Here is a 226,709-nt window from a genome sequence, read left to right on the forward strand (position 1 = left end):
CAGAATTGAGTATGCAGCTCTTGCAACTCCAGAGACCTTGACATTTCTCCCTCTTGTCTTGTTATAAAAGTACAAACCAGAGGAATCCCATGGAATAAAACACAGTAAGCACTGGTTAGGTGCTTAGGGCTGGTTAAAGATGGAAGCCATGTCCTTGATCTCAACACACTTATTCTCTATTTGACAATATCAATCAGAGAATATTTATTTAATATCTACTTCAATAGTTTTAGAAAACAGTTTTAAGTGACCTCAGTTGTTTTCTTGAACTGACAACTAGATGTATTATCTCATTTTGTTTTAGAAAATAAATCAATAATCAGGTACTTTTATCAATTTAAAAAAGATTTGACTATGAATATTGAACTGGATTTAAAATATCTTTTTGGAAAATACTAATTTAAAATATAGAGGCTGACCTTTTTTTAATAAGTGAAACTAACAAACATATATTGGAACTTTTCCTGAAGTACATTCTTTAAAACAGCATCCTCTTTCTTCCTGTCCCTACCCTTGTTCTGTGTTATCAGCCCTGAGAATGGGATGTAGAAAAAAATCCCTAAAGTAAAGCAAATATTCTTGCTTTTTTTCTCGCACTCCCCCCCCCACCTTAACTTACCCACTGAGTGCCTTTCTAAATATGAACTTAATTTCATAGATTGGAGACCTAAGTTTTGGTTTCAGGCCGTAGCTCAAGCCACCTTATTGACTGTATGTCTTTGGGCTGGTGACTTTCCATCCACCAGCCTGTTTTCTGACAACTGCTTAATAGAAACATAAACCACCTTCCCAAGGTTGTGGTTGAAAAAATAACTGAAAACCCATATTTGTAAAATTGCTTAAAATGAAACACAGTAAGTCCCTGATACTAAGGTGGATAAAATTACAAACTACAGACTCTTTTTTTTTCTTTCTTTTTATTTAAAGATTTATTGGGGAATATTGGGAAACTGTGTTTTCTTCCAGGGTTCCATCAGCTCCAAGTCGTTTGTCCTCCAGTCTCGCTGTGGAAGGTGCAGCTCAGCTCCAAGTTCAGTCGCCGTTTTCAATCTTTAGTTGCAGGGACCTCAGCCCACCATCCTGTGTGGGAATTGAACCGGCAACCTTGTTGTTGAGAGCTCGTGCTCTGACCAACTGAGCCATCCAGCCGCCCCTCTGGAAGATCAGTGGCAGCTCGTTGTCTTCAATCTAGTTGTGGAGGGCGCAGCTCACTGGCCCATGTGGGAATCGAACCAGCAACCCTGTTGTTCAGAGCTCACGCTCTAACCAACTGAGCCATCTGGCCGCCCCACAAGTACAGTTTCTTTGTGAAATTGTGTGAGAAATAATATTCACAGATATGGGGAGGGGAAGATTTAAACCCACATGATTTGTGAAATGAATTAAGAAAAATATCACAAAAGCGCTAGTTTTCCATGTGAAAGAAAGGGTTTGGTAATCTTACAAAGTGCCTGCTTCCTATTTCTTACTTGTAAAAAACAAAGTCTTGGATTTATCTGGTCTCACAGATCTTCTGGACTAGCCAACACACCCAAAGTTAGGAAGCCAGACAGGGCACATCCAACAGAAACCCCTTTGTGAGCATCACCCAGAGGAGAAAAGAGTTTCCCCCAGATGCCCTGGGCTTGGGACACACCTGTCCCTTCTGTTTCTGTCCGGGTCCCTCCTCTACAGTGCTTCCTTCACTCAAGGCATAGTCTGCGTGCACTGGAGAGGCACAATGGGTAGAACCTGAGCTAGGATATTGTGGACAAGTCTCAAAGCCTCTGTGCTACAGCTTCCTGAACTATTAAATGAAGGGGTAACAATACCAAACTGGTAGAAAAAGTGTGAAGATTAATAAGAATACATGATTGAAGACAGTTATAAATGACATAGCATTTCACAAATTAAGCCATTATTGTCATTATAGATAAATTTATTATTAGTTTGATTTAGTGTAGCATGAAGATCAGCCTTTGATGATGTTGCACTCTGATTCTATTGTGATTGTTTGCTGTGCTCTGCGCAGTCACAGAGGCACTGCCTTCATACTGAACATTAGGTATAAACTTTAGGTTTTAGGAATTAATTTTTAAACTGCTCTCTCAGAAGCCAGAGGAAGCTCACCTGGTGTTGCAGACTTCTCTGGATTTTACTGAGCACCTCTGTAGCAAGGCTCCCTTCTCTTGCTTTTTTCATTGGTCCTGAAGACATTTTCTGAAAATGGACATTGCTTTGCTCTCTAGCATTTTTCTTAATTGACCTCCTTGATCCTTCCTAAATTAAATCATCACTCCTTCAGAAGCCAGTTCTCTAAACAGACGTTTTTCCATTGGACTTCAGTTGTAAGAAATTTCCCTTTTTTTTCTTCCTGCATCTCCTGTGTCTCTCCCATTTGATTTCTCCTGTCCCTCACGTAATCAACCTTCTTTTCCTTCCATCTTGGGTGTCATCATCCATCTTCCCTGTGCCTATCTTTGATCATGGGCTCCAAGGAAACAGTACCTTCAATCAATTGAGAAATTAACATTTCTAACCCCCACTTAACATTTTATAACTTTTTTCTCTGCTAAACATACAAAGGTTAAAATCCAATGCACAATCTATTTCTAGGGGAATTAGATGGAAAGGGAGTTATTTCTCTAATAGTCTGTCCTCTTATTTCCAAAAAGAAACGGCATTGTTTGGGAAAATTATCAACTTCTCCCTCCTCCCCAACATCAGGTAAATTGCATTTCTTCAGGAAATATACGCTTACAAGTGTTTATAAATAGATAAACACACACACACCTAAATGTGATGAACATTACCAAAATCTTTTAGCCGAAGAAGCTAGTATCTTGCAATTGGAGAGGAGATGGAGAAGAAAGTAGAAAAGTATTTGCATGATGACAGTGTAAACAGAGAGAAAAGAAGATTATGATGAGGTAAAGGAGAAGAATACAAGAAGAAGGAAAAGAAGAAAAGAACTTTCTTCAAATAATTTTTTTTTAACAAGGAAATATTTGTTTCCATTTTGCTGGGTACAGGATTCTAGATTGGCAATTTTTTTTCTCTCTTTCTCAATACTTTAAATATTTTACTCCACTCTCACCTTGCTTGCATGGCTTGAGGAGAAGTTGTAATTCTTATTTTTTCTCTATAAGTAAAATTTTTTTCTGTCTTCTTTCAGGATTTTTTCTTTACTTTGATTTTCTATAATAAAAAATGATATGCCTAGGTATAGTTTTTTGGGGGTCATTTATCCTGCTTGGTGTTCCCTGAGCTTCCTGAACCTGTGATTTGGTGTCTAACATTAATTTGGGGGGAAGGTCTCAGTCATTATTGTTTCAAATATTCTTCTGATACTTTCTCTCTTTTCTTCTCCTGTGGGCATTCCATTATGCATATGTTACACCTTTGGTTGTTGTTCCACAGCCCTTGGATACTCTGCTCTGTTTTTTCCGGTCTTTGTTTTCTTTGCTTTTCAGTTTTCGAGGACTCTATTGAGAGATCCTCAAACTCAGAGATTCTTTCCTCAGCCTTGTCTAGTCTATTAATAAGCCTATCAGAGGTACTCTTTATTTCTGTTACAGTGTTTTTGATCTCTAGCATTTCTTTTTGGTTCTTTCTTAGGCTTTCCATCTCTCTGCTCACATTGCCCATCTATTCTTGCATGCTATCTACTTTATCCATTAAAGCCCTTAGGTTATTAATCATAGTTATTTTAAATTCTTGGTGTGATAATTTCAACATCTGCCATGTCGGGTTCTGATGCTTGTCCCATCTCTTCAAATTGTGTTTCTTTTTCTTTTTGGTTTGCCTTGTAATATTTTTTTTGATAGCTGGATGTGATATATTGGGTCAAAGGAACTGCTGTAAATAGGCCTTTAGGAATGTGGCGGTGGTGAAGTATGGGGAAAGGGAAAACATTCTGTAGACCTATGGTCAGGTCAGTCTATTACTGAGCCTGAGCCTCTGCACTGTGAACTTCACAGGTGTTTTTAATTTTTCCCTCTTCTCTTGGTTGGGGCAGGATGGCTAGAGTGGTCTGGAGTTGGCTATTTCGCTTTCTTAGGAAGGTTAGGTTCTGATACTACCATGTTTCCCCCAAAATAAGACCTAGCTGGACAATCAGCTCTAATGCATCTTTTGGAGCAAAAATTAATATAAGACCTAGTATTATGTTATGTTATATTAGATTGTATTATATTATATTATAGACCTGGTCTTATATTATAATAAAATAAGACTGGGTCTTATATTAATTTTTGCTCCAAAAGATGCATTAGAGCTGATTGTCCAGCTAGGTCTTATTTTCAGGGAAACATGATACCTCAGCAGGTGAGTTTTAGGTTAACTAGTTTCTCCTGAAGGCAGGCCTTGTTAAAAAGAATGGAGTGCTCTAGCTATCTCACAATGGTTCTTTACCTCTCCCCCTGTCAGAAGCACGAGGGGATCTTTCCTTATTTACTATGGGAATTTGGTTGAGCTCCTAGAGGTAAATCTCACAATATATTCGGGGCCACCCTAAGACTGGGTCCTTTTGGAGTTTTAAACTCAGACTTGTGCCTATTGAGCCTCCAAAAATTCATTGATTACAGTTCAGGTTTTCCTACCCCAACACTGATTTCCAGGGTGGTTTCTGTCTTACATCTCTGCTCCTGTAAGCTTGTCTTTGCCTGTTCTGTCTCTCCAATCTTGGAAGTAGTGGTTTGCTCTATGTCCTCCTCTCTCGTGTATCTAAGAAGAATTGTTGATTTTTCAGTCTGTTCAGCTTTTTACTTGTTGTTAGGACAGAGTGGCAACTCCCAAGCTCCTTCCATGCAGAACTGGAAATCAAAGTCTGGTTCCATTTTTCCATTGAGGTAAAATCAACTCAGTGCTTAGCCTATAAATTCTTGCTTGTGTCTCAGTTGTTTCTGCATTATCTTGATATGTTTTAGACTCAGTTTGTTTCTGCTGTTATCATAAGGTATTTTAGCTCAGTTTGAGTGCAAGGTGTAACTACATATGTATTAACTAATGTCGGTTCACTTATTATCAATAAGTTTTCTTCAGCATGCCTTAAGTTTTGCTTCTTTTCTGCTCTAACTCTTATTTTTACAGGATTTATTAAATCCCCTATCTATCCAAAATTAAAGTACACAAAATATTTAGTGTTTAGGAAGGGAGGAAAAAGATATGTGTGGTCACCATCACAGTACAAGAGGTGGATTTATGTTTGTGCTTGCTTCCCCTCTGTATCTGTTGTGGGGACAGAGCCCTAGGGAGCAGTTTCCAGGCTCTCGGCCTCACACAGAAAGGTGCTGGCTCAGGTAGTAAGTAGCCATGACTGTGATCAAATGGCCATCAGCTGTGGCTAGTTGGCCGTCAGCTGTAACCAGTGAGCCATTGGCCACTAATATAACTGCTGTGGCTATGCTAGCAGAAAATGGGGGCTAGCAAGAAGATGGTGGCTGAGCCTGCAAGCAGTGCAGTGAGGGTTGGGAACAGTGTAGCTCCTGCTTCCTGTGTCTCCAACCCAGCCGCCAGCGAGAATATAGTGGTGACTCCCCTACCTATGGTTCCTGGGTGTTCCTTTTTGGCCTCACCATATCCTGCGTTCTTATGTGGGAGCGGGAGCTGAGACCTCGCAGGCCGCCCTGCACGACACATGGTGCAGCGAGCAGGGTACGGTGCCGGCCAAAGCTCTCCGAAGGGCGGTGGAGCAGTTTGTGCATATGAACACTCAGTCTCAGGAAGACCAGGAGGAGCAGCTGCCAGAGAGCTGGACACCCGTGGAGGGGTGGAAAGACGTGGACGGTTCCCCAACCAGCAGAGGCCAGAGAAAGCGAAGGTCCTTGCGGCCCTGTGGGCTGGGAAGTGCTTGCTGAGGCAACCCTGATGCAGGACTTGTAGTCCCAGGAGGAAACACTTGCTGAGTCCTCCGTGGGAGCTGAGGGTGAGGTCATGGTCGTCCCTCATCCCCAGGACAGCCCTGGACTATGGGGAATTACCTTCCATCCCTAATTTAATGGACAATTTGACTGTTTGCTTGGGAACATACCACCATGTAGTGGAACTGGAGGATGTTTGCTTTTGTGTCTTGACCAGCCGCCATCGAGAATATGTAAGCACCTTGACTGTGAGTCGCTGTTGTTCCAGCACGGTACCCTGAGAGCCCCAGAGAGAGTGGCAGTGCCCTGAGAGGTCCTGGCTGAGTCCAGGAAGTCTGGCTGTGCCCAGAAAGTGGCAGTGCCCTGAGAACCCTGGCTGTGCCCGGGGAGACTGTGGTACCCTAAGAAGCCCAGTAAGTCTGGCTGTGCCCAGGGAGACTGGTGGTGCCCTGAGAAACCCTGGCTGTGCCCAGAGAGCCTGGCTGTGTCTAGGATATTGCATTCACCTCCAGGCTCCTTGCGCAGGGCCCCTCACGGAAGATGCTTTTTGTGTAGATTGTGAGGCGAGACTCTGTAGGGGTGGAGTGTGGGGACAGAGCCCTAGAGAGAAGTTTCCAGGCTCTCGGCCTCACATAGAAAGGTGCTGGCTCAGGTAGTAAATGGCCATCGACTGTGATCAAATGGCCATCAGCTGTGGCTAGTTGGCCGTCAGCTGTAACCGGTGAGCCATTGGCCACTAACATAACTGCTGTGGCTACGCTAGCAGCAAAAATGGGGGCTAGCAAGAAGATAGTGGCTGGCAAGCGCGGATTGCAGTTAGGACAGCGAGTTGCGGACAGTGTGGATCCTGCTTCCTGTGTCTCCAACCCAGCCACCAGCGAGACTATAGTGGTGTGACTCCCCTATTTGTGGCTCCGTTGGTGTTCCTTTTTGGCCTCACCATGTCCTGCGTTCTTATGTGGGGAGCGGGACCAGAGACCCCACGTGATACCCTGCATGACACCTGTCCAAACCAACTATGGACACAAGCCGAGAAAGAATTGACCGAAAGGTCTCTAGAAGAACCAGGCTTGGAAAATGGGCAAAACCTAAGTCTGTCCATGTACCCGGGAAAACCATACAGGACCCACCTCAATAACAGTCTGGCTGAGGGGTGGCCAGTTAGCTCAGTTGGTTGGAGCGTGGTGCTAATAACACCAAGGTTGCTGGTTCGATCCCCACATGGACCATTGTGAGCTGAGCCCTCCTTAAAAAAAACCAAAAAACAATCTGGCTAATAAACCACAGTGGGCACTGCCTCTAGGGGACACCTACCTCCATTTCTGTGCATCATCTCTAACCATCTCTACATCTCTGTGGCACTCTCTCCAGATTCAAAGACTTGGGTTAAAATGGATTATATACCCTGTGGGAAGAGGGAATGCTGGTTCAGACTTCCATAGTGGAAGGCAGGATCCTTCATCCCCCAGGACTCCTTCACTGAAAAAGAGTCACAAATAGGATGGAGTTTGGGAGTAGGCGACCCAAGCAATGACCCAAGTCCATGATGGCCCGCCCTGTCATTGCCCAGGATCCACAGGCAACCTCTTCCTCTAGGTTACATTTCCTAGGAGGAGCTCTTGGGAGCCATATTCCTCCCCGTCCATGTTGTCTTGCAACAATCCTACTTCCCTTGAAGAAAGAGGGCTCAATGACCTAGCCAACACTTCAACTCCCCCTTTTTTGTTTGTCTGATGACACAAGGAGACAACGTACCAGGCAGGTATATTGGCTTCCATTTCAATATGTCTCTTAGTGGAAGCATTCTTCCCATGGGTACTAAAACCTCTAAACCAGCAGAGAACAGATTCATGGGAGTCTGAAGCAAAAAAAAGTTGTGAATGGGTCACTGGGTATAACTTGGCCCACTTCCATCTCCTGGTTCTTAGCTCTGTGTATTTTGACTATGGGAAGGACCAAACCATGTATTGGTCTTTGGTTCAGAGCATATGCTACATACTACAACATAGCACCCCAATCTCTGTAAGTGTTATGTCTTTGGTAGCCTGTGCCACACCACTGTTGTGTAAGACTTCTAATGAGGTATATGAAGTAATGAGGTATATGAAAAGTCTATTGAATCTCATGACAGTACTACATTTGCTTATTTCTTCCATTGTAAAATAACGTTAGCAAGATACTTTGGGGATGTCTTAAGGCATTCATTACCTTCACAGTTTTTATGTTAGCAGACTCAAGGAAAGCAAATACCAATCCAGGATAAATGTCCATTCCAATGAGGACAAATAGAGCCATGATGACAGGGGTCTAATGTAGTAAAGCTGTCATCAGGTAGCTGGCTGGTCTTCCCATCGAATAGAACCATAACAGAGAGTTGTTGTGTCTGCAGATTGGGCTCATGCAGTGGTGCGCGTCAGGCAGGTCAGCTTTGGGAAAAGGAAGCTCGTGTTCTTGAGACTATATGTGATCTCCATTCCTGCCACCATGACCCTTTGCTCCAGAGCCCACTGTGCAAGCCCTGGGCTTATGGAGAGGGAAGCTCCCTGACATCCACAAAGAAGATCATGTTCCCTACCTGATTGAAAGCCTTTTGTGAAGTGGAGGGCTTATGAGAAGAATTTACATGGGGTACAGACAGACCGCTCAGCAACACTTACCTCCTTGGGTTATTGAGAGGAATCAATGAGCCAGTAAGTGTGAAATGCACAGGCACACATTTGTTCTCAGTGACTGGCAGTTAGTGTTACTAAAGAACAGAATATGTACATATTTATATACATAAATATATCCTGAAACCATATTGGAAAATATACTGTTTGTATAGTGCAGAAAACAACACTCAAAACAGGCTATAAACACAAAGAAACCTGTTTCTTTTCTAGGAAAACTTTTAGTAACTTCAATCAACTCCAATGCTAGTTACTTTAATAGAATAAAAAAAAAAGGTATTTTCATTTTGAAAACAAAATCACATCATCAGGTTAAGTGTTGTGGTTGCCCAGAACTTTCCGATTATATCATATTCATGGGTATATGTAAATTATAGTAAGTTTATTCGAGTGATGCAGAAAACCGCAAAAGGGAAAGTATGATTTTTTTTAAGGGAATTACTTTGTAAGTTAATAATTTCCTTTTGTATAACTCTTTTCGCCCTAATGACCTAAAACTGTTTGGTAACAACTGTGATCAGCACTTTACAAAATGGACAATAAATTTCATTACTAACCCAATTGGTATTTATTGCATAAGACATCGTGTGGGTCGTGGGTCAGGACAGAAAAGAAGATTGTTCCAGCTTTTGTAGAACTCCAGTCCTGTGTGGATGAAGCACGGTATGATGCTGACAGAGACGCATATACAGAGCAATACCACCAAGGACTGAGGCACCCTGCAGATACCATGGGTAAGCATCTGCAGTGTCCTCCCCCTTCATCTCTGAGCAGCTGCCTCGTTTCTGAGAGAGAGGGACTGCTCTAAGTGCAGGGGTGTGAGGGGAAGGGTAGGTGTGGCCAAAGGCTGAGCCCAGGCACACAGCACAGCTTGCAGCGTGGACACAAGCAGGCCGGCTTGAAGGAGAGGGTCGGCTGAGCTGCCAGCGCAGTAGCAGGAAACGAAAAGATTGAGGCAGGATGAAGGTCTTAAGGTCAAAACACACGGCAAGGACAGAGCTTGTCAAGAAAACTACTACAAGTCCACACTCCCAGGCTGCTAACATTACTGGGAGAGCCTACTGTTTGCTATCTCATAAATCATGGAATTTCCCAGATAAATAAACTCATTTAATTACTCTCTGCTGCTGTCAGTAAAGTGGTACATTTTTCCAGGGAGAGTTTCCTAGTCTTATCACAAATCCTAGGGTGGGAAACCTAAATGACACTCACTAACTACAAACAGAGGAAATGTCAGTTTGAAACCCCCACAATTTGCAGCATTTTCTCCATCTGCCCCTGGAAACCTCCCAGGCATTTCCCTTTCATCCTAACTCTGGCTTGCCACGTCACTGCAGGTTCCTGTCCACACTGTTGTGCATTTGTGTGCGTGGCGTGCGTGTGAGTGCTGCTGGCAACACCTTGAGTGCCCAGGGTTTGTGTCTTAACTCCCCCACGAACGTATCATGGCAGCAGCCACATAAGGGGTCCCAATAAACACCTGGTTACCATTTGAGAAAACTTTATGGGTAAAGATGCCCTTGAGTGCTATTCTTTGTTCTCTGCTTCTGGTTGCCTTCCATGGAGGCCCCTGCTCTCTTGTTACTGTTCCCAGTACTTGCTGTTCAGCCTAGAAAGACCCCATGCCTTGTCTCCCACACAAGCCAGCCATGCACCATGAGTTTCACGTCCAAAAGTCTGTTGTCACCTTTGAAGTGTGACATGGGGCCTAAGCTCCCTCCACTGATGCCTAAAATCTAACCACAAGAGGTTCATTCACCTGTACTCAGCATGTCATTTTCCTGATACCCTTTTTAAAGGTTTTTTCCTTGAGCAGCAAAGAGCACTGTGTCAGGAACCCAGATGGTTCCCCCGGAAAACCCTGAGACCCATGAGGCCTCTAGCGGCGCAGAGAAAAGCTTAGAGCCTATGGCTCTTGTAAGACTCCAGTAAATTCTTAGCCAAGAGCCTTCTTTCTCATGGCTTCTGTCTGTAAGAAGACAGAGAGAAGGCTATTTTCCAGCTACAAAAGATTTTTATGAGAAGCCAGTGAAATAAAATTTAAAATTATCCTCATTATTGAAATGAAAACAATCCTATGCTTTATACCTTAGCACCTGCAACTTAGTATGCATAAATTTATCAGGAAATTTACAACCAGGGATTTTAGAGAAAGGAATTGCAGTAGGGCAGAGAGGCAGAGAGAGTAGGAAGAGGCGGTGAGATCAAGTGGGGCCTGGAAAGTGAAGATGGGCCCTGACCCGGATGACTGTGAGCCTTGGTCCTAGAACCTAGTGCACACCTGAACTCCCACGAAGTTGTTGCCTCACAGATCCCGCAACGCCATTCTTTTGTGTACTGAGAGCCTCCTAAACACCTCCACCTAGGCCCAGAGTTAAATCCTGGAGTCTCAAAGACACAGCCCCTGCCCCGAAGAGCTTACTATTTAAAGGAAACAAGGAATGTGAACAGTAACAATATGTATTACACGTCTACTAGTGTAAGTTGGCACAAAGGGGAAGCTATCACCACGGGGAGCAAAAGCGTCCAGGAAGGCCTCATGGGTGAGGCATTGGGCAGAAAGAATGCTGAACGGTGAATAAGAGGCGGGTCAGACAAGGTGACTGCGAGAGCTCTCAAGGCAGAGCATCAAGGCCAGAACACACAGTCTATTGTGGAGATGCCCTCACGCTTGTGGACAGGAGGCCGGAGATCAGGCCAGAATGGTTGGCTGGAAACCTTTTGAAGACTCTTGCATGCCTTGCTAGGGGCTTAGGTTTAGCTCTTAGAAGATAGGCAATCATGCAAGATTTTAAGCAAGGGGGTATGGTGTCAGGTTTGCATTTTGGAAAGATCCCTTTGGTGTCTACAAGGAAGATATGCCATAAAAGGGAGTAGTATCTGTGCATGAATGACCGCATGGGTGACGTCCTAGGAAAGGCAGTCACAGAGGCAGAGCACTGAGGATTGGAGTGAGAGGGAAAGGGACTGATTGGAGTACAGCTTATTGATCACTCGCACCACCTCATGTTCTAGGCCCTGAAAACACACAGTAGTTTGGGGTGATGTAGATTCATGGAAAGGTTTTTCTTCAGGAGTGGGGATTGTGAACACTTAGGCATGCTGCTGTGCTGAAAGGGAGAATGAGTGGAGCAGCATTTGAATAATGCATAGGAGCCAGGTAGGCAGAAGAGAGAAACATGTATTAACAAATCCTTTGGGACAAAACTCTTTTGAAAACATTCATGCTGGGTCAGAGTGAGAAGGTTCTGAGCTCAGGACTGACTCATGGAATGGTTTCTGTGGAGCAGATACCCCAAGGTCTCAGGTGTGACCTTCCCCGGGAACGTTAACCTGGGCTCCTGGGCCTCACGAAGCCCAGCTCCCCAAAACTGGGGAAGTAATGCCTGGTTTCAACCCCATTTCACTTTTGCACCACTAAATCTGAGAGAGGTGAGAATGCCCTCTTCCATTGGGAGGCAAAGCGCATCTCTCTTGGAAGGAAAGATGAGAGCTGTGGCTCTCAGTGGGAAGCCACGTCCTAGAAGACCTGCGCTGCCCGGCTCTGACCGCCACGGTCATGTGCTCTCACCTCTCTTCCAGTGCCTGTCACTGGCAATTGTCACCCTATTAAGAAATAGAAAGTGTACGAGATAAAAAAACAAAAAAATAAAACAAAATAAAAAATAATTAATTTTCCCTTACGAGACAATAAGCTTCCTCAATGCCGAAATAGACTTGGTCATCTTGGCATCTCCTCCAGGGCCTGCATCCCAGTATGCACTCAAGAAAACCAAGGTTATAGATGAATCAATGTGTGCTGCTTACCTAGTCCCAGACTCCATTGCCTCTTCCTGGATTAGGAAAACAACCCGACAGTTGGAAGTGTATCTCTAGTCTGGCCCTCTCTCCCGGCTATTCACCACATGAAGGAGAGACCAGAGTAACCTTTCTAATATGCAAATCCTATTACATTTCTACCCCGCCCCAAACCCTTTGAATGTTCACAATTACTCCTGGAATGACTTCTAAACTCTTAACATGACCAGCAAGGTGCTGTATCTGGCTAGCTTATCCCTTAGACATCCTCCCACCCCACCCGCTACTACCATCTCAAGCTCAGGTCCCAATAATGCCTTTAGTTCGCCAAATGCATCCTGCTGTCTTTATTGCCTCTGGTGCTTCACGTGTGCTAGCAACATCCTTCAATTCTCTCTCCATTTCACCTAGATAATTCCTCCAGGTCTAAATTACTGTCTTGCTTTTGCCTTCACTAACCTTCCCATAGGAGGTTAGATGCCCCTCTACTCACTTTTCACATTGCTCTGTGCTTCCCTTCAAGGCACTTGTTACTGGATTATAATTACCTGTTGACTCATCTGTGTCTTCTATTCAACTGCAGATCCTATGAGGGCCGGACATGTCTGTCTCGTTCACCAGGATAACCTCAGAGCACAGCGCAATGCCTGACACTCTACCAAAGTATGGAGTAAATGAGTGGATTCTGGAAGAGCTGAAAGAAAGTAATAGCTGCCAGCAGAAAGGGAGATGAAGGAGAATAAAAGAGAAATAAAGGATATAATTGAGAGTCCATGGTAAATGAAATAGGGGCACAGATGAAGCACAGCAGATCTGGGGAAGCATTCTAAGAGTTTTGTTTAGACATGTTAATCTTTAGGTCCCTGTGACATAGTTGAGTAGAAATGACTAATAGGAAGTTGGAAATCAGTATCAGCAGAGAGGGCAAGCTGAAGCTAGAGCCTTAAGAGTCATGGCAGCGGAGAGGGAGTGAGGACCTGCAGGAGGGGTGGGCTCTGCTCACAGAGGGAGTGGCAGGGACAAACTTGAAGGGCAGAAAGAGAGAGGGAGGGTTCCAGGACTAAGGCAAGAATACTGGTTTTAGGTCGAGGCGGTCTTGGGCGTACTGACAGGGCAATAGGAGAGTGGTGGGTAGGAAATGAAACGCCAGGGCGAGGCCCCCAATGGTGGGAGGGGCTGGGTGTGGGCACAGGTGGCAAGATCAGCTCTGCAAAGGAGTAAGGACACCCCTTCTTCCTCTGAGAAAGGCAGGAAGAAAGAACGGATGAAGAAACAGATATGACAGATGTTAGGGGAGGACAGCCAAGGCAGTTCACGCCTGACAGCCTCTGTGCAGTTGAAGGTCATCTCAGTACCGAGTCTGGGAGTCTAGCGCTGGCCCTCCCAGTGACAGGCTGTGTGGCATTGGGCTGCTCACAGAGTTCATCTGCCCAGGCCCCAGAGTGCTTTGTAAACAACCCCCTCAACCTGATAATTCAACACCGCCTTTATAGAGACTTTTCATTTCCATAAAAATATTTATTTGCCACACAACACGAATTTTAGTCACGCTATCTAAACCCTGAAGGGCTTGCCTTCTTACTGAAGCAGAGCGAGTTGAGGGGACAGTGAAAAAGGAACAAAGGAGTGTGCCCAGCTCACAGCTGAAGTGCACTAGCCTTGCTATTCAGAGAAGCGTTTAACCCTCATACTAGCAAAAGGTTAAGTACTGACTACATGGCTTATTAATTCTTATTATCGCTCCAGTGAAGAACTCTACGTGTAACCATTTAATCATGGATTAATTTCTCACAACAAAATGTAGTACGCACCTGCTCTGTGCAAGGCACTAACATGTATTAAGGAGTCTACAGAGATGAATGAGAAACCAAGGCTGCACTACGAAGCCCCGTGAGGGTCTCAGAGCGCAGCGCTGTCCGCAGAAATAGAATGTGGACCACATATATATAACACAAGCTCTAAGTTTCCAGTAGCCATGGGAAAAAAAGGAATCAGGTGAAATTACTTTAATGTTTTCTCAAGGCAATATATAAAATATCATTTCAACATGTAATAAATGTTTTTAAATTATTAATAAATGTTTTATGATGATGATGATGATGATGATGATGATGATACGAGAAACCGTCAAATCCTGTGGTATTTTGCACCTACAGTACATCTCAGTTCGGACCAGCCAAGTTGCAAGCGGCTCCTGCCTACTCTATTGGTCAGTACAGTTTAGTGTCTCTAAGTTTCAAGGTGAATGTCAAGAGGACTTCCGGGTAACCCCTATATGCACTGTCCTCCGCTGGTGCCTGTCAGCTGGGTGAAGCAGGGGCAGCATGGCAGGCAAGTGTTGTTCAGAGTCACTCATGACCGAGAAGGAAGGTCTTTAGAACCCACTCCATACTCACCCTGACCCCGCACACAACCAGAGGCAGAGCCGTAACCTCGGGCTGTTCAACAAACAATCACCGAACCAAACTTCCTCCCTAGGGGATAGAAGCAAGATAGTTAGCGTCTTTCTGTTTGGGACCCAAAGTCACCACAAAGTGGTGAGGCTGTTTGTTCCATGCCTTAGAAGTTCAGTTTGCAATGACTTGCAGCTGTGACACTGGTTTCAGACCTCCTCATGTCTCATTGGCTGGCCACCCCTCATCGTCACTGTCACTGTTTACTCACAGAGGTGGACATCTGGGATTTTCTTCTTATTTGCCCAGCATCCTCTTTTTTGCAGAACTGCCCCCACACCACTACTTACATTTCATCTAATTTGACGGGTTGTCAATCTCAGGGGCCTTCCCCACTCCCACCACGCAGGTCGGCATTTGACCCATCCCCAGCCAATCGGATGCCCTCTCCTAGGAATTTAAATATTGAGCAGAAACAGAGGGGCTGAAGGCAAGTTGCAACCAGAGCCTAAGATCCACCTAAGTGCCTGAGACCTGTCCTTTCAAAGCTTGGTAGTTCAATTCTTCCTTTTGTTTCTGTGAGCTATCCTTTCTATATCTATTTCTCCTTTTTTCCCCCTCAGGTAGCTGAATTCCATTTCTGTTGCTTATAACCATGATCCTGATACAAAATTTTAACCTCAGCTTCATATATATATATATATATATATATATATATATATATATATGTATGTATATATATATATATACTATATATGAGTTCCGACAATTAAATTCATTACTCATCCTAGAAAATGTGCTACGTACCTCATTGCTGAATATCACTATGGTCACCTTCGAAGTACTCCCCTTGGGAAGTTATGCGCTGACGCTAGTGCCTAGTCCACCCTTCAAAGCAGTTTTGGAATACTTTTTCTGGAATGGCTATCAGAGCTGTCGTATTACCCTTGACGTCCTGAATGTCATCCAAATGTCTTCCTTTCAATATTGCTTTATCTTCGGGTAAAGAAAGAAGTCATTGGGGGCCAGATCAGGAGAGTAAGGAGGGTGTTCCAGTACAGTTATTTGTTTACTGGCTAAAAACTCCCTCACAGACATGTGAGCTGCTGCATTGTCGTGATGCAAGAGCCATGAATTGTTGGTGAAAAGTTCAGGTCGTCTAACTTTTTCATGCAGCCTTTTCAGAACTTCCAACAGTAAACTTGGTTAACTGTTTGTCCAGTTGGTACAACTTCATAATGAATAATCCCTCTGATATCAAAAAAGGTTAGCAACATAGTTGCAACAAGTTCTCGAACTTCGTCAGACATCCTACATGTATATATTTGACTTCTGTCGTATATATGCGTGTATGCATGTATGTATGTATGTATGTATCATTTCCCTTTTTTAAACGATGCTAAATATAAGCTTTTTAAGGTTAGCAGCTAGGTGGTTTTGTTTTGTTTCTTGAAACAAGGATCATTGGAAGTTTCCTATGCCTCACCATACTCCAAAATCAGTATGTGTCCAGGTGAAATCACACCACCTGCTACCTCTGGGCTCAGCAGCCAAATGGCCAGTGGGATCCCTGGCCAGCAGCCACCTTGACTCTCAGTCCTGGTGGAGAGAGAGTCTGCCCTCTAGGCCACGTCTTACAACAGCTTGCGTGGGTGTTGTTCAGCTCTTTTCCTCCTATTGAGGGACTGAACTTTTTATCTTTTATTTACTCCCCTTCAGCAAAAACAAATGGATGATGAGGTGAATAACATACTCTTAGAAGAAAGGTATTATTATACAAGAATATTCTTTGGGCTTCAAACCATTGTGTGATGCAATCACTGGGAAATCATGGATTTGTTTTGCTTCAGAAATAGTGCATTTCCTTAGCTGGGAAAAGGTAAATATTCTATTTTAAGTGTTATATTTACCTGAGAGTATGAGGGATTACACAAATTAAAATTCTGTTTGTTTAACCCGCTCCCCAAATATACATAGGGTACTTGGAAAGAGCAGAGGGAAGTTGGGGAATATTATGTCAGTAACCAGATACTGCACATTACTTTGTAGAAATATTTGTCTCTATATATTTTGATCTGTGATATTTTGGTCAACGACATAAAAACAACAACAAAAAGAGAGAATAGAACACTTCTGAAGTATGGCAATACGTGTCATCACAGTGGCTGACTGTGTAGGAGATGTGGCTACATGACTTCACAATGAACATCCACACAGAAACCAGAACGTGGTTTAATCATAAGAAAGATGAGTTGTGTTTTAAAGTTTGATGGCAAGTTGGGAATCAGGAAACCTGATTTTTTTCCAGTTCATGTGCTGCCACTTACCAGCTGAGTCCTTGGTGATGGTACGAAAGCTCCTTATGCCCAACCAGAAAGCAGAAGCAATACGCGGACTCAGGTTGGGTACATGTTGCCAACTAAGTAGTAAGAACACGGGCCTTGAGTCAGACCTGCAGGTCTGGCTCCGCTCTCTGAGCTTCTTTCCTTCCTGAACTCAGAGTCTTCAGCTGTCCTGGTATCATAGGGGTTATTAAATAAGGCAACATAATTAAGGCACCTAGCATGGTGTCACACTTGATAAATGCTAGTTCCTTTCCCTTTCTATTTTTTTGGTTAAACCAACTTGAAATTCACATAATGTGTTTCCCTGAAAATGAGACCTACCCCGAAAATAAGCCCCAGTCAAGATCTCAGCCAGACGGATGCATTTAGTACATTATGACGATGTTCCAGAAGAAGATGGCATGACTGTATTTGAATAAATGTAGATTGTTGTACACGGAAAAATAAGACATCCCCTGAAAATAAGCCTTAATGGAGCAAAAATTAATATAAGACCCGATCTTATTTTCAGGGAAACACGGTATTTTACTTTACCTAACTTGATTTAAAAGTATAAAAGAAATATATATATTATAATTATACACACACACACACACACACACACACACACACACACACGGAGGGTGCCAGAAAAATGTATACACATTTTAAGAAAAGAAAACTGTATGAAAATTACGCTGATGGTAACCACTTTGAGCACCTCTTGTAATTGCAGAAGTCAAATGTGATTTGGATTCATCTTTTGTTATTGGTATATATTGAGTATTACAATTTTAACACAGTTTTTTCCTTTCTTAAAATGTGTATAACCTCTGTATATATATGACAAGTGAAAGTAGAATATGAAATCAGGGAGAGGCTGGGCTAGAATTCCGACTGGGCACTCGAAAGGCTCTGGCCTCAGCAGCCCACTTACAGGGAAAGGATAATTGCTAATAAGTCCAGGAGAGTCAGGTGATCTGGCTCAACACTTAGGACACACATAACAATAGTTAAACATCAGAGACATTTTATTGCGAAAAGATAGCACTTGACCCTTGCCGCTGCAACCAGAGAGATTGTTAGATAATGGAATGGGGGGGGGTGTTCCTGTGTGATGCAGAAGATCCTCCTGAAAGCTGGGGTCTTATGACCCCTCGCACTCCACAGCTTCACACCAAACACATTTGGTTTACAGAATTCTATAGCATTTCTACAATATAAATTGTGCATAGGAACAGCTGGAAATAGAAAAACAATTGATAGAGGTAGAAAATCCATAAACAATGATGTCTCTGCAATTAATACCAATACTGAAAAGTAACCAGACCAGTATGTGTTGTGACCAGCGCCAAATGGCAAAGGGTCAGGGGGTGGCGACTTGTCCTGGGGTGAGCGAATTACACTGACCAGAAACCTAGCCCTCGTGTCTCTGGAAGGGTTAATAACATCCCCATAAGAGGATAACATGGCTTTTTTTTTTTTTAAGACTTTTTTTTTCATTGGGGAAGGGGAACAGGACTTTATTGGGGAACAGTGTGTACTTCCAGGCCTTTTTTTTTTTTTTCCAAGTCAAGTTGTTGTCCTTTCAATCTTAGTTGTGGAGGGCGCAGCTCAGCTCCAGGTCCAGTTGCCGTTGCTAGTTGCAGGGGGCACAGCCCACCACCCCTTGCGGGAGTCGAACCAGCAACCTTGTGGTTGAGAGGACTTGCTCCAACCAACTGAGCCATCCGGGAGGCAGCTCAGCTCAAGGTGCTGTGTTCAATCTCAGTTTCAGGGGGCGCAGCCCACCATCCCTTGCAGGACTCCAGGAGTTGAACCGGCAACCTTGTGGTTGAGAGCCCACTGGCCCATGTGGGAATCGAACCGGCAGCCTTCGGAGTTAGGAGCATGGAGCTCCAAACGCCTGAGCCACTGGGCCAAAAGCCCTAACATGGCCTTTTTTACTTTATATTATTTTCAATCTGGTGATACAGATGGTCAGTGCTACATGGTGAGATCCCTGTCAGTCCACTAAGGGTAGGAAAAGGAATGCCACAGAACAAACATGAGGCATCTTTCTGGAGCTTCAAATACACACTGAGATTTCTGGGTAACATTTTTATATTAAACAAACACCAGTATATTCTGAGATATAGTGCGAAATTCACTTGACTTTTTAAGCAAAGTATGATAACGGCAAAGAAATTGGCCCTTTGCAGAGGTGTTCTCTGCTTTATCATCTACCTCCAGTCAGGAAACTAGACATTCCAGTGCAAGAAACTGGTTACATGGGTGTGGAAGCACCACGGAGTCGAACAAGAAACAGCGAGTCGACCGAGAGATTAGCAGTAGCAGGAACCATCGCCACCACTAGAGTTAGAAGGACACAGAGGCGAGTGATGTAACCAGGTTCCGAAGCCAGGGCTGATTGCTAATATTTGGTGTGGTGGGGAGGAGAGCCTGGGGTAGGGGCGGGAAGAATGCTGGGACCGTGGAGTGAGACATGTCTAACCAGAGAGGGAATCACCTGGAGATGCTGCTTTTTGCGGAAGGTAGGGCCTTTGGAGGAGGAGAAACACTCTGGCTTCTTTCTTCTGTAGTGCCTCCCACTGGCTAGAGGGCAAGGCTGGCTGGGCAATGTAGTGCATACCATACAAGGCAGGGCAGAGACGGGGACAGATCTAAGAGCAAACTGGTCGGCACACGGCAAGTAGGCATGTTGTGGTGGGGAAATCCAGGGAACATTGGTTTGAGGGACTCACCTTTCATTTTCCTAGTTTTGAAACCTAGGGAAAGGATCGGGGGTATTTCATCATCTGTGGGTTAGGTTACTTCTTTCTCTTTTACATTGACATGGAGAAACTTTAATTGGTGAATCTCTATAGAATTTGTGTGTATGCTTAACTTCATCATCAACCTGTGACCTCTGGGTTCACAGGAAAGCTTGGTTTCTCTGGCTCCCATTTCCAGCTCTCACCCTCTGAAGTCGTAGCAGGACAGAGTGACCCTTAGTTACTGGAGAATAATCATGACAGTCCAACAGTCCTTACTACCCTCGTGTCACAAAAAAGGCATTTGCTAACTCCTGGAGTCTCCCAGGCTCCTCTGGCACGTTATGCATCTGTGGCTTTGTCCTGCTGATCCCTCAGCGGCTTTGGCCTGTCCAGGACCTACTTGTTCTTTGAGGCCCAGCAAACCCCAACACTCTCCCCAGGAGTGATTGTGAACCCTTCTCTTCCTCTGGGCTTCTTCAGCATGTTGATTTTCTCTCTGCTTGGTACTTACTTTCATCCTCTTTTTATTAGGATGAGTTGCTGCCAAGGCTTGTCTCTAGCTGGGACTGAAAAGCCCTGGAGGGCAAAGACTGTGTCTTCCTCATCTTTGTAGCCTCTGCAGTGCCCTAGCGCAGTTCCTTGTGCTAGTCTATTGAAATAAAATGGGAGAATTTTGTATGATTTTAAGGGACTGGATCTGGTATGAACTGAATGTTTGTGGCCCCACCCAAAATTCATCCTAACCCTCAATGCGATGGAATGAGGAGGTGGGCCTTTGAGAGATGATTAGGTCATGAGGTGGACCCCCTCATGAATAGGTATTAGTGTCCTTTTATAAAAGAGACCCCACAGAGAGCTGTCTCTCCTTTCGGCCATGTGAGGACACAGTGATGAAGCTGGCCATCTATGAGCCAGGAGCGGGACCCTCACCAGATGCTGAATCTGCTGGCACCTTGATCTTGGACTTTGCAGCCACCAGACTGTGAGAAAATATTTCTGTTGTTTATAAGCCACCTCGTCTATGGTATTTGGCATAGTAGCGCAAACACATCTAAGACAGGGTCATTCTCCCAAACTTTTGTGCCAGCTATAAACATCAAAGTGTCATATGTACTGCTACTGTGCTTGGTAGCTGCACGCTTCACAATAACTGTTGGTAACTGTGCAGTTAATTTTAACTTGAAGCAGATCATCTCTCTACCTTCAGTTCTCTTATTCCCTCCTTGCTTTCATTCTAGCAAGTTCAAATCACCCATCGCATGAGCAGAAGAATCTCACCCATTTTCCATCTCTGGAAGATTGATTCCCATGCTTTAGTGATGAGGGTCATGAAAAGGAAGGTTAAATTTGCTGAAGAGCTCAGGCCGTGGCAGCTAGAAGACAGAGTAATTTATCAACTGTGATAGGGGGAATAGTATCCTTTTCCTGACCGACTGGGCAACCTTCAGCAAGCTCATTTCACTTTTATTTTTCCATTTCTATAAAATAAAGGGATTGAACTAAATGCCTTAAAATCAGTTTCAGATCTAAAAATCTTATGATTCTACAATTAACCAAGCCTGTAAACTCCTTCTTTTCCAGCTTTATTGAGGTATAACTGACAAATAGAAATTTGTATATATTTATGGTATATAACATGATGATTTGATATACATATACATGTGAAATGATTACCACAATCCAGTCAATGAACACACCCATGACTTCACAGAGTTGTCTTTTGTGTGTGTGTGGTAAGAAATGTAAGACCTACCTTTTTAGCAAATTTAAGTACATGGTACAGTATTATTACCCATGCTGTACATTTGATCCCCTTGTAAAAACTAAACTTAATAATTCAATTATTTTTAGGTTTGTTAAGTTCAATTCAGAGGAAAGCTTTTACTGAACCACCCAAAAGGTAACAGCACACTTTGGTTACGGGGAGGCCTTCCCAGTCTGACTCCAACCCCCAGCTTTCATGTGCACAGCCACCTACTCTTCCAAAGCCACCCGCTGGTGACAGATGTGTCACCTTCAGAGAACAGAGCAGCCAGGAAAAATGAGGCGTAGAGTGTGCTTCCCTTTACTTGGATTTAAGTTTCCTCTACCCTGTCACATTGATCTCGTGCCTGTTCCTAGCATTTGATCATCTCTTTGGAACCAGGTTAATTGCTTTTTTCGCTTGTTCAGATACCAGTCTGGTATCATCTTCAAAGGCCGAATGTCTGAAAAAGAAACAAGATGACATCTAATAATTTACTGGCCTCTGCCTCTGATTGATAATTTTGAAACACTTTAACCAAGGGGCGTGTTATTAGGAAGCCCAAAGTTTTAATTCAAAAGGGCAGGGCGATTTGTGTATTAAGAGGGGATTAGTAGTTACTCTTAATTTTCTCTGTAAACACTCCAATGTATAAGGAAAGAAAAAAATTAATAAAATGATAAATGTTTATTTTCTCACAGTTTCTAAGGATCAGGACTGAGAAGTCTCTTACCCAGTGGGTACTTTCTTGTTTGTTTGTATTTTAAGTTGTTTTATTTTCAAATCAAAGAGTAATTACTAGGTGACAGGACCATTACTCCCTTTTAAGAGTTAGCATAAATAGCAAAGGAGCCACCAAACTCTCAGAGCCCAGGAAGCTAAGTCTTTTTGTGGAACTGGAAAATACAGCAGAAAACTTAGCTGGAGAATAAAGAAGTTGCTTTCTAACACTTTCTCTGTGTCCAGAAACTGGCACTGGAAATAATTTTGGGAGCCTGCGAAGCCTTACAAAAGTAAGGAGCCCTGCTGTTTTCTGATGAACAAATCCCTACCCTGATTTCTTGAGGATGGTTCCTGGCTTCTTTCTCTACAATCAGCCCAAAGGACATGGCTACGGCTGTGCACTAATATTAACTAACGTTGTCCAGGCTTTATTTCTGGAGTCAGATGCCTGGTTTGACTCCAGGGCCCACCAGTCACTAGCCACAGGACCGTGGGCAAGTTACTCCTTAAGCCTGTTTCCTCTCTCATGTGTCCCAACGTTTACGATAGACCGAGACCAAGGGGAGACTTTTCACAGCCCTTATACACATTCTTGTCCGCTCACAGGATGTATCAGTATCTATTGCTGTATAACAACATCACCTCAAACTAGCTGCATAAAAATATAAATGTTTGTAATCTCATAGTTTCTAAGGGTCAGAAATCTAGGCATGGCTTGGGTGGTGATTCTGGCTCAGGTTCACTCATTAGATTTTAGTCAGGATGTGAGCTAGGATTATAGTCTAATCTTAGAAGTGACATCCCATCATTTTTACTCCACTCGTGGATGAAGGATTGGAGGCTCAGAAAGGTGAGGTGATTACCAATTGCCTCCATCCTTGTCCTGACCAGACCTGGCCTGACCATTTTCTGGAGGCTGTTCCACAGGGTAGGGATAAAGTTTCAGGAGCTTGACATAGAGCTTCCTGTGCTCAGACTTGCTGGCTTAAGCCAACAATGCTATGATAACTCAATAACTATAACCAAGCAGCATAGTGGGAAGGGCAGGTGCTTTAGACTCAGACAGGAAGGGGTTCAAATCTAGGCTTACTACTTCTTACCTGTGTGACCTTAGTTACCTCACTTGTTAATAGGGGGTTAAGAGAATATACCTTATGATGCTGTTAACATTTACAAATATGATCCATAAACACTGGCAGTGAACATGTCAGTCCTAGTTCTATAGCCTCTTTCTTTGAAATCTCTTTCAGATGTTTCCTTCCTCTCATTTAGCCATGGACACTCCCCTTACCTGGTCCTCACCTGTTCATGCCTGAGTCCCTGACACAGGCTTCTAGCTGGACTCTTGGCCTTAAGTTGGTTCTGCACCTTTCTCTTCTTCTTTCAGTTTCGTGTATGTGCTGCCAGGCTCATCTTTCTTTGTCACTTTCCTCTTTCACCAAGCCACTTTTCTGTTCTTATACTGCCTCCCAGATGCCTGAGGCGTTAAGTGTAATTCCTCTGCATCCCCACCTTTCAAGGCTTCTCATAGGTCTCAGTCTCCTCCTTAGTGATCCCCAGAACCCACACAGTTCTCTACTCAAGGGGGTCTCTTCCCTGCTCTTGTACTCCTGGAGTCTTGCTCCTTAGTTCCCCAGACAGTCATGACCTCCCCACCCCCTTCCACTGATGAAAATCATGTCTCTAATTTAAAGCCCAGTCTGACCCCACTTGCCACAAGCCTTCTACCACTCTAGGTTAAGTCAATTAAACAACTGTTATATGCAAGGAGCTGTGGTAAGGGAGATCCTAAAGTTGGACAAAGTATATAGCTTTTGTCTTTCTAGGGGAAAAAAAAAAATCTAAGAAGTGACATTTCAGCTGGGAATAGAAGGAGGATCAGAATTTCTCCAGGGCGAGGTGAGCAAGGTAGAATGCAGTGGATTGGTTTAGTTAGTTTAGTTTTCAGCTGTTTTTTTTCAAAAAGTGCCCCTCCCCCACCACACACCTCCACACATAGGGAAGGGTTGCAACAGCCATGGTTGTGCTCTGAGACCCTATCCTCCCTGGCCATAGATAACACTTGACACAGCTGCCACTCAGTTTACTTACCTGTGAATTTGAAATCAGGGTTCATAGGTGCTGGTTAGTCTCTACCTCTGCAACTGAGGACTTTGAACTTGGAAATGTAGGACAGCAGTCCTCTACCATGTACCCAACATGCAGGAGAAGAGAGGGAATGAAACAAGTACTTAGAGAAGAGAAGATAGGGCTGCAGGGACGGCCAGTGTTTCCCAGGTCTAATTCCTTGAGGCTTGACCACATGTTATGTCTGTGGGCTTTGTGAGATTTTTCATATCCTTATAATAAGCTTTCTCCTTTTTTGCTTGATTGTGTGTTTCAGTTACTTATAACCAAAAACGTTAAATAAGACACAGAGGCCTAAACATTGGAATTTATTTTTTTAAAAAGGGGGTGGGGTGGGCCTGAGATGTCCCCTTTGACCAGAGCAGAGATGGGAAGTACTTGGCCATCAGGCCAGAACGGTCTGTGTTGTGGACACACTGAGGGGCCTTGAAGGCCGTAGGTAGAAGCTGGGATCACGTTACTTACAAAGTAAAAACCTGATGGAGTTTTGTGGAGCAGAATAATTCAGTTTCAGAGGTGGGTTCAGAAAGTTGAGTCTGGATGGAAGCAGTGTACCAGGGGTTTGAAACACAGCTGGTAAATGACGATATTTTTTAGCTATGTTTCTAGACCTTGGGCAAATCACCTAAGCTGTCAACCTCGGTTTCCACATTTGTAGAACGATAATATTAATGCTTAGCTCATAAGACTTTGGGGAAAATTATATGAAATCATGATAATAAATTTGCAAAAACTAAGGTAACTATTATTATTTTACACGGTGTCTCTAAATTTCTGTGATACTTATTACTAATACCATATATATTAGCCTTATTTATTTTAAAATAATTTCAAGTATGCTGATTTTGTGTCATAATCAGATCAAAAGCCTCCATGAAATGATGACATCTTAAACTGTTCTCATATCTCTCATCATTCCTATGTGGGCTTCTAGGCCCAGAGTATGAAGAACTGACTACTCTGATTGATTGGTTGTTGGCAGCAGAAAAAAACACTCTATTTTGGCAGTTAGTAGCTGATAAACATTTCCACATGTTGACTCTTCATGAACTGATGGTCTGGGTTTGGGGCTTAGCAGAAAAATGACCACATCACTGAAGCCACTTCCCAAATTACAGGATTTAATGAGCCAAGGAAATTTAATTATTCTCTAAAGTGTACTTTCTGGTTTAGATTATGACTCGGTGGCAGCAGTTGTTATCACCAAATCTTTTGGAAAAAGTTACACACAGATACAGATAGAACTGGGCTCAAAACACTGTGATATTACTCATTCATTCATATTTATTAAGAATCTTCTGTATGAAAGGCATTGAACCAAGCAAGTCTCATGCAAAGACATATACAGAATAGGCTCCCTGCCCACAAACAGTTTGCAACCTATCAGGAGAGCCAAGCCATGGAAATAAATAATGACAATACAAGAAACTATGTGGTAAATATAATAAAAATGACAGTAAATCTAAAAGACCTGAAGAGAACTGAGAAATCAGGAAAGCCCTCCTGGAAGAAGTGTTACATATGCTGGGCTTTGAAGGTTGAATAGGATTTAGGATTTCAGTAGCTGGAGTTGGGTAAAGAGCCATTCAAGCTGAGTGATGTGAGTAAAGACAGAGACTGAAGGAGTCAAGGTGGCAGGGAGAAGGACACGTGGTGGGGGCCGGAGCCAGGAGAGCCTTAAATGCTAGGTTACGAGTTTGCATTTTATGTATCAGATGAGAGGGCAGTCCTAACGGTTTCTGATTAGAAGAATCATGTGACACTTACTGTACAATTTGTGATTAATTGGTGGTGGTGTGCAAGTAGGAAAACTAGAAGCAATTGGATTAGCCCACACGTGAGAAAGGCTGAAATTAGTGGGCAGCCCTGAAAATGGAAAGGATATAGATAAGTAAGAATTATAAAGGATTCATTAACTTTTTGGACATGGATGTCTGCGGAGGCATCAAAGAATGTATTTTCATGAGGTGGTGAGTGTTGATCTGGGTGCTGTCAGGGCAAATGTCAGTAGGCGCAGGAAGTAAGGCTGGAGCACAGGAGGAAGATCAGAACTAGCACAGAGCTCACAATCCTTCCCACACAAATACTGAACGGAGCTGTGGGAAAGATTGCATACCTAAAAGAAAGAAACACACAGAGAAAAGAAGATAAATAGGCAAATTTGAGTCATCTTCATGGAACTGGAAAAGGAGCCAGAGAAGAAGACAGAGAGAATTAAAAGATAAAATAATTGTAACTAATGGCGACTAAGTGCTTATTATGTTTCAAGCACTATTCTAAGTGTTTTACAAGTATTAATTCATTTAATTTTCACAACAATTTCACCATTACTTGAAGAAACTAGAGAGAGCTTAAACAACTTGCCCAAGCTCACCCAGCAAGGCTCAGAGCCCAGAGTCAAACACTAGCACTTTGATTCCAGTGCCATGTTCTTAACCTATAATCTGTTTTGGTTGACAGTAGTGTACAGGGTTGGGTCACTGAAATCAAGGGATAAAGGAGCTTCAGGGGAAGGGTGGTCAAAAGTGCCAATGGTGACGACAGGTCATGGAGAATGAGAATTGTTACCATGAAGGGAGACCTGGGAGGGATATTCTAAAATGAGGCTCTGATTTCACAATACCGTGTATGGACAAGCACACACTCTGCACTGGACTGTCATACCTGCCCAGCTCCCTTTAACAAGGTCAATCAAGCATGACAAGAAGGTTTTCACTCATGTGATTGTTCTTGAAACAAGGTGGCTAAATGCGTTAGTCACCAGCCTCTTCTGTCATCATCCTAGATCCATTAGTCCATTCAACTTGCCATTCAGGTGGATGGAAAAGAACACAAGCCAAAGCCCGACTGTCCACTGAGCAAGCCTTTAATGAAAGGTCAGAGTAAACTAATGAAAGCTTCAGTTCTTCCCTTTAGCTGAGGCCGAGGAAAAGTGGGGAAAAGGATATTACAATCAAGGGGATTTAAATAGGACTTAAGTAGCACTGAGAGTTCTATTTCCTATTTATTAAGATAACAAACATCACCTTAAAAGGACATTTGAAAGCTACTGAGTTTTCAGGTAAATTTATTTTGGGGCTCTGGTTGAGATTTTTTATTCTACTCAGTTATCTTTGTGCAGAATTCAAGGATACCTTCTGTTTGCTGGGCCGACCCCATCTAGCCTTCTATTAGCTGGTTAAGGATTATTTCTGACCCGCGTAAAGCAGACATGAGACCTTGGATCTGTATTTCATTATGACGACTCTTCAGCCTTCTCCAACTCAAACCCCTATGTATGATCCCCAGTTCTTCAAGCCCATGTCTTTACCTTATTTGACCTTGTGTATTGTTTACTCCATCTTCCATAACATGGAATGCTGCAGCCACGCCTTTCTTCTTCACCTATTTATTTATTCATTCAACCGGTATTTACTATGGGGCAGGTACTGTTCTAGCTGGAGAGGACAAATGATAATCAAATAAATATGTAGTTTGTCAGATGGTTATAAATGATGTCAAAAAAAAACAGTCAAGTAGAAGGGAATGGAGAGTAGGAGATTGTGGAGCTATTTCAGAAAGAGTGCTCAGAGTATGAGGTAAGATGTGAGAAAAACTCAGGCACAGTGGAGGATGCCCACCTGGGGATACGTATGCTCTGATTCGGTTACAAACAGCCCAGACAGGGAGTGTGTCTTGCTCATTTCCTCTCCCTCAAAACATCTACTGCTGTGTCTTGCACCAAGTAGTTTCTCAGTACATACCAGGGAATGGCTAGTTGAAAAAAAAGAAAAAGCAACGTACTGACTGTTACGTCGGACTAGAGAAAACATTTGTTGGGGTGGCCGGTTAGCTCAGGTGGTTAGAGCACAGTGCTCTTAAGAACAAGGTCGCCAGTTCGATCCCCACATGGGCCACTGTGAGCTGCGCCCTCCACAACTAGATTGAAACAATTACTTGACTTGGAGCTGATGGGTCCTGGAAAAACACATTTAAATAAATAAAAGTTTAAAAAAAAGAAAATTTGTCTTATAGAACATTTCTTTAGAGGGAACTTTATTCTAACTAGATATACTCAGTATTTTTATAAGGGACATGAACAAGCATGAATTTGAAAAACGTTTTATTATATTTTAATATAGAACTCTTCTTTGTAGGAATAATTATTATAATGAAATTTTATCTGTTGAATTAACCAGTTATTATTTAGAATTTTGTACATTTTATTACATGTAAATTCCATTGCAATTTTCTGCCTTTCTTGTAAAAATAATTATTTCAAGTAGGCAATGCTTTTATAAGATTTAAAGACCAGAAAGTATAGGGGCGGCCAGTTGGCTCAGTTGGTTAGAGCGTGAGCTCTCAACAAGGTTTGTCAGTTCAATTCCCGCATGGGATGGTGGGCTGTGCCCCCTGCAACTAAAGATTGGAAACAGCGACTGGACTTGATGCTGAGCTGCACCCTCCACAACTAGATTGAAGGACTACTTGGAGCTGATGGCCCTGGAGAAACTCACTGTTCCCCAGTATTCCCCAATTGAAAAAAGACACAATGATTCAATTGCTTTAAAAACAACAACAGAAACAAAAATACCGCAGAAAGTATAAACAGGTACACAGTGCAAAATCTTCCTTTCACCTTTTGCCTTTCCACTCTCTAGTTCCCACCCTCGCCCCTAACACACACACACACACACACACACACACAGACACACACACGCATACACACACCTGCTATTACTGTTAGTATCTTGTGTATCCTTCCAGAATTTCTTTATGCATACACCAATAAGTACAAATAAGGATTCTTATCCTCTCTTTTTAAACAAATCATCCATTCTGCTCTTTGCTGTTTAAAATTTCATCATGCATCTTGGAGGTCTATCCATAACAGTATATAGAGGGTTTTCATTCTATCTGACAGTTGTATAGCATCGGTTGTAGAAGGACCATGTTTTATTCAGTGTCCCACTGATGGACAACTAGGATTCCTATCTTTTGTTATTAAAACAAAGCTTCAATAAATAATCTGGAAAATTTATCATTTTACACGTGTGTGAGTATAGCCATAGAAGAAATTCCTACAAGAAAAATGACTGGATCAAAGGGTATATTAATTTGTAATTCTTACAGATATTGCTAACTAGAAGTTGTACCATTTAACTATCCCACCAGCAATGAGAAGAACATTCATTTCATTTTTCTTTCATTCATGACATTAATATTTATTGAATATCTACAGCCTCTTAGACACCATGGGAAATACTAGGGATGTAAATAAAATAAAACATGGATTCTGCCCCAAAGGAGCTCCCAATCTGGGGCAGTGGTTCTCAACTGGGGCAGTTTTACTTCCCACGGGACATTTGGCAATGTCTGGAGACACAACAGAGTGTCTGGTCCAAAGCGTCAATAGTGCCAAAGTTGAGAAGCCCTGGTCTAGTGGGACAGATATTCAAGTTTGCTGTGGAAAAGTTGTGTTCTGAAACTTAGAGTGGCTTCTGAAGAGCTTTTTCAGAGGGACCAATCACAGAGGGGAGGATGGGTGAGAAAGGAAAGGGCACAACAAGTGCTGTGGTGCGGCAACGTGAAACAACTTGAAACACACGAGGAAGGATAAGTGGTTTTGAGTGGCTGGACTAGTGAAAGCTGTGTGAATGAGGCCTGTGGAGCGAGGCCAGAGCAAGTCGTGGATCGGCCTGACAAGAGCCTTAGCTGCTAAGCTAAGAAGTGGGACCTTTAAACAACGTGGGAAGTCACTATGGGGTTTCAAGCAGGGGGGTGAGGTGTTCTGATGTGTATTTTAGAAACTCACATTGGCTACAGGATGAGGATAAATTGGGTGGAGGCTAGACTGGTGAGAGGCAGAAGAGTTAGGAGGCTGTGGTAGTAATCCAGGTTGGAAGTAACAAGAGCCACCACCACAGTGGGAATGGAGGAAAGGGGATGGGTTCAGGAGATCTAAAGGAAGATGGAATCAGAAGGACATGGAGCTAAGAAGGAGATATATAGGATGATTCCAAGGTTTCTAGGAAAGGGGATGGCGGGGCAGAGAAGTCATTACGTAAAATAGAGAACGTAGGAAGAGAGCAGAGTTGGGAGGAGGGGGGAGAACTTTAATAGATGTTGTGGGGACAGAGCCCCAAAAAGCAGTTTCCAGGCTCTCGGCCTCACATAGAAAGGTGCTGGCTCAGGTAGTAAATGGCCGTCGACTGTGATCAAATGGCCATCAGCTGTGGCTAGTTGGCCGTCAGCTGTAACCAGTGAGCCATTGGGCACTAATATAACTGCCGTGGCTACGCTAGCAGCAAATGGGGGCTGGCAAGATGGTGGTGGCTGAGCCTGCAAGTGGCGCAGTGAGGGTTGAGAATTGTGTGGCTCCTGCTTCCTGTGTCTCCAACCCAGCCGCCAGCGAGAGTATAGTGGTGTGACTCCCCTACCTATGGCTCCGTGGGTGTTCCTGTTTGGCCTCACCATGTCCTGCGTTCTTATGTGGGGAGTGGGACCAGAGACCCTGCAGGTCGTCCCTCATGACACTTGGCGTAGTTGGCAGGATGACCCCACCAGATGCCCCGCACGACAAATGGCGCAGCGAGCAGGGTACGGTGCCGGCCAAAGCTCTCCGAAGGGCGGTGGAGCAGTTTGTGCATATGAACACGCAGTTGCAGGAAGACCAGGAGGAGCAGCTGCCTGAGAGCTGGACCCGCGTGGAGGGGTGGAAAGACGTGGACGGTTCCCCAACCAGCAGAGGCCGGAGAAAGCGAAGGTCCTTGCGGCCCTGTGGGCTGGGAAGTGCTTGCTGAGGCAGCCCTGATGCAGGACTTGTAGTCCCAGGAGGAAAGGCTTGCTGAGTTCTCCGTGGGAGATGAGGGTGAGGTCAAGGCCATCCCTCACCCTCAGGACAGCCCTGGCGAATGACTATGGACTATGGGGAATTGCCTTCCATCCCTAATTTAATGGACAGCTTGACTATTTGTTTGGGAACATACCACTATGTAGTGGAACTGGCAGATGTTTGCTTTTGTGTCTTGACCGGCCACCATTGAGAATCTGTAAGCACCTTGACTGTGAGCCGCTGTTGGTCCAGCACAGTACCCTGAGAGGCCCAGAGAGAGTGGCAGTGCCGTGAGAGCCCTGGCTGAGCCCAGGAAGTCTGGCTGTGCCCAGAGAGAGTGGCAGTGCCCTGAGAGCCCTGGCTGTGTCCAGGAAGTCTGGCTGTGCCCAGAGAGAGTGGCAGTGCCCTGAGAGCCCTGGCTGTGTCCAGGAAGTCTGGCTGTGCCCAGAGAGAGTGGCAGTGCCCTGAGAGCCCTGGCTGTGTCCAGGAAGTCTGGCTGTGTCCAGAGAGAGTGGCAGTGCCCTGAGAGGCCCTCGTGTGCCCGGGGAGACTAGTGGTACCCTAAGAAGTCCAGGAAATCTGGCTGTGCCCAGATGTACTAGTGGTGCCCTGAGAAACCCTGGCTGTGTCCGGGGAGACTAGTGGTACCCTAAGAAGTCCAGGAAGTCTGGCTGTGCCCAGAAGTACTGGTGGTGCCCTGAGAAACCCTGGCTGTGACCAGAGAGCTTGGCTGTGTCCAGGAAATAGCATTCACCTCCAGGCTCCTCGCACAGGGCCCCTTGCGGAAGACGCTTGTCGCATAGATTGTGAGGCGAGACCCTGTAGGGGTGGAGTGTGGGTACAGAGCCCCAAAAAGCAGTTTCCAGGCTCTCGGCCTCACATAGAAAGGTGCTGGCTCAGGTAGTAAATGGCCATCAACTGTGATCAAATGGCCAGCAGCTGTGGCTAGTTGGCCGTCAGCTGTAACCAGTGAGCCATTGGTCACGAATATAACTGCTGTGGTTATGCTAGCAGAAAAAAAGGGGGGAGCTAGCAAGAAGATGGTGGCTGAGCCTGCAAGCGGCACAGTGAGGGTTGAGAATTGTGTTGCTCCTGGTTCCTATGTCTCCAACCCAGCCGCCAGTGAGAGTATAGTGGTATGACTCCCCTACCTATGGCTCCCTGGGTGTTCCTTTTTGGCCTAGCCATATCCTGCGTTCTTGTGTGGGGAGCAGGAGCAGAGACCCCAAAGACCCCGCCGGATGCCCTGCATGACAGATGTACTGAGTCTGAGTCAATGAGCAGGTGAATAATGAGACCTGTAGTTCATCAGGAAGACCAGGGCCAGCATACACATTTAAGTAAGAGGTGTCAGAAGTAACTGTCCTTGGAAGCCCTGGGTATGGATGAGGTCATCCAGGGGTGACGCAGAAAGAGAAGCAGGTAGAGAACAGAGCCCCTGAAAGCAGTTGTTAACTGGCCTCCATGGAACTTGTATGAGGAACTGACTGCTCATCTCTTTTATGGATTGCTGTTCTCATTTCTTCTGGCTATGTTGACACTGCTGCTCTCTATTTTATTCCATGCAAGCATCCTAAATTTTGATAATTCTTTAAAAGGCTATGCAAATGTAAGCTTGTATTAATACTGTTATTTTCATTATCCCAAAAGCTCACCTGGTACCTGAAATCCTTCTGTAACACACTCTCTGCCACCTCCTGCAGCACTTTTGCTGACATGTTGTTCTTTAAAAACTCAGCTCAAGTCTCCTTGGTCTCCTCTCACCATCACAAGGAACCCTGTGCAAATATCTGTCATGGAACTTAAATACTTCACTGTAGTTGTCCGTTTCTTTGTCTGCTTCTCCAGCTACACTAAAACCTGGGGCAGGAATTGTGGTTCATTTTTCTTAGAATTTCCAGCATCTAATACAGAGCTTGGTATTTAGGCATTTGAAAACTGGCTGTGGGATGAATGTCTTTCACTAAGTTCTGAGAGGTTTATTGACAGGGCTACCATACACTCCAGGGCAGTCCTGATTTACACCTGCTGTTCTGGCATAGTTATTAATAATGACCTCTTCAATCCCCAAAGTGCTCCAGTTTGAAAGATGAAGTACTATATGCTTACCCTATTCACAGAACATCCAACTGTCATAGCTGTCATAGCTGATCCTAACTTTTGGCAGTTATCTCTGTTTATAAGACATGCCTACCAGAGAAACCAGCAGACATAGCAGGACTTGTTACTAGTCCTAATCAATATTAAATACTGGGATCCACTTTTCTGAAATCACAGGACAGAAATAAGACACAAGAGTGATGGGAAACAGGGAATTTAGACAGGTTCTCACATTAACATGACTTTCAAAATAAACAAGCTATGGAATCAGTACGAAAAGTCATCAGCACAAATAGAATGATGCAGTGCTAAGAACAAAGAACCACAGGATTTTATAGACATAAGAGGCCTCACAAATCAGATAGCTGCAATAATTCATTGTGTAAATAAGGAAACTGAGGCCCAGAGACTGATTATACTGAATTGACCAGTTACACAATTGGTGTAAAAATTGGGCCTAGACATTAGGATGATCAGATATATGGATGGGAGAAAATAGAGAACTCCAAAATAGACCTACACTTAAACAGTCATTTGATTTTGAACAAGGTCCCAAAGCAATCCAGTTGGGAAAGTATTTTCAACAAACAATGCTGGAACAACTAGATATCCACACAGGGAAAAATGAACCTTGACCCCTCTCTAACACCATTCACAAAGATTAATATAAAATGGATTAGAAACCAAAATGTAAAAACTAAAATTATAAAGCTTTTTCCTATTATAAAATAGGAAAATATTTTTGTGACTTTAAGGGAGATAAATATTTCTTAGAGAGGCCACAGAAAACAATAACTATAGAAAACTTGACAAATTAGATTTCATCAAAATTTAAAACTTCTACTTATCAAAAGATACTGTTAAGAAAAGAATAATCCATGGATAAAGAAGTTGTGGTATATATACACAATGGAGTACTATTCTGCTATAAGAAAATAGGACCATTTGCAACAACATGAATGGATCTTGAGATTATAATGCTAAGCGAAATAAGTCAGACAGAAAATGTAGAGAAGCATATGATTTCACTGATATGTGGTATATAAAACTGAAAACAACAAAAGGTCAAGACAAACAAATGAAGAAACAAAAACTCATAGACAGACAATAGTTTAGAGGTTACCAAAGGGTAAGCGGGGAGGGGGATGGTAGATGAGGGTAAAGGGGATCAAATATATGGTGATGGAAAGACAACTGACTCTGGGTGGTGAACACACAATGTGATATATATGTATATATGTATGTATATATATATACATATAGATCATGTATTTCAGAATTGTACACCTGAAATCTATGTAACTTTACTAACAATTGGCACCCCAATAAACTTGAATTAAATAAAAAGAAAGAAAAGAATAATCCAAACAATAAGTGTTGGTGAGGATGTACAGAAAAGGCAACCCTTATACACTGTTGGTGGGATTGCAAATTGGTGCAGCCACTATGAAAAACAGCATGGAGTTTCCTCAAAAAATTAAAAATAGAACTACCTTATGATGCAATAATTTCACTCCTGGGTACTTATCCAAAGAAATCCAAACCACTAATTTGAAAAAATATGTGCACCCCTATATTTACTGCAGTGCTATGCACAATATCCAAAACATGGAAATAACCAAAAGGCCTATCAGTAGACAATTGGATAAAGAAATTTATACAATGGAGTATGACTGTGCCATAAAAAGAATGAAATCTGACCATTTGCGACAACATGGATAGACCTAGAGGATATAAGTCAAATATGCTAAGTGAAATAAGTCAGGCTGAGAAAGACAAATACCATATGATCTCACTTATATGTGGAATCTAAAGAACAGAATAAATGAACAAATGAAACAGAAATCAACTCATAGATCTAGAGAACAAACTGACGGTTGCTAGATGGGAGGGGTATTGGGGATGGGTGAGAAAGGTGAAAAAATTAGGAAGCACAAATTGGTAATCACAAAATAGTCACAGGGATGTAAGTAAATATAGTACGGGGAATACAGTCAATAATGTTGTAAAAACATTATGTATAGTGTCAGATGGGTACTATACTTATTGGGGGAATCACCTCATGAATTATATAAATGCCTAAGCATTGTGCTATATGCCTGAAACTACTATAAAATAATATTGAATGTCAGCTGTCATGGGATGTAAAGTGCAGCACAGGGAATATAGTGAATGATATTATAATAGCTACGTACAATGTCAGATGGGTAGTAGACTTGGGGTTATCACTTTGTGAGGGTTGTAAATGTCTAATCATACTGTTTTGTACACCTGAAAGTAATAATAAAAAAATAAATAAATAAAATAAAATTACACAGAAAAGGAATAATCAAGCCACAGACAGAAAAAAAATCTGTAAAACATATCTAATTGGTATCTATTAGTTACAAAGGGAAAAATAGTAACTTTGCAATGGAGAAATCTGGCTGATTCTTCCTTAACTAAATGATCACAGTTAATATCAGCAGTGGGACAAATGAACATCACTGACCTCTTGCTAGGATGCACTGAGAAGGACCTAAACTCCCTTCTGTGGTAACTGCCCACAAAATGCATCACCTTAATCTAATCATGAGGAAACACCAAACCAACACAAAATGAGGGAAATTCTATAAATTACCTGTGCTATGCTTTTCAAAAGTTCCAAGGTTATAAAAGAAAAAGAAATACTGAGAAATTGTTCCAGTTTATAGGACACTAAAGAGACATAATAACTGAATGAAATACGTGATCACAGACGAAATCTTGGACTAAATAAACATTAATGGGATGATTGGTGAACTTTGAGTAAGGTCAAAGTTTAGATAATAGTATCATACCATTTCCTAAATTTGTACTGCTGTTATATGGAATGTACTTTTAAAAAAAGGAAATACACATTGAAGAATTTAGAGGTAAAAAGACATCATGTCTGCAATTTACATCCATCTATTATACATATATATATGAATATATGTGTACTATGTGTATACTTAGAGAGAATAACTGATAAAGCAAGTAGGGTAAACTGTTACCCTGTGAGGAATATGGGTGAAGGGTATATGGGAATGCTCAGTGCCATTTTTGCAATATTTTGGAAGTCTGAAATTATTTCAAAATAAAAAGTTTAAAAATATAATAAATATATATGTATATATTTACATATTTACATTATATATGATAAAGGATTTGTATCTAGAATATATAAAGAATGTCTATAACTGAATAAAAACAAACAACCCCATTAAAAACTGGACAAAATATTTGAAGGGATACTTCACAAGGTAAGATAGGTAAAAGACAAACACAGGAAAAGATGCTCAAAAATCATTAGTTATTAGGGAAATGCAAATTAAAACCACATAAAAGATTGACAACACTAAATGTTGACAAGTATATGGAGCAACTGGAAGTTCCAAATATTATTAGTGGAAGTATAAAATGGTACAATTACATAGAAAAAGGTTTTAGCAGTTTCTTATAAAACTAAACATGTACCTCTTATATAATCCCAAGAAAAATGAAAACACACACCCACAATAAAACTTGTACCAGAATGTTCATAGCAGTTTTATTCATAATGGCCAAAAACTGGAAATAACTTAAATATCCATCAACAGGAGAATGAATATGTATGTAAACTGTGGTATATTAAAACAATGGAATACTATTCAGTAATAAAAAAAGAACAAATACGTAGCAATATAGATACATCTCAAAAACATTATGGTGAATGAAAGAAGCCTTACACAAAAAATACATACAGTTTGATTACCTTTAGATAAAGTTCTAAAACAGGCAAAACATCTATGGTGAAAAAAATCAGAATAGCAGTGCTTCTGGGGAGGGTGGGTGTTCGGACTGACTAGAAATGGTATGAGGAGGGAACCTTCTGGGATGAAGGTAATAGTGTATATCTTGATAGAAGTTTGGGTTACAGAGGTATATGCATTTGTCAAAGCTCATTGGCTAGAACACTTCAGGTTTATTTATTTTACTGTGTGTAAATTTTACCTAAATAAAAACCATAAAAGAAAAAAACCATAAACAACTATTGAACTCTAATTATTAATATACATATTGACGTGTTTAAAGGTAAGGTATACTGATGTCTGTAACTTACTTTGAAATGCATCCAAAAATAAGATCAAATAATATATGGCTAGATGGAATAGATAAGTGATAAAACAAATAGAACAAAATGTTAATTGTGGAATATATGAACGTAGCAGCTATATACGTGTTCACTGTACAGATCTTTCAACTTTTCTGTATGTTTGATATTTTTCCTAATTAAATATTGAGGGAAAACTTGGACCAAAAATCCTGGCCTCCTAATTCCCATTTTGTGGTTCTTTCTACTACACCACCCTGCCTCTTTGCTGTAACCACCTACTTATCAAGCTTTCAGTGTCTAATCATCAGGCATTAGCAATCCATTTTGAAAAGTCAGGCCAGACTGACAATAAAACATAAAGGAGACGTGATAAGATATGCCAGGAAATTCCTCCATAAAGCCTAGGGTATTACTCAGCAAGCAATTCCAATCTGAAAAACAGTCCCGCATCTCAATTAATGTCCAAGAATGCACTGAAAATTTAAGTAGAAAGCATCCTAAGGAAGGACAGTGTTGACTTTTGAGGAGCTGGCAGGTACAGTATGCATGGCATCACCAAAGCTGACATATAATTTCAAACTATGTTAAAGACCTACAGTGCCAAGATAGGATTTTATTAGGTTTTATGTGTGTGACTTCTGCCTTCCTTGGACCTCATAGCTAATTTCTTTAACAGTTTCATCACTTCATTCTTGAGTCATACTTAACAAACAAGACAAGATCACCAACAAGAAAGAGGCAAGAACACACCTGGTTTATCTGTACAGGAGCAAAATGTTTTGCAATGCCATTTACTGAGCAAGAGCGAGAGGGTGACTAAGAGGAATACACATGGACAATTGCTATGTGGTCAACAGGATGACAGGCAGTGTCCACAGAAGCTCAGCTGTAAGTAATATTCTGTAATAGGAGCAGCAGAAACCTATTTGGCACCCATAACACAGTAACAGAGGGCATCTTTGGCCAATACAGTAGGGCTTCTCCAGAGGTGAAAAGGTTGGGCTACAAATAGCTGTCAATATTGATTCAACCTTCGCTATGGCTAAATACAAAAACCGAAGGGCAGCCAGTCTTGACTTGCTCCTGTCAAGCTTCACTGGCCACACTCAGACATCTGGATGGTACTTTGTATATCCTCAATATTCAAAGTCCACGGTGTGGACTTTGAATATTGAGGGTATACAAAAAGAACCAGGTAATATACAGGGACATCTAGTCTATATGTAACCTTTATTTCATTTTTTTTAAAATTCAGATTTAAAAAAGACTTAATTAGTGGTGATTTTAAAACATTTTATTATAAAAATCATATGTGCTTAAATAAAAATTTTTGAAAAATAAATTCGTTTAATTGTTTAAGTTTACCAACAATATTTCCCTATTGTAAAAGTGATTTATGCTTATTGTGAATAATTTGGAAAATAGTAAAGTATAAAGTAAAAAATTTTCAGTGGTGATCATTCTCATCAAACCACTCATTGCAGCATATCTGTACATTTTAGCATCTGTTTTTCTCAAATGTTTAAAATGTGATTGACATATTTCAAGAATATGTCTATTGTCAGTCTTTCTTTAAAGAGTTGGGGTATAGATGAAATAAATTACTAACTAAATAGCATTTAAAGTACCATTATAGTTAGTACTGATTTTAACATAATAATAACTTCCAAGTTCCACTTTCTTAACCAAATCAATTGAGTAGAACTGGACTCTGCTTCATTGCTCTGTGCTAAGGTAATGAATTTGCCAGTGCAGCCATGATGACCACTGTTCTGATGAACCCGCATGTTGTCAGGGAGCACTGAGATCTTCCCCCTCTTCTCTTTCAGAGGCAGACACAGAGGTGAGGTCACAGAAGCATCCCCAGTGCACTGAGAACTTCTAATTGGCACACCTGAGGGCTGGGCCTAGATCTTGGACTCTGGTTGCCTCCATTGGCACAAGAACCTGAGCCAGTGAGAGCAAGGCTCCGCCCCATTTCCCTCTGGCCCAACTGTGGAAAAACACCAAGTTGTCTTCCTTTCTCTCCTTAACACTGTTGTGGACTAGTGGGAATTTGCCAGAGGAACTTTCCTAAAAATTAAGGGAAGCCAAAGGAAAATAAACAAGGGAAACAAAAATAACACTCAAGAGACAGCATGCAGATTCTGAACTCACAATAGATAGCTCACTTGCATGCCATTTCCTGTTTTCCAAGGGCCTCCCAGGGAACCTGCCTTTACAACTTGGAGGCTGATCCCCTTGCAGAGGCAGGATTGGGTTGGCACCCGGTCTCCTAGGTGTTTCTCAGAAAACCGTGAGAAGCCAAAAGGGCTGACGGCTCCCCCCTTTTATCTCCTTAGGCATCTAAGTATCCATTACCTCCCATATCTAGAGTTAAGGAGTTTTCTTGTGCATAGTGGGTACTTGAGGAGAATGTCCATGCTCCAAGCACTGTGTGAGAAGGCGGTGTCATGTAATGAAAAGAGCTAGGACCTTGAAGTCATCCTCTTGGCCTGAGTCTGAATCAGGCTTTATTGCTTTCTGGTTGTGTACTTTTTTCTAACTACTTAATTGAGATATAATTTTCATACCTATTTAAAGTGTACAATTAACTGGTTTTTACTATATTCACAGAGTTGTGGAACTATCACCATAAGCAACTTTTTCATCACCTGTAAGAGCAATCCCATATCTGTTAGAAGTCACTTCCTTTTTTCCCAAACTTCCCCCCTCACCCCTCACCCTAGGAAACCACTCATCTGTCCCTAGATTCACCTACTCTGTTGGCTGTGTACTCTTGAAACATGGTTAAGTGTTTAACTTCTTTGAGCCTCAGTTTCTTCCTATGTAAAATGGACCAACACCCTTCACATATGTAGCACATAAGAGGCATCAAAGAAATTAGTTCACTCCTTCCCCTTCAGCATGGGCCTTACGATACAGAAGGGTTTTGTTTTGTTTTGTTTTGGTCTGGTTTTGTATTGTTTGTTTTAATGACTCCTATGCTGAAACAGAGTCTATTATTACCCTAAAACTTTATTAAAATTGGGTTAAAGGCATTGAGCTGATGACCATACGTTTTCCTCCTGTGGCCTAATGTATGAACAAGCTCCCACCGTCAAGTATACCGGTAATGATAACTATCATTTATTGAGAGCTCACTATGTGCTAAGCATTGTTCCAGGTGTTTTACATGTGGTGACCCACATCATCCTCACAAAACCCTATGAGACAGGTTCTGCTGCTATTCCTATCTACAGATGAGGAACTTGAAGCACAGAGGGGTTAAGTGACTTGCCCCGATTACATAGCAAAAAGGTAAGTGGTAGAGCCAAGTTTCAACCAGAGCAGGCTGCACCAGAGCCTGCACATGTTTCTATTCCATAACAACAGAGTCTAGATCACCTGGAAAACATTTGTTTCTAGATGTGAAAATCAAAACTAATTTTAAACTGTAATAAAGAAGAATAAGCATTTATTTGAGCAAAAGGAGTTGTAGCCTGGAGACACAAATTCAGGTAGCAACTTAAATTTTGTTCCACTGAGACAAAGCGAAGCAATCTGTTATAGTGAAATTTCCGGCCCAAGTTCTCAATCACAGTCATTTTATGTAAATGAGGTATATCGAAATTGTGCAGTTTTGATTGGATGATGCAGGTGTCAGTTGGTTGGTAGAAAGAGGAAACCAGGGTTTCCCAGCAGTGGTTGACCAGGTGGCAAAAAAAAGCAGGGCGTAGTGCAGGAAGCCAAGGCTTCAGTCTGAGGTTCTTCCGAGGGCACAGAGTACAAGAGAAGCCCTGTCAGCACATGGCCGCTAGGCTTTTGTTATTCATAAAATGTGGTGCCTCAGTTAATCATGGGGAGTCCATCTCAGCAGATAAATCCCTTCTCAGGGTTCACATCAAATGAATCTTCCTTCTCAGGGATGATAGAGACATTAGACGACATACAGTGTAGGAGTGTCAGTGACTTGGGGAACTCAGATGGAGATTTGTGAATTCTGATCAGGGAGGTATGAAGGTGATTTGTTATTATATCATATCACTAACCATAAAACCACTCTGGGATGGAAAGATCCTACATTTCCAAATAGCATGCAACTGTGGTGAGCCGGTGGTAAACACCGACCTTAGTGAAATGCCTGTATTATTACTTACTAGACTCATTTCATGAAGCTTCTCATACCCTCTATTTGCCTTAGTACTGAGAACCCTTTATAGTTTATTTAAATTATGTATGTCTTCTCCTGATTTTCCAAGCTCTTTGAGGACAGTGTCCATATCTGATATACCTCTGTTTCTGAAAATTAATACAGATCCTAGCATATAGGAGATACTTACACATTTTTTGAGGAGAATTAAATTGAATTAAACTGAACTGAATAAAATTGCTCTGGGTCTGACAGTCCTAACCATTTATTGACTGCAGGATATCCCCAAAATCTTTACAATAAGTTCCGTTTCTAATTCTAGTTCCATTCTAATTGGGTCTTAAAGTTCATTTCCATGCATTCTCACCCGCTTGGTGTCTGAACACCAGAGAGTTGGGCTTCAGCCTGTGGTTTTGAGTCCCACAGGAACAACAAAAAAAACCAGTTGAAATGTAAATTTAAGCTTCCTCTTTTGTATCTGGCTTCAGTAAGAAATTTGGGGTAAAGTGGGAGGGAAAAGGGAGAGTCTCCAGCAAACTATGAGGAAAGAGAGGGAGCACCCTTTCCTCCCTGTGACCAGATACTGCTGTCTTTTCCCTTTGACAAAGTCCAGTTGTGAGGTCTGCTTCTCCTGGCAGCTGACCTCCCAGCAATGCTTTCACGTCTGTGACATGCCTACTCTGAGTTGGTCCATGGAGAATGGACCTGATGACTGTCCGGCTTTCTTATCCTCCCAAATGACGCTCCCCCCACTTTTAAGTAGACTCTCCTTTAATTTCTAGCATCTTCTTGATTTTGTTTTATGATTCAGGCTGGGCAAGTTCTAGTTCAATTGACTTTCTTTTATACCAAACATCAAGCCTATCTTCCTTTGAAACACTTGCTATTCTCAGTTTACAAATTCTCAGTTATATTCATAATATAATTCAGAGGGTGCCAAAAAATGTATACATATTTTAAGAAAGGAAAAAAACTGTGTTAAAATTGTAATACTCAGGGCGGCCAGTTAGTTCAGTTGGTTAGAACATGGTGCTCTTAACAACAAGGTTGCCAGTTCGATCCTCACATGGGCCACTGTGAGCTGCGCCCACCACAACTAGACTGAAACAACTTCTTGACTTGGAGCTGATGGGTCCTGGAAAAACACACTTAAATAAATAAAAGCTTTCTTTAAAAAAAGATTGCAATACTCAATGTATACTGATAACAAAAGACGAATACAAGTCACGTTTGACTTCTGCAATTACAAGAGGTGCTCAAAGTGGTTACCATCAGTGTAATTTTAATTCAGTTTTTTCCTTTATTAAAGTGTATACACATTTTTTGGCACCTTCTGTATATATGAATATATATTCTCTATATTAGAAATTTGCTAATGTAAAGTAATCCACTGTTATAATTGTCTACAGTTGTTTAATTTTGTTTTGCTCCTTCAGAAAAGAGGGTTGACTTCTTATGGCCTATTTTTCCATTTTGATAGCTTATTTCACTCTTTCAGATGTAATTGAGATACAAAAACATTAATATGCAAAGTACATGCACAAAAAAATTTGCTGTGTTCTAATAAATACCATTGCTATATTCAATCAAAAATAGAAAAGCTACTTCCCAAATTTAGGCCAAAAGTCTCTACAATTCTGGGTTTCTGATGGATAACTGGAAGTGACCAGAATAGTGGATTGGAAGGCTAGTAGCACATCCCTTCACTCTAAAGAAAAACAAACAATTCTCCTACTACGTCCAGGTATTAAGAAGCCTGAGAAAAGAGAAACTCATTTTGAAGGTGAAACATTGTCCTTTCAAGGAGCTTCTCTTTTAAAATGCAAATGAAGGATAATACAAGAAGTTCCTGCTATCATAGTATGAATTGCTTTGATGTGAAGTTTGCTATGAAGTATGAAGTTTGCCTCAGGTCAGCTCTGGACGTAAACAGAAGGAATCCAATTTGGAAAAAAAATAATATCTAATAGATCCTCTTATAAATCTCTGTTCTTTCATTAGTGAATTCATTTTAAAGAGGGACCTTTCATTAAGGTATCAGTGTAGTATCTAAAAAATTTGGTATAATTTTCAAAACGTTCCTTTCAGTTATATTGTGGCAATACACACACACACATTTTTATTTGGGTATGTATGTATCCCCCAAATATAGTGAATGAAATGTTTCTAGAATATTTGCAGGGCAGCAAAGAACCACACACAAAAATTCTGAACATGTATCATCTAAATTAATAAAGCAATCGTTAAAGTCCTTTGCCCTAAACTGACTCTAATCCTATTATTCTACATGCTTCTGCGAATCTTAGGACCACATGCAGAAAACACCTTTCTGACATCCATGAAGAGAAAAACCTTTAAATGGAATATTAGTCCAACCCTCTCATTTTACCTCTGAGGAAACAGATCCAGAAAGTGAACTGACTTAAGGTTGCTTGCTCGGTAAATAACACTTGGGGAACTAGAGCTCAGCGTTCCTAATTCCCAATTCTTGGATTTTCCAACAATAGCTTGTTGCCTTGTGAACAGAAAACTGATTTTCTGTTTTTATTAAATACATCTGCCCATTTGTCTAAAATTGTTTACCATCTCAGGCAAGGCCTTCATTGGGAATCACTGCGCTGTTATCCTCCCTTTTGCAGAGATTGCTAATTGTCTTCCAGCATTCACTCTCTCCTTCTTCCCTTATAATATAGAACTTCTGAGTTTTAGTTGGACACAGGAATATTAAAAATAAAGAGGTTATTTCCAAGCCTTCCTTGCAGCTGGGTGTGGTCATTGTGGCTAGTTTCTGGCCAGTAGGATGTAAGCCAAAGTGGTATATGCAACTTCCTAAAAGTGTCTTTAAAAGGAGGGAGCATAACCATTTTCACTCCTTCTCCTCACTACTGATTGGAACACAGAGGTGATGGCTGGGGGTATCATGAGATGGAAAATGTGTGTTGAGGATGGTAGAATGTTCTAGAAGGACTGAAGGAAGATAGAGGGAGCCTGAGTCTCTGATGATTGTAGAGCCTCCGTGCCTATCTTCCTGTGGACTGTCTTCCTTTTTGAGAAATGTATTTTATATTGCTTAAGAATTTTTTGTTGTTATTGTTACCTGCAGTCAACTTGCTCCTGAACCTAACTCTCAAAGGTGCACCATAAGCCAACCTGGTCTCTACTCACAAGTGCCATTGCCAGCTTAGACCTAAGTGCTAGATCGTGGCTACCCAGTCTCTCTCGGGTGAGGTCCTTGAGCCCTGCCTCTTACTTTTCTGTCCTCCATACCTCTATTACAGAACAGGGCATTGTTGAGCTGGTTATTCTCTGACTCCTCCTTCTGACCTTCATCCTGTGAAGTGACCCAAGAGGCTGACCTCCAAAGGCCTTAGCACCTGGGCTCCCTTGCCAGCTGGTTGGGTCTGGCTGCTTAGAGGCACCAGAAGGGAGAAGCAGAAAGGTAGACATGTTTCTTACTCTGCTCTCTCCCTGCTCTGGCATCTTAGCAATGGCTATGTTTTTCTGTGACTATCACTCTGACGGGGAGTTACCTCCTCCCTGGCTCTGTCTCTCTCTGGGGCTCCATTAACACTGTGGCCACCCCTTGCCCCTCAGGCTAGGGGTGGTGATGGCTGCCTGCCACTGCTAGTTTCCGAGCGCCTCAGCATCCCGTGTTGGTTCCCTCAACCCTGTCTACCCTTCTGTAAAAAGTCCTCATTTCATATTCTTCTGAATTCCATCTGAATGGGCCTCTGTATCCTCCTGGAACCAGGAGTAATAAAATTACAGTATAATTGTTTCCTTATTTCTGTTTCTCTTCGCTTAGACTAGAAGTTTCCTGAAGGTAGGGAACTTTATCTTTCTTTTCACAGCTTATAGCATAACATGATTTTTCACAAATGAGTATTAGAAAAATGAATACATGTTGATTAACAAATATAAGAAACCAACAAAATATCTTCCTTCAGTATGCTGTAATAGTTTAGACTTTTAATTTTACATATAAAATAAATTGGAATAAATCATATGTCTTCCTTTCACTTCTATCCACTAGCTACCCAAATCCCCTTCCTAGGCAAACAATGTTTGGAATGGCATTTTAATAAAATCTGAATATATAAAATCAATGTTCATATTGCTCCATATCTTCAAATTTAGATACCACTGATTTAATATACTTTTTAATTTCTTAGGGGACTAGAGGAAATTGCATGAGTTTCTTTCTTTCTTTTTTTTAAGATTTTATTGGGGAAGGGGAACAGGACTCAATTGGGGAACAGTGTGTACTTCCCGGTCTTTTTCCAAGTCAAGTTGTTGTCCTTTCAGTCTTAGTTGTGGAGGGCGCAGCTCAGCTCCAGGTCCAGTTGTCATTGTTGGTTGCAGGGGGCACAGCCCACCATCCCCTGCGGGAGTCGAACAGGCAACCTTGTGGTTGAGAGCCCACTGGCCCATGTGGGAATTGAACCCGCAGCCTTTTGCATTAGGAGCATGGAGCTCCAACCGCCTGAGCCACCGGGCCAGCCCATGAGTTTCTTGATTAAGATAAAATTTGGAAGTTTCAAGCTCAAAAGACTTCAAAACACATTAAAAATTCTTATCCAAAAAAAAAAAAAAAATGTGAGTCTAAGTTATTCTTAACAAAAGCCCCCAGGAGCTGGTGTGTAGAGCTAGAGCAGCCCTAAGTCTCCAGAGGAGGTAGACAGAACAGACTGCTGAAACATGCCATCTTCTCTCCTGGAGGCGTTGGAGCCTGGTTAGAACCTGGTTCACTTTCTCTGGCTTAAATCTTCAGAGGTGTCTTTGACTCATCCCTTTCCTTCAGACTGGATCGCCAAGCCAGCTACCTGATTCTATCTTTGAAACTTCTCTTCAACAATTGCTCTGTCTTTCCACTACTGTGAAGCTAATCTTGGCCCCTATTACCTCGGTCCTGCCTTTTGCAAGTATCTTAAAATAGCTTCACCAGTGAGTGCAGCTCTCTTAAGTCCTTCCTGGCCCTAGGCAACCTACCCAAGCTGTTCCCACCACAGATAGCCTGGTCTAGTCCACCTCACAGGCATGCCTGCTCAACCTGTCTCTGCCTGTCCCCTTGTTTATGCTGTTCCCCATATCTGAAATGCCTTTCTGCCTCTGCTCTGGCTATCCAAATCTCATCTATGCTCATGAATCTCATGTTCAGCTCAGATTTCACCTTCACCATGAACTTTCCTCCAACAACTTTAAGCCACAGTAATTGCTTCCTTTCCAGGCACCCCACAGCACTTAGAACTGGAAGGCACCTTAGTGATCAAAGAAATCAAAGCATTAATTTTACCAAATGAGAAAACAGATTCAGGGAGATAATGAGTGACCTATCCAGAGCTATCCAGTTGTAAATGGTAGGGCAGGGAAAACAACCAAGACACGAACTCGGAGTCTAGTCGTGCTAGTTCTATTACACTATGTCAGCTCTCTTCCACTTGTTTCTACATTTAACAGGAATTTCCTTGTAATATTTATATTTGTTTCATGGAACAAAGTTGTATCTCCCTTATGAAGACTAAAAGTCTCTCTTGAAATTGAAACCATATCTTTTATTTTTTCAAGATTTTGTTTTTTTAATTTTATTGGGGAATACTGGGGAACAGTGCATTTCTCCAGGGTCCATCAGCTCCAAGTCATTGTCCTTCAATCTAGTTGTGGAGGGCGCAGCTCAGCTCCAAGTCCAGTTGCCGTTTTCAATCTTTAGTTGCAGGGGGCGCAGCCCACCATCCCATGCGGGAATTGAACCGGTAACCTTGTTGAGAGCTCGCGCTCTAACTAACTGAGCCATCCGGCCGCCCCATAGTAGCCATATCTTTTTATTCTTTTGTATTCTCACAACAAATAATAGGCACTCAAAAGATCCTTGTATTAAATTTTAAAAAGTTAAAGTTTTGACAACTCCACAGTGCCTTGCCCGTGAGAGCACATCGTAGATATTTCAAAAATCCTAGTTCATTGATTAGCCAAGTGAGAGACAAACACATACATTGGCATTCCTTTACTCATTCAAATAAGAAGACGTTATGCATCAGTACCATCCAAATGCTAGAGGTACACAGAGTGTGACATGCACTTGGGGGTGGGCAGTGTTTCCGGGAAGATGGATATGTACACAGTATTGCCACACAGTAAAATAAGGACCTACTAGGGGTGTGCACCGCAGGATGAAGATTGGGAGGGCAGCACAAAGATGTCACTTTTAAGATGAGTCTTTAAGGAGGAATACAGTATCACCAAGTATAGAAAAAGAAGAGAAGTTCCAGGAATAGGGGTCAGCAGTCACACAGAGGCAGGCAAGTGTGCGTTCTGAGGGGATGAGTGGGTGTCAGAGTTATGTTTGTGGGAGAAGGGGAGAGTCTAGACAGGTAGGTTGCCATCAGCTGACAGAGAGCCTTAAAGCAGCACTAAAGCAGCACTAAAGAGTTTGGACTTGATCCTGCAGGCAATGGGGCATCAGATTTGGGGAACAACATAAACAAAGGGACAGGCAGAGACAGGTTAAGCAGGGAAGTGACAGGACCAGATACTTGGAAACACAGTGGGAACTGTGGCCTGGAGAGAAGGGCATGGAGGCAAAGAAGCCAGTCGGGACACACTTCCAGGTTTCTGTGGAGGAGAGGTAAGCAGCAGGCAGGGAGGTGCCAGTGGGACGGAGAAGAGGCAGTTGTAGTGGAGAGAAATTTTTTCCTCCCAATTATAAAAGTTATACATGTGAAACAAGCCTAGGACAAATACAAAAATATAAAGAGTAATCTGTGGGTAATGGTATCACAAGCAATTTTTTTACGTGGTGCTCTTTTTTGTAGTATTTCTTAAGGTTTACAAATTGAGCATATATATTGTTGTATATTTATTATATATATTACTATGATTAGAAAAAGTAAATACTACTTTTAAAAAGACACATGGCTCAGCATAGAAGACTTTAGAAATATAAAAACGGAAAAAAATTTTAAATCACCCATAAAAACGCACATGTTATAATATTAAGGGAAAAAGGATACAAAATTATACATATGATCTTATTTTTATTTAAAAAATTTACATAGAAACAGCTGAAATATATCAACATGTTAAAAGGAGTTATTTCTGATAGTGGGATTATGGGCAACTTTGTTTTATATTAATATTTTGTTTAGTTTATTGATAAATTCTCCATAATTAGTATGTATTTCTTCTTTTTCTGTTAAAATGTAAGTTTATTATCTTTTTCCTTATAAAGGTAACACACACTCATAATAGAATATTTGGGAAATGCATAAAAGTAGAAAGAAGGTTGGACTGAGCATCAGTTGTTATACAACCCAAAGAGAGACTCACAATATTTTTGTTATATTCCTTAATAATTATAGTTACTTTTAAAAAAAATTTACCATGTATCAGAAATACTTCACTCATTGAATCCTCACCACAAAACTTGAGGTGTAGAGAGATTAAGAAATTAGTTCAAGAGAGGAAACATTGTGAATGGTGAAGCTGGGACCATGTATTACTTTTTTAAAAAACAGCTTTATTAAGATATACCTGTCATATCATCATATATTACTTTTAAAATGGAAACAAAAATTACATTTGTTTATTTAAAAATCACAGAACATTCCAGTATTCAGAAAAAACAACAACACTGTTAACATTTTGAGATACTGCCCGCCTGGGAAAATTATCTTCCAAAATTGAGATCACCTCTCTGAGGCCTCAGAGAAAGGGATAGGATTAAATCCAAGCCTTGGAGACAGTAAGGATGGACTTGGAAGCACAGTGGGGGCTAGCATAGGAGTGAGTAAGGAAGACTAGAGGAAGATAAGGACAAAATTCAAGGTCAGGGGAAGAGGTTAGGGAGGTGATCACTGATGTCTCTCTTCTCAGCAGATGAGGGCATCTGCTGAGAGGGAGACAGAAGGCCAGACAGAGGTTGGATAGGGTCTTGAGGTGAGTGGGGGCAGGTTAGAACAGCTGTAATACATACGGAAAAGAATGTTGACTAGGGACACAGAAAAGGATTCTAAGCATTATCAGGATCCAGATGAGAGAGACTGAAAAACCATAATTGATTTTGGCAGTCAATTAGCACACTAAACATGATTTTTTTTTCTCCAGCAACAACAATACAGCATAATCTCATTAGCCTCTTCCTTTAGGTCCTCTTTTAAAATACTTTCCTGAAACTTCTTTACATTTTCTACATGATGCTAACATGTGGCACCTTTGTTTTGCTAGCAGTAAAGGCCTGTTTAATGCACGTTGCGAGAGCCATCTTCTAGCATGTAAATATAGAATTGTACAATTAGGTTAGAGAAATCAATTACAGAAAAATAGTTGGAGGAGCCCTTGGCCTGACAATTTATTTAAAAAATGTGGAGGTTTCAGTTGTTCATTAACTCAATATAAACCAATGGTGTGATGAGCTGCCAAAAAGCTAATGCTAACTTGTCATAATGTAAACATGCTGATCAGACCAAGGGAAGCAAGACTATTGCACTGAGCACTGGTGAAATCACTTCTGTGTTTTGCTTTTTTTGTTTTTTTAATGTACAATTCCAAGAAGAACCTTGGAAAGATCTTCAACAGGACTTTAGGAAGTCTTAAATCCGTGCCATGTGAGCAGGGAGTAAGGAAAGGGCCACAGCTCTGTCCTTAGCCCTGTGCCTTTACCCCTTCATGTGCCCCCATTGGGGGAGTCACACCAAAATCTTGTACTGGTCGTTCCCTTAGCTGTGTCCCTCAGCTGGTCTCTACAAAGACCTCTCTGGGAGTCTTCTCATCCAACTACCTGCTGGAGGCCCACCCGACATTACCCACAGTGCTTCAATGTCACCACAATAGTACCTCTGTTTTCCAACGTCTACGTTGATGAACATTTCGGTTTATGAACGCTGCAAACCCGGAAGTAAATGCTTTGGTTTTCCAACACGCCTTGGAAGTCGAACATGTCACACGGCTTCCGCCGAGTGCAAGATCCTGAGGCCTAGCTGTCAATTGTTGAGTCCTGAGCACCCGCGCAACACGGAGGTGATATTTGGGCTTATTTGGTGACTGTGTGCGATCAATCTGTGCTCATCTCATCTGAGGAGCACTCTTGTAACCAATTTGTTTTTGTGACTGTGTGGAACCCAGTGCATAAATCTGTGTTCAGCTAGTCTCAGGAGCATTCTTGCAACTAATTTGTTTTTGTGACTGTGTACAACCAATCTGTGTCCTCTCAGGAGTCCTCTGCCAATCACCCCTTGCTGTGAGAAATGGATAAAAGCTGCAAAGCCAAGAGAATCATTAACAGAACAATAGAGGTGAAGAAGGAAATTGTTTCCAAACATGAAAGTGGTGTCCGTGTATGTGATCTGGCAACGCCGTCAGTATTGCCAAATCTACAATTCATACCACCTTAAAAAATAAAGAAGCCATTAAAGGAGCCAATGTTGCAAGAGGTGTTAAAACTCTTATAAGACAAAGAACACAGACAATTAAAGAAGTGGAAAAATTGCTTTTCATATGGACAAATGAAAAACAGCTGATCGGTGACAGCATTTCTGAGAGCATAATTTGTGAAAAAGCTTTACATTTGCATGCTGACCTCATCAAAAACACCCCTGGAACAAGTGCTGAGAGTGATATTTTCAAGGCAAGTAGAGGGTGGTTTGAAAAGTTGAAGAGAAGTGGCATACACGATGTGGTGAGACATGGTGAAGCTAACAAAGAAGACGCCGACCAGTTTGTTTTGGAATTTAAAGATTATGTAGAGGCAGAGGGTTTCCTTCCCCAACAAGTTTTCAACTGTGATGAGACAGGCCTCTTGGAAGAAAATGCCAAAGAGGACCTACATAACAAAGGAGGAGAAACCATTGCCAGGACACAGCCCATGAAAGACAGGCTAACCCTTTTATTTTGTGGGAATGCAAGTGGGGATTTTAAGTTGAAGCCTTTGCTAGTCCACCATTCTGAGAACCCCAGGGTATTTAAGAAAAACAATATCATAAAAAGCAAATTGCATGTGATGTGGAAGGCAAACAGCAAAGCTTGTGTAACCAGGCAGTTTTTTATTGAGTACGTTCATGAAGTGTTCGGGACAAGTGTAAAAAAAATACCTCCAAGACAAACATCTTCCAATGAAGTGCCTGCTTGTTATGGCTAACGCTCCAGCGCACCCCCCAGGCTTGGAAGACGAGTTGATGGAAGAGTTCAGTTTTATCAATGTAAAGTTTTTGCCCCCCCAATGCGACTCCTCTCATCCAGCCCATGAACCAGCAGGTCGTATTTAATTTTAAGAAGCTTTACACCAAAGCACTGTTCCAAAGGTGCTTTGAGGTGACCTCGGACACAGAGGTAACCCTCAGAGAGTTCTGGAAGAATCATTTCAATATCTTACATTGCTTATCTCTCATAGACAAAGCATGGAGGGATGTGTCTCACAGAACAATGAAGTCAGCATGGAAGAAATTGTGGCCAGACGCTGTCCCTGAACGTGTATTGGAGGATATTGAAAAGGATGCTCCTGTTTTTGAGGATGTTGTGTCTCTGGGAAAGTCCATGGGCTGGGAAGTGAGCAGTGATGATGGAGGAGTTAGTGGAGGACCACCAGACCGAACTCACCACAGAAGAACTTCAACACCTTCTGACGGAGCAGCAACAGGTGGCAACTGAGGAACTGTCTTCAGAAGTGGAGGGAAGAGAAAGTTCTTCTACTGCACTGATCAAAGAAATGTATGCAAGATGGGTGGAAGTGCACATTTTTGTTGAAAAATATCACCCTGATAAAGCTGCTGTAAGTCATGTCACTAACACTTTCAATGAGAATGCTATATCTCACTTTAGACAAATTTTAACACATCGGAAAAAGCAAATGTCAATTAAAAAATTTTTAGTGAGGAAAAGATCCAGTGAGTCTAAATCAGATGTCAGTGGTGTGAAAAAATCAAGGGAAAGCATGGCAGGAGAGGAGTCACCTACAGTGATTATGGAAGAGGGCTATGGAACACCTGAACAACAGTCACCTATCGCGATTCTGGAAGAGGGCCACAGAACACCTGAACAACACTCACCTATCGCGATTCTGGAAGAGGGCCACAGAACACCTGAACAACACTCACCTATCGCGATTCTGGAAGAGGGCCACAGAACACCTGAACAACACTCACCTATCGCGATTCTGGAAGAGGGCCACAGAACACCTGAACAACACTCACCTATCGCGATTCTGGAAGAGGGCCACAGAACACCTGAACAACACTCACCTATCGCGATTATGGAAGAGGGCTACAGAACACCTGAACAACACTCACCTATTGTGATTCTGGAAGAGGGCCACAGAACACCTGAATAACAGTCACCTATTGCGATTACGGAAGAGGGCTACAGAATGAAGACCTGAACAGTCACCTATTGAGATTCTGGAAGAGGGCCACAGAACACCCGAACAGTCACCTATTGTGATTTTTTTTTTTAATTTAAAAATATATATATTTTTTAATTTATTGGGGTGACCATTGTTAGTAAAATTACGTAGATTTCAGGTGTACAATTCTGTATCACATCATCTATAAATTACATTGTGTGTTCGCCACCCAGAGTCAGTTCTCCTTCCATCACCATATATTTGATCCCCCTCACCCTGATCTCCCACCCCCCAATCCCCTTATCCTCTGGTAACCACTAAATTACGTTTCCCAGATTAATTTTCAAAACCCCGTGGCCATCTTGTGGTTACTGATTGTTTTCTAATCCCCTCACTTTCCCCCTTACCCCCACCCCCCCGCCCATCTAGCAACCCTCAGTTTTTCCTCTTTGTCTCCAAAACTGTTTCTGATTAGTTCATTCATTTATTCTTTTCTTTAGATTCCGCATATAAGTGAGATCATATGGTACTTATCTTTCTCTGTCTGACTTATTTCACTTAACATAATGTTCTCTAGGTCCATCCATGTTGTTGCAAATGGTAGATTTCTTTCTTCTTTATGGCTGCGTAGTACTCCATTGTATAAATGTACCACAGTTTCTTAATCCAGTCATCTACTGATGGGCATTTCGGTTGTTTCCATGTCTTAGCTATTGTGTATAGTGCTGCAATAAACATAGGAGTGCATAAAGATTTTTGAATTGGAGTTTTGGAATTCTCCGGATAGATACCTAGGAGTGGAATTACTGGATCATAGGGTAGTTCCATTTTCAGATTTTTGAGATACCTCCATACTGTTTTCCATAGTGGCTGCACCAATCTGCAATCCCACCAACAGTGCACAAGCGTTCCCTTTTCTCCACATCCCCGCCAGCACTTGTTGTTTGTTGATTTATTGATGATAGCCATTTTGACTGGGGTGAGGTGGTATCTCATTGTGGTGTTTATTTGCATTTCTCTGATGGTTAGTGAGGTTGAGCATTTCTTCATATGTCTGTTTGCCATCTGTATGTCCTTTTTAGAAAAATGTCTCTTCAAGTCCTCTGCCCATTTTTTAATTGGGTCGTTTGTTTTTTGGAGTTGAGTTGAGTGAGTTTTTTTATAGATTTGTGATATTAATCCCTTATCAGATATATCATTGGCAAATATCTTTTCCCGTTCAGTAGGATCCCTGTTTGTTTTATTGATGGTTTCCTTTGCTGTGAAAAAAACTTTTTAGTTTGATATAATCCCACATGTTTATTTTTTCTCTTACTTCCCTTGCGCGAGGGGACATATCAGTAAAAATCTTACTCCGGGTAATGTCTGTGAAGTTTCTTCCTATATTTTCTTCTAGGTATTTTATGGTTTCAGATCTTACATTTAAGTCTTTAAGCAATTTTGAATTTATTTTTGTATATGGTGTAAGGAGGTGGTCCAGCTTCATTTTTTTGCATGTGTCTGTCCAGGTTTCCCAGCACCATTTATTGAATAGACTGTCTTTACCCCATCGTACATTCTTGCTTCCATTGTTGTAGATTAAATGGCCATATAGGCATGGATTTATTTCTGGACTCTCTATTTTGTTCCATTGATCTATGTGTCTGTTTTTATGCCAGTACCATGCTGTTTTGATTACTGTAGCCTTGTAGTATAATTTGAAGTCAGGTATTGTTATACCTCCCACTTTGTTCTTATTTCTCAAGATTGCTGAGGCTATATGGGGTCTTTGATGGTCCCATATAAATTTTAGGATTATATGTTCTATTTCTGTGAAAAACGTCGTTGGTAGTTTGATAGGAATTGCGTTGAATGTGTATATTGCCTTAGGCAGTATGGACATTTTAACTATATTAATTCTTCCTATCCATGAACATGATATGTGTTTCCATCTATTTATATCTTCTTTCATTTCTTTCTTCAGTGTCTTATAATTTTCTGAGTACAGATCTTTTACTTCTTTGGTTAAATTTATTCCCAGGTATTTTATAGTCTTTGGAGCAATTGTAAATGGGATTGTTTTTTTAATTTCTCCTTCTGATGTTTTATTATTGGTATATACAAATGCAACTGGTTTCTGAATATTAATTTTGTATCCTGCTACTTTACTAAATTCATCTATCAGCTCTAATAGCTTCTTGGTGGAGTCTTTAGGGTTCTCTATATATAGTATCATATCATCTGCATATAATGATAATTTTACTTCCTCCTTACCAATTTGGGTGCCTTTTCTTTCTTTTTCTTGTCTGATTGCTGTGGCTCGAACTTCCAGCACTATGTTGAATAGAAGTGGAGAAAGTGGACAACCTTGCCTTGTTCCTGATCTTAGGGGGAATGGTTTTAGCTTTTCCCCATTGAGTATGATGTTAGCTGTGGGTTTGTCATATATGGCCTTTATTATGTTGAGATATGATCCCTCTATTCCCACTTTCTTAAGGGTTTTTATCATAAATGGCTGTTGGATTTTATCAAATGCTTTTTCTGCATCTATTGATATGATCATGTGATTTTTATTTTTCATTTTGTTAATGTGGTGTATCACATTAATTGATTTGCGGATGTTGAACCACCCTTGCATACCAGGGATGAATCCCACTTGATCATGGTGTATGATCTTTTTAATGTATTGCTGAATTCTGTTCGCTAATATTTTGTTGAGGATTTTTGCATCTATGTTCATTAGAGATATCAGCCTGTAGTTTTCTTTTTTTGTGGTGTCTTTGTCTGATTTTGGGATCAGGGTGATAGTGGCTTCGTAAAAAGTGTTTGGGAGTCTTCCCTCCTTCTGGATTTTTTGGAAGAGCTTGAGGAGAATAGGTGATAATTCTTTTTTGAACGTTTTGTAAAATTCACCTGTAAAGCCATCTGGTCCAGGGCTTTTGTTTGTTGGTAAATTGTTGATTACTGATTCAATTTCCCTGGTGGTAATCAGTCTATTCAGGTTTTCTGTTTCTTCTTGAGTTAGCCTTGGAAGGTTGTACGCCTCTAGAAAATTGTCCATTTCTTCCAGATTGTCAAATTTGTTGGCATATAGTTGCTCATAGTAATTTCTTAAAACTTTTTGTATTTCTGCGGTGTCCGTTGTCACTTCTCCTCTTTCATTTCTGATTTTATTAATTTGGGTCCTCTCTCTCTTTTTTTAATGAGTCTGGCTAAAGGTTTGTCAATTTTGTTTATCTTCTTTAAGAACCAACTCTTGGATTCATTGATCTTTTGTATTGTTTTTCTGGTTTCTATTTCATTTATTTCTGCTCTGATCTTTATTATCTCCTTCCTTGTGCTCCCTTTGGGCTTATTTTGCTGTTCTTTTTCCAGATCCCTTAAGTGTGAAGATAAACTGTTGATTAGTGATGTTTCTTGTTTCTTTAGATAGGCCTGCAATGCTATGAATTTCCCTCTTAGGACTGCTTTCGCGGCATCCCATAGATTTTGGGTCGTCGTGTTTTCATTTTCATTTGTCTCGAGATATCTTTTGATTTCTTCCTTGATCTCCTGCTTGATCCATTCATTATTTAGTAATAAGTTATTCAGCCTCCATGAATTGGTGTGTCTTCCAGTTTTTTTCCTGTAGTTCATTTCTAATTTCATAGCATTGTGATTAGAGAAGACAATTGGTATGATTTCAATTTTCTTAAATTTATCAAGACTTGTTTTGTGGCCTAACATATGGTCTGTCTTGGAAAATGTTACAGGTGCGCTTGAGAAAAATGTGTATTTTGCAGCATTGGGGTGAAATGTTCTGAAAATATCTATTAAATCCAAGTGGTCCAATGCATCATTTAAGGCTGTTGTTTCCATATTGATTTTCTGTCTGGAAGACCTGTCCTTTGTTGTCAGAGGTGTGTTGAAGTCCCCTACTATGATAGTGTTACTGTTGATCTCTGTCTTTATGTCAGTCAGTACCTGTTTTATATATTTAGGTGCTCCTATGTTGGGTGCATAGATGTTTACTAGGGTTATGTCCTCTTGTCGGATCGATCCCTTTATTATATAGTGCCCATCTTTATCTTTTAATATGTTCTTCATTTTAAAGTCTATTTTGTCAGATATAAGTATTGCAACTCCAGCTTTTTTCTCATTTCCATTTGCATGAAATGTCTTACTCCAACCCTTCACTTTCAGCCTGTGTGTGTCTTTTGTTCTGAGGTGAGTCTCTTGTATACAGCATATACAAGGGTCTCGCTTTCTTATCCAGTCAGCCACCCTATGTCTCTTGATTGGAGCATTTAATCCATTTACATTTAAAGTGATTATTGATAGGTACATAGTTATTGCCATTTTAAAATTTGTAGTTAGGTTGTTTTGATCTTTCTTCTATTTACAGAAGTCCTTTTCGTATTTCTTGCAATGCTGGCTTGGTGGTAATAAATTCCTTTAGCTTATTTTTTCTGGAAAGCTCTTTATCTCTCCATCAACTTTAAATGATAGTCTTGCTGGATAAAGCAATCTAGGTTGTAGGCCTTTGTTTTCCATCACTTTGAGTATCTCCTGCCACTCCCTCCTGGCCTTCAATGTTTCTGTAGAAAAGTCATTTGATAGTCTTATGGGAGTTCCCTTGTATGTAACTCTCTGTCTTTCTCTTGCTGCTTTTAGGATTCTCTCTTTGTCTTTAAGCTTTGCCATTTTAACTATAATGTGTCTTGGTGTGGACCTGTTTGGGTTTATCCTGGTTGGAACTCTCTGCACTTCCTGGGCTTGTATGTTGGTTTCCTTCATCAGGTTGGGGAAGTTTTCGGACATTATTACTTGAAATATGTTCTCAATCCCTTGCTTCCTCTCTTCACCTTCTGGTATTCCTATGATGTGCATGTTTCTTGCGCTTGATGTTATCCCAGAAGTGTCTTAAGCCATCCTCATTGTTTTTTATTCTTTTTTCTTTCTGTTGTTCCGTTTGGGTGATCTCTGCTACCTTGTCTTCTAAGTCGCTGATTCGATCCTCTGCTCATCTAACCTGCTGGTAATTCCTTCAAGTGAGTTCTTAATTTCGGTAATTGTGTTCTTTAGTTCTAACTGGTTGTTCGTTATGATTTCTACATCCTTCTTTATGTCTTCTCTAAGCTCCTTAAACATTCTTATCACCAGTGTTCTGAACTCTGTCTCTGAAAGGTTGGTTACCTCTGCTTCATTTGGTTCCAGTTGTGGAGGTTTCTTCTGTTCTTTTATTTGGGACGTGTATCTTTGTTTCCCCATTCTGGCTGACTCTCTAGTGTTTGCTTTGATGTATTAGGTAGATCCCCTAGAGTTCTTAGTTCTTGCTAAGTTATCTTATGTAATATGTGTCCTTTATATTTGACTTGCACCACTTCGTTCTTCTCCTCTGCATGTGCTCCAAAGGTGACTCTTGTGTTGTGTATATTGTCCTGTTCAAGAAGATCTTTAATTGCTTTTTGCTTGTGAGTAGGTGGGGTTAACTCCTAGGCTGATTCGTTGTGAGACTTGGCTCTGCCCACCGCAGGGCGTTCTGCTGCGTGAGGGTTGACCACTTAAATGTGGTGTGGCCTCTATGGGCTCTAGTGCCTGCAGAAAATTCCCTCTGAGTGTGTGACTTGTAGGTCAAACCCAGTAGTACTCTGGTTTGGTCTGGAGTTGGCCTCTAGATATGTTGAATCTTGTGCCTCTCAAGCTGGGTCCTGGTAGGGCAGTTTCAGGATAAAGCAAATCACCAAGCACAACAACAACAACAACAACAACAACAAAGAAAAAAATCAAATACATTCACAAGTAAAAACACCCGATATCCTCCACTCGACACAGGCAAAGATATCAAAGATATAAAGAGAAAGCAAAACAAAACAAAACAAAGCAAAACAAAAAGCAGTGCCAGTCTTGGCTTAAGCCCACCAAGTAATGTCCAGGTTGTCCTCTATTGTACCAAAGAGCCCCCTGCTTATTGCGCAGGCAGAGCCAGTCACCTGGTGCCCAGAGTGACTTTGGGACTGTAGATTTAAATGCGTGGGCCTGAGGGGTCTGGATGATAGTTTTTACAAAGTCAGTGCAGTTTCTGCCCTTGCCTGCACATATGCACACTGAGAGTAGCACCACCAGCCCCATGTCCAGTACTCCTGAGTCTTAGGGCACTTCTTCAGTGTGTGTGTTTATGGGGGGGTGCGGGCGGGAGATTTCTGAGCTGCTGAAAGCCCAGAGCTGAGTCTGCCGCTTACTGCTGATCCCTGGGAGTGTCTCTGCAGTTGCCCTTGCCCCGCCCTAGGCAGGCCAGAAAGGGTGGGGGCTGGGGATGGAGGGGTCTTCTCTCTCCCAGCCCAGCCGCGCGTCACCCTCTTCCCAAGGCCAGAAAAGGTGGTGGCTGGGAGTGGAGGAGTCTCTTCTCTCCTAGCCCAGCCAAAATCACACTCTTCCCAGCCTCTTCCCTGGATCAGAGCTGCCCGTCAGTCTTCCCAGAGCTTGAGTACTAGGGCTCCTCTGTAATCTGACACTACTCCTCAGTTCAGGGGCCAGTTAAAGTCCCTGGAAAGAGCGGAGGTAGGATTGGAAGGGGGGGAGGGGCCCAGGTATGGAGTCTGTGTTCTTTGTCCACCCTAGGGCCCACTGGCCGCCCTCCCGGCAGGAGAAATCAGCCGTGGGACGCAGGGAAAGAGCCCACCTCCTGGTCTCTGTGCTCTCCGTTCCGCCCTGGGATCCCGTGCGTGCCTGGAACTGCGGGTGCCACGGTGGTTTTCGCCGCCACCGCTGCCGGCCGAGACCCTGCTGCGGGCCTCCGTGTTTTCACTCCACTCCCTTCCTTCCTTCCCCCGCTCGCCCAATTAGCGCACCTTCAAGTAATCCTTCCACGAATCTCTTAGCTGTTCTGTGTGATGAGCAAAGAGTTCTTTGATGGGTTATAGGTCCCGTTTGTAATAAGATCCGGAGGAGAACTCAGAAAGTGCGCCCTGCTGCCACCATTCCTATGACGTCATCTATTGTGATTTTTGAAGGGGCTTCCCCCCTCCAAACCATGACTATCATCATTGCAGGTAAGAAAAAATTATTTTCATTTTTATCATCTACAGTACTGTTTTTACATTGTGTTTATTATTGCTCTTACAGTACAGTATATTGTGTTTATTGCTTTCATTGTGTATCATTTTATGGATCTATGGTATCATTAGATAGTAAAATTCATGTTAAATTCCTGTTTTAGGGGTTGATTTTAAAGGTCTGGAACGGATTAATCCATCTTGCATTACTTTCTATGGGAACCCATGCCTTGGTTTTCAAATGTTTCAGAACTCGGTCTTCCAGAATGGATTACATTTGAAAACAGAGGTGTCAGTGTATGTGTAAATATGCCTACACCAACTTTCTCTCAAAAATGATAATCCATCATCACTTCATTGCCATCACAACATCAGCCATTCCAGTCATCTAGGACACCTGTTTCTCAAGCACCATACACATCAGGAATTGTATCTGGAGATTTGTCTCTTTTACATTAATTCAGAAGCTTTCTAACTCCTGTTGTTTACTCTGGCATGGATGTGCCATTAGATTAGAATGTTTTTGCTAATGTTTTGGTGTCTAGGACAGAAGTAAAGTCAACTTCTGGGCCATATCTTACCAGGAATGTCTTGTTCTTTGGTATGATTAAACCTAACAGTTTAATCTTTTCTAAATCTATACAATAATGGCAGTTAACATAGGCTGCTCCCATGGTTTTCCTTGTTCACCGGCAGGGAGATTTCACTGCTATTATTTCTCAGTTTATTTAATTTTGTATGCTCAACTTTGCAGCCTTAATTGATATTTAACAATCAAATCAAAAGAACAGTGAACAGAAACTTAGTGCCTAATGAAAAAACATAACTCCTGTCCTCAAATAGATTATATTTGTTCAAATGTAATATACTTGTTTTCTAGTTTTTCTCACTTCCCTCTTAAATATATGGGCATGGACTAAAAAAAATAACTCATCTGTGGCCTGTCCATAAAAATGGGAAAGTTCATCAGCCATAAAAGAAAAAAAAAAAAAAAAGTCTAACCAGTATATTGTATACCTGAAACTAATATAATATTGAATGTCGAATATAATTGAAAGAAATTAAAATTAAAGTTAAAAAAGGGAAAGTTCATGTTTTTAAGAAACTATATCATTTTTGAGTTGAGTAGCTTTAAAAATAATGAAATTAATAATTTTTATATGTATATGGCAATTTACAGTTTAAATAATTATTTTGTTTGCTTCACATATCATTCATGGAGGTCAATGGAATGGGACAGTTTGAGGCCAAAGGGAAGTTATTATTATTTAATATTTCAGAAAATGTAATGTAACACCCAAGCTCAGGTATAAAGTTGTAACTAGAATTCCAGGGATTTTGAATCCTAAAAAACTGCTCTTGCCTCTACACTACATTGCTTTCTCTACTAAGTATCACTTTAAATTAAAGTTTAAGATTTTAAGCTCTGAGTGAAGACAGTCAACAGTGTTACTCGCCAATTCAGGACCCATCTTCCTCAGGAAGCCTCCCTAAAACACTTCAGTGCACACTAAATATTTCCTCCTCTGAACTCCTCTCTGAAAGGAGCCAAATGAACTAGATTATTTCTTATACCCCTTTATAACTTTCATATTATATAGTATACTTAAGTGCTATATGACATGGACAATCTTATCAATTGCATTAGAAACTCCTTGAGGCCAGAGAATGAATTTTCTAACTAAATGTATATATTTCTATGGTGAATGAATCAAATTGGAGAGACAATTGTGGCTCAGCTTTGGAGTTTGAGGCCAGATGCATACAGCCCTGGGCACTTTGTCAACCAGAATAATGTGACCTTTAAACTGAGTAGGGACAGTTTGAGGCCAAAGGGATGACACAAGGAGCTAAAATAATTAAAAAGAAAGTTAAAGAAATTAAGGATTCTAGTCCCTTTGAAAAGAGATTAAGGGGAGAACTCATTAAGATTCACCAGCTTCTGAATGGCACTGAGAATTGAGATGCTACAAAGCTAACTGACCTGGTGTCAAGAACAAGAGGAGATGCCACAATAAGACAGGCATAGATGGACACTCCAGGGATTTGGAGAGGAGCTGTGGGACGGAACAGCATAAACATTGACTAAACAACCCAGAGGCAGCAAGAGAGCTGATTCTTAGATACAGTTTCTAGAATGGAATTGAAGAATTCTCTAGAAGGCAATAAACTCTGGTGAGAGTCTGAGTCCTGAATCAAAGAGGACACCCATGGTAGAAAAGACTCCCTTGGCCTTTTTATTCTCACCCTTGAGTGCTAAGTTAACATGTGCAGCGACCTCCTTTGTGCCACGTGTGGTGTGAATGCAGTATTTGTTTGGATGTCCCCCTAGCCCTGGTCCAAGCTGGCTGAAGCCGGAGCAGACAGAACAAGACTGTGGACAGCAGCAGCCCCCTTTCTCAGGGCTGAACTTCTCACAGGCCAGGGGCCTTTCCCAGCCCGGGTCAGGTGGGTTGCAAGCCTGACACTTCGGTTTCATGGCAATAACAAATTATCAGTCTTAAGGTCAAAAATAAAGAGAGCTGCTCACGTAGCCCTGGTCTTGGGTAGCCTTGCAGCTGGTATTAAAGTGCTGTGGAAGGACCTGGCTGTTTGTTGGCTTACAAGCACCCCAGTTCACAGTAATGAGAGTCCCCGTCCGAAGGAGCTCTGAGGAAAGGTGTGGACAAGTAGAAAGGGGAAGCTTGTTGCTTTGAGAATGTTTCTACTTCAATCTGGCTTTGAGGAAGAGTAATTAAGTGGAGAAATGCTTAGAGAAATCTCTAGAAATAGGGATACATTTATAGAGCACAGTACGGTTAGCCAAAGAATTGACCCTGATTCTTTACTCACTGTAAATCTTTATGGTGACTTTGGCTACTTATCTCAACATACTTTTTTAAAAAATTTAAATGTTCTGCCACTTTCTCTCTCCATAAATTATCTCCTGTTGTTTCTGTCATCTTTCCCTTTTGGATTTGCTCATGCATCACTTCTGAAACTTGCTTTGCAGACTATGTAAAAGCTTCCTCCTGGGGCATGTGAAAGTAATGGAATGTGAACTGCAGGTTCCAGGCAGCTGAGAAGGAGAGATGGGACAGAAGTTTGAATCTGCTGAGAAAGGAAGGAGACACAAAGATAAGCAAGATAAGCAATGGGAGCATCAGTGACACAAGAAAGGGACATTTTATCTAATTCTTTTATAACTTACCTTTTGTTCACTTACTGCCCACATGTACCCTATATCCCAAGAAGGTGTTGCTGGCCTTAAGCTGAAAATGATAACATATACCTGAGTAATTTCATTTGTACAGTACTCAGGCCCACGTGAAACCAACTTGATAAATGAAAATAGTCAGAAACCAAAAGCCTGGATACAATGAAAGGGAAAAATCAGGACTGGGGAAAACAATCTCAAAAAAATATTATAGCAATCACTATAAAGTAGAGAAATGAAAGGGAAATAGGAAATCAAGTTTATATGAAAGGCTTGAGAGTCATCTTAAAATTAGGTGGTTAACTAGATTACATAGTGATAGCAGGCATCTTGACACTTTAAAAATTATAATCTGTGTTCACAAACTGTTATGATTAAAAAGTATATGTAGAGGGAGTAACTTGTATTTTCTATGAACATTTTCATAGTACACAATACATTTATTTCACAAACATTCATTTATGATGAATTATTTGTAAAATGCTCTAAGGAAGCAGGGGAAAACAGAAATAAAGGATACACACAACATTTCAAACACTTGGTATGAAAATAAGAATGTAAAATACCTCACTGATAATTTTTGTATTGCTCACATTTTAAAATTATAATAGTTTGGATATACTTGGTTTAAGAAAATATATCATTAAAATTAAATTCACCTTCTTAAAACTGATGTACAGCTTTTAAGAAGATAAATTTGACTCTTCTGGGCAACATACAGTAGGTGAGAAAGAAACGAGAAGAAAGGAAACCAGTTAGAAAACTTCCAGAACAGTGAGATGAAAAGGACATGGGTTAGGGTGGAAACTGGAGTTACCAAAAGAAAAGGGGATACAAGAGACATCATGAAGGAAGAATCAATGAGATGGTGATTACCAGGCAGGAAAAAAGAGAAAAGAGTCATGGGTGAACCTGTGAATCTGGGAAAATAACTGTTCCATCAAAGTCAGTAAGGGTATATGAATTGGAAAGAAAAATGCTGAGCTACTTTTTTTCTTCATTTTAATACGCTGAGTTTAAGATGATGGGAAGCACCCAATTGGTATGTGGGGAAATGACACTAGAGCTCAGGAGAGAAGGTTGGCTGAAGATGTGTAAGGTGAATGGTATAACCTTTATGACTGTGGAAACGAGTTCTGTGAGGGAGAAAGCAGAAAGGCAGAGGATGGAAAGAAGGAAAGCAAGCAAACCCACGCCAGGCATTTAAAGGAGTTCTGAACCGCAGGCATTTGAAGGGGGTCAAAAGGTAAAAATTAAATTAAAATAAAATAGAGAACACTTGGAAAAAAAGATTAAATGCACTCTTGACAAACTAAAATACAATTGTCATGCAGGGACTCCGGTCCTGCTCCCCGCACAAGAACGCAGGATATGGTGAGGCCAAAAAGGAACACCCACGGAGCCATAGATAGGGGAGTCATACCAATATAATCTTGCTGGCAGCTGGGTTGGAGACACAGGAAGCAGGAGCCACACGATCCGCAGCCTGCCGCCTGCTTCTCTGCCTGCCAACCAATCAACCAACCAACCAACCAACCAACCAACCAACCAACGTAGCCACGGCAGTTATATCACTGGCTAATGGCTAACCGGTAATAGCTGATGGCCATCTATTACCGGAGCCAGCACCTTTCCACGTGAGGCCGAGAGCCTGGAAACTGCTCTCTGGGTCTCTGTCCCCACACTCCATCCCTCAGGGTCTCTCCTCATAATCTACGTGACAAGCATCTTCCGTGACGGTTCCTGTGTCAGGAACCCAACTCGTGAGAAAAAATTTCAGTTCAGTTCAAGTAATGTCCCAGGGGGTGTCCCTTGATGTCCGCCTACTTTTTGGGCACAGCCAGACCTCCTGGGCACAGTCAGGGTTCTCAGGGTACTGTGCTGGAACAATAGTGGCTCACAGCCAAGGTGCTTACATATTCTCGAAGGCGGCCGGTGGAGACACAGGAAGAAAATATCCGCCTGTAGCCCAACAAGGGGTCCTCCTGCACCCCAGTCTCACTGGCAGCCGAGACACAGGAAGTAGGAGCCACAGGATCCGCAATCTGTCGGCTGGTTTTCTGCCTGCCAACCAACCAACCAACCAACCAACCAGTGCAGCCACGGCAGCTATACCAGTGGCTAATTGGCTAACTGGCCACAGCTGACGGCCAACCACCACCCAAACCAGCACCTTTCCATGTAAGGCTGAGCGGGGGAAATGGCTCTCTGGGACTGTCTCCACAATTAGCTTCATTAATTACTCTGTATTCAGCACCTAGCACAATGAGTATTTTTTCTTAATGGTTGGACCAACTAAAAGTTTTGTACATATTTTTCTGATTGATTGAGGGAATCTAAAATATTTTTTTCTACCACTAAAACTTTAGCTATTATTGAATAAAAAAAAAAAAGTCCTTCCTGTAATATAATACAAAGAGAAAGTCCTTTATCCTCCTCCCTAAATAATGGAGTTCTGAATTTCTTATGGTTTTATGCCATCACTTACATCATCATTATATAATCGAATCAATCATTTAATCGCTGCATATTAGGGAAGGTCTCCCCAATAAGTCTAATCTGGTTGAAGAAAAGACAATCCCAATTATGGTAAAAGATTTAAGTAGCACTTTAAAATAAATAGTAGAAACCTGACCCAAGGAAGGGCTTGATAAGTGAGTCATACAAACTGTAATAGTGGTGTAAGAGAACCTGGAGAGATACCCCTAAGGCAGGGTGTTTCAGGAAAGTTTTACGAAGGAAGTGAAGTTCGAGTGGGTCAGATCTCAGAGTTTCACTTTTAAAGTCTCTCCAGGCAATTGAAAGGGCATAATCAAAAAGGAGGAGGCAAGGAAATCCAGGAGGGTGAATAAACCAGTGAGATAGTAGGAAAGGAGTCATTGGTCAGATGGGTGGGGGTTGGGAAAGTAGATAAGGATGAAAAGGCTGCTTGGAGCCAAATTGTGGCAGGTCTTGAAAAAGAATCTAACAGACTTGGTTGGGACTTTCTATCATGCTCAAGGAAGAGTCATTGAATTGTGAGCAGGTGAATAACATGATTGAATTTAAAATTTAAGAACATTAATCTACCTCTATTTTAAAGGCAAAAGCCATAGAACTCAGGGATCATTTATTTCAAGCCCTTCCTCTAACCCGTGAGGTGCAGAGAGTAAGAGCCTTTTCTAAGAGAAAGCCCAAATTTCCTGACTGCTAATCTAATTCGCTTTCTACAACTTCTAAAAATTTAAATTATCCTGATTTATAGCCCTCATTGGGAATAGGTACGTTATGGAATGCAGCTCTCCGATGCAAAAAGAAGGCTGTGTATGAGAGTGTATCAAGAATTTGCGAGGTACTTGGGCTTCAGTTATACACAGGCAACTAAAGTGAAAACACAGTTGTTATACTTGACTCTAGCTTCAACTTGATTCTGGGACTGAAACGAAGAATATCAGGTCAGGCTGGTAAGCAAAGGGAGAAAAAGGGCAATTTAACTAGAAGAGAGAAGCACATAATCCAATAGAGAAAAAACTGGACTCTTCCAAGATTCAAATAAATCAGGTCAGAAATATTTTTAGCTGATCATTTGGAACTTGTGATGTATTATCCAAAGAAACAGTGTTATAAAAAGGTGGTTAGTTTATCAGATTATCCTCCAGAAACCTATATAAATCCCATCATAGATGAAATTACTGCATATTTTGCAAAGACACACACAGTTGACGCTTGAACAACACAGGGGTTAGGAGTGCTAAACCCCTGTGCAGTCTAAAATCCACATATAACTTTTGACCCCCCCCAAAAAAAATTAACTACTGATAGCCTACTGTGGGGACAGAGCCCCAAAAAGCAGTTTCCAGGCTCTCGGCTTCACATAGAAAGGTGCTGGCTCAGGTAGTAAATGGCCATCGACTGTGATCAAATGGCCATCAGTTGTGGCTAGTTGGCCGTCAGCTGTAACCAGTGAGCCATTGGGCACTAATATAACTACCGTGGCTACGCTAGCAGAGAAAAATGGGGGCTAGCAAGAAGATGGTGGCTGAGCCTGCAAGTGGAGCAGTGAGGGTTGAGAATTGTGTGGCTCCTGCTTCCTGTGTCTCCAACCCAGCTGCCAGTGAGAGTATAGTGGTATGACTTCCCTACCTATGGCTCCGTGGGTGTTCCTTTTTGGCCTAGCCATATCCTGCGTTCTTATGTGGGGAGTGGGACCAGAGACCCCGCCTGACACCCCGCACGACACCTACTGTTGATCAGTAGCCTTACCAATAACAGTCAATTGCCACATATTTCAGTCAATTAACAATAAAGTCAATTAACACATATTTCATGTCATATGTATTATATACTGTATTCTTTTTTAACACTGTATTCTTATTATAAAGTTAGAGAAAATAAATGATTAAGAAAATCATAGGGGCAACCGGATGGCTCAGTTGGTTAGAGCGCGAGCTCTCAACAAGGTTACCGGTTCAATTCCCACATGGGATGGTGGGCTGCTCTCCCTGCAACTAAAGATCAAAAACGGCAACTGGACTTGGAGCTGAGCTGCACCTTCCACAACTAGATTGAAGGATAACGACTTGGAGCTGATGGGCCCTGGAGAAACACACTGTTCCCCAATAAAAAATTAAAAAAAAATAAAGAAGAGAAAATACATTTATAGTACTGTATACATTTATTGGGAAAAAATCAACATGTAAGTGGACCTGCGCAGTTCAAACCCCTGTTGTTCAAGGATCAACTGTATAAATATTTTTTGCTACATTAATTAATAAGCAGAACAGATTAGTCCAACTAATTATTGTGTGTTTTTTAATGGAAATCACTTAATTAGAAGAGGATATGGAACTGAAAGTTGTGAATGTGAAAGAGAATTACTTTTTGGCACTTTCACGGTCATCTGAGGTTGATGGCAGTAGCTCACAAACAGAAAAGAAGCAAGAGAGAGAAAGCAAAGCAAGTAAGAGCTGTGTATGTTTTTAAGGAAGATGATACAGTTCTAATGTTTAGAGGGTGAAAGAATTGGCCAGCCTAGAAAAAGCCAGGAGAGAGATACAACTTGGAATCAAAGGGAAAAAGGAAGGGGGGTGAGTGTCCAACATCTTTGGACAGGGATCAGTAACATAGATTCCAGGAGATTAAGCAGGAAGTACATCCAGAAAATAGATCTGAGGCAGTTAAGTGCCAGGGGAAAGGTGGGACAAACATTCAAAGCAGGATGAAGAATTCAGGGGTATTGGGCCGGCCCAGTGGCTCAGGCGATTGGAGCTCCATGCCCCTAACTCCGAAGGCTGCCAGTTCGATTCCTCGACTCCCACAAAGGATGGTGGGTTGCGCCCCCTGAAACTAACAACAGGAACTGGACCTGGAGCTGAGCTGTGCCCTCTATGACTAAGACTGAAAGGACAACAACTTGACTTGGGAAAATGTCCTGGAAGTACGCACTGTTCCCTACTAAAGACCTATTCCCCTTTCCCAATCAAAAAAATCTTAAAAAAAAAAAAAGAATTTAGGGTATCAATTCCAAATTCAGGATATCAATTCCAATAGAAGCAGGGGCAGGAGTCCAAATGTGAGGCTCTAGTTGGAGCCCACACTCAGGGAACATGGTGGTCACACTTTCAGCCAGACCCAAGAGGTAAAGACTCATTAGCTCTTGGGACCAGGATTGGCACCAGACTGTGGGTGAAAGCTGGGGTAAGTGAAGAGCACAGTGAGGGGAGGAATGAAGCAAAAACTACAGAGACAGAAGCAGAGTTAGAGACGCATAGAAAGAAATAGGTCTAAAGTTGATGTGCGGGGTCCATATAAACACAGAAAAAGATAGCACAGAAGGCAAATAAATCACTCACAGGGAAAGAAGGTGCTCACAAGTCTCTGACCACCACCAGGGGGCATCTCTAGTCCCAGGACAGCTTTGTTGATTTCCAGGATTGGGGAGTCGTATGGAGGAGGGAAGAGGACAATAGAGTAGCCTTCAAATGGGGGTGGCAGGTGGGGGGAATGTAATTCAAACATACCAGAGTGACCAAAACTTCTCACTTTTCTGCTTCCTAGTATTGTTAACGTTCTAGACACTATTATTACCAAGCTGGCTAGCAGAGACAATTGAGAGTCCAGGTAAAAGGGGTTAAACAATGATAAAAAATAAAGGAAAGAATGAGGAGAACCAGGAAAATGAAGGTGGGGAAAGAACAGTAAGGATATAACGGATTAGAAACAAATGTGAAGGAAAGCAGTAACCCTTTAATAAAAGTGAGGCAAGTATGGAAAGTCAAACTTATCTGTGAGGAAATTAATAAAGACGGGAGAAAAAGTCCAGAAAACATCTTATTCAGGTTATGTGATTAATTCCACAGTAGCTTGTCACCCTTTTCACATCTCAGCTATTAATAGGCTACCTACAGAGTAGCTGTGCTGTTTAAACACAACAAAATGTTGCCTTTGCTCTTTAGATGTACTGCTCACTTTTGTCAACGATTAAAATATGTGGTAGAATTTGAGGGTGAATTATAAATCATTAAATAGTTCTAGATAATAAAAGCAAAACCGCAGAACTTTTGGGGTGTTTCTACAGGGTGTGGTGAGAAGAGAGAAACCAATGTTAGAAGATGAAGTATTTTGAGATTAGTTGATGCATAAAAATACACTTAAATATACATTTCCTTTAAGAAGTTGGATTTTTAAAAAAAATGCTGCCTTATAAAAATACAGTAGATTATTAAAACTACCAGAATAGAGTGGAGAGCTGGGGGAGTAGTACCCAGGCTGCCCACTCTAAAATCTATCACATAAATTCGTTCATTATGTTTGCCATTCTCTCCACATTTTACACTGCTCAAAGCTAGAAGAGGATCTTTAATTTAACCACCGTTCACTTTGGGATTGCACCTGTCACTCAATAAATAAGTACCCGATTCATTTTGGGGAAGCGTCTGGGGCAGTGCAGCGTTTCCTGTCTGAGAAGTGGACTACGGAATACAGCATTCCCTCTGAGACTTGAGCAGAATGCAGTACTAAATACGTAATTGTAGTAACCAGTACAAATATTTGGGCATTCAGTGTAGTTTTTCCAAACTTCTGGTCTGTTTTGGAGTTGACTTTTTTCCTTCAAGCTTAGCAGAACTGTACAGAATTTAACATTTCTAAAGCACAAGCCTCAACACCCTTCTTCTAGAGCATTCCCTTAGCCTAAGCGTGCAGGTCTCCACCCCCCAACAGAACACACTCCTCACTCTTCAGACTATTATCTCCGTTTTCCCATCCCCCAGCCAAAACTACATTGTGCTCACTCTTCCAAGGAGCTTTTCTGCAGCCAGCGCAGTTGCAGGGTTCCAAGCCCGTCTTCTCTAGGGCGGTCACACGTGTCCATTCCCGGAGGGGGGGGCTGTGTGTGTCGCTCTACCCGCACGGCTGCTGATTGGTGCCTCCACTACCCCGCCCTTCCCGCCGCACTCCAGCCTCCATCCCACTCGGTTCCAGCTCAACCAGCCCCACCACCTTCCCTCTGAGGAAAGAGCCACTTTAGAGTTCCTTAGAGCTTCTTGGATGGGATAAAAGTGTAAAAGAACAGGTGGAATCCACTGAATTTCTCTAAGCCACAGATTCCTGGCGTGCACAGCCCACTGGTTGTCCGGTACTACCGTAGCACCAATAATAACTGAACTTCCACACGTGCGTCTTTCTGGATCTAGCCACTACGGAAAGCACCACCCAGCGGGCTCTTTAAAAGGACGCGACCACTAAGGCCAAGTGTGTGGGGGGAGAGACCCTTATTATCGTCATTCAGCAGAGTCATTAAACTTCTCAGTCCCAACACCTGGAAGCCGAAGTGGGGATCACAGCAGTTCCTGGGGTTGCGCTTCGCTCCCTTCAAGTCACACTCCTCTTCTTTCTTTGGGCGTTTAGTTCCCTCTCCCCTCCCCCTCTCTTCCCGTGCATCTGTCCGGGCCGGGGGTGGGGGCGGGGGTTGTTGTTGTGGTAGGGCAGCCCCGCCCCCTCCTCGTGGCGGCCCCTCCCCCAGGCCGTCGCTCGTTTCCCCCCCCGCCCCCGCCCCCAGCCCCATCTGTTTTCCCCGGCGGTGAGATGATTACATTGTACAGGACTGGAGGCGGCCGCAGCCTCCGCCGCAGCCGCGCGATGGGGCGAGCGCGCGGAGCCCGCGGGCAGCCGGAGCAGCAGCCGCCTCAGTGACTCGGGCCCGAGCCGCCGCCGCCCCCCGCGCGCTCGCCCGCCCTCAGCTCATGCACACGCCGAGCGGCGGCAGCAGCGGGAGGAGCAGCCGCCGCCGCCCCCGCCCGAGGAGCTGAGGCGCTGCGCCGCGGCGGGAGTCCCGGCGGGCGGGCGGGCGGGCAGCGTGGGGCCGCGAGGCGCGCGTCGAGCTCGGGGCCGCCGCCGCCACCGCCGCGGCCGGGAGATGTGCCCGGAGGAGGGCGGCGCGGCCGGGCTGGGCGAGCTCCGCTCCTGGTGGGAAGTCCCGGCCATCGCGCACTTCTGCTCGCTCTTTCGCACCGCGTTCCGCCTGCCCGACTTTGAGATCGAGGTGAGTGGCCGCGCGGAGCGCCCGTCTTCCCCTGCCCCTCGGGGCGTCCCGGAACTCCGCGCGGAAGGGAGCGGGCGCCGGAGACGTGGCCAGGCAGCCGCTGCCGGAGGGCGGGTCTCGGTGGGGGCACGAGGCGCGGGCCGCCGGAGGGCGGGTGGGCGGGGGCCGCCGAGTGCGGGCGTCCGGGCTCGGGATGTTGGCGGGCGGCCGCCGAGCGCACCGCGCCTGCTCGGGCGAGGCGGAGCGGGCGGCGGGAGGGCGGAGGGAGCGCGCTTTTGTGGGAGTGGGACTGCCGCTCTCCCGGGACTTCTCGCGCTCCCTTCGGGGGCGTTGGAATCGGCGAGCCCGCCGCTCAGTGCGGGACGGGGTGCCGGGCGGGGGCCGTTGTGCCGGGAGAGGCTCGTCCCCACGTCGGCGGACGCTTTGGGCTAACTTGGGGCGGCGGGGACGGGGGCCCGGCTCCTGGCTCCGAGGCTGCGGAGGGAAAGTTTAGGACTCCGTTATCCTTTAACAGTTCTGTTCCTCTCGGAAGAGACAGCCCTCTTTATGCGGGGATCTCGAGAGCTCTTTTGAGGCGATTTCGCCACCATTATCCCTTCGGGCGAACGTGATTGCTTTCTGGCCAGGCCGAAGGTGCTTCACACCCGAGGCTTTGTGATAACCGGACTGAAATCTGGGGTCCTCGCAGCAGGGGTGGTGGCGGGAGTGTGAGGAACGGAATGTACACCATAGCCAAAACGAGCAACTAGCCCAACAGCATCCTCCTTTTATTTTTATTTTTGGAAGAGGGTGTGAAATACTTGATTGGTAGGCAGGTTGAATTGCTTGCTCGCCTATGGCGATATGCGTAGTGACTTATCACCTTTTGCCTTTGGACAAAGGTAAATAAATGAAATCTGTCGGTCAGTTTTTCTTTTCAGTTTCTGCCGTTGGGTTCGCTGATGGAGTAATCAAAATAAGAATCACTTTTGGAGGAACAAATCGTTATCTCCCCACCCCCCACCTATCTTTCTGCCATTTTCGGATTGATTTTAATTCGTTTACGCCTGAGATTTTTGCCTCACCTTTATTTTTAGATTCAGTGTTGTTTGCGGAAATATCTTTTGCTTCTCATGTGAATGAAGTGTGGGAACTTGTTCTTGCTGCAGAGTTAATGAAATCGGAAAAATAAAAAGATCAAAAGACGTAAAGTGGGAGAATGAAGAGGAATGGAGGCTGATAAACTAGGATTATTCACTGGCTATTGCGATTTGTTCTTAGTTCCCTTAAGATGATTAAAACAATGTGATTAAATCGTAGGCTGAGCTGTTTTTAGGGATGTAATAACTTGGGCATTTTAGGTACCATCATAGTGTTTGTTTTCAAAGTTTGATCGTGACTGTAACAAGCACGCTTTTTGCTAAAAATTCTAGTGGGACAGCTGTTTATATTGACTGAAGAAGAGAAACGGGGCCACAGAAATGAAAATTTTCGGAATGCTAAAAATCAAGAGAGGTTTAATAATTATTCTGGTAAACCTGTAGTTTCTTTTAGGTGGTATAAAATCGTAAGTAGTTTATATTCTGGTGCTCAAAATGGTGGCTATTGTGGGAGGGAATTGCCTGCGACAATGCCATCTTGGGTGCTGGTAAACTTGCCCCCAGCCCATTTTCTTCCTTGCAAGATAATGAAACTGAGGTGGTGCTGAATTATAAGTTTAGAGCATAAGGACCTTCTAAAAATACTGTGGAAAAACTCATCTTTCAAAATCCATATATCCCCATTTTGTTGAAGGAAAAATAGAGGTAACTGATTTTACCTTAAGTTGTTATAGATACAGGTTCTAGAATAATCTAACTTGTCTTATGTTCTGAGAAGTAAAATTGTGGTTTCTAAGTATTAGCTGGTTTAATTCCTAAAGGAAATTGTAAGGAGGTCAAATGTGTACAACAGAAATGAAAAACCATTGTTACAGGTGAATGATCAGGGCTATTTGAGATGACTTTCTTGGAATTGACACTTTTTTGTTGTTAATGTATATGATGTTTGAAATACATGCAATAGGAATGAATATTTAGAATCCATTTTGATAACTGTCCATATCTTTTTATTGATAACAAATGATAGTAATTTTTTCTGCAGTTCTTGTATAGTCCTTCTCATTTCTCATGTTTAAGGTGTGTTTTGAAATGGTTAATGTAAATTTTAACCAAGTTTTCAGTTATCAGGAATTTAAATTTTAAAATATATTTTTAGGCTTCTAACAAATTTTCTAACAAATTTGACTCAGTGACAGTGCAGAACTCACCAAAAACATTAACAGTGTGATTCTCTTAAGTATACATAAATTGATTTTTATTTTGCTTAGGTGTTTTTTTTTTTTTTTTATCTAGTAGTTTATTGTCCTGACAGTTTGAGAAACAATTCCTTGGTTAGAATTTGTGATGCAGTAGAAGACCTTTCTTTAAAAAAACAAAACCTGGTTAGCTTAATTGGTTAGAGCGTGGTACTAATAACACCAAGGTTACGGGTTTGATCCACCAAAGTGAGCTGTGCCCATCTTAAAAAACAACAACAAACCAATGACCAAGAAAATGAAAACAATTCTAATGTACTGTGTCTGTTAGGTCAGCTAGAAAGGCCCTACAATCTTAATTTTCCACAACCTTAAAATATAAAAGTGGTGAGTAATACCAAGTGGTAGAAGTTGGATATCAGCTTTTAGGAAGACAGTTTTCACCTATGGGGAAGATCTCATTTTACCCTTGATCACCAAGCTGAACCCATGGGTTTATAGACAATTTAGGAAGCAGTATCCTCAAGGACTTGGCTTCTTTTATCTAAAGTGAAGCAATCTCAGCTAGGTGAAGAGCTGGGAGTATTCAGGTTGCAATTCTGCAAGCAGTCAAGACCTCCCACTTAAGAGAACTGGTCCCCAAAGCATGGATATTTTTATTTTCGTATATAAAAATACTTTGTACTCTGTTAATCAATCTTGAACATACAGGATTTCTTCAGAAGAGTCCATATACTTGAGTCTTGCTTTTGGAATATGTTTAAGGACTTGTATGTTGCTGCCCAAATTGGGGTTCTGTAGTCATCAGAGCAAAAATCTGTGAATGTATACATAATACTTTAAATTGTTCAAAATTTCTGGTTTTAAAAATAATGCATAAACATTACATAAGATTTGAAAATAATAACAAAATATAGGTAGAGAATTAAAGTCACTTAAAATCCCACCACTCAAAGATAAAAGTTAACTGTTAACACTGTTTCCCACCACTGAGGGATAAAAGCTATTAATTGTTAACAAATTTAGAGATTCCCAAATATTCTCACAATGTATAATATTTGTGCCATAGATTGGGTGTTGGTTTTGTTTTTCAGGTGAGATTGAGATACAGCTGAACAATAGTAGATTAATGACATTGCGTTCAGTAGTTGGTATTATTAAGCACCTATTTATTACTAGGTGCTTACTTTAAATGGAACCAGGAGATTACCGTAGAAGCTTGTAACTCACTTCTTTTGCCTCAAAAGATTATCTGTTAATGTTTCAGAACCACTTCACTTAAAGTATTTTATAATCGTTGAACGTTCCAATGGGTTAGGCTGGTTAAATTTTGTCCTGATTTGAGAAATGAAGAAGGGTGAATTGATCTCCCCAAAGATTTAGTACTGATTTTTCTTTTTCCTAGCCAAATGCTCTCTACAGTGAATATAGTGTCTTACTTGACCAAAGGAAGATGAGGGAGGATAGAATCATTTTTAATAATCTAGTCTGGAGTTAATCGTGATGGGTATGGAGTTGGGGGCAGAAATTCTATCACAAACAGTTGGGGCATATTTTCTGTAGAGAAGAGACCTTGGGGCCTCTAGGTGGCTGTTTGAAAAGGGTGCTGTACAATTACCTGAATGGTTTGTATAGTATAGCAGCGTGATACAAAATCATCTGATCATCCTGTCTGCTGTTTTCCTGAGCTTCCTTCCTTTGAGTCCGTAAGCCTTTGCCTTCTTTGGGTCCCCTCCCTGGGTGTGGTTACATGTGGTTAAAGGCCTCACTAATCAGTGTGCTGATCTGGGGGCAGTATCTTTAATTCAGATTCCTGAATTCCACTCTGTGTTTCCTTGGATCCAACCTCTTAATTAGGGGCACCAACGCATGAATTATTAAGCGTGGAAATAAGTAATAAAATTGCTGAGGGTAACTTAGTAGGACCTAAGTCGTAGCAGTGGTTCCTAAGCCTGGGGTGAACTAAAGATTTTGTGTTGGTGTGCACATCTGAACTGTGTGAGAGGAGAGGGACTTTTGCTTTCATCAAATTCTGAAAGAGGTCCCCAAGTGAACAAAGGTTAAGAGCCCCTGAACTAGATGAAAGACTAAGTTGGCTTGAATTGGGGAATCAGAAGCCTAGTTTCATGACAGAAGATGCATTGGACCAGGAGTTAGGAAACTTGAACTCTTACTGTAATTGTACCACTTACTAGTTCTTGTGACCTACAGCAGGTCAAAATAGCATAGTGATAAATGACACTTGTATAGCACTTTGTATATTTTCCAAATGTTATTCATTTTATCCTTAGCCATCCTTAACCATCACGATGAGGTAGGAGTTATCCTCATTTTACAGATGAGGAAATTGGAAGTTTAGAGAAGCTAAGTTGCTTGCGCGCAGACTTTCACTTGGATACTACATTTTATCCAATTTCTACTTTAAGTCCGAGTTGTTGCTACTGCCTTACAGTTTCTACTTCAGTTTTCATTATCTGTGAAATGATGTACTAGACCTAAATAACGGCTGAGATCCCACAGTACCAATCTAGAGTTCTTTGTTTCTTAGTACTGTGGGCACAGAAGATCCTTTTAAAACTTCTGCTGAATTAAGGACAGAAGGACAAGTTCACGATTTCATTCCTTTCAGCAAATATTTATTGAGCATCTGCTGTGCTAGGGGCAATATACTCCTGTGCTTCCCCGAAAGTAAGACCTAGCCGGACAATCAGCTCTAATGCGTCTTTTGGAGCAAAAATTAATATAAGACCCGGTCTTACTTTACTATAATGTAAGACCGGGCCTTAATATAATATGATATGATATGATATGATATAATATAATATAATATAATATAATAAGACCCAGTCTTATATTAATTTTTGCTCCAAAAGATGCATTAGAGCTGATTGTCCGGCTAGGTCTTATTTTCGGGGAAGCACAGTAGGTGCTGGAACTACAGATGTGAACATAACACAAAATACCTGCCCTCTTTTTAGAGGAAGGACACGGTAACAAATTGGTAATTAGAGTATGTCAGAGGGTGACAAAAATTAAGTAGGGTGGAGGCACAGAGAGGGCCAGGTTGAGGGGTGGGCTGTTGCTATTTAAAATAAGGTGATTGGGTATTGCCTCACTGAGAACATGGTGTTTGAGCAGGCTTGGAGATAAGTGACTTAAAAATTAGTAATTTGTCACATGAATCTATTTAATGTAAGATACCAGATGATAAATGTCTTCTAAAAGATTCAAGATCTTCCCTTTCTCCTCTGAGGAGAAAAGCCCAAGAACAGGATGTCAGTTACAGAGGGGCACATCTCTGCGATTTGAAACCCTGAAAGGGGAGACTGTTCAGTCAGAGTGTACCTGGCCAGAATACTGGATCCCTTTCTGTTTATACCAACATTCTGAAAGGGAAGTCTTCTTTTGTTGTTCTTGCCTGCTATGTGAAGCTTCACAGGGGTAGTTGGGAGCGTCAGTACTCTCGTCTCTGAAGGACAGCCTGTGTTAGCATCTGGCTGGCTTTATGATGGAAGTGTTTAGTTCGGTCTTGCTTCATTTTCTGGGGGACGCGATAGCCTAAAATACAACTTGGCAGCATTGGGTACAACCGTCCGTCTGACCTTTGATCAGAAGAGGCTCAGTGCTGGATTCTTGTGGTGAGTTAGGGGTAAGGCTGAAGAGCACTGACAGAATGCTGGCAAACCTCGAGTGCAAAGGCGGGTTAACGTACAACTTCAGTGTGGACAGAGCCAAAGGGGACAGAACTGCATGGCTTCTAACTATATGGTCTTACACGTAGATCGGATCTAGTTGATGTGATTAAACGTGTTTTCAAAAGGGATCAAACGGAGAGTCAGAAACCTGGATTGTGGGCCCATTTCTGTCACTAACTTGAGTTGATCTTAGGCAGATCACTTCTTCAGATGCTCCATTTATAAGGTGGGAGTTTCAGATTAGACGATTCCTAGGTTTTTGCTAGGACTCAAATTCTATGATTCTAGGAATGTTGTTCAGCATGCATAGCGCTATTAGCTGATTCAGAAAATCACTGACCTCACTGGTTAAGATCAAGGTTATGAGCTGTGTTAGGGTCTGTATCTTACAAATTAATGTTGTACCAAGTGAACGCTGCAAATCCATACTTTGATGTGTTTGTGGTTTACATTAATTTATTTGTCTTTCTGTGGAAGTTTGGTCTGCAAATATGCTGCTTTGGAAATGGCTTTTAGGGCTTGAAGATTGGCATTTTCACTATCTCCAAGGTGCTCAAACTGAGCTAAGATTCTGAGATTATGCAGAATTCTGGAAGTTCAAGGTCGTGAATTATGTTCCCTTCACTTTTTTTTCTTCTATTATGTTTAACATGATTTATTCTTAGAACTTTGAATGAAATCCAGTTACAGCTTCTGGCTTGTGGCTTACCTTTCACTCAGTACTGCACCCTCTTCAGAGAGCTGTGTTGCCCTTTCCCTGTATTTTCATATTTCATTGGATGCTTTTATTATATCTTCTAGACATTAGCCTCTAACAAATATTAATTTATACTGGAAAACTTGGGAAAGTCTTTTTTTTCAGTAGTTCTTATGATTGAGAAAGGAATTGTTGGATGATAATATTGAGCTCAGGTTTCTGTGGGTTTCTTTAGGGCGCAGGGTTTCTCAGCCTCAGCACTGTTGATTTTTATTTTTTTTTTTTTTGGGCCAGATAAGTCTTTGATGTGGGAAGCTGTCATATACATTTTCAGATGTTTAGCAGCATCCCTGGCCTCTGCCCTCTAGGTGCCAGTAGCAGCCCCAGTGACAAAACTGTCTCCAGACATATTGCCCTGCTTGAGAATCACTCCTTTAAGGTTTAAGGGAAGGCTTAAGTGTTGGTCATTGTATAGAAGCCACACTGTATATGAGGTAGACGAGTTTTTCCTTCTGATTAGCGATTTTTCACCTTAAATGCAAACCTTTAATATTTTTGTTTACAGAAATTGAAGGAAGTTAAAGTTGCTCCCAGATGTGTGTCATTAGCAGTTGCACATGTCAGAAACCTGGGAAACAGATGTAATTTTTTTTTTCTTTCCTGTGGAGTAATTTAAGGGAAGAAGAGTGGTTTGGAGGCAGTTGGGAAGCTGACTGGGTCCTGTAAAGACAGTCTTCCCTCCGGCAGGGCCTGGCCACCGGGTGTGTTGTGGAAAAAGGAGTGTTGCATGGCCCAGGCTGCCTTCCGCTGCTGCCATCGCCTGTCAGGGCACAGGCTCTTCTTGACAAATTTCTGGAGCATTGTGCAGTGGCGGACTATGGAGGGGGTTAGTCCTGACCAGGTCAGAAGTTCAGGGGACCTAAGCTGAAGGGTTTGTGTGTGTGTGTGTCTTTCCCTGCCCTTGTATGCTCATTTGGTACATATGCATCTATCGAGTTATGTAAAGTTTATTATTCCATCAAAATTTTTGATTTAGAGCACACCAACGACAGAACCCTTTTTGTCGCTCTAAATATTTTTCATGATTACTCCCATTGGATTTTCCTCTTAGTCAAGTATGGCAAAATATTTCATGGATTGAAATAGATTTTTATTTTGGTTTGGAGAAAAAAACTCTAGTGATGCTGAGTTAAGCAGTAATAATAGTGCACAGTGAAGGGCAGTAAGTCTTGGAAGAAAGCTGCTGTAGAACTGCAAAGGGGTGTTGTCATTTACCTGTGGCTTCTGAAGGTATCTTACGGAAAGGGTCCATCTGAAGGTACATCTTTGCCATCTTGGGGTATCTGGTCCCCGCATGGGCACAGTGTCTTCTTTTTTGTTCTTTATCTTTTTTGACTGGGAAGTAAGGCTTAGTCACCCCTCCCCTTTTTTTCCTGTCCTGCTTCATTGTGCTACTCTAGTGATGTCCTAGGGTTTGTTTGGGCTGTGGCCAAGGTGGGGTAGAATTTCTGGCCTGCTAGGGTATAAATCCCAGAATTTGTATAAGTAAGTGGGTGTGAAGTCAGTCACTTTTGCAGACAAAAGTAGTTTTCTCCTCAGAGCAAATGACCCTTCAGAATAATTCTCATTTGTGCTTTGTTTTGACTTCATTATTCACACACCCATTTAAAATGTAATATGGTTTATGTAAAAATATATGGATGATAGTGTTTCATTCTCCTGTTTAAAGTCCCTGACCTCAGGTGACCTTTATGATACTTGGCTGGTTTAAGTGATGTCATGTTCTTGTAAGTGTCATATTCTAATGATCAGCTTTTAGCTTCGATTCTATAGCCCAGACTTTTTAGGAGCTTTGTTGGGTCTGCTTTTTCCCTGGGGTGGGTTTGCCAGAGTAATTGCCTGACTTGGCAATATGTCACTGAGCCATGTGGCCACCTGAATTAAATGCGTGAATGGTTGTCACAACAGACTGTGCATCCTTCTGTGCCCCTCCCCCCACCCGTAACCTCCAAAAATAAAGTGAAAATAGAGGAAGTGATAGGGTCATGACTACATTAACCGCTTCATGTTTTTAATGTTGAACCTTCAGATCACCTCCAGTTGATAGTTCCTGAGAAGAGAGTAGGTTCTCCCAATTGAAGCTGCCCTTGGAGCAGCCCAGTTAACGCAGATGCTTTTCTCCTGCGACCAGTTCCTTCTAATGAACACCCCTTCCCCCGGCCTTCCTTGTTTCAGGAACAATGGCTCTAAGGACAGTTGATTGGCTTCACCAAAAGATGTGCTAAATTAACAAACAGGTCATCTTAAGCGAATCTTTTCTCTCCCCCATTCCCATTGTGTGTCTTCTGTCTCCCTGTCGCGTTGTGATTGCAGATTCTTTTAGGTGTGGGAGACAATTTTTATAATCAGTGTCCTGGACTCCTTTGTTCAGGGGACACTTACATGGAGGAAAGGGTGATTTATTTTTTTTCAAACTTGTTAGATTAGTTTAAAAAAATTTTTTTTCAGTGACAGTTGACATTCAGTATTAGTTTTAGTGTGTAACATAGCAGTTAGACATTTATATAATTTAAGAAGTGATCCCCTGACTAGTCTGGTACCTACCTGGCACCTTACATACTTACTAGCATGTGATTGACTCTGCCCCCGGTGCTGTACCATGACTGTTTTGTAGCTGCCAGTCTGTGCTTCTTACTCCCTTCACTTTCTTCACCCAGCTTCCCAACACCCTCCCGTCTTGCAGCCACCAGTTTGTTCTGTTTTCTTAACCATTCAACCACCCTATTTTTGATATGAGCATTTAATCCATTTACATTTAAAGTGATTATTGATAGGTAAGTAGTTCTTGCCATTTTATTATTCATATTTTTAATTTTTTTTTTCCTTCTTAAAGAAGTCCCTTTAACAGTTTTTGTAATACTGGTTTGGTGGTAATGAGCTTTTTTAGCTTTTTCTTGTCTGGTTAACTCTTTATCTGTCCTTCAATTCTAAATGACAGCCTTGCAGGGTAGAGAATTCTTGGTTGTAGGTTCTTGCTTTTTATTACTTTGAATGTTTCATGCCAATCCCTTCTGGCCTGCAAAGTTTCTGTTGAGAAATCAACTGACAGTCGTATGGGGGCACTCTTGTAGGTAATTAACTGTATTTCTCTTGCTGCTTCTAAGATTTCCTCTGTCTTTAACCTTTGACATTTTAATTATAATGTGTCTTGGTGTGGGCTTGTTTGGGTGCATCTTGTTTGGGACTCTGTGCTTCCTGGATTTGTATGTGTGTTCCTTTGCCAGGTTAGGGAACTTTTCAGGCATTCTTTCTTGAAAACAGATTTTCAATTCCTTGCTCTCTTCCTTCTGGTACCCCTATGATGTGAATGTTGCTACACTTGATGTCCTAGAGGTCCTTTAAACTAGCCTAATTTTAAAAAATTTTTTTTTCTTTCTTTTTTGCTGTTCTGAGTGGGTGTTTTTAGCTACCTTGTCTTCCAGATCGCTGATTTGATGCTCTGCTTCATCTAGTCTGCTGGTGATTCCATCTAATGTAATCTTTTCAGTTATTAATATGTTTCATTTACAACTGGTTCTTTTTTAAGATTTCTATCTTTGTTGAAGTTCTCACTGACTTCATCTGTTCTCCCCCTAAGTTCATTGAGCATTCTTATAACCATTGTTTTGAACTGTCTCTGGTGGCTTGCTTGCCTCCATTTTGTTTAGTTATTTTTTTGGAGTTTTTTACTGTTCTTTCATTTGGGACATTCTTCTTTGTCTTCTCATTTTGGCTGCCTCTCTGTGTTTCTACATATCAGGTAGCTACGCTTCCCAGTTTTGGCAGGGTGGCCTTATGTAGTAGGTGTCCTATGGGACCCAGTGCCTCAGTCTCCCTGGTCACCTGAGTTGGGTACTCCTGGGGTGTCCCTTGTGTGGGTTGTGTGTGTCCTGTTGTATTGAGCCTTGGTCAGTGGGTGAAATTGACCCTCAGGCTGACTGGCTGGACTGATTGGTGGTGACTACAGAGGACAAGCTGTTGTGGGGGGGCTGACCCCATGGAGTGAGATTCGTTTTACTGGGGCTCTGGTGCCTGCTGAGTCCACCCTTTGGGCGTGTCCTTTGTGGAGATAATTGGGTGATGTTCTGGCGTGGTGTGCAGCTGGCCACTGGGGCTGTTGGTTCTGGGCACTCTTGGGAGGGGCTCTGAAGGCCTAGGTCAGCCTCTGCCTTTGCTGGGCTTGGAGGCACCTGGGAGAGGCTGCAGACCAAGGCTGGCTGATGCCAATGCCAGCTGGGAGCCGCTGCTTACAAAGAGGTCCAGGGCACTCCGAGGCCAGCTGCTGATTGTGTGGGGTTTGTGGACCTTTCAGAGATTTGAGGGAAGTCCACAGCATGGGCTGAGGCCTGCTGCTGGTGAGGAACAGCATCGGAAAGAGGCTCCTGCCTGTGTGGGAGTTGGGTAGAGGGGAAAGGGTGATTTAAAGAAAAATTTCACCTGATGCCATAATTAAAGGATTTATTTTTGGATTTTTTCCTTCTTAGACACAAACTTACTAGTTTTTTTCACATTGTTTCTGTAAGACTTTTCTCTCTGTTTTTTATGCTTTTTATGTTTCTCTCTGTTTTGTTTTTGTGTTAAAGCAGCTCCCCAGCCTTCCTTACTAGATGTTAGGGGTTGGGAGGGAGGGAATGTCCTGATTGATGTTGATGATACCTGTGCCCTCATAACAGTGGATTTTCATCACTTTCAGTGACGGAACCCATCTTCATTTACCCCTAACTGTACTTGAATTTCGGCAATATGTAACTCTTTAAAGTGATAGTGGAATTAAAAAGAAAAGGAAAATCTCAAATCCCAATCAGTATCCCTTCTGTCTGTTGTCATCATTATTAATATTAAGGTTGCACAGATATGTGGCAATATTGGTATTCTCTCACTGCCCAGGGGAATTAGAGTATGTTTTTTTAAAAAGGGTGAATGGGGGACAATGATAATATAAAACCTACGTTATGTGCCACACGAGTGATAAGAGAATCTGATTGCTGTAGGAGTTGAGAGGCAGGCAGTAAGCATGAGTGCAGTGCCTCCTGGAGAAGGGAGGACTTGGAGGTTCATAGTGAGTAAGTCAGTCTAGCCAGATCAGGGTTCTTTTCTTACAGAGGGCTAATGAAACCGGCTGAGAGACAGTAGGTGGGACGTGGTGGCAAGCCTAGAATGCCAGGTTCTAGTGTTTATCATTTGATTCAGGCATTGAAGACAAGAATGATAACATTTCAGACTAAGAGTGTCTTGTGTACTAAATGTTGCAGATTAAATCTGGTATTGGTAGCTGGAATAGAAATAGTGGAGGAAGAAAGGCTAACTACTGGAGTGGAATGGGAGTGAAATGCTGAAGGCACTGGTAACAGGAAAGGACGTTCATCGCTGGTGTTACTGGAGAACAGGTAGGAACACATGACCACCAACACCGGAGTGCATGAAGGAGGCTGTGTCAGTTAAGGCAGCTTTTAGCTGCAAGGCAAGAGATGCTGTACTAACAGCAACGTACAAAACACTGGACTGTCCTGTAATGTGCTCTGCAGGAAGGTGGCTCCTGACAGGTATGGCAGGCAGCTCAGTGAAGGATGTGGGGAAGACGCCGAGAGTGGCGCTGCTGATGGTCAAAGGATGGATTCTGCAGCTCCAGGTCTGCAAAGCTCGCTGGGCGATGTGGAGAAATACAGGAAAATGACAGTTGAACACAGCCATTGGATTGGTGATTTGAAGAGGTCAAAGATAACTTCAGAGAAGGCTGTTTGAAAGAGGGAGAGTTCTCCTGGAGGGAGAGAGGAAAAGAGCTCCCTAAGAAGCTTAAGAAAATGGTGGAAAAGAAAGAAATGGTGTTAAAAAAACAAAACAAAAAACTTTTTTATAAATGATATGTAACTATTGTAAAAAGAAACCCCAGTTCCTCCATGGTTAGCATTATGGTGTTGGACTGAAGAGATCGATTGTAGAACACCCACCAACCCCCTATTTTTAAAAAGAAAAACCAGCCTGTTTCTAAATTCTGCTCTGTGTTTTATATTAGCGATCTTTTCCTCTGTTCCATCCCCTGATTGTTGGGGGCGGGACGGGGGTGGGGGTGGTTACCCTACCCTACCCTATGATTGTCAGCTGCTCAGTGTTTCAGCTTCCCGTTCATTAGTACAATAAAGATGAAAATCCAGACACAGAAACACACCGTTTTTATCATTAGAATTTTAGATTTACTATTGCTTAACTATTGATTGTTTGGAATACTTCAGTTTTTATTTCTCTCTGTTAAGTATTTAATGATCTGTGAGACCTAATGGGACTCTGATCCTTTTGTAATGGGAGTTTATGTACAAATAAGGTTGTGAGGTGTTCTGTCTAATTACAGGTTCCCAGTGCTTAGGGAAGTTGCAGCTCAACTGAAAGAAAGGTGGTTTTTGTTTGTTTTATCTCCCACTGGCTCTACAAAAATTTTTAGAGTTTATCTGGCAGCTCTACTGGACACTTACCCCTTCTCCCTCCTCCTGGGTCAAGTATATTTATATCCTGGCTAGTAGTCTAACACATCTTGCAAGAAAAGATGAACTGGGTCAATCAAATTTCCGTTCTTGGCAATGTAACCTAGGAAATATGAGGATTATCGAGTTAGTGTGGAAAAGAAGCTAAAAGGTCACAGTGAGAAGCCTCAGTGCAAGCCAGAATCCTGCATATGAGGGAGCAGAAACAGAGAACCCAGCATTATAGGAATTAATAGGAAGTCGATTGGTGTATATCCTACAGGAACCCCCAGCATGTGAGGGGGCCTGCATTCCTTGCCCCGCAAAGAGCCTAACACTTCCTTACTTTCCTCTGTGTGTGTGTATAAAATATTTTATAAATGTAGGATCCTATTTCACATACTCTTCTGAATCCTGTTTTATTCAATTAACAACATTACATGACACAGAATGCCCTTTCAGCACATACGTTACGATTTTTAATAGCTGCAGAGTAGTCATACTCTTGTTTATTTAACTGATCCTCTATAGGGCATTATGGTTATTTTTAGTTGTTTACTATCATAACAACCACGAACAGAAAGATTCTTTTTCTCCCAGATTAGAGTTAGTGTTTCTAATCATTAGCTTTGTGTTATTACCTTCTGTATTTGAAGTCTTAAGATTTCTTTATAGTTATTTTTATCTTATAATTCTTGATAAAACCTTAACAGGAATCAGGCACTGACTGCTTCCAGTGTTTTTCATACATCAACTTACATATTCTTTATTCTTATTGAGATATGATTGACATATAGTACTGTGTTTCCCTGAAAATAAGACCTAGCCAGACCATCAGCTCTAATGCGTCTTTTGGAGCAAAAATTAATATAAGACATGGTCTTATAGTAAAATATTATAGACTTTATGTATATAATATATATAATATATAACATATATAAAAATACATATTATATATTATATAAGATCCGGTCTTATAATAAAATAAATACATTTCAGGTGTACAAAATACATTTGTATATATTGCGAAGTCATCACCACAATAAGTCTAGTTAACGTCCATTACGATACATAGTTAGAAAATCTTTTTCTTATAGTAAGAACTTTTAAGATCGACTTTATTAGCAACTTTCAAATATACAGTACAGTATTGTATACTACAGACACCATGCTGTGCGTTACATCCATCAGACTTATTTTATTAACTGGCAGTTTGTAGCTTTTGACCCCCATCACCCATTTTGCCCAAACCCACCCCACCTCTGACAACCACCAGTCTGTGCTTTGTATCTATGAGTTCAGTGTTTTTGTTTTTAAAGTTTTTACATATAAGCGAGATCATACAGTATTTGTCTTTATCTGTGACTTATTTCACTTAGAATAATGTCCTCAAGGTCCATCCATGTTGACGCAAATGAAAGATTTCCTTTTTTATGACTACATAATATTCCATTGTACATACATATACGTCACATTTTCTTTATCCATTTACCTGTCAGTGGACATGGGGGTTTTCGCTATGGTAAATGCCGCAATGAATATGGGGGTGCAGATATATTTTTCGAGATACTGTTTCCATTTCCTTCAGATAAGTACCCAGAAGTAGTTCTATTTTTAATTTTATGAGGAACCTGCATACTGTTTTCCATAGTGGCTGCACCAGTTTACATTTCCATGAGCAGTGTATGAGGGTTCCCTTTTCTCCACATCCTTGCCAACACTTATTTGATTTATTGATGATGGCCGTTCTGACAGGTGTGAGGTGATACCTCATTGTGGTTTTGACTTGCATTTATTCCCCTGATGATTAGTGACCTTGAGTACTTTTTCATGTACCTGTTGGCTGTGTGTTTTGTCTACTTTGGAAAAGTAGGTCTGTTCAGATCTCCTGCCCATTTTTAATTAGATTGTTCAAGTTTTTCTGCTACAGTTGTATATATCCTTTTTAAATCCCCCATGAGATAGGCATTACCTTTATCTCACTCTGTAAGTAAGGAAACTGAGGCATACAGAGGCAAAGTGGTTTGGCCAAGATCACACAGCCAGCAGGTGGCAGAACCCAGACCCGAACTCAGGAAACTCCACTTCAGTAAAATGCCAAACGTTTATTGGTAAAGGAACTACTAGATGGTAGTGCTGTGAGAGGGTAATTGCTCTCCAGTGCGTGTCACTTAGGGGTCTGGTGGAAGGCAGGGGAAACTACATTTTAGCTATAATTGTGGCGTTAAAAGGAACGAACCTTCAGCGCGACTAGAGAACACTGCACTGAGTCAGGAAACAACAACAGTTTTTCCTCTTAGTGTATTTCCCCCAAAATAAGACCTAACTGGACCACCAGCTCTAATGCGTCTTTTGGAGCAAAAATTAATATAAGACATGGTCTTATTTTACTGTAAGAGCGAGTATAATATAATATATAATATAAGACTGGGTATAATATAATACATAATATAATAAAATATACCGGGTCTTATATTAATTTTTGCTCCTAAAGACGCATTAGAGCTGATGGTCCGGCTAGGTCTTATTTTTGGGGAAACATGGTAATTACTTAAATTATGTGCAGAATGTGTCAACATCTTTAAAAATAAACAGTGTTTAAAAATCTCCAGCCAGTGTTACAGTAGAGTGGCACAATAACAAAAGTAGTTAATTCTTAAAAGATAACGTCAGACTTACAGAAAAGTTGTCAAACTTGAACACAGGAGATCCCTGAGCGCCTTCTCCCAGCTTCCCTATCTGCCTTATCGTTGCCTCCCTCTCTCCCCACCACTCCTCTATTTCCTCCATCCATACGTTCATCTTTACCAATAATGATTTTTTCCCTACACTTTCTAAGAGTAAGTTGCAGACATAATACCCTTTCATCCCTAAACATTTCACTGGTTTTGTGTCTTAACACAGACGTTCTCGTAATAACAATAGTACAATGATAAAAATCAGGAAATCAATACAGAATAAGATCTGTAGATAACAATATATCAGATTTTGCCAAGTGATCCAATAATATTAGTATATAATTTAAATTTATGAATTTTTAATATTATTTTAGAAATTATTTTTGTGGTTCAGGTTTTCAATCTGGGATCATGCACTGCGTTTAGCTTTTGGATGTCTAGGTTCCTTTAATCCAGAGTGGGTTTTCAGTCTTTGTCATTCCTGACCTCGGCCTTTTGGGAAGAGTGCCGTTTTATTGCCTGTCCCTCCCCTCGGATTTGTTGGGTGTGCCCTCAGGATTAGATTGAGGTCCTGTGTTTTTGGCAGGCGTGCTAAAGAAAGGGGTGTTGTGTCCTTTGTGCGTCCTGTCAGGAGTTAGGCGACGTTGATCAGTCCCATTATTGGGGGTGCTTATTATTTTCACTTCAGTCGCTTGATTTACAGTGATGTCTGCCTGAGCTCTCCACTGCGGAGTTACTGTTTTTCCCTTACAATTTTAATACATATCTGGGGGGGAGATACTATGTAAACATCCTGTTTCTCATAAAAATTTAACCGGTTAGTAATTTTAATCCATGCGTGATTCTTTGCTGAGTCAATTATTACATCATAATCACCAAATAGTTATTTTCAAATTCCATTATTCCTTTTACATTTATAAGTTGGCATTCATAGTTTTTATCTGTAGATTTTAGGTGTTCGATTCAAAAGATTTTAGTATCTGATAAGAATATAATTTTATAAAACGTTTTTTCTTTTTCGGAAGTGTTTTGAAGTGGATGTATAACAATATTCACAATGTGAAATCATGTTTAAATCTCCAGATCTTATTTTTTCATTTTACTTTGAAAAATTTCAAACCTACAGATTCACCAGTTGTCAACATTTCACCACATTAGCTTTGTTTTCTTTTTTGCTGAATCATTAGAAATTAAGGTGGCAATGTGCCCATACTTTACCCCAAATATGCTTTTTGGCATGCATTTTCTAAGAATAGGGACCTTCTCTCAAATGACCACAACATGCGCACATTTAAAATAACTAATAATTCTAAAATAGCATCGAAACAGTCCATTTCAAATACTCTCACTTGTCCCCACAATGATTTTTATACATGTTTTCCCACACCTCTCTCCTGGTTCACACATTGTGTCTGGTTGGTAAGATGAGTTAAACTTCAAGCTGCAAGTGTATCAGGTGAAATAATAAAAAAAGAGAAAGTTTTATTAGAATAACACTGGCTCCATCCCGTCCAGGCTGTACTCCAGGTCTGGACAAGCTACTTAACCTCTCGGAGCCTCCGCTTGTTCATCGGCGGGTTTGTCCCTTGTTCCATGGAATCACGATGAGATTCAGTGAGCTAAGGCATCTGAGGGCGGCACAAGCAGATTTCAACAACTTGTAGTTACTAAGTTTTTATTTCATGTTAGATTTTGAATTATGATGATGGTAGTAAGGATATTATAACTGAGGATCATTTAGGAGAGAGGAATTTAATAAAGATGTTTGTGACCTAATTTACTTATTTTGAAATCAAAGTATAATGCACCAAAATGTTTTATAATCTATATCATGCATATGTGGATTAAAGTGATTGCTGAGTACATTTTTTCATGGTTTTATTAAGGTATAATTCATAGACCTTATACTTAATACTGTACAATTCACCCATTTATATAATTTAGTGGGTTTTATATTCACAGATTGGTATAACTATCAGTACAGTCAATTTTAGGACATTGTCATTACCCCCAAGAGACCCCCCCACCTTCTTGCCATCACTGCTACCTCCCCATCTCACCCTTTACCCCAGCATAAAAACCCACTCATATACTTTCTGTATCTGTAAATACTCCTTTCTAAGCTTTCCTAATGAATGGAATCATAGTATGAGGTGTGAACAAATAATATGGTGAATGTTTAAATAAAAAAAAAATTGGTGACACTAAGAGACACATTGCCATTAATCCCCCTCAAAGTGGCTTTGAACACACATCCCATTGTTCTTGTCCCTTTTTAGCAGTTCTGGAAGGCCTCTTCCAGGAGTGTCTTTAGTTGCACTGTCATGGCTGCTTCAACCTTCTGAATCAATTCAAAATGTTTACCTTTCATTTTGACTTTGGGGAAGAGCTAGATCCAGTGAATCAGGTGGCTGAGGACACACCATAATGTTTTTATTTGACATATTGTTGTACCAGGAGCGATGTGTAACATAGAGCGTTGTCATGATGGAGGATGACTTACGGCACAATTTAAAACACACTTTCTCTCAACCGTAGCTCACACCTGACTGATTGCACCGAACAAGTTGAGACTTGTCACACAGTGTTACTAAGGTTTGATGCGTCGCTTCCCATATTGAGATCCTTGCCTTTCTGTTGGATGGCACTTGGCAGCAGCATTCACTGTATTTTGTGTTCACAACGGAAAGACTCCGTGTGTGATCTTCTGTGACAGGCTTTTTTCACTTAGCATAATTTTTTCAAATTATTTTAGCATGGATCAGCACGCCTCTCACAATCTGCTACCTCTCTGACATCATATGTAACTGTTACAATACCATTGTCTTTTCACTTTCTTAATGATATCCTTTGAAGAACAGAAGTTTTAAATTTTTTCTTTTGTTGCTCATGCTATTGGTGTCATACCTAGGAATGCTTTGTCAAATCCAAAGTCATAAAGATGTACCCTTATGCTTTCTTCTAAGAATTTTTTTGTTGTAAAGGTCCAATTTGATTCTTTTTCATATGGCTATCCAGTTGTTCCAGCACCATTTGTTGAAAAGACTGTTCTTTCCCCATTGAATGGTATTGGCACCCTTTTAGAAAATCAGTTGATTGTGAATGTACTTGTTTATTTCCAGACTGAATTATGTTTCAGTGATCTATATGTCTGTGCCAGTACCACTCTGTCTTGATTAGTGATGCTTTGTAGTGAGTTTTGAAATCTGGAAATTTGAGTTGCCCTCCTTTGTGTATACTGGGTCCTTTTAGAATCAGTTTGTCAATTTCTATACAGTTTGTCAGTTTCTACTAGATTTTAGGTAGGAATTCCCACCCATTCTCAGGAATTCTTTTCACTTTCCTGAATCCCAAGATATAAACTGTTTTCTGTTCTACACGATGAATCGTTTCCACAAAGTGACAGCTGATACTACCAACCACCTGGGTTCAAGGAACCGATTTTCCTGATTTTCCAACCAACTTTTCTTGGGATTTGGGAGTGGAAAAGCGAAAAAAATTCCTGAGAACAGGCGGGAATTCACTCCTGGAAACCCTAATTTCTACAAAGATATAGCTGAGATTCTGATAGGGGTTGTGTTGCTTTTGTCGATCATTTTGGGGGGTGGGTATTAACTATTTCAGCAATGGTGAGTCTTCTAATCCACGAACATGGGTGTTTTCCCATTCATTTAGCGCTTTCATTTCTTTGAACAGTGTTTTGTAACTTCCTTGTGCTTTTGTTAAATGTATTGTGAAATATTTTATTCCTTTTGTTGCTATTGTGAATGGAATTGTTTTCTTTCATTTTCAGATTGTTCATCGACAGATTGGTTTTTAAGTCAATTTTATTGAACTATAAATAACAATAAAGTACACGCTTTTTAAGTGTGTAGCTTGAGTTTTGACAAATGCATGCACCCTTATAACTACTACCACTTCAATCAATATATATAACGTTTTTATTATCAAAATTTGTCTTGTGTCCTTTGGCAGTTGATCCCTCTGGTCTCAGGCAATCATTCATCTACTTTCTGTCACTGGAGACTAGTTTGCCTTTCCTAGAATTTCATATAAATAGTCTTAACAGTTTGTGTTCTTTGTATCTGGCTTCTTTCAGTCAGCATAATGATTTTAAGGTGCAGCCATTTTGTGTGTTATCAGTAGTTCATTTTTTAAATTGCTAAATAGTATTCCATTGTATGGCTGTATCCATTTTCCTGTTGATGGACATTTTGAGTTTCCAGGTTTTGGCAATTATGCATAGAAGCACTGAGTATATTAACATACATACAAGTTTTTATGTGGACGTACGTTTTCAATCCTCTTCTTGAATAAATGTCTAGCAAAGGAATACGCTATGAAAAGTGTATGTTTAGCTATAAGAAACCACCAAATTGTTTTCCAAACAAATTGCTTTTTTCAGTATTTTAATTGATGTATAATTTATATATATGTTAACCCTCCTCCCATTCCCATGTAATATGCATTTCTGTGACTTTTCACAGTTGCGTAATCACTACCACAATTAAGGTATATAACAGCTTCATCACCCAAGAAATCTTCCTCATTCTTCTTTGTATTTAACCCTTTTCTCCAGCCCTTGGCAACCACTTACCCCGTATGTAATGTGCTCCCATGTATATAATACGCACCCACGTTTTTGGCCCAAACTTGCAGGGAAAAAGAGCTTTCATTTTAATTTCTTAGTTCAAATTTTTATTTGTTTATATTTAGGTACTTGTTTTTTTGTATTATAAAGGAATTTTAACATTTATTATTGTACTTTTAACTCATAAGCATAAATAAAAGAATCAAAAACATTTATATAGATAACGGAATTAGTACTACCCATGTATAATGCGCTTCCTTATTTTTCCCTCACAAATCTGGGCAAAAAAGTGTGCATTATACGCGGCAAAATACAGTACTTGTTTTCTGTCCCTATAATTTTTGCTGTGCCATGTAAATGGAATCATAGTATGTAACCTTTTGAGTCTGGCTATTTTACCTGGCGTAATGTACTTGAGATTCATGTTGTTGCTGCGTTTATCAGCACTTCCATCATTTTTATTGCCAAATAATATTTATTTTGGGACACACAAGTTTGTTTATTCATGTGCTAGTTGAAGACCAGTTGAATTGTTTCTAGTTTGGGTAATCATGAATAAAGTTGCTTAAGCATTCTCTTTCAGAGGATTTGTGTGAATACTTACGATTGTTGAATCATACAGTAAATGTGTGTTTAACTTTGGAAAACAATTTTATTTCTGGTATTCCCACCAGCAGTGTGTGAGTTTCAGTTCCTAGGCAAATCCACTGTGTGTTACTGTCAGTGTTTAAGAAAAGCTATCCTAATAGGTGTGTACCAGTATCTTGTTATGTTTTAAATTTACGTTTACCTAATAAGTTTATTATACTGAAGTGTCTTTTCATACGCTTATTGGTCATTCATATACTTTGATGAAGTATCTTTTAAAATCTTTTGCCCAGTTCTAAAATTGCATTTTCTTAATATTGAATTTTGAGAGTTCTTCATGTATTTACAGTATAAGTTCTTTACCAGATACATAATTAGCAAATATTTTCTCCCAATGTGTGGCTTGTCTGTTCATTCTCTTATTTGTCTCTTGAAGAGCAGAAATTTCAAAATTTGAGAAGTCCAGTTTATTTATTTTTTGGATCATGGTTTTGGTATCTTATTAAGAAATCTTTGCTTAATCTAAGGTTGCAAAGATTTCTTCTATGTTTTTTCTAGAAGTTTTATAGTTGCTTTTTAAATGTTTTTTTTTAATTGATAACGTAGAAGAAAATTTTTTTTTCTCTTTATTTAATCTTTAAGAAGTATTTGCATGGAAATATTTTGTCTGGGACAGTCTAGTGGTCTAACTGTTAGAGGCAAAGTCCTCACTTCTTTTTTCCGCTCAATTCTCGAGCATAGGGAACCGTTCTACATGGGAAAAGACAAATCTTCCGTTTAGGTTGATGAAAGGGGATCTCCTTCCAAAGTTAGTTGCAGTGGTACTGCAAAAGTGTCAGCGTTAATGTGTTAGTTGTACATGTGTTTGCTCTGGGAACTGGAATTTGATGGTGAAAATAAAGATTAGATTATTGAAATGGTACAGGATGGTTTAAAAAGTAAACACAATCAGACTTTTGTTTATTTTACATTTGATTCCTCAAGTACTTAATAGCTTACCTTGTAGATTAATGGGATAAAAAGTTATGATCGCACACTCATGCAGATTAATACAAGTAAAACTGGGGAAATGTAAGAATGGCACCAATGTCAGTATCCTAGTTGTAATATTATAGTTTTGCAAAATGTGTTACCATTGGGGAAGACTGAGCAAAGTGTACTTTGTTTTTAACACTGCATATGAATCTACAATTAATAAAAATTTTAGCTAAGAAAGCCTTCAATTATGAAAGTAAAACTGAATTCACAAACTCAAAAGAGCTAGGAGGTACCTTAGTGATCACCCCTCAACTGAGTGATGGCGACCGAAAAATTTGAACTAAATAACTTGTCCAAGGTTGTAGTTGGCTAGTTAATGGCAGAACTAGATGAAAGGACTAGTTCTTCTGACTGTCCAGGTTGTTTATGCTTTGTTGCAACGATGTGATCAGTAATACATATCTAAGGTGTTAAAAGAGAAGCAGAAACTTGCAGCAGACAAACAGTAGGAAGCAGAGGCCTTGCAGCTTTGAGATGAGAGGGCGGGGTCCAGAGAGGGAAGCTGTGGGCTTCCTGGCCGTGCAGTGCCTCGCCTGCCTTCATTGTGAGTGTGCTTTCTCCCCCTGCGTAGTCCCAGCACTTCACCTCAAGCTATTTAGGTTAGAACGTGCCTGAATTACATCAAAAGGTCTGTTCAGTAGAGAAGGGGAACTAATAAGTTCTTTTGATGTTACAGAGACAAATCACTTGATTATATTTATTTTTTACTTAGTTTTTATTTTGAAAGATTTCAGACCTATGCAGAAAATTTGAAAGAATGGCACAGTGAACACCCATATACTCTTCACGTAGATTCAACAGTTTCCATTCTCTCTCTGAATATATGCATGTGCATGTGTGTACTCATATGCACATTTGTGTATAAACACAAATATTCACTTTGTTGTGATGCACACATATTTCACTCTCAAATACTTCAGTATACATTGCCTAAGACTATAAAAAAGAATATTCTATACAACCACAATACTAATACTAAAATTTGTGTTATAATATCATCTAATACAGGGGTGTCAAAACTGCGGCCCGCGGGCCAACTGCGGCCCACAATCCATTGTTAATTGGCCCGCAGCAAATTCCAAAAATATATTTAGTTTACTTAAATAAACCAGGTGAGGCAATATGTACTTCACCTCAATGAGTGGCCCGGCTGTTTGTGTATTTTATCGCATATGGCCCTTGGTGAAAAACGTTGAAAAAAGTTTGGACATCCCTGATCTAATAAAACAAGTTGCACAGTATTATCCAATATGAATTTCATAATATTACTTAATATTTCATAATATTTCCTAGTGTTCAGATCCCCTGTTACAAAAATATCTTCATCATCGTTACTGGTCAGGGATCTGATCAAGATTTCATGTTTGTTTCTTTTTGTTTTTTTTAATTTTATTGGGGAATATTGGGGAAGAGTGTGTTTCTCCAGGGCCCATCAGTTCCAAGTCATCCTTCAATCTAGTTGTGGTGGGTGCAGCTCACTGGCCCACATGGGAATCGAACCAGCAACCCTGTTGTTCAGAGCTTGCGCTCTAACCAACTGAGCCATCTGGCTGCCTGCCCCAAGATTTCATGTTTTGCACTCGGATGTTGTTTAACTTATTTTTATCTAAAAGAGTCCCCTTGACTTTTTGCTTTTTATAATCCTTTGAAGAATCTGGGCCAGTTGTCTTACAGAGTATTCCATATTTTGGCTTTTTTTGTTTTTGGACTTTCCCCAAGATACAGTTCAAGTTAAACATTTTTGGTAAGACTGCTTCATGGTGTGGTTAAGGAAATTTATCTCTTTGATTGAGTGATATTCATAGGTTTCTCCTCTTAGTCAAGTAATCCGTGAGAGGATAACTCTGTGTAGTAGTACCCCTTATCTAGGGTTTTGCTTTCCATGGTTTCCGCTACCTGTGGTCAGCTGCAGTCCAAAAATATTAAATGGAAAATTCCAGAAATAAACAATTCATAAGTTTTAAATCACATGCTGTTCTGAGTAACATGAAATCTTGCACCGTCCTGCTCCGTCCCGTCCCACTCAGGATGTGAACCACCCCTTGGTCCAGTGTTTCCACGCCGTGTCTGTACACCTCCCCACCGCCCCACAGCCAGCTAGCTTATTGTACTGACTGTCACTGTATCACAGTGTTTGTGAAGTAATCTTGGTTTTACTTAATAATGGCACCAAAGTGCAGGAGTAGTGATGCTGGCAATTTAGATAGGCCAAAAGAGAAGCCGTAAAGTACTTTCTTTAAGAAAGATGAAAGTTCTCCACTTACTAAAGAGAGAAAAAAATCAGATGCTGAGGTTGCTGAGAGCTACAGTAAGTGAATCTTCTATCTGTGAAATTGTGAAGAAGGAAAAAGAAATTCATGCTAGTTTTGCTATCATACCTAAAACTGCAAAACTTAAAGCCACAGTGCGTGATAAAGTGGAACAGGCATTAAATTTATGGGTGGAAGACCTGAACAAAAGTCATACTGCAATTGATGGCAGTGTGTTTTGCCAGAGAGCATTGACCTTTCATCAAGGGATCCCCTGAAATAAGTGATCACATTCACATAACTTTTATTAGTTTCATAATTGTTCTATTGTATTACTACTTATCGTTGTTAATCTTCTGTGCCTATGTTACAAATTAAACTTTAGCATAAGTATGTATGTATAGGAAAAAACAGTATAGAGGAAGTCCACTTAACGTCAATAGGTTCTGCAACTTGAAGCAAAATGATATATGACAAAACCAGTTTTACCGTAGGCTATTGATAGAAACAAGCGTTAAGTTCCTAGACAGGCATCTCATCAGCATTATAATGAAATGACGATACTGCCAGGGCCTACTTTTTACAGGGCTGGTACTACCTGTAGTTTTAGGCATCCACTGTGGGGCGGGGCTTAGAATGTTTCCCACCAGTGGATCCCGGGGACTGCTGTACACTGACGGTGCCAGAAAGTAAGGCGAAAAGACATGGCCGCTACCCACAAAATTGAAGAGATAGATGAAAAAATTAGATGTTCAAACAGACTTGTGGTATAATAAGATGTTTGTTTTAATGGATGTGCAAACTACAGCGGAGGAACTAGCTAAGCTTGTTTAGGGGAATTGGGAGGGTTTCACATCTTGAACAGAACCTGGAAGGCTGGGTACGAATCAGCAGATGGATGGGTGGAAGAGAACCGGTCACCTGGAGGACATGACAGCTTGTGTGGAAACAGAAGCGAGTGTGCCAGAGAGTGGAGGGAATACCAGGTGTTGCAGGAACATATGTGCAAGGTCCATGGCAGTGGGAAGAGATGGAGGTGATGGTTAGTTAGATAGGAAGACTGTTGGATTAATGTGGATTTTATCCAGAAGGTTGGAGTTTTCAGACTTCTTTTAAAGCTGTGAATTGCTTTGTTAAAAGGAAATCTTACGTGGAAACTCGGTGTATAAAACATAAAAGTGAAGCAACTGTTTTTGAAAATTGCTGTAGGTGGCAAGCCTTTCAAGTTTGAGCGGGGGGGCAATCATGTTGTTTAGTGTTTAGACCAGGCGTGGCAGCTAAACTGTGTGCAATAAATATTTGTTGACTGAATGGATAAATAATCTTTGTAGAGGAGGAAGTTCAGTGCGCTCCTAGTTTAGAATGAGCCGACTGGAACCAGAAAGACAAGTTAGAAGGCTGTTGCTATAGCCTAGGTGAGAAATGGCACGGCCTGAACTAGAGAAAGGATGACAGAGATTGAGTGAGAAGCTGGGTGTGGGATTAGGAAATGGAATTCAGTGGCCGTGGTTGGACAGCGGCTTGTTGGAACTAGACTAGCACAGTGGTACCCACCCACAGGGCCACCCCGTCCGCGAAGTGTTCTTGGGGTCTGTGCAGGAATTTGTGGTCTCACGTTGGGAGACAGCATTTAGTGGAAGGGGGCAAGTGTGCTAGCCGTTACACAGTGCACAGGGCGTTTCCAACCACGAAGAATTCACCCCAGCCTAAGGACTTTCACGGAGGTGAAAAAACATTTTGTATTTGAATATAAATCTAAATTTCAGTTTTACATATGAATGCAAAGTAATTTTTGGAGTGTCTTAACATACACTAAAAATTCTAGGAATGAGACTGTGAATCAAGGAAAGATTATACTGTTTTGTTTGAAACATTACTGTTTTTCACCATTTTGGAAAATCCTGTATCATATCTTCTTCATTGATTATATTTCAGCTGCTTATACTACAGTATGGTGTCCGTCTGTAGTTGTGCTGTTAGGTTCTGTGTTTAAGAACAAGTATCTGACTGTTAAACGTCTTGTAGTGAGGTCTTGCTTAAGTATTTCACTTTAAAACATTTTCTTGCATATTTCATTTTATGTCTCTTTTGATTACAGTTGGGGGAATGAATATTTTGATTATATTTATGGATATAGGAAGGTTTTGTTTACAGATTTCACATCAGGATAGTAAAGGGGGGCTGTTACATAATTTGTGTTACAAAGAAGGGAGCACTGGGTGTGACAGAGTTGAAGAATGACTTGTCTGGTGAGTCCAGTGTTCTGGCTTAGTGGCTGACTAGATGTTGTTACTCTTTATTAAATGGGGAAATGGAAACAGGGTTGAGTCCCAGGTGAAGGTAGTAAGAGTAGGGCGTGCTGAGCTTGAGCTTCTGTGGGACAATGTGTGACAGGGATTTGGAGTTCAGGAGCCAGTGAGTTCTTGTCTGGGGAAAAGGAACAGTTAACACTTACTGAAAAGGGTGAACATTCATTGAGTGAGGTAGTTCAGAACACAGGTTGTACAACCAGACTGGGTTTGTTTCTCTTGCCATACTCAGTTACCTACATGACGTTTTACAGGTTACTTAACTGCTCTTACATCAGTTTTCTTTTCTTTAGAAATGGGGATAATGGTACCTACCCACTGAGTTAATGTGAGAATTAAATGCCTTAAAACATTTAAAATACCTGCATAGTGACAACTTAAAAATTGTACTCAAATTAACCATTGATATTCACCATACAGTAAGTGCCCACAGTTGTGAATTAATATGTGAATCATTTGGTCCTTACAAAACAGTATTTTTATGAGAAAATGGAAGCTTATGGAGATTTAATACAAGTTTGGGAACTGTAAGTAATACAGTAAGTCTTAAGCCCAGATTGGATGAGGTTGAAGCGAACGCTGTCAGACTGGTTCTCCATTTGTGCTCCTCTCCTTGGGGGCGCTTATTAGAAGTGCAGAATTGCAAGCCACTGAACCAGACTGTGTTAAAAAGTTTCTAGGTGCTTCCTGTCCACATTAAAGTATGACAAGCCTCCGGCTCAGAGATCTAAACCGGTCAGGTTCAGCAGGGGTGGAAATGTGGAGGTCTCAGTAAATGGTGGAGCAAAGGCTCAGGTAGAACAGCCAGCCGACTCGGGATCTTGGAAAGGTCTCTTCTGTCTCTGGACCTCAGCTTTATCATCTCAGGTGAAGCAGTTGTCTTTTAGCTGTAAAATTTTATGGTTCTTAAGTCCCACGTCTTGTACTGGGAAGATGCTTCTGAAAGATGGTTAGGGTTCGGGTGGTGGAGGAGGTAAGTGGTGATTTTGGGGAGGAGGGTCGGCATAAAATACTTAGGAATGAGTATCCCGTGAGTGTAAAATTTAATAAAACTTATTAAAATAAATTTAGTATAATTTCATTTTTTCTGAATTTTCAGTGTTTGAATTTGGGAAAATTTGTCCAGAAATCTTAAAATTGAAGAAATACATTCTTTCATCATGTCTTCAAATTTTTGGTCCCACATTTAATGCTGGCATGCTAATGCTCATATAGTAATTTAAAAATTATTAGGCTTATTGTAATTCTAAATGTGTCACAGTTGGCTATATTTTGTATTAAGTCCTAAAATCGTATTAATTTTTTTAAATCTGCAGTTCACATTTGGCTTCCATAATTGCCTGAGACTCCTCATTTTCCCTTAAACCTCTTGAGGGCATTGATGACGTCTATTACTTCTTTGTACATACAGGGACAGTTTCTAAAATAAACACATTTTAGTGTGGATTAGGTTGCTGATGACATGTTTCATTTGTGTTTTATTTACGTGACTTTGCTTAAGAATATATTAACTTCTTCGAAGATGAAAAATCCAGATCTTCCCCCCTTGAATGTAGTTTCAAAGTAATCTTTAGGATTGCCCTCAATTTTTATGCTAAACTCAGGTTAAGTGAGTGAGGGTGAGAAAGGTCTGGGGAAGCGGAGAACCTAGTGACAGGTAACCATAGAGGTGTGGAATAGGTGAGTAGTGGTGGTCTCGGATGGACAGTCAGGTGGAAAATGACTTAATGGGGAAGTACTTGTGGGGGGCTGAATACGTGAAAGAATCTAGAGACTACCACCCTTCAACTCTTCTTTCTTTGTATCTTCTAGGGGTCTTTCGGAAATGTCCTATTTCTTGTAGGATTTCATTTCATTTTGAAATCCTTGTTTCTTTTTTTTCCTATTAAATTTATTGGGGACTATTGGGGAACAGTGCATTTCTCCAGGGTCCATCAGCTCCAAGTCGTTGTCCTTCAATCCAGTTGTGGGAGGGCGCAGTTCAGCTCCAAGTCCAGTTGCCATTTTCAATCTTTAATTGCAGGGACCTCAGCCCACCATCCCATGTGGGAATTGAATCAGCAACCTTGTTGTTGAGAGCTGGCGCTCTAACCAGCTGAGCCAGCCGGCCGCCCCTCTGGCAGCTCTTGTCTTCATCTAGTTGTGGAGGGCACAGCTCACTGGCCCATGTGGGAATCACACCGGCAACCCTATTCAGGGCTCGCGCTATAACCAACTGAGCCACCCAGCCGCCCTGAAATCCTTGTTTTAAAGAGCAGCTGCATTCTAACACCTCCGCTGGCTGCCATCTTCTTTTCTCTCAGGTTTTGGAGCCTAAGGAAAGACGGCAAGTCTGGGAAGACCAGAGATAGAAGAGGGGTTGTAGGTTATTCTACGGGTGCCAGATTGTCTTTAGACTTCTAGAACAAGTGTGACTATGATTTAGAACCCTCGTCTCCCCTTAAAGAAAAAATACTTTGGAGGAGGGAAGTGGTAGGGTAGACAGCAGAAATTGATGGCCAAAGAGGTTTTGTTGATGGATTAGTCTTTCTCCATATCACTGCTTGATATTGGAAGACCAGAACAATATTTTATCAATTTATTTTTAAAAACAGCTTTACTGAGGTATAATGGACATAAAATAAACTATATATACATACACATGTACAGTTTGATAAGTTTTGGCATGTGTACACTGCACATCATCACCATAATCAAAATAATGACCATACCCGTGACCCCTAAGAACTTCCTTTGGAATCCATACCTCCTGTCGCTCCCAGTGTCCCTTCCCGGATCACGCCCCATCTGCTTTCTGTCACTGTACATTAGTTTGCGTTTCCCAGAATGTTGTATGAATGGGCATATGGTACATATTCTTTCTCAGTTGCACTTTGTCCACTCAGTGTTAGTTTGAGATTTATCCATGGCATATGTAGGGGTATCAGTAGTTCATTTCTTTTTATTGCTGAGGACTGTTCCACCTGATGGATAGACCAATTTGTTTATCCAGTTCATTTATTGATGAATGTCATGCACCATTCTTTGGATATATGCTTTCATTTCATTTCATTACATTTGGATGTTTTTTTTAAATCTTTATTAAATTTATTGGGGTGACGTTGGTTAGTTATATAGGTTTCAAGTATGCATTTCTATAATACATCGTCTATATATTGCATTGTGTGTTCACCCCGAGTCAGTTCTCCTTCCATCACCATATATTTGACTCATTTCTTTTGAGTAAGTACTTAGAAGTAGAATGGCTGGATAACATGGTAGTGAACATTTAACTTTGGGAAAAAAGCAAAAAACTTTATTTTAGAATCATTTAAAATTTACATAAGAATTATAATGACTGTTAAGAGAGTTAGTATGTATTGGGGGTCAGCAAACTTTTCCTGCAAAGGGCCAGCTAGTAGCTGTTTTAGGCTGTGTGGACCAGGTGTTGTTGCTTGGAACTACTCCGTACTGCTAATGCGAGCAAAAGCAGTCTAGAGAAGGAGCAAATGAATGGGTGTCTAAGCACTTTTCACGAAGGTTTTTTTTTTTTATAAGGCTTTATTTATTAAAACAAATGGCAGGTTGGATTTGGCCTATGGGCTGTAGTTTGCTGATTCTGTAAATCCTTTACCCAGCTTCCCTAGTGTTTAATCGTACGCAAACATGGTACATTTGTCAAAACTTCAGATAATTAACTTTGGTACAATTAACTAAACTGTAGACTTTATTTGTTTACCAACAGTTTTTCCCCAATGTCTTTTTTCATTTCAGGTTTTAACCCTGTATGCCACATTACATTTAGTTACCATGTCTCCCTCATCTTTTACTGTCCTCAGGATAGACTCACGGATATTTGTTTTATTCTATGGGTTTGAATCTAATGTTATCTTTGGCCATTGGGAGTTCTTTCAGGTTGGCTCCTGTGTCCTTTAGACATGTCCTCATTTTTTTCCTTTTGGAATACTTACTAGTATTCTATTTTATGGGTATATTTCTTTTTGTTTATCCATTCATCAGATGGCGGGCATTTCGTTTGCTTTCACTTTTTGGCTTTATGAATAACAGCTGCGTGTATTTGCTTATGAGTGTTTGTATGGATATGTATTTTCTTTTCCTTTTGGGTAGATCTAGGAGTGGGACTGGAGTTATGTTTAACTTTTTAATAAACTGCCAAACTTGTTTACCAAAGTGACCTCACCAATTTATATTCTCAACAGCGTGTACGAGTCCTGGTTTCTCCACATCATCATCAGTACTTGATATTGTCTGTCTTTTGGATTATACTCACATCCTAGTGGATATGAAGTGGTATTGACTGTGGTTTTGATTCTGTAGCCCCCTGATGCTATTACGTTTGGCGCTTTTTCATGTGTTTATTAGCTATTCGCATATCTTTGATGGGATTTCTATTGAGATTTTTTGCCTATTTAAAAAATTGGGTTGTTTAAGTTGTTTATGTATCTGGATACAAGTCCTTCATCAGAGCTATGATTTTTACATACATTTTCTCTCAGTCTGTGGCTTGTCTTTTCAGTAGTTTAAAATTTTGATGAATTCTAATTTATCAATTCTTTTTATGGTTGTGCTTTTATTATTTAAGAAATCTTTTTCTTGCTCAGAGTCACAAAGATTTTCCCTTATGGTTTCTTTTAGAAGCTTTATTGTTTTAGATTTTTATAATTAGATCTGTGATCTATTTTGGTTGATTTTTGCATATGGTGTAAGATATTGATCAAAGATTTTTTTTAAGTTCTGTTTTTGCATATTTTCTAGCACCACTTGTTGAAAAGGCCATCCTTTATCTATACTGAATTGCCTTTGTACTTTTGTTGAAAATCAGTTGCCTCTATATATGTGGGCTCATTTCTGGACTGTTTATTCTACTTCATTATTCAATTTGTTTTTAGGCCAATACCACAGAGTCCTAATTCCTGTAGCTTTGTAGTAAGTTTTAAAATTCAGTAATGTTAGTGATGTTCACTCTGCTGTTCATTTTCAGTTTTGGCTGTTCTATAGTTTTTGCATTTCCATGTGAATTTTAGAATTAGTTTTATTAGTTTCTACAAAAAGAAAGCCTGCTGGGATTTTGATTGGCATTGTGTTGAATATATAAATCAATTTCTGGAAAACTGACATATTAATAGTATTTAGTCTTCTGACCCATAAAAATGGCATCTCTCTGTGTAAGTGTTCTTTAATTTTTAACAGAAAAAATAATATGTTTTCACTGTTTAGGTTTCCTAGTTTTTTGTTAGTCTTATCCTGAAGCATTTCATACTTTTTAAATGCTATTGTACATTTTTAAAATTCCAATTGTTCTTTGCTAGTATATAGAAATACACCATTGAGTTTCGTATATTGCTCTTATATCCTGTAACCTTCCTAAACTCACCTCTTTTAGCAGCTTTTTTGTAGATTCCATTGGATTTTTTGCATTGGTGGTGATGTTATCTGCAAATAAGACAGTTTTGCTTCCTTCTTTCTGATCTGGATGTCTCATTTCTTTTTCTTGCCTTGTTGCACTATCTAGAACTTCGCAGAAAATGTCAAGTAGAAGTGTTCAGAGCAGACATTATTGTCTTGTTCCTCATCTTAGGTAAAAGCATTCAGGCTTTCATCATTTCCTTTAGATTTCCACCTGAATGCATAGGTTATTTAGAAGTATGTTATTTAGTTCCAGATATTTGGGGATTTTTTCAGAACGTTTTCTGTTGACTTGTAATCATTTTATTTTGGTCACATAAGATGCTTTATATGACTTCCATCCTGTTAAATTTATTGAGACTTATTTTATGGCCCAGAATGTGGTCTCTCTTGCTAAATGGTCCCTGTGCACTTGAAAAGAATGTGTACTCTGCTATAGTTGGCTGGAGTGTTCTATAAATGTCAATTCAGGAACTTTTTTTGAATCTTTAAATTCAAAAGGGGTGTGATATAAAATGGATTCGTTTCCCTTTCCCCAAATTCGTAGCATGAGTCCTTGGAAATCCTGCCAGCTCTTTTTTTTAGCTGAGGAGCAGTCTCCTGATTAGAATGACAGCTTTGAACTGGAAGATATTATTTCATTAATGCACTAATCAGCCACAGAGATTACCCGATTGGCTACTTAATAATTAAATGAAGTTGCTTGTAATTCTTTGAGCATACACAGAACTAATTAAATTAACCATTTACTGCCTAGTATGCCTGGGTATTCTTGTGTGAAAATGGAGAGTCCTAAAATCCGTGAAAACTCTGGTGAGATAAAGAAGCAGATGTTTCAGTCAGTTTCAAGAGAAGTGCCTTTTTAAAGAAGCGTGCTAAGTACAAAGAAAACAAAAACTACAGGTTCAGAAACTGGTCCTCAGACAACTTGAGTATTCTTTTATTAACAGTGTGCTTGGGGTCTTAATGGGAAAAGCTTTTATACCACCACTTCTTTTGGATAGTAATTTGAGATGATCCCCCTTCATAGCCAGTTTTACTGTCTTTGAGATTTCAGATATAAAAGCATTTCCTTGGTTATTTCATCATATCCTGCAGCAGCCTGCTGAGACTGAGTAAAGTTGGTGAAAAAGAAGGCCACGCTGGATTAATTATAAATCATAGGTGATGAACAAAAAAATATGGACTAGAATTTCAGAATTGGAAGAGACCTTATTTCAGCTGTCATTTTATAGATGGGCAAACTGATGGTTGAGGAAGTTAAGATACAGAAAAGTTAGGCATATGTCTAACAGTGGTTCTCAACAGGAGTCATTTGCCCCTCAGAGGACGTCGGCCGTGTCTGGAGACATTTTTGGTTGCCACAACTTGTGGCTGGGGGTCTACTAGTACCCAGTGGGTAGGGGCCAGGGACATTGCCAAATATCCTGCAATGCATAGGACAGCTCCAGAACAAAACAAACATCGGGCTTTATTTTTTTAAGTTCATTTTAAATTTAGGTGCAATTTACATAATATAAAAGTAATGATTTTTAAAGAGTAAAATTTATTGTTGTGTAGTAAACTCAATTTGTTGTGCAAACTATTATCTCTGTCTAGTTCCAAGACATTTTTACCACTCCAAAAGGAAACACTATGCCCATTAAATAGTCACTCTCCATTTCACCTTGCCTCCAGCCCCTGGCAACCACTAGTCTGCTTTCTGTCTCTCTGGATTCTAAATTATTTTTATGTTTGCTTTTTTTGTGATGCTTTTGAAAGAACATTGGACAAGAAGTCAGGAGAGTGGACTACACATCCCACTTGCCCTGTTCTTTCTTTCTCTTACTGTCTCTGTGATTGGGCAAGTTATTCTTCTGTCCCTAAGCCTCAGTTTCCTCTTGATTTATGTAACAGCTTTCACAGTAGCCGGAATGCCATTCTTCTTTAAATGATATCTTGCTCAGAATATTTGTTGGACATCTGTAATTTTTAATTGTACACTAATTTCTTTCTCACCCAGCATGCTTCTGAGCTATCTTTCCAGATACTAAATTATTTTTGGATCGACGTACTTGGAATTAGAAACCAATTTTAGTTTCAGCTCAAATAAAGTAATTAGGGAGGTAAAGATGCCTCCAAAATATAAATTCATCCTATTACTAAACATAAATATTTTGGGTTACCTAATTTAGCACCTAATTTGTATTGCTTTGTAATTTAAAAAACCAAAACCAAGTATATTCCTGTTTAAAACTCTCCAATGATTTCTTGTGTTTAGGATAAATTATAAAGTCCTTACCACGGCTTAGTAGGGTCCCCACAAAATCTTTCTGCTTTTATGGCTTTGCTGTGTACCATTTGTTCCCCAGTTCATGCTCTAGCCACCTCTGCTTCCCTACCCCTCACCCCTAAAGGCTCTGAGTCCCTTACTTGGGGCCCCCGTACCAGCTTTTTCCCGTGTCTGGAAGGAATGGGGGAACATTCCCTGTTACTAGTTGTCAAATTTCAGCTCAGATGTCATCTCAGTGAAACTTTCAGATGTCATCTCAGTGAAACTTTCTGTGATTATCCTATCGATCTATGGCTTGTTACAGAAATTTAAAATAAATACTGTAGAGAGAACGATACAATGAATTCTCATCACCCAGTTTCAACAACAACAACAAAAATTAACATCCTGTCGTTTATGATCATCCACTTTAAAGGAGGACCCTCCTCTCTTCCCAACCCTGTCACTCTGTCATTACTCTTTGCAATTTTCTTTTTTTGTAGTTATCTTTTTTGTTTATTGACTGTGTCCTTCCCACCCCCACCCTCGCACGCTGTAAGTTTTTTCGAGCGGGGATCTTGTCTATCTTATTGACTCTTGAATCCTCAGTACCTGGAATTGTCCATGTACATAGTAGGTTCTCAATAAATATTTACTTAATGAATGAATGAAATAAACTTCCTAAAAGCAGAGATTATTTTGTGCATATTTGTATTCTTAACTGTGCTTAGTAAAGACCTTTACACTTAGTAGACATTCAATAGATACTTGATCTGATCATTTTATTTTTCTAAGTCACTGCTCCTCTCTACTGACAATAGATATGTTTACATAATAACCCTCTTCAGGATTTTTCTAATGGAAGGGAGAAGAGGATACTTTTCTTTCATTTACTTTCTGATCACCCTGCTGTATAATAAGAGCGGGCTTCTTACTGATTGGCGTTTTTTTTCCCCTTGCCAGATTCACTTGGCTTTTAATCTTCCATGTTGTCTGCTCATAGATAATTTGTAACACATTCTGGAAGCCCACATTTATGTTTTCTTTCCCTGATCTGTTGTTTCTAGAACTACAAAAAGTAAGACCTGGAAAAGATGTTTGGTATAATTTAGGTTGAATTCATAGTTTTACAGATGAGGTTGCCGACAGGTAAGGTCATACAATAAGGTAGTGGATTGAATTGGGATTAGAACCGAGAGAGACAAGCCTATCAGTTAATAGTAGGCAAGAGTTAATCATTTTCTCATTGTTTCATACTTAAGAATTCTGTTTATCAGTTGGATTCTTGCATTCTTTGCAGTCAGGAACCATGTTGTGTACTTTTTAAGTACCTTCCATAGCTTTTAATACTAGCCACAGATAGTATTTTTGGATTAAGAGAATAATTAGAAAGCATTGCTTTATTTGAGAATTAATTTAATTTAGGATTGTATTTCTACCTTCCTTATGGGAAGAGACACCTGGAGGGCAAATCTCGATTACTTGTGCAATGGGTATACAAAAAGAATTGGGAACAGGACAGATGAGATGGAGAGGATTAACAGAAGGCTGCAGATGGTGGCTTAGCACTTTGGAACGAGTCCATCAGTTCCTGCTGTCCAGTCCAGTGTGAAAGACCCATCTGGGCCTCCCCTGAGTACAAGAATGTGATGTAATGGACGAAAAATGGAAAAGCTGGGTTTTGCTGAAAGTAATTGTCAGGTTGGATAGACTTGGAAATGTTAGAAACAAGATACAAAGAACTGAAGACTGACTTCTCTTTCCATGTATCTAGTAAAATCCAGGCCATTGACACCGTGGTTCCTGGATTTATTTTTTATCAAAAAAAAAATGTAGAAATTTAAAACAATACCTTTCTCTAAAAAAAAAATTGATTGTAAAAACTTTAGAAAATTGAGTAAGCAAAAAGAAAAGAAAATGGCTATTTATGATGAGTTATTTTGAGCCTATATAGGTCTATTTATATATATGCTGACAATTTTAAAATATGTAGTGTCATTATAACATTATTATATGACATTTTCTGTCCTTTTAAAAGTAATATAAAATGAACATTTTTATATTAATATACAGATCTATACTGTCCCCTATTGTTGGATATCTAGGTTTTCACAGTCTTACCTAAACTAAGTAATAAGATGGTATCTTTGTACGTGTGTACATGACTCTTAGGATAAAATTCATAGTGGATTTCTGTGCTCAAGGTTTTGTAGCAGTTTTTTAAAGTGACATTTTTTATTGTAATGGCTAATATTCTATCTAGTAACTTGCCTCATTTATTTTGCATGTCAAACAAATGATGATCCATAGTTATGGTTGCAGTTCTTGTGTTCTTTATTCAAACTAGAAATGATTGGGAAAGGGTAATTTCTAAATATTTGTTCAGTCTGGTTCCCCAAAATAAGGTAATAGGAATTATCACCATGGTATTTTGTAATGTGATTAAGTCATTAATACAGTCATTCGATTATTTTCTTGTAGCTACACCTCATATTTCTGTTTCTGTTTCTGTTTCCATTTTAATTCCCTTCCCTACCTCCCATACTCTTCAGCTACTGTGTGTGTGTGTGTGTGTGTGTGTGTGTGTGTGTGTAAAGAAGGCCTGGGTTTGTCTTGGCTCCCATTCTTAGGGCTAAAGAAACCTTTGGCTTCAAAATTCTGTAGAAATTTTTTTTTTTAAGGAGGGCACAGCTCACAGTGGCCCACATGGGGATTGAACCGGCAGCCTTGATGTTATCAGCACTACACTCCAACTGAGCTAACCAGTTGAATTTGTTAATTTTCACAGTGGGGGAGGGCTGTGAGGGCTATTTCAACTCCCTCCTACCTTCAGCAGGTAACGGATAGAAGGATGTTGCTGTGGGGCCAGAGAAAAGGTGGATAACCTTTTTCCAGAGAGTCTGTTACAGGTAAATTAGGGCTTTTGAGGTTGGGGAAATTGTGTCTGGAAGTCCCTCAGTATGGCTGCCTATAAAAGCTCTTTGAAGTAACTTGTGAAGCTTAAACATGGTTTGAGTCTCCATTCGTGGTGTAATGTGTCTTTATGTGGAGACACGTGGTGGGCTTCCTTGGGGAAGGGGAGGATGGAACCTAGCCACCACCTGAGGAGACGTCATCTAGGGCTTCCTGCCTTTCTCATGGCATTCTGGGTAGAGCAGAGCAGTCTTTGGAGGAGATGTTCTCTTTGCAGATAAGTTGCAGCCTGACTTTTCGTCAGGAAATGCCCAACACCTCTCTTTCAAACTGCTCTGAGCTGGAGTCTGACAACCTCTACACCCTCTTGGGGCACAATAACCTTTCTCTGACCTTGTGGAAAATACACCTTTTGTGGAGCCTTAGATCTTCTGCAGAACTTGAAGTTTTAGATGAAGGATATCTGTAATGCTTGTGGGCCTCCTATAAAGGGACAGGAACCAGAAAATTATTCTTGTGGGGAGAACAAAGAGAGCAAGATCATAGTTCTGACCTTGGTAGCTAGAGTGTGAAGGAAAACGGGTAATTGTGTACTCACAGCAGTCAAAGTGTGACTTGCTCCTTTGTAAGAGTTAGTCATACCTTTGAGGCCATAGTGTCTATTTGTGCTTCTGTGTTGCTTAGAATTGTTCTTAAGCGTATCCTTGACATATTGGTCTGTCTGGGCTGTGATTGCCTCATTTAGTCAAGCTCACTATTCAGACAGTGGCTTAGCTTGCTTTCTTCTTTATCTGTTCAGATCGGTGGGTCTGAGCAGCTGGACAAACAAAATGTTTGGTGTCACACTGTTGAAGGGACCCTAAGTCCGGTTTTTCATTTGGTATTCATTCCGACATTTTGGAAATTCTCTTCTCTCCAGACGAATCTGTACGCTAGACATGTGGTTTAAAACTAGTTCAAATTTCATGTGCATTTGGAAGATGGATTCTAGAAGTACTCTAGATTTCTAGCAAGACAGGTTCTTGATGATGACAGTGTTTTGAAGTGTATTGCATGCAAGTACTTTGTCACTGATTGTGAATTTTCTTAGTTTGCAAATGGTATACCTAAAAATTAATCTGAGCAGACGCAAAGCTATATTTGTGATGTGGTAACTCACATCTTCACGTGCCCTTTAGGATAGAAGAGAAATTGTTGGAGTGAGGAGTTGAAATGGATTATGACGAGGACAGGCCAGAGTCTTGTGTCATTGACCTGGAGCCTTTCTCAGTAATAAGCCGCCTGGGGCGTGCTCCCAGGGTTAAGGCATCTGGTTGCAACCAGTGGTTAATGCTGAGGTGTGGATTCCACAGTGAGAATTGCATGTACAGGATGTTAAACTATTTCTTATTAAATTGTCTCTTATATGGAGGGTAGGTATGTGTGTAAGGTGATGACTTAATTCGCTTAGAAGCCATTTGTGTTGGTGCTTCAGTGCCTCAGAGTGTGTTCCTGAGTGTTTGAATAAGGGAATAAATAAATGAGAAGTATTTTCTTTTTACTTTTGAACCTATTGAGCCTATTAACAGACATTTGGCTTTTAGTCCTAGTTAATATTGTTTACTTCCCTAGATTCAGTGTTCTGCCCTGCCTTTTGGGCTGTTTTTTCATTCACTGTGCTGCTAAAGTAGGAACATTAGGTGAACTGCTTTCTGGTATATATTTCAAATAAAGACTTTTACAACTTATAGAGTAATTCAGATATAAATTGGTGACATGACTGGCATTTGGGGTATAATCAGAGCACCGGCAGTATGACATGGCCCATAGTTCTATATTTATGTTCCTCCAGAAAAACACCCATAGACAAACATTTTCTGAATGATTCCAGGGTAGTAATGTACTATCCCCAGTTTTGCAAAATCCTAGTTTTCTCCAGTTATTTCATGCTGTTGAGAAACTTAAGGCACTCAAGATAAAATTTTAATTCACCTTGAGAAATAATTCCATATAAGAGAATGTAAGGCACAAAGCGGAAGTACTGTACCATATGTGAAATCACTCCTTTTACTATGAACTGGAGAGAAGGGAAAGTGAAATGTTCGTACATGATAAGTCAGATTTTCTTGTCTTCTCTCCCAGATGTCCTAGTGTACAGAAAATAGTATCATTTAATGCCCGGTGTGGAATATCTGGGCTGCAGTAGAAATGAGATAATTACTGGCCAAATGCACCTGAACTTTTGGAAACACTGACCTATAATACATGCAAGTATAGTAAAAATATGAAAATCCAGCATTTTGTTTTCCAGAAAGTCTACTAGGCATACAAAGATTTTTATTGTAGTACATTTTGTTGTTGGATTGGTAGCGTGTTTGTTGGTGACATTAATCAACTGGAGCGCCTTAACTGAATGGAAAAGTTTATCTTAGCGATTCTTTTTTTGGGGGGGTGGGGATATTGGGTGTGTTTCTCCAGGGCCCATCAGCTCCAAGTCGTTGTCCTTCAGTCTAGTTGTGGAGGGCGCAGCTTAGCTCCGAGTCCAGTCGCCATTTGCAATCGTTAGTTGCAGGGGGTGCAGCCCACCATCCTGTGTGGGAATTGAACCGGCAGCCTTGTTGAGAGCTCGCGCTCTAACCAGCTGAACCAGCTGGCCACCCTGTCTTAACCATTCTTGATATAAATGCCATTTTATGTAATGCAGCTTAGAAGTCAAATACTGTATCAGTTGTTATTATCTGAAAGTATTTAAACTTATTGTTTCCTATATAATTTACGGTAATCTCAAGTCAAAAGAAAAGGTGATGATGTGGGTTAGCCTTAGTGATGCCACCAGGAAACAGCCCCAGTAAATGCCTTCAACAAGATGAAAACAGAAGAATTTCTACGTTGCTTGATACGAGTTTTTGTCCGTAAAGGTAAAGTTTATTCACTTTTAGTAGGACAAAAAACTTTGCCCTTGACCTCACATTTATTAGCTTGGTTTCCCGTCAGTGCCTGTCAGGACGCAGCACACCTTCTGCGTTAGTCGTGTCAGCAAAGTCCTCGACAAACCGTTTCTGCACAACTGAAGAACGCATACCTCTGTTACATTTGGGCATTTCTTCATACGAAGTTATTTAGTGAACTGTATTTTCAAAAGAGTAGTACCTGAGTGTACTGTTTATTATAGTTCATTTATATTATGTACCTTTTACCAGTTGAAATGTACACCATATGTCAGATAAAATGAGGAGATGTCTTCCAGCAGTGTAGAACAGTTTGGAAATCTGTTCTGGGCCATGGTGGATTAACAGTTATTCTGACTTTTGCTTTAGGTTTTCCTGGTAGCATATCTTCATGCGATAGAGGGTTTGTGTTAACAAGTGAGTCAGAATTGAGAGTTTGAAAATGTTGCTTTTAGTAATTTCAGCTTATGTAATTATTCCTTGCTTTATTCTGCAAATATTTCGAAGCTTTTTATCTGTCAGCCAGTCAGTCGTCCACCATCCACCCATCTGTAGTATCCCCTTGGAGGAGACTTTCTTCTTCTGTTTAGTTTTTTGCTCACTGGAGATTTTGAGGCCTCATCACCACTTCCAGAGGCCCAGGTTTCCCAGTATATTAGTGATTTCTGGGAAGAAATTGTTCTTAGGATTGCTTTTAATGTTCCCATACCTTTCCCATTCTGTGTTGGAGAGACTGAAATGGTGAAATTATGAAACCAGCAGGTAGTGCAAAGGGAGTTGGGTGCCCTGTGATTAATTTCATGTGAAATATTTGAACCTAGGCAGCTAAGTGTATGTGTAGAGGAGTAGTGAGTTTTGTATTTATTACTGCTTCAACATGATTATTAATACCGAGTTTAGAATTTTTTAATTTTGTGGGTCACGAATATGGAATGTATAATCCTTTTGTTTTCTTTTTCTAGACCTTTATTGTCCCTTACCATTTTTTGGTTTGTTTCCTTGCCTGTCAGATACTGGTAAATTCCTTCCTCCTTATTCATGCTCTGAATAATAAAATGAGTAAAGCCAAAATAGTATGTTAGTTAAAGAGTTTAGGTTCTAAACCTAAGCTTCCTGGATTCAAATCTTGGTCATTCAGTGAATGATCATGATCTTTCTAATTATTCATTCAGTTTGGACCCTTCAATTGTTTCAGTGCTTTCCTTTTCTTTTTTTAAAATAAACAAAGTACCAGTGGATATCAAATGTACACATTTATGATTATTTCCATGTGATAAATTCCTTAAAGTGCCAAAATCATGAATCTTTTAAAAGTCTCTTGATTCACGTGTCATATTGACATTGTCGTCAGATGTGTTCTCTCACAACAGGAACGGCCTTTATCTTTTAAGAATTTAAAATAGCTTTATTACATAGCTAGCAGTTTATTGAGTGTCTTACTCTTGATAATTCATGAGAAAGAGACTTAATTTTTGATGGGCTTTATTACATTCATTCAACAAGTTTCTGTTGTGTGAATTTTAGTAGAAATAACATTTAGATCAATTTAAATAAGGAAAAAGATGTTAATATGCAAAGTGTTACTGGTACAATCTCTGCTTAGGATGAAATGTAAAATTTCAGCTCGCTGAAATTTCCTGGAAAGCAGCTTCTGGGTAGCTGAGATTTCTATATATAGCAGTTGACCACTGTTTACCCCCCGATTGCCTATATTTTTAATTTACCCATTTTGAGAAGAAATCTCAATGGAATGTATTATACTTCCCAACTTTAAAAAAAAATAAACTTTATTGAATTTTAATTTTGCATAGATTTTAAGTACACAGTTGCGTTTCCGCAGCTATTTACACCATTGTAACTACCACCCCAAACAAAATGCAGATCATTTCCATCCCCCAGAACGTTTTCTCACGCCCCTTTAAGTCATATTACCCCTCCTTCCACCCACACGCACACCCTGCCCCATGTGATTGCTGGTCTGGTTTCTTATCACTGCAGATGAGATTTGCCTGTCTTAGCAGATGGAATCATACCAAATGTATTTTTTCTGTCCTTCCCGGCTGAACGCAGTGTATGGGATACACTTCTATCTGATCTGAGTAGCTGTGCGTCCTACGCCTGCACTGTTTTGTAGCGTGGTGTTGATTTCATTTCTGTTGTGCTGTGTATGCCTTTGCCTAACTTCAGTAGCTCCACACTTAGGTTTGGGGCAGTTTCTTGTGCCAGATTTTTACAAGATTGTTTCTGGCTGTTCACTTCATGTCAGACAACTAACTACTAGGATACTACTGCTGTTTCTTGCCATTTGTCTGCATTATATCTTCATGGGTCGGGGCTATTTAACTGGTCAGACTCCCCAGTATGGTGACGTATGATAAATGCATGCAATCTGTGTTTAAACATTTGTTTAGCAAAATGGTGAACCCAAGTTCCTGCTAAACATTGCAAACGTGCATTTACAGGAGTGGTCCTACCTTTCTGCACCCTATCCCTGCTTCTCTTCCCACATGTCCTTTGGCCATCGTTCATCTGTCACTCTTATTTTGTCCTCTGATTCTCCAAGATGTTGTATCAGCCAATTTATCCTCCAGCAGCCCTTGAGGTTCATCACACTCAGTTATCTCTAACCCGCTCCCTCCTCTGTCCCTAACACACACCCCACCTCTCCTGTCTCTCAGGCTGTGATTGATTTCCTTTCCTCTCCTACCAGCGTTCTTTCTAGGCCAGGATGCCCTGTCAGATTTTAATGCTGGGGAAAGAAGTGTTCCACCCTAAGCCTGAGTAGTCCTTTATGCAGTCTGACTTATTTCTCAATGTCCAGTCAAGGCTTTTTCTTAAACATCCAGTGGGAGGAGAAGTGCAAGGTGTGCATCATTCCTGTGGGCTGCGGCTGCAGTGTTTTTGCTGGTTTTAAAAGCAGCTCAGTGCTTGGCTCTCAAATGACCCTGAAAACAATTACTTAAGTTATAATGGTTATAGGCGATTACTAACCACTATTTAATTAGCAAAATTATGATAATGCAGATCATTAAATATGTGCTAGATTAACTGTTAGTTTGACCAATATAGTAACCTGTTTGCAAATGCTGTTTCCATAGTTTGTTGCTCATGTTGTGTGATTATAAGTAAGTGTTCACAACAACTTAAAGAGAGCCCTGGTGAGTATAACAGTATTGACGATCTTGGAGTACTGATCATAACCCCAGACGTTTATACACGCTTTCTGAATGCACGTCTGTTTTTGCTGAAGCCTCAGTAGAAGAACACAGAAATTTAAATGACTTTACTTCATCAGGCTCTTAACTGCATCTTTTCATTTAGCTTACAACAACTCTGGTGCAACTTGCATTGTTATCCCTTTCACAGATCAGGAAACTGAAGCTTAGATTAATTAATTGACCTATTCTTTTCTGGACTTGAGGGTATTTGGATTTATTTCAAAGGAAGACAATAATACCTACCTTGCAAGGTTGTTGGGAGGCTTACAAATAGTATAATATATATGTAAAGCACCAAGCATAGTGCCTGCCCCCGAAATTAGTAAACAGACATGTTTCCTGTTCTCAGTACATTTATGGTCTAGAACATCTTCCAGAAAACATCCTAGCTTTTGCTTGACTTGGTTCATCTGTAAGGGTAGTCCATTGGAGCCGCAGCATCAAGTTATTTGTATATAGATTTTGAACAACTGCCATCAGTACTTTGCTTCTATATACTACTGTTCAACCAGAATTTAATAAATTGAATATGAGCATTAAAAAAAGCGTATATCCATGTTGAATGGTGTCACTGAAGCTTTCCTTTAAAATGCACACCAGCCACAGCCATGTAATCCAGACTACATTTGCTGGTATTTTTTCAAAGGACCCCACCTCCCCAGGAACACTTCATTGAGATATTCACAAACCATGCAATTCAGTGGTTTTAGTATATTCATAGAGCTGTGCAGCCATCACCACAAACAATTTTAGAACATTTATTATCACCCCTAAAAGAAACTCCCAAACCTTTTGGCAGTCACCCTCTACTCTTCTCTCCTCCCCACCCCATTGTTTGGAAACCAAACTTTGTCTCTCGATTTGCCTCTTCTGGATATTTCCTATAAATGGAATCCTACAAAACAGCCTTTTGTGGTGACTTCTTTCACTTAGCATAGTGTTCCTAGGGTTCTTCATCCATGTTGTACAGGTATTAGTACTTCATTCCTTGATTGCCAAGTAATAGCCACTGTATGAATAGACCGTATTTTGTTTATTCATTCGTTAGTTGATGTGGGTTGCTTCCACTTTGGGCTGTTAGGAATAATGTTACTATGAACATTCATATATATTTTTGTGGGGACATAGGTTTTCATTTTTCTTGAAGAACTGCCAGAGTTTTCTGAAGTGGTTGTACCATTTTCTGTTCCCACCAGCAGTGTTTGAGGGTTCCAGTCTCTCCACTTCCTCACCAACACTGGTTTTTATCAGTCTTTTTTAGTGTAGCTTTCATGGACTTTTACATACATGCCTTGATGACAGCCAGATGAGTGGGTGACATCAGTAAATGTACCATGCACTGCTCGGGGTTTTCCCTGGTACTTCTGATTGCCCAGGTGGTGCCCTGTTTCGGGGGTGGGACACTTCTATCACTGGCAAAAAAAGGGTTAATTCTTTGGATGATACAAATGATATTAATACTGGTTAAAGTCAGTATATGTATGAAGGCCTACTATTGCTGTATCTAAAATAATCTTGAGAAACACTTTTTATAGTTTGTTTCAATAAATTGATGGATTTTACTAGGTATACCGTTAGTATAATACCCAGTTTGGGGAAAATTTATGTGTAGAACTGATGATTGACAGTATTTTAAATTGTCAGTAACATATCAACTTGAATCAGTTGTTGATTTGGTCAAAGAAGTTAAAATTAAGCATTGTTAAACACTAAACTGATAATCTCCCCATGTCATTTCATTGTTTTGTTAAACTACTGAATACATTCCTAAGGGGGTGATATTGCCCCAAAGGGGGTGAAAGTCGGTTCTTTTGACTTCATCTGTTAGTGGTTTGTGGTCCTCTAAAGGGCCACAGCACATGAACTGATACATAGTATTTATTTCTTTGATACCGAAATTTCATGGTTTTGGACAATTGGGGGACAAATATATATAAAAAATTTTGTTACGGGGATGATGATGCAAAACAGTTTGAGAAGCACTTCTCTGCTGCATAAAACACGTGCTAGAATATTAGTTCGTTAGACCATCTCACTGTACAGTGTTAAAATAATGCACTGAAGTGAAATCACGTACTTCCTTGAATAAATGAGTGCCCGTTATGTGCCAGCAGTCTATCCAGGAGGATAAAAAATGAAGACCCTTTGTTAAGCACGGAGTGATTATTGCTTTAGTCCTCAAGGTATGTATTCAAGGTGAGTGGGGAAGAACAGAGGAAGGGCCACAGAAGTCAGCTTGGGAAGGGTCCAGAAGGAATACTGGGTGTGTAAGCTCTAAGTGTTGACTCACCCTTATGGCAGCTGTAGTAGAGTTTAGTTCTTTTTCAAACTTGAGTGTATTCTAGAACCATTGGATTGCTTGTTTAAAAAGCAGCTTCTGAAACCCCACCCCAGAGAATACGATTTGAGGTTGGGTCCTGGAGATTCTGTTGCAGGTCGTCTGACGCCCTTGTTTTGAGAAGTGCTGCCTTAAACAGACAGTTCTCAGGATCAGACACTAGTACCTTTTAACCCACTAGGCTGTCGCCTTTTCTCCCTTTTCCAGCAGCCTGGAAATAAATACTCCCCAACCATGGAGTGGAACTCCTCCCCACCCCCTCCCCCCAACAGCCAGCTGTCACTGTTTCTTGCCTTCCTGGTTTGCTTGTGTTCTGCTTGTATGTTTTTTCTTAGCAGCCATTAAGGGTGATGAGATCCTTTACCCGCTGCTGTTCAAAATAAAGGCAGTGTTATCCTGTCTTCTCAACTCATCAGAGAATATTGTGGGTGCTACAGGCCAGAGGATACCGTGTTTCCCCGAAAGTAAGACCTCACCAGAAAATAAGCCCCAGCATGATTTTTCAGGATGACATCCCCTGAACATAAGCCCTAATGCGTCTTTTGGAGCAAGAATTAAGACCCGGTCTTATTTTCGGGGAAATACGGTAGTGTCAAGTCAAGGGAGACCAATGAAAAAAAGAACCATGAATGTTAACTTGGGAAAGAGCTCATACAGGCATTGTCCACGTGCAGGCTAAATCAGTAATTGAAGTTGGAGAACTGAATGTCAAAACTCAGTTACCCACAGGGCCTGGCAGGTAACGTAAGGAGGGGGAGCCTGATGTACAGCTGGTCAGCCCCGGGGTACACGGCTAGTCTGAAAGGAGGCGGCCCAACCCCGGAGCTCTGGCTGAGTCTTGGCACGAAGAACCACGTGTCAGAAGCAGACCTCTGAGTTTTCAAGAGAAGCGAGATGTCCAGATTTTTATGTAAACTCTGCCAGATTAAAAAAAAATCACAGTTAAACAAAAACAAAGATAGAACTACAGACCAAAACAAGTATTTCTGCATGCTACCAGGTTGCAGTCTCTTGTGTATCAGATAAAACTTTGATTAGTTGACCCGTAAATCTTTTCAAATTACGGTTAGACCGCCTACAAACAGGAATTTACTTATAAGACCCAGACCTTGATAGCAAGATGGTGAGGCAAGGTAGAATTTGGAGGTAGGGTTGTATGATTGCAAGACCATACTTTTGTGAATTGTCTCAAAGCGAGAGTCATGGTACAGAACCTCTGCTCTCAGCTCTAAATTTAGGGCCGCCTAGGACCCTTTAAAGCTGTGTAGCCCAATAGGGAGGTTTCTGGGGAATTTGCAAGCGACATTGGTTGCAGAACATCTGTTTTTGTTTAATCCAATGAAAATTCTGGACAGGCCATAAACACATTGAACCTAGAATGGACTCACTGGATCTCCCTTTACCCCCAAGAAAAATTTAACTTAATAGGAGCAAGCCCCTCCAGTTTACCCAACTTCAGTGGTTATTTTCTCATGCTTGTCCTGTCCCCTTAAATACAATACAGTGTCTCTCTCATCATTAATTAGATGTATATCAGATATTCTGAAATACAGTACAGTAACAGGTTAGATTTGCGGGCATATGAGTTGTCAGTAATCCTCCAAGGATTAGGTCTGGGCGTCAGAAAAGGTCAATTCCCTAACTTCTTAACTTTCTTGGAATACAATTTGCTATTAATTTTAATTATACTTAATTACAGTCAAAGCTGAATTTGGCCTGTAGGTGGTTTTATATACAATGATTATAATACACAGTGCTTACACATTACCTGTTTCTAGTTCATCACATAAAAAATTGGAGTGGCTTAAGAAAGACGTGTCAATTAAGAATTCTTTATATGCTCTTTGGTTGTTCCTACCTTTGACATGTATTTTGGTAAAGTTCCTTAATGATCTTTCATCAGATGCTTAGACTGTGTCCCTTTTGAATAATTAATATCCCTTTTGAATTAATTACTCTTTGGGTAACTGATTTTGAGAAACCTATATTTTACCACTACTTCCAACAACGCTTTTCTCAAATTGAGATGCTTTATCCGCCTACTTCTCAGTGTTGACTGAATTTGTCACCGCTGAGTTTCCCCCAAACAGGACGGTCCTATGGGACCGCTGTCAGTCCTCGGTCAGGAAGAGGTTGTATAAATAACTGTGCACACTCTAGAGGAGGGGAAGGGGCACGTCTAAGTGTTGAGCCCAGATGTGAACTCTTCTCCTGTTTTTGTTGTAGGGTAATTAATGTTTCCTTGGATTGAGCTAAACTTTGGGCTCTTGTGCTTCTTCTGGCTTTTAGCTCTGAATCAGCAGCCTGTGGGCAATGGGCTGGGGGTGGAGGGAATGGAGTTTGTATTTCATGTCATCCCCAAATGAATGAAGTAACATGAGAGCGGTGTTTTTTTAAGCTTGGACTTGAGGCTAGAAAATGGGTGATGGAAGGTGAAAACTTCCTCTCTAGAATTCTAGTGATTTGGGAGAAACTACCGTAAACTGAGAGGTCTCTTGTCAGACTCTAATGACTTCGATTCTTAGAGATTCTCTTAGGTTTGGGGTGTTTGCTTCTTGGTTCCTCGGTTGATTGTTAGTGTTATAACGTGGTCTTGCTCCTGTCTGCCATTCTGCCTCCTTTTCCTCTCCCCTCCTCCCTTTGGCCTTCTAAATTAGGTACATTCCCCCCTCTGCTCCCAGACGTCTCCATCTCTTCATCCCCTGACAGAGCAATCATTTATCAAGTTGTTTCACGCGTTGTCGGGAAGGGGGCCCTGGGGACTTGAGTTTGTTTCGTCCCTTTGTTGGAGCTCCACAGGATCTTCCAGCTTCGTCTCCAGCCAACTGCTGGGAGTTGCTGGACTCCAGGAGCAAATGTTAAAGGGGCCGCCTTTCATCTACTTGCTGCTACTTCAATCTTTTATTTAAAATGCAGCTTATTGGAAGTGTAATCACCCTGTACTCCCACACATAAACTTTCTGGATATGTATGTTATCCTGAGAGGGTTTTTGTTTGTTTGTTTTTTTCTCCCTGTCCTAGTCATTGAAGGTCTGGAAGTCGATTTTTATTCTCTCTCTCTGTTATTCTATGTCCATTTTCTGTGCTTCCTTCATTACTACCTCACCCACCTCCTTCCTAGTCGTAGATTATGGATAGATTTAGTAAGTGGGAGTTCCTGCTTTTATAAGATGTCTTTTTGGATATGTTTTAACTTATCAGGGAATCCTTTTTCCTGATGTCACACCTCACTTCGAATAGAAATACCTAAATTTTATAAGGTTAAAAAAAAGGTTTTGAAGTTTGTCAGACTTTAGTTCAAGGTGAATATTGCTTGTTACTAGGAGTTACTCAAGTTATTCAAAGTGTCTAAAAAAGTAAAAGGAATCATGTACTTGGACTGAAGGTATAATACGAATTTTTAACTAGTGTTCATTGACCGTGAGTTCGAAAGATGGATACTGCTTACTGTAATTTAATAATTTAGAAGGACAGTGTTTATTATGTGGGGTAATAGAAATCAGACTATACTGTTATGAGGGTTATGAGAATTTTTTGTGACTGTGGAGTATTACCCCCAATATTTTATTACGAAAGCTATCATATGAACAGAAAGGTTGAACGCATTATACATTATATTTTGGGCTTAAAATTTTTTTTCTTTACCAAGCTGAACAGAACATGCAGTAATCTCACAGTACATTGTAAAGTTACTCTTGGAGGCAAAATAATGAGAAAAAAATACCCCAGACAACATGTTAAAAACAGTCTGAATTTTAAAATGAGCCTGCTCTCTTGCATTTATTGTAGAAAAGCTGAGCCAGACCCTCAAGTTGTATGGTATTGCTAATCACATTTAGTGGGGGAAATGTTCCCCCTTCTCATCAGATACTTTAGGTTGAAAATAGTCACCTTCATCGACTTGTCAGCTGAAAAATAGTTTACAGTGAACACTAAATTGTGTTGAGTGCTGTGACTTTTAACATGAAAGTGAGTTCAAAATGTTTTCCTCTAAAGGTGTCCTTATTTGGGAGATATTTTTCAGCTATAAAACTGTAGTGTGTTGTTTCTCATTGACTTTCACAATAAAAATAAAATTGTACATTACTAATAACAAGGATATTTTTTCTTATGAAGTAGTACTATTCAAATACCACTAATACTTAGTACTGAGCTACATTAAAGTTAAGAATATAAAAGCAAGCAGACCTTGCATTAATTCTGAAAATTTAATATGTATTGTTTGCTGGATACTTTTTTAGGCTGTTGGAGTATAGCAGTGAATAAAACATGCAAATACTCTCTTGGAGCTTAAATTCTATGGGGTGAGACATAACAGTCATGCCATTTTCTTGACTTTATAGGCAAGGGTTGGTGTTTTCTGTAAAGGGCCAGAAAATTTCTGTTGCAGTTACTCAGCTTTGCTACGTAAATACTTGAGCAGGCCTATTGAATAAAACTTTACAACAACAAGTAGCAGACAATAGTTTCCTGACCTCTGTTCTGAGCTGTAAGTGAAAGACAAACAGGCCATAATTAAAAAAAAATATTTGTGTAACAAAAAAATTAAGTAAGAAAAAAGTATTGGCAAAGCAGATGGCAGAGAGTCATTGCTCTTACTATACATACAACACAGTGAAACAGTGGGCAAAGGAGATGAAGAGGCAAGTCACAGAAGAACAAATCTAAATGGTCAACAGATACCTTAAAGGATGCTTGTCTGACTCGCAAAAATTATAAGGATGGTAGTATCTGTTACAGGAAGACAAAAGGATACTCTCATAAATCGCTAATAGAAAATGAGATTGATGCTGCTTTCTTGAAAAATAATTTGACATCTATTAAAACTGAAACTACGTGTGTGTGTGTGTGTGTGTGTGTGTATGTATGTATTTATGTGTGTGTATGTATTCATTCTCTTTGCAACTCCTGGGATTTGGGACGGGGAGGGGAAAGGCCAGGTGATATTTCATTGTGGTTTTATTTTTTCTGATTTTTTTTTAACCTATCTTTTAGCCTTTTTTTTTTTTTAAATTTTATTGGGGAATATTGGGGAACAGTGTGTTTTTCCAGGACCCTCCACTCCGTGTCAAGTCGTTGTTTTCAATCTAGCTGTGGAGGGCGCAGCTCACTGGCCCACATGGGAATCGAACCAGTGACCTTGGTGCCATGAGCACCATGCTTCAATCATTGAGCCAACTGGCTGCCCGGTAATTCTATTTTCAAATTTTTTTTGAAGACCTGCCACCTTTTACCACAGTGGCTCTTCCATTTTATATTCCTGTCCACAGTGTACAAGGGTTCCAAATTTTCTCCACACCCTCACCGACACTTGTTAACTTCTGTTTTTTGTTTTTGATAGTAGCCATCCTAGTGGGTAGGAGGTGATACCCCATTGTAGTTTTGATTTGCATTTCACTAATGGTTAACGACAGTGAGTGTTTCTCCATTGGCTTACAGGCCATTTGTATATCTTCTTTGGAAAAATGTCTGTTCATGTCCTTTGTTCATTTTTTAATTTGGGTTGCTGTGTTTTTTGTTGTTGAGTTTTAGGTGTTCTCCATGTATGCGTATTCAGGATATTAATCTCTTATCAGATAAATTATTCACAAATATTCCCCCCATTTTGTGAGTTGCAGTTTTACTCTGTTCATACTCTTTTGATGCATAAATTTTTAAAAATTTTATTTTCATGAAGTCCAATTTTTTTTTCCTTACCTGTACCTTTGGTGTCATGTCCAAGAAATCATTGCCAATTCTAGTGTTGTGAAGAATGTGAACTGTTTTCTTTTAAGAATTTTATAGTTTTAGGTCTTACATTTAGATCTTGCATTCATTTTGAGTTAATTTTTGTATATGTTGTTAGTTAAGGGTCCGAGTTCTTTTCTTTAAATTTACATGTGGAAATCCAGTTTTTACAGTACCATTTGTTGAAAAGACTCTCCTTTTCGCATTGAGTGGTCTTGACACACCCGTCAAAAATCATTTGATTGTGTCCGCAAGGATATATTTCTGGGTTCTTTATTCTGTTCCATTGGTCTGTATGTCTTTTTTTTGTCAGTAAAAGATTTCATTACTGTAGCTTTGCAATAAGTTTTGAAGTAAGGAAGTGTGAGCCTTTCAATTTTATTCTTTTTCAAAATTGTTTTGGCTACTTGAGATTCCATATGAATTTTGAATGAGTCTCTCTATTTCTGCCAAAAAAAAAAAATCATTGGGATTTTAATGGGGATTGCATTGAATGTAGATCACAAACATTGGGTGTGTTTCCATTTATTTATGTCTTTAATTTCTTTTAGCAGACTTGTGTAGTTTTCGTTTGTCGAAATCTTTTCACCTCCTTGGTTAAGTTAATTCCTAAGTGTTTTATTATTTTTGATGCTTTTGTAAATGGAAATTAGTAATTTCCATTTCAGTTGTTCATTTTTCATGTAAGGTAGTACAACTGATTTTTGTGTGTTGTATTGTGCTACTTTGCTGAATTCTAACAGTTTTTAAATACAACCTTTAGGGTTTTCTACATTTAAGATCATACCCTCTGGAAATAGATAATTCTACTTCCTTTCCAATTTGGATACTTTTTGTTGTTGTTCTGATTGCTCTGACTAGAACTTCCAGTATTGTGTTGAATGGAAGTGGTGAAAGTGGTAATTCTTGCCTTGTCCCTGATCTTAGTTGAAAAACTTTCAGCCTTTTACCACTCCTGGGATTTTAGCCCATAAATACAAAATAACAAGAGCATATGCACAAGGAAGTTCATTTTAACATGGTTCTAAGTGGCAAAAATGGAAAGCAAGGTAAAAGCCCATCAGTAAGGAGTGGATGAATAGAATATGTTATCTCCACACCATAGAATATTAGGTAGCCTTTCAGAGAATGAATTGGAGTTGTACCTCTTGACATGGAGGGATTTGCACGAGATAATGAGAGAAACAGTATATTAATCTATTAAGAGAGAAGTAGGTAATATTAATCTATTAAGACCCACCCTCATGTTTATGTGTATCTCCATGCATGTATGTATGAATCATGTATGTGATTTTATGTGTATGAGAAAAAGAAGAAAGGATAGCTACTTGATTGTTAACATGGATACGTCAGTTACTGGTGTAGAAGGTAAATAACGGTCGTATACGTAAAACTCTCAGAATGAATGTTACGATTGCTTTTTGAATTTTTGTAAACTATATGTATATGTATATATTAGCTTTTTTTTAAAAAAAAGGAAAAATGAACACAGTTATTCAGGCTTTATGACTTTAGTGATTTGTCAGAGGGCTGGCTAGCTACCAAACTTCATGTCAAAAATTAAAGTCTTTTTCTCCTTGTTCTTTTGGGGGAGGGGAGAGGTGGGTACAAAAACTTTTTTAAGACTGAAAGTGCCCTAGAGAAACGATGACTCTAGGTTATACAACTTGTAACTGATGGAACTGACATTTCAATTTAATCCAAGTCCTTATATTTCCCACTATATACCACGTTTTAATCTTTGTCTTGTGACTCTCTTGGGCTTCTCCTGATTATTGATCAAGTACCGCATCCTACAAACAGAATGTAGCTTTCCTTGGGAAAAATAAAGAGAACCTTACATAGAATAAGTTACATAGACAAAGAAGAAAATGTTTGTTTCAGTTGTCTCTTACCAGATGTATTAGGAATGGAATAAGCCACCCCGTCAAAACCGCCCCCTCCAACAACCTCCTCCACTCCCCTCTCCGTCTGGGACCAAGAAATCAAGGCTGGCTATAGTGTCCATTATTCATTAAATGTTAACTTCCAGGATTAGAAGATTTAATAGATAGGTTTTTATGTACTTCTGGTCTAACTTGGCCTCTGCTATGTCTGTATGTTGTATAAGCTTTGGAAAAAAACAAAGCTAGTGAACATGACAATCATAAAATCATTGGAGGCTTACCCTATGTTTTCTGGCATATTTATTTAGTAATCTAATATCCAAGAAATTAGTCCTTTCTATCTTCGTTGATGATTATGATTCTAATTCCATAGGTATTCAGAGGGTTATGACGTCAAATTAATATAAGAAAATGGTATATGTTGAGGTAGCAAGTATTAACTGTTGTCAGCCTAGGTTGACACTGGGCGCCTTAGACTTTTCCTCAGCATGAAATGAGGAATGTGGTGGAAGGTACAAGTACGGTAGTGTATTTCAATGATAATCTTGATACACAGAGCCACTGAATTTCATTTTATTAAAGCATATTTGTGCTGCAATATTGCTATTTTAAACCAGTTATCACTAGTTGTATAGAATAATGCATCGTTTATTCAAACCTGATGAAATCTCTCTTTTCAAGAGTTGCCTGGGGGAGATTCACCAACGGTTTATAATTTCCGTGAGTCTTACTCTGTGACCTCATGCCCTTTTTTCAATATTCTTGTTTTTGAGGATATTGTCAGAGGGTGTTACATGCCTCTGTCCTGGATTATGAGTAGTTTCGTTTTCAGTCTTAATAAATTAGCTATTTCTATGTGGAGGAATTTTACATGGAAACAAGATTAGGATAGATGATAAATAATTGTTTGGTTAAAGTGCTTTATGAAAGAAAACTGTACAGAGGTGTGATTGGCATAAGTCACCTTGAGGTGAGAATTTTATAGAATATATTTGAGTATAAAATAAAAGTTCTAAAAGGGTATCACACCAGGCCATATGTGTCCAAACACGTTAGTTTGTCTATCAAAAGAAAGGAAAAATTTACATGCTCCAAACCTATTTCTCTGCAGACAGAGGATGGCAGGCCTGTTGATCTTATTTTCAGTGAGTATCTTCTACCTAGGATCAAACTCTTGTCTCTTTAAAATTATGCAAACTGAGGAAGTTAATTGCATTCAGAAGAAGGTACAGGAGGGAAGGGCTGTTAGAAGGTGAACCCCCAAAACAGAGTATGTTATACCTGAAAAAGTCCTGTGAAAAATTTCCTCTCTTTATCACTATCGCGAGGGAAGTTTGTTAAAAGTGCAGAACAGTGGGCCTCATCTGAGATATTTTGATTCAGTAAGAGACCTGTCAGTTTGCATTTTTAATAAGCACCCCATGTGAGATGACTCTGGTCCACCGTGCACCTTGCAATATGTTTCTCTGAAACATTGCTTAAGTTAATGTCTTTGTTTTATTCTGAGCGTTCTGAATAGGAGAGTGATGGATTCAAGGATGTGGCCTTGGACAAGGACAGATTTATAAACTAGAGACGCCAAAAGGGGCTCAATAAAGTCACAAAACTAGTCAAGTGCAGTATTTGGTACACAAACCCAACTTTCTTGATAACTATTCCAGTGTTCTTTTTAGTATATTAATAAAATCCATCATTATTCATTTTAATAATTTTTGTTCATAAAAGCAACATTTTCTTATTTCAGAAATGTAGGGAATACCATCAATGATAAGAGTTGCTGTCTTGTCACTTTAATAGGCAAAAATGGAAATACTTTTTTCCTTAATACTTGTGATGAATGGTAGCAATTTTTTTTCATGGCATTTCTTCTTTTATGACTGTCTTTTGCACTTCACTGTTGGGTATTAGGATTTATTTTTCATGTTGGGATTAAAGAGCTTCTTGTATACCAGCCAGCGATTTGTCCTATGTTGCGGTGTTTTACTTACTGGTTATTTGCCTTCTCATTTTACTTAACGGGCTATGGAAGGCCTTTTAAGATTGCTTCTTTGGGTGAAATGGTTAGAAAGACCTTTCTCATTTCAATGTTGTTAGTTTTTATGATTTTTAATTAATTTCTTTAATCCATAGGAATTTTTGTTCTGGTGTGTGGTGTAAATTAGGAATCCAACATTTTCTAGGTAATTCACGAGTCAATTATGCCAGAACCATTATTGATTAATCTTTTTTCTACTGACTTGAAATGCTATCATGAGGTACATATATGTCCATTCCATTTATCTATGTCTAGTCTTAGGTCAGCACTACACTGGTTGACTTATAACTTGACGTAAGAAAACTTAGTATCATGTGATATTTACCTGATATTATTCTTTGCAAAGTATAGTCATGTTTTCATATGTGAATTATAGAAGTTAATAAGCAGTGTGTTTTTAATGAGATTTTGCTGAAATTTTGTTCAGTTTTGTGTTTTTTTTTTTTTAACTTGATCTTGAAAAATCCCTTTAGTTTAAAGAACCTCTTTTCCATTCTTTAATTTGGCTCCATTTAATTACTGTCCAGTCTTGCTTTGTGGTATGTATTTCTTTGTGCTGTGCCTCTGAGTTCTTTTCTGGCTTGATTTCTTAAAAAACAAACAAAAACCTCTCACAGCCATTCTACACATCGTTATATCTGTACTACGTGCAAAACAAAGTAGGTAGAAAGTTGGACATTCAGTTAGAACTGGCATGCTTTTAGGTTAGATAAAAAGGTTATGGTTTTAGGTTAGATAGTAAATTAAAAATTTACATGTTTAATTTTACCACCTGGGAGTGTTCTATGAGGTAATTTCTCTATTAAAATTCTACTTGGCTATAACTTGTTAGTAATTGGAATCATATTTTAAAATGGTTTTATTATCTTTGAAATTAATCTTGGAATGTTCAGGAAGGAAGAAAGGGCAAAGTCCCTTTAAGGAACACTAATCTTTTAAAGACTCCCTAGGAGCCTAGGGCAGATGGGGAAAAGGCACCAATAGGAAGGAGAAACGGGATTCTATCCCAAGTGTTTTCTCATTTCTGATTTTGACTCAGAGGAAGAGAGAAAAGAATGTCATAGCTGAGGAGAATTTTCAACAGCTCCGTTTCCTGGTTTAGCAGCTTAAGTTCTCAGAATTAAGCCTTGAAGGAGGTCTTTTCCCAGCCAGCAGCACAGCCCTCCCTAGTAGTTCTGTGCACCTGTTCTCTGCAGATTCTGGGTGACTCCTCACTTCTCCCTTTTTAGGGTTCCTGCCCAATCCCTGCAGTCATTTAGATGTGTGACCATAACATAGGAGCTTCTTGGCTCACAAGCTGAGTACAGGTATAAATGTATAAACAGTTGATAGAAGCACAAAGATTCAGGCTAGGGTAACATTTTGAAATGTGGGACAAAAGAGAACCAAAATGATAGAGCCATACTGTGAAGAAGTAGAATTTGATGAAGAAAGGCAAGGTGATTTGGATACTTCATCTGCTTCACTTTTCATCTGCTGAGAGTTAAACCTTTAGGCTTCTCGGTCATCTCCTAGGTGCTTGCCTGTATAAGCACACATCTCCGTGCTTCACTGGTGCTTGAGTAACGGCCCCTCGTGCACCCTGGCTCAGGATACACAATCTCCCATAGAGCTGAGTTCTCCATTCTTCCCTTACTTCTCTCCCTTAGGTCTTGGTGCTGGTTTGTCCTTACAGTTTACTTTCATAGTTCGTTGCAAGCAGTGAAGTGGTTGCTGTCTAATAGAGATAGTGTTAATTCCTCAGCTGGCATGTAGAGCACTGGGTTATACATGAATAAGCAACCCTTTTAGGTTGTTGGGCTGGTAAGGAGTACCTGAAAACAGCTTTGCACTACCACATCCATGTCATAAGATTTCCCATAGGAGAAGTTATGTACACTGAGAAATAATCCTGCCTAGAGCAACATTCTAAAAGAGATGTTTTCTTTCTTTCTTTCTTTTTTAGGATTTTATTGGGGAAGGGGAACAGGGACTCCATTGGGGAACAGTGTGTACTTCCAGGATTTTTTCCAAGTCAAGTTGTTGTCCTTTCAGTCTTAGTTGTGAAGGGCGCAGCTCAGCTCCAGGTCCAGTTGCCGTTGTTAGTTGCAGGGGGCGCAGCCCACCATCCCTTGTGGGAGTCGAACCAGCAACCTTGTGGTTGAGAGGATGCACTCCAACCAACTGAGCCATCCGGGAGCTCAGCAGCAGCTCAGCTCAAGGTGTCGTGTTCAATCTTAGTTGCAGGGGGCGGAGCCCACCATCCCTTGAGGGAGTCGAGGAATCGAACTGGCAACCTTGTGTTTGAGAGCCCACTGGCCCATGTGGGAATCGAACCGGCAGCCTTCGGAGTTAGGAGCATGGAGCTCTAACCGCCTGAGCCACCGGGCCGGCCTGAAACAGACATTTTCCTTTTACACAAAAGAGTTAGTGAAAACTCCCAGTAAGAGGGCACTGAACTCACTGTATTAATGTCAGGATAGTAGGAATACCTTCCTAGGATGAGGATGCAGACAATAATCTAATAGCTACATTAAAAAGAATATTCAAAAAACACCACCAAGTATCCTTACTTTAAGGTGAAAAACAATATATCATGATTTCTTGTTGAAAATGGGGTTTTATCTTTAATTTTTCGAACAGGTAAGTTTTTATTTTTCTCTTGCAACTAATGTTTTTAAATGCTTTTGAATTCTACATATCAACAACTTGGATTTGGTAGACTATTTATATAGGGTTTGACAATTAGGTTCGCGAACTTGCCACCGTGCGTGGACATGGGCAGCACTGAGCAAACAGCCCAGTAAACTTTCATAACCCTGGTATATCAGTGTCTCACAGCTGTGTTCCTGTCGACATGTGGTGGTGTCTTGCTGAGGGCGTTCATTGTTGTTGCGAGTTTTTGTGTGCTGTCGCGGGAATATCTGAGCTTGAATTAGAGCAATGAGCAAACATTAAATTTCTTGTTCAACTTGGCAAGAGTGGAAGTGAAATCAGGGACATGTTAGTCCAAGTTCATGGGGATAATGCCATGAAGAAAACAGCAATGCAAATGGATTAAATATTTTTCTGATGGGAGAGAATGATCACTGATGAAGGAGAGGCCAGGGCGGCCAGTAATCAGGAGAACTGATGAAAACATTGCAAAAATTCGTCGAATTGTGCATCAAAATCGTCAGCTGACTGTGATAAACATAGCAGACCAAGTAAACATCGATGTAGACAAACAGGAAAAGCTTTGCCAGACTTTTTTTTTTTATTAGTTTCAGTGTGTACAAAGCAACGTAATAGTTAGACATTTAAACCCCTCGTAAAGCAAAAACCCACCCCAAGTTTCTACCCCTCTGACATCATATAGCTGTTACAATACCATCGACTATCTTCCCTATGTTGTACTCCACATCCCATGACTATAAATACCTATATATTTAGTTATTGTTGACATTCAGTATTATTCTACTTCAGCTCTTCAGGTGTCTAGCACATTGATCAGGCATCTACACAGTCTATGACATGATCCCCCCGACAAGTCCTGTGCCCATCTGGCACCTTACATGATCTTTAGAACATTGTTGATTGTCTTCCCCCTACTGTATTAACTACCAATTTATATTTCTTAATGCCTTCACCTTTTTCACCCTGATCCCAGCCCCATTCCCGTCTATCACCCTGATAGATCAGGTACCTGTCTGACACCGTACCTTGTTATTATAATACTACTGACTACATTCCTTATGCTGTGCCCTACACCCCCATGACTACTGTGTAACAACCAATTTGTACTTCTTAATCCTTCCGCTTTCACCCATCCTTAACCCCCCTCCCATCTTAAAGAATTCCCTCTGACATTCCTTGTAATACCGGTTTTGTGGTGATGAACTCCTTCAGCTTTTTCTTGTCTGGGAAGCTCCTTATCTGTCCTTCAATTCTAAATGACAGCCTTGCTGGGTAGAGCAGTCTTGGTTGTATGTCCTTGCTTTTCATCATTTGGAATGTTTATTGCCACTCCCTTCTTGCCTGCAAAGTTCCTGCTGAGAAATCGGCTGCCAGTCTTATGGGGGCTCCCTTGTCTGTAACTAACTGCTTTTTTCTTGCGTAGTTAAAATTCTGTCTTTGGAGTGGCTGGTTAGCTCAGTTGGTTAGAGTGCGTGCTCTTGGTAGCAGGGTTGCCAGTTCAATTCCCACATGGGCCAGTGAGCTGCACCCTCCACAACAAGATTGAAGACAGTAAGCTGCCGCTTAGCTTCCAGAGGGGTGGCTGGATGGCTCAGTTGGTTAGAGCACGAGCTCTTAACAACAAGGTTGCTGGTTCGATTCTCACATGGGATAGTGGGCTGCACCCCCTGCAACTAGATTGAAAACGGCAACTAGACTTGGAGGTGAGCTGTGCCCTCCACAACTGGATTGAAAGACTATGACTTGACTTGGAGCTGATGGGTTCTGGAAAATATAGTTACCCCAATACAATTTTGAAAAATAATATAACATAAAATTCTCTCTGTATTTAACCTTTGGCATTTTAATTGTGATGTGTGTTGGTGTGGGCCTCTTTGAGTTTATCTTGTTTGGGACTCTCTGTGCTTCTTGGGCTTGTATGTCCATTTCCTTTACCAGATTAGGGAAGTTTTCTGTTATTATTTCTTCAAATAGGTTTTCAATTCCTTGCTGTCTCTCTTCTCCTTCTGGTACCCCTATAATGTGAATTTGGTACACTTGATATTGTCCCAGATGCCCTTTAAATTCTCAATTTTTTTGATTCTTTTTTCTTCTTGCTTTGGGTATTGTAATGATGAGCGGGGAAAACAAAGGAGTACACACACAAATTTAAAAGGTTTTAATTGTGTGTGTGTGTGTGTACATATATATATGTGTGTATATATATATATATATATTTACTATTGATCAAAAATCACTTGGTTAATAAATATACAAAGAAAGTTAATAGGGAGCATCCAAAAGCAGTAATAAATTCTATAGGATAGCAGCTATTACAGTAGATGCCAAAAGCTCATCAAACCATGGGGGAAGGAACACTGGAGAGGTCGGGAACTGATCCGATCTCACCAGGCCTGCAGCTGGAGATTAGGATGACCTCTGATGTTCCAAGTTGCATATAATTTCCCAATAAAGGCAGGTAAGACTGAACTATACACATTAATAACAATGTTATGCCAAAGAAGCTCACCAAACTGTGGGGAAAAAACATTGGAGAGCTTGGGAACCAGCCAGACCTCACCCGGTCCGGGGCTGGACGTCAGGGCATCTCTTGATACTGTAAGCTGCATAGAAGTTCCCGGTGCCAATGTCTCAATATGAATGACGAATGCCAGCTGAGGTCTATCTTACATATCTCTTCAGATGTACTTCTGAGCCAAGTTTCTTGTTCCTGCCCCCCAACCCCGGGAATGGTCAGGAGTGTTCAGCAGTTACTATGATAAAAATGTTGCTTATCTGGCTGAAGGGTCAGTTCATTTGGACAAACAATACCTACTGTTCTCACCTGGGACCATTGGCCCAAAGCCTTCCAAAGCCTGGCAATGTGTCAGTCACGTCACTCTGATATAACTTAGTTACTTCTTTACCTCATCTGCTGATGGGGGAAACAGACAGAAAGCAATTATCATTCCATAACTCTCCTGCCTGAGATGAGACAGGGGAGAATTTTCTTATCCCCAACCTAACCAGCACCTCACATGAGGGAACAAAAAGCTCACAGAGAAACCTAACCATCACCCCATGAGGGAATTACCATCACTTCATGAGGGAGAAAACAGAATGAAACAATGAAGCTGTATCAGCCCTGGAAGTTATATCAGCCAATGAAGGCGGATTTTCCTAACATCTTCCCCACAGGTATTACCTGCTACCTTCTACATCGCTGGTTGGATCCTCTGTTTCATCTAATCTGTTGATTCCCTGTAAAATAGTCGTCATTTCCGTTATTGTATCCTTTATTTCTGACTGGTTCTTCTTCATGGTTTCCATCTCGATTTTTATGCTTTTATCTCTCTGTTGAAGTTCTCCCTGAGATCATTGAGCATCCTTATAAATAGTGTTTGGAACTCTGCGTTTGAGAGATGACTTGTCTCCATTTCGTTTAGGTCTTTTTCTGGAGCTTTGTTCTGTTCTTTTATTTGGGACATGTTTCTTTGTCTCCCCATTTTGGCTGCCTCCTTGTGTTTGTTTCTATGTATTAGGTAGGGCTGCTGTGTCTTCCAGTCTTTGTAGAGTGGCCTTCTGTAGTAGGTGTGCTGTGGGATTCAGTGGCACAGTCTTTCTGGTCACCTGAGCCATGCACTCCAGGTTTGTCCCTTGTGTGGATTGTGTGTGCCCTCCTCTTGTAGTTGAGCCTTGGTTGATAATTGCACGTCGATTTGAGAGACTGATCCTTAGGCTCACTGGTTGTGAGGACTGGCCTTGACTACAGTGGAAGAGTTGTTGTGCACCGGCTGACCCTACCAAGCAGGATCTGTCTTAGCAGGACTCTGGTGCCCGCCCAGTCCGCCCCTTGGGTGTGTCATTCTTGGAGGGGGCAGGGTGATGCTCCAGCTCATTTTGAAGCTGGCCACTGGGGGCACTAGCCCCAGGACCACCTTGGAGGGCATCTGCTGTAGGTCAAGTTCAGCCATAGCCCATGCCCCACCCAGGGCCACCTGGCAGAAACCACACCACAAAGAAATTTGCAGATGGCTACTATCCATGCCGGGCTTAGGGCTGCTCAGCCAGAGGTACAGGACACATTCAGTCCAGATGCTGCTTGTCTGGGTTCCACGAACCTTTGAGAGACCATAGTAAAGTGTGCAGTTTGAGCCAAGGCAGGTGGTTTGTACGAAAAAAATACTGAAAGCAGCCTGGGTGTGCCCGAAAGTTGGGAGGGGCTCAGTCTTGAATCGCCAGGGTGTGGCGAACAAACTGTGGAGACTCAGAAATGGTGGCCACCTGTGTTCGCCCACTGGGAAGGGGGAGGGCTCAACAAAGAAACAATGGCCTCCGCCAGCTTCCCTGTCCAGGAGAAAGCTACCTCTCCAGCCCTCATCCCAAACCAGGTAACTCAATTTGCCACCATTTACCCCTACCACCTGTCCATCTGCTGCACCAGCGCTGGAGCTCAACGCGAGTAATTCTGTAGGTAGGTAAGTCTACATGCTGTCCCTTCAAGAGGAGCGCCTGTGAGAGCAGTCAGACTCAGTCCCACTCAGTCACAATCTCTGCTGTTTCTCACAAACAGAAATTATGGGGACTTCTCTCCCCTGCGCTGGAAACCTGGGCTGGGGTGGAGCTGGGACCTCTCCTTCCTCTAAGGGTTGGCGGGCAACCCCACAGCTGAAATATCTCTTCCAATCTTTAATGGTCACACGTGGGTGTGGGACCAGCCACACGTGGGTGAGGGACGAGCCCGTTCCATGCCTCTGACCTTCCTACCAGTATGGAGGTGGCTGCTTCTGCGGGTCCGTGGTTAAATAAAGGCTTCAGTTCAGCTTGATTTTAGGCAATTTTCAGTAATAGTTATTTTGTAAATTAGTTGTAATTTTGATTGTTGTTGTGAGAGAAGGCGAGACAGTGTTTACCTACTGCACCGTCTTGGTTGTCCAGTTAGGAAAATCTTAACTGAAAATCTTGGCATGAGGAAGGTGTGTGCAAAAAGGATTGCGAAGGAGCTCACTGATTTACAAAAACAAAGGAGACTGGAAGTTTTCCATGACCTTTTGGAGAGGCAAGATGATGTTTTGGGCTGTGTTATCACTGGTGATGAAACATGGGAGTGCCAATATGACCCTGAAACAAAGTGTCAAAATGCACAGTGGAAGTCAGCCAGTTCTCCATGACCAAAAAATTTCTGTCAGTCCCAATCAAGAGTCAAAACGGTGTTGCTAATCTTTTTTGATATTAGAGGGATTATTCATTATGAATTCGTATCAACTGGACAGTTAACCAAGTTTACTATTTGGAAGTGCTGAAAAGGCTGCGTGAAAAAGTTAGATAAAAATGACCTTAACTTTTCACCAAGAATTCATGGCTCTTGCATCACGACAATGCACCAGCTCACACGTCTCTGTCTGTGAGGGAGTTTTTCGCCAGTAAACAAATAACTATTGGAACACCCTCCCTACTCATCTGATCTGGTCCCCAATGACTTCTTTCTTTACCTGAAGATAAAGGACATAGTGAAAGGAAGATATTTTGATGACACGCAGGACATCAAGGGTAATACGAGGACAGCTCTGATGGCCATTCCAGAAAAAGAGTTCCAAAATTGTTCTGAACAGTGGACTAGGCACTGACGTTGGTGCACAACTTCCCAAGGGGAGGACTTCGAAGATGACCGTAGTGATATTCAGCAATGAGGTACAGAGCACTTTTTCCAGGATGAGTTCGTGAACTTAATTGTCAGAATCTCATATACATAATATTAAGTTACAAGTCTTAAATGTCATATATTATGAAAGCATTATACTTCATGGCCTAAGACCTATAGATTTTTATGTCAGCAGAAGAATTAGATTAATAGCAGTTAAATTAGTTTTAGAGCTCTGATTAGCAGCTGCAACAGCAGCAGCAATTGAAAGCTCGTTAGAAATACCTTACTCCAGACCTAGATGAATCGGAATCTGCATTTTAATAAGTTCTTGTGGTGATTTATATGCACACTAAGTTTGAGAAGCACTTGAATAGGGTGGCCGGTTAGCTCAGTTGATTAGAGCGTGGTGCTAATAGCACCAAGGTTGTGGGTTCGATCCCCAAATGGGCCACTGTGAGCTGTGCCCTTCTTAAAAAAAAAAAAAAAAAAAAGCCACTGTGAGAAGTACTTTTCTAAAGCAGTGGTTTTCTACTTTAGCTGCATTTAAAAATCTACTTCAGCTGCATTTACCTGAGTTTAAAAAATGTGTAGTTGTAACCTCTAGAGACTTTTTCCTTTTTAATAGGCTTTGATCTAGGCATTACGATTAAAAACTTCTCTTATGTGGTTTTAGTGGGCAGCTATGGTTGAGACCACTGTTAGAGAACTACCTTGTTCAATACAATAGTCACTGGCCATGTGTGGCTATGTAAATTTACGTTGCTTAAAATCAAATGAAATTTTAAAATTAATGTCTCAGTAAAAAGTCACAGCAGCCACATTTCAAGTGTTTAATAGCCACATGTGGCTAGTAGCTGCTGTATTGAACAGTGCAAATAGAGAACATAGAGAGATTTATCACCAGAAAATTCTGCCTTAATACTTTCAGTGCTTTCTTAATTAATTTTTAGAGAGTTTTAATTTTAGGGAATTGATTTATACTATTCTTATGAATTGTTTCCTAGGGAAAAGTACGAATAGACATTCAAAGACTAGGAGATAAGCTATGTCAAAGCATCTATATTTAGTTCGAAACTTCTTTTTTACATCAAAACAATCAATCAGTTATGCTTTTGCTGTAGGTAATCAGGTCAGAAGCCAAAAAATGAGACATGTATGTAGTACATGGCGATGACTCTAGAAAAGCTGGTTAGACACGACTACTTTAGACAAATAATTAAACACTTAACTGTATTAGTATGAAAAATCAAGTTAGATTAGTTATATAGTCAATATAATATCCAGCTTTGTTTTGATTTTTATATCATTAAGTTAGATTTTTATACATGTAACTTGCTAAGTTTGATGCATTGAAGGAAGTAGTATAATAATGGAAGATAACTGTCATCAAACAGCAGTCAGTCTTCCGTTTAATTAGCTGTGTGACCTTTAGTTTTTCTTGATGAATCTCCATTTTTGCATCTATAAAATGTGGTCAGTAATATTACCTACCTCAAATAGGGCTGAGAATTAAATGGAATAGTGTATGTAAAAGTCTAAAATACTTCCTTGTACATAGTAGGTTTTTAATAAGAGACAGCTAACATTATTAATAGTGTATTCATACGTTGGGACTAAATAGTTCTCTTGATCCTCTGCCCCCATATATTGCTATCTTCCTTTCTCCAGCTTGAATCAACTTTTTTCTATGGCTGTTGACTCCTAATGCCAAATCAGTTGCTTTTCATTTTGAACTTGATTGCAGTTTCATTCCCTCCAGCCTGGCTTCCCAGATGCCTCTCTCTTAACAACATTATTATTCTTCCTTTCTCTATTTTCAGTTCTGTTCTTTCACTCACCATTCAAATGTCAGTATCTGTCCAGGGTGGCAAAATCTTTGAAACAGTAACAAAAAACCACAGTTTGAATATAAACTCCATCTCCAGTGCTCTCTACACTCCTTTACTGATGCCCTCACCTGTTTCTTCCTCAAGCACTTCAGGCTTAACAATGAATTCTTGCTTCACAGTGAATTCATTTCCCGTAATCCTCAAACCTGTTTCAACTGTTTCCATGTCTTGGTAAGTGGCACTACCATCCATGCAATTAAGACAGAATTTTAGGAGTTTTCCTTACTTCTCCCATTTTCCATAGTCCCACACATTTAGTTGCTAACCAGTTCTTACTCCTAACATTTTTTAAAAATTAAAAAAAAAATTTTAAATTACAGTCGACATACAATATTACATTAGTTTCAGGTGTACAACATAGTGATTACACATTTTATAACTTACAAAGTGATCATCCTGATAAATGTAGTAACCAACTGACACCTCGCATAGTTATTACAATATTATTAAATATTCCCTATGCTGTACTTTTCATCCCTGTGACTTTTTATAACTGGCAATTTGTACTTCTTAATTCCTTCCCCTTTACCATCCATCCCTCAGCCCCTCTCCCACTGACATTTTTTGATCTGCGCTTGTTCAGTATGTAAGCATCTCTTACCTGGACTGTTTCAGTGTCCTGGTCAGTTTCCCTATCTGCCGTGTCAGTCACCCCAGTCTAGCAGTACACTGCTGGCACTGTTACTGCGTTTCAGTCGTTTTTCTGCAGAGCTGCTTTCCTATTAGACAAGTTTCCTTGAAGACCAGGATCATGTCTCAGTCAGCAGTGCTTCTTCAGCACCGTGACAGATACATGAGCATAAGTATACTGATGGTACCCTTAGATGCAGGGACTTGTGTGAGAAACATCATTCTGCATTGAAGGAATGAGAATAATAGGAAGCAAGAGTCTTGGAACTTGCTTTCTTAGTGTCCTCAATTTCCTGTTGTTTTTTTACATGAAATCTGAATACTCTTAAGTTTTAAATTTATATGCAAGCAATTTAGATTCTTTGTAGGAAAAGAATGGTGTGAAATTTTTATTTAAAAATTAATTTAGTGGTTTTTTAAAAAATTTAACACAGTACTGAAAGTCCTAGCTAGAGCAATTAGGCAAGAGAAAGAAATAAAAGACATCCAAATTGGAACAGAAGTAAGATTTTTCTGTATATGCACATGACATGATATATGTAGAAAACCCTAAAGACGTCACTAAAAAACTTACAGAACTAATAAACAAATTCAGTAAAATTCCAGGATACAAAATCAATACACAAAAATCAGTTGCATTTCTATACACTAATGAAATATCAAAAAGAAATTAAGGAAACAATCTCATTTATAATAGCATCAAAAAGAACAAAATAGTTAGGAATAAATTTAACCAAGGAGGTGTAAGTTCTGTATACTGAAAGCTATAAGACATTGATGAAAAAGCTGAAGAAGACACAAATAAATGGAAAGATATCCCATGCTCATGGATTGGGAAGATTAATATGTTGTTAAAATGTTCATACTACCCAAAGTGATCTACAGATTCAGTGCAATCCCTGTTAAAATTTCAATAGCATTTTTCACAGAAGTAGAACAGTCAGTCAGTCCTAAAATTTGTATGGAGCCACAAAAGACTACAGACTAGCCAAAGCAATCTTGAGAAGGAACAAAGTTGGAGGCAGCACACTTCCTGATTTCAAACTGTATGAGGTGTGATCAAACAACATGATGAATGTTTAAATTAAAAATAAATTATTACGGGGGACATCCGATTACCTCAGTTGGTTAGAGGGTGGTGCTCTTAACAACAAGGTTGCCAGTTTGATCCCCACATGGGCCACTGTGAACTGCGCCCTCCACAACTAGATTGAAACAGCTGCTTGACTTGGAGCTGATGGGTCCTGGAAAAACACTTAAAATAAATAAAAGTTGGTTGGGCTGGCCCGGTGACTCAGGCGGTTGGAGCTCCGTGCTCCTAACTCCGAAGGCTGCCAGTTCGATTCCCACATGGGCGAGTGGGCTCTCAACCACGAGGTTGCCAGTTCAATTCCTCGAGTCCCGCAAGGGATCGTGGGCTCTGCCCCCTGCAACTAAGATTGAACACAGCACCTTGAGCTGAGCTGCCTCCCGGATGGCTCAGTTGGTTGGAGCACGGGCTCTCAACCACAAGGTTGCCACTTCGATTCCTCAAGTCCAGCAAGGGATGGTGGGCAGCCCCTGCAACTAAGATTGAGCACGGCACCTTGAGCTGAGCTGCCACTGGGCTCCTGGATAGCTCAGTTGGTTGGAGCAAGTCCTCTCAACCACAAGGTTGCCTGTTCGACTCCCGCAAGGGATGGTGGGTTGTGCCCCCTGCAACTAACAACATCAGCTGGACCTGGAGCTGAGCTGCACCCTCCACAACTAAGACTGAAAGGACAATGACTTGACTTGGGGAAATGTCCTGGAAGCACACACTGTTCCCCAATAAAGTCCTGTTCCCCTTCCCCAATAAAATCTTAAATAAACAAACAAATAAATAAATAAAAGTTAAAAGAAAAAAGAAAAAAACACAAACCAGAGCCTCTACAGTTAAAAAGAAAAATTATTACAGTAAAAGGCAAATTGCCATTAATCCCCCTCAAAATACTCCCCCTCGCTTTGAACACACTTATCCTATCATTTTTGCCACTTTCTGAAGCAGTTCTCTAACTCCTCTTTCATGAGTATCTTTAAGTCACACTGCTGTGGCTGCTTCGATGTCCTGAATTGATTCAAAACGTTTACCTTTCATGGCCATTTTGACTTGGGGGAAGAGCCAGAAGTTTCATGGTGCCAGATCTGGTGAATTAGGTGGCTTAGGACACATCGTAATGTTTTTATTTGACAGAAATTGCAGTACCAGAAGCGATGTGTGACATGGAGCCTTTCCATTGTGAACACAAAATACGGTCAGTGATCCTGCCGAGTGCCATCCAACGGAAAGGCAGGGAGGGATCATCAATACTGGAAGCGGCACATTGAACCTTAGTAACAGTGTGACAACTTTCACCTTGTTCAGTGCAGTCAGTCGGGTGTGAACTACGGTTGAAAGAAGGTGTGTTTTAAAGTGTGCCGTAAATCATCCTCCATCATGACAACGCTCTGTGTCACACATAGTTTCTGGTATATGGCAATTTCTGTCAAATAAAAACATTACAGTGTGTTCACCTTATTCCCTGGATCTGGCACCATGCTGCTTCTGGCTCTTCCTCAAAGTCAAAATGATTCAGAACATTGAGGCAGCCAGGACAGCGCAACTAAAGACACTCACGAAAGAGGACTTCCAGAACTGCTTCAGAAAGTGGCAGGAACGATGGGATAAGTGTGTTCGAAGCAAGGGGGAGTATTTTGAGGGGGATTAATGGCAATGTGTTTTTTACTATAATAAGTTTTTTTATTTAAACATTCATCATATTGTTTGATTACACCTTTATTAGTTTATAGAAAAACCACTGATTTCTGTATGTTAATTTTATATCCTGCAACTTTACTGAATTTATTAGTTCTAAGCTTTATGGTGGCTACTTTCCTATATATACGTCATCTGCAAATGGTGACAGTTTTACTTCTTCCTCTTCAATTTAGATGCCTTTTAATTTTTTATTTTTATTTATTTTTTTTAATAAATTTCCTTGTAGTACTACATTAGCTCCAATTGACAGGTTTTTTTTTTTGTTGTTTTTTGTTTTTTAACTGAGGAAGGGGAATAGGACTTTTATTGGGGAAACAGTGTGTACTTCCAGGCCTTTTTTTTCCCCAAGTCAATTTGTCCTTTCAATCTTAGTTGTTAAGGGTGCTGTTCAGCTTCAAGTTGTTGTCCTTTTACTCTTAGTTGTGGAGGGTGCAGCTCAGCTCCACGTCCAGTTGCCGTTTTCTAGTTGTAGGAGGCACAGCCCACCATCCCTTGCCGGAGTCGAACCGGCAACCTTGTGGTTGAGAGGACGCGATCCAACCAACTGAGCCATCCGGAAGCAGCTCAGCTCAAGGTGCGGTGTTCAACCTTAGTTGCAGAGGGCAGAGCCCACCATCCCTTGTGGGAGGATGGGACTCGAGGAGTTGAACCGGCAACCTTCTGGTTGAGAGCCCACTGGCCCATGTGGGAATTGAACCGGCAGCCTTCGGAGTTAGGAGCATGGAGCTGTAACCTCCTGAGCCACCAGGCTGGCCCTAGATGCCTTTTATTTGTTTTTCTAGTCATTACTGTGGTTGGAACTTCCAATATTGTGTTGAATAAAAGTGAGAGTGCGCATCTTTGTCTAGTTCCTGATCTTAAGGGGAAAGTTTTTAGCTTTTCACCATTTAGTATGATATTAGCTTTGGGTTGTCATATGTGACCTTTATTATTTTGAGGTATGTTCTCTCTATCCCCACTTTATTGGATGTTATAGTTTTCTGCATCTTTTGAGATAATGTAATTTTTGTCCTTTGTTAATGTGTATCACTGATTGATTTGCAAATAATTGAATCATACTTGCATCCCTGGAATAAATCCCACTTGGATCATGGCATATGATCATTTAAATGTATTGTTGAATTTAGTTTGTTAATATTTTGTTGAGAATCTTGGTATCTATGTTCATTAGGGATATTTATCATACTTTTCTTTTTTTGTAGTATCTTTGTCTGGTTTTGGTATCAGGGTAAGGCTGGCCTCATAGAATGAGTTTGGAAGTGTTCCTTCCTTGTCAGTCTTTTGGAATAGTTTGAGAAGGATAGGTATTAATCTTCCTTAAGTGTGTGGTAGAATTTACCTCTGAAGCCATCTGGTCCTGGATTTTTGTTAAGAGTTTTGAGTATTGATTTACTGATTCAATTTCCTTTCTAGTAAATGGTCTGTGTAGATTTTCTGTTTCTTCCATATTCAGTCTTGGAAGATTGTATGTTTCTAGGAATTGACCTATTTCTTCTAAGTTGTCCTCCTCAACCCCCAACCCCCGTTTAAAGCCATCTGAGTAGAGCTAAGCTGTGATTTGAATAGGGAGACAAAATTTGATGTTGCTGCTGGATTCGAGAGACAAACTTCTGTTAGTGGCTTTAGATAACTTCTGCTTAGAAGAGTATGTAATAAATAGCCCGCCCCCAAGATGCTCCCACTGTCCTCATCCCTTCCCACTCTGAATCAAGCTAACCTGTAGAACACTGCAGAAGGAACAGTGTGTGGCTTCTGAGGCTAGGATATAAACGGCATGTGGCTTCTTCCTTGGTCTCTTGGATCATGTGGTGTGAGTAATGATCACACGGTGTGTGGACACGCAAGATACCATGTGGAGATATGACATGGGAAGAGGAACTGATTCTAGCTAACACCCAGAATCAGCTTGCCAGCCGTGGAAATTAACCGGCTTGGAAGTGTGGATTCCTCAGCCCCAGTTGATCCTTCAGGTGATCGAAACCCTAGCCAATATCCGCTCATGAGAGACCCTAAGCCAGGAAAGTCCATGCCAGGCTGCTCCCTATTCTTAATCGTGAAAGCTGTGAGAGAGAATACACGTTCATCATTATTTTAAGCCACTAAGTTTTGTGCTAATGTGTTATACAGCTATAGATAATTGGTCCAGAATGACTTATGATTAGTTTTTAAGTTTTGGGAAAGTACTAAAATTTAAGATAAGTGTAACCTGTAGCCCCATGTTATCCATTTATCTTTAATAAAGTTAGGACGGTTTTAGATACAGCGTTTGTTTCCTTTGCTATTTATAGTTATGTAGTATCTCCATGCCCAAAGTGATTTTTTTCTATTGATTTAAAAAATTCTTATACTCTGGTATCTATCCTTAAATGCAGTGAACCCACACTTCTGGGATCTAGGGTAGTGATTCTCACCAGCATGTGGCACTGCCCATCTTGGGGAACATAGTTTGGTTTTAACAATAACCGGAAAGTACTGCTGGTGTGCAGAGAGCCAGGGATACACAGTAGCCCTCCCTGTTTTCCTGCCTCCATACTATATCGCGGGGAGGAGAGGGTGCCCAGAACTCAACCGTGTTCCTGGGCAAGACCTATCTGTGCCCGTCCTTTCCTCCCAAATTCACACACTTGCCATCTGTTCAGTTGGCCTATTTGAACTATTCTGGGAGGCTCTTTATTCTTTTTTATGTCGGTCACTTTAAGGCTAGGCCAGACCTCATCTCCTAGACCAGTGCTCCCGTCTACGTACAGCCAGATACGGAGCTTTGACCAGAAAATAAACCCATTATGTCACGATATATAGCTGGTCAGTTCAGCTGACTTTTCCTATAATAATGTTTTCATAGAAGGAATAGTACATTGATTTCCACTCTTCCTGAATCCTTGTGTCCTCTCTAACTCACCATCAGTCATAAGCAAAATTCCCCTTATCACCAGTCTCTTCTGAATGTTTCCTACACCTTTTGTTCTAAAACTAGTTCTCTCATGAAAACACTGTTTTCTTGCACCACTCTCGGTGGTGACTGTTTTTTCTACTACAGCCCTCTTACCCACCCGCCTAGAAGTGGGGTTGGTGTCCTACTTATTCCTCATTGCCATTTCCAGACGTCTCTCCCTCTTCCTCCTAACCCGCCCCCTCCCCAGATTTTGAATTCATGATCATGCTTTTGTTCCTCGTTATAGTCACCTGTGTACCTTCCTGTCACTCCGCCTTAGTACTTCAGATTCACTGTCATGCTCCTCGGTTCTGTCAACACCTGTAGTCCTCCAACCCATAGCCTCTCAGTTTGCAGCCCCCCTCTCTTCCCTCAAACTTGTTTATCCTACTTTGGCCACTCAGTCACATGTTCACAGGGCAGAGCTTAGCATGTGTGATGTCATCAGTGAACAGTGAGGCCAAGAATTGACCCCCCCAATGCTCACTCCCAACTGCCACAGCTTTGTTGGCCTGAGTCAGCAGGAAAAAATAGGTCTATAGTCCTGAGAAGGCTGGCTGTACAAGTACCTAGTAGAATTTTCTGAGTGTGATACAATGAGAAAAAGCTTAGACCTTGTCCAAAACCGCCCAAATTTTAATTGCAAGTGTACCACTCTGTTATCAGCTTACTGCTGGAACCCCAGCCGTCTCCCCAGGAGTTATATACCTTGATTCTTCACCTTTTCTCTGCCTATAAATTCCTGTCTTTCCTACTCTCCTTACCCACTTTCGGTTTCATAGTTCACTATAATTCCTCTCTTGCTTAATGGTTATGATCTACGGATGCATAATAATGCATAATGGATGTAAAGGTGACGTCTTAAAGAACACACACATTCCTCACCTCACAATTTCAATGGGCCAGGAGGCTGTGCACAGCTTAGCTGCAATCAAGGTATTAGCTGGGGCTGTGGTCTCATCTCAAGGCTCAACTAAGGAAGGATTTGCTTCCAAGTTCACCTGTTCGTATTGAGGTTCAGATTGAAGGTCTCCGAGTTATGCTGGCCAGAGGCCACCCCTCCATTCCTCACCTCATGAGCCAACATGGCTGCCTGTGAGGTAGAGAGGCTCTCAGCAAGACAAACATTACAATGGGAGCGGAATCACAGAAGTGTCATGCGGTGCCTCTAGTGTATTCTAGTAGTTAGAAGCAAGGCACAGATTGTGCTCACCTGGAAGGAGAGGAGATCACCCAAGGCTTGAGGAGGCAGGGATTATTTGGGGCAAATGGAGGCGTCGAAGTCTGCCTGCCACAGCACTTTTGTCCCTTTCTCTGACACTCCTACCCAGTCCCAATTAAATCCATCTCTTCCCACTCTGTGTATGGGTGCACCTGCTGCAAAACTGAATGTGACTAAACAAAAATACACAGCTACACTTACTGGTTTGGCTTTAATTTATCACCACTAAATCAGGTGAACGGTTAGTATCAGCCAGTAGTCTTACTGCATTTCTCCACCTTCTTTTATGATATATGTGATACCCATATTTTCTTCTAGTTTTTATAGTTGGCATTTTAAGTATTTAACTCTTTACTCCCTATGATATATGGTAGAAATCAACCCTCCTCCTAAATTTTTAACCAGTTATTGTGGCACATTGAATAGCCCACCATTTAACATGGGTAAAAATGCTACTTTTATTCTAAACTTTTATGTAAAACTGTTTGCTTTTAGATTTTTCATTCTCTTTCAGTTTCTGTAATGCCGATACCACGTTTGTTATGGTTTTATAATATGCTTTATTATCTGGCCATGCTAGTCCTCTTATATTTCAAATTCCATTCAGCCATTTTCCTAAGGTGATTGAAACATGGCAATGTAGGTAGAGATGAATTTTGTTTTTCTCAAAGTGTTCAGTTTTTTTCAGTTCCTTAATACTTTGTCATTTATACCTTAGAGCAGTGTAAACCGAGTTTTGATCTGCAAGGAGCCCTTAAAGTAGACCATATTCATAAGTGGTGGTTCTACAGTGACAACTACGAATTTGTCTTTTTTAATTCCAGAAAATATAGCAGTTGTCGTGTATCAAAAAGTATAATTGAGAAATTTCTATTTTCCTTAGGAAATTTTCTGAAATGCCCTTTGTAAAAAGAAACAACCTTTCCAAACACTGTTTTCAGCTAAAGACAACTACCTTTTTCTGTCTTCACCTTGGGGTAAACGTGCCTTCATTTATTTTAGCAGCAAATATGGATAGAGCTGAACGAACTTCCTCTCTTTGAATACTCTTAACAAAAATATTGTGATACAGGTAACTTTTCTACTTCTGAGATCCATGCTGTTACTACGACATAGAAAACAGGTTCTAAGTGGCACTGCAGATTCTCAGCAGCAGGTCATATAAAGAAACAGAAATAATGCAAAAATTTTTCTAACACAATCTGGAATAAAAGTAATAATAGTCCCTGTAATGCAAATTTATGTTTTTAATTCTCATTAATAATTTGCACCCTATCTGCTCAAGTTATTTAATTGGAATTCTTTAAAGTTTATCTTGTCTACTTTGTCTAGCTTTGTACTAGTAGGGTCTTCGAATCTTGTCCAGTTCCATTTTCTTACATGTGATATTTGCATAATTCATTCACAGCCCCCTTTATTTATAAAATTCTGTTGTTTTGTAATTTTTAAAAAATCTTAGGCTGTTTTTTGGTTTGTTTGTTTTTAATTTTCACAATCTTTGGCTGTTTTTCCAGGGTGTACTCACTGAAGCATAAGCTCCAGGAGAGCAGGGATTTGGGGCTATTTCGTTCATTGTTTCCCCAGCACCTACAATAGTGCTTTGCACATGAGTGCTCAGTAAACATTTGTTTCAAGAACAACAAAAGAACAGATATGAACATACATTTACCATATGACCCAGTAACAGCACTCTCAGGCATTTAGCCCAGGGGAAAACCTGTACAGGAAAACAATATAACATTTTTGTTACAGCCCCCAACTGGAACTAACCCAGGTGTCCTTGAGCTGGTGAATGGGTAACTACACTGCTGTAGCTAGTACATTGGAACAGTACTCAGCAGTGAAAAGGAGTGAGCCGTGTGAAGGAACCAATATGATGAATGAAATGGTGCCAATGTCATTTTCCTGATTTTGAAACAAAATATAGTTTGCAAGGTGTTACCATTGGGAGAAACTGGGCAAAGATTGCACAGGACCTCTCTGTATAGTCAGCAACTTCCTACAAACCTATAATTATTTCAAAACAGAAAGCTTTAGAAAAATGAATAAAAAGCCTAATTAAAAAGCACTAGCACATCTGCACTGTACAGAGGAATCAGAACGACAGGTGATGACTTACCAAATACCTTGGAAAGGTCTGGTTAAAGGATGTAGGCGTGGGCGTGTTCTTTTATTAAGGAACAGGTTTCTTGAGGTTACATTTTGTATTCTTTATGTGCCTAACCCAATTTTAGTTACTTAGTTTTAAAACATTAGTTTAAAACAGCTTTCAAAGGAACAAAACAAATCTCACTTCGGGAGCTTTAAAAAAAATTCGGAGGAGGCTAGCACATTTGAATACAAAATACCTGTAGCTCTATGAAAATGTCATTAACTGTGTATTACCATCTGTATCAGTTTTAAAAGAAACCAACTTAAACTTGAAAAAGTAAGACAACCATCCTCTCTCACCCTAAGGACATTTAGTGAGTTTCACAGAAGTATTTCAGGAGCCTGACCTAGGACGCTAACAAGACTTAAACATTTTATCTACCTTAGAAACAAACATTTTTCTTGCACTACAGGGTGTTGTCTAGTGGTGAAGATGTTTTCATGTTAACCCTTGTTATAGGATAGGGTAGAACTTAATTTATGTTAATTAAGCACAAATTCTAAAAGATTAGTTTTGATTTAAGTTTTCTGTTGGATATTGCCAGTTACGGTAAGACCCATCAGAGTGGTGTGATGCAAGACCTCTGAGAATTCCCAGGGTCACGCTAGGATCTATATTTTAGAAAAAGATTCAGAGCAAAGGTGCAATTTCTTACTACCAAAAATATAGGAGAAAGGAAGAGTAGAGGAAGAGAAAAACCAAAACCACATAAAAATCAAAATAATTGTAGTCTTTATAAACTTCTTCACGACTAAAGTCCATTGTGCACCCTCCACTTCTTTTGAAAGTCTTCAGTGCAGGAAACCTGGCGTCTCCAAACACATAAAGCAACTCTTGTTTGAAGCAGATTCTTGAGAAGCACACACCATTTCACAGTCTTTGTAAGTTGTCTTTATGAAGAGCCACATGTGTTTATACCAGTGTAACTTAGGGTGTGCTATCCAGGTATTTGCCTAGGGGTACATTAGTGCACAAATACTGAAACAAAACCAGAAACACATTTTCCCCAAACAAACCAAAACAAACTAACTACCACCATGACCTAGTCCCTTTATAATGTCCACATTTCATGTAAGGAATGCCCACGGAGTGTGACACGTGTGAATCACTGCCTCTTCCACTCCAGGTTGTCCATAATCCAAGCCCCGTGCCGGGCCAGGCACCGCTCTCCATGCTCTTCCTGTAGAGTGGTGTTGCCCACCCCAACCCATTCTGCTCTGCTCGTTTTTCTTTCTAATTCAGACTTGGCCAAGGCAAGGGAAGAACTCTTCCATGTTATGCTCCATCAAACCACAAGTTATGCCCTAGCAATACAGTTTCTTATTTGACTCATTTATTTAAAAAATTTCTATCAGTGTGGATCCATATTTATTTATTTTGTTTTATACCTTTATGTATTTTATGTACTTTTATATTTTTTATAATCCAATCATTTGGTGTTCAGATTGTTCCGGTTTTGACCATTGGGAGCTCTTTCAGTTGGCTGTAGGGTGGTTTGGTGTGGTTTTTGAGCACTTCCTTACTTTCAGACACTAGAAGTTGCTATAGGTCATCTTGTATATTTCCTGCCCCAGTCCTACAATCAGCCACTTCTCCAAGGTGCTCTGGTTCCTCTTATTGGAGAATGATATTGGAAACTGAGATTTGGGTGCTAGGTATGCTCTTTGCTACTGGGTTACTTTTGCTCTGGGCCCTCTTAGCTGACAGAGCAAGGAGATATGTGTGCGTATTCCTCTGCATACATACACGTCTGTCAGTATCCCTATATTTATAGAGTAAAAATGAGTTCACACTGATGTCTCCAATTCTAATTCATTACTCCATACATACATCATTTTAGCCTCCTCTCCTGGTTTATCTGTAAACTCGCACTCCAACAGTGAGGAACCTGGCTCCACCATTTGGCATTCATTCATTTAATTGTTCAATTCCAGTATAAATGTATAGCAGCATAAGAATTGTTAACCCCTATCTCCGTGGGAAACAACTTTATCAGCTAGAATACAGTGTTCTGTACAGTGTCTTTTGCCTTTTAACCTTACAGATTCCACTCATTTCCAAAGTTACTTAGGTCAGCACACATTAATGTTCTAGACTTAGGTATTTATTTTATTTTATCGACCCTCCCTCCAGCCCAGAGGGCAATCTAGTGTCATTAGTAGCTCCTTACTATGATACTTACCTGTTTACACTTGTAATTTGGAATCTTCTCTGATATTTCTTACTTTGTTTTGGACCCTCAAAGGAGAGGGAGTGGAGGCTGTTCATGTACAATCCATGTATTCTTCAGTCACTCAGCTGTCTTGACTTTGGGGCTTCAGTTTCTTGCCCAGTTATTTCTCTTGCCCCCTGTCTTCTAAGTTAAAAGCTTCAGGTTGACAAGTCTGGACAGAAACGGTCTTAGGTTTTACGTGAGTCTCTGTGTCTGTTCATACGCCCGTCACTCTTAGTATCTTCACTGACGGCCTGATGGTGGATGCTGTCTGCTTTGCTACATCCTGTGTTTCTCTTCCACAAACCCAAACTTCTTTTTTGAGGGAAAAACATTTGCACCAAATGACTTTATATTCCTGCCTGGGATTTCATCACTTCTGGGTCTCTTTCAGTGTTAGCAGTGTTTCTTCACAAAAATTAGCAGGGCGTGGTTAGCAAGTCTGGTTTCACCTTGGCTCCCTTTGCCGCGTCCTGGAGACCCATCTGGGGAAACGTATGCTCCTCATTGACTTACAGGTTCTTGACGTTGCTTCCCCAATTCCCAACAGTAAGGAAAGGTTTCCCCTGCTGGTTCCAGTAACTATTATTTATCTGCAGAAGCAGAGAGTTGTGTTTATGTAGAAGGTCTTAGTTAATCACATACAAGGAAAGCCTCTCTTCTTTTTCTCTGTTGGTTTGGAGTTTCTTCTTCTCTTCTATAGCAACATATTTTGCCAGACAACTTATTGACATTAGTTTTGATTCTCAGTAATCTCCTAAAGCAACGATGAGTTTTTAAAAAAATTATTTTTCAAGCCCCTTTCCCTTTTCAAGCACTCGTAGCTGATGGGTACCTCAGGCAGGGAGGTAAATACAGCATACACCCTATACTCCTCACCCCCTTCCCGACTTCCTATTTTGGGTTGGGCTTTCATTTTAATTTACCATCATTTGAGAGACTCAACCTCTTTCTTGAAACTCCTGGGCATAAGAGTTCGGGGCCTTTCATTATCAGTGTACAATTTGTCCAGGTGAAGGCAATTAGCAGTCTACAATTAAGAGAAATCTGTTATACATAACTCAGGCCAGCCTTTCTCACAGGCAGTCCTCCACCTACCAGAGCATGGAGAAGATCGGTCTTCCTTCCAGATGCTTGCCAGGTTTGTCCCCTGTGATTGGACTGGTTAGTAGTGAAAGAAGGACATTTATTCTAACAGAAGATATGACAGGGGTAAAGATAGGGCAGTACCTATTATTTTTGGAAAATACAACTGGTTAGTTCTCCGAGATCTCTATCTGAATGGGAGAGAATATTGAAAAGGTAAGGTGAGGTCATTTCAGAAGGGCTTTGAAGGGTGAGCTAGGAGTTTGCGTCCATGCTCAGTTTGGTGTGTTGTGTAGTCCACAGACTTCTAAACAAGTGATGTGATAATAATTGAATTTGAGCACGTGCGACAGCAGGTTAGATTAGTCTGTATTGGAAGTGAGAGACCAGTTTGAATGTCCAGCTGAGAAGTGTTGATTAGCAAAGCCTGTCCATACTAGAGCAGTGGCAGCGGAGACGGACAGGACTGTGGATTTCGGAATCCACAGTGGGGCTCTTACTCATCACCCAGTACCCTCCAAAGCTGCTTTCACCCAAAGGAGTGCTTCTTTATGGCTAGGGTCTTCAATCCTCAGGTGAGCTTCATTTTCCCTCCTGTATTTGCTATGTTAGTGAATACTTTCAGATTTAATTATGGGGGGAAAAAATAGTTTTCACAGATCTAGGTAATTGTTACATGACTTTATACCAAACTTCGGAATAGTCATAAAGTGTTTCAGATACTTCATTTTCATAACATGCTTCTCAATATTCATATTTCTAATGATTATTCCTTATAATGGATGGAATTTAGGGTTTCTTTTAACTAGGATATATACTTAAATTTAGAATATTGGCTTTTGGGTGCGGGCTGACTTCTTTCAAAAAATAGTTATAGTGCTCGCTTTGGCAGCACATGTACTAAAATTGGAACGATAACAGAGATTAGAATGACCCCTGTGCAGGGATGACATGCAAATTCATGAAGTGTTCCTTATTTTGGGGATTAAGAAGTACAAATTGGTAGTTACAAGATAGTCACATGGATGTAAAGTACAGCATAGGGAATATAGTCAGTAATGTGGTAATAACTATGTATAGTGCCAGGTGGGTACTAGACTAATCGGGGATCACTGCATGAATTATATAAATGTCTACCCACTGTGTGGCGCACTGGAAACTCATATAAAATACTGAATGCCAACTGTAATTGAAATAAACAGATAAGTAGAAGATACTATTAAACTTTAAAAATATTTACTAAATAGTGCAGGCAAGTACAATATTGGGGAAACAGCCACAAACAGACAAAGCTCCTAAGGGGTTTACACAGTAACAAAGTGGAAGAATAAAATGGATGCACATAAGTAGATGGTAAGTTAATTAGAAAAATAAAGCACAACAGCAGGACTAGAGAATGATGGGGACTCACAGGGAGTGAGAGGGCAGGCCATGGAGGTCCTAGGGCGGGGTCCTATATAGACGGAGAAGAGCCAGTGCGAAGGCCTAAGGTAAGACCACGCTGAGGGTGTTAGAGACGCAGAGAAGAGGCTGGGATGACTCGGTTATGGCAAGAGAGAGTAGTAAGGAAGATAGAACGTCAGCAGGACACTGCGCAAGGTGAGGTCTGTGAGGAGTTTATTGTGAAGGCGGCTTTGCCTGGCTATTAATACAGACAGACAGACAGGGACAGTAGCAGGGAGGTCAGTTAGGCGGCTACTGAATAGTTTATGCTTAGACCGTGGGTAGTGGGGAAGGCAGTGAGAAAAGAGGTCGGTTTCTGTATCTGGTTTGAAGGTGTAGTCAACAAGATTTGTTAATGGATTGGATGTAAAATGAGATAAAAAGAGAAGAGTCAAGAACGACAAAGTGTTTTGCCGCAGCAACTGGAAGAAGATGCCATTTACCAAGATTGGGAAGGTCTGAGTGGAAGCAAATTTTAAGGAGTGGAGTCAGAAGTTCGGTTTTGGTTAATGTTAAACTTCTTGTGCTTGTTTGACACTCAGTGGTGATGTACCCAGTTGGGTAAGCCAGCTTTGGAATTCTGAGGTGAGGTGTGGAGGTACAAGTGAGAGAGAGTTACTCGCTCATCTGGGCAGCGGATCTAGACCCAAACGGATAGTGACCAGAGAGGCTCAGAGATCTCCCCAGAAGTATGTGCCAGCATTGAGGATTGAAGAGATGGGGGAACCAGCAAAGAAGTTTGAAAAGGAATACCAGGGAGGTGAGTCAGTGTTCTGAAGCCAAGAGAAGAAAGTGTTTTAAGATGGAGGGAATAATCAACTGAAATGCTGCTTTGAGGTCCAGCATGGCAAAGCCTGAGAAACATTCATTCAGTTTGTATTGGTTACACCAGAATGGTGGAAATGAAAATTTGTTTGCATCACTGATACTGGTGATAATATTTTTGCACAGAGATTGTTTTTAAACCATCCTCCAGGTTCAGTAATTTTGGTGAACAGTTTCACTGTAAGTGAACTACTGTTTCTCACTTAGAGGCACATAATTAACCAGGAGTTTCATTGCTGAAGGCCAGTTGATGAAATGTCTTGACTGGTATTGAGTTTTAAAAGGTATCCACATAATTTTTTAAATGTTAAGTTGTCAGAGAAGTGACCATATATTGCAGTTGATACCTCTCCTACATCTACTTGAAGAGTAGAGGTTTGACAAAGATATCTTTGGTCTGTAGTTCCTTTGTACCACGCTCAGTTGCAGTTAATTTTGGCCGCTGCCAACATTTATTTTATGCTCATTACACTTTTGAGGAATGAAAGTCTCGTGTGGATGTATGAACCAGTACTTTCCAACTTTTTTTTTAATGTTCTGGCCTGTTCTAGAGTTATCAGTCTCTTCCATATATAATATCACAATGTTGTATAACATCACCAGAAAGTATATGTTTTTGTTACATCCACTTGGTAACCCTCCTTTTTGTTTTTGTTCTTTCTTTTCACGTCCTAATCTACCTTCTTCCACCTGTATTACTCCTTTGCCCTCCCACTTGTTTACATCAATCTTGACTCAAATCCATGTCCTCTACCTAATAGTCAAGGGCCCTCACCAGTTGTTTTTTTCTTACCTTTCAACTCCTTCCTTATATGAAGTGGACATTTCCCACTGCAGATGTTGATAAAACCTAATTGGAAAATGTTGGATTATTTGTTTAACTAGTCAACCTGATCAAAAAACAGTGCTGTTTTATGTGGAAGATAGAGGATGAAAGGGAAAACAAATAGAGAGAAGAAATCTGGAGATTATAAAGATGCCTTTTAGATTGGGGCCTAGTGAATCAGAAAGGGATGATGGGATATGGGATACGGGATGGGGGGAGGTAAAAGGGTGGGGTGTCCGTAGTGATTTCTGTCTGTTTGGAAGTTGAATAAGGAATATTATGAACCCAGTTAGGCTACATTTTAGAAGAAATGGGTTCATCGCAAAATGTTATTCTCCATACCTTTCTCCTTTCCAGACTTTTATGCCCTCTTCCTGTATGAGGTGTGATTCCCTTTGGTAAAGTGGAAAGAGCATGAGTTAAGGAAAACATTTACACATAACTACTATTACTACTACTACTGACTACGTTACTTTCCACATAGGCTTATATTTAGGCAGTGCCCCATTTCCCAATGCGGGTATAGTATGTATAAACTTTTAATGACAGAGATGAAATACAAATTTCTATTTGAAAAAGTTATTTTAGTAATTTTACATAAACATTTGAATTTTTAAATTTAGAAGTAACTCATTTTTTCCCAGTTTTTATTTCCAGGAGTAATTTCTTCATCATCACTACAACCAGTTTGAACAACTTCAATCTGACTTCTGTCTTAAGTTTTTTAGTCTGCTATTGGGGCTGTTTTCTGAAAATGTATCCCAAGTCACAAGTATCTGTTCATTTAATATAGTAGTATAGTTGGGTTTTCTATTTACAGTGATTATTATAATGATACCCAATACTTATAATTGATAGCACACCCCAAAGCAATTATCAAATCACTGTAAAGTGCTTTCTTGCTTCCTTGTAAAATGCATTCAATCAAATGACATCTGTGACATCTAAAACTGGCATTGATTGAGTTTTGTTTCAGGTTGTTGTCTCTTCCCTAATTTCTGTTACCTAAAAATAAAACAATTGAGTGAGTGTCTTGTAATAGAAGTATTTCCATTCAAGATAACTCTGTTGTGTGAGAAATTGCTGAAAAATCTTTGCCTCAGCCCAACAAAATCATACCTCTTGGTTTGCTAGTTGCATTTCTAAGGTAGGTATTCATTTCCTCACTAAACTAATCTGTGTGCTCTCATTCCTCTTTCGTCTGTGTTTTACTCTATAGTGAGTGCTTTCAGATTACCAATTCTGGTCCTCAGTTTTTGTAGGGTCAAAGACTTAATGATGTCCTTAGGCCCAGAGTCTCAGAGAGACATTTTGTTTATTTAAAATTGGGTAGGTTATTCCATTGTCATCATACTCAGACCTGCCATTCCATACACACCACCTTCCTAATCTCAAAACCCATTTACTAATCAAGGAGCAGAGAATAATTAGTCTCCAGGGGATCATTTCTCTCAGACCTGATGAAATACTCCTGCCCACAATAAAGTATTGTCAAGTCTGTCTCTTAGGATAGGGCTGGATATACACGCCCAACACTTTACCTTGGATACACACGCCTAACACTTTACCTTGGGACGACTTTCCCATTGTAGAGAATGTATCCCTTTGTACAAGTTACAACATTCTTTTTTCAATGAGTGATACTATTTTGTTAGTTATAACCACACCCTAGTCATTCCTAGTTTGTCCTGCCTTTCCAGATTGCTTCTCTTGATTGGATTTCTGGCATTTCTGAAAATCTTGACTCACACATTCATCTATTAGACTGTTGTTCCCAATGGCTGATTTCTTTCATGTTTCTCTGAAATCCATGATTCTTCTGTGCAGGCACTGGGCAGTACCAGGGACTTGGGCCCAGGTCATTTAGTTTTCATTTTTCACATTTCATTCTTAGAGGTAACCTGCATTTCCCAAGGCTTTGCTCTCACCGGCTCCCTGTGTACTGGGCGAGTCCTACTCATCTTTCAGCCTTTGCTAATCCCCACAGCAGCATTTGGACTATATGTCTGCTGTGCTGATCACATAGAATGGAAATTACTGTTATTTTTTGCCTGGACTCCATTTTACATCTTATGCTACTTGAAAGTAGGGTTCTCATTCTCCTCTTTGCATGCCCAGTATTTAACACAGAGCCTGGCATGTCTCTGTGTTATGTCTTCAGAGGCCAGGGCTGCCTTTCCACTTGTGTGATGACCCCACTGTCACATGTCCGCAGTATCGTGAACCAACTGAATTGATTAGTCAGGAGGACCCCCCCACCCCTACACATATCCAAGTTTTATATGAAATTTGTGTATACATTTTTGTCATTTCCACACAGCAGACCAGGACACAATCAGATAAGAACAGTAGGATTTGGGACCTTGCAAAATTACTTTCCACTTTAAACTTTTAGGACCATATTTCAAGTATCAAGTCTTTATTATCTCTACCCCTCCCCCCTCCTAGCCTCCATTCAACTTTTATCATCCTTATTTCTGATTATCAATTAAATACCATAATCTTTTTTGGGGGAATTAAACTTGTTACCTAAAACGTCCTTTTTTTCCTTTAACACACCCAGTTAGTTGCAAAATCTTGTTGACTCTGCTTCTGAAACTCGCCTTTCATCTCATCCTTCTGTTTCCAGCGCCATTGTTCTAGGATTGACCCGATCCTTTCTTCCTGGAAGTAGATCAGGGATCTTGTCACTCTCCCGCCTGTGTCCCTAACAGAGTATCCTGTAAACCACATCCAGATTAACTTACCAGGTTTCATTATTTCTTTTCCCTGTTCAAAAGTGTTCCCTGTTCTTAGGTGGCTCCCCAGTACCTTAAATAATTTCCAACGAATCCCCTAGCGAGTTCCCGATGGCAGAGAATGAAGACTGCGTAACCTGAGGTCTAGCGTGAGAGTCTGAAGGAGCTCCAAACATCAGTGATCTGATCAAGTTTCCTGTTTTATTTTTTAAATTGATGCCAATGTTTAAGTTAAAAATATCTACCCAAGCACTAACAATGACAAAAAATCTAAGTAAAACTAACACTCTAGGAAGTCGTGCTATTTTTACCTTGTGTTTTCCTATATTCCGGACACACACTGTGGAACGCACCTACCCTAACGAAAGTGCAGGCGTAAGTGATGACGTCCAGGCTGTGGGACCTGGTGTCTGAGGCTGTGTGGTCTGCCAGGAACCTGCGTTTCCAGATTTCTTTGCATGGCCATGCTTGTCTAGTACTGCCCTCATAGAACATGTTGAGAAGTTTTCCAGCTTTTTCAGTGCTCAGGAATTGTCATGTATCACAGGCATTTTCTTGTGGGAGAAGAGAGAAGATCCATGAAACTTCTGGGTAACTTAGACCTTTCCAAAAAATCCTATTCTGCCAGATTTTCGCTTTTATTGGTGTAATTAGTATTTCCCAGTCAACCTGACGCTTTAGGGTAGCAGTCGTGTTTGAGGGGAGGAGATAGTTTGGTTTCCTTTCTGTCCTTAGCCAACATTACAGCCCATGACACAGCTGTTTGGTGGCTCCGGCTTGAAAGGAATGGTGTGGCTGTGGCACAGCAGCAGTACCAACCTGCTGTCTTTGGGGACTCCCGGGATAAATGGCTTGGCCAGCGGCACATCTCCCACCATTATACCCACTCGAGCTGATTTATACTTTACAGTCTAAATTGGCATGGGGCAGGCCTTTGGGACTAAATTAATGTATACCAAGTTAGAAAGCAGCTGCCAAAGTCGGGTGCCTTCTGGAGGCGAGTGCGCTTATTTCTTCATGTATTCCAGGCCCACTCCAGACGCTCTCTGGGATAGCAGCTGGGATGATCCTTCAGGAGGGCCTGCTTTGCATCTCCTTTGTGTCGTGTGAACGGGAGTCCGGTCCCGTACAGCAGTCCCAATCTCTATGAGACATTTGCTACATGGCAGTTGGTCCTTGTGTAAATTCAGAAGCTTTGTAAACTTCTAAAATCAAATATAACATATATGACCTTCTTTAGGCCTTTTAACCACCCACCCCTCTTAAGTAAACTCAAAGGAATTACTGTGTCTGAAGGGCAGTAGTGCAAGTCTGTGATCTTTATCCTTACTTGGAAGTTGAAGAAAAGAAAGTTTTTCTCTCTTTGGCACTATCTTTAGCAAAAAATAAAGAAAATTTCTACAGGGATTAGGAGCCTGTCAAACAATCAGAAGTACCTATAATGTTAAATTTAAGGATAGGTGTTACAGTGGGTGGTTTTTATAGATTAAAAGAATTAGTAATACTCTGTCATTTGACTGTCTCCAGTCTGGAAATTATGTCTTTGTTTATTAGGCAGGCGGGAATTTTTAGAGTGAAGTATTGTAAATGCTTTTTCAGGACACGCATGCACTGAGGGCCCCCTCCTTGCCCCCCTGTCCCCTCGCCTGTGAGAGTTTGGGGTTGTTCCTCTTGCTCAGACCTGAGTTCTTTTTCCAGCAGTCACTGCTTGTTCTTGAGGGTGGAGGAGGTGGATCGATGTTAAACAGACTTGTCTCTAATGAGCTGTGACGCCAGCTGCAGAGAGAGCAAATCCTGTTACTCCCTCCAGCTACTCGCTGAAGCTGCAAAACAGCCGTAGGACCAGCTCTCCCTTCTCAGTGCTGATTTGCTGATTTTCCTGCCCCACCCCCTTCTGTCTCAGAGAGCTTCTTGGCAAAGTTCAGATTTCTGTGCTCACAGCTCAATGCTCACAGTGAAAAGGAAATACAAAAGGGGAGGAGAGAAAGTAAGGGGGGGGAAGTGGAGTGGGGATTTTTTAAACGGGTATTCCATCTTGCCTTAGTCCAAGACTTAAGCTCTGGATTGAAGGCGTAAACTGTAAGGCTTTGACTAACCTGGATTTCCAAATAGTTCTTGGGAGATAGTTTTTTTTGGGGCTTATGAACATGGTAGGCCGTGTATTAAAAGACTGTGGATTTCTGTTGTTCAGAAACCTCCAAATTTTGAAAAGACCACTTTCTATCTCTTCAGTTGCTTTCCCCCACATACTATCATTGTGAGGAGGAAGATAAAGAATTGTAATATTAATGGGTTAGAGAGCATTACTGTGTGCCAGGCTCGGGTGGCTTTTATGAAGTGTGGCCTAGTTTAATTATTACAGCAACCTTGGAGGTTGACATTTCTAATGTGAATTTTTTTTGGTTTTGGTAAATTGTGGTAAAAAACATAAAATTTACCATCCTAAACCTTTTTAAGTGCATAATTCAGTAGTGTAACATATATTCACATTGTTGTGAAATGGCTCCAGAAATTTTTCATCTTGCAAATTTGGCTCTATACCCATTAAAGTGGAAAATTTTAAATTGATAAGCCAGTTCTTTTGTTCAGCAGGATTAAAATTGCTTTCCTGTTGCTTTTCTTTGCCGTCTTTCTATAACATTCTTAATCTGTACTTCACCGTAGCGTGGTGAAAACAGAGGCCTATCTTAGTGTACCTTGGTTATCCTTTCTGTACAGACTGCTGGGGTTAACAGTTACTAAAGGGACAGAGAACAAGCTCTGCTCTCTAAGGGTTTCATCACCTATTCTTCATTCTAATCTTTATTGATTCTGCATATTAAGTTCTGCTGAGCTAGAGGGGAAAAGTTCACTGATAACTTTGTCACCTCACAAGTTACCATGGGCCTGCATATTTTTTGGTGGGTTATCTAGGTCGCTTCTGATTTATGAAGCATAATATTGTAGAAATACATTTTAAAAGCAGTTTTATATTTTGAGACCCATTTTCTTACTGATTTATGAGTTTCTGTATTCTAGGAGCAAAATGGTAGGCAAGGGGTCGAATTATATTTATGAATGACCCAGACTTCCTCTCACTACTTGTGCCATTTGAGAGACGATTAAAGCCTGCTCAGTTCTACTTGGAAGAGCCAATCCAACACCCCTGATATTCTACCCTTCTATGTAAAATCTTTCCCTAGTTGCTGTTGTGCTAGGAAAAACAAGCCCAGGTTCACTGGGGAGAAATTCTTACCAATCCTGTTTAGCTGCCCACCACAGTTGGAGAGAACAAAATTATTTATAGTATGTTTTGCAAATCAAGAGAGGGATGGTAGTCCTCAGTTTCTGCCGATGTTAAGAAAACGGATTGAATCGCTAACGAAGCCTTGGTACTGAGGTATAGGCATAAAAGGTAGTGCAACAGCCTCTTCTGTCCTGGTTTAAACCTCAGAGTCACAGATTTTGTTAGTCATAACTCTTGCTTCATAACACATTTTCATCATTGGCCTGTGGATGTTGCACTTCATTCATTCATTTATGGGTGATGTCATCTGTGAAAATGCCTCCGAACAGAACTGGGACACTGTCAGTATTCATGCTGCTGTCCCATCCAGTCTTCTGCCCAGAACGCAGGGGAATTTTTTAAAATCCAGATACAGAGTAAAGTGTTACCTTAGATTTGTTGAGGAAAGTAGGGATTTGCTATGCAAATTAATAATTCAACTATTAGGTATGTATTTTAAGATAAACAGTTCTTAGACTTTGAAAGCCTATATATACAGTTGGTTTACTAATTTTGATTTCTGCCAACTGCCACAGATTCACAAAGTGTTAGTAATTTTAAACTTAAAAATTCATTATTTGCATGTAAGTATAATGTGGATTTAAGGGCATTTTATTATCTTTGACCTTGTCACTCTTAACCTTTGTAGGTCTTCGTTTTTGTTTTGTCATTGAAGGTCTTGCTTCACTCCAGTTGTCTGTAATTCTACTTGATGACTATTTGGGAACAATAATAAAAAGATATTGGCAGTTGATATTGTTTGGAGAACACTTTAACCAGAAATTTTATGATATGTCCTCACATTCTGGTTTTAAAATAGATTTATTGTTAGAAATGATATTCTTCTATAATATGTAAATGGCCTACTTTTCTTACCAGTGACAACTAATCGTATATTTAGTTTGTTTAGTGGTTTACTTGTATATCTGGATTACATTGAATTGCTCAATACACTTCAATATGTTTCAGAGCTGGAGGGAGGAACTGTCAGTTCCACCCATAGTGATAGCAAACTTCAACTGCATGATTTGGTTATAATTATACATAATGCTGGTGTTTTTAGATAAACAAGGGGCTTTGGCTGTTCTTGAGATTATCATTTCAGTATGTTGGGGTTACAATGTAAGGATTTAATCCAGAATCCTTATGTCAGAAATGAAGTTGATTTCTGAGAGGTCTCTTATATTTTAGAGTACCTTAGGCCTATGACATTATTTCATTTCTGTTGGTAATTACCTTTATGGCTTCCAGTCATTAAACCAGCATTCATCTTCCAGCTGTTCTCAAACCCTTCCCTTCTCTGTACCACAAATTTTGCTTTATTTCCCGCAGGCTCTTTTATCATCTAGAGGAGCACCTTCCAAACTATGTATGCGTGCGAATCTTGGCTCCTATTAAAATGCAGGTTCTGGTTTCAGTAAGTTTGTGCGAGGCCTGAGGTGCCATGCTTCCAGCGGGCTTCCAGGCAACGCTGAGGCTGCCACGGGTCCCCACCTCTGGTCCTCCCCTCTCTTCTCCTCATTGTGCATACAGCCCATAGAACTGTGCCGCCCTCACTCACTGTTCTGAGACAGAGAGATCAGATCATTTTACTCTCCTTCAGACTTGATTGCCTGGGGAGGTAAAATCCACACTCTTTAGTGTGGTTTTCAGAGAAGATCCTCAAGGAATAAGCTTGTCCTGTCTACCGTTCTCTAATCGCTGTCTCCACTTTTGGGAGAGCACTTGGTAATTCTCAAACATGCCGTAAAGTTGCACATACTCTTCCTCGCTGTGCGTCTGCCAGGTAAGACTCTCCCCATGGAGGCCCTGTGCGCATCTCAGCTCCCTGGCAAAGTCTTAGTCCACAATCCTCAGTGTCTCTGGTTTTCCCCATATCGTTTTGTATATTTAGTATACTGTTTATTACATTGTCTCCTAATTCTTCTATCAAGTTGAAAATAATTTGAACCTCTGCTCTGCATCAGGCACTCTTCTAGTTGCTGGGGAGACAGCAGTGAACACAATAAAAAATAAATAAGTGTCCCATTTGGCTTACATTTTAGCCATTCTTCATCCCACCCCACCCCACCCCCATACCATACTGGGGCTTTGTTACTCACCTTAGTGTCTTTTGTTTTTAGTTAATTTGACCACCTCTTTGCTAATTTCTGTGCTAATATCATAGGCAGGGCCCCAGAGCAGAAAACAGGAAATGTTCCTTTCCCAGAAGCAGCTTATGGAAGAGGAGGTGAATGACAGTAACACAAATGTGTTCTTTTGTAAGGAACAGAAAGGAAGGCCATTCAGTGATACTACTGCTACAACATTTTATTTTTGCCTCCTCAGAGGACAGTCTTCTAGGTAGAAACTGAAGAACGTGAACTTGCCTCTGGTGAAAGTGATACTGATAGGAAGGGAAGCGTCCCTCTCAGTCTTTTTTCCTACCTGCTAAGCCAGAAGCGACTGTCTGGGAGGGAGGCAGGAGATGGGAAAGAAAGTGAATTGGTAGTATAGCTTGAACTTTTTCCTACATGAAGGATTTTTTTTTCTTCAGGAATCTCATCTATAAAATTAATGTTTTAAATTATTTACTACAGAATAGAAGTGATCCATATGTATCACTTCTAGAAAATCCTGACACACCTCCACCCTGATCTGTGGCAAACCTGTTGCAGTCTCCTCCTTGGTAAAGCCCATCCAGTTTTTATCTCTTCAAATGTGGCTTTATCATGATTTAATTTGGTACTTCTGTTCTTTAGAAACACTGGGAAATGCTCTTCCCAATAAGACAAGTGCCCATCACTTGTCTTATTGGGAAGATCACTTCCTAGTGTTGGCAGTTATGTGCGATGTCGGAGGGGTGGTAGATTGGGGGTGTGGGGTTATCACTTTGTGAGGGGTGTAAATGTCTATTACATTGTTTTTTGGTTTTTTTTAGATTTTATTGGGGAAGGGGAACAGGACTTTATTGGGGAACACTGTGTACTTAAGTCAAGTTGTCCTGTCAGTCTTAGTTGTGGAGGGCGCAGCTCAGCTCCAGGTCCAGTTGCTGTTGGTATTTGCAGGGGGCGCAGCCCACCATCCCTTTTAGGAGTCGAACTGGCAACTTTGTGGTAAAGAGGACGTGCTCCAACCAACTGAGCCATCCGGGAGCTCAGCAGCAGCTCAGCTCAAGGTGCCCTGTTCAATCTTAGTTGCAGTGGGCGCTGCCCACCATCCCTTGCGGGACTCGAGGAGTTGAACCGGCAACCTTGTGGTTGAGAGCCCACTGGCCCAGGTGGGAATCGAACCAGCAGCCTTCGGAGTTAGGAGCCCAGAGCTCCAACCACCTGAGCCACCGGGCCTGCCCCTATTACATTGTTTTTTTGTACACCTGAAACTAATTTAAAAAACCCAGTAGGAAGCATCAGTACAGGCTACAGCACTTTAATCAAGATCACATTGTGCTGTTGATTTACACTGATGGGGAACAGGACAGAACACCAATAGGAATGTGTAGCAATATGTAAACTAGTGAGGGAGAGGCTGGAGGAACCATCAGAATGGAAGTCGGCTACAAAGGATTTGTAGACAAGCAGTTTTTCATGTAAAGGACCGAAGTCTGGCTTGGCAGAAGGAAGGAGGGAAGGGATTTTTTTCTATTAGGTTGGTGCAAAAGTAACTGAGGTTTAAAAGAAAAATAATTGCAAAAACCGCAATTGCTTTTGCAACAACCTAATACTTAGGGAGAAGGGAGCCTGTGAGGCGTGGAGAAAGGAGTGATGAGGTGGATAAACTGTAAACCATCAGACCTTCCTAGGATAGAGAGCGTGAGCCAGTGGGAAGAGCCCTGGACTGGGTGCTCCTGCTTGCACTTGGCTGTGATTTGCTGAGTGCAATCGGAGAAGTCAGTTAACCTTTCTAGACCTAGTTTCTTTATCTGTAAATTGAAGGAATTGAAATAATGTTATCTGTGATTATTTACCTTCCACCTCTAGCATTCAGTCATTCTGGCCTACCTATTAGATCAGAAGGCCTGGACCTTTTTGCTTCAGGGTTCATCTTCTGTTACAATTGCAGTTTTGTAATTGCTGTGTACTTGAGAGTCTTGTCCAGTGACCAGGCTTAAAATATGAGCCCTCTGCCTCCCATTTACTTCTGTCAGATCTTGAATTCGTGTTTTTCCCTTCCTGCTGTCTCACATTCAGTAAGTCCTTCAGAATCTTTTCTCCCGTGCTGTTGCTCTGCTTACTAATATTGTCTCACCTTGCACCCTGTACCACTAGAATTTATCTTACACACAGGAGTTAAGTTAACCTCACTGTACCTCTCCTATAAAAATAACTGTAGTGGATCTCCATTGTCTTCAAAGAAAGGCCAGACTCAGTATCAGCTATCAATCTTAGCTCACATTACTCGCCTGACACAATCTATAGACTAGTTAACCTGAACCTAATATCCTTGTGGTGTCTTTACTCGTGTTGTCCCTTGCACCTGGATGTGCCCTGCCTCTCCTCCATTGTCAACACACAGTTTTCCATCTCAGGTGCCACCGTCTCCATGAAATCTCTCAGGCTTCTTCCCACAGCCAGAAGTAATCCTTTTCTTTGCAACTCCCATAAGCACCTACAGCACCTTTTCTGGACCTAATAGGGCTGATTACTTTGTGTTTTTTGTACTATCTTATCTCTCCTAACTAAACTAAGCTCCCCAGTGCTTAGGAAGTACTGTATTACCTTACACAGAGTGGGTGCCCAGTAAATATTTGCTGAATGAATGAATCCTGATTAATTCTAGTTCAGATCCTTGTTATCTCTTGTTGGTACTGTTTCTTATTTTTCTGAATAACCACTAACTAGAACGTAGAAAAGAACTCTGTCCAGAGGAATTAATAAGCTAATATGAGAATAAGAACCATTGCTATAGATGTATTGATAATTCCCAAATTTGTATTTAAGGCAAACAGTGTTTTCAAGCTCGAGCTTTGTCGTTGAATTTTGAGTTTCATTCACCTGGGCTTTGAAGGCAGTCGGTACCTTCCTTTTCAGTTGAACTACCTCTGGGGAGTTTGTGTTTTGTTTATTTGTATCAGTTAGCATGCTTAGCAATTTTTTGGTGCTGTGAAGTTTGTAGAGTAAGTGATTACAAAGTTAGGAATTTTTAAAAATAAAATCATAAATGGAACAATTAAAATAGTTTACTAAAGAAATTTACTGTTTTTATAGTAGAAGCAGACTGTTCTTTTTAGTATACATTGCCGTGGAATGGGTGTTAAGGGCAGAAATTGCATCTTACGCATGCCTTGTGCTTTCAGAACCATTAATAAGATCCTTGAAAGTTTGGTGTATAGATCTGGATAAATAAGGATCTGGTTATGAGCTGGTCAAACCATAAGCATAGCAGACCCTTGGAAAATGGTTTACATACCAAAGATAGCATCCTCGCTGAAAAATGTGGGCAAACTTTGCATCATTGTAAGAGTTCATGATTTAGAACATATTCCATCACCTCGGCAAGTAGCGGGTTATTATGGGAGACTGAGAAGAAACATAGGATCTCCTGAAATTCCCCACTATCACTTTTTGACCCGGTAGCTCCTCTCAACTAATCTTTGTTCAGAGTACTGTGCTAAAACAAGCTTGGGCGTATCTCCGTGGACCCCAAGGAAAGCAAATACATCTCACCTAGGATTAGACCATTAACCATTAACGTACACACTACCTCACTTCTCTCCAGATGATGTAAGATTATCTCAGTTCTAGCAATCTCTGTCATCAGTCCTCTATGTAGGTCTGGTATCCTGAGAATAAAAACTGCTCAAGTGCTAACCACCAGTGCTTTTTTCAAAAGGTAATGGTTCTTTAAAGCTTTTGCAGATGGTCTACCTGTTGAAACTGTTAAGTAAAGGAAGAATACTTCCTAATTACATATTTGATCCTTTATTCTCTTGCCATTAAAATAGAGAGCAGTACAGCATATTTATGTAAGTTAAACTCCAATAATTACACAAACATTTATACATATGCACGTATATCTTGTAGTGTACAGATAAAAGGGATGGAGCTTAGTAAGGAGCGAGGCAAGAAGTAAAGCCCAGGGGAAAAACAAAAGGTTGAACTCTCGTTGCTCTTCTCGCAGTAATTAATTGATGGGCAGAGCTGATCCACAACAAGCATTTCTGCTCCACTGACCTTTCAGGTGCAGGGGTGGCGGGTAAGGGAGGGGGAGATGGATATTTAAAATTTTCTGTGTTTGAGCTCTCACCCCGTCTCTCGTCCCCCTCAGGAGTTAGAAGCAGCTCTCCACAGAGATGATGTAGACTTTATCAGCGACCTGATCGCCTGCTTGCTTCAAGGCTGCTATCAGCGAAGGGATATCACGTGAGTAATTCCAATTCTGCTGAATGTCTTGCACAGGGAACAGTGATGCTTCATGCCTCCTGTAACAAACCAGAACCGATCATTAGCCAGTACTACATAACAGTGTAGACTGAGTACTTACAGGTGGATTCCCAAGCCTTGTGCTTAGCTTTTTTCTGTTGAGTTTTATTTTTACTATAATCCTTGAACTTTATTTACTTCACTCTACAAATCTGTGCTCCTTATTCTTTGATCTACCAGCTAACATTCATGTGTAGAATATCTTCCTGTCAGCATATGCCTTTCTTTCTGATTTTTATTTACAGTACTGGTAAAATGTGGCCAACAAATTAAAACTAGGTTTTACTGTGTTTCTGCCTCTTGGGTATCTTCTGTTGTTCTCATAAACAGTAGTGTAATTTTTTTGACATGGAGCTTTTAGGCTCCCTCACGCTGTAACTGCCAAGTAAACAGCTCTCCAGTACATTTGAGATGTGTAGAAATTTGGGGCAAAATTTTAATCTATGTAGCAAGTAAAGGATCTTCCTGATATGGCCTCACCCCTTATTTTGACCCTAACTTGAGAGACGTTTTCTTTGCTAGTACATTTCGACACAGAACAGAACTCTAAGGTGTTACCTTCTCCAAAAGCTGAGACACAGTGAGATTCCCAGCCTCCAGTCCAAGCAGGAGCTTGGGGTATTATGGTTTATATTTTTCAGATAGTTAAAGAATGGTATCTTAGCTACTTCTATTAAGTCTGCTCTTAGTTGTTTGTTAGGACTGGGAAACTAGGTCCAATACTAATGTGCAATAAACTTGTAGTTACAAGGTGAGTAAGAGATTGATGAAGTACATGCCTTTTTGTTCGGGGTGGACAGCTGTATTCCTTAGGGAGAGCTGTGTCTCCTGGACTTAGTGTTAATGTAGTGACTTCCCCCCCCCAGAACACCCAGGTGGTGCTGAACAGAGGAGACATAAAAGGGGAGATCACCTGGCGTCTTACTACTTGAGCATAACAACCAAGTTTTAACTGTATTTTCTCCCATTCTCTTTTTGAGGTGTCACTTTGGGGCTTGTGTGGTTTTTAAGTACAGTTGTAGTCATACAGCATATGTGATTTCACATTTTCATATCTTGCATTTTTTCATTATAATGATTATTTTTCTTATAACCACCTTTTCTTTAAACATAATTGTCAAATAATCCAAATTGGTAGATGAACATTTGTGCATAGCTTTTAACTGTTATAAATATGTTGTAATTCATAGCCTTGGACATAAAAATTTGCACAACTAGTGAATTACCTCCTCCAGTTTAAATTTCTGGAAGCGTAGTCGTTCATACAAAAGAAATGCCTGTTTAAGATATTTTAGATCAATTGCCAGGCTGCCCAGCACAGAGCCTGCTCCATTTTACCTTTGAGGCAACAGTGTATGAGGGTATCTGTCTGCCTAACACTCTCTGGACATTGCTCCCTATCTACTGGCCAGCGGTGCTAGGAGAACAGATACTCAGGCCCTCACAGAACGTAACACCCTGTGCTGTGCTAATGATGGGCATGACGATAGGATTGCAAATTGTACAGTCAGCAGGATAAGTGCTCCGAAGTCAACGAAGCATATACCCGTGTGAGAAAGTGATCATGTGAGCTAAGCCTACACAGAGGAGCCTTCTGAGGCAAGTGTCCATATATCATAAAGCCCAATAAAGAAGTGAATGAATGAACCTACCAAAGCACTGCAAGTGGTAAGAGTGATTGTCTAGGGTTTGATACCCTAGAACAGAGCCTAGAGGTTACAAAGTAATAGGTCTCATGTGGTTCAGAAACAAGGTTTGATTGAGCTGCACAGTCTTGACCCCTGAGTGATAAATTTTGATTTGTTGGCCAGCATCTAAAGTTAGATTTCATATTTAAAATCCCAAGTTGTAGTTTGTAGAAAACATCTTAAGGTCTGACGACCATCACCTGTAGGGGAGACGGAGCCTGTGTGCTCTGCTCTGCTGCAGTCCCCACCATTCCTTAGTGCTCTCCCTCCCATGCTGAGACTGGCTGGTACTACTCACCACCTGGCCCACTTATTTTCTTTATCTGTTTGTCTCCTGCATGCATTCAGTTCAAGGAATCCAGTGTGGCCACAGCACAGTGGGAATCGGAGCCTAACTGGTCTTGTAGGCTGGTTAAGGATTTGGGGATGTAATCCTATAAAGCAAGGAGAGCAGGGGAGTGGTGAGATTTGTGTTTTTAAATAAGCATCCTGGGGACCAAGAGGGAAACAGGAAGATCAGGTAGGGGCTAACGAACTAGTCGGGTGAAGGAGGAGAAAAGGGGACAGAGTGAAGGACTATTAAGTAGGTAAAATTGACTGGACCTGCTGTCTCTTGACCAGTCTGATAGGTGTAAAACTGTTTTAATTTGCATTTTGTTGATTATTCTTCACATGTTCAACATCTTTTCTTAGGTTTATTGCACATATTTGTAATTTTTGTCTACTTGAATTTCCTGTTATATGATTGGATCATTTCATCTCTTGGTATATTGGTTGAAGATAAGCAAAAGAAGTGCCCATTTAAAATTTACCAGGCTGCCCTCCTCAAAGGTGGCTCTACTTTACTCTTGCATAGGTGGTTCTTGTACTCTCAGCAGCTCTGGGCATTGCCCTAGGTGCTGGCAGGGCAAAAGTGTCTCCTGTCTCTTGTGGAGCTTAGAGTCTTCTGCGTGTGATGGTGATGGTGAGGGTGGATGTGGGCAGGCTGTAGTTGAAGATCTAACTATCTGAAGTCGTACTATTTATGGAATGACTCTTGTCTCCCCGTTAGTATGTGATACCTGTTTGATCTTTCAGTAGTTGTTTACATGCGCTGAGATCTGCTTGGCGCTTCCTGGTTATACCTGTCAGTCTCTTTCTGCTCTGATACCACTGGTCTGAATTAATCCTGTTTGTTAGTTCTTCCAGAAAATGATTATATGATCATGTCATGTTCTATAATAAATTCTTTTAATGGCAATCCAATTAACCTGTGAATAAATTTGGGCAAAATTGATGTCTTTACAATATTCATATTGCTTTTTTATTTAAGTCTTTTATACTACTCAGTAAAAAGTTGTAGCATTACTCATTTAGGTCAGACATTCCTGGCTATTTTAATTTTTGTTGCTCTTAAGAGTAGAATGGGGTGGTCAGATGGCTCAGTTGGTTAGAGTGCAAGCGCTGAACAACAGGGTTGCCGGTTCGATTCCCACATGGGCCAGTGAGCTGCGCCCTCTACAACTAGATTGAAGACAATGAGCTGCTGCTGAGCTTCTGGAAGGGCAGCCGGGTGGCTCAGTTGTTAGAGCGCGAGCTTTTAACAAGGTTTTAACAAGGTTCAATTCCTGCATGGAATGGTGGGCTGTGACCCTTGCAACTAAGATTGAAAACGGCGACTGGACTTGGAGCTGAGCTGCGCCCTCCACAACTAGATTGAAGGACAACGACTTGGAGCTGATGGGCCCTGGAGAAACACACTGTTCCCCAATATTCCCCAATTAAAAAAAAAAAAAAAGATTCACATTCATACTACAAGTGCTTTTAAATATAGAATATATTTCTTTACGTGTCTTCAATCTGCCCAGTTTATTAACCTTAAGTTTTTAAAGTTAAATTCTCTTTTGATTTTCTAGGATTATCATCCCACTTTTAGTGTTTGTACTCATGCCTATTTTATGCTGTATTACTGGGTTGGTGCAAAAGTAATTGCGATTTAAAACGTTAAAAATAATTACAAAAACCGCAATTTTGCACCAACCTAATAGTTATCTACTGCTGTGTAACAAATCACCATAAAACTTAGCAACTTTAAAACAACAAAAATGTGTTATATCTCAGTTTTTGTGGGTCAAAATTTGGGATTAATTTAGCTGAGTGTGTCTAGCTTAGCATCTCTTACAAGGCTGCAATCAAGGTACCAGCCGGTACTCAACTTTGAGGCTTGACTGGGGGGAGGATTCATGTATTTGTTTTCTGTCACTGCATAGCAAATTCCCACAGATTCAGTATCTCACTAGCTCACAACAGTTTTGTAGGTCAGAAGCCTATGCACGGCTGATCTGGCTCTTCTGGTCAGTCTCACGGGGCTGTAATCAAGGTGGCGACCAGGCTACCTTACAATCTGGAAGCTTAACTGTGGAGTCATCTGGGTGATCTAGGCAGAGCCATCTCTTTGCAATTGTAGTCCTGAGGTCCTTGTTTTCTTGTTGGCTGTTGTCTGGGAGCTTCTGTCACCTCAGATCTCCCGCAGTTCCTTTGCCATACGGCACTCTCACACCGTGGTTGTCTGCATCTGCACGGCCAACAGGAAAACAGCGCTAGTCTGCCAGTGCAGTCTTAAATAAACATAACGTAACCTGGGAGTGACACATCTTTGACATATTTTATTGACTAAAACAGACAAGTTCTACTTCACACAGAGGAGGGGATTGTACAAGGGTGTGAATACCAAGAGGCAGAAATCATTTGGGGGTCTCTTAAAAGCTGCCTGCTATATGTGCTTTTCTGTGTTTGTTTTTTGGGTTTTTTGTTTGTTTGCTTGCTTGTTTGGTTTTTATTAGTCTCAGGTGTACAAAGCAATGTGGTAGTTCGACATTTATACCCCTCCCTGGTATTCAAGGTCTGACAATTAAATTCACGAACTTATTGCAACGATGTTGCTAACCTTTTTTGATATCAGAGGGATTATTCATTATGAATTTGTAACAACTGGACAAACAGTTAGCCAAGTTGATTATTTGAAAGTGCTGAAAAGGCTGCATGACAAAGTTAGACGACCTGAACTTCTTGCCAACAATTCATGGCTCTTGCATCACGACAATGCACCAGCTCCCACGGCACTGTTTGTGAGGGAGTTTTTAGCCAGTGTTGGAACATCCTCCCTACTCACCTGATCTGGGCGCCAATGACTTCTTTCTTTACCTGAACATAAAGGAAATATTGAAAGGAAGACATTTTGGGGCGGCCAGTTAGCTCAGTTGGTTAGAGCGTGGTGCTCGTAACACCAAGGTTGCCGGTTCAATCCCCACATGGGCCACTGTGAGCTGTGCCCTCCACAACTAGATTGAAACAACTTCTTGACTTGGAGCTGATGGGTCCTGGAAAAACACACTTAAATAAAAATTTTTTTTTAATGTTAAAAAAAAGGAAGACATTTTGATGACATTCAGTACATCAAGGATAATAAAATGATAGCTCTGATGGCCATTCCAGAAAAAGTTCCAAAATTGCTTTGAAGGGTGGACTAGTCGCTGGCGTTGGTGCATAACTTCCCAAGGGGAGTACTTCGAAGGTGACCGTGGTGATATTCAGCAGTGAGGTGTGTAGCACTTTTTCTAGGATGAGTTCATGAACTTAATTGTCCGACCTTGTATGTGCTTGTGTGTATTGACTATCTTCCAGTACAAAACTAAATGATATTGGTTAAGGTTTATGCTTGCATCTAATCACAGTTACTTAGTTGTTAACAACATGTCATAAATTCTGTGTCTATTTTGGTAGCCTTTTGGACAAGAACCAGTTGATTTTTGGATAATCACATGTTAATAGGATCATCAGCAAGAGAGGTTCTGTTTGCCCCTTTGTTTGGGTTAATGACTATACCTAACTTGTTCCTAGTATAATTTTATTCCTCCCATTTGTACCATTAGTCTCCCCTATAAATGATAGAAAAGGTATGCATTTACATTGATAATATTCCCTGTAAAGACAACTAATTTAAAAATAATGGATGTTCTACAGAATTTTTTTTTTAGCTTAGTTGCCACCTTTTCCCATCATTCATTGTATTTTCATTTGGGTTCATCTCATAGATTAATAAGGTCCCATTTTATAGGGAAGGAAACATCTGAAAATTTAAGTTATTTATCAGGTCATGTCACCAGTTACAGAATGAATAAGTCTCACATCATCTTGCCCTTAAGGCAAGTTAATACAAAGAATTGAAGTAACAGGGGTCATAGGATCTAATTTTAGGCCTATAATTCAGGCACTCTCATGTTCTATCTTCTTCACATAAAATTAATGCATTTTGACAGTGTAAAACAAGAAAAATTTAAAAATCACCCAATATAATATAGAGCAGAAATTTCCATCACCTTGCTGAAGATGGGGTGGGGTACCAGGTGAGGTGTACTGATAGGTTTATTTTTTATATATACAGAGGGTGCCAAAAAAAGGTATACACATTTTAAGAAAGGAAAAAACTGTATTAAAATGGTAATACTCAATATACGTATACCGGTAACAAAAGATGAATACCAGTCATGTGTATACATTTGTTTTGAAACCCCCGGTGTATACATCTAGAGGTAAAACCAGTATTTCAGAATGTACCTGTCTCATCAAAACTATGTTGTCTCATCAGTTACATGCAAATGCCCTGTTTCATTCTGTCATGTGTTTCTTCTGTGTCCTTTCCACAGCTTCGGCCTTTGTAGAGGACACAGAGGCCCAGTATTTGGGAGAGGCTGTGGAGATTGCCTGCTCCCCTTCCACAGTGCTGAGTCACGGCAGCTCTTACAAATACCGCTTTCCTCCTTACCGCAGCGCTATGTCAGTTACTCCTAAATGATTCTTTTGACACAAGGAGTTAATTTCTCTTTTAAAAAATGACTTTAATCAAATGTCAGAAAATTTCAAAAGCTTGTTGTAATGCGAGAGAACAGGTTTTTCCCTTCCTTTGGTCAGCATGTGTTTTCTTTGACTATTCTGCTATTGAAGGAAAATGTGAAGGATAGACATAAAAAGAGCCCTGGGAGCTCAGTGTTCTCTATTTATTAGCCTTTTGTGTGGGGTATGGGGCGTGGCAGCACACAGTGCTGAGGCAGGGAAGAAGTGATTATTCCAACATTTCTCAAAGCACGCTGCAAAACATAACCTGTGAGATGTCAGAACGTTGCAGAAAACCTTATCTGTAATTTGTATTTGAAAGTTAAGTACACATGAAATAAAATATTTCTGAATGGTCAGATGAATTTTGGAACTGGTAGCACCATGCTTTTAAATTGATCTCACATGAAACTCAGGCTTCATTCAGCCTTTTAAAAACCTGTTGTTGTTGATGTATAATACACACACAGAAGTGCTCAGTGACGTTTTACAAACTGAATGCACCTTGTAATGAGCACCCAGACAAGAAACCTCTATATAATGGATTTTACTTTTTCCATTGACAGGAATTGCCCAAAGTGATAGTTATTTTGTCCCACCAATGGGGTTGACATGCTTTTAGTGTGAATATATGCTCATTATTCCCTGAAGTTTTACTCTCATCCCATCCTAAAGAAAGAGAAATTTGTTTGATAAATGATTGTTTTGCCTTTTCTGGTTCTAAGACTCATCTGTTACGTAGAGCTAAGAAAGTTACATAACGTCTTTGTGCATAACTTACAGATCTGTAAAATGGGAATGATAACAATGCCCACTAAGTTACCGTGAGGACTAAATGAAATAGTTTATGAAAAGCTCTACAACAGTCTTGAGCTTTTAATAAATATCAGTTTATTATATCAGTGCATGTAGAAACATTATCATTGGTTTCTACACATGCTGAATAGAAATTACACATTGATCCAAGCAACTTTCCCTGACTTCTCTATAGTGGTTTACATGTGTTAGAACAGGGGTCAGCAAACTTTCTATAAAGGGCCAGATTAAATATGTTAGACTTCATGTGGGTCATGTATCTGTCACAATTACTCAGTTCTGTCATCGTAGTACAAAAGCAGCCATGGGCAATCCTTAAATGACTGTTTTATTAGAACTTTATGGACATTGACATTTGAATTGTATACCATTTTTCACATGTCATGAAATAGTGTTTAACACCCCCCTCACACACACACACACACACACACACACACACACACACACCATTTAAAAAGAATGGTTTTTACATTCTTAGCTGTAAAAAAAGGTACATTCAGGCTGGATTTGGCCCACGGGCTATAGTTTGCCAGCCTAGTTTTAGAAAATTAAGTAGGTTACTAGACTGCTTTCACGAACTCAGTGTAACCTTTAAACTGGCATATGGAACCCACATTTCTTTTTTTTTTTTTTTTTAAATAAATGTTGCTGGGGAATGTTGGGGGACAGTGTATTTCTCCAGGGCCCATCATCTCCAAGTCGTTGTCCTTCAGTCTAGTTGAGGGCACAGCTCAGCTCCAAGTCCAGTTGCCGTTTTCAATCTTTAGTTGCAGGGAGCGCAGCCCACCATCCCATGTGGGAATTGAACCTGCAACCTTGTTGTTCAGAGCTCACGCTCTAACCAACTGTGAGCCATCCAGCCGCCTGCCACATTTCTTTTTTTTTTTTTTCTTTCTTTTTTGGAAGTTATTTAACCTTTATTCCAGAAACAGACCTTAGAGAGCCCCTCGCTTGGTGCCGATTAGAGAGAAGTAGAGCGGGCTTGGTTCTGCTCTGCTTCCTAAAGCACCCTCGACCCTGACTGAACTGCTTTCACAACTCCAACAACCCTTTTAAAGTGTATTCGGAGTGGAACCTGGTACTCCATGCAACCGAAAGATGCCGCGCCACGGTGCAGCGATACCAGTATCTTCATTCAATACTTTTGCTGGAAAAGAAATTGCACTTGGAGCAGCAAAGCGAGAACCCTGCTTTGATCAGTTTAGTAGATCGTGTCCTCAGAACAAACGCTCCGGGCGCACCCCGCAGTGTTTATGCCATAAGTCGATGGCCTTGCTCACAATTGCATCCGAGCTGTCCTGGGGGATATTTTCCAGAAACTTGGTTATCTTCTCTGCACTGTTCAGTGCCATTACTTTTATTTTGAAAGTTAATAAAATTTCCACAGCTACGAAAACTAGGATCTTACAGGATCCACTTACAACTTTATCCCAAACCCTCTGTAAGCTGGATTCAGGCAAGCACCCGGCGAAGCACCTCTTGAACGAGAGGTCGTAAGGAAGTTTGGACATTGCAGAACACGTCTTCAGGTGACTCAGCAGCCTGCTGTCTTCCAGATTCAAGTATTGTTCAAAAGCCTTTGGCAGCTGGGGCAAAGAATCTCGGTATTTGTTGTTTAATTGGTTCACAAAGCATCGGATGATCCAGTAACAGTCAACACTATCTTCCACCATTTCTTCCATGGCCTTTGCGATGGCAACAAATACTTCATCTTCTGGCTTCAGTGGAAAGGAGGGACTTCAAGGCAACTTTCCAGACTCCAGCTGATACATGCGGAGGTAGACTTCCACCTGAGGCGTGGCATCACTGACAAAACGAACGACTCTCAGGGCATGAAGGACGTCAGAGTACTGCTCCTTGCGATACGTCATCACCTGGGTGTGGGACTCATGGTGTGGAGGCAGGATCCCTAGAAGCACCTTCCATACCAATGCACGGTACATGGATGGGAGAGGGAAACTCTGACTAAAAGTATGAAGTTTCTCAATATCCAGACGGTCATCTTTAGGAGAATTTCTATGATTTCTTTTCTTCAACTCTACGAAACCCTACTTTCTCATAATACACTGAACGAAAATTTCTCTGAGAGTCCTCAGTCATGTTTCATTCTCCAGCAGTGGAAACCTGGGTTGAGACTAAGCGGTCCGGGGGAGCCCGCGGAAACCAGGCCAGGCGAGCTGACCAGCCGGCGGGCGAGCAGGCGACCTGGGAGCCTCCCAGGACCCGAGGGCGAGCGCACCAGAGGTGGGCAGAGGGGCCGAGGGACGCGGCAGGACACCAGCGCCGAGCGCGGCCCGCCCAGGCACATTTCTTTTTAATTGTATTCTCTAAACTGAGATTTGTGCCTTTATAGGACAGCATAATACTGTCTGCTAATGAAAAAAAAAAAAAAAAAAGCTAACCACTTGTGTCCTTACTGCTCTAATGCTTTTCAGAAACTCATGTAATCCTACTAGAACTCTAATATGGAGTGGTGTTTCACCCATCTAACAAGGATGAAGAATTTGAGGCACAGAGAGGTTAAGTAACTTACCCAAGGTCACACAGCTGGTCATTGGTATAAGACAGATTTGGCCCCTAGCCGTCTAACCCTAGACCTCCAGCTCTTAAGCACAGCCCTGTGCTGTAAATAAATTAAAAGAGAAATGTTAAAAGGAAAAGGTTTTCTTCTAAAACAAGAACTTTTTTGTGTGTCTGCTGTGTACTTCCTTGGCAGTGTAATGAAGTCTGTGGATCCCACCTAAGAATATGGTTTAAAGTCACAAAATAAATACTATTACAACAGAACCCAATTATATTGAAATATAATTAGTAAAATATTAAGGAACCATTTTGATACAGTAATGTGCTTTTTTAACTCAGTAAATATGCACTAGCAGCAAGCCTAATTTCTCAAGATTATCTTAATTTTTAAGTATTGATGATTATAAATGTTATTTGAAGATTTTTATAATGTCTGTAATGTGATATGAAAATACCTGATCCTTTTTGATGAAAAGTACACATACTAAAATTACTGTATTTTGTTGCCTACATTCCTAATTCAACAGAATATGAAATTTCAGTTACAAGTTAGTTAAAATAAAAATTAATATTTTCTCAGCCAAGTTTATGGACTGCCTGAATAGTATCTGTGGCCCTCTACTTTAAAAGGTTTTTCAAATCTCAAATTAATCTGCATTACAGAATCATTGTCTTAGAAGTGAAAGGAACTTTAGATATCATCTAGTAAAATTTGTGGGTTTTTTTAACCAGTGAGGAAACTAAGGTAAGCAACTAAACTAGTACCCAGTCATCTAACTCCTTATTTCCAGACGTTCCATCATACCGTTGTGATATTCCATCTCACATATGTCTAAACATTTCCTGAGTGTTGCAATTAGATTTCAGTAACAAATAGGTTTGGCTCGTTTTCATTTATTTTGTTTAGGAATTTGTTGTGCCTGAGAGACAAAAGTTTTTCAGGAATTTGTTGATTTTGTGGCCAAGAAAGGGTGGTGTCTTAATGGGTGTAGCAGTGGGACTCACCTCTGCGCCTTTGTGTGATCTCCTACCCTGGAATGTGGGCAGGATCTGCTCCTGACCAAGAGACTAGGCCAAGAGTGGTGGGATGTGTCACTCCTGATGATGTTCCGTTGTATGAGTCCATCCTGCTTTGAGGAGGTAAGCAGCCATGTTGGGAAAGCCCACATGGCTAGGAACTGGGTGGCCTCTAGGGGCTGAGGACAGCCTTAATCACCAGTGGTCTACACTACTGTGGATAAATCAGGCCCCAGAATAATGTTGGGCAAATAAAGTAGGGCACAGGGGCGCTCATACCCGTGATTGTATTTATATAAATATAAAACAAGGAAAAGTAAATGAGAATAAATACATGTGAAAAACCTATAACGAAAATCAAGGTAATGAATAGCACAATTCAGGAAAGTGATCATACCATGTAATAAGGGAGAAGGCTGTAGCTAGAGATGAGTACAAGTGGTAATAACATCCAAGGCAGTGATTCTCAAACCTTAGGGACCTTAGTCACCCAGAGGGCAAAGTGATTAGAGAGTTGCTCTTTCAGCCCTGTCTTTTTTTCCTTTGGGAAGTACCCACCATAATTGAGCACTAGATGGGAGACCAGGAGCTTCTGGTTTGCTCTCAGCTGTCAGAGTGAAGCCAGGGTTGGGTCGGTGTCTTGAGCAGTAGTTTATAAACAGTACTAAAAAATTTCCATTAAATGCACATTCTGATGATATTTGGCACCAAAAACCTTTTTTTTCCCTTTCATCTTTAGTAGAGTGCTGTTTTGATAACCTGGACTAATTCATGCTTCATTGTGGTCTTTGCTTCCCTTTCCTGTGGTTTCCGCTCTAAGTAGAAATTTCGTAACAATTGTACATTTAACCTCTCAGGGTTAATTATGTATCTAACATTCTATAATAGATTCTCTAGTCACTTAAAAATATTTAGTATTTTGGGGTCCCATCTATCCTTCGTAAAAATATTATTTACCTTTTTGGAAATTATAATACTTCTGTTTAAATATGTTCATTTAAACTCATCTTTATTAAGATATACTTTAGATACAATAAAATTCACACAGTTTAAGTGTACCAGGTCCATGTTTTTTGGACAGATGAACGTACCATTTTGTCATCACCTACTCAAGATAATAGGACATTTCCATTGCCCCAGAAAATGCCCTTTGCATTAAATCTACCACCATCCCCAAAACACTGCATTCCAGGCAACCACTGATCTGATTTTTATCACTGTAGATTGTTTTACCTTATTCTAGAATTTCATATGATTGGGATCATAACGAATGTACTCTTGTGGCCAGCTTCTTTAAGTCAGCATGATGTCTATGTGATTCACTGATACTGCTTGTTTGTATCTGTAGTTTGTTCCTTTTGGGGGAGAGGCGGTCTAAAGTGTATTCCAGTATAAAAATATAATTTATTTATCGATCCACTGGTAAATGGACTTGTATGTTGCTTCAAGTTTGGGGCTATTCTGAATAAAGCAGCTATGAAAATTTGCATGTAAAAGTTTTTGTGGACATGTTTTTATTTATTTTTTGGAATTGCTGGGTCATATGGTAAGAGTATGTTTAACTTTAAGAAACAGCCAAACTATTTTCTAAGCAATTCCAACATTTATACTTATAATAGCAACATATGAACAATCCAGTTGCCTCATATCTTTGCCAACATTTGTTGTTTCTAATTTTACCCAGTTTTAAATTTTACTGAGTCTGTTATATTTGTAATGGAGTAATTCATTATGGTTTTAATTTGCATTTGAATTGCATTCCCCTGATGACTAAATGTGTAATGTATAATGGGTTATGAATATTTTCTCCTGATGTGTAGCTTGCTTTTCCATTTGTTTGACAGTGTGTTTTAAAGAATGGCAAGTTTTAATTTTATTCAAGTCCAATTTATCAGTTTTTTCTTAGTATTTTCATACTTTTTATTTTCTGTCTAAGAAATCAGGACCTACCTCAATGTGAAGATTTTCTTCTAGTTTTATAGTTTAAGCTTTTTGCAGTTGGCGTTATGATGCATTTTGAGTTAGTATTTGCATATGGTGAGAAGTAAAAGGTTGGTGTTCATTTTCTTCCTTATAAATACCATTTTTGTTCAGTCCATTTCTGGACTCTGCCTTCTTCCATTGATCTGTATGTCTTATAATTATACAAGTACCAGATTGTCTTAAAATTGGATAGCGGAACTTTGCCACTTGTGTTTTTTTGTTTTTGTTTTTAATTGTTTTAACTGCTCTTAAGTTCTTTGTATTTCCATATAAGTTTCTAAATCAGCTATGTTTTCCTCCAAAATTTCTCCAAATAAATAAAAAGCCTGCTAGGAGAGAATGAACATTTTGAGCAATATTGAATTTTCCTGTCCTTGAACATAATATGTATCTCTCCATTTGTTTATCTTCTTTAATTTCAGCAATATTTTGTAGATTTCAGTGTAAAGATATGGGATATCTTTCTCTTTATTCCTAGGTAGTTCATATTTTTTGGGTGGTATTGTAAATGGAATTATTTAAAAATTTTTATTTTTCAGCTATTTGCTATTAGTTTGTACAAAATACAATTGGTTTTTGTATGTTGACCGTGTTTCTATATAGTCTTCCTGAATTCAGTTTACTGTTTCTGTTGTTGATTGTTGAGTATTTTTTAGGTTGTCTGGAATTAAAAAGAGGTTTGCTTCTTCCATTCCATTCTGTATTCCTTGTACTTCTTATCTTACTGTACTGGGTAAGGCTCATAATACATTGTTCCTGATCTTAGAGGGAAAATATTCAGTCTTTCATCATTAGGTATCATGAAGCGTTGTCCCTTTTGTATACTGTTGAATTTGTTGTGCTCATGTTTTTGTTGATGATTTTTGCATATATGTTTATGCTGAATATTGGTTTGTGATTTTATTTCTTATAAATCTTTATCATGGTTTGGTACAGGGGTTGAGAAGTGTTCCTTCCTCTGCTTTCTGAAAGTTGTGTAATTTCTTTCAAACCTTTCTTTGAATATTTGAAAGAATTCGCCTTTGAGTTTGTAGTTTTCTTTGTGCAAGTTTTGATTGCTTGTTATTGATTCACTTTCTTTAACAAATTAAGGTTATTCGGGTGTTCTGTTTCTTACGTCATTTTTGGTAAGCCATTTTGGCATTTTCCAAAGAATTTGTCTATTTTATCTACGTTTGATTAATTTATTTCTATAATGCTGTTCATAATAATCTCTCATCCATTTAATATCTGATCTGCAATGATATTTCCTCATTCATTCCTAGTATTGTGATTTGTTCTTTCTCCCTCTTTATTCTTTCTACAGATTTATCAACTTTTCAAATATTCACTAAGGAACCAACTTTTTACCTTACCTACTGTTAATCTGTTTTCTATTTCATTCATTTCTTCTGTTTTGTTGATTTCTTGTCTTTATTATTTACTTTGGTTTTTAGCTGCCTCTTCTTTTTCTTAAGTTACGCAGGCAAAGCTATAAATTTCTTTCTAAGGAGTGCTTGGCTGTATCCCACAAATTTTGATGTCCTGTGGTTTCTGTGTCATTGAAAACATGTTCTAATTTATTTTGTTATTTTTTTCCTATGATCCGTGGGTTATTTAATTTCTTGATATTTTAATGTAGTGATTTCTAATTCTATATGTTCAGGTAAGGTACTCTATGAAATTTATGTCCCAGCTTATGGTTTATCTTGGTGAACATGTCATATGCATTTGAAAAATCTATATATTCTTCAGTTTTTGTGTATAATATTCTGTAAATGTCAATTATGTCAGGATGGTAGTATTTTTGAGACCTGTGTCCTCATTGACTCTTGTCTACTTGGTATATTAACTAATGAGAAAGATGTTAAAAATCTTTGGTTTTTGGATTTGTGCTTGTGGATTTGTCTGTTTTTTCTGTTTAGTCTGTCAGTTTTTGTTTTCATGAGTTTGATCCTCTGTTAGTAGATACATATATTGTCATGTATTCCTGGTGAGTTGTCTGTCTTCACACCTACTTTGGTATTCAATCAAGCCATTCAGCTTTCTTATGCTCATTTTGCCCAATATATCATTTTCTATGCTTTTTCTGTTTCTGTTTTTATATTTTAATTGTATCTTACAGATGATATCTTATAGTTAGGTCTTGCTTTTTTTCCACTCAGCCTGACAGTTTCTGCCTTTTAGTTGGGATGCTTAGTTTGTTTACATGAAGTGTAGTTATTGATATGGTTGGCTTTCCACTTGTTCCTCTGGGCTTTTTTTTTAAGTGTACAATTCATTGTTTTTTAATCACAAAATTGTGGTCATCACCACTATCTAATTCTAGAATATTTTTATCACGCCAGAAGACACCTCCTACCCATTAGCAGTCACTCCTCATTTCCCTCAGTCTCCACTCCTAGGCAACCACTAATGTGTTCACTGTTTATACTTTGGAGTATTCTGGGTACCTCTTATAAATGGAATCATACAACATTTGTCCTTTCTGTGTGTGGCTTCTTTCATTTAGAGTAATGTTTTCAAGATTCATCTATGCACTTCATTCTTTTTTACGACTGAAAAATATTCTGTTGTGTAGATAGGCATTGTACCCATCAGTTCATGGACGTTTGCACAGTTCCAGCTTTTACTGTTAGGAATTAGCTGCTCCATATGAATGTCGTGCACACTTTTGGGTGGATGTATGTTTCATTTTCTTGGGTATAAACGTAGAATTGGAATAGTTGGGTCATAGCGTAATTCTGAGTTTATCTTTTTAAGTAACTTGCCACACTTTTCCAAAGCAGCTGCACCGTTTTAAATTCCTATCAGCAGTGTCTGAGGGTTCCAGTTTTTCCACATTCTGGTCAACATTTACTGTCTTTTTTATTTTTAGCTTTCCTGGTGGGTGTGAATTGACATGTCCTGTGGTCATTGCTTTCTCAATGACTGATGATGTTGAGCATCTTTCTTTTGGGTTATTTTGTTAATATTTCACTTTATTTCCTCTGTTGGTGCTGTGTGTGTGTGTTAGTGGTTCGAGGACTAGCAGTGTGCATCCTTAAATCCGTAAGTCATTCAGAATTCCTATTGTATGTCTTCAAACCTTTCACCTGACACCTCAGACTTCCATAAATTCATGCAGATAGTATTTAGGGACCCATCTGGCTTTCGTTTTAGAAAGTCTTTTTAAAAATTATTACATGTTGATTTCCAGTTGACTTGTAATATTTTTCTTTGTTCTCCTAGGTAAACATTTATATGTATATGTAAAATCTATATTATGTCCATGTTTCCCAACTGAAAGATGTATTTTGTATCTTAGTCATATTTTACTTTAATTTGAAGTTGTCATGATTTTTAAATTATCCTGGCTCTCAGATTGATTTTAGGATATGTTGGATGTGGCAGCCACTATACAGCCCTAGAAAAGAGATGATATTTATATTATTTTGCCCTAGGTTCCTTTATGATTTTGAAGAATAAACACTATCAAATGTTCTTTTTTAAAAAAGAAACTTTTTATTTGTGTTTTTCCAGGACCCATCAGCTCCAGGTCAAGTAGTTGTTTCAATCTAGTTGTGGAGGGTGCAGCTCAGAGTGGCCTGTGTGGGGATCGAACCTGCGACCTTGGTGTTAAGAGCACCGTGCTCGAACCAACTGAGCTAACTGGCTGCCCCCTCAAATGTTCTTATAGAGCCTTTTACTTGTTGCTTCTTTTGGAACAGAAATCTTTATCTCAGTCCATTACTCTTGTTAAGTGTGGTTTAACTGCGTACATGTAGTTTTTTCATTTGCTTCACAAATAGCTGTAGCAAATGTGAGAATGTTGTTTTTTCATTTCGTCTCCATTGTGCTACCCATGATGCCATGTCTTAATGCTCCCTTGCAAGTAGACCGTGGATAGATGCCCTTTTGTGTCTCAGAACTAACACAGGCCTCAGAGAACTCAGGAGCCTTCTTTTTATCTGTGATCTTCTAAACAGGTTGCAGATACTAAAATTTCTTGCCCTGCATAGACGAGTTCTGCCAGCTCCAGCCAGCTGGGACTTGTGTTAACTTTGCTCAGGTCCTGCATCCTTGCCAACGTGCTCTCACCGGTAGAAGCGTGTTCTCTCTGAAGCAAACTGAGGAATTCTCTGCTGGGGTTCTAAGAAATGGCTAACTCTGGGAGTGTGGGAAGGTGGTTCCTTCTTATTTTTATTCCTTTATTCTCTCTGTCCACGCCACCCCCCACGCCGCCTCCCCCCAAACTGTTATAAGGGAAAAGTGGGTAATTAAGAGCTGCTCATTTAAAAGCATTAGGAACTTTTTGGAACAAGAAAGAAGGTAGACCTGGTTGTTCTCAGAACATGTAGTTTGATCTTTTTGTTATCATGTTCTGTTGAAACATTTCATTATAATTGAGTAATTTCAGAAAGATGAGAGGTATTTAAGTCATTAAGAGAGGATTGCGCTGAGGCGGAGAGATGAGTGAATGTTCCAGGTGATCTAAACTCCAGAACTATCGTCTGAGACATTGAAAACATTTTATCTGTTTTTAGCAACATAGTGCCACTACACTCTTCTTTTAAGTAGCAAAGTTCTGAAAGTTGCTGCAAAATGATGTGTGCACTCATTTTTCTGGAGGAGTGTATGGGCTTAATAAGATTCTCACAGCTTATGTCCTATAGAAGATGGAGAACCACTAAGCAGAAAGCATTGTGCCTGATTTTTGCCTTCCTGAATCTTTTTTGTTTTAAATTCCCTTGGCCAGATTGCCCTCAAACATTTTTCCCCCCTTGAATTTCAGATGTTTTAAAGAAAAGGATATAGATTTATATGAGAAGGTTTATCTGCATACAGGAAATGAACTGTCTTGAATTGTAAGCCCTCAAGTATCTCTTGGTAAAGTGGTATGGAGATGCCTTCAGAAACTGTTAGCAAAAGTGAGGAAACTGAAACTGGGTAGGCGAATAAGGCAATTGGAAAGGAATCTCAAACATGCAATTCTATGAGGCAAGTAGGAGACTTCAGGCAGATTGTAGGCACAAAGGCAACACTTTGTACACACATCATTTGCTGGGTTGTATGCTGGTGCTTCTTTGCCTCACGTCGGAGCAAGAAAGTTCTCCCTGGCCTGGCCCAGCCTGTCTGCTGCCGCATCCTCCTGCCAAGGTAGGTCATGGCTGCTTAAGTGGTGATGATCTCAGGCATCGATTCGGTATTTATTTTAGGGCAGGAAAAACATGCCTCGTTGCTTGGGGCACTTGGTGTGCATTAGAAATTCTAGGAAAGGAACAGCTGGGGGACTCGGTTAGAGTGCAAGCTTTGAGCAACAGGGTTGCCGGTTTAATTCCCACATGAGCCAGTGAGCTGCGCCCTCCACAACTAGATTGAAGACAACGAGCTGCCGCTGAGCTGCCGGAGGGGCGGCTGGATGGCTCTGTTGGTCAGAGCATGAGCTCTCAACAAGGTTGCCAGTTTGACTCCTGCATGGGTTGGTGGGCTGTGGCCCTGCAGCAACTAAGATTGAAAACGGCACCTGGACTTGGAGCTGAGCTGCGCCCTCCACAACTAGATTGAAGGACAGTGACTTGGAGCTGTTGGGCCCTGGAAAAACACACTGTTCTCCAATAAAAACAATTTTTTTAAAAAAGAAAAATTCTGGGCCAGCCCGGTGGCTCAGGCAGTTGGAGCTCCGTGCTCCTAACTCCGAAGGCTGCCGGTTCGATTCCCACATGGGCCAGTGGGCTCTCAACCACAAGGTTGCCGGTTCAACTCCTCGAGTCCCGCAAGGGATGGTGGGCTCCGCCCCCTGCAACTAAGATTGAACACGGTACCTAGAGCTGAGCTGCCACTGAGCTCCCGGATGGCTCAGTTGGTTGGAGCGCATCCTCTCAACCACAAGGTTGCCGGTTCAACTCCTGCAAGGGATGGTGGGCTGCGACCCCTGCAACTAGAAATGGCAACTGGACCTGGAGCTGAGCTGCGCCCTCCACAACTAAGATTGAAAGGACAACAACTTGACTTGGAAAAAAGGCCTGGAAGTACACACTGTTCCCCAATAAAGTCCTGAAAAAAAAAAAATTCTAGGAAGTATGTGGCAGGTAAAGGGATTTACTACCAAGGAGATTGTCGTCTTCATACTCCTCGCTACTAAGACAATTTTTTTAAAAACACCTCATTTTATTTCAAATTCACCATTGCCACACTGTCTGCTGTTTACCACCAGTTTGAACTGCTCTTTGCCCATCTCCTCCCTCCTGGAGGGGCCTCACCAGCTAGCTTCACAGGCAGTGGAGAGAGGAAACCAGGCCAGACTCACTAGGATTCAAGCAGGTATTCACATGCTGTGATCAAGTCAGACTTTGTGAGGGCCACGACATTTAGAGAAATGATGCTGCATTTTGATAGGCTAACAGCACCCACGTTTTCCTCAGTTGAGGTATCAATAGTAAGCAAATAAAAGTTTCTGCTCTCTTTGAAAAAGCAACATGTTTAATTTCTTATTTGTCTAAAACCCTTTGATCTTTGATCCATGAATATTTCATCTGACTTATTCTACTAGTATAACAGCCATAGATTAAAAGTTGACATGGTAGCATGCCTCTTTTAAAAATTACATTGACATATAACTCCTGTAGATCTTTTTGCATAGTGAGAAAAAAGAAATTTATGTCAAGCATTAGGTGAAATTTATGCAGATTGTTTAATAATTGAGAAACAGAATAACCATCTAATAAACACTTTATTATATACAAGGGACATTTAGGTACTAATCAAAATGCAGTGTAGAATTGCCAATCAGACTCTACCAAAAAAAAATTGAAGTTGCCATCAAACTGTCTTAAATGTTTCCTATAGAAAAATTACTGTAAAATTTAGCATACAGTATTTCGTAATATGGCCTAACAATATAAAATTATAGTTGCACATTGGAGTGAACTCTGGTGGAAAATTTTTTCCACCTTTGCATCTTAACCTAAAATGTAAATTAATTAGTCTAGGCAGATACTGAGTTTCTGTTATGTTTGCCATCTAAGTTGTGGACCTAATTTTGATGTGAATATCCATCCAAACTGTGTAGTCTCTCTAATTGTAGGAGTAAGGGTAAGACTCTTGCCTTGGTTTCATAATCTATATCATCCATCAGTATAACTTTTACCTATTTCACCGGAATGTGCTGTTTGTGGTTTAAAGTAAAACAACCTATTCTGTGAGAATCTCTTTTAACATATTTATCCTCTTTGGGGTTTGACAATTTAAAGTCCAAGGAGATAGTATTATTACAACATGAAGCTTCAGTAAGCGGCTTTTAGATCCTTCTTAATAATGTTTTTTCATTTTGTGGTTTTTATTAAAGATTTGTCAGCATCAAACCGTCAGTTCTCGCTCCCCCTCCCCACCCATCCTCTGTATTTTATATTAATGTATTTTTGTGTTTGGGGCCGTTTGGTTAGGCCTCAGACATTCCACAGCTACCTAGAGGACATCATAAACTACCGCTGGGAGCTGGAAGAAGGGAAACCCAACCCTCTGAGAGAAGCCAGTTTCCAGGACCTGCCTCTTCGTACCCGGGTGGAAATCCTGCACCGCCTTTGTGATTATCGGCTGGACGCAGATGATGTCTTTGATCTTCTCAAGGTGCCTACCTGGCAGGCCCTTTCCCTAGAGCGAAACGGTCCAGCAGTCACAGATGTACAGTGTGAAGATGCTGAGAGGCCAGAGTCTAGCTTGTGTTGCTAGTCTTGGGACTCTTGGTTAATAATAACAATGTATATAAAATATGACCTCTGTAGCCCAGGGAGTCTGAGCCATCCGTTTATACGACTGTAGTTATTCTGGTTTCACTTCTATTAATAGTTTGGTTTTGTCTTCCCTTACATGTGCCGAGTCCCACCTGACACAGGAGAACAATCAGTCACCCAGTTTTCTCTCTGTCGTCAGCCATATTGCAACTAAATTAGCCACTGAATTTGTTTTTCTGAAATTTTATTTAGCATAATTGAAATAATTATTGACAACCGCAAGGACTTTAACCCTATATGTAAGTGGAATTCATCCCTGCTATCACCTTACAAAAAAGGTACTGGAGAAAGAAGGTGTAGCAACCTCTTCCCTCTCCTTATTCTATTATTGTTATCTATTTTAAAAGGCTGTCTGTGAAGGAGGGTCAGGCTATTGCTTTTCACTCCTGGGGAGGTCAGTTTCTAATCCTGTCTAGTCAGAAATTATTAAATGTGTTGATGACTTCTCAGTTCAGCTTCACTCGTGGACACGGTATAAAAATCACTGTGCACAATCTTTGCTGAGAACTCAGGGACTCTATCTAATAGCAGTGGGAAGGCCAGTACAGGTCAGACCCTGGGGTAGATGGGAGCTGTATTGCTGAATCTCAGCTGGAATCAGAGGTTGCTGAAGGATATGGTGGACCTACAATAGAGGATCACGTGCAACAAAGCTTTCTTAACAGCAATTTTACTCTGATTGCATTCTTTCTTTTTATGGATGCACACAGAAAATAACCAGAAGTCCAAACCAAATATAAAAAATGTTCATCAAAGTTCCTTTTTATCTTGGTGAAATGGGGACAATGATGGGGTTTGGAAGCATTAGAAATATTTCCATATCCTGTTCTTCAAAGAAGGTACCACTTCTCATTCTGTGTATTTCATATGTCCTGATTGAAAATTACATGTTGATACTTGGGCATTTTAAAATATGAGCTATACTGAGTATAAATTTTGAATCCTTATTTTAATTTTCTCCTGTTTTGTTTTGTTCCCCATTTCCCCAAACCTCTTTTCTCTGTTCTTGGACCCAGGGTCTGGACGCAGACAGTCTTCGCGTAGAGCCATTAGGTGAAGACAATTCCGGGGCACTGTATTGGTATTTCTATGGAACTCGAATGTACAAGGAGGACCCAGTACAAGGAAAATCCAGCAGAGAACTCTCTTTGGGCAGGTATGTTCTCTGGGATCAAACCTGTGATAGCTCTGTCACAAGCATGTCATTAAAACTAAATCTGTAGGAATTCCTCAGCACAAATTTGTTTTCCTTATGAAGGATTTATTCATAGCTATAACAGCATACCTGTGAAGAGACAGATAGCAAGGAGTTATTCCATACAAAAGTGAAAAGGAATTGAATTGTGGTCTCTGCCAGCAGAGTGGTGAAGGGTGCTGTGTTGCTGTGAGATTTTCCTCTGAGGAGCCGCACTTGCCTTCCCATAGATGGCTCTGCACAGCATGTTCTTAGCGGTCCGGTCATTTCACTGCCGCCCTTCCCCTCTTTCATACTCAATTCTTGAGAACTCCTTTTTCCTGCTAGAGTTGGTCTGCTCCATCAATACAGAACCAGAAGGACCTTAGAGAATGCCGGAAACATAAGCCTCACCAAGTGCTCCCTAATTGAGGAAGATCCCTCATTTTCAAGCATCCTGGAATGATGCTACCTTCTTCTACGTAGATTTTTTTATTACTGGGAGCAGTGCTCACTCTTAGGAAAGTGTTAGGTCTTACTCAGACATTGATTTTGTAAGATGTCAGTGTTTCTCGGTTCCACGTCCAGTAATGGAAGACAGGATATCACCCTGCTCTTCCCGTGACTACTGCATTTAATCCTTGTTAGTAACCTCGTGGCCGGAAAAACTATACTTATTGTATATCCTTTGACAGAACATTTCTATGTAATATACTATTTCTTAGGGAAAGTGAAGGACAAAAAATTGTCGCTTCAAGTGTTCCTGGGAAAACAGGAAAAAGAAGAGGAAGACCGCCAAAACGGAAGAAGCTACAGGAGGAGATTATAGTGAGGTAAGAAAATTTTGGTCATTTGTGACAGTCATAGACCCTCTTGCTGGGTGGGGGGACCTTAATTGCACTTATTCCTTCGTCCTTAATTTTCCCTCGTGCCATGGGAAGGACGTGGGACTTAGATTATGGAGACCTGGATCAGAATCCTCATGAAATGACCGAGTGTACATGAGGGAATCGGGAAGCCCTAGCCGTATGGCCTCTAGCAAGTTACCTGTTGTTTTATTGGCCAGTGGAGATGCTCATGGTAATGATGATCAAATCGGACTAGACAATGAATGTGACAGTGCAGCGGACTTCAGGCCATGCATGTGCTCACTCAGTTAGCACGTGTTAACCTAAATTTGTCATGCCACATGTTGTTTCATAACAATGTGTAGCACATTAATTCTGTGATTGAGTGCTGACTAATAAAGCCTTTGTTGTATATTTAATTTTAGCAAAGAAGAAGAGATTCTGTTACATTTGGGAAATTTTATTTTATATGTCATTATCTTTTAGGAAATTCTGTCATGTGAATCTTAATATAAGAGTTTTCAGAATCTTTCCTATACTGTATAAATCTATTTATACTTAAGGATCAGATCTGTCATACACCTATATGAAAGTCAGGTCATACTCTTAAAAATTCTAATAACAGAGGCCAAATCACTTCTTGCCTCTAAATTTTAGTACTGAATAATCTGAATGCTTGAAGTAAGCCAGATTTCACTGTTGCTACACCACAAAACAATATTTCCAGGAATCAGATTATGAATAAATCAATCAGAATTTGATATTTTTTTACACTTAAGGATCAGCATTCCATTTAACTTTCCAGAAATTTTGCTCCAGATTGCAGCTTTCCTTCTACGAGCACTTGTGAGAAATGTCTTATATGTTCTGTACACATGACATCTGTTTCTAGATTTTGTTAGCAGTCTACATATACCTCTTTATATATTCAAAAAGCTGTTTTGTACCTATCGCCATTTCCCTGTAAGTGAAATTAAAGTACTTTAGTGTTGGAAATATAGAATCATGTTAACAAGCACACATGGACTTGTGCTACCCTCTACTGGTGATTTTATTCTTTAGAACTTGTATTCAATACAGTTTTTACATATTTTTAAATGAAATAAAATGGAAAATTCAGTTCCTGTCTCACACCAGCCACATTTCAATTGCTCAGTCGTGGTGCTCATGGCCGCCCTGCTGGACAGTGACACTATAGCACGTTTGTTCTCACAGAAAGTTCTGTGAAGCAGTACTGCTTTAGGTAATTGAAAACAAAGCAAGAATGTCCAGGATGATTCCCGAATACAAATGACATGATCCTTAACACTTGTGCTGAGTGAGCACTTTTGTATTTTGTAATTTATTCTCCAGCATCCCTGTGAGCTGTGAGGTAAGCATCATTAACAGCTCCATTTTACAGGAACGTTAATTAACTTTCCTGAGGTCCTGTGGTACGTGGCAAGCCTGGGCTTAACCTATGTTCCTAACCTTCTATGAGGTTCCATTAAATAGGCTTTATCTTCAGCGTAGCCCTGAATCAGGGAAGAGAACGCAGGACTCTCTACAGTCCTGTTTTTTCTTGGCATTTAACTGTTAACACTTAACTCCTCTGACTTCAAAAAAATGTTTTAAAAAGTTCATATTTTCCTACGATTGGTTGTTACTGTATATCAGTTTTTCCCTCCTATACCAACACACTGCATCCTAGTCTTCATTTTCTCAGTAGAGTGATTCCTTCTAACCTTGCCTTCTTGATACAGACACACTCATACACTCCTGTATCTACCTTACGGGGTAAACACAGAACAAGGTTTGAACATGTCTTTTAATTGTTACTTCTTTTCCTGTGTTTCAGTGAAAAGCAGGAAGAAAACTCCTTGGCATCTGAGCCACAGACAAGAAATGGTAATGACCTCTACTAGATTTTTTAGAAAGAATAAGTAAATGCGATTGATTTACATGTTATGATGGTGATACTGTCGTTTTGCAGAGTCGTACAGAGCAGTTAAGATTATTGCAGTGGCCGTCTAACCATCCTCCTTGCCCTTCTTTGGTTCTCTCTTTCTTGCACTTTATCCTGTGCCCATCTCTCCTTCTGACCTGATAACCTGAGATCGGGAGTTGGTCTTTTCACTTGTGCTCTCTTACCTGGTCACAGTATAATAGACATCCAAACATTTGGAGGAATGAGCAACTTCTCAAAGAGCTGCCTTTTTCATGTAAAACACTACATAAAATACTTTACTACACTGGTTTCCAGTCTAGATTTCAATTCTGTAATCCAAATTGTATAATTTGGGGGGTGGGTATCAATTTTCAGTATCTCAGTGTCAGTGAAATGAGGAAGACTTCCCAAACCCAAAACTGTTTGCCTAGAAAAGTAAATGCATGTAAGCATTTCTGGGATATTCACATCTATCTTCTGAAGGTCACAATAGTTGCATTTGTATTGCCTTTAGTCAGTGTTCACTGTTAGCTGTAGACAGTAACAGGAAAATCAAAAGTACATATTATCAACCTTAAAATTAGGAAGTATTCGGTCTTTTATTCTGATCCCTGGTTTTGCTCATGACCCAGGGTAAAAATGAAATTGAGAATAAATACAAAAAAAGGTCCTCGTGGGATCTATTTAATGAACCTACCCCTTTCTTTTCCAGGGTCCCAAGGGCCAGGCCAAGGCACTTGGTGGCTCCTGTGCCAAACGGAAGAAGAATGGAGACAGGTCACCGAGAGTTTTCGGGAAAGGACCTCCCTGCGAGAACGACAGCTCTATAAGCTCCTCAGTGAGGACTTCCTGCCTGAAATCTGCAACATGATTGCCCAGAAGGTATGCAAAGGGACGATTCTTCTCCTCTATATTAGGTGTAAAGCTGCATCATTTAAGGCTTATTCGTTAGAGGTTTTGAATACATTCCACTGTCCTGGAAGTGGTGTGACCATCATCCTCTCTCATCTGGAGAATTAAAATGGGACCTCATGACACCCATTCTCCATCACTGCGGGCCACATAATTTAATTCTTCTTACCCAAGAAGTCCTCAAGGGCCCCACTCCTACCCAGTGCTCACAGTGGCTTTTCACAGTCTGGTACTAGCTTTCCTTCTTCCATAACCGTCTCATAAAATGTTCCCTGAGCCCCCAAGTACAAGGTTGGACAATTAAGTTCTCATCCTAGATAAAATGCTACACACCTCATTGCTGAATATCACTATGGTCACCTTCGAAGTCCTCCCCTTGGGAAGCTATGCACCAACGCCAGTGCCTAGTCCACCTTTCAAAGCAATTTTGGAACTCTTTTTCTGGAATGGCCATCAGCGCTATCGTCGTGTTACCCTTGATGTCCTGAATGTCATCAAAGTGTCTTCCTTTCAGTATTTTCTTTATCTTCAGGTAAAGAAAGAAGTCATTGGGGTCTAGATCAATAAAAAGTTAGCAACAAGTTCTTGAACTTAATTGTCAGACCTCGTTTGTCTCCTATTGCCCTGTGCATACTTCTCTATATATTTTTTTTAAATCATTGTCTTATTATCTCTCCCCCTAAACAACAACCTCTGGAGAGTTGTCTTTGTAGTTCCAGTGCCAGGCCTTTTTCCACCTGAGCCCTGTTTGCCCTTTTTTCCAACTTCAGGGCAAGTTGTAGTTTCATAAACTGGACGTCCTGTGTTTTCATGTATATACATCCTAATTTGAGGCTTTCCAAACGTCTTTCCCCCGCTACTTCTCTACCCCTTCGGAAACTGCTCTCTCAGAAGCCCCACTTAAGTCATTTGTCTCCATAAGCTGTCCCCATTTCTCCCAGGCTTAGGGTGGTCCTCCCTAATGTGCATCCTCAGCGCTTGCTCATTCCATTGTGTGTTATTTATTCTTTAGGTTAGGGACCGTGTCTTACTCATCGTTTTAACGCCCACAGCACCTGATATTATGCCTTTTCTATGGCAGATGCTCAGTAATAGTTCACTTTGCTTATTTCATTTCCATAAATCTAATACATGTTAATAGAAGACAGAAAAATTTTATGACCTCCTGCCAATGAAATCTGAAGAGAAAGTATTTATAAATTATTTCTGCAGTATCTTCAGGGAAGTACAAAATGACAGATATATACTTAATTTGTTGTGAATTTAATGATGTTTCTAACCCTAAAGCAGGCTGATGCTCTAGGGAAAATTCTAGAAAGTCACCTTTTGCTGATAGCAGTAACTCAAGAATTACATTTTCATCGATGAGCAAAAGAATCTGCATTTCCCCATCAATGTACTTAATTTCATATACTATAATTACACTTCATTTTTGTGATCTGCAACTCACTGTGACAAATTTATCCGGGAATTAAAATACATAATCTAATTTTCTTAAAATAACTATAATGCAGTGATAGTTTCATAACTTTATATGACCTTGTCTATGACTTTATTAATATAACTAATGGTGATACATTAACTCTTCTGTAAGTCATGTGCCTCATTAGCTTTTATAATTTCTGCTTTTTTACTGCAAGATTCAACCTAAGATTTTGTGGGGATAGAAGAACTAAGGGAAGAAACTTAAAAGCATAAAACTGATAGTTTTGATACAAAAATTTTCAAGAGTTGATTCTTTGCAAGAGAAGAAAAAATAAAATGAGATAAATGTAATTCTTAAGAACTATGAAATTAGGAACCAAAAGAAGAAATAAAAGATTTGATATTTTGAAAGACATACAGGGTTCTCAGATTGCAAACTTCAGTGAAATGGGTTGTTGATTACAGAAATAAGAGACTCTAAATTGTGCAATATAAAATCTTAGCAGCCATTGTAATCATGGAGGAGGTATTTTCACAAAAGGATCCCGTAAAGCACCAGAGTCATTTGAATTTATTCACGGGTACAGTTTTCTAAACCTTCAAGAAAAGATGATTTCCAAACATTTCAAAAATGAAATAGTTACATACCCTGTTCATTCAGATGTAAATACCTTGGACTCTATTCCTGATAAAATTAAACACACTCTCTTCATTCATTATGATAAATGTTAAGTCCTTAATACTACCAAGTATAATCTCTTCACCAAAACATAATACATCGTAATCCATCAGGGTTACGCTTCAGTCTATAATATTGGGATTATCGTCTTGTAAGTCTCGTGTAGTGTAATGGAACACAAAAGAAGAGTAAGAGGCAACATTTTTCAGTGTTTTACCTGGAGGAATGTAAGTCTGCTGATGGAGTGTATTCATTAGAATTTCTCGGTAGTGCAGGGTTACTAGACTTCCTGCCTCTCACTCACCTGGCGTACTTACTCAAAGCTTAGGTTCCTGCTTCTGGACGTGCCAAGTGCCCACCAGGACTGTTAGAGGCCATTTGTGTTCTCCAGTAGCAGAAGCTCTTCAGGTGGTGCTTACGCATACTAAAGTTTAAAAACCACTGAAAATAAACCACATTACAGTAGCAATGAAACAGATTTTGCTGTGAACCCAATTAGAGCTGTCCAAAGTCAATATGAAAAAGCTACAAAACGATTCATAGATAGAATTCATATTTTTAAAGTTTCATGCACGTATGTTAAGACCTCTCTGTTTCTGAAAGAAAAGAGTAAGTTTACATGTCAGCATTCACCAAGATAAATTGAGATTTATCGTAACTTTAGCCAAATCCCAGCATAGTAAAAGTTCTACTTCAAAATAATAGGTTAATGTAAATATTGTAAGACAGGAGCAGTGGGATTCATAGAAGAAGCATCCTCAAAGGTCCGTGGGTTCACTGACAAGCTGTCATGATGGTTTGTTCAGGGCAGTCCGGGGGTACCAGCTCTCCACAGTCTCTGCTCAGCCTTGGCACTCAACGTTTGAGTTACATGGTCATCACTGGTTAGTTCCACTAGCTTTACAAACCTGTTTGTATTTATTGTGTTTTTTACTGAATTTATGCAAGTATTATGAAACCAATAAAATATGAGCATAAAAATGTCTATAAAAGGTTTTTATTTTAAAAAATGATTCAAGATGAGTTGTTTCTAAAAAGTTGATTGTCGAATTAGGGTAAGGTTTCTATGTTTGCATAGCAAGTCTCCTCAACATCTCACTTTCCCTAAAAAATAAAAACCTGAAAGGACAGATAGAGGTTTAAGAGGGTGATTTATATGAAAAGAATCATAAGAAATGCTTCTCACTGGGGCTGTGCATCGAATATTGGTGAATGGCTATCCATTTATACATTAAAATAAGTGCTTGAAATATGTGTATTTTTTAAATTCTACCTAATTGTATTGGCCAGAGGGGGTTTATTCTAATAATGAAAAATGTCTGTGATTCAAATGTGAAATTGAAACATATATCAGTAAAACAGAATGTCATGTTCACAAATAGACACCATCCAGTGTTAAAATATAGTATATAAAAGAGGCACAGAACAGCTGGGACAGTGGACAAAGCATTAATATGGTACAGTGGAAGTCATAAGCTTTTCTTTCAAACTTTGAATTATGATGCTGCCCTCTTCTAGCTATCCCTTTGGATAAGTTACTTGATATCTCTGAATTTCAAATTTCTTATTAATAAAATGAAATGCTGTAATTTCAAGTTTTTGTGGAAATTACACGAAAGGACCCATGTCCGTGTAGCTAGCATGGTACTTAGCTAGCAATTAGTAGGCACTTGGTTACTTCCATTGTATATGGAGATGGGTAACTGATGGGAAATTTTGGTGGAAAACTAAATCCCCGTTTCTGACATAAATGTAAGTCAGAAGAGAGGTAAGCAGATGGGATAAATCTTAGAGGGATGGTACCCTTGTAAACTTTAAAATACTAAAATGATCAGAAGGTTGGGCTTGCTTTGACCATGTTAAACCTTTAAGGTAAGATTTAAATAAAAGGGAATGTAGGCTAGCAAACACACTTCTGATGATGTTGTGGTCAGTATTATTTAGATGGCTTATAACCATGAGGTCTTTAATAAATAAATTGATAAAGGGTACATACAGCTAATGCGTACAAAAGGTGGTAGCAAAACATGTAGGGAAACAAGTTCACCTTCTGTATCAAGGATACCACTTTCCTCATTAGTCACTTTTATCTAATTTGGCAAATTTGGAGTCAGGCTGGTGTTGGCCTCTTTCGCTACTAGCATGGTAAACTGGCCCAATCCCTTTGAAAAAGGGTTCCATGGTAAGTTTTTACCTTTCAAGTTCAAGAGCTCTTGCTGTTGTGGTCTTGAAGCGTATAAAAGAGTTGCTCATAGGCATATTTGAGGAAACTGCTGAGGTAGTTTATGGGGAAAAGTGCGTCATGACATCATTTGACAGTTGGCCTGCATTTCGCTGAGGCCTAGTCATTCTCAGAAAAGCATTCTGGAGTGTCCGTCTCGTTAAATCTGTTGCCACTGTTAGCAGTGTGTTTATGTTGTATAAAGCACCCCTTATTGTCATTGAGTTTATTCCATCCTTTGTTCCTCTACCTTGTTGATGCTTCAAGTCCAAAGATTTCCATTAAATGGCACCAAAAGCAAACCTGTATGACACTTGAAGCCACAGAACTTACTCAGCTGTGAGGCCCTGGCTTACCACCTCTCTCATCCAATGGTGACATTATGGGGCTTATTCCACAAAAATTCCAAAACTGGGTCAATTATATGGTAATGGAAGGGGAACTGACTCTGGGAAGTTAGCACACAATGTGATGTAGAGGTGATGTATTATAGAATTGTACACTTGAAACCTGTGTAATTTTACTAATCATTGTCATCCCAATAAATTTTAATTAAAAAAAATATTCCAAAACTCACGTTGGCTTCAAAATAATCACTAGCTTCAGAGTTCTCAGAACTCCTGTGCCGTTTCCTATAGTGATCTCTTTCAAGCCTCTTAAATTTTCCCAGAGCTCTGATCTTCTCAGACAAGCTCTCTGATTCCTTGTCCCGAGTCTTTTCCTCACAGTTTTTCTTTGGTTCTAAGCCTGTGCCGCTGCTCTTGTCGCTGGTGCCGCTGAACTGCCTCTAAATGGGAGGTTTGCCTCCTGCTACTCGTAATGCCCTCTTCAGAGCCATTCCTGTCACCAAAAGGTGATAAAACATGGCTTCCCCTTAATAATGTGAAAGTTGAAACACTTACGGGAGTTTCTCGCCAGTGATAAACATTAACAAAGGAGATACTGGTGTCTTATTAGTTTTTTTGGTTTTTTGTATTTTTAAGAGAATGAACTGGCTTGGTACCTTGGGTTCAGTGGTTGCTTTTACTGACTGTCCTACGGACGGACACCTTTGGTCTTTGACTTAGTAAAGCCATCTCCGTTGTGCTTTAAAGGCCACTCTTCTACTGGCGGCAGCAGTGGCTGAGAACACCCTAATCTGTCTCTTTCTCACTGAGGGGAAAGTGTCCATAGCACACAAAGGCAGAGTTGCATCCTAGGTGGACCGCCTCCTGTCAAATCCATCAAGAGAGAGGTGAGTGTGTGTGAGAGCAGAGAGAAGGAATTTTAAGTGTTCAAAAGGATTGTTCCATCTTATTTCGTGTACTCCTTTTATTCGTATTTATCTTCTCTCCCCCGCCCCCCACCCCGTCTCCACCCCCCACCCAACTCCGAGTCCAGCCGTTGTTTCTCAGTCTAGTTTGGGAGGATGCAGCTCCCTGGCCCATGCTGTTATTATGAGCCTTGTGCTCTACCCAGCTGAGCCAGTCGGTTACCAGTAGCTCACAGCACTCTTTATTTATCTTTACCTCATTTTTAAAAATTTCAAACCTTTATGGAACATTCTTATACATAAGATGCATTTCTAGAAAGAGAAGGAATTTTAAAAATAGTCGACCTCATAGGTCGAACTCTTGGTTCTTGCAATCTTCTGTGATGGTAAGCACATCCATAGTTAATGTAGATGAGAATAATAACAGATACATATATAATAGAAGTTTATGACTATAAAGATGGAAAGAATTAGTGAAGAAGGGAGAATTGGCAGGCAGAACTGTCTCACCTGAAACCTGTAAAGTGGCTAATATTTTGATGGTGGACATTGGGGGTGGAGGAGTAATAGAAACAAGCACAGAGGCAGGACAGTATGTAATAGCAGAGAACAGTGTATATTTGGATATCGCTGGCATGTAAGATGTTGTAATATATAGTGGAAGAAAATGCTGGAACAATCAGATTTTGGAATCTTCTGACTGTCATGCTTATTATTATCTTCAATAGGCAGGCAGTAGGAAGGGACATTATGTCATTAGATCTGTGTTTTAGGAAGATACCTCTAGTGGTGCCATGACGAATGATTTTTGTAAGGAAGAGCTGGACGGTAAGAAATCATCAGTAAGAAATGAGCGGTACTTCGGCAGGAAATAGTGGAATCACTGCTTTGGAAATGTAGGTCTAGAATGGAGACAATAAAACAAGTTTGGTGGGAGAAAAGTTTGATTTGAAAGTATGTAAGAGGGGCAGGTTGCAAGAAGTTGAGTAGTGAATAAAAGAAGAGTTCTTATTGATTATCATGCTATTTGTCGTTTTGAGAAGTATAACAATGAAAGAAAACAAAGCAATCATGAAAAAGTAAAGAAGTAGGATTGAGAAGAGCTTGTGGCAGGTTCTTGGGGGTTTTTTGTTTTGTTTTGTAAAGATTTTATTGGGGTAGGGGAATAGGAGTTTATTGGGGAACAGTGGGACTATACTTCTGGGACTTTTTCCAAGTCAAATTGTCCTTTCCATCTTAGTTGTGGAGGACCCAGCTCAGCTCCAGGTCCAGTTGCTGTTGTTCATTGCAGGGGGTGCAGCCCACCATCCCTTCTGGGAGTCGAACAGGCAACCTTGTGTTAGAGAGGACGTGCTCCAACCAACTGAGCTATCTGGGAGCTCAGCAGCAGCTCAGCTCAAGGTGGTGCCTTGTTCAATTTTAGTTGCAGGGGGCGGAGCCCACCATCCTTTGCAGGAGTCGAGGAGTCGAACTGGCAACCCTGTGGTTGAGAGCCCGCACTCCAACCAACTGAGCCATCTGGCACTGGCCCATGTGGGAATCGAACCAGCAGCCTTCGGCCTTAGTAGCAGGGAGCTGCAACAGCCTGAGCCACTGGGCCGGCCCTCTTGGGGGTTTTTTGTTGTTTTTTTTTACGAATGAGAAGAAGAATGTGTGTAGCTCACTGGGAAGATGAAGTGCCTGCAAAGCAGGTCTCACTATGGAGTAGAGTTGTTCCCATTTTATCCTAAGTTACACGCAATCTTCTGAGGGGGCAGGGAAATGTTAGGAGTTTGTGATGGATGTTTCTCTCTCCTCTGAGGACAGATGGGCATCAGCTAGAGAATAAAAGAAGAGTGAGTTCAGCTGTGAGTTGAAATGGAATGTTTGGAACAATAGCTAGGAATTAATAAAAAGGTTTTCCAAGCAGCATTCAGGAGCCAACTATGTTTGGGTGTGTTCATGTTGTAACATGGCTTAGAGTAGTTAAATGTCTAGCATCACACTTGTAGGAAGGGATAAAATTGATATTTACATTTAGTGAGATTTAAAAATTGGCAAGCGGGAGTGGAATGAGGCCTAAGGAACCTAGATCACAGATACAAATATGTTTGATGATGGAAGTCAAATAAGAGAGTGGGAGGGAGGAGGAAGCCAGGAATAAGGAGAGGCAGTGGAAGTGTCCAGAAGCGATTTCTGCTCACCCCTCCTATTCTGTGAAGGTACCCTGTGCTTACTGCCCCCATCTTCCAAGACCTCCATCTGCTGATGCGTTTCTTTTACCGAGGTTTTTCTCCATTGTCCGCTCAGCTGACTCTCAAGTTTGACTAAGTGCTGCCAGTTCACATATTCTGTCCACTTTTTAGCCACTTACCTCCTTTCAACATTATGTTTCATTGAATATTTAAACAGTTTAGTGGTTATAGAAAGTTGTACTGTAGGAGACAGTCCATTCCTTCAAACCCTGTGTTTGACTGACCTGTTACAGTCTGGCACCTTCTTACTTCTTTGTGGTAATGTTTCATGACTTAAATTGAAGTGACCGTATGTACATTTCAGAGCTCTTGTCATAAAGTATATTCTACCTTGAGCCATGAAAAGTAAAAGAACTAATTTATAAACTTGTATTTACTTCAGTATATTTGGATTTATCCTTTACCTCTTTTTAATTTTTTTTAGCTCATGGATGTGTTCTTGCCCGGAATTAAATTGCCCAACATTTAATTACCTTTGAATCACCAATTCTATAATGACTGACTTCCGGTTTCCCCAGCCTCCTCTTTACCCTAGCAGTCATTAGTTTTGGAATGGCCTTCTGTAATTGGTATTCAGCCATAGTTCTCAAATGGTTTTCTAGCCCATCTTGCCTTGCTGGCTGTCTCCACAACCTTTATTACCTTGATAGTTAACACCTCCTTGAAAGTTCTCTTATTTTCTGTTCACTGTCCTGGGTTGAGTCCCAAACGCCCTCATTTACATTTCAGTTTGCAAGATAGCCTGACTATAGACCAAAAGGTTCTTCATTGAATCAAGCAAAAATTTAGTTTCAAACCCTTAAATTTATTTTAGCTTTTCTTGGCAGTGGGTTTTGTTTCGTTTTGTTTTGTTTTTTCATAGTATTGTAGAGATTCTGAGTATTTGTTATGGTTCCAAAGGTCCTGGGGAAGAAACCTTAGTTGTGGCATGAGTTTTGTGCTTTTGTTTAAAGCAGAAAACATTCAGGCCTTTAAAGCCTTGCAGGCACAGTTTATGATCTCTATTGGTCACCCTGGAGCTCAGTCTTACCTCAGAAAGTCTTGCCTCAGAAAGTCTTTTCGTTGTGACTCGGGGGGTAAATGGCAGCCAAGGGAGACTGTCTCTGAACTCCCAGATTAGGGCTGCAGTGGTTATTTTTGTCAGCAAACTCAGGGCATTGCCGTTGCTAGGAAGCTGTTTGTGGTGGTCTAGTCTCAAGTTGTGCTGCTAAAGTTGGCAAGGATGCCAGGGAGTCCGATAACCTGGGGGAGGTGGTACGGGTAGTACTGGGCACCGCTTCACCCTGAGATTCTATTTATAATCCTTCAGAGCTTGCAAAGTGGTGTTTCTAAATAGCTTCTCATTAAAATCCCTCCTTGATTCTATTCAGCAGGCCGCTTTCTTATCTATAAAGCATTTAACACCAACCCCCAGCCTTTTGCAACTGACCCCTTTTAAAGAAAAAAATTGCAATACAAAACAGATTTTTTAAAACTATTTTTTGGTTTGTGTTCATTGATTCTACATGTTCTTTAAACTATTAAAGTTCAAACTGTTAAACGTCTAAAGTTTAAAGCACTACTGAAAGTGTATTCAGGTGGTAAGTCCTGTCCTTTAGTGATGTTTTCATTAGCATTTGCTTTATCTTGGGGTGGTGTACTTCTTAAAATTAGCACAGAAGTTTTAAAACAGACTCTTGATGCGCAACATAGATAGTTTTTTCAGATGTATATGATACAGTTTAAATAAAATAACATTGTGGGGAATTCATCAGATGGGAACTACTGAAAGAGAAAAGGGCATGACAGATGTGAGAAAAAGACGTATGCAGCAAAACAGAGGTGTTTTCAAGTGACAAGGCAATACTGAGGTCAGGGTGAGTCGGGAGAAAGTGACCAGACAACAACTGGAATGAAAAATAGAGGTAAGCGGCGGCCAGATGGCTCAGTTGGTTAGAGCGTGAGCTCTGAGCAACAGGGTGGCTGGTTCGATTCCCACATGGGCCAGTGAGTTGTGCCCTCCACAACTAGATTGAAGACAACGAGCTGCTGCTGAGCTTCTGAAGGGGTGGCCGGATGGCTCAGTTGGTTAGAGCACAAGCTCTCAACAGCAAGATTGCGGGTTCAATTCCTGCATGGGATGGTGGGCGGCGCCCCCCTGCAGCTAAGTTTGAAAACAGCGACTGGACTTGGAGCGGAGCTGGGACCGCCACAACTAGATTGAAGGACAATGACTTGGAGTTGATGGACCCTGGAGAAACACATAGTCCCCCAATATTCCCCAATAAAAGAAAAATAGAGGTAAAGGTCAAAACACCAGAAGAAAGGGCCATAGTGGGCAGAGGCCGTCAAACCAATGCCAGTAGAGTTTCTTGACCTTTTTTTTTTTTTTTTTTTTTTTTTTTTTTTTTAAGATTTTATTGGGGATGGGGAACAGGAGTTTTGGGGAGCAGTGTGTATTTCCAGGACTTTTTTTTTTTCCCAAGTCAAGTTGTCCTTTTAATCTTAGTTGTGGAGGGTGCCGTTCAGCTTCAAGTTGTCCTTTCGGTCTTAGTTGTGGAGGGCGCAGCTCAGCTCCAGGTCCAGTTGCCATTGCTAGTTGCAGGGGACGCAGCCCACCATCCCTTGCGGGAGTCGAACCAGCAACCTTGTGGTTGAGAGGACATGCTCCAAACAACTGAGCCATTCAGGAGCTCAGCAGCAGCTCAGCTCAAGGTGCCGTGTTCAATCTTAGTTGCAGGGGGTGCTGCCCACCATCCCTTGCAGGAATCAAGGAATTGAACTGGCAACCTTGTGGTTGAGAGCCCACTGGCCCATGTGGGAATCGAACCGGCAGCCTTCGGAGTTAGGACCATGGAGCTCTAACCGCCTGAGCCACCAGGCCGGCCCTTGACCTTCTTTCTTACTCCAACTGTAATGGGCATTCTGGGACTTGTAAGGTTTTCTAATTCTTTTGGGTTTTTTCAGTTCTCTAAATCTTAAACTTTCTTTTTTTTCTTTTTTAGATATAATTGACATACATTATAGTTTTAGGTATACAACATAATGATTTGATATTTGTATATACAGTATATTTGTATATACAGAGGGTTCCAAAAAAAGTACACTTTTTTTAAATTAAAGTTTATTGAGGTGACAATTGTTAGTAAAATTACATAGATTTCAGGTGTGCAATTCTGTAATATATTATCTGTATCTCACATTGTGTGTTTACCACCGAGTCCTCTTTCCATGACCAAATATTAAAAATGTACACATTTTAAGAGATGTTTCCTATGTATTACTTTCTGAAGTTGAATTACATAGCAGTGTGTAGTATGGTGTTCGCGCAAAAGATGGCGTTAATCAAATGAATGCTAGCATCATTCATTGTATTACGATTTTAATACAGTTTTTCCTTTCATAAAATGTGTATTTTTTTTTTTTTGGTACCCTCTGTATATAAATGCTCACCGCAATAAATCTAACATCACCGCACAGTTACAAGTTTTTTTTTTTCTTTCTTGTGATAGGAACTTTTAAGATCTACTCTCTTAACAACTTTCAAATATACAATATAGTGTTACTGTAGTCACCATGCTGTGCATTACACCCCTATGATGTATTTATGAGTTTGGGTTTTTTTTGTTTTATTTGTTTTAGATTCCTCATATAAGTGAGATCATTTGGTGTTTGTCTTTCTCTGTCTGACTTACTTCACTTAACATAATGCCTCCAGGGTCCATCCATATTGTTGCAAATGGCAAATTTCCTTTTTTATGGCTGAATAATGTATATAGTATATGTACCACATTTTCTTTATCCATTCGTCTGTTGATGGACACGGTGCTTCCATGTCATGGCTATTGTAAATAATGTAGTGCAAATAGATTTTTGATGAGTATTTTTGTTTACTTCAGATAAATACCCAGAAGTGGGATTGTTGGGTCATCTTGTAGTTCTATTTTTAATTTTTTAAGGAACCTCCATACTGTTTTCCATAGAGTCAGCACCAATTTACATTCCCACCAACAGTGCACATGGGTTCCCTTTTCTCCATATCCTCCCATATTTTTGATAATAGTCATTCTGTCAGGTGTGAGGTAGTACCCCATTGTGACTTTGATTTGCATTTCCCTAATGATTAGTGATGTTGAGCATCTTCATGTACCTGTTGGCGATCTGTATCTCTTTGGAAAAATATCTATTCAGATCCTCGGCCCATTTTTTATTTGAAATTTTTTCTGCTATTGAGTTGTATAAGTTTTTTTTAAGATGATATAAATTCAGGTTACTCAACTAGTACATCTTATGTGCTTAGCATAAATAGTAGTGTATTTATAAGGCAACTAAGTAGACATATTGTATGATTCCATGTATGTGAACTATGCAGAGTAAGTAAATCCTTGGAAACAGAGCAGGTTGGTGGTTGCCAGGGGTTGGGGGAATACCAAAAGAGAGTAGCTGCTTAATCATACAGGGTTTTCTTTTGGGGTTCTAAAAATGTTTTGCAACTTTAATGTATGTCGTGGTTGTATAACATCGTGAGTGTACTAAATGCCACTGAATTGTACGCTTCAAAATTGTTAACTATGTGAATTTTACCTCAGTAAAAAAAATGAGAGTAATCTTTACCTGTTTAAATGGTGTAGAGCCTCTGACCAGAAATCATTTACATCTATAATTTTCCTAAGTTTTAAAATTCCTACTTCATAGTTACCAAAATATCCTAAACTGTTTATAGTCAATTTTGAATACCTCACCTTAAAAATCTGCAAATTCTAGGAGCGAACAGGTAGCTCAGTTGGTTAGAGCTTAGGCTCTGGGCAACAGGGCTGCCGGTTTGATTCCCACATGGGCCCAAGGAGCTGCACCCTCCGCAACTAGAATGAAGTCAATGAGCTGCCGCTCAGGTCCCGGGTGGCCAGATGGCTCAGTTGGTTGGAGCGTGGGCTCTCAACCACAAGGTTGCCAGTTCGACTCCCGCAAGGGATGGTGGGCTGCGCCCCCTGCAACTAACAACGGCAACTGGACCTGGAGCTGAGCTGCGCCCTTCACAACTAAGATTGAAAGGACAACAACTTGACTTGGAAAAAATCCTGGAAGTACACACTGTTCCCCAATAAAGTCCTGTTCCCCTTCCTCAATTAAATCTTTAAAAAAAAGAAAGAAAGACTATTTCTATCTTCCCCTCTCTCCTCAAACCTCCAATACCACCACATTTGACCCTCTTTTTTGATGACCTGACTTCATACTTCAAAGAGGAAATGGAAGCCACCAAAGGATCAACTATTCTTTATGCCTTTTATCAAATACCAATCTACCAGAATTTGTATCCAGACTCCAGTACTACTTTCCAGTTACAATGAAACTGCTCTTACCAAAGGCTAACTTTTCCATCTGTGTTGTGGAGCCCATCATATGGTCTCACCAATTCTGGAAATCAATTCCTGCAACTGTCCCTTTTATTTTATGCATCAACTTCCCCCTCTCTATGGATCATTCCTTACACATACGCTTTAGTATCTCCATTTAAAAAAAAATACCCTAGGGGGTGGCCATTTAGCTCAGTTGGTTAGAGCACTGTGCTAATAACACCAAGGTTGCTGGTTCGATTCCCACATGGGCCACTATGAGCAGCGCCCTCCTTAAAAAAAAAAACAACTGAAATTAAAAAAATATATCATTTTAGAACATGTAATACTAGTTGATTTTCCCAGTTTCATGGGGAAGGAGTTGTTCCGAGTCCTAAAGAATTTACATTCTCTTGTAGAAAACTTGGGAGACTACATGTAGAAAACTGTAGAAGACAATAGTAATCTCACAATTTAGGAATCCTGCTTTTTATTTTTATGTATTTGCTTCAGGTCCTTTTTCTATGCATTTATTACAAAACAGGAGTCGAGTTGAATATTAATTTGTGACCTGTGTTTTTCATTATTTTAAATGATATTGACTTTAATCTGATTATAGAAATGTTTTTGCCTGCCTATCTCATTTTTAAGATATAGTCATAGAGATAAAATTACTGTTTATGGTTCCCGATCCATACATCCAAATTGTGCTCCAGAAGACCTGTGCCCCAACAGATTAGTAACACTTATTTTACCTTGTCCTTACAAATGTATCACTTTTTGCCATCTTCAATAATTTTTTAAGTGAAAAGGCTCTAGGCTATTTTACTCTTCCTTTGGATCATTGGTATGGTTTACCTGTCTTCTGTGAATTTTGTATTCATGTCATTTGTTTTGTGTTAAGTGATTTGTAAGACATCTTTACATTCTACAAATAACAAACAGTCATATTTGTTTTCAAAAGATTTATTTTTTAATATTTTAAAGATTTATGTAATTTAACTATTTTTTCTCTTTCCGCCTTCCATTGACTATAAAGCGTGAAACATCCCCATGTTTGTTTTCCAGATGATTCTTTAGTGACTTCAAATATTTCTATTCATGAGTCATTGGCTTGCATTTCTTTAGTCCTTATTAAAATGGTGATCCTGTTTAATATCCCCTTATACTGGTCGGAGGAAGGATATTTCCTGTTTCTACCTTCTGTCCTTCCTCACTAAGGGGTAGAATGCAAGCACATCATCATTTTATGTAAATGACATACATCCTTTTTTTCTCATTCATTGTGTCTGATGTATAGAAGGCACTACAGTCTTATTAGAATGAAAGAATTCATTTAATAAGGCTTTGTTTTCTTTCTACTCCCTTTCCCCCACCCTATGAATTGGTACATTAAAAGTATCTGTTTGGAGACCCTATACAACTGAAAGGAGCAAAAGCTTTAGTTTGTTAACTGTGTTCCATGGTAACTTCTCAACTGATTAAAGATGTTGCCAGGAAGATGGAATAAGTAAGGTCCTGGGGGGCTGAGGAGGTACAGGGAATGGTACAATGGTACTCGTAGATGCAGAGGAGGTGCTGAACTGGCATCTAGGAAGCCATAACTAGAGGTGCGTTTTTCAGAAGGATTGCCCTTGCTTCATGCCAGGAGCACCCCCATTCCAGAGACAGTATCTAGCATATCTTACTGGTTGATCTGTCTGGTTCTAGGATAATGATGTTAGGGAACTTGAATTCTGTTTACACTGTTGAGGCTCCTTATGTATGCATACAGTGTTATGTATGCAATAATAATGGTTAATTCTTTTGTTTCATTTGTGTATCGTTTTCATTCCAGATTTTACCTTGTAGGTAGCTAACTCTTTTAAAGTCAGGCTCATAGAATTTGAATGATAAAAACAACTTTGAAAAAGTTCTCCTCTCTAGACAAGATAACTTCTGAAATCTGAGTCAAATGAGAATCTAAACAGGTTTTCAGGACTATAAAGGAAATAATATAAAATTTTACAGCAGTGTGGGTGTTTAATGATGACTTGTGTAAATGGTGATCTCTTATCCTTTTTTCCTCCCCACATTAAGACCACTTGAGCAATTCCCAGTATAAAACTTTAGAAAATATATCTGACATAAAAGATTGTTGCGTCTTCTTCCTATTGAAAAGATCCTTTAAGAAAAGCTTCACGTTCCTGATTAAGTTTCAGTTTATATACGTTATCTCTTGTAGGCAATAGTTATTACCTCTTAAATGAAAATTTAAAAGTTCTAGCTTTCACGTCAGCACAAAAGTCAAGGGCAGAAATTGAAAAACAATTTTCAGTCCTAGCTTCAGTGTTCTGGGCTACAGAATGGCTCAGAATGATACTGGAAAATATACAGAGTAAAACTTTAACAAATTAGGTTAATTGTTCTTTTTTTGTTGTTTGGTTGTTTACCTTTTCTTTTACTCGGTTTCTTAGGCAAATTCCCGGTGTATTTAAGGCAAATGGTGGCCCTTCCTACCAAACCTCCAATTTTATACAGTTTTATTAGTAAAGAAAAGTGTAAAAGTTAAGGGTTTCAAAGTGATGCACATTGTTGAAATGGTGTTCTTTCTTGCGAATATCTTTCATCCTTTCACTTAGATGAGGGTACTTTGTAATATTTCACTTTTATCAGATAGTTTCTATGAACAGTGTCTCTGAACTGCCTCAGTTCTTCTCTGGTTGAGCATATTCTTCACAGGATTGTCTCCCAAAGACTATAATTATGTAAATCATTGGGTCTGAAACTCTTAACCTGGTTTAAATCTCTGTTGTGTTTTAATACTAGTTTTTACATTTATATATATTCATTTGTGTTCTTTGATAAGGTGATAAGATGAATTTTTAGTTATGATATAAATTTCCTAGCTATCAAGTATTTATTGAATAGATTGAATTCAGTAAAAATGCATCTTAACTCAGAGTGAAGAACTGATCTTACATTGTTGTGTATTGACTCTATATACCGGTTGGCTCCTCACAGGAGACCCCTATGCTTACCAGAATAGAAAAACAGAAGCGCAAAGAGGAGGAAGAAGAGCGACAAATTCTTCTAGCGGTGCAGAAGAAGGAGCAAGAGCAGATGCTAAAGGAAGAGAGGAAACGAGAGTTGGAGGAAAAAGTGAAGGCAGTGGAAGGTATGCGGGCTTTCTGCCCAGTCTGGAGAGGTACATGTGGTCTGAGAACAGCCCTCCTGCAGCCAGAACCACATTGCACTGGGTTCTGTCGTTATCCAAGCTATTTCTGGCAATTTCTCTCTTGTAAGTTGTGTTCTGTCTTTTTTATTCATCTGGATCCAATATCGTTGCCATTGCATTCCTGCTAAAGCACTTATGTTTGTTATTTTGGGTTTTCCTTTCAGTCTCTTGCTGCTGTTCTCATCTCTGCTGTGTCTCCTGTGTAGAAAATTAAAGCATTAATGGCAACTAATTTCACAGATAATTTTAAACACAAATGAAATTTGCTTAAGAAAAGTCTTAAGAGATTTTTTTTTAGGTATGACACTATGCAAATGTAGCATATTATTGTTAATTATGAGGGCAGATAGTTTTCTCAGGTTGAGGTCCAAGTCTTAGTCTTGGTGTAATGAGATTTTTCTTTCATTTGTAGTGATAGCCAAGGATAACAACGGTCTCTAGATATGTTAGGCAGCAGTTATATTTATAAGCTGAACCTGATGTGTCATGTGATAACAATCATTTGGCTTGGTTGAATACCGACTAACTAATACTTAATTTTCTTTTAAATAAATGTATTGAACTTTTAAAAAGTTTAATAAAATAGCATAATGTGCATTTGACATTTAGGTGGTATTTCAATGCAAACTGTAAATAAATTTAGGCTATAAAATTTAAAGAATTCTTTCTGGTCTTATGTGCATTTTTACTCCATTCCTAAGTAGTCCCTTCAGTTTCTTAATAGGTTAACACCATTACTACCTTGATCATTTCTTCATTCTAAAATGCATAGTGCATTTAATCTGCAGATTTAGCCTATGCCACATTATGTGGTATATTCACCTTGTAAGATTTTGCATATATTTTATTTCCAGTGCTAGATATTGGCTCTTCAGTCTTTTTATTTTTCATTGGGATTCTGTAATTTTCAGTGAAGTTATTGTTGAGTACAATGTTGTCAGTTTGACTTTTAATTATATAGATAGGTCCAAAACTTACTGTTGTGGCTTAGTTTCAGTACTTGTAAGATTAATAATACCTATGTTATAGATTGTTCTTTAAATCAACGAATATTTTTTGAGCACCCATGCTGTGCGAAGCACTGTTGTAGGAACAAAATATTAAATAAGTTACTTTCATGGAGTTTACATTCTGATGGTGGAAGGACAGAGGGTAGGTAAACAAATACTTTAAAATCATAGATAGTGTTGAGTGATATGCAGAAAAATAAAACTGGTTTAGAGATACAGAGTGACATGGTATGTATAACACTTAAATAAGATTGTCAAGAAAGTCTTCTGAAAATGACATTTCCTAATGAAACGAGTGGGTGCCATGTGGGCGTCTGACAGGGAATAGCGCTGCAGGCAGAGGGAGTGGCGGTTGCACTGGGGTGGGATGTCCGGCAAGAAGGCTGGCGTAGCAGGGTCAGTGAGCAGAGCAGGGCCACTGGCAGGAGCTCAGTGCAGAGGGGAGCCGGGGTCGGAGCCGGTAGAGCCGTGTGGACCTTGTCAGAGGGGTTAAGTGAGAGAAGGACAGTCCCTGCCTAGCATACACACAGCACTCGGATGAAAGTCCTAGGGAGGAAATGGGGAGAGAATTTTTGCAAGGTATGAAATAGTTATCACAATAAAATTTTCCTGGTTTCTTGGCAGCTAAGTTTAGAAATGGGGAGATAATAGATTATTTACTGGTAGGAGAGTTTTAAGATAACACAGAGAAACAAGCTTTTTCTGACATTATATTCTAAGGATTTCATTATGTAGGTCCTTTTACTATAATGACTAATATTTGTGTTGAGGGTGAATCAGAACATTTTTCATACTGATGTTTAAGATCTGTCTATAAAGGGAGCAAACAACTGACTAACAAAGTTTGTTTGGTTATATGCTTCTACACAATGCTGGGAGTCCGTCACTAGTACAAGAGTTCCCGGCAGTGGCTGGAGAGAGGGCTTATAGCGTTCATTTGTTTAAAGAAGTTTGAAAGGAGGGAAGTTGATTAAGAAAGGTAGAAAGAAGAAGAAAGGTAGAAACAACTCAGATGTCCGTCAGTGGATGAATAAATACACAAAATATGTCGTCATGTTTCCATTAAGTGTGGTGGTTATCATATTCGCTTCACAGAATGTGGTATAAATTTACAATGGATTTTTTTTTTTTTAGCCTTAAAAAGGAATGAAATTCTGACACATGCTACAACATGGATGAATCTTGAAGACATAATCCTAAGTGCAATAAGCCAAGGGAAGAGGGACATAGGGAGTTATTGTTTAGTGGATACACAGTTTCTGTTTGGGATGATAAAGTTCTGGAAATGGATAATGGTAATGGTTGCACAATATTGTGAATGTACTTACTGCTGATGAATTGTACACTTTAATTTGTTAAAAAAAATAAGTTATGTATTTCTTACTAAAATTTTTTGAAAAGCAAAAAAGGAAAGGCCACATAAATGTACTGCTACTTATTGGTATTGCCTTTGTATAAAAAGGATGTTACAAGACTGAATTATAAATATTCGTGCTAAGTCAGTATGGAAATGGACATTATTGAGATTTTCTCATTCTCTCAGTATGGTTGATAGGAAATCTAAAAATTCTTCTTGCCTCAAATACATGTTTATTCTATTTGTAATATTTTATCTATATGTTATTTATCAGGAACTTGTTAGGGGAACTGAAAACCAGCAGTAAGTTAGTGAGCAGACTGTTACTAGGTTGAATTGTGGATATGGGAATTTCTTCCCCTCCCCATGAGTGATACCATCCATAAATCCCTGGGAAAGATGGATAGAAAATTAGACTTTGAAAACACACGAGGAAGCACCGCTGTGAACAATGGTTGGTACGTGCAGTGGACAAAAACGAAGTATAGTTAGCATGATCAGATACAAAAAGGAAAGAATTGTAAACATAAGGGGGAAAAATAACCTTGATGAAAATACAGGCAGAATCATAGGAAATAAATAGAGCTCCTAGAAATGTAAAGTATGGTTATCAGAATAATAATTCAGTGACTGGGTTAAATAGCTTAAGTGTACCATCAAAGAGAATCAGTGAACAGGAAGAAATATCTGGGGAATTCTATGAAATCTAGCCCTGAGATAAAGAAGATGTATGTAATGAAGAAAGAAGTTACCTTTGGTTAATCTAATCGTTCAGTGTCCAGTTGTGAAAACAAAACTACATACGGGTCTTTGGTTAAATGGAGTTAGAGAAATAAAAGTGTTAAAAGGACATTTTGAGTTAGCAACCCTAAAGCAAGGGAAACAAAGGGAAGAGGAGGTTGGAATTGTCAGAACCTGGAAGTTGAGGAGGGACTCTGCAGAACTGGGCCTCAGACCTGGGAAGATGGGGCTGCCAGTACCTCCAAAGGCAGACAGCAGGCCTGTGCTGGGGCTGGAAAGAACTTGGTTATCGGAGCCCACTGCATCCCCCCAGATGAAGACTGGTAGTGCTGCCATGGTGTTGACCAGCTAACAGCAAGCAAACAAGGACAGAAATCCCTTCTCCCCTCATCCTGCCTCTTGCTCTCCTGGTATCCCCTTCTGACAGAATCTATAAAGCTGGCAGAAAATGGATGGATTTGGAGATGACAGAAATAGCTTAATAATGGACTTGGGTGGGGTATAGCGTGAAAGATCTAATATGTGTCTACTGTAAGTTCTGAAATGGAAAGAATTGAGAGAAAATAATCACACATAATGGTTGAGAATTTTCTTGATTAGATGAAAAACAAATCCTCACATTTAGAAAGCAAGAACAGATGTGAACTGGAAGAAATAAATTACATAGAGACACATGGTACTGAATTACAAAACATATGGCTACCGAATTTTAAATAACCAGCTTGGAAAAGACATTTCCTTAGAGGATGTTCTTTAACAGTGATAGCAGACTTCTCAGAAGCAACAATAAGATTCAGGAGAAAATGGGATTGGATTCTGTATTAGTTTCCTAGATTAGTTTCCTAGAGTTGCCATAACAAATGACCAAAACTAGGTGAAATTTACTCACTGTTCTGGAGACTCGAATCCTGAAATCTAGGTGTTGACAAGGCCACACTCTCCAAAGGCTTGAGGGCAGTTCCTACCTAGCATCCCTTAGATAGTGGCAACCTCTGAAAACTTAGAATAGAAGGCAGCTTCCTTAATCAATATCTACAAGAAAAATCTAAGTAGACATTCGATTTAATGGGAAGACAAAAGAACTACTCCCTTTCAGAGTTCAGAAGAAAGCAAGGATTTCCTCTCGTTGCTTCTGTTCCACATTGTATTGTTTTATAAGCCTTTGTTATATAGAAAGGAAAAAATGTATGTATATATGTATATATATTTAGAGAATGTATGATTTACAACTCCAAGGAACAGTCAAGAAACCATTATAGCTAATAAAAATTAAGCCAGGTAGCTGGATTCATTATCGGTTTGCAAATATCAACATGAATAATTTTTTAAAAGATAGCATGATCCAGTAGCGAGGAGAATTTCCAACATTCAGATGGTGGTCTCGAAACATAATTTCCCTCCAGAGGAACCAAGACTCTTTGGAGAAATGACTGATTGCAGTACTATAGCAGTGAAAATACTCACTGTTTTATAACAGAAAGCAAGGAAGCATCCAAGACTCCTGGAAGTTCTCTCCAAAAATACAGAAGCCAACTGGAAGTGACTCTCGCTGGCCAAAATGGGACATTTTAAGCATTGAAAAAACAAAACAAACAAAAAACCTCAATAGGTTTCAAAAAAACATCAAATAAGTACAAAAATTGATGAGCTCATAATGATAGTATGTTTTAAAAGTCAGTGATCACCTTAAGAGTGTAATGGGATAACTTGCTATTCTAAAAATTGGTAAGATAGAAGAAAAGAATCAAGAAGAAAAGAAAAGAATCCTCTTTACAGACAGTATTTCAGAATATGCAAATAACTGATGAAGAAAAGAATTTGGTTACTGAATGTAGCGGGAATAATATAATTAGCATAACAAGTGACGAAAAAGTGGATCTAGGCAAAGCTTTCCTCAACCAAGGGAGACTTAATTAACCCCTAATGCCCTAAAGTAGAGATCTGCTAACTTCTGTAAAGGGCCAGATAATAAATATTTTAGACTCGGAGACTATACAGGGTTGTGCTCCCATAAAACTTTATTATTACAAAAGCAGTTGGCTAGTTGCCCTTCATGCTGTAGTTGGCCGTTTTGCAAATCCGTGTCCTATAGCATCCATTGCATGCATGCAATGAATTCTCTCCTATGCATCTTTAGAGGTACACCTTGAAATTACTGAGAAAATAGTCACACAAATAATGTTCTCTGCAGCTTAATTTTGTCTTGGAGATCTGGTTAATCCTTAGGTGAAAGACACTAATGAAACTCAGCATCACAAAAAGATAGATAAGTGTCTCCTAATAAGTGTCTCCTAATGTGATGAAAAAGAAAGTGCACAGCGTCATCTGTGAAATAATATTGCCAGAACATCAAACTGTTTGTCTGATCGAAGCCTCTGGATAGAACAGCCAGTTTTACAGGAAATTCAAGGGGTAGAACACATCAGTGCCACTGTGAAGATGCTATCAGCTAAATCCTAATGCGGGAAATTCTGCACAAACAAAATGATCAAGTTTCTCCAACAAAGAAATTGGAGGGGATACTGTTAGAAATTCAACTAGATGTAAGAGACATATCAATCACGTACAGTATATGGACCTTTTTGGATTTGATTTGAACAAACCAACTTTTAAAAAAAGTATTGAACATGTGGGAAAGTTTGACCCTGACTCAGTATTTGCTAATAAATCATTTTGTGTTCCTAAAATTCATTCAGAAGAGCAGAAGACAAGCTATAGCTAAGGTAATTTCCAAAAAGAACATGGTAGGCAAACTCATCCTACCAGATAACAAAATAAAAGCTATGGTGAGTGAGATCATGGTATTGCCATAGAGACAGATGATGAGAGCAGTAAACTAGAAACAGACCCCGGGGGGCATGTGGGTTCTCCAGTATTGGTATCAGTACAACGGCTTACTGATGTGGGGAAATGATAGATACCTCTTCTCAAATGAGTCCTAGATAGACTAAATGCCAAAATCTTTTTGAAGAAAATATAAGTGAATATCATAAATATCGAGATAAAAGAATGTTTAAGTACAAAGAGTTCAAACTAGAAGGGGAAAGAGATGGATAAATTTGACTACGTTAATTGTTGAAAAACAATATGGCAGAAACACCTTAAACAAATTGAAAAGACAAACCATAGAGTAGAAAAAGACAATTTTAACATGTAATCAACAAACATTTAAAGCACTTCTCCAAATCGTTAAGAAATCCAAAGCCCACAAGAAAAAAAGGCAAAGTATGTGTAACAGGAAATTCACAGAAGATGATGCTAAATGGCCAATAAACTGAAAATCTGTTTATTATCACTCCAGTCAGAAAAATGAAAATGGAATCATCAGAATTACGTGTCATACCCATCCGTTAGGCAAAATGCTAATGTTTTATCAGTCCAAGTGAGAGGGAGGTAACTGAATTCATTATTGAAAGAATAGCTATAGCCCTTTGGGAAGGATTTTGATGATGTTTCATGAAGTTAACATACATGTACCTCTCTGTCTGGCAAGTCCACTGCTGGCTTTGTATCCTAGAGGTCTTTCACACCTGTACACAAAGAAACATGCCAAAAGAGTGGTCTTCATGTTTACAAAATGTAAAAATTTACAGTCGACAAGAAAATGGATTATTAAGCTGTGAAATACTGTATTAAAAGTTAAAGGGGAAGTGTTAAGCTTTGACAGTTTGGTAGATACATGGATATTTAATTACACTTTTCTTTAAGCTTGAAGTGGTTCTCTTTAAAAAAAATTGAGGGGCGACCGGATGGCTCAGTTGGTTAGAGCAGAGCTCTTAACGATAAGGCTGCCGGTTCAATTCCTACATGGGATGCTGGGCTGCTCCCCCTGCAGCAACTAAGATTGAAAATGGCGACTGGACTTGGAGCTGAGCTGCGCCCTCCACAACTGGATTGAAAAGGACCATGACTTGACTTGGAGCTGATGGGCCCTGGAGAAACACACTGTTCCCTAATATTCCCCAATTTAAAAAAAAAATTTAAAAAGTTGTTAATCGCAGAGTTCCTTTGATTGATTAAAGCAGATATAGATTACTCTAAATTTATAAATGTAAATAATGTACAACAGATCCAAGGGAACTTGATGGGGAAAACACTGCAGAATCATGTTCTTAGCAATGGAAGCAGACATGGGCCTATCCCTTGGAAGGAAACAAGTTCTGTCCTGGCCTCTCCCGTCCATTTTTGTGTCTTGCTATCTGACAGCCCTTTATCTCCCTGACCTTCCTGTTCACCTCCCTGCCCTTTATCTACTCCTGACCTTCCTGTTCCCTGCTGGCAGTGAGGTCCATCAGGGTAGTAGTGGAATGGCTGGTGAGTTTCTCATGGGTGTGACTGTGAGCCAGAAAAAAGTCATCCCTGCCTTTCAGATCCTTGCCAATTCCAGCTGGCGTCTTTCCCTTGTTCCAGCTACTGGCTTGGTAGAGGCTGGCTGCGATGTGGGGGTGGGGTGGAGAGCAAAGACGGTGCATGTGTGTGGGTACCTTTCTTTGTAAATGCCAAACCCAGTGAGCTTGGACGTGCTGTAAAATTCTGTGTTTGCAGGGAGAGTCTGGTCCTAAAAATGTGTGTTGCTTTTTTGAGAGAGAAAGATAGGAAAGGCCTCCCGTAGTCAAAAAAGGATAATTCTCATTCACTCTTCTGTTGTTTTCTTTTTTCTTCGAATTCCATTTTTTTCCAGCCTTACTCTTTCCTGTCCCCCATCTGTGTACCTGCCCTACCACCCACATCCCCCAACTTGAACTCCGTGTGACTAAGAGGAAACAATTCTACTGTTTTTATTTTTCACAAAGCATTCCATCCATAGAGGCATCCTGCTTACTCAAAAGAGGATGGCGAAGGAAGCACAAGTAATTTGAAGATAGTACTTTCTTCTCTCAACAATGATTAAGGACATTGAATCAGGTAGAGACTACCTAACTCACTTGTTCCATCATGCTTTGTATTCATTGTAGATCGAGCTAAGAGGAGAAAGCTCAGGGAAGAAAGGGCATGGCTGCTGGCCCAAGGGAAGGAGCTACCCCCAGAGCTTTCCCATCTGGACCCGAATTCCCCCATGAGGGAAGAAAAAAAGACTAAAGACCTGTGAGTATTCAGTGATAGTAACAGTAGCAAACTGTAGCATTTATTACGCCTTTAAGTATTGTGCTACTAGTAAGCACTTTCTCATTTCATCCTTAAAACAACCTTGTATGGTAGGTAATATTCAGTATTCATGAGCTTCTCATTCTACTATATGCTATTTTGGATTATTATCACTTATATCACAAAAATATTCATCAGAGTAAAATAAAACCTGGGAATAAAACCTGGGAAAGAATGTGTTATTAACTAACGTTACAGGATCATAAATTGAGTTCTTGATCATCTAAGCCATCCCACCCCATCATTTTATAGATGAGAAGAATGTTCCCTTTTTTGCTAAAGTGTGCTAAACCTCATCTTCATAATTATTTTTTGAAGTGTTCTCAGTGTTATAGACATCAAAATTACTGTTAATTTCTTACTTTTCGTGTGATTTACAGCTTTGAGTTGGACGATGATTTCACTGCCATGTATAAAGGTCAGTTTCCATTCTCAATGTTTTGTTTCTGATGAAAGTATTGCTAAGAGAGTGTGTTAAGCTCTCTTCTCTGGCTCTCAGTTCTAGATGTGGTGAAGGCTCATAAGGACTCCTGGCCCTTTTTGGAACCTGTGGATGAATCGTATGCCCCAAACTACTACCAGATTATTAAGGTAGTTATACCTACCGTGCAGTTACACCTGCCATGGCATCTTTCTCTCTTGCTTTTTGTTGTTGTTTTTTGTTTTGTGTAAGTTCATCTCTTGTCCTTGAGAGTCAGTGTCACTGGATGTACAGCAGGCTTTCGAGCAGCTCAGAAAGCATGATCCCTTTGCTCCTAGCACATTGCAATTAAGTGTATCCTGTTTTAGGTCCCCATGGATATTTCAAGCATGGAGAAGAAATTAAATGGAGGTTTATACTGCACCAAGGAGGAATTTGTAAATGACATGAAGACTATGTTCAGGAATTGTCGAAAGTATAATGGGGAAAGTAGTGGTAAGTTAGGAGGGTTTTGTTCTGGATGCACATTGGCGGGACCATTTTAACCAAGAATAAAACGCCTTCTCTTTAAGAAATACATGTTCCAGTGGTTCAGACCTTTCTTCAGGACTATGAAAAGGATGTGTATTGAAAGCAGTGAGGTTGTCCATTGTAACCGCTTACACAGTATATGCCAGGAACTCTGTCCTGACCCCCACACCAGGAGCGTGCAGCATGTGGCCACCTGGGCTCATGCTCTTTCTCATTATCCTACAGACCAGTCTGGGCCCAGTCTGTACTGTGCCACCATAACACAGCTAACCACTGACAAGACTGAGCTAGACAGGGCTGATTCTTAGGTCACCTTGAGAAGCATACCTGAGTAGCTCTCAGAATAAAGCATACAAGTATATGACTCCAGGTGGAGAAACTTGGAGTCATTGATGCGTTAGCTTAGGATGCCTTAGTTTAACACCTAAGCAGATTCAGTGATTAATACTTCTGCAAGTAAATTAAATTTTTACTGGTTTAGGGTAATGGTCCCAACCTTACAGTCTGGAGCTTCATAGGACAGAAACCACGTCTTCATCTTGTGTGCATAGCTCTTCAACATAGTAAAAGTTGAGTTAAACTTAGAGTTCACCCCAGTAGCATCTTTTGTTTAGTAGTAGGAGAGTTGTCTTTTGTAGCCCATAAAAGCTATACTGGAGCTCAATCCTTGTATCTTCCTATAGAGTATACCAAGATGTCAGATAATTTAGAGAGGTGTTTCCATCGGGCGATGATGAAGCATTTTCCTGGTGAAGATGGAGACACAGATGAAGAATTTTGGATCAGAGAGGATGAAAAGCGGGAGAAGAGACGGAGTCGGGCTGGGCGAAGTGGTGGAAGCCATGTTTGGACGCGCTCCAGGGACTCGGAAGGGCCCGGCCGGAAACAGCAGCCCGTGGAGAATGGAGGGAAGTCCTTGCCGCCTGCTCGCCGCGTTTCCTCTGCTGGGGATGAGCAGAGCAGCAGCTCCGGGCAGCCCCCTCAGGAGGCGGGCACGTCGAACGGCAGAGGCCTTCCGCGTCCCCTGCATTACGGGGGGATGCCCCACCAGGCTCCCCTTTTAAACCCGGTGGTAAGGAATAGCTGACATCCTGCTCAGGTTTCTCCTACTGGGTGAATTCAAAGGAAGGGAAAGTCTTTTTAGGTGGCTTCTCTTCTGTAATAATGCTTCTGTATATGGATGATTTTTACCTCCCCTCATCTGCCCTTCCTTTATTCTTCCTTTATTTTCTTATTTATTAAATTTATTGGGGTGACAATGGTTAGTAAAATTATATAGGTTTCAAGTGTACATTTCTATAATACATCGTCTGTGTATCGCATTGTGTGTTCACCACCCAGAGTCAGTGCTCCTTCCATTACCATATATTTAAAAATAAGGAATGCTTCACAAATTTGCGTGTCATCTTTGCACAGGGGCCATGCTATTCTTCTGTCGTTCCAGTTTTAGTACCTGTGCTGCCCAAATAGCACCTTCCTTTATTTTAAATCTTCCTTTCTCTCAGTCATTTGAATGACTCATTCTCAATGTGGGCAAAACATGGGATACAAAAAAATCTCAGTCTTTTTATGTATGAAGCACAGAGATGCATACACTACAGAAGACATGCAGCATATCTGTGGTATTAAAATGTCATGATGGAGGGCAATGAGGGGAAAAGACTGTCTCAGAAGGCTCTTGGCAGGAAGGGGGCAGTAACGACAGGCACCACCAGTTTGTCTCTCCTGGAGAGGGAGGTTGCTTTGGGGGCAGGAGTTACTCCTGATCCAGGTGAGCCCAGGTGCGAGCAGCCCTCCCTTTCTTGGCACTCTGTGCAGTGTTAGTGGTCTGTGTACGTTCCTTCAGCAAAGTCCTTATTTTCTTCCTGTCTGCTTTCTTTTCTTGCCTCCTCCTCGCCTCTGCTCGATACCGCACAGAGACCAGCAGTACCGGGCACATTTGGCCCTGTTCGAGGATCAGATCCTGCCAACTTATATGTGTCCTCTAGAGTCCCAGAGCCACAGCCCGGGGAGCCTGTACAGCATCAGCCTTTTGCCATGCAGGTAAGCAGCCTGCTCAGAAGGGGCAGGTACACAGGGCTTCACAGGTACGTTTCAGAAATAATCTATTTCCGGGTTACTATTCATCATCTCTTAGTCTGTAGAGCCTGTTACTATAGATGGAGCACAGCACAAGGTAAACCTTCTTCTGTGTGCTGAATGTTGCTGTCTTCTCTTCTCTTGTTGCCAGCCTCCAGTTGGAATGAACCACCAAGGACCCAGGCTAGGCACACCTGAAGAGAAGCAAGTGCGTGGGGGGCTGGCACACCTCCCTACCATGGGGTCACACCCTGGATCCTTGCCTCTTGGGCAGATGAGTGGCCCCAGTCAGGATGGAAATACATATCCCCCAACTCAATTCCAGCCAGGATTTATTCCTCCCAGGCATGGAGGGGTTCCAGCCCGACCCCCAGACTTTCCTGAAAGCTCAGAAATTCCTACCAGCCACGTGTACCGATCCTACAAATACCTGAATCGAGTGCACCCTGCTGTCTGGAATGGGAGTCATGGTGCTGCAAACCCTGGACCCTTAGGGCCAGATGAGAAGCCCCCCATGGTGCCAGGGCCATCTCACCAGCCTCGCACTCTTGGTCACATGATGGATTCCCGAATGATGAGACCACCTCTTCCCCCAAACCAGTGGACTGAACAATCAAGTTTTCTACCTCATGGAGTTCCTTCTTCAGGGTATATGCGAACACCCTGTAAATCTGGTGGACATCGGTTACAGCCACCTCTCACACCAAGTCCTCTGTTTGGAGCTCCCCCCCAGGTGCTGCGAGGGGCGCAAGGCGGGGACTCCATGATGGACAGCCCGGAGATGATCGCCATGCAGCAGCTGTCGTCCCGTGTGTGCCCGCCAGGTGTGCCTTACCACCCCCGACAGCCCACGCCCCACCACGTTCCTGGCCCTTTCCCACAGATAGCTCACTCGGCATCAGTTAGTGTGTCAGCCCCCAAGCCTGCCTTGGGGAACGCAGGGAGGACACAGGATACCAGTGAAACACAAGAGCCTGAGAACGACCGAGGTAATTAACACCACCACTTTTATGTGACATCTGGCCCTTTAAGCTGTTAATTCTTGAATAAGCTTTTTACACATTATTAAACCAAATGTGAAATTGTTTCCAGCCTATTTTTCTTGAACTACTCTGGGTTCCAATCATGGTGGATATTGGTCCAAATATCCAGAAGGCCTTCTGGTGATGGTAATCGCTACTCCGATGTAGGACTTACTGTGCCAGGCACTCTTTGAGCCTTTTGTGTACATTAATCCATTTAATTTTTGAAACGAGCCTTTGTGATAGCTACACTTACTTTATTAGCCAAGACACAAAGATACTTGATTAATTTTCCCCACATGGACTTAGTAAGTGCTGGAACTGAGATTTGAACCCAGACAGACTGGATCCAGCATCCAAGTTCTTACCCCTGTCTCATCAAACTGCCTTCAAAATTTCCTGTCTTGAAAGTTACCATTATGAAATAAGTTTTCAGTATTTTACCTAAAGTCTTACTTATATCCTTTTATTCCTTGGAAACATATCAATATCTACTAAGAATGAGAAACTATGAGATCTAGCAAATCTTGAAGGAATTCCTTAGAAATACCATTTAAGAGAGTGAACCTGCAACTGGAGGAGAAAGATGAGAAGAACCTGGGGGTGGTCAGTGCTTAATTCTAGGACAGATGTCTAGCGTGTATTGCTTGTAATTTTTCAGCACACGACTGAAGAAGAGAGACTGACTGGACTTTTATAGAAAGGATGAAGATTCCACATAGGCCTAGAGCTGAAGTGTCTTAGAGTTTCTGTTGAGGAAAGGCCTAATGAATGAGTACCAGCTCCAACAGAATTTTTTAATACTAATTTCAAACGGTGTCTGGAATTTGAAGCTTTAGAATAGTTCAACTGATGAAAAAATCTGTTTGTTAGTTGCCATGTTTTATGTTGACTGAATAATAAAAAGTGCAGGTTTTAATGTTCATTATACAGCTGGCACCTTTAATCTTTATTTCATCAGCAGCCTGGGGTCCTAGTCGATCTTTTACAAATCGTTGTGAATCCTTAACCTTGTCCTTAAGACCTAGTACCAGAATTATATTTTGATCACATCTGGGCAGTAACTCTGTTCTACTAGAAAGATAATACAATAATAAGACCATATTTACGAATTGATATAAAAGGTAAAGGATTAGTTAATTGGTAAATTAATTTCATTGGGTTTACTAAATTTCTCTAATATGTTAAAGATGGCTTAGGTATCTTGTTTTCAAGACATTCAGACAAGATGAGTGTTTTCATTCATTTAACAAATACTGGTTCCCCATTTTGTGCAGGGATCGAGGATATGGTGGGGAACAAAACAGAGTGTCTGCTTCCGTGAATCTTATGTTCTAATGGTGCTCATGTCAGGGATCAGCCTTCCTGAGAGCTGTCATGCCCTGGGCTGCTCGTTGTGTCAGGGCTCAGGGCCTCCCGGCTTGGCCTGCAATTCTAGTGACAACCATGTCTGCCTGCTGTATTCTACATGGATCTACTGGAAGTTCAGGAGCCATGAGTCACCTCACACGCTGTCACTACTCTGACGGTAACAGCATAGGGAAAGGGAGGCGAGGACATCTCCATTCTCTGGCAGACATTAGGAGGAGCTGTAGAGGTACATGGCCTTGCCTCCTGGTCTATGACAGGGCGTGTGCCAGGGCCTCAACGTTGTGACCCTTGTAGGGACTCTGAGATGTTCCAGGCACAGCTTGAATGGCCACACACCACCTCAGCCCTGACCTCCCTTATCTGGCATCTTACCATGTTCTTTTCATTCCCACCTCCGACGGTATTGTCATTTCAGCTCGTGAATTGTTACTTTGTTCTCCATTTTTCTTGCCGCAGATCTCTTGCCTGGGCTTGAGGAGAAGCCACCAAGCGTTGGTGCTTCGGAGGGGGTGTACCTCAAACAACTACCTCACCCTGCGCCTCCCCTGCACACCAACTGTGCCAGGCAGAGCTCACCACAAGAAAGGGAAGCCGAGGATTCCTCAGCCTCTGGAGACAAGTGTCAGGCGACACAGGGCAAGAACAGCTGGCCCTCAGAGAGCAGCTACAGCAGCCCTGCAGCCCAGGGCTGTGTGAGAGACCTCTCCACTCTGGCAAATAGAGGCGCTCTGCCTGAAAATGGGGTGATTGTTGAAGCACCCACTTGTGGATCAGAGGCGAAGGGCCTTGGTGGTAGTGGTTCAGAAAAACCACTCTGCCCTAGAGGCAAAACGTTGCAGGAAAGTGTGCCGTGTACAGGACAGAACCCAGTTATGCCTCCTAACACAGACCCCAGTTTGATGGGTGGCACTGTCAGCCAGTTTCCTCCCTTGTATATGCCTGGCCTGGAATACCCCAATTCAGCTGCACATTACCACATCAGCCCCGGCCTGCAAGGTGTGGGCCCTGTGATGGGGGGTAAGCCCTCAGGATCCCATCCTCAGCATTTTTCCCCTCGGGGCTTTCATTCTAACAACCCTCATTCTGGCGTCTTTCCCCGGTACCGCCCTCCCCAAGGAATGAGGTATTCCTACCAGCCGTCACCTCAGCCTTCCTACCACCACTATCAGCGAACTCCTTATTATGCCTGTCCACAGGGCTTTTCTGACTGGCAGAGACACCTCCATCCCCCGGGAAGCCCAGGTGGGCCCCCGCCGAGTCAGCCTCCTCCTCCAAGGTCCCTCTTCTCAGATAAGAGCGCCATGGCTAACCTACACGGCTGTGAGACACTGAATGCTGCCTTAACTTCCCCAACCCGAATGGATGCAGTGGCTGCTAAGGTCGTCGCAGCTGACGGGCAGAATCCGGGTCCAGAAGAAGAAAAGCTAGATGAATCTGTGGAGAGGCCAGAGAGTCCCAAAGAATTTTTAGACCTGGACAACCATAATGCAGCTACCAAGCAACAGAGTTCGTTGTCAGCCAACGACTATCTTTATGGAACTCCTCCGCCACCTCTGAGTTCAGGGATGGGCTTTGGTTCATCTGCTTTCCCACCTCACGGTGTGATGCTTCCAGCAGGGCCTCCTTACACACCTCAGCGGCCGGCCAGTCATTTCCAGCCCAGGGCGTACCCTTCCCCTGTGCCTGCTCACCCACCGCACCATCCAGTGGCTGCCCAGCCCAACGGCCTCTCTCAGGAGGGCCCCGTCTACCGCTGCCAGGAAGAGGGCCTGGGTCACTTTCAGGCTGTAATGATGGAACACCTCGGCACTGGAAGTGGAATAAGGGGACCTTTTCAGGAAATGTACAGACCATCAGGGTAAGAGTGCATCCGATCATTTTTTTTTCCTGGGCAAAAAAAGAGTAGATGTTAGTTTTAAAAAGAAAAATGGCCTTAGGAATGAAGATAAACTGGAGTGGTCTAGGACCAAGAAAAGCATTGATATGGGAGACTTGATGGAAATGTATTAGTCTTGGAATTTGATCTTTGTCATTTTTTTTCCTCATGAAAATGAATTGGCATTTAAATGACTTGAGTTCGATTTTGATATTGGAAACATGATAGCCACAGTGTGTGAACTGTAGGCAGAGGCTTCAGGGTAGACACTGGCCAAGGTGAAACAGGCCCCTCAGACTCGGCATGGGGGAGCATATTCAGGTTTATTCCTCATCTCTCAAACTCATGCAGCCTACTCATAAAACCCGTACCATCCCAGTTAGAACCAGTGTGCGTGCCCGTCCCAGTGCCAACCCCAGACAGCCTCACTCCGACCCTCTCCCCCATTTAACACTGTGCCATATTTGTTTTCCACCTCTTTAGGTATGTTGATTTCTTTTCTTTGCCTTTTCTCAAATCATTGGAAAGTAAGTTGGAGATATTATGACCTTTTGTCCCTAAATACTTCAGCATGTATCTCCTAAGAATAAGGACATTCACCTGGAGCACAAGCTCAAACTATTATCACACCCAAGGAAAAGGATGTCTAGTATAAAGCCCTAATTTCTCCACTTTTGCCCAAAATGTCCTTTATAGCTGTGTTTCTTTGTTTTATTTTGATTTTTTTTCCCCATCCAGGATCTAGTCAATTTTCATGTATTTGGTTTTATTCAGTCTCTTAATTTACAACATTCAACCCATCATTGTATTGTTTTCTTTTGTTTTTCAAAGAGTCCAGGCCAGTTCTCATGTAATTTTCCACATTCTGGATTCTTCTCCTTGTTTCCTCATGTTTAGAGTCAGGTTAAACGCTTTGCCGAGGAACACTGAACAGGCGGTATCGTGTACTTACTGCCTCATAGCTGGAGGCCGCTGCCAGTTTTGTTCCAGTGTTGAGGATGCCAGGTTTGATCACCCGATAATGAAGGCAGTATCTGCCTGAGATTTTCCTGATTCAAGTATCTTTCTTCCTTTCTAGTTAATAAGCCCTCGCTGGTGGTTAACCTCCTCTCTCGTGGCTCTGGGATGCCTAGTTAATAAGCCCTCGCTGATGGTTAACTTCCTCTCTCGTGGCTCTAGGATGCAAGTCCATCCGGTCCAGTCACAGTCCTCCTTCCCAAAGACCCCAGCACCAGCAGCGTCGCAGGAAGAGCTGCCGCCACATAAGCCCCCTACACTTCCTCTTGATCAGGTAAGAATTGCCAAACGTTAGAGCTCTTGTTCCTCCCGGTGGAAGGAAGGAAGGACGCAGCCCCGGTGCCTGGTTGGGAAGCCGTGTGCGCCGAGGCCCGGTGGTGGGTCAGCGCCCCAGGCCCCTTTCTGAGCCTCTCGCCTGTCAGCTGCACGTGACTTCACTGCCGTTCCACAAAGTCTTCTGAGGTGTCCTGTTAATGCAAGAACTTCTCCTGGAAAGAGCTTTATGTCTTACAGGCAGGCAGGGAAAGGGCTACTGAGGCTCTGTGCTCCCAGCTGACTCAGCAATGGAGAGTCAAGAGAAGAAGGCCTCTAGAAGTAGCTTCTCCACCATTTCCACATGTTCCTTTTTCCTGTTCTTAGGGAAACCCACAATGTGGGATCATTTAAACCTCATTTTTCAAAACTGGCTACCAGTATCTTATTTTGATACAGTCCTTTGTCTGTTTTATTCTTCCGACCTGTTTCATTTTAGAGGAACTAGGCCATCAGTTTTTAAATAACAGTAGATGCCTTCGAGGGCTGTGTCTGTGCCGGCGCTGTGCTGAGAGCGTCAGCGTGCGGTGCCTGTTTAGTCTCTTCCTCCCGCTGTGTGGAGTCCCTGTCCGCAGCCGCGTTTCCGTTCCCGTTCCCTGCGGTGCAGGAGTCCGACGGCTGCTGAGCGGTAGGCGGGTCCTGGCTGGACAGCTCGCTCTCTGGAAGTAACCTGTGGCCGTGAGACAGAATCAGGACCTATTCCCAGATGAGAGCAACATGGACAGCTCTTCGGCTTACGTAATTTTTGTCACTGTTAACACAAATGTGAATTTTACTTAAATCATCCTTGTTTTGGTTTTCTCAGAGCTAGTCCAAGGAAGAAGTGACCCCCCCAAGGAAGCGGATAGCTGCCCATGAAGCCTGGAACGTGAGCATCTGGGGGAACGATGTCGCCCATCTGTCTTCCTGCCCTGCTGGGCCCCTCAGTGCACCATTTCATGCCACCAGGAGCTGGAGCCATCCCGAAGCCCCCGAGGCTCACTCCGTAGAGAACTAACACAGTTTGCAGGGTCCTGGGTCGGCAACCTTTGCATAGCTGATAATCAAGAAGAAATGAATTGGGATTAGTGATGGCTTTTCCAAGTCCTGAGACTCTTGTTCAGGGAAGAATCATCTAGAACTTGGGGGAGGGACATACGTAAGAACGGAGTGGTGCGTGTAAACTTTCATGAGCAGCTAAACTCAGGTATATATTTGGGGAAGGGACTACTCGTAGTATTACTGTGTTTGGAGCTGGGTCCAGTTTACAGAATTTTCATGTTGCCTTTTAAAATAATTTCTGTTGTTGGTGGTGAATGTATTGTACATAAACTGGGTGGGGTGGGTGGGGATCCAGAAGAAATGGCAGTCCTAACTGTGGTGGGCGCACAGCACTAGAGTGATCCTTATCTGTTTACAATCACGTCACACTGAATGCTTTGGGGAGCTGGAGAAGAGGGTAGGAAAGGTTTACTCTTGTAATATGTCACTGTGTGTCCTCAGCAGCTGGCTGACCTTTAAGAGTTAAAGGGCTCCTTTCCAATCAGCCCAAGAGAGTGCCGTCACACTGCCCCCCAACCACTGAGTTTTTAGTTTCTTAGTTCAGAGGCAGAGTGTTCTCACAGCCTTCCAGAAGCTTCAGCCCAGAAGACAGGCTGCCCTCTCAGCTGGTGGCTCACACCCTGAGCTGAGAGAGCAGGGCCCTTCCTGATTTGCCACTAGCCCTACCAGATAGCTGTAAACCAGTATCAGGAATTGGGATCATTAGGGTGTTTTGCTTATTAGATAAAATGAATCGTCCCCGATCCAAACCTGCGGGACTGTGCTCTGGAAGGTATCACACAGAGCTTTCTGGCACGAATCACATTTTGTGGCAGCGACTACTCAGGTTTGTATATGTTAGTATCAATAAAGAAATTGCACAGTTTTGAATAGGAAAGATGTATTCTATAGATTTACAATTTGAATTTAGGGATATTTCAGTATATATAGTTTTTATTCATTTTAAGTGAATCATAGTAAAATAAGTCATGGTGATTTAAAATAGCTATCAAAGACACGTTCTTGGGAATCATTTGTTGTATATGTGATAGGAAACAATTTTACAGTATTAAATTACTTTTATTACAGTTGTAGAAGTGAATTACACTGGATTCTCCCTGTTTAGCATTCTGTACTTGATTTTAGCTGAGATACCACCAAAGTTAGGACTCATATGAATATTCCCACAAAGAAAGAAAAAAAAAAACCTAAGGAAAATGCCCTGAAATTACAGGTTTTTGTGAAAAATAGCATATTTTTAAGCATGCCTTTGGGATAGTAGAAAAGCTACCGTGATATATTAATCTGCCCCATTTACAAATTCAGCTGTGTGAGGGTCCAGGAGAACCTTTCTCTCTAATTCCAGCATCCTTGGTGAAATGTGGAACTGT

At 40.5% G+C, this 226,709-nt stretch overlaps 1 protein-coding gene, 4 non-coding genes and 1 pseudogene across 6 annotated transcripts; 3 read left to right on the forward strand and 3 right to left on the reverse strand.

The window, feature by feature from the left end:
* The first annotated feature begins 71,396 nt into the window (after positions 1–71,396).
* LOC117029067 (cat eye syndrome critical region protein 2) lies at positions 71,397–225,598 on the forward strand. 2 transcript variants are annotated; one of them, XM_033118050.1, is made up of 18 exons: positions 71,397–71,575; positions 165,411–165,505; positions 185,868–186,051; positions 187,232–187,371; positions 188,115–188,222; positions 190,075–190,124; positions 190,877–191,046; positions 207,203–207,356; positions 215,480–215,609; positions 216,050–216,087; positions 216,169–216,260; positions 216,459–216,585; positions 217,305–217,693; positions 218,539–218,664; positions 218,852–219,689; positions 221,550–222,951; positions 224,149–224,260; positions 225,104–225,598. In XM_033118050.1, exons 1-18 carry the CDS (start codon positions 71,450–71,452, stop codon positions 225,107–225,109), a joined length of 4,287 nt encoding a protein of 1,428 aa, XP_032973941.1. In that variant the 5' UTR covers positions 71,397–71,449; the 3' UTR covers positions 225,110–225,598. The 2 variants fall into 2 exon arrangements, with proteins under 2 accessions (XP_032973941.1, XP_032973942.1); XM_033118051.1 differs by having other exon boundaries at positions 218,852–219,524.
* On the forward strand, positions 150,944–151,048 carry LOC117029538 (U6 spliceosomal RNA). Its single transcript, XR_004424274.1, has one exon. It is a non-coding gene; the product is annotated as a U6 spliceosomal RNA (small nuclear RNA).
* On the reverse strand, positions 159,322–159,391 carry LOC117029557 (small nucleolar RNA SNORD113/SNORD114 family). Its single transcript, XR_004424289.1, has one exon. It is a non-coding gene; the product is annotated as a small nucleolar RNA SNORD113/SNORD114 family (small nucleolar RNA).
* On the forward strand, positions 170,478–170,551 carry TRNAT-CGU (transfer RNA threonine (anticodon CGU)). The gene has a single exon. It is a non-coding gene; the product is annotated as a tRNA-Thr (tRNA).
* LOC117029068 (TBC1 domain family member 7-like) lies at positions 173,872–175,238 on the reverse strand (annotated as a pseudogene).
* Positions 217,993–218,094, reverse strand: LOC117029537 (U6 spliceosomal RNA). Its single transcript, XR_004424273.1, has one exon. It is a non-coding gene; the product is annotated as a U6 spliceosomal RNA (small nuclear RNA).
* Positions 225,599–226,709: the final 1,111 nt, after the last annotated feature.

Source organism: Rhinolophus ferrumequinum, chromosome 10 (genome assembly GCF_004115265.2).
Source record: "Rhinolophus ferrumequinum isolate MPI-CBG mRhiFer1 chromosome 10, mRhiFer1_v1.p, whole genome shotgun sequence".
Taxonomy (NCBI): Eukaryota; Metazoa; Chordata; class Mammalia; order Chiroptera; family Rhinolophidae; genus Rhinolophus; species Rhinolophus ferrumequinum.

Coding starts and splice junctions, on each gene's coding strand:
- LOC117029067 (XM_033118050.1), top strand. CDS start 71,450: ATGTGCCCGGAGGAGGGCGGCGCGGCCGGGCTGGGCGAGCTCCGCTCC. Junction 217,694..218,538: donor CTCCCCTTTTAAACCCGGTG/GTAAGGAATAGC, acceptor GATACCGCACAG/AGACCAGCAGTACCGGGCAC. Junction 218,665..218,851: donor ATCAGCCTTTTGCCATGCAG/GTAAGCAGCCTG, acceptor TCTTGTTGCCAG/CCTCCAGTTGGAATGAACCA.